The sequence below is a fragment of the Dasypus novemcinctus genome, chromosome 13 (assembly GCF_030445035.2).
Source record: "Dasypus novemcinctus isolate mDasNov1 chromosome 13, mDasNov1.1.hap2, whole genome shotgun sequence".
NCBI classification, from domain to species: Eukaryota; Metazoa; Chordata; class Mammalia; order Cingulata; family Dasypodidae; genus Dasypus; species Dasypus novemcinctus.
The window spans coordinates 52,026,336-52,250,778 of record NC_080685.1 but is presented as its reverse complement, the minus strand read 5'-3'; the positions used below and the strand labels follow the sequence as shown (position 1 = coordinate 52,250,778).

The window sequence follows — 224,443 nt, the reverse complement described above, 5'->3', positions numbered from 1 at the left end:
AGGAGAGAGAGGCTTGGAGGAGAGGGTAGAAGGGAAGACTATCAGAGAGGATAACCAAAATAGTAAAGAGACAAATATAAGATATGACATATGAAAGCCACAATAAAATGGTTGAAGTAAATAATACATTTATAGTAATATCATTGAATGTTAATGCATTAAACTACCCAATTAAAAAATATAGGCTGACAGAATGGATTAAAAAAACATGAGCCATCCATATGCTGTCTATAAGAGACTTGCTTTAGATTCAGGGATACAAATTGGCTGAAAGCAAAACATTGGAAAAAGACATTCCATACAAACAGTAGCCAAAAAAAAGCAAGGGTACCTATACTAATATCAGACAAAACAAACTTTAAATGCAAAAAAAAGTTGTAAGAATTGCAGAAGGCAATTATATATTAATAAAAGGAATAACAATCAGAAAGAAGTAACAGTCATAAATATCTATGCCCCAAACCAGGAGGCCCCAAAATGCATGTGACAAACTGGGGCAAAACTGAAGGGAGAAATAACCATCTCTACATATTTTTGGAAAAGTCTACCACATGCACATCTTTGGTAAATTTTACCAAATATTCCAAGAAGAATTAACACCAATCTTGTTCAAACTCTTCCAAAAAATTGAAGACGAGGGAACCTTACCTAACTCATTCTATGAGGCCAGCATTACTCTGATAGTGAAATTAGACAAAAACACACAAGAAAATAAAACTACAGACAAATATCCTGTATGAATATAGATACAAAGAAGTCAATAAAATACTAGCAAGTGAATTCAGCAGCATTTGAAAATTATTACACACCATGACCAAGTGAAATTTATCCCAGGAATGCAAGGGTGGTCCAATTTAAGAAAATCAATCAACATAGGTATATCTTGGAGAGATTGCAATAAAACAAATATTGCAATAAATCAAGTCACTAAAATTTTTTCCTAGTATACATAAAAGTTATATTTACACTGTACTGTAGTTTATGAAGTGCGCAATAGCTTTATGACTTAAAAAATGTACATACCTTAATTAAAATACTTTATCGCTAAAAAAAATGGTAACCATAATCTGAGCCTTCAGTGAGTTATAATCTCTTTTTGCTGGTGGAGGGTCTTGAATTGATGTTGATGGCTGTTGACTGATCAGGGTTGTGTTGCTGAAGGTTAGGTTTCTTAAAATATGCAACAATGAAGTTTGCCACATTGATTGACTTTTCCTTTCACAGAAGATTTCTCTGTAACATGTGGTGCTATTTAAAAGCACTTTACCCACAGTTAGATCTTCTTTCAAAATTGGAGGCAATCCTCTCAAACACTTCCATTGCTTTATCAACTAAGTTTATGTAATATTCTAAATCATTTTTTAAAAAATTCTAAATCCTTTATTGTCATTTAAACAATGTTCACAGCATATTCACCAGGCATAGATTCCATCTCAAGAAACCACTTTCTTTGCTCATCCATAAGAAACAATTCCTCATCTGTTCAAGCTTCATGGGATTGCAACAATTCAGCCACACCTTCAGGTTCCACTTCTAATTCTAGTTCTCTTGCTATTTCCATCAGATCTGCACTTACTTATTTACTTCTTCCATTGAAGTCTTGAAGCCCTCAAAGTCATCCATGAGAATCAACTTCTCCCAACCTCCTGATAATGTTGATATTTTTACCTCCTCCCATAAATCATGAATGTTTTTAATGGCTTCTAGAATGGTGAATCCTTTCCAGAAGGTTTTCAATTGACTTTGTGCAGATCTATCAGGGAATCACTATTTTGGGCAGCGATAGCCTTACAGAATGTATTTCTTAAATAATATGACTTAAAATTCAAAATGACTCCTTGATCCATGGGCTGCAGAATGCATTAGCAGGCATAAAAACAACATTAATCTCACTGGACATCTCCATCAGAGGTCTTGGGTGACCATGTGCATTGTCAATGAGCTGTAATATTTTGAAATAAATATTTTTTTTTCTGAGCAGTAGGTCTCAACAGTGGGCTTCAAATATTTAGTAAACCATGTTGTAAGCAGATGTGCTGATATCCAGATTTTGTTGTTTCATTTATAGAGCACAGCCAGAGTAGATTTATCATGATTCTTAAGGGCCCTAGAATTTTCATAATAGTAAATGAGCATCAGCTTCAACTTAAAGTCACCAGCAGCATTAGCCCCTAACAAGAGAGTCAGTCTGTCCTTTGAAGCTTTGAAGACAGTCATTGACTTCTTCTCTTTAGTTATGAAAGTCTTAGACGGCATCTTTTTTTCAATAGAAGGTTGTTTCATCTACATTTAAAATCTGTTGTTCAGTGTAGCTACCTTTATCAATTATCTTAGCTAGATCTTCTGGATAACTTACTGCAGCTTCTAAGTCAGCATTTGCTGCTTCATCTTGCACTTTTATGTCATGGAGGTGGCTTCTTTCCTTAAACCACATGTACCAACCTCTGCTAGCTTCAAATTTTATTTCTGCAGTTTCCTCACCTCTCCCAGCCTTCATAGAATTCAGGAGAGTTAGGGCCTTGCTCTGGCTTAGGCTTTGGTTTAAGGGTTCTTTTGTGACTGGTTTGGTCTTTTATCCAGACCACTAAAACTTTCTCAATTGTCAGTAAAAAGGATGTTTTGCTTTCTTATCATTCATGTGTTTATTGGAGTAGCACTTTTTTAAAAAACATTTTTTTCCCTTTATTAGAGAAGTTGTGGGTTTAGAGAATAATTGTGCATAAAATACAGGATTCCCATACACCACCCTACCACCAACACCTTGCATTGGTTTGGACCATTTGTTACGAACTGATGACAGCACATTTTTATAATTAGTACATCCATTCTTTTTTTTTTTTTTTTTTTTGGCTGTCAAATGATCATTTATTGAAATATTTTCCTTTGTAGTTCTTAACTAGCTGGGCATTCCACGGCACCACTGTTGATGTCATCTGTGATGTCACGAGGGTGGCAGCCATCCACATTGCAGCCCACAGACTGGGCAGTCCCCAGAATCTCCTTAATGATTCCAGAGAGTTCTCTGGCTAAAGATTGGTGCCGCATCTGTCGCGCAATGCTGATGATCTCATCAGAAGTGATATTTCCACTGTGCTTAATGTTTTTCTGCTTCTTCCTGTCTCTGGGTGGTTCCTTAAGGGCTTTGATGATCAGGGCAGAGGCAGAAGTTACCACCTCGGTCTGGGCCTGTCTGTTCTGGATTGTCAGTTTCACTGTAATCCTTAGACCTTTCCAGTCACCAGTTGCCTTGGCAATGTCATCACCAACCTTCTTTGGAGACAGACCAAGGGGGCCGATCTTGGGGGCCAGGGCAGACGTGGCACTGACTTCCCCACCGGTGCACCTCAGGTACATGACTTGGATCTCATTGGGGTTGAACTTGTGCGGCATGGCAGAGGCGGTTGGTGTCGGATGAACCCCGATGCTGGACGACAGAAGAAAGTTGCACCCTGGCCTCCTCCAAGCTGAAAAGAGTACATGCATTCTTAATCACAGCAGTTTCCCAAGGATTAATAGATAGTGGAGTATCACCTCAAGAACTTTTCCTTTGCATTTGCAACTTGGCTAACTGTTTGGAGCAAGATACCTAGCTTTTGTCCTATCTTGACTTTCGACATGCCTTCCTCCCTAAGCTTAATCATTTCTAGCTTTTGATTTCAAGTCAGAGTTGTATGACTCTTCTTTCACTTGCGCACTTAGAGGCCTTTGCAGGGTTATTAAATGGCCTAAGGTCAATATTGCTGTATCTCATAGAAGAGGGAAGTCTGAGCAGAGGGAGAGAGATGGAGGAACAGCTGGTTTATGAAGCATTCAGAACACAAACAACACGTTTTGATTAAGTTTGCCCGCTTATCTGGGCAGTTTGTGATACCACGAAACAATTGCAGTAGTTACATCAGAGATCAGTGATCACCCATAACAGATATGATAAAAATGAAAAAGTTTGAAACATTGTGAGAATTACCAAAATGTGACTCAGAGACATGAAGTGAACACATGCTGTTGGAAAAATGGCACTGATAGTCTTGCCTGAGCAGGGTTGCCACAAACCTTCAATCTGTAAAACATGCAATATCGATGAAGTGCAATAAAACGAGTTATGCCTGTATTAACGAGTGCATGGAAGTTTGTTTTCCCCTTGGTAGATGACTAATGACTAATATCTACTTGGCTCTGCTTTTGGCCTTGGCCTTTAAAAAGATAAAATGTGAATCCTCACTTCATTGTCACTACTGGCATCATGGAACTTGTGTGTAATTGATGATCATATAATTACTCCGGTTCCCAACATATCTGATCAGTGTAACACAAATTTCCATGTATGCTTTATATGTTGCAATTCTATCAGCCATTTGAAATATAAATGTTTATTGTTGCAAGAATAAAATGGTACAGTAATTATGATTGTGAAAGCTGCTAATTTAATGAATAAAAATAATTATGAATTTTCAAGTAGCTAAGTTTGGAAATAGGTTGAGAGTTAATACAACAAGAGGGAGTACATTAGCTACATAATTTAAAGAAAACCACTGAATCCTTTTTGATCTTGCAAATGTTAAGATATTAATAATATAAGGCAATATAAAAATAAATTACATTATTATTCCAATCATCATAACATTGGTATTAGCATTCAGAGCATTAAAAATAATCTTTAAGAGCTCTATTAAATTTGTAGTTTAATTCCGTTTAAGATTTTCAAGAAACAGTTATATTTGAGAACTCTTCACATATTATGAAGATGAATTGAAAACAGAATCATGTACAATCCGGCACAATTATCCATCATGCCATCTTCCATGCAGACATAATAAAACACATAAACACTCATACAAAGATAGACTATTAGAAAAAAAGAGAGAAAGAACACAATGGAAATGAAATACCTAAAATAAGTCTTGCTTTTCCACCAATTTCAGTAGAAAATGAGGATTTAGTCAAGCAAATGTGCTATATGATGACTGTGGGCGCAAACTAGCAGCTGAAAAATTGTTGGCCTATAATATCAAACTCTAAAATTTTGACTACCACAATTTATTTGAATAACAGAATTCTAAAAATAATTAAATTTTTAAAAAACCTTCAAATTCTTGTATTCCAGAAATTCAGATTATGATGGTTATATTTGGGTTTTTGGTCAAATATTAATTTTAAAGCTAGGCTATTCTGGGGAGTAGATGTAGCTCAAATGGTTGAGCACCTGTTTTCCATGTATGAAGTTCTAGGTTCAATCTGTGTTGTCTCCTAAAAACACACACACACACACACACACACACACACAAACTAGGCTCTTCAGCCTTCAGCCCCATTGTTCAGAGATCCTCTAAAATACTACCTCTTCCTTGATGAGTTCTTTGCATAAATAGTAAAATAAATATTTGCCTTCCATACAAAAACTCTGTCTTCAGAGTTTCATTCTGTGTTAGATGCAAATATTTATATACTGGGTAAATTTAGCCCTTCTCCACTGGTTTCTTTTGACGGCCCTGCACACCCTCACCTGGTTTGGATCTTGATTCCCTGAATCAGGAGGAATGTGGTTGAAAAGTTCCTTTCTCTTCTGCCATGACTGGCACTAGTGGGGAAACTTGTGAGTCAGGAAACTACTTGTAGAAGATAATGACCATAAACTACAGGAAAAAGATGACCATTGACTAGGAAAGTAAGCAAGCTGTCAGTTAAAATTAGTATCTGGTAGTTTTAAAAACATAACCTCATATTTTTGGGAAATTATTTGGTTTAAAGGCCTAAGGTAAGACTAAGGGCGGTGCAACCAATGTGTTCACCTTTAAAAAAATTTTTTTTTGTGTACTGATTTATTTTTTATTTATTATTTTTTGAGGTATTGGGCCAGGGATTTAACCCAGGGCCTTGTTGTAGGAAGCCCGCGCTCTACCGATAAGCCACACAGGCGCACCTGAGTTGTTTTTTTTCCCTTGGTTTTGCTTGTTTTTGATTTTTGGGAGACACCAGAACCCAAACTGGGACATCCCTTGTGGGAGGCAATCGCTCAACCGCTTTGAGCCACATCCCCTCCTCTCACCTTATTTTTTTAAAATTACTTTTTAAATTCTAAATAAATTACACCATATTACCCAATATTAAAAAACAATCCCCAGGCAACCGTCCGAAACTCCTTTAATCAGCTCCCCTGGGCTTACCCCCCTTGCTTCCGGTATTTTGCTACAACTTTGACCCTGGCGCGCAGCCGGAATCACTGAGCTGGGCAAGACGCAGCGCTGGCCGTCTGCGGCGTTGCCATGGTAACCGAAGAATTTCCCTGGCGTGGGAGCTGTAAGTTGGCCCTCTTGGTGCTGGGTGGGCTCTGGCCGCGAGCGCCCGGGTGCGGGGGGGCATCCCCGTGCCACTCAGCTCGGGCAGCGTCCTGGGGAGTGGGAGGGCTGGGCTGCTCCGGCTCTCTGGTTATGCTTCCGCCAGGAGCCTGGCGTGCGCGGTCCCAGCCTCCGGCATCTCGGAAGTTCACCCCAGGGCGAACCCGGGTGTCTAGGAGGGGCCGGTATTCCTGCCGCGCAGCCTCCCACGCCCCGTGGGTCCCTAGGCAGGGCTGACACGGTCCGCATTCCTTCCTCAGGCTTTCCCTTTGTTTAACCCTGGGATTCAGGGCTGCCCTTGGCCCTTTTCCTTGAGCTTGAGCTTGAGAGCTTTAAGGGCCTACATTTTTTAAGTTAGAATTCTATTGGCTTACAAGGCCCTTGAGGAACCTATTAACTGCCTGCTTCTGTATCACAACTTCACGCTGCCTTGTCTAACTCCTTGCCATTTGTTTATTCTATTCTTATTACCTGGATTGCCCCTTTCTTTTTTTTAAAAAAAGACTCCCACTCTTCAGCATTTTGATGTGGCCTCTTTTGGGAAACCTTGTCCGGACTTCACCATAGTCCTGTTTAGTTTAGATGTCCATCCTCTTTACTTTCAAAGCTCCTCTCATCGTAGCCCTTACCTCACTCTCTCATTGCTGAGTTGCTCGTCTTCCTCACTAGACTAAAGGCTTATAATGTCAGGGACCATGCTTTAGCAGCCTCAAAAGATTTCACCCTTTATAGTTAAAAAGAAGAGTTTATAGACTTATTTTCTCAAACATTCAGTAAGGCAGAGCAGTTGGCTATCCTCATTTCTTGCAATGAGACAATTCAGAAAAGTCGCATAGTTAATAAATCACAGAATCAGGATTAAAGCAAGGGCCTTTGGCTCATAGTTCAATATACCATCCTACCTTCATAGTTCCATCCCTCTGTCTCCCTTCTCCATGCTCATATTCTCTATGAAATTCCTGGTTAATTTTGGCTAATTTCTGGTAACTGGTTTGCAATTTTGATTCATGTTATATAACTTTTATGGGTTAAAAAATATAATTTATTTTTGTCTATGACTGATCTGATTGCTTTCATGAGCACTTACTCATTGGTTACCAAGAAAAAACTAATCTAAATGTCCAGCCTGTTTTAAAATTTAACTAAATCTGTAATTGGTCTCTTTGGTTGGTGTTTAATCTTTCTCATATAAAAATGTTTAGGTTCTCAGAGAATTTCTCCCCATTAACTCTTCTTGAAATTGTGTTCTGGATATGGAGATGGGTGTATATGACTCAGGCAATCAGTTTTGTGGAAGTGTCTAGGCTCCCTTGGCTGTCTGTGGGATCTGGGGTGATGTTCTTTGTACACTGGGCGCTCTTTGTGTGATGGCATTCTTGGCTATAGTCTGTGGCTCTTGTGATTGTGAACTGCACCCCCCCCCCCCCTTTTCAGTCAGGACTCAGTAGCTCTTGCTGGCTGTAGTGCTCTCTGCTCTATCAGCTGCACTGAGTGCCTGGTTGAGTTCTGTCTCTGCCTCTCATTCAGCTCTGATTAGAGTGGTTTGCTCCACATCCCTTTCTACAGGTTTCTTTGCCTGGCAGTAGCAACCCTGTGGGACAAACCCCCCTCCCCACCTTCCATCTCCAGAAGGACTCTCCTCTACTTCTAGTACTTACAAATGTCCTAAGTAGTAAGTAATAGTCCTCAAAGGTTTTTAGTTGCAGGATTCCATTATATCTTAATGTAATGGATCGCAAAGAGGATCCCAGTAGGTTATAAGTATTGATTGTGGTAAGTAATAGATATATGATATTAGACATTAAAAAGGAAATTTTAAAATGTTATCCATTCATTTAAAAATAAAAATAAAACCATTACATGTTAACAGAATATTTCTCTTGAAAAATAACTTTTCTGAAACAAAATATTAGTGAGAAAGTGGTATTTTATGTTTCTTTTAATATCCTTAATTTCTGGCTTGATAGGAGATATTCTCATTGTTCTTTCTGCACTCAATCTGTTGTAATCCATTGTTTCAGTAGAAATGTATGAAGAAAATTCAGCATCGCATAGATATGTAGTTGGACAAGGAAGAAGTATTTTTAAAGATAATTGCATATATTTTTCCTTGAACTACACTGAAACCTGACAAGTGGTAGTTTCTTAAAGGCTATTTGCAGGAAACGGACTTGGCCCAGCAGTTAGGGCATCCGTCTACCACATGGGACGTCCGCGGTTCAAACCCCGGGCCTCCTTGACCCATGTGGAGCTGGCCCATGCGCAGTGCTGATGCGCGCAAGGAGTGCCCTGCCACGCAGGAGTGTCCCCCGCGTGAGGGAGCCCCACGCGCAAGGAGTGCACCCTGTAAGGAGAGCTGCCCAGCACAAAAGAAAGTGCAGCCTGCCCAGGAATGGCGCCGCCCACACTTCCCGTGCCGCTGACGACAACAGAAGGGGACAAAGAAACAAGACGCAGCAAATAGACACAGAGAACAGACAACGGGGGGGGGGGGGGGGGGGGAATTAAATAAATAAATACATCTTTAAAAAATAAAAATAAAGGCTATTTGCAATGTGGAATCAGAAAACCATGTCAATGAACTTTTTTTTTTTTTTAGGAGGTACCAGGGATTGAACCTAAGGACCTCATACTTGGAAAATAGGTGCTCAACTGAGCTACATCTGCTCCCCATCAATGAACTTTTCATACCCTTATATTAAAATCTATCAGTGGTCTGTCTTACACTTTGAATGGATCTTTTATCCTTTCCTGATTTTGTAACATCATACAATGGTCGTTTGAAAAATATTGGTTCATTGAGTTATACAGCTTTTCCAAATGTTAACAAATGTGTCGTGATATATATAATATCAAAAAAAACATGGTCACTAATAACACTATTGATCTCATCAGAAAAGTATTAGAAGTTGTCTTCATTCACAATGATCAATACTAGCCAATCATGTTTTCTAAAATGTCAATTTTTGGTTGAAATCTTGAATTGGTAGCAAATACTGTCAGTTGTTGTACTTAAAATGACAGGCTCACTTCATTCATTTTCAAGAAAATGTGTGCCAGATAACCATAGTTATTTGTCAGTTCTTTGAAGTGAAAACTCATGTTCCTTGAGAAAAGCGGCTAAGTCAGCTCACAACTCAACTATCACACGAATACTTTTTGGCAATTTTCATACTTTGCTACACAGAAGTGCTTTATGTGTATTTCCTGGTTTGCCGCACAAATATTAAAAAGACATGTCTTTGAGGATTGAGATTTAGTAAAATTAATTTCTATTTTATTTAGAATATTCTTAACTGAGACTGGCTTATTTATTTATTTGTTTATTTATTTTACTGCAAGTATGTGGTGGTGAAGAATACAGCCACTACAAGTACAATTTGGTGGCACTGCTTTGATTAATGCCAAAGTGCCAGTAGTTTTATCCATCCTTGTCCTTGTACCATTGATATTGTCTTGTCACTCTGCTATTCACCGTGATTTTGGGCAATTCACTTGATCTGTCTGAACCTCTTCTGTGAAAACAGGTGTACGTGAAGCGCTAGCGCTTTACAGATTTCAAAATATTTTCATGTAAATCATCACTTTGGTCAAGGTCACAACAGTATTACATTGTTCATTTTACAGTTAATTAGATGATAGTGTATCATTGATTAGTTAACATTTTATCTTGTGACAGGAGCTTGGTGAAGCACTGGGTCTGAAGACAGATATTCTGCTTCTGTTCAAGCCATGTGACTCTCTGAGCCTTAGTTTTTTCTTCCATAAAACAGGAATTTTTAACTATACCATATCTAATTGGTTATTGTATTTTATTCTTTGTTATTGTTGTTATGTTGTTCTCAGGAATGTAAAGAATATTTTCTCATGCTCTTGTCTCTTGTTTGTAATACTTTTTTTTGTTGTTTTTTTTTTGAGGTACTGGGAGCTTGTGATTGAACCTGGGACCTGTTATGTGGGAAAACGGTGCTCAACCACTGAGCCACATTGTCTTTCCTGAGTTGGTTTTTTCATTTGTTTTACTTGGTTTTTTGTTTGTTTGCTTTTTGTTTTTTCAGGAGGCACTGGGAACTGAACCTAGGACCTCCCATGTGGGAGGTGGACGTTCAAGCACTTGAGCCATATCTGTTCCCCTGTACATATTGACTCCATCTATATAAAAACTAAATATTAATAAATTTATAGAGATGAAATTAAATTGTCTCTAAATAACAAGGGAAGATTTGATTTTGGGGAAGATAACTAATAGTTGTATCTCGGTACTATATCAAGGGCCCACATACTCATCGGAGGCTGGAAATGAGAAGGAACCTGGGGAACTGTAGAGGGTCAGACCATAGAACCACAGCATGTTCTGATAGCAGGAAGCTTGATCACCATACTGCTGCTGTCACTTGTGATAAATGACCTATTTACCTCATATTCTTGTGTCTCTTGTTCAAGATTCAAGATCCTGGAAGTAAACTAGCTGATTGGCTGATCCTAACTCATGTTTCTGTCTAAGAGGCTTGTTCTCAAATGGAGAGAAGGAGGATCTTGCCTCTTGGCTTCTGCAGTGGGAAGTTAGCTTTACCTTCCATAAAAATTGTCTAAAAGGGAGATTGGGATTCTTTAAGGAAGTGTGTATGTGTATGTGTATGTTGGGAGGGTGGGAAGTTGAATGCTGGAAACCCCAAAATATTACAAGTTTCTACCGAATTTCTTCTGTAAAATAAGGGAATTGGACTAAGCAATCTCAGAGATAAAATTTGGACCAAATCTTATGGTGGTAGTCATAGTTGATTGACTAGCCCAATTTGCATTCCCAGTCTCCATCTTCCTTATGTGTTTCCTTTATAGAGACTGGCAAATTGAGATACTTGTTTATTGGGGGAATTTTTTTTAAAATAAGGGGTAGCCCTTGGCACAGTTCTAGCCTTTGAAATATAAGTGAAAGTTTGCAGGTTCTTGTCTTAAAAGGGATGGAAATCATTGGTACAGAGGGTACCCCCTTCTTCCTGTCTTGAATGCAGATGTGATACTAGGACTTATGATAGATATCTTGTTACCATGAGACAACAGGCAAGAAAGTGAAATATGATGGAATAGGAGGGTAAATAGAGCTTGGGTCTTTAATTATATTTTTGAGCTGCTGAACCTTCTCCACCTTTAGATTTTCTTTTATGACAGTATAATCTACTTTTTAAAAAAGCAATTTTATCGAGATATATTCATGTACCATACAATGGGTCTCATCCAAGGTGTACAATCAGTGGCTTTTAGTATAATCAGAGATCACAGAGTTGCACACTTCACTGTAACCAATATTAGACCCTTTTCATTACTCTAAAAAGAAATACCCCTACCCCTTAGCAGTCACATGCCAATCCCCCTATCCTTCCCCAGCCATACATAATTTCTAATCTAGTTCCAGCTCTAAAAATTTATTAATATATTACATTTTGTATGGATGGGGTCAAATAATATGTAGTACTTTGTGTCTGGTTATTTTCACTTAGCATAATTCTTTTTTTTTTTTTTTTTTTTACAATTGATGGAAAAAGCTATATATTACTATTCTTTACAGTTCATAGTTTGCTTTAGGTGTATTTTTGCCCAAACACCACCCTAATATGAACATCTTATGATATTAATGTACATTTGTCCTGATCCATGGAAAAACATTCTTAGATTTGTACTATTAACCACACTCATTGTCCCCAAGGGGGTTCACTATGCAATACAGTCCGTCCTTTTAACTTTCCTTCTAGTGACATATACAACCTTAACTTTCCCTATCAACCATTATCATTAGTGCTGCTAATTACATTCACTATAATGTGTGATCATCACCGCTCTCCATTTCCAAACATTGACAATCAACCTTATTACAAATTCTGAACAAATTAAACCTCACTTCCCTATTTTTTATCCTTGTTCTAACTTCTGGTAACCTACATTCTACCTATTAACTCCATGAGATTGTTCATTATCTTTAGTTCATGTTAGTGAATTCATACAATATTTGTCCTTTTGTGTCTGGCATATTTCACTCAACATCATGTCCTTAAGTTTCACCCATGTTGTCATATACATTGCAACTTCATTTCTTCTCCCAGCTTAATAATATTCCATCTTGTGTGTATACCATGGTTTGTTTATCCATTCATCAGTTGATTGACATCTGGGTTATTTTCATTTTTTAACAAATCAATTTTATTGATACACATTAATAAAGCGTACAATTCAATGGTATTTGGTATAATCACATAGTTGTGCATTTATCACCTCAATCATCATTAGAGCATTTTCCTTATTTCAATAATAATAAGCAACAAACAAGCAAGAAAATTCTTCACCTCTCAATCTCTTTATGCTTTCCCTGCTGTACATAGCTACTATTTCTGGCTATTCTTGTACAATTACTTATTTATTAAGCAGTTTTATTGAAATATATTCATATACCATGTAATCTTTCCAAAATAGAAAATCAATGGCTTTTGGTATAATCATAACTACAAAAAATTTTAGAACAATTTCATTACTCCAAAAAGAGAAATGCCCCACCCTTTAGCAGTGGCAATCCTGCCCAGCCCTACATAACCACTAATCGAACTTCATCTTTATAAATTGATTTATATTTACATTTTATATAGATAGAATCATACAATGTATAGTACTTTGTGTCTGATATCTTTCACTTAGGATAAGTGAATAATATCTTTTTTGATATTAGCATTTTGTAGTATTAACATGCATTTGTTCAATTTCACAGTAAGTTTATAGTAGAATAACAATAAATATACCCTAGTCCATCATTCATTCCCCAATCCTGAGGATTTTGGGATGGTGATGCCCACTCTGCCCCTAATTGAGAAGGGGCTTAGATTCCATGGGGCAGATGGATGGGACTGTCTTGCTTGCTGTTGTAGACTCTCTTCCTTGAGATGGTTGTTGTCCATCATCATTTCCTTGTTAGTTGTCCTGGGTGAGTCCAATGAACTGGAGTGGAGGTGTTGCAACTCTGTTGAGATTCAGAGCCCACCTGGCCCATGGAAAGCCCAAAGATTTAAGTCTCTTGGACATATACATATCAACTCTAGTACTAACTATAGGTTCAAATAGAAGGGGCAAAAGAACCATGTGTAGGGAAACCACAACTGAATACAACTCTGTCACACTGGGGAGCATAAATTCCAAAGTAGGGCCCACTGACAGGGCACCAAACTCCTGAGCTATCAGCCTTGCCTATAGTGTCTGGATGTCCCTAGAGCCCTCAGGAGCTCTGCTCTTTGAGGCAATATTTACTGTGGCATCCAATGAGATCCTGACGAGATGTATATAAGTGTAACCTCTGGAATGCTTCCTGATTCACTTTGAAGTCTTTTAGTCATATAACTCATTTGTCTTTACCCTTTCCCCCTTTTGGTTAAGGTCTTTTTCCAGTTGCATTTCTAGTTGGTGATTAGTAGTAATCCCTCCATGCCAGGGAGTCTCATCCCCAGGAGTCATGTCCCACACTGAGGGGAAGGTAATGCATGTATATGCTGAGTTTGGCTTAGAGAGAGGCCACATTTGAGCAACAAGGAGGCTCTCAGGAGATAACTCTTAGGCAACCTATAAAACTAGGCTAAGTTTCAATTTCAAAGGAAAAGATTCATAAGTACAGTCACCAATGACAAAGGTCTGTCTGTGGTCCATTGTCCTTCATTAGTCATTGCCCCTGTACTCGGGGTATTCTTGCTGTTCTGAAAGAAAATGTGGCAGAACTCCCCAGGATGTGAATTGGATATTCTTTTGGTTATTGTGTGGATATCCACCCCCTGTGACAATGCCCCATAAACACTTGAACTCTTTCATATTCCTTATAGGTATGCCCCAGGTGAACACCTTCCCATGTATCCCCCCAAATATTCCTCACCTGCCACAGTTGTAACCCTTCTGTGACCCAAAACTTCTTCACAAATAAAGCCAACAAAATAACCAAATAAAATTAATAAGAAAATGAAATAATAATAGTAGTTTTAAAAATGACAAATAATTAAAAAGACTTGGAAATAATGAAAAAATAAAAAAAAATAAATTTTGACATTATGCCTTTCATTATTGTAAGATCTATTGGCTTGTCTGTACAGAGAAATATTCTTCCTTTTATTTCCCCAGTGTCTATTTTTTTTTCATTTTCTCTTCAAAAAGCTTTAGGTTACAGAAAAGTCATATACAGAATATATGCAATTCCTGTATACCCAGCTTCCTTCCCCTTCTCCCCTTTCCCCTATTAATAACATTTTACATGTGGGTGGTACATTTGTTACAGTTGATGTGCAAATATTGAAGCATTGCTACTAACCATGGTCAATGCTTTATGTTATGGTTTACATTTTGGACCATATACTTTTATAAATCTTTAAGAAATTTAACACAGCCTGTGTCTATCACTGCAAGATCATGTAGAACAATTCCAACACCCCCTAAATGCCCCCTGTTCCATCTATTCTATTCCTTTCTCCCTCTCCCCATATGCGGTTTTACTATGCTATACAATCGCTTGTTACATTTTTTATATTCCCTTTTAGTAATATACATGACTATAGACTTTCCCTTTAAACCCCTTTCATAGCCACATAATAGTACTGGTAGTTATAGACATTATATTGGGCTTTCACCTTTTCTAGTCATTTCCAAAGATTAACACATCCTTTTTACCAATTCTGCACAAGGTAACCCTCAGCTTTGCTTTCCATTTTCTAATCTCATTCTACTTTCTGGTGACCCGTATTCAAGTTATTAACTCCGTGAGATTACACAATATATTTAGTTCATAGTAAGGTAATCATACCATATTTGTCCTTTTGTGCCTGGCTTGCTTCACTCAGTACAATATCCTCCAGGCTTATCCATGTTGTCATATGCTTTATGACTTCATTTCTTCTTACAGCTGCATAATATTCCATTGTGTGTGTACACCATAATTTGTTAATCCATTCATTGTTTGATGGAAACCTGGGTTGTTTCCATCTTTTGGCAATTATGGATAATGCTGCTGTGAACATCAGTGGTCAGATGTCTGTTCGTGTTACTGCTCTCAGTTCTTCTGGGTGTATACCTAGTAGTTGTATTGCCAGGTCATATGGCAAGTCTATATTTAACTTCCTGAGGAACTGCCAGTCTTCCACAGCAGCTGCTATTCTACATTCCTACCAACAATGAATAAGCATTCCTATTTCTCCATATCCTTTCCAACTTAGGAGACTTACAGTTTTCTCTCTTTTTAATAGTAGCCATTTTAACAAGTGCGAAATGATATCTCACTTAATTTGATTTCCCTAATACCTAATGATGTGGAACATCTTTTCATGTTTTCAGTGTGTTTTTTTTTTTTTTTTTTTTCCATTTTATCTCCTCTTTGGAAAAATGTCTATTCAATTCTTTGGCTCATTTTTAAATTGGGTCATTTGTCTTTTTATCGTTGAGCTGTAGAATCTCTTTAAAAACGATGGATATGAAACCCTTATCGGATATGTGGTTTCCAAATGTTTTCTCCCATTGAGTAGGCAGCTCTTTCACCTTGACAAAGTCCTGTAACACAAAAGTATTTAATTTTGAAGGAGTCCCATTTATCTGTTTTTTTTTTTCTTTTGTTTCTTATGCTTTGGGTCTATGGTCTGAGACACCATCTCCTACTATCAGATCTAGTAGATGCTTTCATAAATTTTCGTCCAGCAGTTTTATAGTCCTAACTCTTATACTTAGGTCTTTGATCCATTATGAATTGATTTTTTGATTAGGATATGATACAGGAGTCCTCTTTCATTAGTTTGGATATGGATATCCAGTTCTCCCAGCACTGTTTGTTAAGGAGAGTGTTGTGTCCCAGCTGAGTGAATTTGGTAGCCTTATCAAATATCAATTGACCATACATGTGTGGGTGTATGTCTGAGTTCTCAGTTCGATTCTGTCGATCAGTGTGTCTATCTTTATGCCAATACCATGCTGTTTTGAGCACTGTGTCTTTGTAATATGCTTTAAAGTCAGGAAGTGTGAATTCTCTGTCTTCTTTCTTCTTTTTAAAGACGTGTTTGGCTATTCTGGGCCCCTTTCCCTTGCAAATAAATTTGACAATTGAATTTTCCATTTCTGTAAATTAAGCTGTTGGAATTTTGATTGGGATTGTTTTGAATCTGTAAATCAGTTTGGGTGGACTTGACAAATGAACAATATTTAGTTTTCCAATCCATGAACACTGTATTAGTCAGCCAAAGGGCTGCTGATACAATGTACCAGAAATCTCTTGGTTTTTATAAAAGGTAAACATATTTGAAGTAGCAGCTTACAGTTACAAGGCCCTGAAGAGTCCAACTCAAGGTTGATTTCCTCACCAAAGTCTCTTGCCATGTGTTGAAGCAAGATGGCAGGTGATATCTGCAAGGATTCAGCCTTCCTCTTTCCTCTTAAGGCTCCATGGGCCCAGCTTCTTCTGATCTCAGCTGTAGGCTGGCATAGGGCTCACCTTCTCTGTTCTTTTCAGCTGCATACTGTCAGGCTCATTTCTCTTCCTGAGACTTCAGGATCAAAGCTCTCTCCTCTTCTGTGTCTATGGAGCTCTCTTCCTCAGCATGTATCTTCTGTGTGAGTGTCCACTTATATAGTCCACAAAGGGGGCAGGGACTCATGCCCTACTGTCATGGTCAAATCAGAGCCCTAATCTTAATTTAATTAAGTAAACATAAAACCTTTGAATTTAGTACAATCAAAGGTTATCATGCCCAGAGAAACAGACCAATTTACAAACATAATCTATATCTCTTTTTGGAATTCAGAAATAATATCAGACTGCCACAAACACAGACTGTCCTTCCATTCATTTAAGTCTTCTTTGATTTCTTTTAGCAATGATTTTTAGTTTTCTGAGTGTAGGTTCTTTCCATCCTAGAATACATTAATTCCTAGATATTTGATCCTTTTAGTTGCTAATGTAAATGGATTTTTTCCTTGATTTCCTCCTCAAATTGTTCATTATAACTAGTATATAGAAACAGTAATAGTTTTTGCATGTTGATCTTGTATCATGCCACTTTGCTAAACTTATTGTCAGCTCTAGTAGCTTTGTTGTATATACTTCAGAATTTTCTAAGTGTAGAATCATGTCATCTGTGAATAATGAGAGTTTTACTTCTTGCTAACAAATTTGGATTCCTCTTATTTCTTTTTCTTGCCTAATTGCTCTAGCTAGAACTTCAAGTACAATGTTGAATATCTGTCTTGACAGTTAGCATTCTTGTCTTGTTCCTGATCTTAGCAGGAAAACTTTCAGCCTTTCCACATTGAGTATGATGTTGGGCTGTTGGTTTTTCATATAAGCCTTGTATTATGTTGATGAAGTTTACTTCTATTCCTATCTTTTGAAGTTTTTTAATCAAGAAAGGATGCTGGATATTGTCAAGTGCCTTTTCTGCATCAAAAGAGGTGATCACATAGTTTTTTTTTTTTAAAGATTTATTATTATTTCTCTTCCCTCCCCCCATTGTCTGTTCTCTCTGTCCATTTGCTGTGTGTTCTTCTGTGTCCGCTTGCATTCTTGTCAGTGGCACTGGGATTCTGTGTCTCTTTTTGTTGCATCATCTTGCTGTGTCAGCTCTCTGTGTGTGCAGTACCACTCCTGGGCAAGCTGCGCTTTTTTTGTGTGTGGTGGCTCTCCTTGCAGGGCACACTCCTTACACGTGAGGCTCCCCTATGCAGGGGACACCCCTGTGTGGCATGACACTTCTTGAGAGCATCAGCACTGTGCATGGGCCAGCTCACCACATGGGTCAGGCGGCCCTGGGTTTGAACCCTGGACCTCCCATGTGGCAGGCGGACACTCTTTATCAGTGGAGCCAAATCTGCTTCCTGATCAAGTAGTTTTTCTCCTTCAATTTATTAATGTGGTGTATCATATACTGTGGCAGCTTGAAATTGTTTTATGAATCCCCAAAAGAGAAACATTATATTTTTAAATGAATCTATTCCTTTGGGTATTATGCCCTTTGGTTAGACTACCTGATAAAATAGCTTAGGACTTTTGATTGGACTATGTCAGAGAGGTGTGACTCAGGTCTAGTCTCCATCTCCTTGCTAAGTCTGATATAAATGGAAACAGAGAGAGAGACTTAGACAGACAGACATAGAAAAAGGAAGCCACCATGTTTGATCCTTCCATGTAAGAGAGAGGACTACAAGATTGCTTAAGCCTGAAGTCCCAAGAGGCTGGGTCCATGGAGCAGCTCATGAGGTGACTGTGAGCCCAGAGGGAAAGGCTAAAACCTTGGCAGAGATAAGTGGCCATCTTGCTTCACCATGTGGCACCAAGCTGGGATAAACAATAGCTGACTTGGGTGAGAAAACATCTCTGAAGATGTCTTAAGTTTTGACTTTTTATGGCCATGGAACTGTAAGCTTTTACCTCAAATAAATCCTCTTTATAAAAGTCATCCTATTTCTGGTACTTTGCATTAGCACCTCTTTGACAAACTAAACTTATACATAATTGATCTTCTTATGTTGACCCTCCCTTGCATATGAGGAATAAAAACCACTTAATCATGGTGTATAATTCTTATAATATCTATTGGGATTCAATATGCAAGTATTTCGTTGAGAACTTTTACATCTATATTCATGAGAGAGATTTTTCTGTAATTTTCCTTTCTTGTAATCTTTATCTGGCTTTGGTATTAGGGTGATGTTTGTGACATAGATTGAGTTGGGTAGTGCTCCCTTCTCTCCACTTTTTTGAAAGAGTTTTCACAGGATTGGCATTAATTCTTCTCTAAATGATTGGTAAAATTCACCTGTGAAGACTTCTGGTTCTGGGCTTTTCTTTTTTGGGAAGTTTTTGATGACTGATTCAATCTCTTTACTTGTAATTGGTTTGTTGAGGCCTTCTATTTCTTCTAGAATTAGTGTAGGTTGTTCTTGTGTTTCTAGGAATTTGTCCAATTCATCTAGGCTGTTTAATTTGTTGGAATATAGTTTTTCATAATACTCTTCTATGATCCTTTTTATTTCTGTGGGGTCAGTAATAATGTCTCCCTTTTCACTTCTGATTTTATTTATTTGTATCTTCTCTTTTTTTTTTCTTTGTTAGTCTAAATAGGGGTTTGTCAACTTTGTTGATCTCAAAGAACTAGCTTTTGGTTTGGTTGATTCTCTCTATTTTATTTTTTTAGTTATCATTTTCATTTATCTTCACTCAAATCTTTGTTATATCTTTCCTTGGGCTTACTTTGGGATTAGTTTGTTGTTCTTTTTCTAATTCCTCCAGGTGTTCAGTTAGGCCTTCGGTTTTAGCTCTTGGTTCTTTTTAAAATATAAGTGTTTTAGGCTATAAATTTCCCTCTCAGCATTGCCTTTGCTTTATGCCGTAAGTTTTTTTCCAAAGATTCATTTATTTCTCCCCCTCCCTCCATTGTCTGCTCTCTGTGTCCTTTTGCTGTGTGTTCTTCTGTGTCTGAGTATTCTCATTAGGTAGCTCCAGGAACCAATTGTGGGGCCTTCCAGAGTGGGAGAGAGGTGATCGTTCTCTTGCACCACCTCAACTCCCTGGTCTGCTGCATCTCTTATTGTCTCCCCTCTCTGTCTCTTTTTGTTGTGTTATCTTGCTGCATCAGCTCTCCTTTTGGGCCAGCATGCCTGCATGGGGCAGCACCCCTGCATGGGACAGCACTCCACGCGGGCCAGCACCCTGCATGGGCCAGCTTGCCTTTACCAGGAGGCCCTGGGTATCGAACCCTGGATCTCCTATATGGTAGACAGGTGCCCAATTGCTTGAGCCACATCCACTTTCCTATGCCATAAGTGTTGATATGTTGTGTTCTTGTTTTCATTTATCACAAGATACTTACTGATTTCTCTTGCCATTTCATCTTTGACCCACTGACTGTTCTGTTTAACCTCCATATATTTGTGAATTTTCCCCTTCTCTGCCTATTATTTATTTCCAGCTTCATTCCATTTTGATCAGAGAAAGTGCTTTGTATAATTTCATTCCTTTTAAATTTATTGAGCCCGTTTTTGTGACCCAACATGTGGTCTATTCTATCCTGGAGAAAGATCCATGAGCACTTGAGAAGAATGTATATCCTGCTGATTTGGGGTGTAATGTCCTGTATATTTCTGTTAGGTGTAGTAAGTTTTATCATATTCTTCAAGTTCTGAGCTTCCTTATTGATCCTCTGTCTAAATGTTCTAAGTATTGATGAGAGTGGTATACTGAAATCTCCAACTATTATTGTAGAGATGTCTATTTCTCCCTTAAGTTTTGTCAGTGTTTGCCTCTTGTATTTTGGGGCATCCTGTTAGGTGCATAAATATTTATGATTATTATTTCTTCCTAGTGGGTTGCCCCTTTTATTAATATATAATGTTCTTCTTTACCACTTATAACAGTTTTGCACTTAAAGTCTTTTTGTCCGATATTAGCATAGCTACCTCTGGTTACCATTTTTGGTTACAGTTCATATGGATCTTTTTCCAACCTTTCATTTTCAGCCTCTTTGTAGCTTGGGTCTGAGTCTCTTATAGGCAGCATGTAGACGGGTCATATTTTTCTATCCATTCTGTCAGCCTGTGTATTTTGATTGTGGCATTTAATCCATTAACATTCAGTGTTATTACTCTACGGGTATTATTTACTTTAACCATTTTACCCTTTGGCTTTCATATGTCATATATACTTTTTTCTGCCTTTTTACCCTTTTAGTTATCCTCCTACTTAATCTTAATTTCAACAGTCTTCTCCAAGCCTCTCTCCCCTTCTTTTACTTTCAGGCTGTAGAACTCCCTTTAGTATTTCTTGTAGATTTGGCCTCTGGTTAACAAACTCTCTTAGTTTCTTTTTATCTGTGACTATTTTAAACTAACCCTCATTTCTGAAGGATAGTTTGTTGGATAAAGAATTCATGGCTGGCAGTTTTACTCATTCATATCATACCACTTCCTTCTCTCCTCCATAGTTTCTGATGAGAAATCCACACTAAATCTTATTAAATGTCCCTTGTATGTAATGAATCACTTTTCTTTTTCAGCTTTCAGAATTCTCTCTTTATCTTTGGCATTTGTCATTCTAACACGTATGTCTTAGAGTAGGTCTATTTGGATTTATTCTATTTGGAGTATTGTGCTTCTTGGATGTGGATTTTCATGTCTTTTGTAAGAGCTGGAAAATTTTTAGCCATTATTTCCTCAAATATTCTTTCTGCCTCTTTTCCTTCTCTTTCAATTTCAGGTGTCTATGTCCTCTGAGTTGCTGATCCTTTCTTCTGCATGTTTAAATCTGTTATTGTATGCCTCTAATGTATTATTTATTTATTTTTATACATTTATTTTATGTATTTATCCCTTCCCTCATTTTTTGCATTCGCTGTCTGCTCTCTGTGTCTGCTTGTCTTCTCTTTAGAAGACACCAGGAACTGAGCCCAGGACCACCCATGTGGAAGAGAGGCACTCAATCACCTGAGCCATCTCAGGTCCCTGGTTTGTTGTGTCTCTTTTGTTGCATCGTCATGTTGTGTCAGTTTGCTGTGCCTGCCCACCGCACCAGCTTGCCTTCTCCAGGAGGCTTCTGGGAACCGAACCTGGGACCTTCCATGTGGTAGGCAGAAGCCCAATTGCTTGAGCCACATCTGCTTCCCTCTAATGTATTTTTAATCTCATCCATTGTGTCTTTCATTCCCATAAGTTCTGTTATTTCTCTGTTCAAGCTTTCAAATTCTTCTTTATGCTCATGCAGTGTCTTCTTAATGTCCCCTATCTCTTTAGCCGTATTTTCCTTCAACTTCTTGAATCAATTTAAATTTGTTTGAACATCAATTATTAGTTGTTTTAAATCACATGTCTTCTCTGACATTTTAATTTGTTCCTCTTACTAAGCCATATCTTCCTGTTTCTTTGAATGACTTGTGATTTTTTTGCTGATGTCTAGACATTGGATTATGATGGTGAGTTTACTCTGATGGTCAGTTTCTCTTTTTGCCTTGGGTTTTATTGTTGATTTGCTTTGTGTTATGGCTGTTTGTTGATTCTTGCTTCATCTTATTCTAGATCTTGAAAACTGCCCACAGTTATTGATCACAACAGAATCAGGGACCCACTCATGGGGTATAGACCAGGTTCCAAGGGCGACGGGGAGAGGGACAGTAAAGACGTCAAAAAGCCTTTATTTTCTTCTTCTTCTTTAGAATACCTGGGGTGCACATAACTGGTCATTCAGCAGATATGCTCTTTTTTTTTTTTTTAATATTTATTTATTTATTTATTTTTAATTACATTTAAAAAAATATATGAGGTCCCATTCAACCCCACCGCCCCCGCCCCACACTCCCCCCACAGCAACACTCTCTCCCATCATCGTGATACATCCATTGCACCCGGTAAGTTCATCTCTGAGCATCACTGCACCCCATAGTCAATGGTCCACATCATAGCCCAGACTCTCTCACGTTCCATCCAGTGGGCCCTGGGGGGATCTACAGTGTCCCGTAATTGTCCGTGAAGCACTATCCAGGACAACTCCACGTCCCGAAAACGCCTCCACCTCTCATCTCTTCCTCCCATTCCCCACACCCAGCAGCCCCCATGGCTACCGTTCCCACACCCATTCCACATTTTCTCTGTGGACATTGGATTGGTTGTGTCCATTGCACACCTATGTCAAGTGAGGGCTTAGATTCCACATGGGTACTGGATGCACTCTTCCCGCTTCTAGTTGTAGACACTCTAGGCTCCATGTTGTGGTGGTTGACCTTCTTCAACTCCATGTTAGCTGAGTGGAGTAAGTCCAATAAGTCAAAGTGTAGGAGCTGAAGTCTGTTGAGGCTCTGGGCCTGGGTGTCATATTATCAGTCCAGAGATTCAAATCCCCTACATATATCTTAAACTCAGCACCAACTACAATTCCAATAAAGTAGCATGCAAGTCTTGTGAAAAGAGATCCCCTCTGAGTCCATTTCCATCACGCAGAAACACCAGCTCCAAAGAAGGGCCATCTGTCATGGCAGTGAACCCCTTCTGCCATGACCATAGAACCCGTGGGTCTCTTTATCCCTCAAAAGAACCAATACCTGGGGTTGTATCTACCTTATCTGTCTCTTAGACTCTGTTCAGTTGTACATAGGGGTATTCCTTCTGACAACCTCCAGACTCTTTTTTAGAGACTCACAGCCTTATAATCTCATTTTTCCTTTCCATTTCCCCTTTACATTAGGTCAAACCGCTTCCCGAAGTCATGTTATTATATGTAGACAGGTATATTCTGCTGTTCCGCATTGAATCTTTAATTCAAGGTCATTTTCTAGTTGCTTCTTCAGCTGGTATGTGGTAGTGATCCCTCGGTGCCAGGGAGGCTCATCCCCGGGTGTCGTGTCCCACGCTGGGGGGAATGCATCACATCTACACGCTGAGTTTGGCTGTGAGAGTGGCCACATTTGAGTAACATGAAGGCTGTCAGGAGGAAACCCCCAGGCACAATGCTACTCTAGGCCTTGTTCTTATTGCAGGTGCATAGGCTCAAAAGTGTAGCCATTAGTATCAAGAGCCCACTGTTGGGCCCTCCTTCCTTCCTGGTTCTTGCTGTTGCACCTGGAGGATTGCCGCTGCTCTCCCAGGGCCCACAACAGTGACCCCCCGGCCAGGAGCCCAGTACCCCCCCAGCTGTTGTTTTTGTTTCCACTATGAGTATATATAGACATTACCATATACCCTGGGCATATGCCCTGTATAACTCCCTGTCAACCATATATATCCTGTCAATAACATCCCATATCAGTATTCCTCCGCTGCCATTGTTGAACCACTCTGTGATCCAAAACTTCCCGTAAAGTGAATCCCAACATAATGTCAGCTTCAGAAGAGTCTTAGACCACCAAAATTCATATATACAATATACAGTATTTCCCCAGATCCACCATAAAACCTTTTCCCTTCCAAGCAATAATCTTTTAACTTATTCATATCATATTTCCTGAAACTGATGTACAGATTCCGAAACTATAGTTTTCAAACAAGGTAACATTTGTGCTTACTATGTGGTCCATACTTTAGGTTGTACAGTTTTCTAAATTTTTTAGTTATCCTATGTTTTGTCTTATGGTTTTCATTATTAGTCTGTCGTCCCCTATATGTTTTTGGTGTAATATTAGCTGTTTTATATTCATCCTCGTGTACTCTCACATAACTCCTCTTTTGCCCCCTTATTTACCTTTGTTCTATCCATTGCACGTCCATTTTCCCCTCCCCTTAGGGCCCACAACGCCTGCCAATCTAATGCCCTGGGAGCCGTCCTTTCTCACGAGAGATATAGTTCTCTCTATTCGACGGCATTAGTCTTCCCCAGGATATGGGTCCACCCCACCCAATGGTAGAACCCACCTTGGCAAAATGAGCCTTCAGCTATTCCCTCCGGAGTCCGTCCCGCATCAGACCATACCCCCTGAGCGTCCTAACCAGGTGACCCTCCTACTTATACTTTGATACGTTTTACTCAACATTTAGTTCTCAATGAACTTCTGGCACTCTCCCATGTTTGTATGTTGCCCCTCCCTCCCACCTATTTCTTGGACCATATTACCCCTCTTCCCATCCCCAGCCCCCCTCAAACCCAGAAAACCCCACCCGAAGGTAACCCCTTGCCCCCATTTTGTCCCTTCTTTGTGCTCATACTTACCCCCAGCTCATCACAGATTCCACCCCTACAGACATTAACTCACAGCCTTCCTCCACCCCCTGATTTCCAGTAAGCCACTTTTCCAGACTCTAGCTCTCTGAGGCAGTTAACTTATTTCATATCATTGAGGTCATATAGTATTTGTCCTTCAATGCCTGGGTTGCTTCACTTAACATAAGATTCTCAAGGTTCATCCATGTTATCACGTGCGATTGTAGTGTATTGGTTCTTACAGCTGAGTAGTATTCCATTGTGTGTATATACCACATTTTATTGATCCACTCATCTGTTGATGGGCTTTTGGATTGATTCCAACTTTTGGCGATGGTGAACAATGCTGCTATGAACATTGGTGTACATATATCGGTTTGTGTCCTTGTTTTCAGATCTGATGGGTATATACCCAGCAGTGGTATTGCTGGGTCATATGGCAAATCTATGGATAATTTTTTGAGAAACTGCCAAACTGTCCTCCAGAATGGTTGGATCCTTCTGCATTCCCACCAGCAATGGATGAGTGTTCCCCTTTCTTCACATCCTCTCCAGCATTTGTATTCTACTGTTTTTTTCATGGCTGCCAATCTTATGGGAGTAAGATGGTATCTCATTGTAGTTTTGATTTGCATTTCCCTGATAGCTAGGGATTTGGAGCATTTTTTTCATGTGCTTTTTAGCCATTTGTATTTCTTCTTTGGAGAAGTGTCTGTTTAAATCTTTTTCCCATTTTTTAAATGGGTAGTTTATCTTTTTGTTTTCGAGATATATGAGTTCTTTATATATGCAAGTTATAAGTCTCTTATCAGATATATGGTTGCCAAATATTTTCTCCCATTGTGTGGGTTCCCTTTTTACTTTCTTGACAAACTCCTTTGAGGTGCAGAAGGCTTTAATTTTGAGGTAGTCCCATTTATCTATTTGTTCTTTTGCTGCTCGTGCTTTTGGTGTGATATTCATGAAGCCATTTCCTATTACAAGGTCCTGTAGATGTTTCCCTACACTGCTTTCTAAGGTCTTTATGGTCTTGGCTCTTATATTTAGGTCTTTGATCCATCTTGAGTTGATCTTTGTATAAGGTGTGAGATGGTAATCCTCTTTCATTCTTCTACATATGGCTATCCAGTTCTCCAGGCACCATTTGTTGAATAGGCCATTCTCTCCCAGTTGAGAGGGTTTGGTGGCTTTATCGAATATTATATGGCTATATACATGAGGTTCTATATCTGAACTTTCAATTCGATTCCATTGGTCTGTGTGTCTCTCCTTATGCCAGTACCATGCTGTTTTCACTACTGTAGCTTTGTAGTATGTTTTGAAGTCAGGAAGTGTGATTCCTCCTATTTCGTTTTTCTTTTTCAATATGTCTTTGGCTATTCGGGGCCTCTTTTTATTCCAAATAAATTGCATAGTTAGTTTTTCTAGTTCCTTAAAGAAGGCTGTGTTGATTTTTATTGGGATTGCATTGAATGTGTAGATCAGTTTTGGTAGGATAGACATCTTAATAATATTCAGTCTTCCTATCCATGAACAGGGAATATTCTTCCATTTATTTAGGTCTTCTTTGATTTCCTTGAACAATCTTGTATAGTTCTCGATGTATAAGTTTTTTACCTCTTTAGTTAAATTTATTCCTAAATATTTGATTTTTTTATTTACTATTGTGAATGGTATTTGTTTCTTGATTTCCTCCTGATCTTGCTCATTATTGGTGTATAGAAATGCTACTGATTTTTGCGCATTGATCTTATAACCTGCGACTTTGCTAAACTCATTTATGAGTTCTAGGAGCTTTGTTGAAGATCTCCCAGGGTTTTCTATATATAGGATCATGTCATCTGCAAATAATGAAATTTTGACTTTTTCCCTTCCAATTTGAATGCCTTTTATATCTGGTTCTTGTCTCAGTGCTCGAGCCAGTACTTCCAAGACAATGTTAAATAGGAGCGGAGACAATGGGCATCCTTGTCTTGTTCCTGATTTTAGAGGGAAGGATTTCAGGATTTCGCCATTGTAAACAATGTTGGCTTTAGGTTTTTCATATATACTCTTTATCATGTTCAAAAAGTTTCCTTGTATTCTGATCTTTTGGAGTGTTTTTATCAGGAAGGGGTGCTGTATTTTGTCAAATGCCTTTTCTGCATCTATAGATATAATCATGTGGTTTTTTTCTCTCAATCTGTTTATATGGTGTATTACATTGATTGATTTTCTTATGTTGAACCATCCTTGCATACCTGGGATAAATCCCACTTGGTCATGGTGTATAATTCGTTTAATGTGTTGTTGAATATGATTAGCAAGTATTTTGTTAAGTATTTTTGCGTCTAGGTTCATTAGAGAAATTGGTCTGTAATTTTCCTTTCTTGTGGTGTCTTTGTTTGGCTTTGGTACTAGGGTAATGTTGGCATCATAGAAGGAATTAGGCAGTGTTCCTTCTGTTTTGATTTTTTGGAATAGTTTCAACAGGATTGGTGTTAGTTCTTTCCGGAATGTTTTGTAGAATTCACCTGTGAAGCCGTCTGGCCCTGGGCTCTTCTTAGTTGGGAGATTTTTAATGACTGATTCTATCTCTTTGCTTATGATTGGTTTGTTAAGATCATCAATTTCTTCTTTCGTCAGTATGGGCTGCTTATGTATTTCTAGGAATTTGTCCATTTCCTCTAAATTGTCATTTTTGTTGGAATATAGTTTTTCAAAGTATCCTCTTATGATAGTCTTTATTTCTGTGGGGTCAGTGGTGATATCACCTTTCTCATTTCTTATTTTGTATATTTGCATCTTCTCTCTTTTTTTCTTTGTTAGTCTCGCTAAAGGTTTGTCAATTTTGTTGATCTTCTCGAAAAACCAGCTCTTGGTCTTGTTTATTTTTTCAAGTGCTTTCTTATTTTCTATTTCATTTAGTTCTGCTCTTATCTTTGTTATTTCCTTCCTTCTTCTTCCTTTTGGGTTACTTTGTTGTTGTTTTTCTAATTCCTTCAAATGTGCAGTTAATTCTTCAATTTCTGCTCTTTCTTCTTTTTTGATATATGAATTTATGGCTATAAATTTCCCTCTCAGTACCGCTTTTGCTGCATCCCATAAATTTTGGTATGTTGTGTTATCATTATCATTTGTTTCAAGGTAGTCATTGATTTCTTTTGAGATTTCCTCTTTGACCCACTGTTTTTCTAAGAGTGTGCTGTTTAATTTCCAAATTGTCGTGTGAAGTCTGGGTCTCTGTCCCTTGCAAATTTCCAGCTTGTCTCACTGTGGTCAGAGATATTGTTTTGTATGATTTTGTTCTTTCTGAATTCATTAAGCCTTTCTTTGTGGCCTAGCATATGGTCAATCTTGGAGAATGTTCCATGTGCGCTTGAGAAAAATGTTTATCCTGCTGTGTTTGGGTGTAATGATCTATATATGTCTATTAGATCCAGCTCTTCTAATATACTGTTCAAATGTTTTGTTTCTTTAGTGATTCTCTTTTGAGATGTTCTGTCCAGAGTTGATAGTGGTGTATTAAAATCCCCCATTATAATTGTAGATGCATCTATTCTTTCACTTAGTTTTTCCAGCGTTTGCCTCACATATTTAGAGGCGCCCTTGTTAGGAGCATAAATATTTATGATTGTTCGATCTTCTTGACAAATTGTCCCTTTCACTAAAATATAGTATCCTTCTTTGTCTCTCACAATTGTTTCGCATTTAAAGTCTATTTTGTCTGATATTAATATAGCTACTCCTGCCTTTTTTTGGTTGTTGTTTGCTTGTATGATTGTTTTCCAGCCATTCACTTTCAACCTCCATGAGTGTCTGGGTCTAAGATGTATCTCTTGTAGGCATCATATAGATGGGTCGTATTTCCTTATCCAGTGTCCCAGTCTGAATCTTTTGATAGGTGAGTTTAATCCGTTGACATTCAGTGTTATTACGTTTAGAGAGTTATTTATGGTAACCATATTTTGGTTGGATTTGTGTTTGTTATATTTTGTTTGTATTATTTTATTTTCCCCTTCTATTTTTGTCTTTCTTGTTGCTTTTACACTCTCCTCCATCTCTGACTGTCCTGTTTTTTCCTTTCTTCCTGCAGAATTCCCTTAAGAATTTCTTGAAGGGGAGGTTTCTTGTTGATATACTCTTTCAGTTTCTGTTTATCTGTGAATATTTTGAACTCTCCATCATTTTTGAATGCTAGTTTAGCTGGATAGAGTATTCTTGGTTGGAGATTTTTTTCCTTTAGTACCTTGACTATATCATACCACTGCCTTCTTGCCTCCATCATTTCAGATGAGCAATCAGCAATTAATCTTATGGAGTTTCCCTTGTATGTGATGGTTTTCTTTTCTCTTGCTGCTTTTAGAATTTTTTCTTTGTCTTGAGCATTGGATAATTTGACAAGTATATGTCTTGGGGTGGGCCTGTTGGGGTTTATGACCGGTGGAGTGCGCTGTGCTTCTTGGATATGTACATCTGTCTCTTTCAGTAGATTTGGGAAGTTTTCATTCATTATTTCCTGCAACACTCCTTCTGACCCCTTTCCCTTCTCTTCTCCTTCTGGAATGCCTATAATACGTATGTTTGAGCGTTTTGCGTTATCATTCAGGTCCCTAAGTCCTATCTGGATTTTTTCTACCTTTTTATTGACCACTTCTACTATCTGTTTGATTTCCAATGCACTGTCTTCCACATCACTAATTCTCTGCTCTGCCTCTTCTAGTCTGCTGATATTTGCTGCAAGTGTATTTTTGATTTCTTGAATTGTGGTGTTCATTTCCATCATATCTGTTATTTTTTTGCGCATGTCTGCAATTTCCCCTCCAAGTGTTGTCTTCACGCTGTTAACCTCTTTCATTACTTCATCAAATTTGTCGGTGATAAATGTTCTGAGATCTTTCATTGCTTGTGCGAAGTCCTGCCCCCCTTCCTGATTTTCAGTTTGTTGATTGGATTCAGCCATGTTTTCCTAATTACTGGTTTGGTTTGTAGATTTTTGTTGCTGTCTTGTCAACATTTTTTCTTGACGGGTTTAATCAGTTCCTTAGCTTCTTTGTCTAGTCTTGGAGATTAATTAGCTGTTGTTTTTGCGTAAGTGTTATATCTTCTCTTTGTCACTTTGTTCTTCCTATTCCAATTTCTTATTGCTAGTTAAGCTCACTTTAAAGGAAAGTATTAGTGCTGGGGAAAGTCAATTGTGTAAGGAAGGAAAAAGTGTGAAGTAGTATTGGTGATATATGTTTACAAAGCAACAATATGAGTTCTGGGAGGATGGAGGTTAGATCATGTAAATTGTGTAGAGTTATAGTAGTAGGAAAGTACCTATAATGAGGTAGACGACTGAATATGGGAGGAATGTGGTACGTACTAAGAGGCTATTGTTTTCGTGAGAGAGGGAAAGAGAAAAGAAAGGTAATAGTTTCAGGGACGAATACCAGATGGAAAACTAAACAAAGGTATTAGAAATTAAGAGTTAGACACTTTGTGGATCAAAGAAAGGGAGATGGAATATAGGAGAGATAGCAGATGGTGGAGGATATCAAGTTGTAGGGGAAAGGGGATAGTGTAGATAGGCTAAATCTATTCACAGAGAAATGAGGCAGTGGAGGGTGAGGAAACCCAGCAAATGTGAGGTATTTCCTGTAGGACCTATTGTATTGTTAAGGTAAAATAGTATAAGAAGAATATTGGGGACAAGAAAGAGAGGATTGAAAAAAAAAAAAAAGAACAACAACAACAACAACAACAACAACAAAAAATAAAACAAAAAAACAAAAACAAAAACAAAAACCAAAGAACAGAAACCCCGCCGCCAGGCTCGGCTGGGCTCAGCTGGGCTCCGGTCCCCCCGCCCGCCGCCCGCCGTGGCTCGGCTGGGCTCGGCTGGGCTCGGGTCCCCCGCCTGCCTCCCGCCGCGGCTTGGCTGGGCTCGGCTTCCCCTCCCGCCGCGGCTCGGCTGGGCTCAGCTGGGCTCGGCTTTCCCGCCCGCCACCCGGCGCGGCGCAGCGCGGCTCGGCTCTCCCGCTCGCCGCCCGGCGCGGCGCAGCGCGGCTCGGCTCTCCCGCTCGCCGCCCGGCGCGGCGCAGCGCGGCTCGGCTCTCCCGCTCGCCGCCCGGCGCGGCGCGGCTGGGCTCGGCCGAGCTCAGCTGGGCTCGGCCCCCCTGCCCGCCGCGGCTCAGCCGGGCTCGGCCGGACTCGGCTTCCCCGCCCACCGCCCGCCGCCGCGGCGCAGCGCGGCTCGGCTCTTCCGCCCGCCGCCCACCGCGGTGCTAGCTGCCTCGGCTCCGCCTACCCAAGGAGGGAGTCCTCCACACGTAGCTGGGATCTCCGTGTATATTTCACAGATGGATCCTCTCTGTTACCTTCCCTCCAAATCGATGTCCAGACACCTCCGGACCAGGAAAAATCCCGAAACAGCCGGTCCCAAAGAGTCTCCGACGCCTCCCAGCCAATTCCCCCCAGGAGCTAGTAACCAGGAAGTTCACTCAGCCACCATCTTGCCTCCCCCTCCTGAAAAGTCCCAAATTATATCTTATAGACCAGTCCTTTCCGTTACCTTCCCACCAAATCGATGTCCAGACACTTCCTGCCCTGAAAACATCCTGAAAAAGCCTGGTCCCGGAGAACCTCCAGTGGTGCCCAGCTGCCTCTTCCCAGGAGAGACGGCAAGGCAAGCTCACTCAGCCACCATCTTGCCGGAAGTCCCCCAGATATGCTCTTTGGCAAACCTTCCCCACAGACTCGAGGCATGCGCGCATGCCCATGCACGTGTGTATATTACTCCAACCTCCACTGGGTGGTGCTGAAATAATCTTGGAGGAATTACTCCTCCCCTCAGGTTGTAGCCAACATTCAGAAGCAGGCCATCAGACTTACCTATCAGAAACCATATTTGGCCATCAGCCCTGTCTTCCTTTTTCCAGGGAGGAAAATTCCCCATTCGACTCTGCATCAGTCACAATCAGTTCTGGTCTGTATCAAGGGTACTTTCCTAGAGGGTGGTGGATGGGTGCCATTCCCTGCCACTTGGGTAATTCAATCATGATTATTGCTTCTGCTTCTTACCAGGCTCCCACTTAGATAGTGGACAGCACTCCCCAGGTCTCCAAACCCCTGGATCATTTTTCTTCTTGGCAGTTTCTGCCTTTCCTCTTGCTGTTTTTAGAAGAGAGGTGAGTTCTTCCTCTCTCTACACTGCCATCCTAATCTCCTACTTTTAAAAGTCAGCCTTATTTAGCTTTTCTGTTATTGTAATCTAAGAATTTCTAACTTCAACACCTTACAAATATTATACACATTTAGTGAAGAAAAGGATTAATGTAGGGTTAAAGTATACAGAGAAGATTCTAATATTCTACCAGTCTTAAAATACATACCACAATTATCTTTCCTTTATTATCCTATTTCTTGTCTTTACTTCATCATGGAACTGAATGATTTTTTTTTTTTTTTACCACTCTATACTGTCCCTTGAGAACTGGGTCAGAAAACTGTGGACAGCTGGCTGGCTGCCTAATTTGTAAAATTTTATTTAAACACAGGTAATCACCATTCATTTATATATTGTCTATGACTGCTTTCATGTTATAATGACAGAGGTGAGTAGTTACTATACAGACAGTATAGCCTACAAGCCTAAAGTGTTTATTCTCTGGCCCTTTACAGAAAAAGTTTGCTGACTACATTTTAGATTGTTGTTCCATTATCTTCTGGCCTTCATTGTCCTTGTCATCCTCTGTACTATAGAGTCTATAGTATTGCCTCAATGTATCTTCTTGGAGAAGGCCTCCTTGGCCTTCCAATTAAAGTTATTTATTTTTAATTAACTCTGTTACTTCCTAACACTTCATATAAAATTACCCTGTTTTCTTTTTTATTGTCTATGTCCCATCATTAGACTATAAGCTTCATGCTAGCAGAAACCTTTTCTTCCAGGTTGACTCCTCAGTGCTTAATACAGTGCCTAACGTATAGGAAGGGATTTAATAAATATTTACTGAATTTCATGAGTGAGTAATTTGAGCCTTTGTTCTCACTAGTTCAGACTATTGCAATAACTGTCTAATTGGTCTTTTTCCCCCTATTCTCTTATCTTCTGATATATGTTACTAATGCTTCTAAGACCAATCTTCTTGAATCACACCTCTCACCATTTTAGTTCCTTGTACTAAAACCTTCAGTGGTCCCTCATTTACCTACAGAATAAAGTTCACACTTACTGATGCAATCTAGCCTGCTTTAGGAGTATGCTTCATATTTATCTTGAATGACCTGTACTTCATCAATCTGGATAACCTGCTCATTCCCAAATACACCTTGTGATTTTTGTTTTGTTGTTTTTACTCATGTTGTTCCATCTATGGTAGGTTGAATTATGTACCTGAGGAAAAAACATGTTCGTAATTTTAACCCATTTCTGTGGTAGTAAACCCATTGTAAATAGGTCTTTTTGGAGATTTTATTTTTGGTTAAGGTGTTGCCCAACTGAATGAGGTTGGTCTTTAATCCTACTACTGGAGGCTACATGAAGACAAAGTCACATGGAGGAGAAGAAGCTGGAAGTCAATGGAACTGGAAGAGAAAGGAGAAATGCTACCATGTGCATTACCATGTGATGGAAAAGCCAACGACTCAAAGCTTGCAGGCAGCCACTTGCTGGATGCCACAGTCTTAAGGGAGAAAGAATCACCTGACTAATGCCTTGATTTTGGACTTCTAGCCTCAAATCTATAAGCCAATAAATTCCTGTTTAGGCCAACCCATTGTATTGTATTTGTTTTAATGGCCAGGAAACTAAGACACCCTTGTCTACAATTCCCTTCCCTCTGAGTCCTGAATGATCAAGTCTTGCCCATTCTTTATGGCTTAGCTTAAATGCCATTTCTATACTAAATATATGATTCCCTTTTCTGTCTTATTTCTTGCCTTTCCTCTTCTCTCCCCTTGTAAACATTTTCCTGATTCTCAAATCTTCTGTTCAGTATTGTTTTTTCTCTTCTCTTCCTGCTCCTCCTCCTCCTTTTTAGTGTTGTTACATCTCCGTATATTCCTAAAAGTTCTAATTATAATTACTTTTAACTTTATTAAAAGTATATCTTGAGGGAAGCAGATGTGGCTCAAATGATTGGGTTCCTGTTTACCCTATGGGAGGTCCAGGGTTTGTTTCCCGGGGCCTCCTGGTAAAGGCAAGCTGATCCATGTGGAGTGCTGGCTCATGTAGCGAGCTGGCCAGAGTGGAGGACTGGCTCAGACAGGAATGCTGGTCCACACAGGAGTGCTGGCCTGTGCAGCATGCTGGCTTGAGTGGACAGTTGGTGCAGCAAGATGACACAAAAAGAGACACAGAGGAGACACAATAAGAGATGCAGCAGACCAGGGAGCTGAGGTGGCACAAGAAATTGAGCACCTCTCTCTCACTCCAGAAGGTCCCAGGATCAGTTCCTGTTGCCACCTAAAGAAAAGACAAGCAGACACAGAACACACAGCAAATGGACACAACGAACAGACAATGGGAGGTGGGGGGATAAATCAATCAATCAATCTATTTTAAAAAGGGTATCTTGATATATAAAATTATTTGGATTTACCTTTTTTTCACTTAATATTATATTGTAAAATTCATCCATATTGTTTTTTTTTAAAAAGATTTATTTTTTATTTATTTCTTTCCCCTTCCCCTGCCCCCAGTTATCTGCTTTCTGTGTCCACTCGCTGTGTGTTCTTCTGTGACCGCTTCTATCCTTATCAGCAGCACCAGAAATCTGGGATTCTTTTTATTGCGTCATCTTGTTGTGTTAGCTCTCTGTGTGTGGCACCATTCTGGGGCAGGCTGCACTTTCTTTCGCGCTGGGCGGCTCTCCTTACGGGGTGCACTCCTTGCGCCTGGGGCTCCCCTATGAGTGGCATGGCACTCCTTGTGCGCATAGCACTGCACATGGGCCAGCTCCACAAGGGTCAAGGAGGCCTGGGGTTTTAACCGTGGACCTCCCATGTGGTAGACGGATGCTCTATCCATTGGGCCAAGTCTGCTTCCCTCATCCATATTGTTGATGTCTTACTTATCTATTGCTGTGTAAAAAAACTAAAACTTAGTTTTAGAACAGCCTACATTTGTTATCTCCCGGTTTTTGTGTATCAGGAATCTGGGCATGGTTTAGCTGGGTATTCTACCTCAGGGTCTCTCAGACTACAATCAAGAAATTGCCTAGACAGGAAGAGATGAGATGTGGAGGCGCCTTTGGGACTTAGAGTTGCCCTGGATGGTGCTTCAGGGGCAATCACCGGACATTGTAAATCCTCCCAGGGCCCACTGGATGGAATGTGGGAGAGTATGGGCCATGATGTGGACCATTGACCATGAGGTGCAGAGATGCCCAGAGATGTACTTACCAAATGCAATGGATGTGTCATGATGATGGGAGTGAGTGTTGTTGGGTGGGGGGGGGGGAGTAGTGGGGTGGGGGTGGTGGGGTTGAATGGGACCTCATATTTTTTTTAATGTAATATTTTTACAAAATCAGTAAAAAAATAAAAAAAATATATTAAAAAAATGAATGAACGTGAAGATGAATCATGAAAAAAAAAAAAAGAAATTGCCTAGAGCCACAGACTTCTCAAGGTTCAAGTGGGGCAGATCCACTTCCCAGGTCACTCAGTAGTTGTTGGCAGAATTAACTTCTTCATGGGCTATTCGACTGAGGACCTCAATTCTTTCCTGACTGTTGGGCAGAAGCTGCTTAGTTCCTTGACAGGTGGTTCTCTTCATGAAAGCACATGAGAAAAGCCAGGGAGAAAATACCAGCAAGGTAAAAGTCACAGTCTATCGTAATTGTATCATGGATGTGATGTCCCTTCACTGTTCCCATTTCTCTTAGAAGCAAGTCCATACTAAAGGGGAGAGGACCACACAAGAGTGTGAATGCCAGGAGACAGGGATCTTTGGGAGCCATGTCAGGAGGTGCCTGCCACATTGTATATCACTGTTTATTAATTTTAACTGCTATGTACAATTTTGTGTGACTATACCACAGTTTATGTACCTGCTCATGGGCATTGCGCCACTCCCTGCCTCAGGTTTTTGCTCTTGTCAACTGTGATGCTGATAGACTTCCAGGAAAATGGTAGACTAGAAAGACATGGGACTCTATTCTCCATCAGAAAAATAGCTAGAGGATAGGCTGAAACAGCCTGGAAAAATATCTTCTAGGGTTTAGGACACCATGCAAAGGCTGAATACCACCCAGAGGAGAGAGGGACAAAGGACCGGGATCATGATGACAGAACTGGGAGTTGAAACCAGTGGTTGCTGCTGGCACTCTCCCCCACATTAAAGACACTTTAGAATCCTTAGGCCCCTGGGCCTGCTGCTACAAAAGGGGCTCCAGGGATCCACCACCCCAGGTAAAGGGAGAGAGAGGGACACAGCCTAAGGCTAACTCAGCTTTTGACTTACAAATTTGTTCTGCTGTGTCTAAGGAGCCCTTCCAGGCCAGGTGGGGCTGCGTGCCCCATTATTTGCCTTGGTTAAATAGGTTACAGATATATGATCCTCCCAATCTCCTCCTCTATCAGCAGGGACTGTTGAGGGCTCAGAGGGGAGTGGAAACATTTCCAACCAGGAAAAAGGGAGGAGGCTGCCATAGTAGACTGGAGAACTGTCTCAGAGAAAATTTGAATTACAACGCTCTTAGCCTCCAGGCAGGAAGCTCAGTCACACTGATCTGGTCTGTGTTGCAACAAATACAGTCTAGGAAAGTGGACTTGGCCCAATGGATAGGGCGTCTGCCTACCACATGGGAGGTCCACAGTGGGGTCCACAGTTCAAACCCCGGGCCTCCTTGACCTGTGTGGAGCTTGCTCATGCACAGTGCTGATGTGTGCAAGGAGTGCCGTGCCACGCAGGGGTATCCCCTGCTTAGGGGAGCCCCATGTGCAAGGAGTGTGCCTCGTAAGGAGAAGTGCCCAGCACAAAAGAAAGTGCAGCCTGCCCAAGAATGGCTCCTCACACACGGAGAGCTGACACAACAAGATGATGCAACAAAAAGAAACACAGATTCCTGGTGCTTCTGATAAGGATAGAAGCAGTCACAGAAGTACACACAGCAAATGGACACAGAGAGCAGACAACTGGGGGGGAAGGGGGGGGGAGAAGGGGAGAGAAATAAATAAATAAATAAAAAAGAATAAAACTTGTTGTTTTAAGCCACTGAAATTTGAAAAAAAAAACCAAAAATAATTACAGTCTGAACAGGCACTGAACTGAGAGCTTCCAAAGTGTACCATCTGCTGAAAGACCAAGGAAATGCATGTGAGAAAATTAAAAATAAGAGAGACTTTTTCTGGCTTTTATACCTTCCCTTCCCAAAGCCCTAGAAAGCTGGTCTGCAACCAATTAATGGGTCGACAGCCCAGTTTTAAGCAAGTAGCAGGGACAATTCTATCAACCCAGGCTGAGCCAAGAGTCAAAAAGCAGTAGTAACACACAGCCTCCTGCCCCTAAATCCCTACAAAAGGGAAAGAAATTGAGCATATGAGTAAACTACATCCTAATCAGGTGCCTAGACATCAGCAAAAAATTATAAGCCATACTAAGAAAATGGAAGACGTGGCCCAAGAAAAGGAATATATCAGAGCCTCAGAAGAGACACAAGATTTGAGAGAACTAATTAGCAAGATGCACACAAATTTCCGAAATCAAATTAATGGGTTGAAAGACAATATGACTAAGATAAATGACATCAAGAAGACATTGAATAAGTCCAAAGAAGAATTTGAAATCCTGAACAGAAAAGTAACAGAACTCATAGGAATAAAAGACACAATAGGTGAGATCAAAAACATATTTGAGGAAAGTGGATGTGGCTTAACTGATAGAGTGTCTGCCAACCATATGGGAGGTCCAGGGTTCAATACCTGGGCCTCCTGACCCATGTGGTGAACTGGCCCACATGCAGAGCTGCTGCCCGCAAGGAGTCCCATGCCATGCAGGCATGCCCCCGCATAGAGGTGCCCCACGTGCAAGGGGTGTGCCCTGCAAGGAGAGCTGCCCTGCGTGAAAAAAGCGCAGGCTGCCTAGGAGTGGTGCCGTACACGGAGAGCTGACACAGCAAGATGATGCAACAAAAAACAGAGATGCAGTTTCCCGGGGCCACCTATGGTGTAAGCGGACACAGAACACACAGCAAGTGGACACAGAGAGCAGAGAATGGGGGTGGGGAGGGAGAAGTAAATAAAATAAATCTTAAAAACAAAACAAAAACACATTTGAGGCATATAAGAGCAGACTCTAAATGATAGAAGAAAGAATAAGGGGTACCAAAGACAGCTAAAATTGAAGAGATAAAAGAACAGAGAAAAGAATGGAAAAAATTGAGCATGGGCTCAGAGTTGAATGGCAATATGAATGCAACAACATATGTGTTATGAGAGTTCCTGAAGGAGAAAAGAAGGGAAAGGGGGCAGGAAGAATACCTGAAGAAATAATAGCTGAAAGTTTCCCAACTTGAACTTACATGTCCAAGAAGCGCACTGTACCCCAATCCAAATAAATCTGAATAGACCTACTCCAAGACACATATTACCAAGAATGTCAAAGATAAAGAAAAAATTCTCAGGGCAGCAAGGGAGAAGCAAACCATCACATAAAAGGGTGATCCAGTAAGACTTAGTACAGATTTCTCTTCAGCAACCATGGAGGCAAGAAGACAGTGGTATGATACAGTTAGGATACTGAAAGAGAAAAATTGCCAGCAGAGAATTCTTTATCCAGCAAAATTGCCCACCAAGTGTGAAGGTGAGTAGAAAATACAAAAAAACAGAAACAAAGAGAGTTTACAAAAAAGAATCCACCTTTGCAGGAAATATTAAAGGAAGCCTTAGAACCTGAAATTAAAAGATAGGAGAGAGAGGCCTGGAGGAGAGTACAGAAGAAAGAATAAAGAAAGGATAGCAAAAAGAGTAAAGAGACAGACAAAAATATGATGTGACATAAGACAATGAAAGAATAAAATGGTGTAAGTAAACAATGCATTTACAGTAATGGCATTGAATGTGAATGGATTAAACTCCCCAATCAAAAGATACAGGCTGACAAAATGGCTAAAAAAAAAAAAAACATGAGCCATCCATATGCTGCTTACAAGAAACTCACCTCAGACCCAGGAATACTAACCAGCTGAAAGTGAAAGGTTCGAAAAAGATACTCCATGCAAACAGTAACCAAAAAAGGGCAGGGATAGCTATACTAATATCAGGCAATACAGAATTTAAATGCAAAAAAGTTATGAAATACAGAAGGCGATTATATATTAGTAAAAGGAAGATATATTTATTCCTATATAAAGGAAAATATATCAGTCATAAATATCTATGCACCTAACCAAGTTGCCCCAAAATACATGAGAGAAACTCAGCAAAACTGAAGTGAGAAATATACGTCTCTACAATAATCATTGGAGACTTCAACACCCCACTCACATCGTTACATAGAACAACTAGACAGAAGATCAACAAGGAAACAGAGAACTTGAACAATATGATAAATGCGTTAGACCTAACAGACATATACAGAATGCTGTATCCAAACTAAGTGGGTTATACATTCTTCTCAAGTGCCCATGGATCTTTCTCCAGGATAGACCACTTGTTAAGGCACAATGCAGCTCTCAATAAATATAAAAAGACTGAAATTATATGAAGCACCTTCTCAGACCATAATGGAATGAAACTGGAAATCAATAATTGACAGGAAAAAAGTATATTTGCAAATGTGTAGAGGCTGAACAACACACTCCTAAGGAATCAGTGGGTCAAAGAAGAAATTACAAGTGAAATCAGTAAATATATAGAGACAAATGAAAACGAGAACACAGCCTATCAAAACCTATGGGATTCAGCAAAGGCAGTCTTGAGAGGAACATTTATAGCCCTAAATGTCTATATTAAAAAATAAGAAAGTGCTAAACTCAAAGATTTAACTAAACAACTAGAGAAACTAGAAAAAGAAGAGCAAATGAAGCCGAAGGCAAGCAGAAGAAAAAAAATAATATAGATTAGAGTATAAATAAATGAAATTGAGAAAAAAAAAATAGAGAAACGAAACCAAAGCTATTTCTTTAAGAATAATAAAAAAAAAATGACAAACCCCTCGCTAGACTACCAAAGGAAAAAAGAGGAAAGATACAAATAAATTCAATGAGAAATGAAAGGGAGGACGTTATGACTGACCCCACAGAAATAAAAAGGATCATAAGAGGATATTATGACAAACTGTATGCCAACAAACTAGACAACCTAGATGAAATGGATAAATTCCTAGAAATACACAAACAATCTACACTGATGCTACAAGAAATACAAGAACTTAACAGACCAATCACATTTACAGGGATTGAATTTTTCATCAAAAATCTCCCAGCAAAGAAAAGTATTAACACTAATGCTGTTTAATCTCTTACAAAAAATTGAAGAGGAGGGAAAATTACCCAATACATTTTATGTAGCCAATATAACCCTAATACCAAAGCCAGATAAAGATACTACATGAGATGAAAATTATAGACCAATCTCTCTATTGAAATAGATGCAAAAATTCTCAACAAAATACTTGTGAATTGAATCCAACAGCATATCAAAAGACTTTTACATCACAAGCAAGTGGGATTTATTCCTAGTATGCAAGCCTGGTTCAACATAAGAAAATCAATCAGTGTAATACACCACATTAAAAAATGAAGGAAGAAAAACCACATGATCATCTCAGTTGATGCAGAAAAGGCATTTGACAATATCCAGCATCCTTTTTGATAAAAACACTTCAAAAGATATAGGAATAGAAGGAAAATTCCTCAATCTGATAAAAGATATATATGAAAAACTCACAGTGAACATCGTACTCAATGGGGAAAGGTTGAAAACTTACCCTTTAAGATCCAGAACAAGATAATGATGCCCACTGTCAACATTGTTAGTCAATATAGTACTAGAAGTTCAAGCTAGGGCAATTAGATAAGAAAAAAAAAAAAAAATTAAAGGCATCCAAATAGGAAGAGTGGAAGTAAAACTCCCACTGTTTGCAGATGATATGATCCTCTATTTAGAAAATTCTGAAGTATTCATGACAGAGCCACTTGAGCTAATAAGTGTGCACAGCAAAGTGGCAGGAAACAAGATCAAAATGCAAAAATCAATATGTTTTTGTACACTAGTACTGAACATCTGAGGAGGAAATAAGGGAGAAAATTCCATTTACAAGAGCAACAAAAGGACTCCAGTACCTAGGTTATTTTAACCAAAGAAGTACAGGACCTATATGCAGAGAATTATAAAACAATGCTAAAAGAAATTAAAAAAAAAGACTTAAAGAAATGGAAAAACATTCCGTGTTCATGGATTGGAAGAATAAATATTGTGATGATGTCAATCTTACCCAAACTGATTTATAGATTGAATACAATACCAATCACAATTCAAACAGCCTGCTTTACAGAATTAGAAAAGGTAATTACCAAATTCATTTGGAAGGGAAAGTGCACCTGAATAGTCAAAAGCATTCTAAAAATGAAGTACGACATGGGAGGAATTTCACTGCCTGTCTTTGAAACAACAACAACAGCAAAAGTTACAAAGCCACAGTGGTCAGAACAGCATGATACTGGCATAAAGATAGACACATTGATCAGTGGAATAGAATTGAGAATCCAGAAATAACCCCTCACCTATACAGTCAATTGGTTGTTTTTTTTTTAAGATTTATTTTTTATTTATTCCTCTCCCTTTCCCTCCTCCCCCCTCCCCCCCCCCCCAGTCACCTGCTCTCTGTGTCCATTCACTGTGTGTTCCTCTGTGACCGCTTCTACCCTATCAGTGGCACTGGGAATCTTTGTTTCTTTTTGTTGCATCATCTTGTTGTGTCAGCTCTCCGTGTGGGCGGCGCCATTCTTGGGCAGGCTGCACTTTCTTTCATGCTAGGCAACTCTCCTTATGGGGTGCACTCCTGCGTATGGGGCTCCCCTACACGGGGGACACCCCTGCGTGGCAGGGCACTCCTTATGTGCATCAGCACTGCATATGGACCAGCTCTACTCGGGTCAAGGAGGCCCGGGATTTGAACCGCGGGCCTTCCATGTGGTAGGCGGATGCCCTATCCATTGGGGCAAGTTTGCTTCCCTCAATTGGTTTTTGACAAACTTACCAAGTCCATGTCAATGGGATAAAACAGTCTCTTCAACAAATGGTGCTGGGAGAACTAGATATCTCTAACCAAAAAAATGAAAGTTGACCTCCATCTCACTCCCTGTATAAGAATCAACTCAGAATGGATCAAAGACCTAAATATAAAAGCCAGGACCATAAAACTACTAGAAGAAAATGTAGGGAAACATCTTAAAGACCTTGTGGTAGGTGGTGGTTTCTTGGACCTTATACTCAAAGCACACGCAACAGAAGAAAAAATAGATAAATGGGATCTCCTCAAAATTAAACACTTTTGCATCTCCCAGTGCTTTGTCAAAAGGGGGAGAAGGCAGCTGACTCATTGGGAGAAAATATTTGGAAATCACATGTCAGAAACAGATTTAATATCCATGATATATAAAGAGATCTTACAGCTCAACAAATGACTCAATTGTGACGAATGACTCAATTGTAAAATGGGCAAACAACTTGAATAGACATTTGTCCAAAGAAGAGATACAAATGGAAAAAACACATGAAAAAATGCTCAATATCACTAATGATTAGGGAAATGCAAATCAAAACCACAATGAGATATCATTTCATACCTATCAGAATGGCCACACTCTTAATAAGACAGAGAGTTACAAGTGTTGGAGAGGATGTGGAGAGATAGGAATACTTATTCCCTGTTGGTGGGAATGCAAATGGAATAGCCTCTGTGAACACTGAACACCTCCTAAAGGAGCTTAATATAGACTGGTGACATGACCTGCAATACCACTAGTGGGAATATACCCAGAACAACTGAGAGCAGTGATACGAACGGACGTCTGCACACCAATGTTCAAAGTGACATTATTCACTATTTCCAAAAGTTGGAAACAATCCAGCTGTCCATCAATTGATGAATAGATAAACAAACTGTGGTATATTCACACGATGGAATATTATCCAGCTGTAAGAAGAAATGAAGTCATAAAACATGTGACAACAAGGATGAACCTGGAGGACATAATGTTGAGTGAAGCAAGCCAGACACAAAAGGACAAATACTGTTTGATTGCATTACTATGAACCAAATATATTGTGTAACATATTGTATGATTTAAAAAAATTCATAGGTATCCATTTAATTAAGAAATGTGTGTTTTTATTCAACTGTGTTTTTCTTTTTCAATTATTTATATTTTCACTATTTAAATGTACAATATAAAGTTAAAAAAAACAGTGATGCCATAGGCATTCTTGACATACATGCTACTCTTTTCTGAATCAGTCCCAATTTAATATGTATTCTTATAGTGAGCACTATTAAGACTTCCTTGGTTAGCTCTACCTGGAACTAATCTTGTTCCTTCTAAACACTGGTAAGCTCTTCATCTCTTATAATATTTAGCACTTGTTACCTTTTTACACTTACTTGTGTATACTGTATTTTCCTCCTTGAAATATAAGTTGTGAGGGCAAGATATAAATTTTGTTCTTCTTTATAATTTATATGATGCCTCCACAACACTTTGTATATTAGTAAGTCTTCAGTAAGTATTACTGAGAGAAAGAATTCTGTCTAAACATCCCTGCCTGGTTTTTAGGTTTCCATAGTTTGGCTCCAGTGATCTAACTATATTTCTTATTGCTCCCCAGCATGGACCCCTGTTTAGGCAGGTAGGTCTCTTTAATGTACTCTTTCAATCTTTTTGTAAAGAATGTAGCCCATTTTGATTTCTTTCTTCTCCTTTTCCTGTTAAATTTACTATTTATATCAGCATTTAGCACTATATTATATTTTCAGGCAATGTATTCTTTTTATAAAACTTTATTTTTAGAGAAATTTTAGGTTTACATTGACAGAAAAATTACCCCTAAAGTACAGGGAATTCCCATATAACTCACCCCCCAACCCCCCACCTACACACATAGTTACCTCTATTATTGACATCTTAGATTAGCGTGGTATACCTAGTATAGTTGATGAACCAATATTTTAGCATTGCAACTAAACAAAATCTACAGTTTTCATTAAAGTTTACACTTTGTGCTATACATTCCATAGGCCTTGACAAATGCATAATGTTGTGTGTCCAACATTGCAGTATTGTAGAATCTCATTGCCCCAAATATGCCCTGTTCCACCCATTCGTTACCCTTCCCTCTTCTGAACCTCTGGAAACCAGTGTCTTTATATCAATTTTATAAGTTCCTCTACCAACACGAGATAAAATCCAGGATAACAACTAATCTACTTTGGTCTGCGACCATAACACCCGTCCCCCATAATGGTTCATTCCCCAATCTTGAGGAACCCAGAATGATGTCCACTTGGAGAGCCCTAGCCTGAAAGGGGACCCAGTTACCATGGGAGAGATGGAAGGAATTATCCTGTCTGCAGCTGCAAGCACTCTCTGTTTTTTGGGATGGGACCTGTCCGTCGTCATCATTTTGTTGGTTGTCCAGAATAAGCCCAAAAAATTGGAGAGGAGTTGTTGGCTACTCTGCTGGGATTCAGGGCTCAACTGGCATTTACAGTCCAAAGATTTAAGTCTCTGTGAAATATACTTAACAGATGCATTGAAAATTATAGGTTTGAATAAAAGGAGTAGAAGAATCATGATTAGGGGAGTTAAAAATGAGTATAGCTATGTTATATTAGGGAGATAGATTATCATATATTCTCTGGTAGGATCTATCCAAGGGGTATTGATTTCATAATGCTGTGTGCTTTGATTCAAGCAATGTATTTACTCTTAGTAGGTCTGTAAAGTCACTTATTTTATAATTCCTCTCAACCAGTTAAATATTTTCATCCAACCTGTGTTGTCAGTCAGCTGATCAGATAAATTAATACTGATTTGTTTGAGTAACTTCTACTACTTTTTTTTTTTTTTTTGTCTCAGGTATTTTTGGAGTTAATGGAGTCAGAAGGTCCCCCAGAGTCAGAGAATTCAGAAAAATCAGTAGTTTTCTCACTGCAAGAAGCAGCTGCTGAGGAACTTGAGGTAAAAGGCACTGTGAATGCCCTCTTACAACCTGCTCTCACAGGGGATGTAGAAAGTCTGCAGAAGATTTTTGAGGATCCTGAGAATCCTCATCATGAACAGGCCATGGGGCTACTCTTGGAAGAAGACATTGTTGGGAGAAATTTGTTGTATGCAGCCTGCATGGCTGGGCAAAGTGATGTGATTAGATCTTTGGCAAAATATGGTGTGAATCTGAATGAAAAAACTGCCAGAGGTATTTTGTGTTTTTTTCTCTCATTATTATTACTTAAGAGTAGCTATGACTTTCCTAAAGATGCTATGTACTGTCTTTAAGCATGGATAAAGTTGATGTGCCTCCTTTATATTTTGTATATACTGTATTATATATGTATACATATATATGAATATATGTGTGTACATACATGTATATCTATATTATGCACTATAACATAGATATGTAACATAGACAGAGCATACTGTTAAGAACACAGACTTCTCTATTTACTAACTGTGACTTGGGGAAGTTACCTAATCGTTTTGTGTCTCTGATTCTTCATGGGCAAAATGGGGATAATAATTGTAATAATTGTATTTTCCTTATAAATGTTAAGAAGATTAAATAAAATAACAGATATAAATATTATAGAGGTTGGTCCATAGTAAAATAGTACATAGTAAATGCTCACTAGTTCTTACCATTCTCTTTTTCTTTTGAGATTTATTAGTTTTAGTAGACATCTGATTAGTTCTTTAATTCAGTAATTTGTTTTTTTCAGATTGCAAATATGATATGTGATCACTGTAGAAAATAAAATAAAATAATGATCTCCAGTAAAGAGAATATACGTTCTCTTCATGCTCATGGAGAACATTTAAAAATATCAACCATATGTTAGGCCATTAAGAAAGGTTCAATAAATACTAAAGAATCTACAGCATGTAGTTCTTAGTCTCTGACCATAACAAAGTAAAAGATAATTGAAAATCCCTGTAAATTTGGAACAAAAACTCACTTGAAATAATTGATGGGTCACAGAAGGTATAATGGAAATTAGGAAATAGTTAAATGGCAAGTAGCATTTAGTGCATTATTTTACAATGTTGTGCATCTACAATCTCTCTCTGGTTTCACCTTGAAAAGCAAAATTTTAAATTTCTGAAAAAGAAATAGGAACATATTGTTATAGTTTTGAGGTATCATGGGAGTTCTTAAAATGAGATACAAACAAAACACAAATTATTAAGGGAAATATTGGTATATGTACATTTTAACAATTATGCACAAAAGATACCCGAAAGTGAAAACGTAAGCCACAGACTGGGAGAAGATATTTGCAATATTGTCTCAAGTGACAAAGGCTGTATAAAGAGAGCCTACTAAAGAATAAGAAGAATTCAACCCCTTAGAAAAATAGGCAAAGGATAAGAACAAGCAATTAATGGGAGAGAAACCCTCATGGCCAATGAATATATGAAATCTGCTCAACTTCACTATTAAAATGCAAATTTAAACAATGAGTTACCACTACTCATCAGATTGACAAAAATGTAAATATCTGGTACTATCTGACAATATTAAATATTGGTAAGATACAGGATATGTGCTCTACTGAAGGAGTGTAAATTGGCACAACCACTTTGAAGAACATTTATATAAAGTTGCAAATGGACGTACCCTATGATCTAGATATTTATTTCTAAACATGTATCTTTGGGAAACTCTCACATATGCTCATAAAGAGACATATATACAAAATGTCTAAGTGTTATTTGTAACAGTGAATTACTGGAATATTACACAGCATTTAAAAATGAATGAACTAACTCTTGGGATATTAAAATGGATAATTCTTAACATTGAGACCAAAAAGCATGTTACAAAAGGATTTTATAGTGGAATGGTTAAGAGTGTTGATTTTGGAACCCTACTGCCTAGGTTCAAATCCCAGCTTTGCCACTAACTTAGCTGTATTTCTTGACCAATTATATAACTTTTTTGTACCAGTTTCTTCATTCACAAAATGGGGATAAGTAATATCTAAAAACCATACTACAGAGAAGAAAAGAAGAGAACCAAATCAGTTTTTGACAGTGTGCCTCCAATATCAATCAAGGGAGGTGGTGCTCTGATTAACTGACATGAGGATTGCTGTCCTCTTAATAGGTTTTTTCCAATTTATGGAGATATGTATATAGTCTTTCAGAGCCTGATGACATATTCTAAGATAATTTATTTCTCCACTCTGATTTCATGCTCACCATGAAATCTCATTTAGTTGAGGACATTCCCAAGTGTTAAAGATATGCCCTGGTTTCTTCTTGCTGTTTATAGAAAATGCCAGAGCAGAAATTGAAGGAAGAACTGTTAAATGAAAAGAACTGGGACTTGATTTGGGAAATTCTAAGTCTATCCAGATGGCAAAGACATTAAAATTAAGAGATTTGCTGTCAGGAAAGCATGTTGTAGAGTAAAAGCTGAGTGATAAATCTTCAACGCCTTGCTGACATGTTGGAAAGATAAAAAATTCAGAGTATTTAGATGCAAGAGATTAAGGGTATGTCTGAGGGTATTCTCTCAATCAAACCAGAGGCCCTCTAGGAGGCTAAAGAGCTTTGCTGTGTCCCTCTGCTAACAGCAGAAGCCAAAGGGAGTAACTCAAAATGATTTGTTGACCTGGCTTCTGCCTCATGAAGTGAATCATCTCTCTGTCACATCCACAGGGCACCCACAACGTTGTTGAGAATTTTTTTTAGTGGCAGAAACACTCTAGCTTGGCCCGAGTGGGGCAGAGAGAGTACAAAATGAAAGATGGCTTCTCCTTTGAGGAAGCAAAAGCTGATAAAACTAATCAGAAGCAAACATGCGCTAGGAAGGATGGTTCAGAGGGCTCAACTGAGAGCCTAGAGGGCAGAACTGAGAACCACAGGATTATTCCCAGGCCTTGAAACCTAGAGGAGTTTGCCCAGCTGGATTTCAAAAATGTTTTGATCTGATAATTCTGTTTACCTTTCATTTTACTCCCTTTTGAACCTGAATGCCTATAACTTTTATCTTTGCCTGTGCCACCATTGTAAGTAAGGAGTAGATAATGTGTTTCTTAAGTTCCACAGGTCCACAGACGGAGAGGATTGTCCTCCAGGACTTGTACTTAATGGGTTATACCCAGGACCTCATCTGCGCCTGATTTTGATTATTACATTTGGGGTTTTTGAGCTGATGAAATTTAGAGGAGATTTGGGACTTAGAGTTGATACTACAATGGGATGAGATCATGGGATGGGGAGATTTTGGGATTGAGTGAATGTATTTTGCATTTGGGAGTTATGTGAATCTTTGGGGACCAGTGGACAGACTGTTTGACAGAATGTGCCCTCTCCGCAGATGTACTAATCTGTGGAACCTGTGAATATGTTTACATTACATGGCAAAAGGGACTTTGCAGATGTTTTTAAGATTACTGACTTTCAGATAGGGAGAGTAACCTGGATTATACATGTAGGCCCTGTCTAGTTACATGAGCCTTTAAAAGCAGAGAACTTTCTCTACCTGGGGGTCGAAGAGATTCGGCAGAAGTCAAAGAGATTTGAAGGGTAAGGAGGACTCACGTTGTTGCTGGTTTGAAGACAGAAGAGACAATATGATGAGGAATGTGAGCAGCCTTAAAAGATAAGAGAGGCTCCCGGCTGACAACCAGTAAGGAAATGGGAACTTTGTACATACAACTGCAAGAGACAGAATTGTGCCAACAACGTGAATAGGCTCGGAAGCAGATTCTCCCCAGAGTCTTCAGATAAAAACCCAGGCCAGTTAACACCTTGATTTCAGCCCTTTGGGTCTCTAAGCAGAGGTCTCAGCTGAGCCACACTGTCTGCACTTCTGAACCACAAAATTGTGAGAATAAATGGGTCTTGTTTTTAGCTGATAAATTTGTGGTCATTTGTTTTGGCAGCAATAGGAAACTAATACGGAAATCTCAGTTATACTTCTTTTTATTTTATTTTTATTGACTTTGTAATAATATTACATTAAAAATATATATGTGAGGTCCCATTCAACCCCACCCCCCCATCCCTCCTCTCCCCCCCCAACAACACTCGTTCCCATCATCATGACACATCCATTGGATTTGGTAAGTACATCTTTGGGCACCTCTGCACCTCATAGACAATGGTTCACATCATGGCCCATACTCTCCTCCATTCCATCCAGTGGGCCCTGTGAGGATTTACAATGTCTGGTGATTACCTCTGAAGCACCATCCAGGGCAGCTCCATGTCCCAAAGACGGCTCCACCTCTCATCTCTTCCTGCCTTTCCTCATACCCATCGTCCCCCATGTCCACTTTTCCCAATCCAATGCCACCTCTTCTATGTGGACATTGGATTGGTTGTGTCCATTGCACCTCTATGTCAAGAGGAGGCTCAGATTCCACATGGATGCTGGATGCAATCCTCCCATTTTCAGTTGTAATCACTCTAGGCTCCATGGTGTGGTGGTTGTCCTTCTTCAACTCCATCTTAGCTGAGTGTGGTAAGTCCAATAAATCAGATTGTAGGTGCTGGAGTCTGTTGAGGCTCAGGACCTGGCTATCACATTGTCAGTCCAGAGATTCAAATCCCCTAAATATATCTTAAACCCCAACATTAACTGCACCTCCAGCACATTAGCATGAAAGTCTTATGAAGGGAGATCCCATCTGAGTCCAGATTCATCACACATAAACACCATTTCCAAAGAGGGGCCATCTGCCCTGGTAGTTAACCCCATCGGCCATGACCATAACTCCCATGGGTCTCTTTAGCCCTCAAAGGAACCAATATCTGGGGGTTGTATCTGCTTTATCTGTCTCTCTGACTCTGCTCAGTTGTGCATGAGGGCAATCCTTCTGCCAGCCTCCAGACTCTTTTTTAGAAACTCGTAGCCATATAAACTCATTTCTCCTTTCCATTTCCCCCTTACTTTAGGTCAAATAGCATTTTAAAGTCATGGTATTTTATGTAGACATGGATATTCTGCTGATCCGCATTGAACCTTCCGTATAAGGTCATTTTCCAGTTGCATCATCAGTTGGTAGTTGATAGTGGTCCCTCGTTGCCAGGGAGGCTCATCCCCGGGTGTCATGTCCCACGATGGGGGGAAGGCATTGCATTTACATGCTGAGTTTGGCTTCGAGACTGGCCACATTTGAGTAACATGAAGGCTGACAGGAGGAAATTCCCAGGCACAATGTTGCTCTAGGCCTTGTTCTTATTTTAGGTTTATCAGCTCACAAGCATAGTCATTAGCATCAGGGGCTCACTGTTGAACCCTCACTCCCTCCCGGTCCCCGCCACTGTACCTGGGAGACTGTCGCTGCTCCCCTAGGGACCACGACAGAGCACCACTGGCCAGGAACCCAGTACCCCCCCTGCTGTGGTTTTTAATTGTTGCCACTATGAGTATATCCAAACATTACCATGCACCCTGGACATATGTTCTGTACAGCTCCCTGTCAGCCATATATCACCTGTCATTGGTATCCCATACCAGTATCCCTCCATTGCCATTGTTGAAACACTCTGTGATCCAGAACCCCCCGAAATTTGAAGCCCAATATAATGTCATGGTCCCTTACTAGGGAATGGCATATAGCGATGGGTTTAAAGGATAGATAAAGAACTTGGATAAAGTTAGATAAAGAACTTAGATAAAGAATGTTGACTTGAAAAAATTCCACATCCTATCTTTTTCTTTTTTTTTTTTTCCCCCCCCCTAATTATTCAGCTTTTCTTCACAGGAGTCCTAGACCACAGCAATGTATATATATAATATACAGCACTCCCACACATCCACCAGAAAACCTTTTCCCTTCCACAGTGATACTCTTACGCCCTATTCATATCATATTTACTTAAAGTGATGTACAGAGTCTGAGACATTAGCTTTCTAACAAGGTGACATCTGTGCTTACATTATGGTGAATACTTTAGGATACACAGTTCTTTACATTCTTAGTTATCCTATGTTTTACATTATGGTTTACATTATCAGTCTGTCATCTCCTATATGTTATGGTGTAATATTACATGTTTTATATTCATCCTTGTGTACTCTCAAGAAACTCCTCTCTTACCCCCCATTTACTTTGGTTCCACACATTTAACGTCCATTTTCCCTTCCACCTTGGTACCCACAGTGACAGCCAACCTCCGTTTCCTGAGGAGCCACTTCCAGAGATAGATGGAATAGTGTTCAGGGCCTAACTTGCTCAACTGCCCCAATGCCCTGGGAGCCACCCTTTCTCTCGAGGGATACAGTTCCCTCTATTTGATGGCATTAGTCCTCCCCAGGATGTGGGTCCACCCCCACTCTCACTACTTGGGTTTCTACCCCATGGTGTCACCCACTCTGGCAGAATGAGCATTTAGACATTCCCCAGGAGCCCGTCCTGCATCAGACCCTCCCCTCCGAGCATTCTAAACAGGTAACCCTCTTTATTATATTTTGATATGATTTTCTCGGCATTTTACTCTCCACCAACACCTGACCCTCTCCTGTGTTCGTATGCTACCCCTCCCTCCCCCCACTTTTGGGCAACGTTACCCATCCGTCCCTCCCCAGCCACCCTCAAACCCGCAAAGCCCCAACCAAAGGCAACCCCTTGCCCCCCTTTTATCTCTTCTTTGTGTTCATACTTACCACCATCTCGTCTTAAATTCCACCCCTGCAGACATCGGCTCATATCCTTCCTCCACCCTCCAATTTCCTGTAAGCCTATCGTTCAGTCTCTTGCTATCTAGGGCAGCTTGTTTATTTCATATCATTGAGGTCATGTAGTATTTGTCCTTCAATGTCTGGGTTGCTTCACTCAACATAAGGTTCTCAAGATTCATCCATGTTATCACATGTGTTTGTAGTGTGTTTGTTCTTACAGCCGAGTAGTATTCCATTGTGTGTATATACCACATTTTATTGATCCACTCATCTGTTGATGGGCATTTGGGTCGATTCCAACTTTTGGCAATAGTGAACAATGCTGCTATGAACATTGGTGTACATATATCGGTTTGTGTCCTTGTTTTCAGTTCTGCTGGGTATATACCCAGCAGTGGTATTGCTGGGTCATATGGCAAATCTATGGCTAGTTTTTTGAGAAACCGCCATACTGTCCTCCAGAATGGTTGGATCCTTCTGCATTCCCACCAGCAGTGGATGAGTGTTCCCCTTCCTTCACATCCTCTCCAGCACTTGTATTCTTCTGTTTTTTTCATAGCTGCCAATCTTATGGGTGTAAGATGGTATCTCATTGTAGTTTTGATTTGCATTTCCCTGATAGCTAGAGATTTGGAACATTTTTTCATGTGCTTTCTTGCCATTTGTATTTCTTCTTCGGAGAAGTGTCTGTTTAAGTCTTTTTCCCATTTTTTAAATGGGTTGTTTATCTTTTTATTTTCAAGATATAGGAGTTCTTTATATATGCAAGTTATAAGTTTCTTATCAGATATATGATTGCCAAATATTTTCTCCCACTGTGTGGGCTCCCTTTTTACTTTCTTGACAAACTCCTTTGAGGTGCAGAAGGCTTTAATTTTGAGGAAGTCCCATTTATCTATTAGTTCTTTTGCTGCTCGTGCTTTTGGTGAGATATTCATAAATCCATTTCCTATTACAAGGTCCTGTAGATGTTTCCCTACACTGCTTTCTAAGGTTTTTATGGTCTTGGCTCTTATATTTAGGTCTTTGATCCATCTTGAGTTGATCTTTGTATAAGGTGTGAGATGGTAATCCTCTTTCTTTCTTCTACATATGGCTATCCAGTTCTCCAGACACCATTTGTTGAATAGGCCACTCTCTCCCAGTTGAGAGGGTTTGGTGGCTTTATCGAATATTGTGTGGTTGTATATGTGAGGTTCTATATCAGAGTTTTCAATTCGATTCCATTGGTCTATGTGTTTCTCCTTATGCCAATACCATGCTGTTTTCAGCACCGTAGCTTTATAGTATGTTTTGAAGTCAGGTAGTGTGATTCCTCCAATTTCGTTTTTCTTTTTCAGTATGTCTTTGGCTATTTGGGGTCTCTTTCCTTTCCAAATAAATTTCATAGTTAGTTTTTCTAGTTCCTTAAAGAAGGCTGCGTTGATTTTTATTGGGATTGCATTGAATGTGTAGATCAGTTTTGGTAGGATAGACATCTTAATAATGTTCAGTCTTCCTATCCATGAACAAGGAATAGTCTTCCATTTATTTAGGTCTTCTTTGATTTCCTTGAACAATCTTGTATAGTTCTCGGTGTATAAGTTCTTTACCTCTTTAGTTAAATTTATTCCTAAGTATTTGATTTTTTTATTTACTATTGTGAATGGTATTTGTTTCTTGATTTCCTCCTGATCTTGCTCATTATTGGTGTACAGAAATGCTACTGATTTTTGCGCATTGATCTTATAACCTGCGACTTTACTAAACTCATTTATGAGTTCTAGAATCTTCGTTGTAGATCTCTCAGGGTTTTCTATGTATAGGATCATGTCATCTGCAAATAATGAAATTTTGACTTCTTCCTTTCCAATTTGAATGCCTTCTATTTCTGGTTCTTGCCTCAGTGCTCGAGCAAGTACTTCTAAGACAATGTTAAATAGGAGCAGAGACAGTGGGCATCCTTGTCTTGTTCCTGAGTTTAGAGGGAAGGAGTCTAGGATTTCTCCATTGTAAACAATATTGGCTTTAGGTTTTTCATATATACTCTTTATCATGTTCAAAAAATTCCCTTGTATTCCAATCTTTTGGAGTGTTTTTATCAAGAAAGGGTGCTGTATTTTGTCAAATGCTTTTTCTGCATCAATAGATATAATCATGTGATTTTTTTCCTTCAATCTGTTTATATGGTGTATTACGTTGATTGATTTTCTTATGTTGAACCATCCTTGCATACCTGGGATGAATCCCACTTGGTCGTGGTGTATAATACGTTTAATGTGTTGTTGGATACGATTAGCAAGTATTTTGTTAAGTATTTTTGCGTCTAGGTTCATTAGAGAAATTGGTCTGTAATTTTCCTTTCTTGTGATGTCTTTGTTTGGCTTTGGTACTAGGGCAATGTTGGCATCATAGAAGGAGTTGGGTAATGTTCTTTCTGTTTCGATTTTTTGGAATAGTTTCAGCAGGATTGGTGTCAGTTCTTTCCGGAATGTTTTGTAGAATTCACCTGTGAAGCCATCTGGCCCTGGGCTCTTCTTAGTTGGGAGATTTTTAATAACTGATTCTATCTCTCTGCTTGTGATTGGTTTGTTAAGATCATCAATTTCTTCTTTTGTCACTATGGGCTGCTTATGTGTTTCTAGGAATTTGTCCATTTCCTCTAGATTGTCATTTTTGTTGGAATATAGTTTTTCAAAATATCCTCTTATGATAGTCTTTATTTCTGTGGGGTCAGTGGTGATATCGCCTTTCTCATTTCTTATTTTGTGTATTTGCATCTTCTCTCTTTTTTTCTTTGTTAGTGTTGCTAAAGGTTTGTCAATTTTGTTAATCTTCTCAAAAAACCAGCTCTTGGTCTTGTTTATCTGTTCAAGTGCTTTCTTATTTTCTATTTCATTTAGTTCTGCTCTTATCTTTGTTATTTCCTTCCTTCTTCTTCCTGTTGGGTTACTTTGTTGTTGTTTTTCTAATTCCTTCAGATGTGCAGTTAGTTCTTCAATTTTTGCTCTTTCTTCTTTTTTGATATATGAATTTATGGCTATAAACTTCCCTCTCAGTACTGCTTTTGCTGCATCCCATAAATTTTGGTATGTTGTGTTATCATTATCATTTGTTTCAAGGTAGTCATTGATTTCTTTTGAGATTTCCTCTTTGACCCACTGTTTTTCTAAGAGTGTGCTGTTTAATTTCCAAATCGTGGTGTGAAATCTGGGCTTCTGTCCCTTGCAAATCTCCAGCTTGACTCCACTGTGGTCAGAGATAATGTTTTGTATGATTTCAATCTTTCTGAATTCGTTCAGCCTTTCTTTGTGGCCTAGCATATGATCTATCTTGGAGAATGATCCATGTGCGCTTGAGAAAAATGTATATCCTGCTGTGTTTGGGTGTAGCAATCTATATATGTCTATTAGATCGAGCTCCTCTAATATACTATTCAGATGTTTTGTTTCTTTGGTGATTCTCTTTTGAGATGTTCTGTCCAGAGTTGATAGTGGTGTATTAAAATCCCCCACTATAATTGTAGATGTATCTATTCTTTCACTTCGTTTTTCCAGCGTTTGCCTGACGTATTTAGAGGCACCCTTGTTAGGGGCATAGATATTTATGATTGTTCGATCTTCTTGACAGATTTTCCCTTTGACTAAAATGTAGTATCCTTCTTTGTCTCTCACAATTGTTTCGCATTTGAAGTCTATTTTGTCTGATATTAATATAGCTACTCCTGCCTTTTTTTGGTTATTGTTAGCTTGTATGATTGTTTTCCAGCCATTCACTTTCAATCTCCATGCGTCTCTGGGTCTAAGATGTGTCTCTTGTAGACAGCATATGGATGGGTCATATTTCCTTATCCAGTGTCCCAGTCTGAATCTTTTGATAGGTGAGTTTAATCCGTTGACATTCAGTGTTATTACTATCAAGGAATTATTTGTGTTAGCCATATTTTGATTGGATTTGTGTTTGTCATATTTTGTTTGTATATATTTTTTTTGTCTTTTTTGTTGTTGTTGTTGGTCTTATACTCTCCTCCAACTTTGCCTTTCCTGTTTTTTCCTTTCTTCCTGCAGAACTCCCTTTAGAATTTCTTGAAGGGGAGGTTTCTTGTTGGTATACTCTTTCAGTTTCTGTTTGTCTGCGAATATTTTGAACTCTCCATCATGTTTGAATGCTAGTTTAGCTGGATAGAGTATTCTTGGTTGGAAATTTTTTTCCTTTAGTACCTTGACTATATCATACCACTGTCTTCTTGCCTCCATGGTTTCAGAAGAGAAATCAGCACTTAATCTAATTGAGCTTCCCTTGTATGTGATGGTTTTCTTTTCTCTTGCTGCTTTTAGGATTTTCTCTTTGTCTTGAGCATTGGATAATTTGACAAGTATATGTCTTGGGGTGGGCCTGTTGGGGTTTATGACTTGTGGAGTGCGCTGTGCTTCTTGGATATGTACATCTGTCTCTTTCAGTAGATTTGGGAAGTTTTCAGCCATTATTTCCTGCAACACTCCTTCTGACCCCTTTCCCTTCTCTTCACCTTCTGGAATGCCTATAATACGTATGTTTGAGCGTTTTGCATTGTCATTCAGGTCCCTAAATCCTAATTGGATTTTTTCTATCTTCTTATTGACCCCTTCTACTATCTGTTTGATTTCTGATGTACTGTCTTCCACATCACTAATTCTCTGCTCTGTCTCTTCTAGTCTGCTGATATTTGCTGCAAGTGTATTTTTGATTTCTTGAACTGTGGTGTTCATTTCCATCATATCTGTTATGTTTTTGCGTATGTCTGCAATTTCCCCTCCAAGTGATGTCTTCATGTTGTTAACCTCTTTCATTACTGCATCAAATTTGTCGGTGATAAATGTTCTGAGATCTTTCATTGCTTGTGCCAAGTTTTGCTCCCCTTCGTGATTATTGGTTTGTTGATTGGATTCAGCCATGTTTTCCTGATTATTGGTTTGGTTCGTAGATTTTTGTTGCTTTCTGGTCATCTCTTTATTTTGACGAATTTAATCAGTTCCTTAGCTTCTTTGTCTGCTCTTGGAGGTTAATTAGTTGTTATTTTTGCATAGGTGTTATATCTTCTCTTTGTCACTTTTTTCTTCTTATTCTAGTTACTTGTTGTTGGTTAAGTTCACTTTAGAGGAAAGTATTAGTGTTGGGGAAAGGCAATTGTGTAAGCAAGGGAAAAGTGTAAAGTAGTATTGGTGATGTATGTTAACAAAGCAAGAATATGAGATCTGGGAGGATGGAGGTTAGATTCATGTAGATTGTATAGAGTTATAGCTGTAGGTAGAGTACCTTTTATGAAGTAGATGACTGAATATGGGAGGAATATGGTATGAACTACAAAGCTATTGTTTTCATGAGAGAGGGAAAAAGAAAAGAAAGGTAGTAGTTTCAAGAGTGGATAACAGACAGAAAACAGAACAAAGGTATTAGAAATTAAAAGTTAGACACTTTGTGGATCAAAGAACGGGAGGTGGGGGGTGGAATATAGGAGAGACAGTAGATGATAGTGGATATCAAGATGCAGGGGAAGGGGGATAGTGTAGGTAGCCTAAATCAGTTCACACAGAAATGAGGCAGTGGAGGATGGGAAAACCCAGCAAATGTGAGGTGTTCCCTGTAGCACCTATTGTATACTTGAATTAAAATAAAATAAGTGGAAGATGAGGGACAAGAGGGAAAGAGAAAACCAAAAAAAAAAAACTAATTATAATAAAGAAAAAAAGAAAGACAAGAAGAAAGGAAGAAAGAAAAAGAGGATGGGCAAACGGTGGGGAACGGATAGGGGGAAGAGAGATACAGGTATACACGTGTCACAATTGCAACACTATCTAAAACAACAACTTCCCCCCGCTTTGCCCTAAAACCCCCCGTCTGTCTGCCCAAATGGGTCTGCAAGCACCTCCCTTCCCACAAACCCCCAATAGGCCGCCCAGGGCTCACGAACTCCCCAGTACTGTAGATGCTCCAAAAAAAAAAAAAAAAAAAAAATTAAATAAAATAAATTAAAAAAAAAAAAAAAAAAGAAACAAAGAACAGAAACCCCTCCGCAGGCCCGGCTCCGCCCGCCGCTGCCCACCGCGGAGGCCTGGACCGGCTCTGCCCGGCTCCTTATGCCGCCACGGCCTGGCCTGGCTCCGCCCGGCTGCGCTCGCTACAGCGGCCCAGCCGGCTCCCGCGTCCACCTCCCGCCACCGCGGCCTGGACCGGCCCCGCCTGGCTCCGTACGCCACTGCGGCCCGGCCCGGCTACGCTCGCTACAGCGGCCCAGGCCTGGCTCGGGCGTCCGCCGCCCGCCGCTGCGGCCTGAACCAGCCCCGCCCGGCTCCGCACGCCACCGCGGCCCGGCTCGGCCCGGCTCGGCCCGGCTCGGCCCCGCCCGGCCCCGCTCGCCGCCGGCGCAGCCCGGCCCGGCCCTGGCGTCCGCCGCTGCGGCCCGGCCTGGCTCAGCCCCACCGAGCGGGGCTAGATGCCTCGTCTCCGCCTACCCAAGGAGGGAATCCTCTACAGGTAGCTGGGATCTCCGTGTATATTTCACAGACGGATCCTCTCTGTTACCTTCCCTCCAAATCGATGTCCAGACACCTCCGGACCAGCAAAAATCCCGAAACAATCCGGTCCCAAAGAGTCTCCAACGCCGCCCAGCCGATTCCCTGCAGAAGACCCTAATAGGGATGTTCACTCAGCCGCCATCTTGCCCCCTCTCGACTCAGTTATACTTCTGATACTGCTTGTTTCTGTTGTAGATGTTCTTAGAAAGAATGGAATGTGTCAAGAAGTTTTCTGGGGCTGCAGACTTGGCCCAGTGGTTAGGGCGTCCGACTACCACATGGGAATTCCATGGTGCAAATCCCGGGCCTCCTCGACCCGTGTGGAGCTGGCCTATGCGCAGTGCCGATGCGTGCAAGGAGTCCCGTGCCACGTAGGGGTGTCCCCCGTGTAGGGGAGCCCCACGTGCAAGGAGTGCACCCCGTAAGGAGAGACGCCCAGCACGAAAGAACGTGCAGCCTGCCCAGGAATGGTGCTGCACACACGGAGAGCTGACACAAGATGACGTGACAAAAAAGAAACACAGATTCCCGTGCAGCTGACAACAACAGAAGCAGACAAAGAAGATGCAACAAATAGACACAGAGAACAGACAACCGGGGTGGGGTGGGGGGGACGGGGAGAGAAATAAATAAATAAATAAATAAATAAATAAATAAATAAATAAATCTTTTAAAAAAAAAGAAAGGGGAGGGAACAGGAGTAGGTCAGTGGTTGAGTGTGTGCTTTCCATGTCCGAGGTCCCAGGTTCAATCCCTAGTACCTCCTAATAAATAAGGGGTGGGGGGAGTTACCTTGGAAGGAGGAAACCTGCCTTTCAGTGTCAAGTGAATTAGGAACACTATGATTAGATGTTACCACTGACTTTGAGGAATGCCATGCAAGATCCAGACCATCTCCCCATTTGGAATGGTCTCCTACCAGCAGTGTCTTGCCTGTAGGTAGTGTCCTACCCCTAGCAACTCAGTGGCCCCAGACAATTTGGCTGATGGAAGACTTCCATCTTCAGGTAGAATGCTGGAAGAATAAGGGTGGTATCAGTGTATTTCTTGGCTTTATATTTTGTAGGAATAAAGGCACAATAAAATTCTTGAGCCAGTATCCATCTTAGATGTTTTGAAATTTCTTGCTTATTATGATATAAAAAATAAAATAAGTTGGCCCAAAGAAAGGAAGCAATTCTAATTTTGACTGTTCCTAAAGTAGTTCACGTCATGCCCTTTCTGATTCCTTATTAATCTTTTATTATCCCTTCTTGTTATGCTGTCCTCAAGAAATAGACAGTTCACAACTTGGTCCAAGACAGACCCAGAACTGTAGGAATGTGGCAGACAACTAATGAGCCAAGGAGACATTTCTGGAAGGAATTAGAAGCATCATTGTTCTCTCTTCTCTATCCTCATCCTAGCTACAGGCAGATATTTTGGGTGCTGTTTTCTGCTCCTTCTAAACCTTCTATCTGGCAACAGACCTGGGTTTGAATCTTGCTTTGGTTACTCTCTACCAGTGTGGTCTTGAGCAAGGTATAGCCTCTCTGACCTTCAATTTTTATTGTATTCTTTCATGGGGTTAATAATATCTACCTTATAGGGTTACTGGAAGGATTAAATGAAATAACAGAGTGTCTACTACTCAATAGATTCAGTTAAATTGTGAGTTCTTTCTCTTGTTCATCTCTTTTTCTAGTAGTAGTAATACATGACTCTTTGGCCAGTTTAGTTAGTCATAATAGTGGATACTAATATCCTTATAGGTAAGTTAAATTGATCCTCTGACTTGACCTTTTAAAAATCAGTATGAAAAAATGTAAATTTTGGCACCATAGTTTGTACAATCTCTCTTATTTTTTATCTTTTATAATTATATCTGATGGTAGTCACCTCAGAAAGTCTTTAGGAAATAACTTTCTAACGTGATAGGTTATAATTTCAGTTTTAATTCATCTGATTAATTTTCAAATGATAAGTTTCCAAATCAAAGGCATATGCAGTTATAGTAATTTGTATGACTGAATTAACAATAATGCTAGCGTAATTAGATAGAAGTTCCTTAGATTAAAATCATGAGTTCAGTTGCATTTCAAAATAGAAGATTGTCATCTTCCTTAGAATTCATTCAATTATATAACCCACTGCTGCTAATAACATGCACAACGTTGTTACCATCCCCACCATCCATTACCAAAACTTTTCCATTGTCCCAAATAGTAACTCTATATATTTTAAGCCTTAACTCCCTATTCCCTACCCATACCCTGTCCCCTGGTAACCTTTATTCTAGATTCTGACTTGTGGTTTGCTTATTCTAATTACATCATATCCCTGAGACCATACAATATTTGCCCTTTCATGTCTGGTTTATTTCATTCAACATGATATCTTCAAGGTTCATCCATGTTGTCGCAGACTTCATTCGCAGAACTTCATTCATTCCTTTTTATGGCTGAATAATATTTCATTGTGCATATATACCACATTTTATTGATCCATTTATGGGTTGATGGACCCTTGGGTTGCTTCCATATTTTCGCAATTGTGAATAATACCACTTTGAAAATTGGTGTGTAAAGATCTGTTCAAGTTCTGCTTTCAGATATTTTGGTTATATAACTAAAAGTGGGAATGTCAAGTTATTTGGTAATTCTGTACTTTCTGAGGAACCGCTGAACTGTCTTCCACAGAGGCTGCACCATTTTACATTCCCACCAATAATAAATGAGGGTTCCTATTTCTCCACTTCCTCTCCAAACTTGTAATTATTTTTTAAAAGATTTAATAGTAGCTATTCTAGCGGGTGTGAAATGGTAGCTCATGGTTTTTGATTTGCATTTTCCTTATACCTTTTCAGGTGCTTTTTGGCCATTTGTGTATCTTTCTTTGGAGAGATGTCTATTCAAGTCTTTTGCCCATTTTTAAATAGGTTTGTTTGTCCTTTTGTTGTTGAGAAACCTCCCAACTAAGAAAATCCTGGACCAGATTGTTTCAAAGGTGAATTTTACGGAACATTCCAAGAAGAATTAATTTCAATCCTGCTCAAATTCTTCCAAAAAATTGGAGAGTACTCTACCTAACTCTTTCTATGAGGCCAACATCATTCTCATCTCAAAGACAAAGATACCAAAGAAAATAAAATAAAATTATAGACCAGTATATCTTATGAATATAGATGCAAAATCCTCAACAAAATACTAGCAAGGTGAATCTAACAGCACATTAAAAGAAATGTAAACCATGATCAAGTGGGATTCATCCTGGGTATGCAAAAGTGATTCAACTTAAGAAAATCAATTAATTTAATACACCACTTTAAGAGATGAAGGAAAAAAGCCAAATGATCAGAATTGATTCAGAAAAAGCATTTGATAAAATCCAGCATTCCTTCTTGATAAAAACACTTAGAAAACTAAGAATAGAAGGAAACTTCCTCAACATGATAAAGGACATATATGAAAAACCTGTATCATAATGATGACAGACTGAAAGTCATCCCTCTAAGATCAGGAACAATATAAGGATGCCTCCATCACCACTGATATTCAATGTTGTACTGAAAGTTCTTGCCAGTGCAATTAGGCAAGAAAAAGAAATAAAAGATGTTCAATTTGGAAATAAAATTTTCCCTATTTACAGATGACATGGTCCTAAATATGGAAAATCCAGAAAAACCCACAACAAAGCTGCTAAAGCTAATGAATTAATTCAGAAAAGTGGGAGGTGATAAGATTAACACTCCAAAATTGGTAGCATTTCTATACACAAGCAATCAGTTTAAAGGAAAATCAAGAAAAAATTCCAATTACAATAGCAACTAAAAGAATGAGATGCTTAGGAATAAATCTAACCAAGGATGTAAAGAACTTGTACACAGAAAACTATAAAACATTGTTAAAAGACAAGACAAATAAATGGAGGAACATTCCATGTTCATAAATTGGAAGACTGAATATTGTTAAGATGTCAGTTCTACCCAAAGCAATTTCAGATTCAGTGCAATACAAATTAAAATTCTAATAGCTTTCCTTGCAAGAATGGACAATCCAATCATCAAATTGATATGATAGGGGTCCCAAATAGCTAAAGCCACCTTGGAAATGAGAAATGAAGTTGGAGGAATCATACTTCCCAATCTTAAAACTATTATAAAGCCACAATAATCAAATCAGCATGGCCCTGGCACAAGGACAGACATATAAACCAATGGAATTGAATTGTGAGTTCAGAAATTAAACCTGAAATTTATGGCCAACTGATTTTTGATAAGAGTACAAAGACTACTCGATTGGGAAAGAATAGTCTTTTCAACTATGGGAAATTTGAATCTCTATTTGCAATTAAATGAAGGTGGACTCTTACCTCACACCATGTAGAAAAATCAACTAAAAATGGATCAAAGACCTAAATGTAAGAGCCAGAACTGTAAAACTTCTAGAAGAAAACATGGGAAGCATCTTTAGGACCTTCTGTTAGGCAATGGTTTCTTAGACTTTACTCTCCAAAAGACAAGCAACAAAAGAAAAGATAAATGGGACCTCATCAAAATGAGACACTTTTGTGCCTCAAAGGACTTTATCTGGAAGAAAAACGACAACATAGAGAAAGAGAAAATATTTGGCAACTACATATCTGATAAGTGTTTAATACCTAGACTATAAAAATAAATCCTCATTGAGTTTTTATGTAGTTTAATGTTTGTAAAGCGCTTAAAATAGTGCCTGGCACACAATAATTGTTCAAAACTTGATAGCCATATGATCTACTACTGCATAGAATATTCTGAAACAGTGTAGTGTGTTTGACCTGACCATCTTTGTCTTATTTGTTAGGTTACACACTCTTACACTGTGCTGCAGCCTGGGGTCGGTTGGAAACTTTGAAAGCACTAGTGGACTTGGATGTTGATATAGAAGCTCTGAACTTCCGGAAAGAAAGGGCTCGAGATGTTGCTGCTCGGTATTCCCAGACTGAGTGTGTTGAATTCCTGGACTGGGCAGGTAAGAAAGCTCACATATTTATAAACTGACTGATGTAATGGATGTTTTCCTTTTACAGACTAGGTCTTTAGCAAAGAAAAGTAGTGATTAATGGTTTCACCGTCCATCAAGATGTTTTATTTGTAGATACAATCAGTCACTGTTGGTGTTAATATATGCAGTCTGCCTTTTAAAATTTCACTATTGGCTTTAAAGAATGTACTTAATAGGATCTGTACATATTGGAAGTTGGTTGATTTACCAATTTCTAAGAATTTTACCAACAATTTTATGTTAAAATTTATATACAATGTATGTTCAAAGTCATTTTCTGAGAGACCCAGGCAGAGTGGGCATCCTCAAATTTTAAAAAAGTGACATATTTGAGTAATACATTTGCACTCTCTAGGTAGAAACAGTTTTAATAATAAAAAATGATTCATCTCAGACAAAGTTAACCTGGGAAGTTAGAAATCTGAATAGTAGTTACCCTTGGGGACTAGTGGGGTGTAATGTTCTTTTTCTTGATTTGGTTGCTGGTTGCATGGATGTATTTGTTTGGAAAATTTATTGAGCTATACATTTAAGACTTCTATAATTTTCTTTATATATGTTATACTTCAATACAAAATTTTAAAAAACTATTTGTTACTGAGTTTTGCTATTATTTTGCTTACGTGCTATAGAATAAAACTTAAGATTTCAAGAAGATTTACCTTTGTAATTGTGTATGTGTACAAACATTGGTTTAAAAACTAGTGATTTTGAAGTTCATAGGATTTATTTTGCATGTTTTTCTGCATTCATATTTTAAACTAGCATTTAGCAAGCACCATAAGTATAGCATTGCTATAAGTATAATTGATTTTCTTTGCTCTTTGGATATTTATTAGTGTGTGTAATAAGCTATAGGCACATTCAACATATAACACTATAAAAAAGACTATGATTAAGGGTTAAAATTGGCAGAACAGGTAACATACATTACAAAGTGGTCAAAGAACATGAAGTCAAAGTGTGTTGGGGTTGAGATGGGCCTTGAAGAATGGGTGGCATTTGAATACATAGTAGAAGGGGGAAGTCTTGAGCAAAATCTAAGAATGGAAGTGACATGTTGTGGAACAGTGATGAGTTGCCTGAGTGAAGTGGTGAGTCATAGTTTGCACAAGTAGGTTACAGCACAGATGGAATAATAAAAGGCTCTAGAATCAGACTGCCTGTGTTTAAATACTGCTGTCTCCACTTGTAAGATACTTAAATTCTCTACCTCAGTCTCCTTTTCTCAAAAAGGGGGACAATAATAGTTCCTTTTTCTTAGGGTTGTTGTGAGAAAGGAGATAATGTAAAGCACGTAGCACAATGCCTGTCATGTGGTTTGATTTTGAAAAATACTGCTATTATTACATCCAGATTGTACTCTTGAATGCCAGGCAAATGAATTTTCACTTAATTGTGTAGCAACTGGGAGCCGCTGAAAGTTTAATGTAGAAGAAGAGGGGAAAGTGATTTTTAGGAAGATTCATCTGGTAACAGTAAGGAGCTTTTGCCCATCAGTACAACGAGAAAGAGATGGGAAGCATTGGTAGCAATAAGCAAATTGAGCTAAGAAAGCAACTTGGAAAGAAAGGTGAGTTATACTTTGAGCTTATTTTGTAGGCAATGTAGTAAATGCTTTTTAGGGACAATCTTTCTAGATGTCGATACCTTTAATTTTACGATTAGCTCTTAAGTAAAAAGGAAACAAAAATAGTGCTCATAAATAGTTATTGTAGCTGTAATTAATTCACATTCCTTAATTTAAAATCCATTTTTAGAGAATGAATGACTCTGGCACTTAAGAACCATAGTCTTGGTACAAATTTTGCTGTAGCTTTTTGTGAAGAAACACTTTGAAGCTTGTGAGTTTGGGGTTTCATTGGTGGTTTCCTTCTCTAGAGTATCCATCTGTGTAATTGGGTCCTTAAGTTCTTGGAGGACTTATACCTAACAAGTCCTCATGATGAAGCTATTTCAATATTCCAAAGTAATCTAGTTTTTTTGTTTCTTGATATGGAATTGGGAGAACTGGAGCTTCATGCTAATACAGTTGTCATGTAATGTCAGAAACACAAACTGCTTAACATAAAAATTTAATATTTAATTCAGACTTAACAGGAGTATAAATCACTTCCATTCTAGTTCTAGCTATTAGAGTAGGAACCACCTGAGGACATTTAAGGGACTGAGAACTCCCTACCCAACTCCATACTGCTGAAAATACCAGTTAGAGATAAATTTCTTTGGGTTTTAGAGGTTTGGGGACTTTTTTCCCCCTAAATCTTCAAGAGTCCTCCATGAAAAGAAATATGTATCTGTGTTGTCTTAGAGGAAATTAGTTGATGGTTAACTCAGAATTCTGAAGGAATAGAATGGAGTATTAATGGAAGTGGGGGGTGGGTTGTGCTAAGGAGGGGTGGAGTGAGGTAAAGACAGTCTGGAAAGTAGACCCAGAAATTGGCTTAATAATCCATAATTTTCCAAGGCAGGCATTAGTCTTTACTTGTAAAGACTATAAAGTTATCTATCATTCTTTTAAAGATGATTTTTGAAAGGTTTTTCCTTATAGATATGGCATGTTGTTTTGTGAGAATTTTCAAGGTATTTAAAATTAAATCTTGTGTCCTTCTCTCAGACTAGTCTCCTGGTTGGAAAATATGGTAACCATACATTTTAAAATGGAGATGGCTGATTAACCAAAAGCTTGAAATACTTTTTAAAAAAATTGAAGTGTCTTACCAACAAAAGCCTGAAATAAAAAAAAAAATTGATATCTAATTCATCATTTATTACATTGGAAACTGAAAAACCTATTATATAGTATTTTCATTAATCTATTTCTTAATATTTTCATGTTATTTTAGCAATTTGAGATGGGAAATTAAGTTTCATGTGACCATAAAATTTGCTCAGGAAAATAAGAAAAATACATAAATATTATTTAAATCAGATTTATTGAAACACTAATATTCTAGCCTACAGATTGGGTAATGCTTAGTAGTCTAACTCATTAAAAAGAACAAAATACTTAAACATGTAGCAGTGATAGTACACGGTCTTCTCCCAGCACTATAGTAAGTATGGACTCCTATTTAGATGAATGGAAAAAACTATTCAATCCAGATTTTGGGGAATTTCAGTAAAGAATGTGAAAAATTTCAGAGGCTCCCAAAGAATAATTTTTATCCTTAGGTGAGTCCTCTCAATAGATTCCTTTTGTAATCTCCATATTAGACTGAACTCCATTTGCATATGTATGCATTTAGTATCCTCTGACCCCTTCTCCTCCTCCATTCTTCTTCTTTAACTTGCGGTGCTTAACTTTCTTAGAGGAAGGATGGTGGGATACCTGCTTCAGGTACTTGGTCATCATTGACGTAGTAGCCACCAGTCCGCAGAGTATTTGGTTTATATCATAGACAGACTGGCATTCTAGATCATTACCAGAGGTATCCAATGAGGCTTGTTTCTTCAGCTAAAACAAGAAAAATAGATAGCTTTTTATTTCCGAGGTTCAAATTAATTTTTTTTCTTAATCTATCAGCTTAAACTCTATTAAAACACCTTACATTATCTCTACAAGAGAAGGGTTACTAGAGAATAAAGAAGTGCAGGAAAAATGCTCTTCGCCATAAGCCTAAATAAGATTACAGTGATCATTATTGCCATCATCGTCAGTAAAACATTTAATGTTTTTTTAATGGTTAGAACATTCTGCTGGAAGAAATTCATTGAATATTAGAAAATATTTTCTTTTACTTAACAACCTCAAGGTATAATAAAATCATAATCATTTTAAAAAGAAGAAAACCTGTGTAAACATATAATTGTTCTGGGGAAGTGGATGTGGCTCAAGCAGTTGGGTGCTCACCTCCCAAATGGGAGGTCTCAGGTGTCTTGTTCCCAGTGCCTCCTTAAAAAAAAGTAGACAAGCAGACACAGAGAGCATACAATTAACAGTCCCAGAGAGCAGCCAGCCAGTGCAAAACAAGGCGGGGGGTGGGGAGGGCGAGGGAAGGAAATTAGTTGAAGTGCTCCATTTCCCAGAAAGTTATCCTAGTAGTAGAAATTATAGTCCATTTTAAAAAAATATGCCAACTTTTATATATTTAGTTTTCTTAGGCAGATCTAGAAGGGATCTAAGAAATGTTTTCTTCTAGATTATTTTATAGATGAGGCAGCTAGGAGAGATTAAATAATTTAAGGGTACAGAGATAACTTTATTTCCTATACCTTGTACTCACTGTAGCCCACTGTTTTCTTGGTGTGTTTTTGTCACTTGGACTAGGTGGTTTTAAGGACCTTCTAATTTAACACATATTTCTTGAGCACCTAGAATATGCAAGGCACTATGCTAGAGGCTGGGAATGAATGGGGGAAGGGAAAGGTTACAAAGATGAACAAGACATGGTACCTGTCCTCTAAGAAGCTGATAATCTTATGTTCTAAACTCTTTGAAATCTATGGCTATTTGCCTCACTAATTCACCTTTTTTTTGTGTTTCTTCCATTTCATCCACAGGTAATGCACAGATAAAACAGACAGGATTAAAAAGAGAGCTTGTACTAAAATATAAAAGAGATGTAAAAATCCCTGAAATATATCCATATTAGCTAAGTTGCAGCATAGTTTGTCCAGAGGATAGGGTAGACAGTGAGATGGAGAGAGCTTAACTTTCAGATAGTACACTTCTTCTGGGAAAATTTCCCACCCAACCTTTGTCCAGGTAGTTCCATCACAAATACAGAAGCCTTCTCTGAAGAAACAGATAAATAACAGAGGAAAAATCAGAGATAGTCCTTGAGTGGACATCTTTCTCAATTAGGAAAAAATCTATAGCCAAAAAATAGATCCAGACAGCATAGAAAAATGCCCTGAATATTAGTTAATATAGTGTTTCAGTCAAGGCATTTCAGATAATCTTGCTAGTCAGCAAAATATACACAGCGAAATATACACTGATGATTAATGTAACATCATCAGTCATACTGATTCAGGGATAAGTTTTGTGACATCATAAAGAACCACACTGGAAAGAAAAGATATCACCTAGCCAATCATCTTGGGTTTCTTAGGGATGCTTTTTGTTGCCTTTTGTCAGAATGGTTTGAGATTGTTCATTTTTCTGAAAGGATGAATTTACTAATAATTTTCCAAGTAATACAAACTGTAATCATATTAATAGAATTTGACAGAGGCAATTTACCCATATTCCGCCAATCCTTCTTCTGAAGTATGGCAGGTATGCCATTTCACACAACCTAGCATTTACTTCTTCTCTTTTCTCACTCTGGAATTCCCTTCCTTTCAAATAGTTAAACATTTAGTGCCTCTGCCCTTTATAACCTATGTTCCTTTGGTGGTGGTATGTGCTACCAGGGAGTTGGGAAGAGGTGGGTGATACAACATGGTATGATAATATGAGATATAGACCCTGCCTTTGAAGAGCTTACAATCTAAAAGCAGAAGCAAAGAATACAAAGAAAATTAAAAATTACAAGCTAGACTAATATGAGATTCTAATCAAATTATTATAATGTAACAGTTGATAGAGCAATGAATTCTACCTGGGGTAATTAGGAAGTTTCACAGAAGTATATTTGAGTTGGGCCTTGAAGAATCAGTAGAATTTTTATAGGTGGCACATGGCAGAAAGGGGCATTTCAGGTTGAAAAAATGTAATAAGCAAAGAGCTGTGAACATTCATATAACATTTACTGAGCATCTACTATGTGTTAAATACTGTTCTGGGACTGAGGATATGCAAGTGGACAAAAACCAGACAGAATTTTTTATCTTTGTGGAACATACTTTCCAGTAGGGGAACACAGACAATAATTATATCTATCTAAATTTTTATGTTACATCTATGGAATGTTGTGGAGCAAAAGAGTAATAAGGAGTTAGGAAGTTTCTAGTAAGTATGTATGTGTGTTATGGGGAGGGCAATCAAGAAAGACCTCTCTAAAAAAGTGATGCATGAGGCAGAGACCTCAAAGAACTGAAGGAATGATCCATGTTGATTTCTGGGGGCAGAGGAAACAGGAAGTGAACTATGGGTAGATTCTCTGGGTGACTGTTGGAAGGGGTGGATCTGGAACATTAGTCTGTGGCTATATAGATCTTGGAAGGGCCTGTATTTTACTTGGTAGGCAATAGGGAGTCATTTATGAGAAGATAAAAGACATAAGATTTATTGAGTACTTTACTGTGTGCCAGGAACTGTGCCAAGGTATTTGCATGCAATGTACTATTTTCTTTAATACTCACAAACACCCAATGAGGACTATACTTCCATTTTATAGGTGAGAAAACTGAGATTAGAGTATTTAAATAACTTAAGGTATAGTGGCATTGAAGAGTTGCTTGGAATAAGCTACCCCTTCTGCCAAAATAAACATAGGTTCTCAGTAAAAACAGTTTGCTTGTTATAAAAATGCAGTTTCAAGACAAGCCCCTTAATATTCCTCTTCCAACCGATTCCTCTCTTAAGCCCCCTTCTCTGTTGAAATTCTAGAACCACCATTGAATCTGGGGTTACTTCTGCTTGCAACACGAATGATGGGGTTTGAAGCTATGAAGAGTTGGAAGCAGGAAGACTGGTTAGCTGGTCCATGTCCATTAATATATACTATTTGAGATATGGGTCTGAAATTTTACTATGGAAGGTATTTTATTATGTCTACTTTATAGATAGGCAAATGAAGCTTAGAAATAATTATTTGCTAAAGGTGACAATTGAGCTTTACAGTGATTTCATCACATCTCTAAAAAATTTCTGATTGGAGTTTAAGGAGAATGTATATATCAACTGGGGTAGTCTGATTAATGGCCTCCAAAGATATTCCTAATCCCTGGAACCTGTGAATATTACTTTATCTAGCAAAAGGGACTTTTCAGATGGAGAGTTTATCCTGGATAATCTCTGTGGATCCTAAATGTAATCACAGGTATCCTTATAAGAGGGTAGCAAAGGGAGATGTAGGAGAAAGGAAGGTGATGTGATGATAGAAAGATAGGTTGGAATGATATGCATTGAAGATGGAGGAAGGGACCACAGTCAAGGAATTAAAGTTACCAGTAGGAGCTGAAAAGGGCAAGGAAATGGATTCTTTCCTCAGAACCTCCAGAAAGAATTAGTCCTGTTCTTTCCTTCACTTTAGGTCACTGAAACTCGTCTCAGATTTCTAGCCTCTAGAACTGTAAGAGATAAATTTGCATTATTTTATGCCATCAAGTCTGTGATTATTTATTACAGGAAGCATAGGAAACTAATACACCAACCTTCAAATTAATTTTGGGGGTAATCTGCAATTTACAATGGTCATTTTTCTCATCTGGGAGTTTGGTTTAGGATGCACCTCCATTTATTTGAGTCTTCTGTTTTTCTCAGCAAAGTATTTTAATTTTATTAAAACTGTTCTTGCCCATTTTGTGATAACATTATTATGGGTACTATAATGAATAAAATTATTCTAAACATATTTTTTAAGGAAAAAAGCTATTTTAAAAATTTATTTTGAAGAATCAAGAAGGGTAAAGCAAGTGACAGTTTGTCTATTGGAAATGTTTTTTGGTGTTCTTGTCTCTAGAATAGACATTTTAATAGAATATGGTACATTTGGAAACAGGTACTGTCTTTTATACTGCATTTGTTCTTCAAAAATTTTAGCTCAATTCTAGGAACACAGGGAATGCTCCAAAGTGCTGTTTTAATTGAGTGTTATCTTTGTTGGGATTCAATGAAAACAACCACAACAAATCTCCTACACACACTCTATATAAAGCTCTGGATGTATAATAGTACATTACAGACAGTTGAGCATATTTTCCACCTTTGCCTTATCATTTGTTTTTCTTTTGTCCTGTTTTTTTCAGATGCAAGGCTGGCTCTGAAAAAATATATTGCAAAAGCCTGTGCAGTTGTTACAGACTCAGAGAAGGGACCAGGAAAGCTCTTTAAGGAAGATAAGGTATTGTATTATGTTTATTCTTATTCTAAAATCTTTTGAGATTTCTGCCTTATAGCTTAATTTCTACATTGATAATTGAATGGTAGGTAGTAATCCTTCTGGCTCCTGTCCTCCCTCCTGCCTGCTCCTTCCTTTCCTTAATAAACTCTTTTTTAATTAACTAATTAATTAATTAATTTCTCTCTCTTCCCTTTCCCCCCACCCCGGTGTTCTCTGTGTTTATTTGCTGCGTCTTCTTCTTTGTCTGCTTCTATTGTTGTCAGCAGCTTGGGAATCTGTGTTTCTTTTTGTTGCATCATCTTGTTGTGTCAGCTCTCCGTGTGTGTGGCACCATTCTTGAGCAGGCTGCACTTTCTTTCACGCTGGGTGGCTCTCCTTATGGGATGCACTCCTTGCACATGGGGCTCCCCTACGCAGGGGACACCTCTGTGTGGCCCCGGGACTCCTTGCGCGCATCAGCACTGCGCATGAGCCAGCTCCACATGGGTCAAGGAGGCCCGGGGTTTGAACTGTGGACCTCCCATGTAGTAGACGGATACCCTAACCACTGGGCCAAGTCCGCTTCCCCCCTTAATAAACTCTTGAAAAGGGATAGACTTATCAAAAGTAAGTGAAATAATATTAAAGTGTGACATAGAGATATTAAGAGAAAAATAAATCCTTGAAAACGACATAGATCTTTATAAAGCTCATAAATAAGCCAAATAAAGCAACATGTTGTTTAGGGATGCCTACATATGGGGTAAAAGTATTAAAAAAGCAAAGCAAAGAGAAGAACACAGATCATGTTATCTCTTGTGGGCAGGTAGGGAGATGGGATAGAGGAGGGACACAGAAGTTCTAATAGTGGGTAATGAAGCACTCTGATATTTATTGCATTATTCTGCTTTAAAACTTAGATATATATGACATTTCAGTATATATATATTTATACATATAAATTAGATATTTTGAATGTATTGATATAATGGGAAAAAGATGCAAAGATGTACAGATAGCTGATTATAAAGCCAGCTCATCATGTTTACTATATATTAAGTACACATGTGGACTAGTTTATTCCTTTGGATGTACATTTTTAAAAAAGATATGCCCCAGGTACCTAAAATGTGTTTTAGTTTTAAATTATTTCTTGTATTTTATATAGGATGCTCTGTGAATTTCCTGTGATTTATAATTTGGGTGAATAAGAATTAACTATTGCTAAAAGTGTAAGACATTACCAAGTCTGAGAACATAACAAGCTATGCATTGCATTTGTGGTTTGTAAAGCACTCTACAAAATCTCTCGTGAAATAAGCAAAATATAGCAAAATTTTATTATAATAGACATTTCAGCTATTGGCTCTGCAAAAAAATTTTTTTCCTGGCACAAAAAAGTGCCTTGTCAATCTAGTTACTATAAAAGCTGTCTTGATTTCAATTTTCAAATATTTTGAGTATTTCAACTAGAAAATATTATGTGCTCCTAGTAATAATTAGAAGAAACTTGAAATGTCTGAAGCAAACTTAGTTTTCCCTTTTCCATTTCCATTCTCATTATGCTGTAGTTCTGACAACACTTTTATGTTCATTTCTCCATATTTTTCCCTTCACTTATCTAAATATATGTATACACACATATTGAGATTTTAAAAGAGAGGTTTTCTTTTTATAAAAACGAGTTCATATTATACATGTTATTCTCTAATTTCCTTTTTCCCTCTTACAATATTATGGTCACCTTTCCAAATCCATTCTTATATATTTCTGAATATTCTACTGTTTACTATTTATAGTATGGGCATACCGTGCATTTATTTTCTTTATTATTACAAAGTACAGTACAATAAACATTCTTAAGCATTTAATTTTGTTTACTGGTCTGCTTTTTCCTGTTAGCTAAAGTCCTAGAAATAGGATTTCTGAATCATAGAATATGTATATTTTTATCAGGATTGAAAGAAAACTTTCAGTACTTTCTGGCAGTAGGCCTACAGTCCATGCCTCAGACCATGCACTTTTCCTCATTTTCTTTTTCTTAATAAACTCTTAATTCTCTTGCTTATACTATGGTGTCTGCTTACATTCTTTTATGTGACATCAGCCAAGAACCTGGAAGCCCAGAACCAGAGCCATCCAGTAACATTATTTGGTGAGCTAGAGCCAGGAGACAGAGAAGAAAGAGGTGCTCCCAGAACCCTGCCAGAGACTGAATCAGTGCCTTATTAGTCATGTGGGGATTTCATCCATTTCCAACCTGGGTGCCAGACCCGTCTTCCCTTAACTGCAACAAAATAGCTAGAGGGTTTTAGACCTTGTCAGGTAGGGTCTACTCCCCCTAACCTGTAGGAAGTAGCTACAAAAGGATGACCATCTCCCTTCAGTACCCCTTTAAGAATAAGAGTGTAAACCTTGTGAGGGGAGAGTTGAGGCAAGTTAGTATAGTGAAAGGGGGAAGGTGGCTGGCCTGGCAGACAACATGGCTGACAGACTACAGGGCTAGGAGACCCTGCCTGGAAACCTGAGAAGAAGTCTGCTGGAAAGGCACTGTGAGATCCTGGCCATGAGAACCTCATTTGGAACAACAGGGAAAGCCCTGGATAGCCTCAAAAGGCCTCATCGTTGACCCCCTGAGAAATGACAGGTGTGGCAACCAATCAGAACAGCAAACAGACTTTAAAAAGCCCTGACCTGGCGTCCCAGGCATGCAACTCACTCTGCAGAAGGCCTACAGTCCACGCCTTGGACTGTGCACTTTACTCATTTTCTTTTTCTTAATAAATTCTTTACTCCTTTGCTTAAAATGAAAAAAATCAATACTTTTTTTTAAAGATTTATTTTATTTATTTATTCCCCCCTTTGCTGCTTACTCACTGTCTGCTCTCTGTGTCCATTTGCTGCACGTTCTTCTGTGTCTGTTTGTCTCCCTTTGTTGTGTTGTCTTGCTGTGCCAGCTCTCTGTGGGCGCAGGCCATCAGCTCTCTGTGGGCATCAGCTCTCTGTGCATGTGGGCCAGCTTGTCTTCACAAGGAGGCCCTGGGAAGTGAACCCAGGGCCTCCCATATGGTAGACGGGAGCTCAATTGGTTGAGTCACATCCGCTTCCCAATACTTTCTTTTTAATATCTACAAGCTAACACCGAATTTACTTTATTCAAGAATATGAACGCAATACACAAAACATTATGCTTATATTATAAAAATATATCAATTTTATCTTCTGGACACTGACCAGATGTTGTTTTAAACAAAATCAAGGTAAACGAGTTCTCTACAATGCAATTTAATAACAAAATTGAAAGGTAATGGACTCAGTATTTTTAAAGGCCCATTGATAATGCTGTATTAGGAATGCTGGCTCTAAATCACTACCCTTACAATTCTGCTTTTTGCTTTTTGGCCCCACTTCATGCCTGCGTCATAGAAAAATGCATCTCTTAACAGAATCCATGTGTTTAGTTAAATTGTCATTCAAGTTCTCTTGCCTAACAGTTGTTAACATATATTTCAACAAAGTGTTAATAACCTCATGAATTTTGAGTAGGATAATCCTATTTATTTAATTAGCTTTCACTTAAAAAAAAGATAGGTTACTATGAGCAAATTCCAAGGTACAATTTATACACAATAAATTAGTGATGACAATGAATTAAAGTTTAGAAATTTCTGAACAAACTGTAAAATACCTATTTTGACTACTAAAGATGTGATGATTCCTGACTGTCCAAATGTTTTTTCTAGACTGATTCTTTCTGTACTTAGGACTGTACCTCTGAAGGCTGAAAGCTGGAGAAATATAGAGTAATCTACAGTCCCACTGTACCTACTAGGTTAATAAACTTCAAAAAAACTGGGGGAGAAATTCTTTCATGCTTTGCCTACATAAATCCTTTGCCCATGTATTGTCATTCTGCCTAGCCACAATCAGTTTCCTGCCAGTGACAATGCTGTGTGTAAGCTCTTTAAAAGATGGGTTGCATTTTATTGGCATTGTCTGCACTGATACTATTTAGTCTACTTCTGTTTTGACTTTTAAAATTAGTGCAGTTTTTGTACTTGTCATATAACTCTTGGAACAATGATAAAGAGGCTATTGTCCCTTTTCCTCAACTCATGATTTTATTTTACTTTATTCTTTTTCCCATTTGATACCTTTTCTGCTTCTCCAAGGATCAAATATTCCTGGGAGCACTGGAGTATTATCTTCACAGTAAAGCCAAACACTGGACTTTTAAGCCTGTAACTGTTCTGCAGCTGCCATTAACTTCACAAAGCACAGTAACTACACTGCATACAAGAGCACCTGCCAAGGGCTTCTGGGAAGGTGCCAGTCAATGCAAGAAAGAAGAAAATGACAGAAAAAAGATAAGATATTAACCTGGGACATATAGTTTTATGGAAGCTTGAGGATGTTTGAGAGTGTGAAGGGGTGGTAGCATTCCCACATTCATAAATTGGATTGTAAATGCAAAAGTGACGCGGTACAAGATTAACATGCAGAAATCAGTAGTGTTTCTATATACTAGTGATAAACAGTCTGAAGAAGAAATCAAGAAAAAAATTCCATTTACAACAGAAACTAAAAGAATGAAATACCTATGAATAAATCTAATCAAGGATGTAAAGGACTTATACACAGAAAACTACAAAACATTGCTAAATGAAATCAAAGAAGATCTAAATAAATGGAAGGACATTCTGTGTTCATGGATTGGAAGACTAAATATTGTTAAGATGTCAGTTATACACAAAGCTATTTACAGATTCAATGCAATCCCTATTGAAATCCCAAAAACCCTCTTTGCAGAATGGAAAAGCTAATCATCAAATTGATATGGAAGGGTAAAGGGTTCTACATAGTCAACGCCATCTTGATTTTAAAGCTTTTTACAAAGCCACAATAATCAAACAGCATGGTAGTGGCACAAGGACAGACATATAGACCAATGGAATCAAATAGAGATTTTACAAATCAGTTTTCATATTTATGGCCAAATGATTTTTGACAAGCATGGCAAGTTCACTCAATTGGGGAAAGAACAGTTTTTTTAACAAATGATGCTGAGAAAACAGGATGTCCATGAGCAGAAGAATGAAGGAGGATCCCTTCCTCACACCATATACAAAAATCAACTCAAAATGTATCATAGAGGGAGCGGATGTAGCTCAATGGTTGAGCACCTGCCTCCCACATACAAGGTCCCAGGTTCAGTCATTAGTACCTCCTTAAAAAAAAAAGATCATAGAACTAAATATAAGAACCAGAACTATAAATCTCCTAGGAGAAATGTAGGGAAGTATCTTCAGGACCTGTGTTAGGTAATAGTTTCTTAGACTTTACACTCAAAGCACTAGCAACAAAAGAAAGATAAATGGGACCTCATCAAAATTAAAAAAAAAATTTTGTGCATATCAAAGGACTTTATTAAAAAAAAAGCAACCTACATAATGGGACAAAATACTTGGAAACCACATATTAGTAAGGTTTTAATATCCAGAATATATAAAGAAATCCTACAACTCAACAATAAAAAAAAAACCCATTTAAAAAATGGGCAAAAGACTTGAATAGATATTTCTCCAAAGAAGACATACAAATGGCCAAAAAGCATGTGAAAAGATGCTCAACATCTCTAACTATTAGGGAAATGCAAATCAAAACCACAATGAGATACCATTCCACACCCATTAGAATGGCTACTGTTAAAAACCAGAAAATTACAAGTGTTGGAGAGGATGCAGAGAAATAGGAATGCCCATTCATTGCTGGTGGCAATGTAAAATGGTGCATCCTCTGTGGAAGATAGTTTGGCGGTTCTCGGAAAGTTAAGTATAGAATTACCATATGACCCGGTACTACCTTTTTGGTATATGCCCCAAAGATTCAAAAGCAGGGACTCGAACAGATATTTGCACACCAATGTTCATAGTGGCATTATTTACAATTACCAAAAGATGAAATAACCCAAGTATCTCTAAACTGATTAATGGATAAATAAAATGTAATATATACATACAATGGAATATTATACAGACATAAAAAAGAATGAAGTTCTGATACATGTACAGCATGGATGAACCTTGAAGACATTAGGTCAAGTGAAATAATCCAGACTCAAAAGGACAAAAATTGTATGATCTCAATGATATGAAATAATTAGAATACACAAACTCCAAGAGTCAGAGTCTAGAATATAGTTTACCAGAGGGTAGGGTGTGGATAGAGAATGGGAAGGTTATGCTTAAATTGTACAGAATTTCTGTTTGGGTTGATGATAAAGTTTTGGTAATGGATTGTGGTGATAGTAGCACAACATTGAACATAATAACACTGAATTATAGATATTTGAATGTGGTTAAAGGGGAAATTTTATATTGTATATATGTTACTGGAATAAAAATAAAGTAAAATCAACTGGACTATATAATATCAACAGTGAACCCTACTGTAAGTGATGGAATATAGTTAATAGCACAATTATAATTACCACACTAATGTAAGGTGTTAATAATAGGGTGGTATATGGGAACTTTGAATTTTCTGCATGACTTTTCTGTAAACCTACAACTTCTCTAATTAAAAAAAATGTAAAAAAATTCTTGAGATCAATGAAACAATTTGTTTAGCATCATTTATGCCACTCGCTCTCATTGACATTAATATCTATAGTAAAAATTTTATAATGATTTAAAGATATATAGAGATCCATAGATATTAGGTACATAAATTGAATTATTTTATGGCATTCATTAAAAAAAGAGTCCATATTATAAATAACTGCTGAATTTTATAAAAGCTTTTAAGGCATATATTAATGTTGTCATATGGACCTTTTCCCTTATCTTATTAATAGAATGAATTGTATAGCTAGATTTCCTGATGTTGTGCCTGCCTGCATTCCTGAAATGAATTCTATTCTACCAAGTAGCATTATATTTTGTTCCTAGAGTATTTAAGATATAATTTTCCTTTTAAGCATAATAGGTCTATAGTGGTCTATAGTTTCCTTTCTTGTGTGTTGATCCTATCAGATTTGGTATTAGAATAATGTTGGCTTTGTATAAAGATGAATTGGAAACTTTACATCTTTTTTTGTACTTAAATAGGTATTATTGGTTCCTGAAATATAGATTGGAATTTCAAGTAAAACTTTCTTGGCCTGTCACCTTTTAAAAAATGTTAGTTCTTTGACAAACATTTTATTTTCATCTACATTTATGGGTTTGTTCAAGTTTTCTACCTTTTCTTCGGTTAATGCTGATAATTAGAATTTTGCTATAATAAATTACCAATTTTATTCTATATTTTAAACTTTAATGCAATAAAGTTACACATTATATTTTCTTATAGTTCTTTCTTATGTGTAGAGTTCTCTTTTTTCTTATACCTAATGCTATTTTTTGTTTGTCTCTCTTTACTTAGTCTTATCCAGATTCTGTTAGCCTATGTCTTTTTGAAACCAGCTTTTAGTTTATTATTCCTAATGTTTTATTGTTTTATTCAATTTAGTAATTTCAGATATTTATTAATTTTTGTCATCTTAATTTCTTTTGGTTTATTTTGTTCTTTTTCTAATTCTTTAAATTGGATACTGTTTATTTTTTTACTTTAAGTGACAAAACCCATTAAAGTTACACATTTTCCTCTGAGTGCAGTTTTAACAGTATCCTATAGCTTTTTATATGAAATAATATTTGACAGAAATTTCTAGATAATTTTTCATTAAAATTTTTTTTTTACGAACACACACTCCCCACTCCCCCATTTCCCTTTCCCTCACTAACTGCTTATCTGCTTTCTATCTCTGTAAACTTCCTATTTCTACTCATCACTCATAAGTGATATCACACAATTTTTGTCCTTATGTGTCTTGCTTTTTTCACAGAGCATAATGTTTTCAAAGTTCTTTGATGTTGCAGCATGTCTCATTTCTTCATTTTTTATTTTTTAAAAAATATTTATTTATTTATTTTTAAATTTATTTCTCTCCCCTTCCCTGCACCCCTCCCCCAAGGTTATCTGCTCGCTGTGTGTTCTTCTGTGTAGGCTTGTGTCAGTGACACCTAGAATCTGTGTATGGTTTTGTTGCATCATCTTGCTTCATCAGCTCTCCATGTGTGTGGTCCCACTCCTGGGTAGGCTGGACTCTCTTTCTCGCTGGGCAGCTCTCCTTATGGAGTGCACTCCTTGTGCGCGGGGCTCCCCTACGTGGGGGACACCCCTGTGTGGCACAGCACTCATTGTGCACATCAGCGCTTCGCATGGGCCAGCTCATCACATGGGTCCGGAGGCGCTGGGTTTGAACCTTGGACCTCCCATGTGGTAGGCGGATGCCCCATCCGTTGGGCCAAATCCGCTTCCCTCATTTCTTCATTTTTTAAATGACTGAATCATATTCCACTGTGTGTACGTACCACGCTTTGTTCATTCGTTGGTGGACTCTTGAGTTATTTCCAGCTTTTGGCTATTGTGAGTAATGCTGTTATAAACATGAATGTAAGAGTATCTGTTTGTGACCCTGTTTTCTCTCTCCTTCGGTACATACCTAGAAGTGGGACTGCCGGATTCATGAACCCGAAGTTAAACCATGGAGTATAGTTAATAGTATAATTATAAAAATGTGCTTTCATATATTGTAACAAATGTACCACACCAATGCAAGGTGTTAATAATAGGGTGGTATATGGGAATTCTGTATTTTATTCATGATTATTCTGTAAACCCACAATTTCTCTGATTAAAAAAAAAAGGTAATTCTATGTTTAACTTTTTACAAAACTGCCATATTGCTTTCCACAGTGGCTGCACCATATTTTACATTCCCACCAAAAATGACTAGAGTTCCAGTTGTCTGCAAACTCTTGTTATTTTCCATTTTTAAAAACAATAGCTCTCCTTATGGGTGTGAAGTGGTATCTCATTGTTGTTTTAATATCCAGGTTTCCCAATACCAATAGCTTTTGTTAAATCTTATACTTTTTTTGTCCCTCTTTTCCTCCATTACTACTGTCCTTTTTATTTAGATGATCTTTTTATAATGAGACATTTTGAATCACTTATCCTTTCCTTTTGTGTAGATTTTTTAGGTATTTTCTTTATGGTTACTATAGGGATTACATTTAGCATACTAAATGTATTCCAATTTAGTTTATGTTGATTCCAACTTGACGTCAGTAGCCTATCATACAGAGTACCTGCATCCATCCATCCCCCCCTTTTATGTTGTTCTTGTCACAAATGATATCTTTATGCATTGTGTGCCCAATAACAAAGATATATGCTTGTCTTTTATGTGTTTGAATTTTAAGCCTTTTAACAAGTAAAAGACAGCATTACAAATGAAAAATGAAATAATACTGACTTCTATATTTGCTCACGTTGTTACTTACATTGGAGATCTTTAATTCTTTATCCAGCATTGAGATACTGTCTAGTATCCTTTCCTTTCCCATTGGAGGTCTACCTTTAGCATTTCTGGTAAAGCAGGTCTAGTGGTAATGAAATTCCTCGGTTTTTATTTGTCCAGAAATGTTTTAATTTCTCTGTCATTTTTGATGGACAACTTTGTGGGATGTATTATTCTTGGACAACTGTTTTTCACCCCCAAGACTTTAAATATGTCCTCCCACTGCCTTCTGGCCTCTGTGGTTTCTATTGAGAAATAAGATGTTAATTTTATTAGGGATCCCTTATATGGGACATGTGGTTTCTCTCTTGCTGCTTTAGAATTCTGTCTTTGTCCTTGGCATTGGACAATTTGACCATAATGCATCTCAGTGAAGATCTGTTTGAGTTCATCATGCTTGGCATTCATTGAGCATCCTGGATTTGTATAGTCATATTTTTCATCAGATTTGGGAAGATTTCTGCCATTATTTCTTCAAAAAATTTTTTTTTCTGGCCCTTTCTCTCTGTCTTTTCCTTCTGAGACTTCTATATTATACTATATTGCTGCACTTGATGGTGTCCCAGTTTCCTCTGTCTCTGTTCCTTTTTTTTTTTTTTTTCCATCATTCTGTTCCTCCACCTGGACAATTTCAATTATTTTGTTTTTGAGTTTGCTGATCTTTCCTTCTGGCTTCTCTAATCTGCTCTTGAACCACCCCCTCTCTTGAATTTTTCATCCCAGTTATTGTACTTTTGAATTCTAGAATTTCCATTTGGTTCTTCTTTATAATTTCTTTGTTTTTATTGAAGTTATCATTTGTTCACATATTGTTTTTCTCATTTCCTTTCATTCTTTGTACATGTTTTCCTTTTCTTCATTGATCCTAATTATGAGAGTTGTTTTGAGGTCTTTGGTTAGCAATTGTAGAGACTATGTTTCCTCCAGAATACTTCCTGTCAAATTTTTTTTTCCTGTGTCTGGGCCATACTTTCCTTTCCCTTGTATGTTTTTACATTCCTTGTGAGAACTGTACATTTTGAATATTACATGGTAGTCATTTTGGAAATTTAATTCTCCCATTCTTCAGTCCTCCAAACTAGGAGTAAGACGTTTGGGGAAAGAAAGAAAGAAAAAGGAAAAATAAAGGAAATATTGAGAGAGAAAGAAAGAGAGAGAGAGAAGAGAAAAATACAAACTGACGAAATACCCACAATAAAAAAAATTTAAAAAAAAGAAGTGTACTGCCTCTCCCAATCTCTTGTTATGTGCCGGTGAGAAGCCGGAAGCTGTTGCTTTTAAGGCTAAAACCTAGGCCAGCATTCCTGCTTTTCTTCCAGGGATCCACCAGGCCCCAAAATGGTGAACAGAGAAAGAAAAAACTAATGAACCAAAAAACAAAGTGATAAAGAAAAAGTTCTTTATGCCCCTGTATATGCTGGTGTATGGTAGAAGACAGCTTCTGAGAAAAACTGAGGCTGGCAGTCTGTACCATTCCCTCAAGGATCTGCCAAACTAAACAACACTAGAAAGAGAAAGAAGAAACCCAAACAATGAAAAAGTGCACTAGACCCTTAAATCCTAGTAGATGCTGGTGTGAGGCCAAAAGCGTCTGTGGAGAGGCTTGAATCCAAGGCTTCATGGATTGTGATAAGGTTACTATATTCATGTTCCACCTGTGTTAGAGCTGCACTGTTCAATACAGTAGCCATTAGCTACATATGACTACATATGTAGCTAGTGTCTGTTTAAATTTGAATTAATTAAAATAAAATAAAATTTAAAATTCAGTTCTTTAGTCAAACTAACCACATTTCAAGTATTCCATAGCCATATAATGGCTACTGTATTGGATAGTGCAAATATAGAATGTTTTGAACATCACAAAACATTCTGTTGGACAGTGCTGGTTTAGAGGTACTATAGATTTTGATTTTCAATAAATAAGTGGAAAATAAATTCTCTATTTCTGTTCCTAGAATACCATCCTCAGTGCTTGCCGTACAAAAAATGAGTGGCTGGAAACTCATTTAGAAGCTTCCATTAATGAGATTTTAGAACAGAAAGAACAACTGGAAATTATTGTGACTCCCATTTTCACAAAAATGTCTACAACACGTAAGTTTTTGGTAAAAAGTGGTTTGAATGTCAAAAAAGATGAAAATTATATTCAATGTTGTTATTTTGAAGTATTCTGACTTTAACAATCTCTATTTAAAGTCTTCATTAACCATGTTACAAGCACTAGTCTATGACATAGCTCCTTAGTTTCAGTATTAGTTTCAATACTAGTAATGACTAATAATAATAACCAAACTCTTTATATAGGAAATGTCTGCTAGCAAGCTTAATATTAGATCCATTATCAATCATTTAATTTTATAAAATTTATAGAACCTTTGATTTTGACCAGTGTTTCTCAACTAGGGAGATCTGTCCTCCTGAGAGATAGGATGGCAGGATATTTTTTTTTTTTTAAGATTTGTTTATTTATTTTTATCCCCTTCGACCCCACCCCACCCCACCCCACCCCACCCCACCCCAGTTGTCTGTTCTTTGAGTCTATTTGCTGCATGTTCTTTGTCCGCTTCTGTTGTTGTCAGCGGCACGGGAATCTGGATTTCTTTTTGTTGTGTCATCTTGTTGCGTCAACTCTCTGTGTGTGCGGCGCCATTCCTGGGCAGGCTGCACTTTCTTTCGCGCTGGGCTGCTCTCCTTACGGGGCGCACTCCTTGCGCGTGGGGTTCCCCTATGCGGGGAACACCCCTGCGTGGCAGGGCACTCCTTGCGTGCATCAGCATTGCACATGGGCCAGCTCCACACGGGTCAAGGAGGCCCGGGGTTTGCACTGCGGACCTCCCATGTGGTAGACGGATGCCCTAACCACTGGGCCAAGTCTGCCTCCCCAGGATGGCAGGATTTGAAAAGGCTTTTTGCTATCCTAATTCTATATTTGGGGGAATAAACCTATTATGGGAATACTGTCCTGTTAATGGGGAAGATGCATGTATCAGAAGCAGGGATACCTAAGTGTTTTTTCTTTCAATTACTGATTTGATTGTTACATATTAATAAAACATAAATGCATTCAAAGAGTACAATCAATGGTATTCAGTATAATCACGTTTGCATTTTCATCACCCCAGTCATCGCCAGAGTACTTTCATTATTCCAATAATAATAATAAACAAAAAACAAACAAAACTCATCACCTCTCAATCTCTTTATGTTCTGCCTGCTGTACATAGCTGCTATTCTTTTTCCTTCTCTCTAGTATATTTGTATTTATGTTCTGTAAAAACTGTCTTATATATGCAGTATCCCCCATATTCATGTTTTACATGAGGTTTTACTATCTTATACAATTCCATATTACAGTTTTTAGCTTTCCTTCTAGTAATATACATGACCTTAGACTTTCACTTTAAACCACTGTCATTTCCATACAAAAGCACTACTAGTTACAAACACCATGATATACTTTAAATATTTCTATTCCTTTCCAAAGATTTACAAACAATCTTTTTACCATTCTGCACAGGTGAACCTTCAGCTTTCTATTCTCTACCCTCATTCTATTTTCTGGTGACCTATATTCTAATTATTAACTCCATGAGTTCACACGATATATTTAGTTCATAATAGTGTAGTCATATGGTATTTGTCTTACTGTGTCTGGCTTGCTTCACTCAACATAATGTCCTCCAGGTTCATCCATGTTGTCATATGCTTTATGACTTCATTTCTTTTTAAAGCTGCATAATATTCCATTGTGTGTTACACCACAATTTGTCCATTCTTCAGTTGATGGATGCCTGAGTTGTTTCCAGCTTTTGGCAATTATGAATAATGCCATATGAACATCATAGTCAGATGTCTGTTTGGGCCTCTGCTCTTAGTTCTTCTGGGTATATATCTAGTAATGGTATTGCTGGGTCAAATGGCAAGTCCATATTTGACTTCCCCAGTAACTGCCAAACAGTCTTCCACAGTGGCTGTACCATTCTATATTCCCACCAACAGTGAATAAACACTCCTGTCTCTCCACCTCCTCTCCAACATTTACAGTTTTCCAACTTTTAAATAGGTGTGAAATGATATCTCATTGTATATTTGATTTGCATTTCCCTAGTTGCTAATGATGTTGAACATTTTTTCATGTGTTTCTTGGCCATTTGTATTTCTTCTTTGGACAATTGTCTTTTTAAGTCTTTTGCCTTTTTCTCCTTCTTCTTTTTTGAGGTACCAGGGCCAGGATATTGGGAAGCTGGTGCTCAACCACTAAGCCATAATAGCTCCCCTGAGTTGGTTTTTTCATTTGTTTGCTTGTTGTTTGTTTTTCTGTTTTTAGGAGGCACTGGGAACTGAACCTGGGGCCTTCCCATGTGGGAAGCAGGTGCTCAGCTGCTTGAGCCACGTCCACTCCCTCATTTTTTACTAGGGTAGTTTGTCTTTTTATTGTTGAATTACATGATATCTTTGTATATCATAGATATTAAACCCTTATCAGATATGTGATTGCCTAATGTTTTCTCCCATTGAGTTGGTTGCCTTTTCACCCTTTTGACAAAGTCATTTGAGGTGCAAAAGTGTTTAATTTTGAGGAAGGTCCATTTATATATTATTTCTTTTGTTGTTCATGCTTTGGGTGTAAGTTTTAAGAAACTACTGCCAAAGATCTTGAAGATGTTTTCCTGCATTTTCTTCTAGGAGTTTTATGGTTGTTGCTTTTATATAGGTCCTTGATTCATTTTGAGTTAATTTTTTGTATAAGGTATGAGATAGGGGTCTTCTTTCTTTCTTTTGGATATGGATATCCAGTTTTCCAATCACCATTTGTTGAATAGACTGTTCTGGCTCAGCTGGGTGTGCTTAACAGTCTTGTTGAAAATCACTTGACTGTAGATGTAAGGGTCAATTTCTGAGTTCTTGATTCAGTTCCATTGGTCAATCTGTCTGTCCTTATGCCAATACCATGCTGTTTTTACCACGGTAGCTAAGTAATCTGCTTTAAAGTCAGGAAGTGAGAGTCCTCCAACTTCATTCTTCTTTTTTAAGACATTTTTGACTATTTCAGGACCCTTACTCTTACCCAAATTTTGATCATCCTTTTTGATTTCTGCAAAAAAGGCTGTTGGGATTTTTGTTGGAATTGTGTTGAATCCATAAATTTTAATAGTTTGGGTAGAATTGATATCTTAATGATATTTAGTCTTCCAATTCATGAACATGAAATGTGCTTTCATTTAAGTCTTCTTCAGTTTCTTTTAGCAATGTTTTGTAGTTTTCTGAATACAGGTCCTTTATGTCCTAGGTTAAATTTATTCCTAAATATTTGATTGTTTTAGTCTCTATTATAAATGGAATTTTTTTCTGATTTCCTCCTCAGAATGCTCATCAGTAGTGTATAGAAAACGCTATTGATTTTTGCATATTAATCTTGAATCCTGCCACTTTGCTGAACTCTTCTGTTAATTCTAGTAGCTTAGTTGTAGATTTTTCAGGATTTTCTAGATATAGGATCATGGCATCAGTGAATAATGAAAGTTTTACTTCTTCCTTTCCTATTTGGGTGCCTTTTATTTATTTGTCTGGCTTAATTGCTTTACCTAGAACTTCTAGCACAATATTGAATAATACTGGTAGCAGTAGGCATCCTTGTCTTGTTTCTGGTCTCAGTGGGAAAGCTTTCAGCCTTTCACCATTGAGTACAATGCTAAGCTGTAGGTTTTTCATATGAAGAAGGCATCCTTCTATTTCTATATTTTGGAGTGTTTTTTATCAAGAAAGGGTGCTGTATTTTGCCAAATGCCTTTTCTGCACTAAATGAGAGCATCACGTAATTTTTCTTCTTCAATTTATCAATGTGATTTATTACACTAATTGATTTTCTTATGTTGAGTGACCCATGCATACCTGGATAAAACCTATTTGATCGTGGTATATAATTCATTTACTGTGCTTTTGGATTCGGTTTGCTATTATTTTGAGAATTTTTGCATCTATACATACTAGAGATATTAGTCTGTAATTTTCTTTATTGGTAGTATCCTTATCTGGTTTTGGTATTAGGGTGATGTTGGCTTCATAGAATGACTTTGGTAGGGTTCCCTCCTGTTCAAGTTTTTGGAAGAGCTTGAGCAAGGTTGGTATTAGATAGTCTTTGAATGATGGGTAAAATTCACTGTGAAGCCATCTGGTTCTGGGCTTTTCATCTTTGGGAGGTTTTTAATGACTGAATCTCTTCATTTGTGATTGGTTTGTTGAGATCTTCTATTTCTTCTAGGGTCATAGTAGGTGGTTTGTGTGTTTCTAGGAATGTGTCCATCTTGTCTACATTTTCTAGTTTTTTGGCATACAGTTGTTCATAGTATCCTCTTTTTTTTTTTTTTTTTTGGCTATTATCATTATCAATATTATTGAAAGTATTTGAAAGCAGAAGGGAGAGCAAACAATTTCCCAGCAGAAAAGGTAAGAAAACATTCATGGGAGGTTTAAGGAGAACAAAAAGCAGTCTGAGAAAAGATTGTCACCTCTGCTCAATCTGTTTGTAACATCCACCCATGTTTATAATCTGAACCAATACCCCAGATTCCACTTCCTGCATGCCCTTTGAATCTAGGCTTTCCCATCTTCCTTGATTTGGCCAACAATGTATTAGAAAGATGTGTCCCAGACAGGGACATGCAAACTGCTTGTCAAAGACCCTTGCCATCTCATGCTGCTTCATAGTATCCTCTTATGAGCTCTCTTATTTCTGTGGGGCCAGTGGTAATGTTCCCTTTCTCATTTCTAATTTTATTTATTTATGTTTTCTCTCTTTTTTTCTTTGTCAGTCTAGCTATGGGTTTGTCGATTTTGTTGATCTTCTAAAAGAACTAACTTGGGTTTTGTTGATTTTCTCTACTGTGTTTTTTTAAATCTCAATTTCATTTATTTCTTCTCTGATCTTTATTATTTCTTTCCTTCAGCTTGATTTGGGATTAGTTGTCTGTTCTTTTTCTAGTTCCTCCAGTGTGCAGTTAAATCTTTAGTTTTAGCTCTTTCTTGTTGTTGTTTTTTAATGCAATCGTTAAGGTCTATAAATTTCTCCCTCAGCACTGCCTTTGCATTGTCATAGGTTTTGATAGGTTGTGTTCTCATTTTCATTTGTCTTGATATTTGCTGAATTCTCTTGCAATTTCTTCTTTGACCTACTGATTAGTTAAGAGTGTATTTTTTAATCTCCCTATATTTATTTCCCTTTTTCTGTTCATTATTGATTTCTAGCTTCATTCTCTCATGATCAGAGAAGTGTTTCATATAACTTCAATCTTTTTAAATTTATTGAAACTTGTCTTGTGACCCAACATATGGTCTATCTTGAAGAAAAACCTATGGGCACTTCTAAAGAATATATATCCTGCTTTTTGGGGGTGCAGTGTTCTATAGATGCTTGTTAAGTCTAGTTCATTTATCATATTATTCAAACTCTCTGTTTATTTATCCTCTGTCCAGATGTTCTATCCAATACTGAGAGGGATGTATTGAAGTCTCCAACTATTATGGTAGAGACATCTTTCTCCCTTCAGCTTTGCCAGGATGTGCCTCATATATCTTGGGGTACTGAGGTTGCATGCATAAATATTTAGTTTAGTTATTTCTTCTTCTGAATTGCCCCTTTTATTAATATACAACAACCATTTTCATCCCTAATAACAGTTTTACATTTTTAAGTCTTTTTTGTCCCATAGTAATATCTCAACTCCAGCTCTTTTTTGGTTACTATTTGCATGGAATATCTTTTTCCAACCTTTCACTTTTAAACTGGTTGTGTCCTTATATCTGAGATGAGTCTCTTGTAGATGGCATATAGATGGTTCGTATTTTTTTAGTCCATTCTCTCAGTCTGTGCCTTTTGATTGAGGAGTTCAAGCCATTAACATTCCATATTATTACTATAAAGGCATTACTTACTCATCCATTTTGACTTTGGCTTTCTGTTGTCATATTGTACTATTGTCTTTTCCCCCCTTCAATTTACCCTATCTAATCTTCATTTATACACTCTTCTTGGGTCTTTTAGTAACATATTCTTTTAGTTACATATTCTATCAGTTTTTTTTGGTCTGTGAAGACTTTGGACTTCTCTTCATTTTTTAGGGACCACTTTATCAGATACAAAATTCTTGGCTAGCAGTTTTTCTTTTTCAATGCCTTAAATACATCATATCACTTTCTTTTTGCCTACAGGGTTTCTAATGAGAAGTCAGTACTTAACCTTATCAAGGTTCCCTTGTATGTGATGCATTTCTTTCCTTTTTGCTCTCAGAATCTTCTCTTTACCTCTGATATTTGTCATTCTGAATGGTAGGTATCTGGGGTAAGTCTTTTTGGATTTATTCTGTTTGGGGTGCATTGTCCTCCTTCAATATTGATATTTAGGTCTTTCATAAGGGTAGGGTAGTTTTTGGCCATTATTCCCTCAAATATTCTTTCTGCCCCTTATATATTTTCTTCTCCTTCTAGGATACCAATAATGCATTTTGCATTGTCATTCAGTTCCCTGAGACCCTGTTACATTTTTTTTCCGTTCTCTTTCTTTTCTCCTGTCTTTTACAGTTCAGATGTTCTATCTTCAGAAACACTAATTCTGTCTTTGAGCAATTCAAATTTGCTCTTATGTACCTCTAATGTATTTTTAGTCTCATCCATTATGTCTTTCCTTTCCATAAGGTCTGTTACTTTTCTTTGCAGACTTTCAAATTGTTTTTTATGTTCACCTGGTGTCTTCTTAATATCCTTTATCTCTTTAGTCATATTTTCTTTCAATTCTTTAAATTGATTTAGGAGAGTTGTATGATTATCACTGATTAATTGTCTAAATCCTGTATTGGTTTGTTCTTTTGGCTGGAGCATATCTTTCTATTTCCTACTATGACTTGTAATTTTTTGCTGATGTTTAGGCATCAGAATATGTTGATGAATTCACTCTGATGGTCAATTTCTCTCTCTTGCCTATTACATTTTTTTCACAGATTTTCTTTTATATTTGGTTCAACTTATAAGTCTTTAAAATTACCCAGCTTAAGTTATCAAAATCATGCCACAGACTCACTAATGGGCACAGATTTTCTCCCCAAAGTTAGGGAACAGAGAGACCCAATGCAGTTTTTGTCCCTGCAGTTTCCAAACCAGCCAGCAGATAACATTCATTGGTGCACCTTTCCACAGAGTTTATCTCTAGGTTTTCCTTTGTTTTGGTGTGACCAGAGCCACAGTTCAAAGTGGACTCTGCTGGCCAATTTCACTGAAGAAAACCCCCCCAACTTCCCCTCCTTTTCCCTTGTAACATCTTTCCCTCTCAGCTGCAGTGAGCCAGGGGTTCTACCCCCACTTAATATGTTAGGGATTGGGAAGGGGAGCCCTTCCTGACAGCCAGAAGGTTTAGTGACTCACAGTTTGTTTTTAATATTTTGGGTTCTTCATTCTCTGTCCCTCACCCTCTGAGAGTTGTGAAGCACTGTCCTGGTCTACTGACTGCCAAAGCAGGGCCCTCAGGCAGCTTTTGACTTTTTCCCTTTTGTTCTTGGGAGAGAGCTGAGCCTTGTCTGCCTAATCCGACACCATCCTCCCACAGTTCCCTTCAGGAGGTTTTTAATGGCTGTTTCAATCTCTTTACTCATGATTGGTTTGTTGGGGTGTTCTGTTTCTTCTAGGGTCAATGTAGGTTGTTTGTGTGTTTTTAGGGATTTGTCCATTTAGTCTGTGTTTTCTAGTTTGTTGGCACACAGTTGTTCGTAGTATCTTATGATCTCTGTTATTTCTGCAGGGATAATGGTAATGTTTCCCCTGCCACATTCTAATTTTTAAAATTTGCACCTTCTCCCTTTTTTCTTCGTCATTATTGTGTTTGTCAACTTTGTGGGTCTTCTTGAAGAACCAACTTTTGGTTCTGTTGATCCTCTCTATTGTTTTTTTTTTTTTGTTGTTCTCAATTCCATTTATTCCTGCTCTGGTCTTTATAATTTTTTAACTTTGGCGTGGTTTTAGATTAGTTTGCTGTTCTTTTTCTAGTTCCTTCAGGGTACAGTTAGGTCTTCAATTTTAGCACTTTTTTCTTTTTTATTGTATTTATTGAGATCTATAAATTTCCTTCTCAGCTCTGCCTTTATTGTATCCCATAGGTTTTGATATGTTGTGTTCTTATTTTCTTTCTTTTCCAGATATTTACTGATTAGTCTTGCAATTTCTTCTTTGACCCACTGATTATTTAGTAGTGTGTTGTTTAATTTCCATATATTTGTGAATTTTTCCTTTTTCCTTTTGTTATTTATTTCCAGCTTCATTCCATTATGATGAGAGAAAGTACTTTGTATAATTTCCATCTTTTTAAATTTATTGAAACCTGTCTTGTGACTCAACTTATGGTCTATCCTAAAGAAGATCCATTAGCACATGAAAAGAATGTATATCCTCCTCTTTTGGGGTGTAAAGCTCTGCAAATGTCTGTTAGGTCTAGTTCATTTATTGTAGTATTCATGCTGTGTGTTTCATTATTTATCCTCTGTCCAGATGTTCTGTCTAATGCTGACAGTGGTATACTGAAGTCTCCAACTATTATTGCAGAGATGTCTGTTTCTCCCTTCAGTTTTTCCAGTGTGTACCTCTTGTATCTTGGGGGTACTCATGTTAGGTGCATAAATGTTTTTTAAAGTTATTTCTTCTTGGTGAATTGCCCCTTTTATTAATATATAATGACCCCATTCATCCTTTATAACAGTTTTGCCTTGAAAATGTATTTTGTCTGATAACAGTATCATTACTCCAGATCTTTTTGGTTACTGTGTGCATGGAATATCTTTTCCCACCTTTCACTTTCAACCTGATTGTGTCCTTATGTCTGAGGTAAGTCTCCTGTAGAGAGCATATAGATGGCTCATATTTTTTTATCCATTCTGTCCGCCTGTGTCTTTTGATTGGGGCATTCAATCTATTAACATTAAATGTTATTACTCTTAAGACATTACTTACTTCATCCATTTTATCCTTTGACTTTCTGTTATCATCTCTTACTATTGTCTGTCGTTTTACCCCTTTAGTTACACTTAATAATAATCTTCATTTCTACCCTCTTCTCCATGTCTCTTGCCCATGTCTTTTCCTTTCAGCCTGCAGAACTCCCTTTAGTGTCTCTTGTAAATCCAGTCCTTTGGTAACAAACTCTGTTTTTGTTTGTTGGTGGAGACTTTAAACTCACCCTCATGTTTGAAGGACAGTTTTGTCAGATAAAGAATTCTTGGCTGGCAGTTTTTTTCTTTCAGAACCTTAAATATATCATACCACTGCCTTCTTGCCTCCATTCTTTCTAATGAGAGTTTGACACTTATTCTTATTGAGCTTCTCCTATATTTGATGCATTGCTTTTCTCTTGCTGCTTTCAGAATAGAATCTTCTCTTTATGCCTGGCATTTGATATTCTGAGTAGTAGTTACCTCAGAGTAGTTCTATTTGGGATGCATTGTCCTTCTTGGATATTGATATTTGTGTCTTATATAAGGGTTGGGAAGTTTTAGGTTATTATATCCTCAAATATTCTTTCTGACCTTTTTCCATTCCCTTCTCCTTCTGGGATACCAATAACATGTATGTTTGTGCATTTTACATTGCCATTCAATTCCCTGAAACCCTACTCTTTTTTCTTTTTCATTCTTTTTATGTTCTCCTGTATTTTCAACTTCAGATGCTCTGTCCTCCAGTTCTCTAATTCTTTCCTCCACCAATGTAAATCTGCTGTTATGTGCCTGTAATGTATTTTTAATCTCATCCATTGTGTCTTTTATTCCCATAAGATCTGTTACTTTTTTGGTAGGTTTTTAAAGTGTTCTTTATACACACACTGTCTTTTTTTTTTTAAGTATTGAGGCTGGGGAATGAATCCAGGGCCTTGATGTGGGAAGCTGGTGCTCAACCACTGAGCCACATTGGATCCCCTGGGTTGGTGTTTTCATTTGTTTGCTTGTTGTTTGTTTTTCTGGTTTTAGGAAGCACTGGTGTCCAAACCCAGGACCTCCCACGTGGGAAGCAGGTGCTTGACCGCTTGAGCCACATCTGCTCCCAGTGTCGTCGTCTTTTTTTATTTTTAAGATTTTATTTATTTATTTATTTAATTCTCTCCCTCCCTCCATTGTTTGCTCTCTGTGTCCATTTCCTGTGTGTCCTTTTGTGTCTGCTTGTATTCTTATTAGGTGGCTCTGGGATCTGATCCTGGGACCTTCTAGAGTGGGAGAGAAGTCATCATTTTCTTGTGCCACCTCAGCTCCCTGGTCTGCTGAGTCTTTCATTGTCTCTCCTCTGTGTCTCTTTTCATTGCATCATCTTGCTGTGCCAGCTTTCTGCATGGGCCAGCACTCCTCATGGTCCAGCACTCCTCATGGCCAGCACTCACCATATGGTCCAGCTTGTCTTCACCAAGAGGCCCTGGGTATTGAACTCTTGAGCTCCTATATGGTAGATGGAAGCCCAGCTGCTCAAGCCATATCTGCTTCCCCCAGTGTATTCTTAATATCCTTTATCTCTTTATCCATATTTTCCTTCAACTCCTTGAGTTGATTTAAGAGATTTGTGGAAACATCATTGACTAGCTGTCTTAAACCCTGTTTCTCATTGACTTTTCTTTTTTTAAGATTTATTTATTCTCTTCCCCCTATTTTCTGCTCTCTGTGTTTGCTGTATGTTCTTCTGTGTCCACTTGTATTCTCATCAAGTGGCACTGGGGATCTGTGTCTCTTTCCATTGCATCATCTTGCTGCATCAGCTCTCTATGGTGTGGCACCACTCCTGGGTGTGGGCTGAGGTTTTGCACAGGGTGGCTCTCCTTGCACAGGGGCCACTCCTTGTGTGTGTGTGGGGGGCACCCTTACGCAGTGGCATCCCTGCATGGGCTGGGACTCCTTGCATGCAGCAGCACTGCGTGTGGTATCAAACTCTTGCATACAGCGCAGTGTGCGTGGGTATCAAATCCTTGGACCTCCTGTATGGTAGGTGGACACTCTTATCTGTTAGCCACATCCACTTCCCTCATTGGCTTTTTATTTGATCCTTTGGCTGGGCCATCTCTTCCTGTTTCTTAGTATGGCTTGTAATTTTTTTTGCTGATGTCTAGGCATCCAATTATGTTGGTTAATTTATTCTGATGATTAACTTCTCTCTCTTGCCTAGTGGTTTTGTTTCATGGCTCTTCTTTAATTTTTGGTTCAGCTTATTCTAACTCTTTAAGATTGCCTAGCTTAAGTTATCAAAACAGGGTTGGGGACCCACTGTTGGGGCACAGACCAGATTTAAGAGTGCCTGGACATGAGATACTCCAAAAAGTTTTTTTTACTTACTGTAGTTTCCTGGCGTGCCAGCAGATGGTGTTCTTCAGTGAGACTTTTCATAGAGGTGTCTCTTTCCACCTCCACTGGCTAGTGATTGTGGTTTGGCCAGAGCGAGATTCAAAATGGGCTTTGATAACCAAATTCACCAAAGAGAAACCATTTTCTGGCCTCCACTGCACCCTCCCTCTTTCTAGGGAGGAAGACATCCATTCCCCTCTCAGTTGGCTGCAGTGAGCCATGGGTTTTACCCAGGCTATTTATCTTGTGGATGGGTGATGGGTGCCATTCCCCATTGCAGTGAGTTGAGTTGTTAAGAGTTTTTTTATTTATTCTGAGCATAAGCCCCTTATTAGGTAAATGATTTGCAAATATTTTCTCCTATTCTGTGGATTTTTCTTTTCATTTTCTTAATCATGTCCTTTGAAACACAAAAGTTTTTAATTTGATGAAACCCAATTTACCTATTTTTTTCTTTTGTTCCTTGTGCTTTTGGTGTCATATCTCAGAAACCATTGTCTAATCCAAGTCATGAAGATGTACTTTTTATGTTTTCTTCTAAGCAATTTATAGTTTTACCTAATTTACATTTAGTTTTGTGATCCATTTTGAGTTAATTTTTGTATATGGTATGAGGTAGGGATCCAACGTCATTCATTTGCATATAGATAACCACTTAGATACATAAGATTTTTATGTTTATGAAAAGTAGCTGTGTGCTTTAAAAGGTTAAGATACTTAACCTGGTCTAGGTAGTGTGACAGAAAATCCCTTGCCATCTATCAGTAATATTTAGAACATATACACAGCACTCTGCTAGGAAACTTCAGGGAGACAGAAACTTGACACTATCTTTGTTGTTTAGGAGCCTACCATCCCATTTGTGAGGAAAACATACAGACCCTAAAAAATAAACTAAGTACTGTATATGTTCAGAGAAGCCTAAGTGGAAAAGGAAAGTTTCATAGGGAAAAGGAATCGCCTGGAAGGATGGGTAGCCAAGGTTGAGGGAAAAGGAAACTCTAGAATAAGAGTACAGTATGATGATGAGTTTCAAATGTGATAATAAGGAAATGGCCAGTACCCACCTCATTGATGGTTGTTGAGTCTGTGTTAAGAAACAGTAAAAAATAAGGTTGGAAAGTTAACTTGTGATCATTTTATGAAAAGTACTGAAATATAACCTTAGGAACATGAGCTTTATATTCTGGGTTGTGGGGTACCATTAAAGCCTTTAGGGTAGGAGAGAAGAGAGGTTAATTAGGAATAACCTGGTTTTCCTTGTAAAATTGATTGGAGAGAGAGCAGACTAGAAAAAGGGAGATCAATACAGGCCAGGAGTGAGAGGATTAAAAATTATATTTTCTAGCTTCCTTCTCTGTTCCACCCCTACCATTAGTTTGGCCCAACAATCTTGCCCCACTGACTTCTCACCTCTGAGGAAGAATTATGCCTTTCCCTGCGTCCTCCATATTATATCCCCTCCAACTATTCCATCATCTTGAATCTTCACATCATAGAATGTTACGTCTAGATGGAACCTTTTGAAAGGACGCCTCTTTGTACAATGGAAAAGGAGAAGACAAGGGAGGCTAAGCAGTTTATTCAAAATTACTCTAGTAACTCAAAATTACAATAATATTGATTATATGGGGAATGTGACCTTACAGCTTTAGATATTAAAAAAAAATTATGATAATATTGATTATATGGGGAATGTGACCTTACAGCTTTAGGTATTAAAAAAAGAAAAAAAAAGAGTAACCCAGGATTCAATTAGTGACTGATTTAGGCTGGAACACGTTGATTTATTCTATACTTATTGTTTTAAAAACTGCCTTCATTTAGTTTCATATCACAAGCTAAGTAATGTAATTTTAAAATCTGCTTTCTTTCAGGTCAGTCGAAAAGTGCCAAACCTGTGGTAACCTAAGCCATGGTCAGAAAAGAAGTCAAGACATACCATCTACTGAATATATGTATTTCATAAAAAGCCACATTTTCTTCTTGTATCCATAAAGAAACACCTCTTCATGCCACTTAAAGTTAAGAAATCGATGTGGAGTTTTATAAAAATTTTAATATGAACTCAAATCACCTTTGTCTTGTTATACTCTGTTCAGGATGTTTATATCCAGACTCTCCGGCCTTGCCTCTGCAACTCCAAGAAAAACACAAGTGAGTTCCAGTTGCTACTTCTAGAGAACACTTATGAATCCCTCACAAAGAGCATACGGAGATTTAAAAAAATTATTCAGAGAATCTAATATTTTCTGTGTAGTTGAGGCAGGACATTTCCATTTAACGGAGGAATTCCAAAACAAAAGACATATTTGCCTATTTCCAGAGGAAACATTTGTTTTCCCTATCTTATAAAGAAAACTTATGGAAGGACATTCTGGAACAAGAAACTATTAAGAATTAGTTGGATTAGTGTCCTCTGGTTATACAGCTATTACTTCTTACATCCAAATTATAATTCACCTGTAAGGTAGGATATAGTCTGTTTTTAAGGAAACCCCCTTATTTCTTTATGGTCTATATTTAAATTAATGAACACAAGCCTGTTTAGTATTATATTTAGAAGATTTCCCCAATTCTGTAGTTTTGGCAACATATACATCATAACTGGAATCCATGTTTTTCCTCATCTTTTGCTTTATATTTCTTACATTTTAAATATCATAGTTGGTTTCATAATAGTGATTTGGAAATGAGTCTTTTTTCTTTCTAGTTTATCTAATAAAATCCCTGAACCTCCCACTACTCTGACTTTCTGGGATTTTATAGAAAAACATTTTTTTTTAACTTCTATTTTTTTTTTTTATGGCTTATTTCTCTTCTTTATCCTGCCCCAAAAACTCATTTTTCATTGGGGGGTGGGTAGAGGAGGTGAGGAAAAGATGCTGAAATAGTAATACCTTTGTCAATTGACATTATCTCAACCATGGTTTTGAGATGACACTGTTAAAATTTGTCTCCCAGATTTTTAAGTTTTGAGGTCTTTTTATGTATGAGTAATTCAGTTTCAGCTGCCTTAAGCAAAAGAATAGGGCAGTCACTTCCTTCTCTGGTAGATCCATGGGTGTTTATGTAGTGGTACAAATAAGGAGATCTGTGCTTGCTCCATTCTCTTTTTTTTTTAAAGATTTATTTATTTTTATTTATTTCTCTACCTTTCCCCCCCCCCCCCCCGCCCCCCATGCCCTGGTTGTCTGTTCTCTGTGTCTGTTTGCTGTGTCTTCTTTGTCCACTTCTGTTGTCAGCAGCACGGGAATCTGTGTTTCTTTTTGTTGTGTCATCTTGCTGTGTCACCTCTCCGTGTGGGCAGCGCCATTCTTAGGCAGGCTGCACTTTCTTTCGTGCTGCTCTCCTTATGGGGCGCACTCCTTGCGTGTGGGGCTCCCCTATGCGGGGGACACCCCTGCGTGGCAGGGCACTCCTGGCGTGCCTCAGCACTGCACATGGGCCAGCTCCACATGGGTCAAGGAGGCCCAGGGTTTGAACTGCGGACCTCCCATATGGTAGATGGATGCCCTAACCACTGCACCAAGTCTGCTTTCCTTTTGTTTTTTTAAAGATTTATTTTTTAAATTTATTTCTCTCAGAAATACAAATGGCAAGAAAGCACATGAAAAAATGTTCCAAATCTCTAGCTATCAGGGAAATGCAAATCAAAACCACAATGAGATACCATCTTACACCCATAAGATTGGCAGCTATGAAAAAAACAGAAGAATACAAGTGCTGGAGAGGATGTGAAGGAAGGGGAACACTCATCCACTGCTGGTGGGAATGCAGAAGGATCCAACCATTCTGGAGAACAGTATGGCGGTTTCTCAAAAAACTAGCCATAGATTTGCCATATGACCCAGCAATACCACTGCTGGGAATATACCCAGCAGAACTGAAAACAAGAACACAAACCAATATATGTACACCAATGTTCATAGCAGCATTGTTCACTATTGCCAAAAGTTGGAATCAACCCAAATGCCCATCAACAGACGAGTGGATCAATAAAATGTGGTATATACACACAATGGAATACTACTCGGCTGTAAGAACAAACACACTACAAACACATGTGATAACATGGATGAATCTTGAGAACCTTATGTTGAGTGAAGCAACCCAGACATTGAAGGACAAATACTACATGACCTCAATGATATGAAATAAACAAGCTGCCCTAGATAGCAAGAGACTGAACGATAGGCTTGCAGGAAATCGGAGGGTGGAGGAAGGATATGAGCCGATGTCTGCAGGGGTGGAATTTAAGACGAGATGGTGGTAAGTATGAACACAAAGAAGAGATAAAAGGGGGGCAAGGGGTTGCCTTTGCTTGGGGCTTTGCGGGTTCGAGGGTGGCTGGGGAGGGACGGGTGGGTAACGTTGCCCAAAAGTGGGGGGAGGGAGGGGTAGCATACGAACCAGGAGAGGGTCAGGTGTTGGTGGAGAGTAAAATGCCGAGAAAATCATATCAAAATATAATAAAGAGGGTTACCTGTTTAGAATGCTCGGAGGGGAGGGTCTGATGCAGGACGGGCTCCTGGGGAATGTCTAAATGCTCATTCTGCCAGAGTGGGTGACACCATGGGGTAGAAACCCAAGTAGTGAGAGTGGGGGTGGACCCACATCCTGGGGAGGACTAATGCCATCCAATAGAGGGAACTGTATCCCTCGAGAGAAAGGGTGGCTCCCAGGGCATTGGGGCAGTTGAGCAAGTTAGGCCCTGAACACTATTCCATCTATCTCTGGAAGTGGCTCCTCAGGAAACGGAGGTTGGCTATCACTGAGGGCACTAAGGTGGAAGGGAAAATGGACGTTAAATGTGTGGAACCAAAGTAAATGGGGGGTAAGAGAGGAGTTTCTTGAGAGTACACAAGGATGGATATAAAACATGTAATATTACGCCATAACATATAGGAGATGACAGACTGATAATGTAAACCATAATGTAAAACATAGGATAACTAAAAATGTAAAGAACTGTGTATCCTAAAGTATGCACCATAATGTAAATACAGATGTCACCTTGTTAGAAAGCTAATGTCTCAGACTCTGTACATCACTTTAAGTAAATATGATATGAATAGGGCGTAAGAGTATCACTGTGGAAGGGAAAAGGTTTTCTGGTGGATGTGTGGGAGTGCTGTATATTATATATATACATTGCTGTGGTCTAGGACTCCTGTGAAGAAAAGCTGAATAATTAGGGGGGGGGGGGGAAATAGGATGTGGAATTTTTTCAAGTCAACATTCTTTATCTAAGTTCTTTATCTAACTTTATCCAAGTTCTTTATCTATCCTTTAAACTCATCGCTATATGCCATTCCCTAGTAAGGGACCATGACATTATATTGGGCTTCAAATTTCGGGGAGTTCTGGATCACAGAGTGTTTCAACAATGGCAATGGAGGGATACTGGTATGGGATACCAATGACAGATGATATATGACTGACAGGGAGCTGTACAGAACATATGTCCAGGGTGCATGGTAATGTTTGGATATACTCATAGTGGCAACAATTAAAAACCACAGTAGGGGGGGTACTGGGTTCCCGGCCAGTGGTGCTCTGTCGTGGTCCCTAGGGGAGCAGCGACAGTCTCCCAGGTACAGTGGTGGGGACCGGGAGGGAGTGAGGGTTCAACAGTGAGCCCCTGATACTAATGACTATGCTTGTGAGCTGATAAACCCAAAATAATAACAAGGCCTAGAGCAACTTTGTGCCTGGGAATTTCCTTCTGTCAGCCTTCATGTTACTCAAATGTGGCCAGTCTCGAAGCCAAACTCAGCATGTAAATGCAATGCCTTCCCCCCAGCGTGGGACATGACACCCGGGGATGAGCCTCCCTGGCAACGAGGGACCACTATCAACTACCAACTGATGATGCAACTGGAAAATGACCTTATACGGAAGGTTCAATGCGGATCAGCAGAATATCCATGTCTACATAAAATACCATGACTTTAAAATGCTGTTTGACCTAAAGTAAGGGGGAAATGGAAAGGAGAAATGAGTTTATATGGCTACGAGTTTCTAAAAAAGAGTCTGGAGGCTGGCAGAAGGTTTGCCCTCATGCACAACTGAGCAGAGTCAGAGAGACAGATAAAGCAGATACAACCCCCAGATATTGGTTCCTTTGAGGGCTAAAGAGACCCATGGGAGTTATGGTCATGGCCGATGGGGTTAACTACCAGGGCAGATGGCCCCTCTTTGGAAATGGTGTTTATGTGTGATGAATCTCGACTCAGATGGGATCTCCCTTCATAAGACTTTCATGCTAATGTGCTGGAGGTGCAGTTAATGTTGGGGTTTAAGATATATTTAGGGGATTTGAATCTCTGGACTGACAATGTGATAGCCAGATCCTGAGCCTCAACAGACTCCAGCACCTACAATCTGATTTATTGGACTTACCACACTCAGCTAAGATGGAGGTGAAGGACAACCACCACACCATGGAGCCTAGAGTGATTACAACTGAAAATGGGAGGATTGCATCCAGCATCCAGGTGGAATCTGAGCCTCCTCTTGACATAAAGGTGCAATGGACACAACCAATCCAGTGTCCACATAGAAGAGGTGGCATTGGATTGGGAAAAGTGGACATAATGGACAAAGGGTATGGGGAAAGGCAGGAAGAGATGAGAGGTGGAGGCGTCTTCGGGACATGGAGCTGCCCTGGATGGTGCTTCAGAGGTAATCACCGGACATTGTAAATCCTCACAGGGCCTACATGATGGAATAGAGGAGAGTATGGGCCATGATGTGAACCAATGTATATGAGGTGCAGAGGTGCCCAAAGATGTACTTACCAAATCCAATGGATGTGTCATGATGATGGGAACGAGTGTTGTTGGGGGGGGGGGGGGAGAGGGGGGGTGGGGGGGTGGGGTTGAATGGGACCTCACATATATATTTTTAATGTAATATTATTACAAAGTCAATAAAAAATAAAAAAATTAAAAAAAAAAAAAAAAAAAGAAAAAAAAAAAAAAAAAAAAAAAATTTATTTCTCTCCCTTTCCCCCCACCCTGCCCCAGTTGTCTGCTCTTTGTGTCTATTCACTGCATGTTCTTTCATGTCCGCTTCCATTGTTGTATTGTTGTCAGCGGCACCAGGAATCTATGTCTGTTTTTTTTTTAAGATTTATTTATTTATTTATTTTTCTTCCCCCCTCCCACCGCCCCAGTTGTCTGCTCTCTGTGTCCATTTGCTGTATTCTTCTGTGACCACTTCTATCCTTATCAGCAGCACCAGGAATCTGTGTTTCTTTTTGTTGCATCATCTTGTGTCAGCTCTCCGTGTGTGCGTCGTCATTCTTGCAGGCTGAACTTTCTTTTGCACTGGGCGGCTCTCCTTACGGGGCACACTCCTTGTGCATGAGGCTCCCCTATGCACCCCTGCATGGTAGGGCACTCCCTGTGCGCATCAGCACTGCGCATGGGCCAGCTCCACACAGGTCAAGGAGGCCTGGGGTTTGAACCGCGGACCTCCCATGTGGTAGGTGGATGCCCTGTCCATTGGGCCAAGTCTGCTTTCCTCCATTCTCATAATACAGTATATTGTTAGAAGCCCAGTACCCTTAAGCACTGCAATAATTTGGAGAGGACCAGGTGCCATTTTTGCTGTTTCTACTCTAAATCTGTATTTTCTGTCTTGATCTTGGTGGTGAGTGAGGGATTCATGGATTTCACTTCAAAGATTCCTGGATAAGACCAAGGCATTTCTGGTGACCCTTTTTTTGTAAACTAAATCTCTCTCTTCCTCTGTATTCATCTCTCAGTCTTTATCCTTATACATTTTTATAGCTTTTTATAGCTTTTGTTATATTTGCTAATACTCTCTTCTTAAAATTCCATTTATTGGCACCTGTATGCCTTCATAGTTCATGTACTGTCTTACCAACTGCTTTTCTAATTCCTTCACCAGCTCTTCTTCTTCATCTTGCTCCCAATTGCAAGAAGTTCTCACAATTCAATCTTGACTCTTGGCGAAGTAATCCATATTTCTCCACTCCTTGACCTTCCCTATGCCCAATGCTAGGCAGAACTAATCCTTTCTTTGGCATGCCCATAGTGCTAATAGCCTCATAGTATATTCTATTTAATTGTCTACATGTTTGTCTCACTGTGTGAATTGTGAGCCTTTTTGAGAGAAGGTACTTGGTCTTGGTCTTTGTATTAGTCAGCCAAAAGGGGTGCTGATGCAAAGTACCAGAAATCTCTTGGCTTTTATAAAGGATATTTATTTGGGGTAGAAGCTTATAGTCACAAGGCCCTAAAGAGTCCAACTCAAGGTACCATAAGAGGTGCTTCCTCACCCAAAGTCTGTTATCATATGTTGAAGCAAGATGGTAGGTGATGTCTGTGAGGGTTCAGTCTTCCTCTTCCTTTTAAGGCCCTGTCTCCTCCCTCTATCCCCCTGCTTGTTCTGATCTCAGCTATAGGCTGGAGGGCTCTTCTCTCTTCCTGGGGTTCATTTCCTTCTAGGGTCAGCTGTTCTGTTTTCTTCACAAGGTCAGCTGTAAACTATCAGGATCATCTCTCTTCCTGGGGCTGCAGGATCCTGTGTGTATCTTGTACACTGTGTTCTCGATTGAGTGTCCATTTATATAGCCCACAAAGAGGGTGGGGGCAGGCAGGGACTCAAATCGAGTTGCCCTAATGATGTGGTTGAATCCAAGTCCTAATCTTAATATGATTTAAACAAAAACGTGTCAACTGAATCTAATACAATCAAAGGGTATCATGCCCAGCGGAACAGACCAGTTTACAAACATAATTTCTCTTTTTGGAATTCATAAATAATCTCAAATTGCGAGTCTTCTTCATATCTTAAGAGTCTGTAAGATAGTAAGTGTTCAATAAATAATAGTTGAATTCATTTTCTTTTGGGACTACCATATTCATAGAACTCATTACCTATTCATTCATTCATTCATTCATTCAACGTATTCATCTTTATAAAAATAACTCCTGAGTCCTTAACCCTATATCTTGCTCGTGTCAGTGCCCCATTTTATTTCCCACCCCTTCAGCAGATAAGATACACACAGCCAACATTATGACTGTATGTCTAGTTTCTTGTTTCTTCTCTCATTTCCAAGTCTTCACCTTGAATACCACATTAATTTTCAGGCATGTGAAACTGGTGATTACCAAGGGATTCCTGGATCTCACTTGAAAGATAACTTTGATGCAAGGATCTGAACATTTTTTATATCTATAGATGTATAACTTCAGTTCATTTTGAGAGATACAGGATTACCTCCTGTTACTGATCATTGCTTTGAATTATACATATATTCATAGGAGGGTTAAAATGCCCTAATGGTTCAAGTTTAAGCTGTAACACAGGTAGCTTTATGACTTTTTCTTAGCACCCACACCATAACTACTATTTCAGAGTGCATGCTAGTAATTCAAGAAAGCCTCCAACATTATCTGAAAAGTTGTCAGGCAAATGTTAAATTTAATGTTATAATAACTTCTAAGCAGTGAATCTTTAGATTTTTGTATTTCATTGATCAGAAAAGTTTAAAAAAATTAAGGGAGGGAATTGATATAACATCCTTAAGAAAATAACTTCACCACTATATTTAATGAAAGACAAGACATTTTACAACAGAAAAGAACAGGATATAATCTCAGTGTAAGTCTCTATCCTTTAAGTTGAATAAATTAAACTTTATTACAGGGCTATGTGTTGTATTTATTTTTTTCATTTTGCCACGGATGATGGCACTTTTGTCGTCAATTACAACTAGCCTGTGGTTTACCCTTTGAGAACTTCTGCTCTAGACTATGCTACAGCAGGCAAACTGTCTAGTTAGGTTAACATGATCACCTCAAATTATAAAAGTCTGACAGTCACCTTGATGTTCAACCTAATATGTGAGAGATTGAAATTTCCAAGATGGCTATAGCAACATCTCCCATCCCACATGCTCTTCTAACAATGTGGTCTTGATATTCCTCCCATAGACAGGTGAAGTCAATATTCTCTCCCCATGAACCTGGTCAGGATTGTGACTAAAGTAAAAGTGATACTATGTGATTTCCAAAGCTAGAGCATAACCAACGGTGCAGCTTCCACCTAATTCTCTTGAGATACTTGCTCTTGAAAACCTGCCATGTCGAAAGCAAAGCAACCCATGGAGAGGCCCAATGGAATGGAACGAGGCCCCAACCCACAGCCCTGCCTGAACTGCCAGCCAGCAGACATCATTAACTTGCCAGCCATGTGAGTTAGACCTCTTGGAAGTGGATCCTCCAGTCAAGCCACCCCAGGTGATGCCGTATGGAGCAGAGACAAACCTTCTTTGCTGAGCCTTGCCAAAACTGCAAATGAGCCACATAAATGATGGTTGATGTTTTAAGCTACTCAGTTTTGTGTTTATTTGTTATGTAGCAATAAATAAGGTACACATTTTGGAAACTGGAAGTGAGAAATTGACATTACAAAAGCTAAAATATGTGGCATTGGCTTTAGGACTGGGTGGTAGGCAGATACCATGGAAAGGGCATAGAGGAGAATGTTTGTGAAAGCCACAGGGCCTCAAGTAGAGTATTAGAAGAAGCTCAAGGGCTTCTAGGAAGGTATTAATGGTAGTTTGTAGTAAAGAGAGGGAAATGTTATGGAAAGCTGGAGAAAAAAGTCCCTTGTTATGTGGTGGTGCTCAGTTTGGCAGCACTTTTGCTTGTGTAGATAATGAACTCAAGGATCTTGCTCAAGATATTTCCAGGCAAAGTACTCAAGTGTCACCTGGTGCTTTCTAGTAAAATGTGAGAAGAAAGAGATGTGCTGAAAAGGAACAGTTCAGTTTTCAAAAACAATTTAAAAGAAATATAAAGGAGCTAGCATTTGCTGGATTTGAAAAAAAAATTGCTTCTCATTCCTTACCTCTCTTGATGGCAAAAAAATTTCTGGGAAAAAAAAAAATCAAATCCAGAATGGGATTGTAAGGTTATTTAAGACTTCAGAAATATCTAAGGTGGTACCTCACAGAATCTTTCAGACTGTATATGAATTTTCTCCATGCAGCTGAGAAAATGGTGTCTAGCTATTCAAGGCTGTCACATAGCAGCATATCAACCAAGTGGAAAGAGAACAGTTTTCTCTCAATAATGGCATGTATCAACCTAAGAAATTATCATCCTGTCTGAATTCAGTGACCACCCCTGACTAGTCATCACAGTGTTAGGGGAGTAAAGAATGATGACTAAGCATTCTGTGTTCTCATCTCATTCAGTAGAGTCTGTCACCAAAAGACTGGGTTGATGGGATACACACTAGGCAACCCCCCTCCTTCAACTCCCCAAAGCTACCAAAGTCTTTTATTTGACTTTACCCAAAATGGTGAAATATAAAATTATTGCTTTTTAATTGAACTCTGTGGAAAAGGTGGTAAGGTAGAGAAATTTTATATATATATATATATATATATATTTTTTTTTTAAATTTATTCTCTCCCCTTACCCCTGTTGTCTGCTCTGTGTCCATTTGCTGTGTGTTCTTCTGCATCTGCTTGCATTATCCAGTGGCACTGGATAATTTAAAAGAAATATTGTTGTTGTTGCGTCACCTTGTTGCATCAGCATTCTGTGTGTGTGGTGCCACTCCTGGGTGGTCTATGCTTTTTTCACACAGGATGGCTCTCCTTGTGGGATGCACTCCTTGCACATGGGGCACCCCTACGCAGGAGTGGCATGGCACTCCTTGTGTGAGGCGGCACTGCATGTGGGCCAGCTCACCACACAGGTCAGGAGGCCCTGGGGATCGAACCCTGGACCCTCCATATGGTAGACAGATGCTCTATCAGTTGAGCCACATCCACTTCCTGTAAGGTAGTGAAATTTGATCATCTACTTTAATTATGTGCTATTTCTAGTTCTAAGAACTATATGTAATCTAGAGCTTACTCTTAGAGTATTTTGCCCCATTTTTCTTGAAGTATGAAGATGTTAATAAAAACCATGGAGGATGTGAGTTTTGAACTTTGAAACCCCAAGAATCATCCCTGTAGGACCTAGGTGAATCAGGTGAGCCCGAGGAGAGAGCAGTAGAATAGGAACCAGGTAGAACCAGGCAGAGCATCACTCAAAATGATTTGAAGTAGTAATGTTGAAGAGACAACAAAACTTAATATTGAGAAAAATCAAGGTGACAACCAGGATAGATAAGGTGAAAATGAAAAGGGAGAAAGGGTAATGTATTTGGTTATTGGGAGAATTAAATAAGGGCAGGGTGGAAAAGAGTAAGGAAAAAACCTATGAGTAAGTTCTAAGACAACTTAAAAAAATCATCCCTGCCATTTATGGTTGGGATGGGCCCTGTGACTTAAAAAAACCATGCAAAGCTGTTCAGAAACCAGTCCCCATTGGTGTAAAGTAATATTTTAGGGGATGGTGTGTGGGTGCTGATGGTGGGTGTTGCAGTCAGGGACAGACATGGAGCTGTCACCTGAAACGCCAGTCAGGTAGAAATTGGCATTTTAATTTGTCAAAGTTTCCTTGATACACAGTGATGGAGAATATTGATAATAGATGTAGTAGTCTTGTTGCTATGGTAATATCCTTGGTGCCCTGGTGAAAAGGATATGTAGTAACCTTGATTTGTGGTGGCCTAGGAATGAGAGAACAGGATCTCATAGTCACAAAATAACTCTTCCATGAAAACACACTTTAAATTTATGAATTATATTAATTTATTTAATATTTATAACTCTGTTTTTAGTGAGGATTTGAGGCAAAAACTGTATGTTAGGCATCACAGAATTTAGGATACATTTGTCCCATAAAGAATGGGAGGCATTGTTTCTTCAAATAAAGGTTCAAAAGCCAATGACAAATTGGAGTTAGGGAAGGAAATGGGAGTGAGAAAGATGAAAAAGGAAGGGGAGATAGAGAAAGAGAAAATGGAGAAGGGAGAATTAAAAAGAGTCAGAGAGGAGACAAGGCAGTGTTGAAGAAGATTAGGCTCTTTGCTCAACTGGGTAGGGTTGGGGAAAGGAAGCGGACTTGGCCCAATGGGTAGGGCATCCACCTACCACATGGGAGGTCCACAGTTCAAACCGCGGGCCTCCTTGACCCGTGTGGAGCTGGCCCATGCGCAGTGCTGATGCGTGCAAGGAGTGCCCTGCCACGCAGGGGTGTCCCCGGGGAAGGGGAGCCCCACATGCAAGGAGTGCTCCCTGAAAGGAGAGCAGTCCAGGGCGAAAGAGAATGCAGCCTGCCCAAGAATGGCGCCGCACACACGGAGAGCTGACGCAACAAAAAGAAACACATATTTCTGGTGCCACTGATGAGGATAGAGGCGGTCACAGAAGAACACACAGTGAATGTATGCAGAGAGCAGACTACTGGGGGTAGGGGTGCAGGGTGCGGGGAGGGAAAAGGAGAGAAATAAATAAAAAATAAATTTTTAAAATATATAAATAAAGTGCACATATTATTAAAGAAACAAATGGAAGATGATCCTATTTAAGGTCAATATCATTGACGATGTCTGCTCATATCAGGCAATGAAAAACAGTTAAAATGGTTGTGGGTGTAGTCACAGCTTGAACATTAAGAAATACAGGCTTCCTTGGAGTTGGATTACTTAACTTCTTCTGGATTGGGCATGGGGCAATGTATGTAGCCAATCAGAATGAAAGCAAGTTGGGAAGAGGCCAATGGGAAGTAAGCTTGAGCATGGCTTTCAGTGTGATGATCAGTTGGCAGTACTGTTCTTCTCAAACGGACGCAGAGCTGAGCATTGGTTCTTTGTTTGCGAGAGCCTTCATCTTGGTTTCAACTCTGAACCAGCTTAAACTTGGAAGAAGATCTCACTGGTCTTGGTAGTTTGGAGAGGAGTTTGATTTGAGGGTGATGCAATCTATGATGAAAATAGGGATAGCAGGGTTTGAAGATGCCAGGGACCCAAGGGGCTGCTTTGGGGACAGTTGAAGTGATTTGAAGATGTAGCATTTTGAATCTTATTTCTGGTCCCCTACCTGCTTCACATCAGAATCATTGTGATCTGTAGACCAAATAAGTGCAAAACAAGGACAAAAGATGAACTCTAAATATTGTTGGGGTTACTTCAGGAACTTTTAGGACTTTTAAAGTTAAGGCTAGATACAAGGAGAAATAAAACAGAACAAATCCTTTTCAGGACCACCACATAGACTTGTGCAAACATAGACTTGTGTCCTACAGAGGGCACCAGTTGAGGTGGGGTCTTGGAACTGAAATCCAGCCTGCATTTGACAAGCCATGTGCCCTGTTGTCAGGCTGCATTGCTTTGAGGAAGGGGAACTTTTTTCTAATTCACTTAAAGGCATAATTTTATCAAATCTCGACTTTAGTCCTTTCTTTTGCTTTTAGGTTACTCACTCCACCCCTATACCCAACTTTAACTTGTATGACTCAACTTTGACTTTATTGTCCATTTTGGATTTTGGAGGAGGCTGACTGATGAAAAAGAGGGGTTTGGGGTAGGAATAGATAAAGGGATTTCCAGAATGTTTTGTACCCAGGGAGCACCAGGAAAATATCATTTATCCTTTCTCCTTCCCCCTCAAAGAGTTTATCAAATATTTATGAAGAGCCTATTACAAGCATACTGTGTGCATAGCCTTGAAGAAAATTAATATTTAGCCCTGGCCTTCAAGAAACTTATAGTCCATTGGGGAAGGCAATCACATTACCATATCATTACAATGGTAAGTGCAACAATGTATACACATGTAGTTGCATGAGGAAAAAACACTGCTGCTAGTGTTCCTAGGATATCCTCTTCGAGCAAGAGGTGGAACTGGAGGTATTAATGTGTACCCTGTGGAAAGAGGAAATGTGCTCAGATTTGAGTACAGTACAATTTTAGCGGGAATGTGGATAAATTGGGTCCCAGCAGGTCTCATTTTTTCTTTTTGCATATTAAACAGATTACTTGGTAGTGGCGAAAGTGTCCATAAATAATTCACATATGAATTCAAGTTAGGACTGGAAAAGTCAAGGCAAAAATGAACTCTTCCTTCTGGACGCAAAAAGAAAGGCCCAGACCTGATTTACTCTGTGGGAGGTTTGCTGACTACACTAATATAAAGACACACTTCTCAATGCTTGTTTGTTCCACTGTTGTTTTGGGAGGTAGGTGGCTGTTTTTGAATATCATCTTTCCTTTGCTCTCTGAAGCTTTCCTTAGTATAGAAAATGATTACAACTACATTAAAAGAAGGGACCCAATGCAATGATAAGATGTGAGTTAATGCTGTCAGTCTAGCTTCATTTGATTATAAGCAGCATCTATATTATGTTCCTTCATTCAGTGACATTTTCTGAGCACAGCAGCGTGGTAGGCTTGAGGCTATAAGGAGATTTAGACAGTCCTTAACCTCAAGATGCCTTCTAATGGGGGGAGAGGCAAACAAATAATTACAGTGCCATGTGGTAAGCATAACTATAAAGGTATGGTCAAGGTTCTCTAGTAACAAGGAAGATATTACCTGCCTGGCCAGGTCTAGTCTGACCAAATTATTTGGGGTTAGGAGAGGACAAGTGGGCAAGTAGACAAGTGGAACCCAGACATATGATTCACAATTTGTATAGTTGACTTCATCACTTTTGTCCATACTACTATGTTTTTTTAAATTTTAAATTTTTATTTTTAAAGAAGACTTAGATTACATAAATGTTACATAAACAATATGAGGGGAGGCAGAAGGGGTTGGTTGGGTGTGTGGACGCTGGAGTGGTGAGCAACTAGGTCATCGGTGCTCTCGGGCTTTGTTCCGTGCCTCATCTCTCCCTGAAGGGGAGGGAGGCTTCACCGTTGAGCAGGTTCTGCCACTGTAGCATTTCTGAGCTTGAAGTCGCTGTGACCTCTCAAACTTGTGTGCTGAGGAGACTCATGTTGACCTCAGCTCCTAGGCTGAACTCAGCAGATCAGCCCATGAAAACGTCTGTATTCACACAAAGGAAAGGATTTGTCAGAAAACAACGCTTGTTATCCCGGGCTTGGCAGCAAGGAAGAGAACAGGTCGTGGAAATCCTGCAATCTGAAAAGCTGACTGAAAGGTGACAAAGAACCTGAAGCTAGGTGGTGGAGGAGGTCCAGCATTCCCATTCCCCAGTCTAGAAACATTAGGAAGAACCAACAACAGCTTGATAGAATATCAAGGATCAGAATTCCCAGATGAAGATTGTTCATAAAAAAAAAGAAAGAGGTCATGGTTATAACCCATGAGCAGCTGCGTGGCAGGTCATGCAAAATGGGGGGAAGAACAAAGTACATTTTCCTAATAATGAAAATTGGAACGCTAGCTTATCAAGTCCTGGTTTACTTTTTAAGTCCCAAACTAGTCAGAAATATGCTGGAGCCAAATTTCGTGAGCCATCATCACCAAGTGTTCTTCCTAAGCCTCCAAGCCATTGGGTTCCTGTTTCCCTTAATCCTTCTGATAAGATAATAATGACATTTCAACTTAAAACCTCACTTAAAGTACAGGTATAAAATAAAGTACTAATGCTTGAATTTAGGTGTCACATTTAAGACTAGTTGTCAGTTTGTCTAAAACATTCCTTAGGGAATTAATCTGCATGTAAAACTGCTAATGTAGAAAACATGATTAAGCTTCATCTCACTTATGTGTTGTAATGTTAGTAACAATGCAACTTGACTAAATTATTGGTTGTACTTGATATTGATTTTTTAATCAAAGAACTCAAGTGAAACCAAATTTAGATTTTCTAATACTTGTTGGGAGAAATTAATTTAAAATGATCATTCATGGATCAGTAGATTTACTTGCTGAAAGCTGGTGAATCAGATCTTACAAATAACTAGCTAAGACATAAGCATGGAGGACTAGTGGCATATTTTAAAGTTTAATGTCCTATAAAACCTCAACAACTAATATGCCAACAACTTGATGCACTGCCAAAAGAAAATGTGAATTTTCCTTAATGAAGTTTCATTTTAATACATTATACAGTGGTGAATGTGGAAAGGGCATTGGGGCTTATTAGAATGAGGCACACTACACCCCAGTGGCCCTGTTCTTACATACAGTGATTCGGTGTCTGCCAATAGATGTTCCAAAGCCATTAAAAAAAATAGGTACAGTATTTGGCAGTCACTAAATAGCTTTTAAAATACATTTTCTGTATTCTAGCACTGCACAAGCTATTGACAGTTATCTGGTCTCAAAAATCACCCCTGCAGAGGTGGGCTTTGTGTGGTGAATTTGTATAATGTGTAAGTTTTAGGTACCTAGGAAAGAAAGAGCCATGTAAACACATGTAATAAACTTGTAGCATATGTAAAGTTTTGTTGGCCTTTATCCTATAAAAATATAGTATTTTAGTTTGAATTTGCTGAATGTAAGACCATGGACTTTTCTGTGCTATAGCCTAATATTAAAGGTTCAGATTAATTTGTTTTTAAAGTTTGCCCTTTAAAGTGCCAGTGTTGGGAAGCAGACTTAGCCCAGTGGATAGGGCGTCCGTCTACCATATGGGAGGTCCGCAGTTCAAACCCGGGGCCACCTTGACCCATGTGGAGCTGGCCCACATGCAGTGCTGATGCACACAAGGAGTGCTGTGCCACGCAGGGGCACGTAGGGGAGCCCCACACACAAGGAGTGCGCCCCGTAAGGAGAGCCACCTGGCGGAAAAGAAAGTTCAGCCTGCCCAAGAATGGCGCTGCACACACAGAGAGCTGACACAGCAAGATGATGCAACAAAAAGAAACACAGATTCCGGTGCTGCTGACAACAACAGAAGTGGACAAAAGAACACGCAGCAAATGGACACAGAGAACAGACAACTGAGGTGGTAAAAGGGGAGAGAAACAAAAAATAAATCTTTTTAAAAAAATAAAAAAATAAAAAATAAAGTGCCAGTGTCTGTATAATTGGTTTGGTTGTAAACTATTTTTCAAAATAAATCCTAGTAGGGAAGTGGCTGTGGCTCAATTAGTTGGGCTCCTGTCTATCATATGGGAGGCCCTGGGTTTGCGTCCAGGGCCTCCTTGTGAAGGCAGGCTCATTCGCATGCCACAGAGAGCCAACTCAGCAAGGTGACACAACAACAACAAAAAAAGGGAGACAAGCAGAAGCATAGAAGAGCGCACAGCAAAACAGAGAGAACAGACAGCAAGCAAAAAGCCACAAGGGGGATATAAAAAAATAAATAAATCCTAGTGTAAGAAGTTTTGTATTGTAACTGAAAAGATTTAAGCTGCTAAAACACTTCCTATTTTTAAGAGAGCAAAATGCATTATCAGGACTATTTTTTTTTCCTTAAGTCCAAAGATGAATATTTAAAGGATCCCTCCAACCTTAAATATCCATTTTGACTTTGACCAATTTTTGTAACCCATGATACTAGTTTATTGTACAGTGCTGGTGTATTTTCTTGTCGTAAGTGCAGCCCAGGGACCACTTACACAAAATATGTAATTTCCTACATATCTTGATAACATGTTTGAACTATCTCAAGGGTAAATGTTGAAGAGTTAACCCAATAGTGAGGTTAAAAAGTGAGAGCAGTGTTTCCCTGTTTTCTAACTTTGTAGCTCTTATCAATATTTACAAGCGGAATGGCTAGGTTGTATTTCTCCAAATAAGTTCACATGATGTAACTTCGCCCCAAGTCTAATATTGATCTAAAGACAAGTTTATGTAGTACTTAATGTACATATAAGAATCTGAAGCATGAAATTTTAAAAATCCACCCCCCCCCCAAATATATACAGGAGATTCCCATATGCTCCACCCCTTCCCCTCCCACACTTTCCCACATTAGCAACATCCTTCATTAGTGTGGTACATTTGTTACAATTGATGAACACATATTGAAGCATTGGAGCTAACTTGGACTTTAGTTTACATTATGATTTACACTCTATCCTGCACAGTTTTGTAGGTTATGGCAAAATATAAAATGGCCTGTATCATCATTGCAGTGTCATGCAGGACAATTCCAGTGTTCCAATATTGCCCCCATATTATGCCTATTCTTCCCTCTCCCTGCCACTGCCTTTCTATCAGTGATAAAATTTCTTCCATTGCTAGACTAATAGTCTATAATAGAATAATAATAAGTCTACTTTAGCCCATTGTTCCTTCCCCAATCTTGAGGATTTGGGGATGGTGATGCCCACTCTGTTTCTAACTGAGAGGGGGCTTAGGACCCATGGGGCAGATGAATGGAATTATGTTGCTTGCAGTTGCAGAGACTCTCTTCCTTGGGATGGGTGTTGTCTGTCATCACCTCCTCGTTAGTTGTCCTGGGTGAGTCCAGTGAACTGGAGAGTAGGTGTTGCAACTCTGCTGAGATTCAGGGCTTAACTGGCACATGAATGGACCAAAGACTTAAGTGTCTGGGACATGTATTTAGCAAGTATAGTGCTAATTATGGGTTCAAATAAAAGAGGCAGAAGAGCAATGTGTAGGGAAATTATAAATGAGTCTAAGTCTGTTACACTGGGGAGCATAAATTCCAGAGTAAGGCCCACTGACAGGATGCTGAATTTCTGAGCTTGCTGGCCCTGGTTATAGTGTCTGGATGTCTCCAGAGGCCTCAGAAGCCCTGTCATTTGAGGCACTGTTTACTGTGCAGCTTTTTTTACCTGATTTTTCCAGGAAGATGCACTAGTCCCTCAAAGATGGGGAATTAGGAAAGGCTTCCCAAATCGGGGCCTCTTAAACAATGATTAAGAATTGAAAAGGTATGTTTATACCGATAGAATAGTAAAAAATATACGTGCTTTATTCTGTAATTCAGTGCTACCTAATCTAGAACCTTGTAAAAGAAAAATTTATTTGGGAAAACTGGCAGCTGCCTTAAAATTCTTTCTGAACTAGGAAGAGTATAAACCAAACAGTGAAGCAAATACACATAAAAAAACTTCTTCAGTTTTAATTATTATGTTAGGGAGTAAAAGTTATTTCACTGGGTGGGGGGTGGTCTTTAAAATACCCACTAGTGACCTTGTTCCCTTTTGGTACCATGAGGTGCTGGTGACCATGAACTTGACTAGCTCTAGATCATTTATGTTTCAAAGACACAAGAGCTCCAGCAGTAAAGAACATTGCAGAAATAGTTGAGAAACATTTCATCATCTGGCCTTTCACATAAGAAGTATTCAACAAACATTTTCTGCTTTGACTTGAAGTACATCTGGAAGACAGGAAAAGCAGAAGCTGGGCTACCAGTGAATCTCATCTGTCATAAATTAATTGGATTATAATTAACTTATAATAATGATAATATATAATTAATTGCCTCTGGAGGGAATGAACTTAATAATCTTGGCTAGATCAGAGCGTGTCAAGTACAGAAAAAAATGTGTATAGACAGAGAATAAGTGTCTTTTGTTATTTGTCTGGTGAAGATGGCTTCACCTTATGGCAGGAGCTCAGTTAAAAATATTTCTGGCTTTAGGGAAAACCATAGAATATATGTTGTACCTTATGGTGAGTAATTATTAATGTAAGATGTACTATGTAGATATGAAGTTTGGCTTTTCATAGTTTTTCACCATCAGATCCATAAATAAGATACCTAGATAGTGATCCTAATGTGCCATTGGGTGGGCAAATGGGAGGTTGTTAGGAACTTCAGTATTTGCCACATTTACCTGTCAGAGATGTTTCATTATGTGTGTCTTAAAAGATAATTTTATACTAATAAGAGATAGTATTTGTAGTAGCAGTCAATTATTCATCCATAATTATATGATACTCAAAAGAAGTTTAAAATTGAATAAATAGGGAGAAGGATCATTGACTAAAATGTTTTGAAACTATAAATTATGTCTAAATAACATATATGCATCTTTTTTTAGGATTTTTGAAAGCGTTCATAAAGAATTCTGAAGTCCTTGTCCTTACAGTTCTTTCTCTATCGGGATTTGCACTAGGTCAACTGGCCTACAATTTTGTTGAGGTACTGTATGTACAATAAATTAGAGAATAAAAGAAAGGACAAAGACCAAAACAAGGTCCACTCTTACTCTCATCCCTGAATGTATGGACTTTTTAATGTGAATAGTTACTTGAAAAATTTAACCTAGAATTAAAAATTTTTTAAATGAAAAGCTGCCTGGTAAGAGAGAGAGATATATAGCTTAAAATAAAGTGTTGATTTATATGTGAGGAGAATTTTCCTTCTTGGGTTCTTCACCATCCGCCTTTGGAGACTTGCTCTTATTATTTCCCCCTTTCATATATTGGCCTCTTCTCTCCTCTTCTCTTTAATACCTATAGAGACCCTAGTTATAAAAGGCACCAGCTCTTTTCATGACAAAGCATGGTTCTTCTTTTCTAACTGCTGGATTAAATGTAGAACATGGATCACATCATGTATATAGATATAAGAAAATTTTCATTAATTTATTTACTTGTTATTAACTTGGTTTCAAAGCATAGCAATGTGATCTATAGCAATTTGTCTCCACTTGATTCCTTCAGTTTTTAAAAATTGAGATTATGCTTGTACATATCTAGGATTGTGAAAGATTTTTGTCACTCTTTTGAAATATTACTATTACTTAACATTTTGAGCATTTACTATATGCTCCCTTTTAAGTGTTTTATATTAATTAATTTATTAACTCTTTACTTAATTCATTTATCCTCACGACAGCCCAATGGAGTAGTTACTCTATCCCCATTTTACAAATGAGGAAACTGATGCACAGAGAAATTAAGCAGTGAAGATTAAACTGTCGATTGGGCCAAAATAAAATTTTTAGAAGGGAATTTTTATAAAGCTCCATTCATTGTTGTTGTGTTTTCTATTCATCTGTGTACAGCCTTCATGATGTATGTCCTATATACAGAATCTAGACTATTATCCATATATTATTTTTCTCTACTTGACTCAAAAATTTTAAAATCCTAAGCAGTAATGGCTGTGAAATCACGATCTGTCCAAGCTACCCCTACCCTGAAATACCTAACAGACAAGTAAGAAAATACTTGCCAAGCCTAAATCATTTACCTAAAATCATCTCAGAGATCACCAATGGTAAAGTCATAACTTTGGAAAACAGATTATTTACCACAAGCAATGTTCATCTAGCCCCAAACCACACAATTATCTGGAGTGAACAGAGGACTATACATACAACTTATCTGGATGGGTGGATTAATAAATACACTACAAGACCCCCAGGAATGGCCTTGTAGCTCATCTTTCATTAGCCGCAAATTGGACTATTCTAAAATTTATATTGATTGAAAGAGCATCAACCTAATTTCTAGTACTTGAAGATGGCAGCAGACTAACTTTCTCATTTGCCTTTGCTAATTTAGATTCACAAGATTGTCTACCCTCTTCTAAGAACCTCAAGCTTTTCACTTTATTGTTATTTTCTACCTTTAATTATATTCATGGCCTCTTTGGATGTGGACTTTTATATACTCAAGAATGTATTTTGGCAGGTAAGGACACAGATCTCCCATTTTTAATTGTTTTACTCTCCTCATTCTTCAGAATCACTAGTTAATTAGTGTGAGCGGGATTACTATTTGCTGAGAGACCGGTGTGAGCAGGCACTGCGTAAAAATCATCCCCCCTTTACATACGAGCAACTGAAGCTCAGCAGTCACAAGGCTGACAAATGGTGGCGCTTGGATGCTAATCCCCCATCTAACTTCCTCTCAACTCTATCTGTAGATTTACCTGTTTTCACTGCTAAGATTGTTTTTATTTCTGCCCTCTTTTTTTCTTAATCCTGTTCGCTAGACTATTTCATTGGTCTTTTCAAAGAACATATTACTTTCTTTAGTTTTATCCTGTTGTAATTTTTCTAACATCGTGAATTGGAAATTTAGTTGATTTTTAGCCCTTTTCTATTTTGTGCATTTAAGGTTTTAAATTTTCATATAAGTACACTTTTAGCTGCATCCACATTTTGATTTTGCTTTCACTATCATCCAGTTATAATTTTTCACTTGACCCATTAATTATTTAGAAGTAGTTTTAAAAAAATTCAAATATGACTTTTTATTATGATTTATCCTATCACACTCTGATCAAATAGTGTGGCTTGTATATCAGTTCTTTGTAGTTTGTAGAGATTTATTTTGTGGTCTAGTATATGATCAGTTTTCCCAAACGTTTTGTTTGCTTTGCAGGAATGTGTATTCTCTCATTGAGTGCAGGGGTCTAAATTTGTTCAGATCATGATTGTTAATTGTGAAATTCAGTTTCCTATATCCTTGCTAATATTTTCCAGCTCAATCTAACTAGCTTTCACTATGACTGGGACTTATTAATTTCTTCTTGCAATTTTCTCAGTTTTTACTTCATAAAAATAGAGGATTTGTTATTAAGTGCCTTTAGGTATTGTTATTTCCCAGTTAATTTTTTCCGTTTCTCATTACTTAATACAGTTTTATCCCAAATAATGCTGTTTGCCTTAAAGTCAATTTTATCTAGTATTACTATAGATGTACCAGATTTCTTTTGGCTAGCATTTGTCTGCTATAGTGTAGTGTTTCTATGCTTTTCTTTCAAGACTTTGTTGTCCGTATGCTTAGATGTCTTTTATTGAAAGTACGCAATTAGACTTTGTTTTTTAATCCAGGTTGAGAAACTCTCTTTTAAAAAACAAAACACACTAGTTTTAGACCATTAATATTCACTGTGATTAGAAATAGATTTAGAAGGGTGAAAGATTTGAGTAGTCATTTCACCAAAGAAAATATATGAATGGGAAATAAGCACTTGGAAATATGCTCAACATCATAAGTCATTAGAGAAATACAAATTTAAATCACAATGAGATACTACTACACTATTAGAATGATGGTAACAACAACAACAAACCTAATAATACAAGTGCTGATGACATGTGGAGAAACTAAGTCTCATGCATTGCTAATAAAAATGCAAAATGGTGCAGCCATTTTGGGGAAACATTTGGCAGTGTCCTATAAGTTAAACATACACACGTACCATATGACCCAGCAAGCCTGCTCCTATGTATTTATCCAAGAGAAATGACAACTTATATTCTCGCAAAGGCCTCTGTGCAAATCTTTACAGTAGCTTTATTCATAATATCCAAAATCAGGAAACAACCCAAATGTCTTTCAACTGGCAAGTGGACAAATTGTGGTATGTCCTTACAGTGGAAGATTACTCAGGAATAAGAGAGGAATGAAGTATTGATAGACACTATTGGAAGAGCTTCAAATGCATTATGCTAAAAGAAGGAAGCCAGTCTCAAAAAGCTATGTTTAGGGAAGTGGACTTGGTCCAGTGGATAGGGTGTCCACCTACCACATGGGAGGTCCACAGTTCAAACCCTGGGCCTCATTGACCCGTGTGGAGCTGGCCCATGTGCAGTGCTTAGGCGCACAAGGAGTGCCCTGCCACGCAGGGGTGTCCCCCGTGTAGGGAAGCCCCATGCGCAAGGAGTGCACCCAGTAAGGAGAGCCGCCCAGTGCAAAAGAAAGTGCAGCCTGCCCAAGAATGGGGCCACACACACAGAGAGCTGACACAATAAGATGATGCAACAAAAAGAAACACAGATCCCTGGTGCTGCTGCTAAGAAGTGGTCACAGAAGAACACACAGCGAATGGACACAAACAGCAGACAACTGGGGGGAGAGAGGGGAGAGAAATAAATAAATAAATCTTAAAAAAAAAATGGGCAAAAGACTTGTCCAAAGAAGAAACACATGAAAAAATGTTCAACATCACTAGTGATTAGGGAAACACAAATCAAAGCTACAATGAGATATCATTTCATGCCTATTAGATTGGCTGCTATTAAAAAGTTGGAAAACTGTAAATGTGTGAGAGGATGTGAAGAGATAAGAACGCTTATACCCTGTTGGTGGGAATGTAAAATGGTACAGCCACTTTGGAGGATCGTTTGGCAGTTCCTAAGAACGTTGAACATAGACTTGCTATGTGACTTGGCAAGACCATTCCAAGGTATATACCCAGAAGAACTGAGAGCAGTGACACAAACAGACGTCTGAGCACCAATGTTCACAGTAATGTTATTCGCGATTGCCAAAAGTTGGACACAACCTAGGTGTCCATCAATTGATGAATGTGGTATAGACACAATAGAGTATTATGCAATGGTAAGAAGAAATGAAGCCACAAAACATATGACAGCATGGATGAACCTGGAGGACATTATGGTGAGCAAAACAAACCAAACACAAGAGGACAAATACTGCATGTATAAATGGAAAGAAAAAAAGAGCATTGGGGAGCCACCATAGCAGCATAAGGTTGCTTTTTCTCGACTTATGACTACCTGAGAAAAATAATCTCCTCAATTATTGACACTATAAGTTTACATGCAGCCAAAATTACTGTATTTCTAAATAATACAGTTATTTAGTAGTTCCACTTTCTTTCTTCTGGATTTTTATCCTCTTTGGGTGAGCCATTTCCTATTTTCTTTTTTAAGATTTATTTTTATTTATTTCTCTCTCCCCTTCCCCCCCCCCCCCATTGTCTCTTCTCTGTGTCAATTTTGCTGCGTGTTCTTCTTTGTCTGCTTCTGTTATTGCCAGCGGAACAGGAATCTATGTCTCTCTTTGTTGCGTCATCTTGTTGTGTCAGCTCTCTGTGTGTGTGGCGCCATTCCTGGGCAGGGTGCACTTTCTTTCGTGCTGGGTGGCTCTCCTTACGGGGCACACTCCTTGTGTGTGGGGCTCCCCAGGGGACACCCCTGCGTGGCAGGGCACTCCTTGTGTATATCAGCACTGCGCACGGGCCAGCTCCACATGGGTCAAGGAGGCCTGGGGTTTGAACCGTGGACCTCCCATGTGTTAGACGGACGCCCTAACCACTGGGCCAAGTCCGCTTACCCCCATTTCCTATTTCTTTGTCTCATAATCTTTTGTTGCACACTGTACATTTTAATATTTTAAAATGTTAACTCTGGGATTTATTCCTTGAGATGTCTGTTTCTTGAATTTGCATCCAGCTGATATGACAGACAGTTTCTTGAGTGTCAGGAGCTAACAAACTAAGCAAACCAAAGCAAAAAGCACCTTCTACACCTTGCAAATTGACTCTGTGTTGGCTATTGCTCTTCATCAGAATTCAGCCCACCTATCAGGAAAGTCAGTCCAAGGTGAATGCAAAGTGCAGGGTCCTTTCTGTCTCTTTTGGGCCTGTGTCTTATCCTGGCTAGTGCTTGGTAGTGATCTTAGGAGTTCCCCACTTTACAGGAGTTTGAGTACCCCCCTTTTCATCCCAGGAAACAGGGCTTCTCCCTCTCCCAGGTGTTCTACCACATGACCTAAAGCAAATAAGCCAGCTTCAGTTGTTTCTTATACTGCTTTTGGTGTCTTAAGCTGCTTTTGCCTGGAGGGCAAATTCTGGAAGGAGGGCACACCATGGAGGAGTTTCCCAAGTCAGTCTTTCAAGCTGGATCAAAGCTAGGGACCTATGAAGGGAGTGCCAGCAAGTTCCAAACTGCCTTGTGGAGGGAGCTTCTTTCACAGCTCCCTAAAGCTGTGCTTTCTTGACTTGGCATCTGCTCAGCAAATACAGCTCTTCAGCTATCCTATGCAACTCTGAAGAAGCTTACCAACTTTAAGTCTCTTCCACTGCCTTTGTCTGGGGCAGGTTGGAACAATGGCTGCCCTCAGAACCAGCAAGTAGCTAATCATCTGAAGTAGCTAATCAAAAGCAGTGATCAGCAGCTGAATCATGCTAACCCTCAACTCCATCTTGGGAAACTGGATTTTTATATCCCTTTCTGGCACTAGCAAGCTATGCCAGGGGCCAGCCCCACTGCTGCCTTCCATGACAGTGGTTGATGGGTGATGATAATTGCTGCATAAAGAGAACAATTTACTGAGAGAGCCATTTACTGATATTTACTATACTTTACCAGTCTCATCTTCCCACCCTTCCTTGTATCTTGTACAGTGTTCTACTGGACTCTGGAATTTTGAAATAGTTGATTCAGACAATTCCTGCATGTTTAAGAGCTGTTCTGGTAGAGGTACTGATTCCTACTCTGCCATCTTCCCACAAGTCCTCCAGACTGTATTAAATGCAAGTTCTGTCAGTCAGTATAAAAGATAACTCAAATCTCATGTATTAAAGAGTAAAAGGGGGAACCTTCATACACTTAAGTTATAAGACCAGTTTAACCTTTATACAAAAACTAGGCAAGAGTAATGAAGAAAGAAACATCATGGGCAATCTTACTCATGAACATAGTTGAAAAAATCCTATAAAAATATTTGCACAATTATCCAGTAATATATGAAAAATGAAAACCAAGTTGAGTTTATCTCAGAATTGTAAGGTTGATTTAACATTAAAAGAAAAATCTCTTAATGTAATTTATGCTATTCATAGAATTAAGAAGAAAAGCTATATGACCATCTCAATAGATATAGAAAAGTCATTTTATAAAACTGACACTCATTGATGATAAGAGACAGAATAAATCTTCCAAGTATATGTAATTACTAGCCTTTGGGAAATAAAGCTCCATGAACTAAGAGCATGAAATTTTAAAAAGTAATAAGCATAAAGAAATTAAAAAATTTTTTAAAATTGAAAATATGATAGTTGAAATAAAGTAACTCAATAAAAGAATTGGAAGGGAAGGTTTTGAATATTTCACAGAAAGAACAAAATACAAAGATGGAAAATAAGAAAAAAATTAGAGGGTTAATACATGAGAGTTAACATTCAGGGAAACGGACTTTGGCCCAGTGGTTAGGGCGTCCGTCTACTATATGGGAGGTCCGCGGTTCAAACCCCGGGCCTCCTTGACCCGTGTGGAGCTGCCCATGCACAGTGCTGATGCGCGCAAGGAGTGCCGTGCCACGCAAGGGTGTCCCCCGCGTGCGGGAGCCCCACGCGCAAGGAGTGCGCCCGTGAGGAAAAGCCGCCCAGCGTGAAAAGAAAGTGCAGCCTGCCCAGGAATGGCGCCGCCCACACTTCCCATGCCGCTGACAACAACAGAAGTGGACAAAGAAACAAGACGCAGCAAATAGACACCGAGAACAGACAACCAGGGGAGGGGGGGGAGTTAAATAAATAAATAAATATTTAAAAAAAAAACAAAAAACAAACATTCAGCTAACGTTCAGGAAAATTTTAAAAAATGGAAGAAATTAATGAGAATAATATAGAAAATTTCCCCAAAATAAAGAACAGGAATACACATGCATGTGTGTGTATGTGTAGCATGTATACATTCTAGAGTCTAAGTGCACAAACTGGTAATTTAAAGAAATTATTGTAGCAACATATACAATCCGTAATTTCCCATTTAACCACTTTCATGTTTACAATTCAGTCACATTAATTACAGTCACAATATTGTGCTATAACCACCATCAATTACCAAAACTTTTTCACCATCACAAACAGAAACTCCACCCATTAAGTTATAACTCCCTGTGATGGTTATTTCATGTGTCAATTTGGCTAGATTATGGTGTCCCATTGTTTGGTCAAGCAAGCACTGGCCTAATTGTTACTGTGCAGGTATTGTAAATAGACTTAAATAGTTCACAAAAGGACAAATATAGTATGATTGAGTTACTATAAATTAAATATACTGTGTAACACATATTGTATGATTCCATTTATATAAAATGTAAATATAAATCAATTTATAAAGAGGAAAAAAGTGATTGTGCAAGAATAACCAGAAATGGGAGCTGTGGACAGTAGCAGAAGCATAGAGAGATTGAGAGGTGATGCATTTTTTGTTTGTTGTTTATTATTGTTATTCAAGTAATGAAAATGCTCTAATGATGATTGAGGTGATGAATGCACAACTATGTGATTGTACTGAAAACCACTGACTGTGCTTAGATGAACTGTATGCTTTGTTGATATGTATAATAAAATTGATTTGTTTACAAAACAACAACAACAACAAAATAGTTTATTTTATCTGAGGCTGACCATATTTACAATCAACAAAGGAGATTGCCTGGAGCAATGATAGGAGTCTTCTCATCCAATTGGTTGGAGACTTTAGAGAGAAAACTGAGGATTTCAGCGGTCATGAAGAAGAATTTCTCTCTCTCCTTCAGCTGGTCAGTTTCTCCTAGGAAATCCAATTTCACCTTCTTGGAGTTTCTGACTTGCAGCTTGCTCTATGGAATTTGAACCTACCAATACCCTCAATTGTGTGAGCCAATCCTATAATCTCTTAAGATTCACGCGCGCACACACACACACACACACACACACACAGTTGTGCTCTGTTGGTTCTGGAACCTTGACCAGTACAGTCCCCATAACTGCCCTAGCCCCCCACTCCCACGCCCTGCCACTGGAAACCTGTAATCTACTTTCTGCCTCCATGAATTTGCTTATTCTAGGTATTGCTTATAAGGGAAATCACACAATATTTGTCCCTTTATAGCTGGCATATTTCACTCAATATGATGTTGTCAAGGTTCATTTATGCTGAATCTGGTATCAGATTTAATAGCTGAATAAAATTCTATTGTGTGTATATATATATGTGTATGTGTTTTCTCCCATTCTGTAGGTTGTCTTTTCAGGCATTCCATTTTAAGGATGTTTTGATTTGGGGAACCATTTAACTCTCATAGTAACAAGATAGAATCTCATTTATTTGGAAGGAATGGCTTATTGTGGCAGGAAGTTAAACCAGAATACCTTTTAAAGCAGGGGTTCTTAACGAGGGGTCTGTGAGCTTTGACTGAAATTCAAAAAAACATCATTCTTGTGGGGATGTGTTGGTGCGAATGTGATGTCATTACTTAATGATAAGTAATACACTCATGGTTCTTCACTTGACTGGCAAAGGGGTTTGTGGGACAGAAAAGGTTAAAATCCCTGTTTTAAAATAATTTTCCAGAGTAATTTTACAAAATATATAGCCAAGATGTAATTTTTAGGATATGAGCAATATGTAGTCATGCCATGTTTAGATGTTAAATCTAATATTGTGTTATGAATTGGCTTTACAGGTCTTATTCACTGGATTAATTAGCTTTTGTACGGCATTCATCGTTATTGGATATGTGGTTCTGAAATTCAATAAAGAATCATGGGATTTGCAATCTTCCCTACTCTTTAGCATTACTCTTGGCATTACAGATCCTCTCCATTCTGTGAATTCACTGAAAAAAATTGGTATGTAATTTGTTTTTCTCATCTTGAAGATCCTATTTTCTTGCACAAATTATGCAAAAAGAGTAGGTGTTAATGCCATTTTTTTCTTGGTGCTCTGATTGATTTGATATTGGCAGTGTAAATAAGGTAACCACTGAGGGTCTGGGATAAATAGCATCAATTATAATCTCAAAGGAGCTTTTCAAGAAGAAAAGTAGCCTTTCTAGAATGTAATAAAAATGGGCATTTTTCTTATTCCAGTCCATTGAATTCTAAGCCACAAGGCAGAGAGTCTGCTCTAAGTTGATGAGTTTGCTTCCCAATACAGAGAAAAGGACCCCTAAAGAGACCTTTCCAAGTAGCTGAGTCCTTTGAGCAGATGGTGAGAAGAAAAGGAGTAAGGATATCGATCTTGCAGTCAAATACGATATTCAATAAGAGCTTATTCCCAAGAGGGCTTGGAGTGCTGAACAATTTCCCATCTTACTTGGTAAAAGAATGATTTCACTCTAAAATACCCCCTATTATCATGTTTTATTAACATAGTATTAAGGACATTAAATGGTTTTTGTTATGGTTTCTGTTTTTGAATCAGAAATATTTTCCTATCCAAGTTAAGGCATTTGTTATATTTAGTGGAAATATATTGCCTTAAGATAGGAGTGAGAAAACTCCAGACTTTCTAGCAAACAATATACCTTTTCACATCCATTTATACTTCATACTTAAAGTTTGGGAAACATAGAAGATTTTAAGACTCCTTGTGTGGTGATATTATAAATTGTTATAAGATAGTTACCTTTCTCAAAGATTCTGGTTCTTCTCTTTTCTTTTTTTTCCAAGTTCAAACTTTTTTCCTCTTTTCCTTTACCTTTCTCTTTCAGTCATCTGTTTGCCATTGTGTCATCCACCTCAATCTATTTCTCCTCTTTTTCTGAATCTCTAGACTGTAAGTGGCTATAATAAATATAGAAAATAAAGCAAAAACTTTATTTTTGTATTTTGCATATTCATATTTTAAAAAAATGAGTGAAGTAGAAAGGCTTCTATTGCTTTAAAAGAAAATAAATGCAGGTTTTTAGTCCTTAGTTGATATTTTCATTATGTCAATAACCCTTAGGTGGCACATGGATTTGTAATTTTGGATCCAATAGCATTTCTTTCTAGTAAGACAAATTTGACTCATTTTTATGGGAAAAATCACTCTCACATATAGATGACCTTTGTATAAAGTATATAAATGTTCTTTTCCTCAAAACAATTTACTTCTATATAATTGTCAAGATAATTTTTTAGAAGAACAAATATTTTGCCACATGTCTGAAATTAACACAATAACATCCGAAACTATAATTTTTACAGCGTCAGTAGTCCTTCTTTAGATGTGATGCCCTTGTGTACTGCAAAACCTATACAACCTTAATCTGAGATGGACTGACTCACTGAAAAACTATGAGCTAGGAGATGGAATAAAATACAAACTGCCACCATACCAACCTCCCCCCCCCCCTTGTGGGCTATATAAATTGATACTTAATCAAAGACAGGCAAGTAAATACATGGAGAAGGAGAATACAGAGAATTTAGTTTTGGACACTGGAGCCCCAGGGAGAGAGCCGATCCATTTGCCTAATAGTTTGCAACTGAAGAGGCCAGGGTCCTGAACAGCTAAGAAAGCCTGGAAAGAAATGAGCCCTGGGGAGAGAGAAAAGTCTTATGCTAGCCTAGAGCTGAGAAAGGAAGGAGCTGGGACCGCAGAACCTTAGGAGGAAGAGGAAGACTGAACCCTCTCAGAGACCAGCAGCCATCTTGCTCCAACACGTAGCAATAGATTTTGGTAAGGGAAGAAACTTATGTTTTATGGCCTTGTAACTATAAGCTTCTACCCCAAATAAATACTCATTATAAAAGCCGACAGGTTTCTGGTATTTTGCATCAGCATTCCTTTGGCTGACTAATACAATCTGGGCCATGGGATTATAGATTTTTTTTTATTCTTTCATGTTCCAAATTTAGAATGAATTAATATAAATTACTTCCAGATAAAACACTTGAAGGAACAGAGGAAACAATCTCCTTCATATTCCCTTCAGCCAGAGTGGAAAGCCTCATAATTTATGAGACATAATCCCACAAATTTTTCCTTATATGCAGAGGAGCAAAAATAATAATGTTAACAGACTTCTCTTCAGAAACAAATGCAAGTTAAAATATGGTGGAGCAAGATCTTTAAAGTACTGAAAGAAAATATTGCCAGCTTAGAATTCTAAGTGAGAATATATTTCACAAGTGAGGGCAAAGAAAGACTTTCTTAAACGTGCAAAAGCTGTAAGAATTTATCACCAGCTGAAGTTCTTTAGGCAGAAAAAAAATATCAGATGGAGGTTGGATTCTACACAGAGGAATGGAAAGCACCGTAACTGGTAAAAGTGTAGGTAAATATAAAAGATTCCCTACCCCATAGTTCTAGTCTCTGTAAAAGGTAACAAATATTTAAAGTATAAATGATAACAGTATATTGTGGGATTTGTTTATCTGCTCCTCCATCCTTTGTGTGTAACTTCCATCCTTAGCATCACAAGTTGACTGATCAAGTTTTGGTACCACATCCACATTTCAGGCAGGAAGAAGAAGAAGGTCAAGGGACAGAAAGACATTTCTCACAGCTGAGTGACTCCCTTCTCCAAGAAATTTCCCAGAAGTCCTACTCAGTAACTTCCACTTACATCTACATGGCCACTCTTAGAAGCTCAAGAGGTGGGGAAAAATAGGCTTTTAGTCAGGCACATTGCCATCTTGAGTGAAACCAGAGTTTTGTTACCAAGGAAAATAGGGGATAGATACTGAGTGGACAGGTTCTAGTCTCTGTCAACCTATCCATGAGTATGATATCATTATGTTTCCTCTTAAACTTAAATGTTAGTGAATGTTAAACATCAATAACATTTTGTATGTATTTTAAAAATAATAGCTTTGTAGAGATGAAATCCACACACCATAAAATCATCCTTTTGAAAGTATGTAATTCAGTGGTTTTTAGTATATTCAGCGTTATGTAACAATTACTATTATCTATTAATAGTTTTAGAACATTTTTATTATCCCTCAAGGAAATCACATACACATTAGCAGTCACTTCCTGTTTTTGTTTGCTAAAGGTTGCCACGGCAATATGCAGAAATAGGTTGGCTTTTACAATGGGGATTTATAATTTATAAGCTTGCAGTTCTGAGGCCATGAAAATGTCCAAATCAAGAATTCATCAGGTGATGCTTTTCTCCCTGAAGACAAGTGGTGGGTGATCCTGGATCCCTGTCACATGGCAAGGTGCAATGGTGGCATTTTTAGTCTCTCCCTTCTCCTCTCAGTCTTGTTTTTAGCCTCTGGCTTCCCCAGGTTTTCTCTCTGCTTCTGAGGCTTTCTCTCTCCCAGGTTCCATTGATTTCAGCTTCTTGCTCTTGTGACTTTCTATTTCAGCTTCTGAGGCTTCCTTTCTGAGTTCCTTGGGTCTTTTCTTTCTGTCTCTCTGAATTCATCCTGTTTATAAAAGATTCCATTAAGAAGATCAAGACCCACCCTAGTCCTGCCTTACCAAAGAAATCTAATCAAAGGCTCTTAACTGAAGTAATCTAATCAAACAGTCCCACCTCCAATAGGTTCATATGCACAGAAATGGGTTAATTTAAGAATATAATTTTCTGGGTTTTGCAAAAACCTCAAACTACCACACTCTCCATTTCCTCTATCCTCTAAGCTCCTAGCAACCACTAATCTGTTTTCTGTCTTTGTGGATTTGCCTACTCTGGGTGTTCATATCAATGGAATCACACATCGTGTGATCTTTTGTGTCCGGCTTCTTTCACTTAACATAATGTTTTCAAGGTTCATCCATGACGCAGCTTCTATCAGTATCTCATTCCTTCTTATGTCTAAATATTTACCATTGTTGCAATATGCCACATTTTGTTTATGTATTCATCAGTTAATGAACATTTAGTTTATTTCCACTTTTTGGCTATTATGAATAATGTTGTTATGAACATTTATCTGCACATTTTCCTGAGGAGGTATTTTTTCAAATCTCTTGTGCAGATGCCTATAGCAGTAGAATTGCTGGGCCATAGTTTGTATTATTTTTAAACATGATTTATTTTTAATTGTGATAAAATAAACATAACATAAAATCATTTTTAATCATTTTAACTGGACAATTCTTTGACATTAAGTATTGACAGTACTATGTAATTTCACCACTATCTACTCCAGACTATTTTCATCATCTTAAACCAAAACGCATACTCATTTAGCAATAACTACCCATTCCTCCCTCCTGCCACCTCTTGTAACTGCTATTTTGTTGTGTCTCTATGAATTTTCTTATTCTAAGTATTTCATATAAAAGAAATTATACAATATTTGTCCTTTTGTGCTTGGCTTATTTCACTCAACATTATGTCTTCAAAGTTCACCCATGTTGTAGTATGTACCGGCACTTCTTTTTACTGTTGAATATATTGAATATATATCAATATATTCCATTATATATGTGTACCATAATTTGTTTATTCATTCCTCTGTTAATGGACACTTGGGTTGCTTCCACCTTTTAACTTTTGTGAATAATTCTGTGATGAGCATTGATGTACAAATACCTGTCCATGTGCATGCTTTCAGTTCTCTTGGGAATATACCTAGGAGTGGAATTGCTGGGTCATATGGTAATTCTATGTTTAATATTCTGAGGAACCATCAGAGTGTTTTCTACAATGATTGCCCCATTCCCACCAACAGTGTACAAGGGTTTCTATTTCCCCATATCCTCACCAAAACTTAACTATTTTCAGTTAAAAAAAAGAATAGCCATCTTAGGGGGTTTGAAGTGGTATCTCCTTGTAGTGTTAATTTGCAGTTTTCTAATGGCTAAGATGAGCATCTTTTCTTACACTTATTGGCCATTTGAATATCATCTTTGGAGAATCATCTATTCAAATCCTTGATCCATTCATTTTGGATCTAATGAATTGTGTTTACTCAAGGTAATTGTAGTGTCCTGAAAAATACTTTGTCTTATTCTGAAGTTCAAGCATGTATGAAGCCATGGGCCATTCTTGAGTGCTATTGTCACATTCCTTGCCATTGGAGACAAAAAAGGTACAATGGAGAAATGTAGAAATGGTGATTGTAATTGTCTTAAAGACTCATCTCATCATGGTTACCTTCTTTTTTTCCTAGCATATTCCTTCCCTTCTATTTGTGTTTCCTTGTGCAAGAGCAGCATTTTCATGTACCACATTAAGTTTCAACTTGTTTCCTTTAACAGGTATTTCTAAAATGTATGTTGATATCATCAAAGGAGAATCATTGATCATTTGTGGCATCACATCCATTTTTTTTGGAATTTTTCGGAGCAATGCAGTTCACTTGTCCATGTTTAGGGGTAGGAGAATTTTTCTGTCTGTATATTTTCTAAAAGTATTCTTATATGGTACATTTCAATTCATATTGGAATTAAAGCACATTCAAGATGTCTTAACAGCATGCTCTATACTCTTTGATCAATTAAAATAATATGTCAGGTAAATCTTCCCTTTAATAGCTAAGGGAAACAATTACCACCTATGTGTTTTCTTGGACATTAAGGAAGAAATTAAAAAAACCAACATGTGTGCTCTTGTGCACGTGTAAACATACACAGGCACTTATAATTGTATTAGCCAGCTCAGACTTTTTCCTGTTCAATCTGGGTTTAAATTAGTGAATAGTAAGGGTTAATTTAATTTTAGATTTGGGTCACATGATAAAAGCAGAATGATTCAAGGAGTATTGGAGGGTCAGGTCCTAGAAGTGACAATAGCCAGATATGTGGGGCTAAAGTTCAGTGGGATATCGCATACCTTCCCTTGCCAGGTTTCCAGATGTGGTACTACTGGAGAACAAAGGGGGGAAATCACACATTAAGGAAAGCATACATTAAAGAAAAGGTGTACATTTGATATATCAATGTGATAGTTGCAGAAAGAGGGAGGTATTAAAAGGAGGATGTAAGATTGCTGAATAAAGATGGGTTTGCAGTGCTTCTCAATGAGGGAGATTATAGGCATTTGGGATGGAACAATCTTTGTTATTTAAGACTATTTTTGGCACAGCCGGATATCTGCCCACTAAATGTCACTAGTGCCTCCGGTTATTGTGGAGTCAAAATTTCCTCTCCATTTCCCAAAAGTCCCTTGTAAGGGTCCCAAACTAGCTGCAAGTTGGGAGGATCCTGGGCATGGTTTGCTTGGCTCTGACGTAGTTTCTAAAAATTTTAATTTGGATGTTTTTGTTGGACATTTACTCCCCAGTTTGTCACAAGCTTTTCATTTTTATGCCAACTGCCTGGGTACTGAGGGCATTTGAGCCTACCCACCATGGATAAGCAAACCACTAGTAGTAGACTACAAGGGAAAGGTACCCTCAGAGAGATTGCTTTGCCAGGCTTTCTTAGGAAACTCCCAGCTGCTGAAGATCTAAATCCCCACTCAAAATCTCAAGAGTAAACCAAAATGCCCAGACACAAACACCATCAACGACAGAAACAAAGGTTATAGCTCAACCTTTTGTTTTTCATTTTCTTTTTCTAGAGTTACATGTACTCACGGGCCTCTGCTTGGACATTTGTGGAAGCATAGTATGTGGATATTGGTGTGCAAGAATCATTCAGTTTATATTGACTGACCTTTTTAGCAATACGCTGACTAATGTCATTCTCTGCTTTTCACTGGTGTACCTGACTTTCTACATTGGTAAGGCAGAAACAAATACAAACAATGCTGTCCTTGAAATGAACTTCATAAATCTTTAGTTTCTCCTGATCTTGATCAAGTTACTTCTTCCCAGCAAATTCCCTTTTTTGTAGTCCCTCTGTATGTCTTGTCACATAATTAATATCTTTCTGCCACCTCTAGCTCTTCCTGGTTTCTCTTATCCTTTTCATTTCAACTTCTTGCCCCTTCCCCTTTGTATTCCTTTCTGTGGCTACTGTCTTATTCTTCTTGAGGCTCCAGACTTTGACTATATATTAATATTTAGTCATTGGCAGTTTCCTGGAGGAAGATCAGCACTGAGTTGACTCCTGTTCTGACCCCTTTGTAAAATGAGAAAGTTGGGAAAGATGCTTCTGAGGTCTTTTCCAGCTCCGTGGCTTTTCATGCAATGGGTATCACATTGAGGGGACTGTAGATAAGGAATCCTTACCTGAGGTGAGAGGCAGGTCTGACTGAGGTAAGCAGTCCCCGAAAGCCATAGTAACTATAGTCAAACCGTCATATTCTGCTTCTGCCCACACCTTCCACAGTGAAGCAACCTCCATTTGTGAAAGACCCCACATAACAGAGGTTACTCCTCTTTTCACCTCCAGTTATCTAAAAACACTATTTCCTCTATGATAAATTGCCACCTAGGTGATGCTCACTTCCCTGGATCAGTAAAATTATAGAAAACAGTCACTGAAGGCTCATTTCCCTTCAGTTTTACCTTCCCCTATGAAATTTTATGGATGCCTTAAATGTCTGAAGAAAACTTTTAAAATTTAATCTTTCTACCTCTTTTACTGGACCTTAAGTTCCTTGAGATGGAGGCTATTTCTTACTCATCTCTTTAATTGTTCTCTTTTTATCTTCCCCCAGCCAAGGTCTAAGCCTAATAGTAATATAACACATGTTGGTTGAATAAACTAACATTAGCTCTTGAAAAGTGTTTAAGTTCAAATCCTAATTCCACAGTTTACTAGCTCAGTGATCTTGGAAAATTACTTGGCCTCTCAAAGCTTCAGTTTCATCTATAAAAATGATACAATAATGTCAAATTTATAGGGGCATTGCAGGCATTGATGAGGTAATGCATGTTATGTGCCTTACTCATGTAGGGCTGTGTTGGAGACAGCACTCACCGGCTTGTGAGAGCTGATTGTGAATATCTCTTCCCAATGCTGCATTCAAGTGTGGTCATGTTGGTAGCTTAAATTTGGGCATGTATTTATCCAATGGAAATTGGCAGACAAGGCCAATCAGGGCTTTTCCATTCCCAGAGAGTAAGTTTTAAACATTTACCAGCACGCCACAGGGCTCAAGAGAGGAAAACCAATAAATGTTGGTTTCCTCCCTTTTTTTGTCAGTGCTTGACATTCTCCAAGGTCAGATGTATATGAGTGTGAACCGATGGCAGAGAAGGGATATCCCTAGAGTCTTTTAGCATCATTTCACCTTAGACACTCCTAGTCCTGACATCTCAAGTTGGGATAGGGTTTCCATTTAAGTAAGTGGTGTGGATTCTGTGCTTACTCAGGAATGCAACCATGAAGCCTGGTCACTTCAGTTCAATTTAAACCAAATAATTACTTAATATGTATTTAAGAGTTATGAAGTCTGATTATTTTGTGCTCACTAAACAGTATTGTAAAGTATTTGCAGATGCTTTCTATGTAGGACTTGAATTCACACAGCTGTAGAGTATAACATCTTTACACAGTTGAACCATTTGTGTGACCTAGTAGATTTGGGGAGACAGAGAGGGCAGGGTACTGTGCCAGGACCTTAGTTCTAGTCTAAGCTCTACCTCTAACTGGTTGTTTAAATTCAGAGGGGTAATTTATCCTCTAGTATTCGGTTCCCTCACCTCTAAAATGAGGAGAATGGGCTAGGCAGTGGTGTGGTGGTAAACAAGCTCTCTGTGGGTGGGAGTGGGGAAGCCCTGATTTGCAGTGTTTACTGATTTTCTTGGTGCAAGTACACCCACCATGGCTGATTTCAAGGTTGGCTTTGGTTAACAATCAGCTCACAAAATTATTGAAAATTTAGCAATTAGCTCTCCTGTGTTGGTGCAAGTTCTCTAAGAATCAGCCCTCTAGAGACTGGTGATTTCCCCTGGAAATTATACTTCTGATGCTGTAGCTGCCACCAGTGGGGAGGAAACGCCTTCATATTGGTTTCAGTTTTCTGGGTAAGACGTACTGCAGGGTGTGAAGAACTGAGAGAAGGTAGGAATTTAGCATTAACTGCCCAGGCTTAGATACATTCCAGAATGAGAACATCAGAACTCTTGTGATTTCAGTCAATGATTCTTTGTAACTTTAAGGCAGACCCATGCCCTTATTCAGGATGAAGGTTTGCTCCATTACATTTCTTCCATTACATAACTACTCTATTATACTTTCCTCTACTTCAGGAATTAAAAACAACCTTAGGCAGTATTTCACTCTTATACTTATGATGTTCCTGACAGCAAAAGTTATTAGTAGACAGCAAAAGTTATAATACGGAGAAGTGCCATTGCCAGATAGCTAAAACATAATAAAATTCTAGATTACGCTTTCTCTAATGTTACATTTCTGTCACATTATCTAATTTTGTTTTTTCCCTTCACTAATGAACACACTGTCAACTGGCTTAGGTCCAGGGAGCTTCTGAGTGAGATAAAAGTCACCTCTTTAAGCACATATAATAATTTCAATTTTTTTTTGGTGGAAAGTTTGTGAAAACTCCATTGTGTTAGACATCACTTATATCAGCACCTTCATTTTTTTCATCTCCCACTCATTTTATAAAACAACAAGGGCAAAATGAAATAAAATAATCAATTGCACAGAAATTGCTATGCAAAGGAGAAAATGCTTCTGGAACCTAATTGTTGATTGTCAGGCATTGCAGCTAGAAATAATACATCAGTCCATGGAAGAAAGTTTGAATTTAGGATACAAAAGGCACTTTAAGAGTGTCACTGTAAAATTTATGAAATAATTATATTAAAGTCTAGGTCAGAGACATATGAGAGGGGTGGTAGGAATGATCTAAGAAGGGAAGAATGTTTTTAATCACTGATGTTGTTTAGAATTATTGGGGCACGGGGACAGTAAAAAGCAGAATGACTTTTAGTTGGTTTTAATTTTTGTTTTAAAACTCTCTGCAAACACTGCATCTTCTTCTTGTCTGCATGGGGGGTGGGGGTAGGTGTTGAAGGCTTATCACTCTCTGTCCCTTCTTTGTTTTGTCTTTGGTCTAGGCTACAAATGTCAAAGACCTTCAGTCATCACCCTAATATGTTGTAGTTAGAAAATGATCCATTCCTGTATACTCTTGCTTTTAGGAAACAAATTCTTTTGTTTCTCTTATCAAGAGGACCTTCACTTTTGAGAGAGAGCGATTGAGAGAACCACTTGCCTGTAGCATTTTTCTGGGCTGGTTTCTTTCCATTATGTTGTAAAATTTTTATAGCTCTATTTTTACCTACTTTGGTTAATGCTAATAAAAATTACTTCTTTTATTTATTCATTTATCTTACATATTCCATGACTTTTTTCCTCTTCTGTAATATTTAAAATACAATTTAACATAATAGCATTTAAAAATTTTTAAAGAAAATTTTTTCTAATTATAAAAGTCATACCCATTCACTGTAGAATTCTGGAAAAATTCTGAGAAGCCAAAGAAGAAAATAAGAATCATCTATGAACTCATGTTATAGAGATCATCACATTTTGGTATAAGTCCCCACCCAGCCTTTAAAAAAATAATACATATAAGTATACATACCTAATGTATAGACTTATACCATATATTCTTACAACACTGGGATTAAACTATACAAAATAACATCAGTTTTAAAATGCAGTTCTTTAGTGGTTTCCTCATAGCAGTCTCTAAGTAGTGACTGTTAGTGAAAAAGACTATAACAGGCTTTAAAATCCAGTAGTACTAATTATGGGGTATTGGACAGGCGCTTTTGAGAGACAGTTTTCCTAGGATCACAGTTCCCAGCACTACTGGATTTAATGTCATTTGTATTATAGTAAATTCAGTCAAATAAGTAGGTAAAATGAAGACAAAAGTGAGCCTAAGTGCCTAATTAAACCAAAAGAATAATAAAATCCTCTTCAAATTAATAAGCAGTATTAATTTACTAAGACGTAAAGTGAATAGATAAAAACAATAAATAGTAATAATGACTACTATTTATTCATGTCCTACTACATGCCCAGCATTTTTCATCTTATCTAATTTAATCCTCACAACTATGTAATGCACTGTTGTCTTACACCCATTTTACAGATGTGGGAATACTAGTGCAGAAAGGGGAGGTCACATTCCCACAGCAGCCAGCCCTGCCCTACTCCAAAGCTCTTGCATTCCTACCTTGTATGTTCCCTTTTTTTCTGAAACTTATAATAATGTATTTGAAGACTCTGCTGCCTAGACCTGTTGATCTTGTGGTTTTCAAACATTCTTCAGAATTGATTTTCCTGCCACAGGCTACATTTACACATTTGTTTAGAGCCTAAGAAATTACAATATTGGGGAATCTATATAAGACAAAAGAAAAGCAGGCTTCAGGAACTGCAGTCACTGTGGAAGCACTGAACTTGGAGCACAGTTCCCCGGCAGACCTGCCAGTGGTTGTTAAGCTTCTTTTTCCATTTGTCATTCTTCCATGATGGTCTATAGCAGGTATCAGTAAATTACAGCCCATGAGCCAAATCCACCTGTTTTTGTACAGTCCCTGAGGTAAGAATGGTTTTTATATTTTAAAACTGTTGAAAAATATCAAAAGCAGAGTATTTTGTGATGTGGAATTCAAATTTCAGTGTCCATAAACACTCCTATTGGATGCTCACTCATTTATGATAGTCTGTGGCTGCTTCTGAACTACAACAGCTGAGTTGAGTAGTTGCAACAGAAACTGTGTGGCCTACAAAGATTAAATATTTACTATATGGTCTTTTACAGAAGAAAGTTTTCCACCCTTAAGGCCAATTCTTGAAGCAACTTTTTTTTTTTTAATTAATTTTTTTTTTATTGACTTTGTAATAATGTTACATTAAAAATATATATGTGAGGTCCCATTCATCCCCACCCCCCCCACCCCCCCCTCTCCCCCCCCAACAACACTCGTTTCCATCATCATGACACATCCATTGGATTTGGTAAGTACATCTTTGGGCACCTCTGCACCTTATAGACAATGGTCCACATCATGGCCCCCACTCTCCTCCATTCCATCCAGTGGGCCCTGTGAGGATTTACAATGTCCGGTGATTACCTCTGAGGCACCATCCAGGGCAGCTCCATGTCCCAAAGACGCCTCCATCTCTCATCTCCTCCTGCCCTTCCCCATACCCATCGTCCACCATGTCCACTTTTCCCAATTCCATGCCACCTCTTCTATGTGGACATTGGATTGGTTGTGTCCATTGCACCTCTATGTCAAGAGGAGGCTCAGATTCCACATGGATGCTGGATGCAGTCCTCCCATTTTCAGTTGTAATCACTCTAGGCTCCACGGTGTGGTGATTGTCCTTCTTCAACTCCATCTTAGTTGAAGCAACTTTTTAAGAAATACTATTCTTAAGTTTCCCACCAATCCTACACTCAAGTTAAAGTAACTCTCTGTGCACATTTGAATGCACTTAATTTTATTAATTCATTTTTGTTTTGTTTTTTTCCTTTCCAGTGGAATTTTTGGGAATGTCAGGCATTGTTGCTTTAATCACTGTAGGATTGAATTTAGATTCCTTAAGCTTCAAACCAAGGATCGAGTTCATAATTACTGAGTAAGTCTCGAACTGTGTACTTGCGGTAGAGAAGTTCAGTGCTCTTGGGGTCTTGCTTTCATAGACACTAATAAAACTCCCCTTGTAGAATTTTTTTCTACCTTTTAATTTATTATCTCTTATATTTGAAAAGAACCTAAGGTATCAACAATTATTGACATCAATTGCTATTCCTATTATGAATAATTCGCCAGTGGATTGGGACCATAATGCTCTTTATCTGTAACTCTTTGATAAAAATTTACTTTGAATTGTGGGATTAAAAAAAAAAAGATGTTATTCCTTTGTTTCCTTCATAATGTACCGAATATGAGAAGTGCTCCATTAGAAAAGAAAAGTAGTGGAAAGATGCAACATCAGCAAAACTCTTTCCTATTATTTATACCTGGTAATGCAAAGTGTCACACGGATGTCCCTCGACAGAAGGAAAACCATCTGCCTGTCTTCTCAGACAAATAAGTTAGCATTTCTATGAGAGACCATGCTCAAGTACAAAATTGTTCCAGGATTATTTGATACCAAATCGTGGTCTAGTATAGAAGTTCCCACATAGGATGAAAGCCAGTGTTGAAAGGAGAAAAACAGGCAATCATACTTTCCCTGTGAAGTTCAATTTATTTAACTGAAGGACTACCCATTATTTCAAGATTATGTCCTTCCTACTTCTTTGGGTGTTTAAAATGTCCTTTCTTTCATGAAATGTCAGTAATAGAAGATGATACCTTTTTTAAAAAATAACTCTCCTTAGCAAAATAGAAAAAATTGCTTCCTAAAATAGAACTATTTTAGTTTTGTGTGGGTGTGAGTGAAACTTGACTGATTAATAAGATCCAAGCTTCTGGTTTTCTGAACTCATTTATTCAGTCTGTCAGCATCACTATAAGTTACTCATTCTTTTCATTCACTTGTTTATGTTTTCATCCATTCGACCAATCCTTAAGGTCTGCTGTGGCCTGGAGGTTGTGTGTTAAATTTGGGGCTACAAAGATAGGCCCTTCTAGGAAGGAGCTCATTGTTAAGCGGTGGACATAGCTATGTAAAAAATTGATGATCAGTGTAAATAATTATGTATTTACCGGGATCCTACTATATGAAAGGCATTTATTAGGTCCCTGTGGAAGAATATGGAAAAGTTTTTGATGCAATTATTTCATGATTTCTGAATTATCAGAAAACTAAGTATTTGGGTTTGAGGTTCAACTCATACCCTTCTCTTTTAGGAGTTCTAAATCAATTGAATTAAGATAAAAGAATCATGTGGAGAATCAGAATTTCTGCTTAATTGAGGGTAATGCTGAATTGGAGAACCTGATTTATGTCTGCAGCTAAAACGAAGGTTCCTAATGCCTCTTTCTGAATATAGACCTTGGGATCTACCTGTAGGATGACTGGTTTGTGGGGCACACATATTCTCCTATAAGCTGAAAGGGAAAGCCTCAAGGAAGGGGACCAAGAGGAGATGCATTTGAGGTCTACCTGTAGAACTCAGACCTGACCCTGACCCAGGCATGTTACACGTGGAACCAGAACAGAATATCTACTCTGCTGAGACCTCAGCCCCTTGCCCTAACCACTGTGCTCTGGTCTACTCAATAAGAATCTTGGGGTGGGGCTAGACAGGTAAATTTTTAAGGAAGTAATCAGAGTGATTCTAACACTCTCTGCTTCAGAACCATGGTGGGTAGACAGTGGACACTGCAGGGAGCAGAAGGGATGACTTCATGGAAAACTTGAGCTCTGTGTTAGCTTTATCAGATTTTTAGGATTTCAGTAGAGGACAAAGCAGACAGGAATGACTTTCTGGTAAGGGGAAGAGCACATGCCGAATACAGAGGGAGAATTTATGCAGAGGGCATTGAAGTGATCCCATCGACTTTCACAAAGTCGAAGTTTACCAGGGGCCTCCTTGCAGCAATCACAGCTCTGCCATTGGTATTCTGATGGCTAATTCCAGAGAATCTGGCCCATCACCAGCCTGGGGAGGACCTCATTTTTCTGCATTGTCCTTACTATCCTGTGAGAGACAACCAGGAATACTGGTTTGATGAGTGTAATGGGAAATTTGGAACTGGGTGTTTTCAGTTCAACAAAACACTTTTAAAGGTTAATTGTAACAGTAATGAAGGGAAAGGCCTCTGCTAAGACAAGAATGGCAGATATAAGGTAATTGCTTTTATGTTTGAAATAGAATATTTAACTAGAATATAAAAGTAGAATATTTCCCTTTCATTTATTGTAGGTTCTTAATAATGTTTTCATCTGTATTTGAACATTTAATATACACTTTCTTTGGCATTGTGATTGGATGTGGAGAAATCAAGTATTTTAGATTTCACACTCTAATTTTCATGTTCATCTTATTTACAACAGTGAATTTTGTAAGGTAAGAATTATATTTTAAAGTGCCCTTTCCCTGACTTGCAGGCAGAAGGGCTGGGAGGGAGAGGGCCATATCAGCCAATGGCTCATTACCCTTCAGCAGGAGAGAGACTGATGACATTGACACCGAGAGAGCAATCAGTCTGCTGCAAAGGAATGTTAAGAGTTCAAACCCTTGATTTACTGTTCTGGGAACCCGCACGACCCGCCCCCCCCCCCACCCCCCCCTACCCCCCACCCCCGTCCACCCCCAGTAGGAAAGCACTCACTGCGAATCATTCACTAGGCTACGTGCACCCTCAAGCTGCTCTGTGCATTAGCTCGAACCCCTCTTTGTGCTGTCTAGCCCCATATAAGCTTGTTTCCCCACTGTATGGGTGGGCGCAGTTGCTGCGCAACGGCCTTCATCGGGACATGTGAGTAAATAAATGGCATGGCTGCTGCTGGTCTTAGAGCCAAAAAAAAAAAAAAAGTTTGTTTACTGACCCTAGGTTCTCAAGCCTGGAATTAGAATCGGGAAACAGTGGAATATATAGCAAATAGTATTCTGGACATATAGTCAGGAAACCTGCAATTATGTTAATACCTGGACACTACCTCGTGTGAAACTGGAGGAAAATCAGTTTATTCTTCAAGATTTCATCTGTAAAATGAGGGCTAGACCAATAGCTTCAGTATCACCAGTGAGCTTGTTAGGAATGCAAATTCATGGGACCACTCCAGCCTACTGGATTAAGTCTTTGGAAATGAGATCAAGGAAGATTTATTTACTTTTTGTTTACTTTTATACATAAAACATAAAATTTGCCAATTTAACTATTTTTACTTGTGTAATTCCATGACATTAATTAGTTTAACAATGCAACTATTACTACCTTCCATTACTAAAACTTTTTCATCTCCCAAAACAGAGAACTCTATACCCATTATAACTCATCATTCCCCTTCCCCCAGCCCCTGGTAACCTCTAGTCTATTTTCTGTCTATGAATTTGCTTATTTTATATTTCTAATATGAGAAGAATCAGAATATTTGTCCTTTCTGTCAGGCTTAATTCACTCAGCATAATGTTTTCAAAGTTCATGCATGTATGACTTTGTTTCTTTCTATGACTGAATACTTTTCTAGTATGTGTGTGCACCAAATTTTGTTAATCCATTCATTGGTTGATGAGCAGTGGGTTGTTTCCACCTTTTGGCTACTGTGAATATTGCTGCTATTAACATTAGTGTACCAGGAAACTTTCAACACGCTCTTTGGGTGATTCTTAGGTATATTGAAGTTTGAGCACCAATAGACTGGATTTATGGTTCCTAACATTTCTGTTGACATTACCATCATCATTTATTCTCATTATAGCTATGACAAAGTGATTTATTAAGCCCTTACCATGTACACTATGCCAGGAATATTAATATAGCCCTATGAGATGGGTGTTATTGCATCATTTTACAGATGAAGTCCACAGAGGTTAAAAACTTGCCTGAAGTCTCTTGACTTGAAAAGGCAGAGTTGGGACTCTCATGGGCTGCTTTTTCTAGAATGCCACTGTTCACTCTGGGTAGTCGTGTCTTCTATAAGAATACACAGGAATGTCTCTGAAAACACTATCATTTCTACTTGGGATAGGCCAGGCCAGCTGGATTGAGCTCATAAGAGGTTCTCATGGAAACTGTTTCTGCTGATTTTGAATTCAGGCACCATGCACAGCTCAGACAGTCACTCTCACAAAGAAGAATGGGTCCCCAATCCTGCATGGCACTTTCAAATCAGTAGCCATGTCTTAGTTTGCCAGAACTCCTAGGACAAATACCACACAATGGGTTGGCTTAAAGAACAAGAATTTATTGTCTCATGGTTTTGAAGGCTGGAAGTCCAAATTCAAGATGTTGGTAAGGTTGTGTTTTCTCCCATTGTTGGTAGTAATCTGGTGATGGCAGTCTTCTGTCACATGGCGATGCCCTTGGTCTCCTCCTGTGCTTTTCTTTGTCCTATGGCTTCTATGTCTTCTGGCTTCCTTTAATTTCTGGTTTATGCTGACTGGCTGCATCTGAATTTCCTCTTTATAAGGCCTCCAGTAATAGGGATCAAGACCTGCCCTGATTCAATTTGATCATACTTTAAGCAATTATTTTCGAAAGGTTCTATTTGTAAATGTGTTTACATCTACAGGATTACAGATTAAGTTTAAGAACATGTTTTTTAGGGGGTATATGATTGAATCTACCATCAGTCATATTACCATTGTTTCCCTGATTCCCTGTCTGAAACTTTTTAAAGAAAAGATTTATTTATTTATTTCTACCTCCCTCCCCACCATGTCTGCTCTCTGTGTCCATTCGCTGTGTGTTCTTCTGTGTCTGCTTGTATTCTCATTAGATGGCTCTGGAAACTGATCCTAGGACCTTCCAGAGTAGGAGAGGCAATCATTCTCTTGCACCACCTCAGCTCCCTGTTTTGCTACGTCTCTTATTGTCTCTCCTCTGTGTCTCTTGTTGCGTCATCTTGCTGCACCAGCTCTCTGCGTCAGTTGGCACTCTTGCACCGGGCGGCACTTCTGCATGGGGCGGCACTCCTGCGGGGGATGGCACTCTGCACGGGCCAGCTCACCATGCAAGCCAGCTTGTCTTCACCCGGAGACACTGGGCATTGAACCCTGGACCTCCCATATGGTAGATGGGGGCCCAACTGCTTGAGCCACATCCATTTCCTTGTCTGAAACTTTTAAAAAAGAGCTTTTAGACAAGTATAATTTCTGTGTTTATGCTTATTTCTGTGTTCAAATGTCACCCACATTTGTTAGCAATATGACTGGGTAATTAATTTCTCTAAGCTTCAATTTACTCATCTGTGGAATGGGCATAATAATAAAGCTACCTAATAGGGTTGTTATAATGAGTAAATGAGGTAATGCAAAGACAAGAGTTTAACACCATGACTAGAAAATAGTAGATGCTCAGTAAAGTTAGTTTTTTATTATTATTGTCACTATGCTTATTTTCTCAGGATGGGAGAATTCCAAAAGAAATTATCAGTAGATGTTAGAACACAATATTATAAATAAAATTTAAATGCAAAAAGAAGTACTGTATTTATTCATTTATCCAGAAAATATTTATCAAACATCTACCATGTTACAGGCATTCTTCTAGGCACTTGGGACACTTCAGTGGATAAAATAACCCTAAGGAAAAACAGGAAAGCTTTCAGTATTTCACTGTCAAATATGATGTTAGCCCATATGCCCTTTTTCATGTAGAGGAAGTTCCCTTCTAAAATTAAGAAAGTGCTGGATTTTATCAAATGCCTTTTCTGTATTAATTTTGATGATCATGTGTGTTGTTTTCCCCCTTCAATCTATTAATGCAGTGTCTTAGTTTCCTTTCTCCTAAAATAAATACCATCAATGGGTTGGCGTAAACAATGGCAATTTATTGGATCATGGTTCTGAGGCTAGACAAAGTCCAAAATCATGGTGTCAGCAAGGCAATGATTTCTCCCTGAAGACTGGTATTTTGGGCTGGCTGCCGCTATCCTTCATCTTTGGCTTTTCTGTCACATGGCAATGGACCTGGCAATGTCATCTCCATTCTCCTCCAGATTCTGTTGGCTTCTGGCTTTTTCCTGTGACATTTTTTCTCTCTTCTGTGTACAATTTCCTTTGCTTATAAGTACTTCAGTCATATTGGATTAAGGTGCACCTTAATCTTTGGACACACTTCAACTAATAACATCTGCAAAGGTCCTGTTTACAAATGGTTTCACCCCCACAGGACCAGAGCTTGGGACCTGAACATGCCTTTTGTGGTGGCTGTGATTCATTTGTTACATTTATTGATTTTCTAATGTTGAAACATTAGAATGTAGGCTTTCTTTAAGTCCCTCAGACACCTTTCCCTTCAGGATGCTTCTGAAACTGTCTGCCTTGCTACAAAGTGCTCTCCAATCCCACCCCCTAATGCCCCTTCACTCTTCGGCTGTCAGACTAAATGTTGTTTCCTCATGGAAAGCCTCACTGCTTCTTACCCACAAACCCCACTATTCTACTCCAACCACCACCACTAAGTTAGATACTGCTGTTACGTGCTCTTTAGCATAGTGTAATTATCTTTTGTAGCACTTATCTCTAGTATTGTGCATTAATGGTTTAATTCTTGTCTCCCCAGTATAATGTAAGTTATTTGAGGGCAGGGGTCAGCTATTTTGCTTTGTACAATATCCCTAGAGTCTGGAATAAAATTTTTAAATGTATGTGTTGAATGACTAAATAACTATTTATCAAGAATTTTATAAATGTTCATAATTGTTGATCCAGCAGTTTCACTTCTAAGAATGTGACTAAAAATGTGAACAGTGATTTATTAAAAGTCTTCACTCTATGATATTCACAGTAATGAAAAGTAGAAACAATCAAAATGCTTTACTACTGAAGGGTGTGAGTTATGGACAAGAGAGACTTGCACCTTCCTTTTATAAAATACAAATATCCTTGATTTGTGTGTGTGTGTGTGTATATATATATATATATTTTTAAAGGATTTATTTATTTCTCTCCCCTTCCCTGCCTGCAAACAGCAACCCCATGTCTCTTGTCTGAAAATTAGGGCCTGTGTGAACAGAACAGGACTTGCTGTTTGAAGTCTCAAGGGTCACAGAGATGAGTAAAACACAGTTCCTCTCCTTAAGAAATTTGCAGTCTAGTTGGAGGGATAAGACAAGTCAGTAAATAATTGTAATATAAGGAAATATAAGCTTCATAAAAGAGGGTCAAGTAATTTGTTATGGAGCTTCATAGGTGGTTGAGGAGAGAAGGAGCACACTTCTATGGAATGACTACCCTATGTCAGGTTTACAGGTTCAAAGGAGTCATTCTACTGTCGATTGGATTTCCTGGAGCTAAATTCTCTAAGGGAGAATTGGGAGAGTTGTGGGTAGAAGGTTTCTTGGGTGAGTGAGGAAGGCAGAATTAGTCAGAGGGAGAAGAGGTGACTCACAGCACACTTTCAACTCAGGCATCAGCTGACTTGCAGGAAGCTGTGGGACAGTGATACCCCTTCAGAGTTGTTTCACAGTGAGAACGGAGGACATCCCTGCATAAGTCAATCACTGGCCAAGGGCTGCCCCTTGAAAGGGGAACAACTTTGAGTACGACACTGCCCAGAGTAAGATATAGCTGTGAGGAACCACATAACTCCCTAAATTCCTACTATATGGGGGATGGATATGTCATCTCTCAAGAGAAAGCCTGTGTGGAACACAGTATCCAGTATGAAAGGAGTGATCTTTCTGAAATATATTAATGTGTTTTTCTTTTTTGCACTTCTTCATACATTACCCTCCCTCTCTTCAGCCAAAAGAAGGAGGGTTAAGCGTTTTTAACAGACTGCACACAAAAGAGAAAGCTTCCGTGTTCATCTCTTGATTTCCAAAATAAATATTTTGAAATCGCACAGGGCCAGGTTTTCCTGAGGAAGAGAATAATTTGCTAAATTCGGAAACCACCCCTTTTCATATCAAGAGACAAAGTCGGTAGATTAGGAGTATTAGTTTTATTTTCAGATATAGTATAGATGATGGAAAATATGTCAGACAGAGAGAGGAACTAGAACCATTGCTGAAAGAAGAGAAGTTCCAAGGAGCTGAGAATAAGGTAGGAGTCTGCTTCACCCGCACCCCATTTGAGACTTTGAGAAAACATAGCATCACAGGGTGAGCATGGACCAAAATGGAGCTAATGTCACTGAGTAGAAATGGTGGGTTGGCATATATAAGTAGAGAGTAGGCCTGAGATAATGCCTTTGATCTTTATTCAGCCCCTATATGACATAGAAGGGACCCAATTTTTTTCCTCCTCTGTGGGGAATTCGTAAGGCACTTCATGAGTTTACCAGTGGAGGTCACGGAAGTGTGAGGGCTGCAGTGTTCACCATCCAAACCTAGGATCTAGTGGGAGTGCCTGCAGACTTCAAAGGATCTAAAGTGCTCTTGGGATTGATAGGGGTGGAGATCTAGTGGGCAAGGGGAGACAGCCAGTCAGCCTTGGAACAATCACCTTGCATTGGCCTTGCTGAGAAAAATAGACCAAAGATGCTTCCCAGTAGATGTACCGAGAACAGAGTTCAGAGGCCAGACATAAGTAACCTAAGGTACTTAAATCAATGGGATAGCTCTCAGTGTCCTTTCTGCTGACTCCACCAGTTAAGTAAATTTCCTCCTTCACCCAACCCGCCTCTTGGGAAGGCAGGGCAAGGGGAGACAGCTTGGGAAAAGTAAAAAACTGCTCTTTATAGGGAACTTTGAAATGAGTATTTGCCTAGGCAAGACCAAGTTAACTCCAAAGAGACTATTTTAAACTAGAAGAGTTTATGTTATTTAATTTGCAAGTTTATGTTTCTTTCCACCATGGGAGCTCATGTACAAGTTGAGATTGGTCAGAGTATAAATAGCTTTTTTACATCGTTTTCCTCACCTGCACATTCATTATCTCATTTCACCTTCATAACAACCTAGAAGATAGGAATTACTATCTCCATTTTACAGATGAAGAAACTGGCCTTAAAAGGTTAAGTGCTTTGCCCAAGTCAAATGATTAGTAAGTGTCAGAGATTTTGCATGAACTTACTGATCCACCTCATTAGAGGAAAGTCTTTAGTGGAGGGAGTCTTTCTTTCTTGGAGAGTCCCTGAAAGTATGGGCAAGCTTTCCAGAAGAGACTAATTAAGAAAAACATTTCAGAGAATGCACAAAGACAAGGAAATGGAAAGACATGGACATAATTATTTCTAATACATATAGAGTGCTGACCATGTGCCAAGCATTATTCTAAGTCCTGAAATATTGCCTCATTTAATGGAATCTTCACAATAACCCTATGAAGTACATGCACTTTTTATTATTATCATGTCCATTTTATACACGAAAAACTGAGGCACAGAGAGGTTAAATAACTTGCTTAAGTTTGTGTATTTAATAAAAGGCAGAACTAAGTCTGAACCCAGAGCCTTTGCTATACTGCCTTCCCTATTTGCAATATCAGAAAATGGCATAAGTTGTTCTATTTTGACTGGGATCAGCAATATTTTAAGGAATGATTGTTCAGTAAGGGTGGTAAGGTTGGTAAGAGTCACTTTGCAAAAGACTTAAATGTAAGGCAGAGGAGTTTGCCCAAATTAATTATATACATTGTAAGTGATAATTGTAGATTGTTCTTCAATGACTAGAATTCTCTAATTGTGCAATATTTTTTTGAGACTGAGAAGGTGTCTGATTTTACTTCTGCAGAAATCTCATTTGTTTTAATAGTTTGAAGGACAGTAATGATATCCTCTAGATACAGATTCCCTAAAGATAGATTCTCAAATTTAAAAAAAAATTTGATTTCTCTCCCCTTCTCCCCCCAACTCCCCCATTGTCTGCTCTCTGTGTCCATTTGCTGTATATTCTTTGTCCGCTTCTGTTGTTGTCAGCGGCATGGGAACCTGTGTTTCTTTTTGTTGTGTCATCTTGTGCGTCAGCTCTCTGTGTGTGCGGTGCCATTCTTGGGCAGGCTGCACTTGCTTTCGCACTGGGCAGCTCTCCTTACGGGGTGCACTCTTTGCGCATGGGGCTCTCCTTCATGGGGGACACCCCTGTGTGGCACGGCACTCCTTGTGCGCATCAGCACTGCACATGGGCCAGCTCCACACGGGTCAAGGAGGCCCGGGATTTGAACTGCGGACCTCCCATGTGGTAGACAGATAGCCCTATCCCCTGGGCCAAGTCTGCTTCCCAGATTCTCAATTTTGACAAAGAATCATATAGAAAAATGGTCCTTAGAGAAAGCAGATACAAATTGAAATTATTTATGTAACATTAAGGTTGTGATTCTTGTGGGATATCAAGAAAAATTTGGTTGAGTTAAGTTTATTAATATGTTTACAATATTTTTACAAACATCTGCCCCATTCGTTTGTTTTTTTAAAAAATTTCTCTCCCTTCCCCGCCCCAGTTGTCTGTTCTGTGTCCATTTGCTGCGTGTTCTTGTTTTTGAACGCTTCTGTTGTTGTCAGCGACACGGGAATCTGTGTCTCTTTTTGTTGCGTCATCTTGCTGTGTCAGCTCTCCGTGTGCGTGACACCATTCCTGGGCAGGCTGCACTTTGTTTTGCGCTGGGCGGCTCTCCTTACGGGGTGCACTCCTTGTGCGTGGGGCTCCCCTACGCGGGGGACACCCCTGCGTGGCAGGGCACTCCTTGCGCGCATCAGCACTGTGCATGGGCCAGCTCCACACGGGTCAAGGACGCCCAGGGTTTGAACCGCGGACCTCCCATGTGGTAGACAGACGCCCTAACCACTGGGCCAAGACCGCCATTTTAAGACCTTTCAGAGAATAGATGAGCTTGCCAACTTTCTTTAAAGAAGTTCTCCCTACCAGGAATTTACGACCAAAATCTCAACAGTGCACACTAGTGTTAATGATAATTTTTATATTTGTATAGTACCTCTAGAATTATTTTTCAAGACTTGAATATTATCTGCAAAACTCAGAGACTAGATTTGATTAGTCCTAGAATGTTTGAATTTACCAATAAAGTGGATTGTCTTCTCTTTCCTGAAAAATTTTATACAAAATTCAGTATTTAGAACATGATGAATAACATTAATACATAAGGTGTGAGTTATATTTTTTTAATGTTATTCCTTCCACAGGTTGCTTACTATTGTGCTAGTGAGCCCTATTTTGATGCAGTCGAGTTATGAATATAATTGGAAATGGGGAATCGTTATCACATGGTCTGGAATTAAAGGAGTTTTTAGCTTACTCTTGGCTCCTGATGTTCATAATCTCACTGAACAAACTGTTGAATCACCACAAATGGTAGGAAAAATCATGTTTCACGATCATTCCTATTCGTTCATTTTGTTTATTTTGTAGCACTGATTATAGTACCCTATGGTAAAGTTAACTAGTGCTCCAGAGTGTATTCACCAAGCGCAATGGATGTGCCTCACTGAGGAAAGGGGATGTTGATGTGGGAGGAGTGGGGGGTGGGGTGGAGAGAGGGGTAAATTGGAACTGCTTATGTTTTTTAACGTAAAGTTTTGTGTGATCTACTTATCTTTTAAACAATAGACAAAAATAAATAAATAAATAGAAAAAATAAAAATATAGAAAAAAATAAAATACAATCTCTTAAGTAGAACAGAACTCAGAGTAAAGTTTTTATTTAAATGTTGCCAATGTAGTGGTTATAGATGTGAGTTCAAATCCTGACTCCACCAGTCAGAGGCCAGTGACCTTGGGCAAATTCTTAAGTCAATTTCCAGTCAAGGGTTGAGATGATACATGTTTAGTAAAGTGACACTTAGTAAGTGCTCAATAAATAGTAACTATTTTTCTTTTTTTTTAAGATTTATTTTATTTATTTTTCTCCCCCCTCCATTGTCTGTTCTCTGTGTCTATTCGCTGTGTATTGTGTATTCTTATGCATTCACTTGCATTATCAGGTGGCACTGGGAAATTGCGTCTCTTTATTGTTGTGTCATCTTGCTGTGTCAGCTCTCTCTGTGTGCAGTGCCACTCTTGGGCGAGCTGCACTTTTTTCACGTGGAGTGGCTCTCCTTGAGGGGTGCACACCTTGCACGTGGGGCAACCCTACCCGGGGGTGCCCCTGAGTGGCACGGTACTCCTTGCCCGCGGCAGCCCTGCATGTGGGCCAGCTCACCACATGGGTCAGGAGGCCCTGGGATCAAACTCTGGACCCTCCATATGGTAAACGGACGTCAATCAGTTGAGCCATGTCCGCTTCCCCAATAGCTGTCAGAAAGCATGAAAAAATTTTAGCCTTCAATCCTTAAAGCTGTTAGAACAAAACAATGAAATGCTACTTAAATATACTAAGGGGAAAGCGGATTTGGCCCTACAGAAAGGGCATCCGCCTACCACATGGGAGGTCCAAGTTTCAAACCCAGCGCCTCCTGACACATGTGATGAGCTGGCCCATGTGCAGTGCTGATGTGCGCAAGGAGTGACATGCCACGCAGGGGTGTCCCCCGCATAGGGGAGCCCCACGCACAAGGAGTGTGCCCTGTAAGGAGAGCTGCCCAGCATGAAAAAAAGTGCAGCCTGTCCAGGAATGGCACTGCACACATGGAGAGCTGACGCAACAAGATGATGCAACAAAAAGAGACACAGATTCCTGGTGCCACTGACAAGAATACAAGTGGACACAGAAGAACACACAGTGAATGGACACAGAGAGCAGACAACTGGGGGTGGGGGGAAGGGGAGAGAAATAAATAAAAAATAAATCTTAAAAAAATATGTATATATACTAAGGGAAGAAATATTTTGTAAATCTTTGGATTAAGGATCTACTTATATTTATATCTTTAGGAATGATTTTTAAAAATCAATTTCTTGAAACATTTTGACTAAAGACTCCTTTACCTGGGAAGCAGATGTGGCTCAAGTGATTGGGCTCTGTCTACCATATGGGAGATCCTGGGTTAGGTTCCCAGGGCCCCCTGGTGGTGAGCTGGCCCACATGGGGAGATGGCCTGCATGGAGAGCTGACACAACAAGATGATGCAACAAAAAAGAGACAGAGGAAAAAGACAAGGAGAGATACAACAAACCAGGGAGCCGAGGTGGTTCAAGCGATTGAGTGCCTCTCTCCCACATTGGAAGGTCCCAGGATCAGTTCCTAGTGCCTCCTAAATAGAAGATGAGAAGACAAGCAGAAACAGAAGAAATTACAGTGAATGAACACAGAGAGCAGACAGCGAAGGCAAACAGCAAGCAGGGGGAATAAATAAAATGAAATCGTAAAAAAAAGAAAGACTCCATTATCTGTGATGAAAACAAAACTTGATTTCTGTTTTCCCTAGCTGCTGGCTGGTGGATTTCTGGGCAAGCTTGGTGGTCATGGCATCTGTGGCATTGAGTCTCCAGGGGAGGTCTGAGGAGTCCAGGGCCTCTGCTGGCAGTGTTAGGGCATTGTGACTTCATCATTTGAGACAGTATTGTGTGACCTAGGGGAGATGTTGTTAGAAATCCTACCCTCCCCACCCGCCCCTCTAGTCAGATAAATCCAAACCTGCTTCTGGGTGGAAAAAACAAGCCCACCTCCCAAGGAACTTTAACCTTGACATACATGTATTGAGTTTCTTGCTATTACCTGATTTCTAGCCCTGGATGTTCTCTTCTTTGCTATCTTACTCCTGTCCCAGAAGCCCTAAGGAGTATAGTATTTTCAGAATACCTTCTTTTTGGGAGCAACCAGCACTGCTCTTCATTTTGCATATGAATTTGTTCATTTGATTAAAAAAGAAAATAACCTTCACTTTGTAACTGTAACATGTTAGGGAAAGAACTCAGGTACCCTAACTCCCCAAATCCAAAGAGGAAGTGTTTTTTTTTTATTATAAGATTTATTTATTTATATATTTACCCTCCCCCCCCCCCAGCATTCCCCCATTGTCTGCTCTCTGTGTCCATTTGCTGTGCATTCTTCTGTGTCTGCTTGTCTTCTCTTTAGGCAGCACTGGGAACCAATCATGGGACCTTCCAGAGTGGGAGAGAGGTGCTCAACCTTTTGTGCTACCTCAGTTCCCTGGTCTGGTGCATCTCTTATTGTCTCTCCTCTGTCTTTTTGTTGCATCATCTTGCTGTGCCAGCTCTCTACTCAGGCCAGCTGGCCACCCGGGCCAGCACTCCTGCATGGGCCAGCTCTCCACTTGGGCCAGCTTGCTGCATGGCCCAGCTTGCCTTCACCAGGATGCCCTGGGAATTAAACATTGGACCTCCCATATGGTAGATGGGAGCCCAATCGCTTGAGCCACATCCACTTCCCTGGAAGTGCTTTTTTGATAAGAGTATCATATTCCTTGCCACATCTTTCCTGAGGATTTATACTTTGTATCTGTGGGCATGGTGTGGGGATTAGTTTGGGATTCAAAAAACCTGTAGTTTTGCAAAGGCTTTGAATCCTTTCGTGCTCCAAAGGAAAATTGTAATAAACAGCATCTGAGTTCCTTCAATCCTTTTTTGTGCAAGAATTTGGCCCCAAACCAAACCAAGGACACTATAACTAACATTTGGGTATCACTTTACAATGGTTCCCAAATCTGTCTGATGTTAAGAATCCCCTTGGCTCTACCCTAGACCTATAGAATCAGAACCTCCAGGGAAAGTACCTGGGAGTCAACATGTTTATCAAGCTTTCTAGGTGATTGTTGTAGTCAGCCATGTCTGGAAAACATTCTCTGACTTAAATATTGCAATTAACTCCATATTTCTGGGAAGGGCACTGAGGTTAAGTAAATGATTCCAGAATACATGGCTAATAACTGGCGGAGCCAAGGCCTACAAATGTGGCCTTGGCTTTCTGTTTCTCTACCACCTCTCCAGACCCCAGCAAGCTCCTAAGCTGCTTCCTCAGAGCCTCTGGAACAGCAGTAGTAAATGGTGGTAGCAGGTGCACTTCCCTGGTCACCACTGCCTACAGTTCCTGGGGATTTCTTCAACTGCGTCCGTGATGCCGGCCACCTTGCTGGTTTTGTGTAACTGCTGTTGGAAGTGCCAACTGTGGAGTGTTCTCTGTGTCCATATCCCTAACAATGTAAAATATATGTTTTTGCTCATTCAGATGGGAAATTAATTTCTGTTCCTGTTGAGAAATAAAAAGCATAACCTTGCAAAAATATCTAACCAGTTACTTCTGCTCCCGCTTCTGTGGATTGGCCTGTGAAGGCATGGCCTTGCAGGAGAATATCAAATGAATAACTCCTGCCTCCTGTTTCTGTAAATCAGCCTATGAAAACATGGCCTAGCAGGAAGATATCAGAGTGAATTCTCCCCTACCTGGTTTCTGTAAATCAGCCCTCAACCTTGCACCTGCATTCTGTTTCTTTAACCCCGCTTGCAAAATTTCGCCTAGCAACGCGGTAGCCAATAAGCAAAAGTCATGCTGATCCCACATAAAATCCTATATAAACCTATGAAAACTGAAAAATGGGGCTCAGAATTTGGAGACTGACTGTCCTCTGGGCCCGCATAATAAATCTATTCCTCCGCTTCTCCTGAGAGCCGGCTTTGGGTTTTTCTGCGGTTCAGAACTCCTGGCTTTGCTGCAACATTCTCAGTACTGAATTCAAGCAGTGTTCTTGAACCAGCATCAACTTACTTATCAATGACGGGATTAAACAATGTGGGTTAGGGGAGTGGGTATAGCTCAGTGGTTGAGCACCTGCTTCCCATGGATGAGGTCCTAGGTTAAATCCTCTGTACCTCTTTAAAAAATGTGGATTAAGGTAGAATTAATAGAATTTTGGTGGTGGTTTAAATGAACAATGATTAACCTTGAGAAACTACTTAGCAATGTTTTATTTCTAACTATTCATGTGTTTTATTTTTAGTTTTTACTCTATGTACAAGTGATATCTTTATTGACTATGGGAATAAATTCATACATGATGACTCAGTCAGCCAGGACATTAGGTAAAGTATATCTCTCTTCTACTAACTAACTGGGGGAAATAATGCAAATAGGTTATTGTTGGAGGTCATAAGACATTTCTTGTGGAGCTCAAGGAATTGGTTGAGAAATCATTCACTTTCATTCATACATTATTTTATAGATTTTGTATTAATTAGGGTATTAGTTCAGCCAGTTTAACAAAAACTAGACTAACTGACTTAAACAAGAAAAAGGATTATTTTTCTTTACTGAAAAGACCAGAAGGGTGGGTGGCTCTACCCCATAAGGTTGTCCGTGGACTTAGGTTCCTTCTCTTTTGTTGCTCCTCCACTTCCTCTGTGTTACTCTTGCCTTTAGGCTTAGAAACATTCTCACTCCTACCATGTTTATAGACAATCCAGCCAACGAGGAGGGGAGAAAAAGGGTGGGGACTGGGGGTGGCCATAGAGGATCAGCAGCTTCCTGATCCTGGGGACAGAGAGGGCACAATCTAGAAGTTGTACATATCATTGTCACTCATTTCCCATTGGCCAGAATTTAGTTACATGGCACACATGGGCAAGAGAGGGTGGGAAATAATATCCTTACCTAGCTGGCCATGTTTACAGCAAAACCTTAGAGATTCTGTCGGTAAAAGGAAGAAGGGGAGAATGGATATTTGATGCTGTTTATTTTTTTGAAAAGCATGAGCACAATAAATGCACAATAAGACATGTGATCAGTAGGGAAATCCAAGATAAAATAATTGGTGGCAGTGTGAATGGGATTAGACAAAATGTTATAGAAGGGCCTTAGCTAGTCCAATATCCCATGAACTGGTCCTCAGCTTTGCTGGTGCAGATACCTGCTTTTGTCAGGGTATCTAGAATTGATCAGAAACCTGGGTATTTATATTTACTATACTCATAGGGGTAGATGGATAAGCCAGAAAATGAATTTATTCATTTATAAAGAGGGTGATTCCCCCCCCCCCCCCATATTTGAAATACTTGTGATCATTATTTAGGATATTCACCTCTGAATGCTGCTTTCTTGGACAAACCAAATTAGTAATCAGAGGATTTCTTTGAGATCCTGTAACTAATTAGAGGGCAAAGTGATGTTGCAAGAGAGTTCTAAACAGGGAAATAACTTGGTGAAGTTACTCTGCTCGAGCCATGAGAGATATCATCTCTCTGCTTGTGTGTTTCCAGACAGTCCTGCCCGTTCCTGGAACTGTGTCCCATAAACACTATTGGAGAATTTTCTGTGACAGTCATCTCAAAGTCCAGGGCTCCCAAATGTGATTGAAGCTGGCTAGTAAATTTGGCAGGTTTTTGGCAACTCTCCTTTTCCCCAAGTTATGGGTTAATTCTTGTTTGCAGTGAAAAGGTATGCTTGGATCAGAGAACCTGGAGTGAAGTTAATTCGATCTCTTGCTCACACTTCCCTTCCCACCAATTTCCTTTGACTCCCAGGGTTCCAGACACTTCTGCTCTCTTTGTTTAGGATATAATACCCTATGTTTCCTTTCTTGTGATTCCTTCTACTCTGATACTCAAAGGCAAGAGCAACAAGGAGTTTTTACCATTATGGTAATGTTTTTTCTTTTCTTTTTTCTCCTATAAATTTTTGGTTGTATTACCTAAGCCTCAGAGTTTTCTTTAACTCATGGGACAAAGCTACATGGCAAGTACTTCTTATCCTCTTGGGATCCATGCTTGCCCTTTCTAGAAATACTGTGTGGCACACTTTTAACAGGTATTTGATGGAATTGAGAGTAAGAGTTTCAAATCAGCTCCTTCCAACTCGTTTAATGCTTTTGTGAGGTCCCTCCTCATAGTTTTCCAAAATCATCTTAAACATCAAGAGTTCATTCAAATGTTTTATTGCCACCAAATGGTCAACATAAACTCATGTTCTGCCTGCATAACTGGAATGGCTATTGCCCCATCAAATGGGTAGTCTCTAACTGGGCAAATGAACAAGTTTTCCCTTTGTGTGCACTCAGGCATGGAAATTTTAAATGCAGAGTTGTAAGCTGCTGACAAGTTTTGGACTTGAAGATTTACTGGCCAGGAAACAAAGATGTTAAATTTGTACGTCCTCTATTGTAGCAGTCTTTTGTTTTTATTATGTTTGAGAATTGGTTGGAGAACTTGTTAAAATGCAGATTCTTGGGTCATTCTGATTCTTTAAGTGTCTTAGTTTGCCAGGCCACTGTGACAAATACCAAACAATGAGTTGCTTAACTATAGGAATGTACTGCTTACATTTTGGAAGTCTAGTAGAAGGCCAAAATCAAGATATTGGCAAGGCCGTACTTTCCCCCAAAGTCCACAGCATTCTGGTGCTGGCCTGCACAATCCTTGGGATTCCTTGACTTTCATCTCTGCCTCCTGTCACATGGCAATCTGTCTCTGCTTGCCAATGTTTTAATAAGCAGCCCTTTACCTTTAGAAGACACAGGTAGTATTCTACACTTAGAGGAATATGTTTTAGTGGCTATAAGTAGCAAGTCATGTCTATAGCTACAGGGAAAGAAAGGAAAATAATAAAACATTCTTTAGCAGTTTAGTCAGATAAAGTTGTGCTATATCCAATGGAAATAGATAATTGGGTACTTTTCTACAAAGTTTGAACAAAATCTTGGCCTTGTTCTAAGTACTCCAGCTTGGCTAGGCAGGTGATCTCAAGATTGCACTGCATAATCATGCAACGTATTTGCTTCCCTTTACAGTCTTCATCTTCATACTGTTCTCTGTTAAGGCCCTTGGTCTTCTTTATCATAGGTTTGTGTGTTATGTCCCTCCCAAGACAAATGGCTATGCAAAATGCCATTCAGCACATACAGGAGATAATACAGAACACGATAACTTTATTTAAAACAGAAAAAATGTTGACAAATGTTAATTGGACCTTAGTAGAAGAAAAAACCAAGATTGAATACATCATGCCTGTGAGTTGATACCTGGAAAAAAGAGCCTCCTTTTGCCTCTCTTTTTTCAGTCTATTACAAAAAAAACCTTAATTCTGCTAACTAAATAACAGAAAACTGAGGAGACGTATTTTCTAGCTTTGCTACCTTGATGAAATCACTCATTTGAATTCTGTTCCTAAAGAGAAGGTATTCACTATCCAGCCTTATTTGTGAAATATAGCAAGTATTTTAGGAGAATTGATGTATTACAAACTGGCTGGTAGAGTGGTGACCAATGGCTTCCCCAAGCTGATGTTTCCATCGGGTTGATGTACTGAGAGACCTCTCCCCTTATAAGTATTGCAAAAAGCAGAAAGCACAGGCTTTCAAGCATAGATAGGTTTGGGAAGAATTTGGCTTCTAAACCTCCTCAAATGAATATTCACGTCATAACAATTGAAAACCATGCTTCTTATATGGAAGACATTACCCAAGTTATATATAGCCCTTCATTTTAGCAGTTCTGATATGAGTTCTTAGAATCTTTGTTGAACATAGCATTTGCTAGCTCCTAATTGTTTCTACTTATTTTTAATTTTATCTTTATATTCTTTTAAACTTAGTCTGTTGCTGCTCAGTTTTCCCATGTTTCACATAATGAAAAAGAGGAGGAGGTATCTCCAACAGATGAAGTTTTAATAGAAGAGGCCAGGTTGCATATAGCTATAATACAAATGGTTGGTACTGTTCATGTAATCTGCTTTTAATTTTTGTCTTGCAATGTCTTTAATCCTTAAAAACTGTTTTGCTGTGGCTACAATTTTTATTTTCACCTTTTGATATTCTAGTGGGTGTTAATGTTTGATTTGCTAAAATTGCAAAATAAAAATCTCATCATTCCTTAGGCTTTAAATTCAAGCTACAAACCTTATTTTGTTTCTAAGTATAACAAATTTTAGCAGTCACTTTTGAGGGGCCTTTGAATAATGTTTGGTGCCATTTAATACTTAGACTAATTTAAAATCTTCAAATATTTTAAACTACTTTCATTAATTTAATGTATTTGAGTTTCCTTTAAATAAAATACTCTCAGGTACTTAATTCTCTCTTATGAATCCAATAAAGTAAATTTATAAATCTGGCAAGTCTGAAATTCTCTTAAAATGCTGTTAATAGTAATATTTATTTTATTATTATTTTTTAAGATTTATTTTTTATTTCTCTTCCCTCCCCACCCCCCCCCCCCAGCTGTCTCCTTTCTATGTCCATTCACTGTTTGTTTTTCTGTGTCTCCGCTTGTATTCTTGTCAGTGGCACAAGGAATCTGTGTCTCTTTTTGTTGTGTTATCTGGCTGCGTCAGCTCTCTGTGTGTACGGCCCCACTCCTGGGCAGGCTGCATTTTTTTCACACTGGGTGGCTGTCCTTGCGGGGCACACTCCTTGCACATGGGGCTCCCTTATTTGGGGGACACCCCTGTATGGCAGGGCATTCTTTGCACGCATCAGCACTGCCCATGGGCCAGCTCTACCTCACGGGTTAAGAGGCTCTGGGTTTGAACCTTGGACCTCCCATGTGGTAGGTGGATGCTCTATCCATTGAGCCAAATCTGCTTCCCTGTAATAGTAATATTTAAATAAAATAGGAAGATTACCAGTTAAAATCAAGTTTAAATCAATTTAACAAATTGCAAATTTTAAATCAGGGTTATATTTTAACAGGTCAAATTTTATTAAATATTCCAACTATATAAAATTCTCAATATACACAGAGTCCTCTTTTAGTTTCTTTGAAAAATGTATTATTATGAAGAGTTTCTAACATACACAAAAGTAGGCAAAATAGTGTAATGAATCCATGTGTACACATCACCCAGCCTTAAAAACCATGCACATGTGACCATTTCTGTCTCATCTGCACCTTTATTTAGCCCCCTGCCTTTCATATTATTTTCTTTATTAGAAAAGTTGTGGATTTACAAAACAATCATGCATAAAATACAGGATTCCCATGGACTGTCATATTAATAACACCTTGCATTCGTGTGATATATCTGTTACAATTGATGAAAGCATACTTTTACATTGTACTATTAAACATAGTCCATGGTTTAACTTAAGGTTCACAGTTTGTGTTGTGCAACTCCATGGATTTTTTTCTAAATTTTTGTTTTAGTACCATATATACAAAATAACATTTCCCCTTTTAACCATGTTCAGACATATATTACAGTGCTGCTAATTAAGTTCATAATGTTGTGCAAACAACACCATCATCCTTCACCAAAAAACATTTTCATCATTCCAAATAGAAACTGTGTATTTGAAGCCTTAAATCCCCATTCCCTGTCTCCTGGTAACCTGTATTGTAGATTCTTACTCTATGAGTTTACTTATCCTAATTATTTCATATCAGTGAGATCATACAATATTTGTCCTTTTGTGTCTAGCTTATTTCATTCAACATGATGTCTTCAATGTTCATGCATGTTGTCATATGTGTCAGAATTTCATTCCTTTTTAGGGCTAAATAATATTGTTGTGTGTATGCAACACATTTTGTTTATCCTTTGATTGGTTGATGGTCACTAGAGTTGCCTCCATTTTTTGGCATTTGTGAATAATGATACTGTGAACGTAGATGTGCAGGTAACTGAGTCCTTGCTTTCAATTCTTTTTTGTATATACCTAGAAGTGGGATTGCCAAGTCATATTGCCGTATGATTTACTTAACTTACTGAGGAATTGCCAAACTGTATTCCACAGAAGCTGCACCATTTTACCTCCCCACTGACAATGGATAAGTGTTCCTATTTCTCTACATCTTCTCAAAAACGTGTAATTTTCCCTTTTTAAACAGTTGCCATTCTAGTGGGTGTGAAATGGTATCCTGTTATGGTTTTGATTTGCAGTTCCCCAATGGCTAATGATGTTGACCATCTTTTAATGTGGTTTTGGTTATTTGTATATCTTCTTTAGAGAAATATCTATTCAAGTCTTTGCCCACTTTTTAATTGGATTTTAATCTTTTTTGTTGAGTTGAAGGATTTCTTTACATATTCTTGATATGAAGTCCTTATTGAATATTTGGTTTCTAAATATTTTCTCCCATAATGTAGGTTGTTGTTTTACTTTCATGATAAAGTCCTAAGAGGTGCAAAAATTTTTAATTTTGATGAAGTCACATTTATTTTTTTTCCTTTTATTGTGTTTTGGGTATAAAGTCTAAGAAACTGTTGTCTAAAGCAAGGAACTGAAGACACTTTCTGATGTTTTCTTCTAGGAGTTTTATAGTTCTGGTTCTCATATTTAGGTCTTTGATCCATTTTAGAGTTGATTTTTGTATATGGTGTGGGGTAGGGTCCACCTTCATTCTTTTGCATACGGACATCCAGTTTTCCCAGCACCATTTGTTAAAGAAGCTATTCTTTCCCAATTGCGTGGTCTTGGCTCCCTTGACAAATATCACTTGGCCATAAATGGGAGGATTTATTTATGAATTCTCAGTTCTATTTCATTGGTCTATCCGTCTGTCCTTGTGCTAGGGCCATGTTATTTTTTTGTTTTTTTTTAAATATATTAAAAAATTTTTTATCCTCCCCCCCCGCCGTGGCTTTTTTTTGTGTGTGTGCTGTCTGCTCTCTGTGTCCATTTGCTGTGTGTTCTTCTGTGTCTATATTTATTTATTTTATTTCCCCTCCCCCCTTGCAGCTTGCTTGCTGTCTGCTCTCTGTGTCCATTTGCTGTGCACTCTTCTGTGTTTTTGCTTGTCTCCCTTTTTTTGTTGTTGCGTCACTTTACTGAGTGAGCTCTCTGTGGCACTTATGGGCCAGGCGGTTTTCCACAGTGTGTAGGCAAGCCTCCCTTCACAAGAAGGCCCCAGGATGTGAACCCAGGGCCTTCCATATGGTAGATGGGAGCCCAACTGCTTGAGCCACAGCTGCTTCCCAAAATATTTTTTAAATTTATTTTTAAAAGGTACGTAGATCACACAAAATGTTACATTAAAAAATACAGGCGATTCCCATATGACACCCACCCCCCACTTTTCCCACATCAACAACTTCTTTCATTAGTGTGGTACATTCATTGCAATTGATGAATACATTTTGGAGCACTGTTACACACATGCTCTTTTGATTACGGTGGTTTTTTAATAAGTTATAAGATAATAAAGTGTGAGTCTGCCGAATTTTTTCTTCCTTTTCAAGATGGCTTTGGCTAATCAGAGCCCCTTACCTTTCCATATAAATATGATGATAAGCTTTTCCATTTCTGAAAAGAAGGTTGTTGGAATTTTTTATTAGAATTACAGCTGAATATGTAAGTCAGTTTTGGTAGAATTGGAATCTTAACAATATTTAGTCTTTGAATCCATGAACATGGAATGTCCTTCCATTTATTTAGGTCTTCTTTGATTTCTTTTAGCAATGATTTATAGGTTTCTGTGTACAAATCCTTTATACCCTTGGTTAGATTTATTCCTCGATTTTTTTTATCATGTATATTTATTTATTATATTTTTTAAAGATACATAGACCACACAAAATATTACATTAAAAGACATAAGAGGTTCCCAAATACCCTGACTACCCACCCCACACCCTGTCCTCCCACATCAACAACCTCTTTTATCAGTGTGGCACATTCATTGCATTTGATGAATACATTTTGGAGCACTCTGCTACACAACATGGATTATAGTTCACATTGTAGTTTACACTCTCTCTCAGTCCATTCAGTGGGCTATGATGGGATATATAATATTCTGCATCTCTCCCTGCAACATTTGTTTTGCATAAAGTATTTGACTAAGCACTTTGGAGTGCATAAAGGTAAATTATCACAGATGCCTTAAAAGCACCTAAATAAAATAAATGACAGACATGGACAAAAGTATCTGTAATGCAAAATGCTCTAAGGAGTTTTAACAAGGATGTAAAGCAAAGAGCTATTGAAACTGGAAAAGTAATGCTTAAAATAAATATTTTATGTACTATGTGAAATATTCCAATTATGGTGTTTGGGAAAGGCTTCTTGGGAAAGATTATGGTCTTTAAAGGACAATGTAGATGGCACTGATGATTACCTTCAATTTAGTATCCATTCCCAAACCATCCTCATTGTGTAGTAGATGCATATTTTGAGTGGAAATAAATTTCCCTGCTTCATAGATGATTGCTAAGAGCCAACTGGTGTGTGACAGTTCCCTGGCCAATGTTATTGTTTCAGGGCAATGCATGTGCTCCACATTAGTTTAACACAACTTAGATTTAGAGATTTTTATTTACATGGCTTGGGGAGAAGAAAACTTCTCTCTTCCTCAAAGGACAAAGAAGGAAGAATAAAGCCCTGGGAGATAAAGGTAGTAATTTTTCTTTCAGGAGTGAATAAATAATGTGGAAGAAAATAAAGGTAAGAGAGTAGGAGAGGAACTGAGCCTCAGCCCTGATAATATTGTGAGTGGATGTCGCTCAGTGGTTGAGTGCCTACTTCCCAGGTACAAGGTCCTGGGTTCAATCCCCGGTACCAAAAAAAAAAAATGGCGAGTAAAATAGTCAGTTAATATCAATAAAATCTTTGAGTTTGAAATGGATTTTCTTTTATATTATAGTTAACTGATCAGATGGGTAGATTAATGGCAGGAAAAGGAAATATTCAATATGTTGGGGGAGGGGAACTGCTAGAATTCAAACCTGAATGCTTATGACTATATTGTATGCTCTTTCTACTTTGTTGTAATGCTTTCCTTTATGTTTTTTCTTTTTATTTTTAAGATTTATTTATTTATTTCTCTCCCCTCTCTCCCTGCCCCCCCGCCCCAGTTGTCTGTTCTCTGTGTCTATTTGCTGAGTTTTCTTCTTTGTCCACTTCTGTTGTTGTCAGTGGCAAGGGAATCTGTTTTTCTTTTTGTTGTGTCATCTTGTTGTATCAGCTATCCTTGTGTGCAGCACCATTCTTGGGCAGGCTGCACTTTCTTTCACGCTGGGAGGCTCTCCTTACAGGGCGCACTCCTTGTGCGTGGGGCTCCCCTACATGGGAGATACCCCTGAATGGCACGGCACTCCTTGCACGCATCAGCACTGCACATGTGCCAGCTCCACATGGGTCAAGGAGGCCCAGGGTTTGAACTGTGGACCTCCCATGTGGTAGACAAATGCCCTAACCACTGGGCCAAGTCTGCTTCCATATCTATCTAACTTTTGTATGCATTTAAACTATGTTTTCCTTAATGTAGGTCTAATTATGCCATTCCTTTGTTGAAAGAACCATTTTTTAGCATAGCATTCAGAAACATCTTTAATGCCCTTTGTTTAGTCCAAATAAATTTCTTTCCAAATTTGTCTATTGGTGCAGTCATCCTTACAACCCCATCATATTTTATATTAATATGAGTTTATTTGTTTATTTTCAATATTTAAGTCTTTGCACTATATCTTTATTCCTAGATATTTGATTCTTTTAGTTGTTATTGTAAGTGGATTTTTTTTCTTTGTTTCTTCTTCTGATTGTTCATTGCTAGAGTATAGAAACACTACTGATATTTGGGTGTTGATCTTGTACCATACTACCTTGCTGTATTCACTTATTAGCTTTAGGTGCTTTGATATGGGTTTTTCAGGATATTCTGCATATAGGATCATGTCATTTGCAAATAGGTAGAGTATTACTTCTTCCTTTCCAATTTGGATGCCTTTTATTTCTTTTTCTTGCCTAAGTGCTCAGGCAATAACTTCCAGTACAATTTTGAATAACAGTGGTTAGAGTGGGTATCCTTGTCTTATTTCTCATCTAAGAGAAAAAGCTTTCAATCTTTCACCATCAAGTAGAGTGTTAACTGTGGGATTTTCATATATGGCATTTTATCACATTGAAAAACTTTCCTTCTATTCCTAGTGTTGTGAGTATTTTTATCAAGAAGAGGTGCTGGATTTTGTCAAATTCCTTTTCTGTGTCAATTGAGATGTTTATGATTTGGGTTTTTTTCCCCTTCATTGTGTTAATGTGATGCATCACATTAATTGATTTTCTTACGTTGAACCAACCTTGTATACCAGGAATAAGTCCCACTTGATCATGGAATATAATTCTTGGATTCAGTTTGCTAGTATCTTGGTGAGGACTTTTGCATCTACATTCATAAAAGATATTGGTCTATATTTTTCTTTTCTTGTAGTATCTTTATCTGGCTTTGTTATGAGGGTGATGTTACCTTCATAGAATGAATTAAGGAGTGTTCCCTCTTCTTGAATATTTTGGAAGAGTTTGAGCAGGATTGGAGTTAAGTCTTCTTGGAATATTTGGTAGAATTAATTTGTGGCTCTGGGCTTTTCTTTGTTGTGAGGTTTTTGATTACTGATTCAATCTCTTTATTAATTATTGGTCTGTTAAAATCTCCTATTTCTTCTTGAGTCAATGTAGGTAGTTTGTGTGTCTAGAAATTTGTCCACTCAATTTAGATTATCTAATTTATTGATATACAGTTGTTCAGAATATTCTCTAACAGTCCTTTTTATTTTCAGTGGGATTGGTAGTGATGCCCTCCATTTCATTTCTGAATGTCATTATTTGTATCCTCTCTTTTTTATTCTTTGTCTGTCTGGCTTAAGTTTTGTCAGTTTTATAGAAGTTTTCAAAATCCAACTTTTGCTTTTGTTTATTCTATTTTTTTGTTTGTTCATTTTCTATTTCATTAATCTGTACTCTAATCTTTGTTATTTCCTTCCTTCTTCTGGCTTTGGGTTTAGTTTGCTCATCCATTTCTGGTTCTTCCAGTTTTGAGCTTAGGTCTTTAATATGAAGACCTTCTTTTATTAATGTAAGCATTCAAACTATGAATTTCCCTCTCAGCACTCACTTCACTGCATCCCATAAGTTTTGGTATGTTGTCTTTTCATTTTCATTCATCTCAAGATATTTCCTGATTTCACTTCTGACTTCCTCTTTAACCCATTGGCTGTTTAAGAGTATACTGTTTCCACATATTGGTGCATTTTCCCTTTTTCCCTCTTACTGACTTCTCACTTCATTCCATTGTGGTTGGAGAATATACATTATAAAATTCCAATATTTTTTAATGTACTGACAATTGTTTTGTGACCCAACATATGGTGTATCCTGGAGAATGATCCATGTGCACTTAAGAAGAAATTATATTCTGTTTTTGTTGGGTGAAGTGTTATATATATGTCAGTTAGGTCTAGTTGATTTAGAATGTCATTCAAGTACTTCCATATTAATCTTCTGACTAGATGTTCTATCCATTATTGAAGTAGTGTATTAAAGTCTCCTACTATTAGTGAAAAACCTTCAAACCTGTCAGTATTTGCATCATACATTTTGGGGCTCTGCTATTAGGTGCACTTATATTCATAATTGTTATATATTCCTGTTGAATTGTTCCCTTCATTAGCATATAATGACCATCTTTGTTCCAAGTAACTGATTTTTACTTAAAGTCTATTTTATCCAATATTAGCATATCTACTCCAGCTCTCTTTTATTTACTACTTGCATGGCATATATTTTTTCCATCCTTTTACCCACAGCCTTCTTGGATCTTTGAATTAAGGGTGAGACTCTTGCAAATAGCATGTATTTGGGTCATGCTTTTTTTTTCTTCCAAGTTGTGTCTTTTGACTGGAGATTTTAATCCATTTATATTTAAAGTCACTACTGATAATACAGGACTTTCTCCTGCCATTTTGCTTTTGACTTTTGTAAGTCTTATACCTTTTTGTTTCCTTACTCCCATTAGTGCCTATTTTTATATTTATATAAAATATCTGGTGATATTTTTCATGTATTTTCTTTGTGGTTTTTATGGGGTTAAAATTTCACATCCTAAATATATAAGAATTGTATTTGTTTTGATACCGATTTATCTTCAATAGCAGGCACACATACTTTTCCTATATCACTCTGTCCCCCACCTTTTTTTCTGTACTTGTTACCACTTATATTTTTGTACATTGTATGTCCAAACCATAGATTTATCATTACTTTTTATGCAATGGCATTTTAGCATCTGTAGGAATTAAGAAGTTGAACATATACCAAACAATCCATTACAATAATGCTGATATTTACAATTACCCAAATGGTTACTTCACTGAAGGTCTTTATTTCTTTATGCCGCTTTCAACCACTATCTAGTGTCCTTTCCTTTCATTGTGAAGAACTCTCTTAGTGTTTCTTGAAGGGCAGGTCTAGAGGTGATAAACTTCCTTAGCTTTTGTTTATCTGAGGAGGGCTTAATCTCTCATTTTTGAAAGACTCACCTGATTTAAAAGTCTTAACTGACAGGCTATTTTTTTCCCCTCACTTTAAGTATTTTAACCCATTGCCTTCTTGTCTTCCTGGTTTCTGATAAGAAATCGGCACTCTAATTGGCGCTCTCTTGTATGTAACACATTGCTTTTCTCTTGCAGCTTTCAGAACTCTCTTCTTGTCCTTTGTATTCAATAGTGTGGTGAGTATATGACAGCATATATTTTTCTTCATGTTTATCCTGCTTGGTGTTCTTTGGAATTCTTGAATGTGCATATTCATATCTTTTGCCAAGTTTGGGAAGTTCTCTGACATTTTTTCTTTGAAATTTCTTTCTGTCCCTTTCCCTCTTCTGCTTCTGGGGACTCCCGTAATTCATTTATTGATGTACTTGATGGTATATGTGATGGTTAAGCTAAAGTGTCAACTCGGCTTAATAATGGCACCCAGTTTTTTGGTCAAGCAAGCATTAAGCTACTTGTAATATAAGGATGTTTCATGAACTTTAATCATCAGTGAGTTGATTGTGTATATGGCTAGTTACATCTCCTATCAACTGAGGAGATTGCTGTCAGCAATGAGTGATATCTGACCCAATCAGTTGAAGGTCTTAAAAGGGGAAATGATTTCAGTATATGGAGAGAATTCTCATCTCTTCTTTCTACAGCCAACATCTTAAGGACCTCCATTGGAGCCCCTGGTGTGTAACCTACCCTGTAGAATTTGTACATTCCCACAGTAGCATAAGACAATTTTATGAAAATCTCATACTACTTACAGATATCTCCTGTTGGTTGTTTCCCTAGAGAACCCTGACTAATACAGTATCCCAGAAATATCTTAAGTGTTTTTGCTTTTAGTAATTCTTTTTTCTTTCTGCTTCTATGCCTGACTCATTTCAAGTGTCATATATTCAAGTTTACTGATTCTTTTTCCTGTCAGCTGCAATCTGCTCTTGAAACCCTCCTGGACATTTTAAATTTCAGTTATTGTGGTTTTCAACTCCACTAGTTCTGTTTGGTTTCTTTTAAAAATTTATATCTTTTTACTATGACTCCTGTATTGCTCATTCATTGTTTTCAGGATATCCTTTAGCTTCTTCTCTCTATTTTCCTTTATCTCCTTGGGCATTTTTTTAAAAAAGATTTATTTTTTATTTATGACTCTCCCCTTCCCCTCCCCCCCAGTTGTCTGCTCTCTGTGTCCATTCGCTGTGTGTTCTTCTGTGTCCACTTGGATTCTTGTCAGTGGCACCAGGAATCTGTATCTCTTTATTGTTGCATCATCATGCTGTGTCAACTCTCCATGTGCGTGGTGCAGCTCCTGGGTAGGTTGCACTTCTCTCGCGCAGGACGGCGCTCCATATGGTGTGTGCTCCTATTGCGTGGGGCTCCCCTACACAGGGGATACTCTGCATGGCACAGCACTCTTTGCGTACATCAGCACTGTGTGTGGGCCAGCTCTACATGGGTCAGGAGGCCCTGAGCTTGAACCCTGGACCTCCTATATGGTAGGTGGATGCACTATCAGTTGAGTCATGTCCGCTTCCCCTTGAGCATTTTTAAGATCATGTTTTAAAAGGCTTTGTTCAGTATATCCACATTCTCTTCTTGTTTATTGGTGTTTTCTGGATTTTTATCCCCTTCCTTTGATGGCCCATCATTTCCTGTTTCTTTGTTTGTCTTGTACTCTTCTGCGCTCTGTACAGTTTAATATTTTAAAATGTTAACTCTGGGATTTATTCCCTGAGACATCTATTTCTTGATATTGTAACCAGCTGGCTATAAGACAGTTTTTTGGAGTCTGAGGCAAATGCAGTATGCTGGAGTTTTCCTGTTTTTCTGGTCCTGTCTTATCTAGGGCTTTTGCTTTTTAGTTGTTTTGGAGTTCCCCTGTTTGCAGGAGTTTTCTTGTCTCCTTTCTTTCCAAGTAGACAGAACTCCCTCTCCTGGATGTTTGAAACCTGCAGGCCTTTCCTTCAGACTGTCTGCCTCTATAGTTTTTTAGATTCCTTTCTTTGTCTCACACTGCTTTTCTCTGGATGATAAATTCTGAGAGGAGTGGCGTGCTGGAGAAGACTTTCCAGTTAGACTTGCCCAGCTCAAACTGGGCCAGGGACCCACTTAAAGGGATGCAGACTGGCTCTGAAGTGCCCTGGGGAGAATATTAGGAAGGCTGCCAAGTGCTTCTCTGATGACTTCTCAAAGCTGAGCTTTCCTGGCCTGCTCAGCAAATGCAGCACTTTCAGCTAATTGTTACCCGCAGCCCTGTGGTAGCACAGCATCTGTAACTCTCCACTGCTGCTGCTCCTGTCTGGAGACGATTTAAACAATGGCTGCCACTGCCTTTGTCCTGGACAGTTGAAACAATAGCTGTCCTCAGAGCCAGGCCTCTAGTGATCCGAATTCACTAATTAAAAGCCATGATCAGTAATCAGTCATGCCCACTTCTGTTCTCAGGGGAATAGGATTTTTATGTCCCAGTCAACAGTGAACTAGCCAGTGGCTGGACCCCAAAAGAGCCTGCCATGAGTATGTGGGATGGGCGCTGGTAGTTGCTAAGTTGAGAGAGAAATTTACTGTTTTTCACTGTAATTTATCAGCCGCCTCCTCCTGTTCTCCCCTGGATGCTATACAGTGTTCTTCTGGCCTTCAGAGTTTCAAAATCGTTGTTTTAGACAGTTCCTGCCTGTTTAATAGTTACTTTGTTGGAAAGACTATCCTGGAATTCCCTACTCTACTGTCTTCCCACAATCCTTGGCTCCTTGAACATTTTTAATGTCATTTTTAAAAATGTGTTTGTCTGGTATGTGCATAGTTTGGTCTTTTTCATTGGTATTTCTGGAATTTTATCCTCTTCCTTTGGATGGGCCATCATTTCTTCTTTGTTTGTCTTATAATCTTTTTTTGCACGCTATACATATTAATATTTTAATATTTAAGAAAAAATTTAAAATTAATTTATTGAACTATATCAGTCATAGCCTAGGCTATAGTTGCCCAGAAACACTGAAGAAGCTTCACACCCCTTTCTTCCCTGCCTGGGGCAGGGATGGAGTTGCAGGTGTGGGCAGAGATCTATGCAGTGCAGGTCCAAGATGACCACAGTTGTCCTGGTAAACTTCTGATTTTCAATATGTGCCGGCCAAAGTTACCTGCAGTTACCTGGACAGGCTGATGCAGGGCCCTCCAGCCTCTTCCCTGCCAGAGGTGGGGTTGAAGCCCAGTCTAGGGCTGCAGGCTGATCTGGGTGAAAGAAACTGGTTCCTATCATCACTGTGCTTTTTGGTCAGCCTGGCTTCCCCTCAGACTGGGAGTGGAGTCAAAATGGCGACCACTGTCCTCTTTCCAACTTGGGCAGATTCACACCGCAGCTGTTCACAGGGTTTTATCTTAGCCAGCTGAGTCTACCAATCAGTAGCTGAAATCGGCAGCCAACCATCTCCCCCTCCCGTGTTTTTGGGAAATGGAGTTTCCAATTCTAGCCACAGAATAGCTCGTGGGGCGGTATGTGCCACCAGAGTAGGATAATCACAGGCGTCCACAGCTAAGCTGGTAATTTCCTGGAGAGGCCGGGGCGGATCTCTACAGCTTCCTCCCTCCTGGAGGTGGCACTGGGCCAGGCTAGACCTGCAATCTGACCTGGATGGAAAGAAGCTGGTCCCCACTAGCACTGTGATTTTCAGTTAACCCCACTTCCTCTCATGCCAGGTGTGGAGTTAAGATGGCATCTTCCAGCCTCTTTCTGACTTGGACAGGCTCAAACTTTAGCTGTTCTCAGGATTATACTTTAGCCCACTGAATTACTCATCAGTAGCTGAAGTTGGTGCCCAAATGTCTCTTCCTTTCCCGTTTTTGGGAAGTGGAGCTTTCAATTCCAACTGCAGAATAGCTCCCGAGGTATCTTGTGACTCTGGTGGAGGATGGGCACTGGACTCTGTGGCATAGAGCACTCTACTTACAAGTCTTCTCTGCAGAATGGGCAGCCTCTTCCTTCCATTCCTTCAAGTATGTTGCAGGATGCTCTTCTGGCCTCCTGGAGTCCCTAAACAGGTGCTTCAGCTAGCTCCAGATAGCTCTGGGTGTTTACTAACTACCCTGTAGCAGGAGCTGACTCTAGGAGCTCCTTACTCTGCTGCCATCTTGCTGGTTGTCCATTATTTTAATATTTTAAAAAGTTAACTCTTGGATTTATTTCCCTGAGCTATCAGTTTCTTGAATTTATAATCACCTGGTGATATGACATAGATTTTCTTGTATGTCAGGCCATCTATCATGAAGGTCCACCCAAGTGAATGCAAAGTGCGGGGTCCTCCCTGTTTTACCTGGGCCTGTGTCTTGTCCAGGGCTTGTGCTTGATACTTGCTTAGGAGTGCCCCTATTAACAGGCTTTTGAATACCCGCCCCCTCTACTTCCCCTAGAGAAAACTTTCTCCTTGTCCCAGGTGCTCCACTCAGGATTTAAAGCATGGAGGCCTTTGTCCCATGCCATTCACCTCAACTGTTTCTTACACTGCTTTCCTTGTCTCAAGTTGCTTTTCCCTGAAGGAAGAATTCTGGGAGGGAATGGAGCACACAGGAGAGGAGTTTCCCAAGTCACTCTTTCTGAGCTAGAATAAGTTCAGAGACCCATAAATGGAGCACAGGCTGCCTCCAAGCTCCCTGAAGAGGGAATGAGCGAGAGGCAAGAAGGATGTCAGGATCTTCTACCACTCCTTGAAACTGTGCTTTCTTGACCTGCCTGGCAAATGCAGCCTTTTGTCTGTTCTCCAAAGCTCCACAGCACAGTCGTTGTCCAGGGTGGGTTGGAAGAATGGCTGCCCTGGACTGGGTCTTCAGTGATCTGAAGTCTCTAAGAAAAGCTGTGATCAGCAATTAGCCTGTGCCCACACCTGATGCTGGGAAAGTGGACTTTTATGTCCTGTTCTGGCACCAGCAAGCTATGCTATGGGCTGGACCTCACTGCCTCCTGCCATGAGAGAAGGGAATAGGTACTCATAACTACTACTTGACTAAAGCAACTTACTGGTATTTGCCTTAATTTACCTGGCTATTTCTCCTGCTCTTCCTTGGATGCTGTACAGTGTTTTATTGGACACCAGAGTTTGGAAATAGTTGCTTCAGACAGTTTCTGCCTGTTTAATAGTTGTTCAGGTGGATAGAATGATTCCTGGAGCTTCCTACTCTGCCATCCTCCCACAATCCATATTATTTCAAAACAAATCCCAGATGCTGTATCATTTCAAATATTTTAATAGGTATCCCTAAATTATAGTCTTTAAAAAAAAATAACAAAATACTAATATTGCCCTTAAATTAATACTGAGTCAGTGATAAAATTTCCAGTTGTCTCATAAATATGATAATTGCTCATTTTCAGTTTATATATATATATTTTTTTTAAGACATATCTTTTTCTAGTATTTTTTTTTTTTAAGATTTATTTATTTATTTAATTTCCCCCCCTCCCCTGGTTGTCTGTTCTTGGTGTCTATTTGCTGCGTCTTGTTTCTTTGTCCGCTTCTGTTGTCGTCAGCGGCACAGGAAGCGTGGGCGGCGCCATTCCTGGGCAGGCTGCTCTTTCTTTTCACGCTGGGCGGCTTTCTTCACAGGCGCACTCCTTGCGCGTGGGGCTCCCCCACGCGGGGGACACCCTTGCGTGGCACGGCACTCCTTGCGCGCATCAGCTCTGCGCATGGGCAGCTCCACACGGGTCAAGGAGGCCCGGGGCTTGAACCGCGGACCTCCCATATGGTAGACGGACGCCCTAACCACTGGGCCAAAGTCCGTTTCCCCAGTTTATATTTTTAATCAGATTCAAATAAGGCTTCCACATTGCAATAGATGTGCCTTTTAAGTCTCTTATTCTATAAATTTCTTTTCATTTTTTTGGTCAAAGGGCATATTTCTTCATAATACAGAAATGTTAATACTAAGCTTTCATTTTATTAAGCAATTTTACAATTAAGATATTCTCCGAGTTGTAAGGCTATTACTCACAGTAGTCAATTAAATATGGCCACACATTCTTTGCAAACTCTCCTATTAAGAGGTGGTATTTTTATCTCTACGCCTTGAATTTAGACTATTCTTATGACTTGTTTTGACCAATAAAATATGATGGAATGACTTTGGGAGTGTTCTGAACCCAGACCTTGAGATGATTTAGAGCTTCCACCTTCTTCCACCTTAAATGTAGCTCTGAGATTGTCTCTGAACAAGCCTCTGAAGAATGAGAGTCCACATAGTGGGAAACTGGGCACACAGCCAAGTGCCAGTACCCCAATTACCAAATGAGTGAATCAGGTCATGCCAACTCCACCTCTCATTGGTAGGAGATACAAAGAATTTGTAGCCATACTTACTGTACCACAGTTTGCCCACTGGTCAAGTTATTTATATTCTTTTTACATGAAAAATATACCCACCCTTTCCCTAGACCCCCATACTCTTATTTCTTCAGTCTCAAAGTCCAGTGTCTCATGATTTGCATTTTGTCTAGGTATGCTGAGGCACCTTCTTTGCTTCTTCTTAGTTATGACTCCTATGAACTAAACTTTTTGTGAACCAAAAACACAAGTTATCTTCCCTCCCCCACACCTAACATTCAGTGATGATGAAGGGACAGAATAATTACAATAGATGGTTCTGTTTAAAAAGGAGGAGGGGAAGTGGACTTGGCCCAATGGATAGGGCATCTGCCTACCATATGGGAGGTCCGAGGTTCAAACCCCGGGCCTCCTTGACCTGTGTGGAGCTGGCCCATGCACAGTGCTGATGCGCACAAGGGGTGCCCTGCCACACAGGGGTGTCCCCTGCGTAGGGGAGCCCCACGCACAAGGAGTGTGCCCCGTAAGGAGAGCCGCCCAGCGTGAAAGAAAGTGCAGCCTGCCCAAGAATGGCATCGCACACACAGAGAGCTGTGTGTCAACAAGATGACACAACAAAAAGAAACACAGATTCCCAGTGCCGCTGATAAGAATAGAAGCGGTCACAGAAGAACATGCAGTGAATGGACACAGAGAGCAGACAACTGGGGTGGGGGGGAGAGAAATAAAAAAATAAATCTTAAAAAAAAATAAATAAATAAATAAAAAGGAGGCGATGGGAAGCACTGAGAAATCCTTGTTCCATGACAGAAAGTTATCTTCCCTCCCCCACACCTAACATTCAGTGAAGATCAAGGGACAGGATAACTACAACAGATGGTTCAGTTTAAAAAGGAGGAGATGGAAAGCACTGAGAAATCTTTGTTCCATGACAATTCTGAAATCCAGTCAGGCATATGTACTACTAGCTCTTCCCATTCTTTCCATTTCCATAGGAAATAATGCAGGTTTGTTGCTGAGTGGTCTTTTCAGCCTGCTTCCTGCCAGTAGAAAATTGTAAGGGTTTTCTTCAATTTAGAAGTGTCTTTGTCCCTTTTAGTCCAATCTGATACAATTTCCTTAAAAATGTGGGTTTTCAACAAATCTGGTTATAATCTATTCCACTCCACAATTCCTTTTCAGGCAGGTCGCATGTCAGCCTCCTGTTGGACAATGTCCCTCTGAGTCTTAGAAGGGCTTTAGTTTGGTTGAAAGGATATGTTAAGTACCACCTTCAGTATTTCAGTGATCTTAAAAAAGGGTCTTTTCAAGACCACTTGATATGGTCCTGAACCTGAGACCATATTTTACTCTTAGCGCTGTAAATTTGATCTTTACTCCTGGATCTTTTGCCACAGATGAAAAAATGGTTTCTTTTCTAGCCTGGAAAATCATGGCCTTTTCACATTTTCCCTAAGTTCTGCTTGCAGAATGAATTTATTTCTCTTTGGTTTATCTCTCTTCTCTTACCTTATCATATGCTGGTAAAAGTAAAGACAATTGACACTTTTAATATTCTACTTAGAATCTCCATAGCCACAGCTACAAGTTCATCATGTATATTTTCTATCTTCTGAGTTACCTCAGGTGACAGTCTTGCCAGTTGTGCTGCTCTTATATAGCATGGGCTGCCTTCCTTCAGCCTCTTGTAGAGTCTCCTTACTGCCTTTCCAGCTTCCACTAACAGTATCCTCTCTGCACTTCTAGTCTCTGCCTAACACACAGTCCCAAGCCAATGCCACACATTTTAGCTTTTTGTTATGGAGTCTCTCTCCACAATTGGTATGGACTTTTTTCAGTTAGCTTTTGTTTTATGAAAAAAAAATCCTAAAACTTAGTTGCTTAAAACAGCAGTAATCTATTATTTTGCACAATTTTGTGGGTTGGCAATTGGGATGATATTGTTGCTGGTCTTGTCTGGGATTGCTCTTGGACTATGGTCATCTCACAACTTGACTGGTCCAGGACAGCGTCACGCACACGTTTGGCAGTTGATGATACTGGGCTGTCTTCCAATGTGCTTTGGTTCTCCTCCATATGGCCTCTTTCAGAAGGCTGGACTGAGCTCTTCTTCACAGCATTGTGGTCTCTGGGTTCCAGCAGGGTGAGAGTGGAAGCTGCAAGTCTTCTTCAAATCTGGACTCTGGGACTTGGCAACATCACTTTGACCACATCCTATTTTACTTAAAGCAACCCACAAAACCATGTCAGATTCAATGAGTGGAGAATAGATTCCACCACTTGATAGGAGGAGCAGCAGCATTAATTGCAGAGGAACACGGACACAGGGAGGCATGATACATTAGCAGCCATTATTTTAATGTCCTTCTACATTTACTTTTTTTACTCAGCAATTCCAGAGTGTGACCCATTTCATGTTATCCTTCTCTCTTTTGGTGTTCCTCATGCTTCTGTGATCTTATTCCTTCGTCTCCTCTGTGAGCTCCTCTTTTTCTTTTTACCCCTTTCTTGCTGGTGTTCTGAAGGACAGTTAACTCTGTCCTCTTTTCTTTATAGTTTCCCTTCTTTGTTCTCAGCTACACACATGGTTCAACACTATGGGTGGATGCTTTTCACATCTATATTCTTTCCAAACCCCTTACCATGAGTTCAGTGGGGCTAGACATTTCACCGGTACTCCAAATCTACACTGAACTCATCCCAAACCTGTTTTTGTATTTCTGGTTTCAGTGAATGGGGCCATTATCCATCTAGTTGCTCAGGTCAGTCTTCTTTCTCCCTTCCTGTTCATGCTCTATCAATCTTACCTTCTAAATATTTGTCAAATATATCCCTTTACATCCTTCTATCTCTTAATTTAGGCCATCATCATTTTTTATCCTCCCCCCCTTGTGGCTTTTTGTATGCTGTTAGCTCTCTGTGTCCATTCACTGTGCGGTCTGTGTCTGTATTTATTTATTTTTATTTCCCCTCCCCTGCTCACAGCTTGCTTGCTGTCTGCTCTCTGTGTCCATTTGCTATGCGCTCTTCTGTGTTTTCACTGGTCTCCCTTCTTTGTTGCATCATCTTGCTGAGTCAGCTCTCCATGGCGCTTGCGGGCGGTGGCTCTCCGTGGCATGTGGGTGAGCCTGCCTTCACAAGGAGGCCCTGGGTGTGAACCTAGGGCCTCCCATATGGTAGATGGGACCCCAACTGATTGAGCCACAGCCACTTCCCCACATCATCATCTTTTGCCTGGATAATAACCTTCAACCTGTCTCCCTGACTTTGATTTTTCCACCATCAAATTAGAGTGACTTATCTGAAAGTCAGATAAGAGCTCGCTGCCTTCCTGCTTAAAACCCTACAATGACTCCTTGGGTGCCTACAGCATTTTCCAAAGTAAGTTCCAAAGAATGGTTGCTCCCCAGGATCTTAATAGGGACTACATGGGAAAAAAGTTTCCATGCTCAAATTAGTTTGGTAAATTCTGGTTTAAACAAACTTAAACAGGTTTCCAAGGAACTTCTTCTTGTAGAACTTCTTGGAGTTTTTAACATGTGCATTGGGACTCTACAAGTGTAGATATTGAATGCAACATTTCCCTCTTACACAGGATTCCTCCATATTTTGAGTAGCTCACAGGACTAGTGTGCCACACTCTGGAAAAGGCTTACTTATGAGATCAAGTCTAAGCACAATATCTAAGACCTTTTATAATCTGAACCCTGCCTATTTCTCTAACTAAATCTCTCAACTTTCTCAGCCCCACAACTTGTCCTTTACCTCACTCACCAAGCAGTTTCTCACCTCTGTGCATGCACTGAAGATGCCACTTTCTACTCACCACCTTCTCTTCTCTGTTCCTTCCTTCCCCACGTTTCTTCATTTGGATAATCATGTTCATCCTTAAGACTTAACCAATATATCATCTCCTCCAAGAAGTTTTCTCAGACTCTACCTCCAAATCAAGTTTGGTTAGTGTCCTGGTCTTGCTTACTTCTTATAGTTCCTACGTTTTATAATTGTATATGTCTGACTTCTCCTTTCCCTCCACTACACTATGAGCTCCTTAAACCCTTGGATTATACTTCTAGTCCCCTAGCATGGGGCTTGGAAAAGAGAAGCCAAAATGAATATTTGTTTGAAGAACGCATGAATGAATAAACATTCCATCATGGATATTAGTAAATCATAATTTTCTTGAGCCAAATTAAATGTAGTCATTTCTGCCTGGGCTGGGCTGGAGCCAAAGTAAATGTACTTTGAGCCAAAGTAAATGTTGCTAATTCTAGATGAACCAGGCTGGAAATACTACAAGTGCAGTAATTTAATTTATGCCCCAGAGCTGAACATCTAAGACATATGTTTCTTATGATGGGAATCTTTTCAGAGCCATTATGGAGACTTACAGAATGTGGACATCCATCAAGTGCTCCAGTGTCTCGTGGTTCTTAGAATAATGATTGCCTGTCCATCACCCCTTACCCTTTGGAAGACAGCCTCAGAGTTTGCATATTGTTTTATCAAAGTTCCTATAGATGGATCATTTTCCTATCTTCTAGAAAAGGAACTAGTTGAATAGATGACTGCTGCCTTGAGAAATAAGTTGTGTGAATTCCCTCTTTTCTGTAATGACTATCATCCCTAAAATTAGAAAACTTGATAAATGTTGCAGAATTTGGAGACAGCATTTATAAACAATAGATAAACAAGGGTACTTGGTCAAAGTGTGAGGAAGGACATTTAGGCAGTAATTTTTGGAGGTAAGTTAATAACCTCTGAGTTTAGTGTCACTGGCACCTAAGTGGTATGACTTCCTCCTGACTTTTTTGGGGGGGTCAACATAAGAGTAAAGTCCACTTTTTTCTTATGGTAGTTCTTTTGCACAATGTATTCTGCTGTAGAAATATGATGTTCCTAATGCTGTTTATATTACTGAAGTAGAGTATATACTTGAAGTTGTTTAGATTTTGAGTTTCTGGAGGCTAGGAACCTTTATATCCCTCATAATACCCAGGGCAGTACTTCGTAAAAAGAGTATTCAGCAAATACTTGAATTTAGTAAAACTTATTTCCTGCTATAGCAATTTTTTGGTAATAGCATATTTTCATATTGGGTTTAGTAATGATAGTGAGGACTATGTAAATGTCAAGAAGAGTATATTACATTTATGTTTGATTCTTTGTAATTTTTATTTAAAATTGTATGTTTAGAGTAGCTTTGAAAAACAATATAACGATGGCATCCTCAGTGTAGAGGCAGCCCGGATATTAATTGGTGCAACCAAAAGCTATTGCCACATCCAAGGAAAGTAAGTGTAATACTTCTTTAATTGATATTTCTAGAATTGAATGGGTATGTGATAAAGACTGAACAAACTGATATTAAGTGTCCAAACAGATTGATCAATCTCCCTATTTCATCCATCTGTATTCATCTTTTGATCTATAATCCATCCATCCATCCATCCATCCATCCATCCATCCATCCATATACCCACATCCAATTTTACTTGTTTAAAAGCATTTTTTCCTTCAAGTTTCATAACCCAGATGACATTAGGGGATTCTGGAGGAAGTTCCAGCTGCAATGTAATTAGATAAGAGGCTAGGGGCTCCATGAAAGAGAACCTGTAAGTTTCAATTGCTATTAAATTTATTTTTCCTTTATATCATATTCACTAAATTACTGGTTAGGAGAGGTAGGGAAGCCTGAAATCTTCCTATGAAACTGCTGCCTGGTGATGGTGTAGGTTCTAGGGGAATTGACACAAGTGCTGGCTCTGATGGATGCAACTAAGATTGGTGGGAAGAGCCCAGAATCGTAGAGCTATATAGATACCTGATCACGGTCCTGGCAAGTATTTCGTAGTGGATGGTCTGAGACTTTGGCCCAATAACAACAGATCCTGCATGGGTGATAGTTAGCATTTCAGGTAATAATCTGGGAGGTCTGTCATCAGTTCCTGGGATAGGGTTTGGGAAGGGCAGGACCTTCAGGTTTGGGCTAGGCAGGGCATGACGGATGGGAAGCTCGATTCTGAGCCCCAAAGATTCGTCTGGAGAAGCTTTAATTTTGTTCCACCTCAGGTCATGAATGGTTCCAGAATCAGGAGCAGCAGGGCTCTCAACTAAAAATGTTCCTTTAGCGTGAGCATGGGTGGGTAAGTGGATGGGTACAGAAGAAATGGAATATATTTAGTAGTCCCACATTAGATTTATATTTGTTATAACTTCTCTGTTTATGTTACCCAAAGTATAACACTCACTTTTTATTATAACACATATGTATATATTTTCTCTTTGTTAGATTCATGTCTATTTATGATGTTTCAACTTATGTAAGAGCTAGAAGTTGGCTTATGAAATTTAAAAATATGTTAACTTTCTTCAATTATAATAAAGAAAGGGCATATTTTTTTCTAGCTGGGTAAGTATTGTGGACCTTTAATTTTAATGTACCTGAAACATGACATTTTCTACATAGATTCCCTTGATTTTCCTTATTATTAACAAAATCTAATTACTATTATAATAACTTCTCAATATTGAGTGGTGAATGAGCAGACTGCTTGCTTCTCTTTTTCTATTCTGCTTTAGCAACTTAATTGATACCTCCATCAGAGGGTGGGCAGGAAGAAGAGGAAAAAGATGGTCATATTTGGATTCTTCAAGTTTTTTGTTTTTTTTTTTAAAGATTTATTTAATCCCCCCCGGTTGTCTGTTCTCTGTGTCTATTTGCTGCGTCTTGTTTCTTTGTCCCCTTCTGTTGTCGTCAGCGGCACGGGATGTGTGGGCGGCGCCATTCCTGGGCAGGCTGCAGTTTCTCTCGCGCTGGGCGGCTCTCCCTACGGGTGCACTTCTTGCGCGTGGAGCTCCCCTACGCGGGGGACAGCCCCTCGTGGGGCAGCACTCCTTGCGCGCATAGCGCTGCGCATGGGCCAGTTCCACACGGGTCAGGGAGGCCCGGGGCTTGAACTGGGGACCTCCCATGTGGTAGACGGACGCCCTAACCACTGGGCCAAGTCCGTTTCCCTCTTCAAGTTTTAATTGCAGTGTTGTAGAGTCACATTTCACACTGGGCTGCTTACATTTTATTCTGGGTATATCAGGGGTGAGAAATATGTAAGTTGTGGACTGGATCTAGCTTCAATGCAATTTCGTTAGTGCCATAGAGTGTAATTAGGTAAAACACAATATAGCTCTAATAATACCTAAAACCAATTTTCCAAAATATCACAAGATATAGATTTTACTTTACTTGGGTATACCCTTTGCTTTGTTATATTCTTTGTGAATTTACATAGTTTCTAGAGCAGAAAGAGAAAGTTTTTCTCAAATAGAATGTGTTGATTCAAGAAAATATCAGATTTCTGCTACTAAATTTTAAGTGGGCATTAGCATGCTTTTTATAACAAGTTTTGATTTTTTTAAACTTTCCTCTATTTAATAAACTTAAAGAGAAATATGAAAAATTCTTTACATATATCCAGATAACCTCTTTACATTAGGTGCCTTAGATGGATGATTGATTAAATACATGTCATGGTAATTATTAAATAGAATTTTATTTTCCTGTTTGTAATTTTAAATAATCCTGACATGTAATCCATGTTTCCCCAAATTTATTTAAGTTTCTTGCTTTGATATATGAATTTTGCATTTTTTCTAAGAACTATAAAAATGTCTCCACATATTTAATGTATATGGAGGCATATTTTTTAATCTTCCTCTGCTATGATTTTTATGTACAGAAATCATGCTTTTGACTTTTGCTTATCTACTGTTTTACATTACTTATACTCTTCTCCATATCAATATAAATGATTTTACTACTGTTTGAACAAATGTTGAACTTCAGATCTTAACTGCTAAACTTTTAAATGATCTGATATTTTATTTGATCTCATTTTTTTGCAGGAATAATAGATTTCTGAAAATTGCATATAAAATTGTATTTTCAGAAGAATTTGAATATACAGGATATGTTATAACACTAATGTATACTTATCCTATGATAGTACATCTGTGGCCAACGGCAAGAAAGATAAATGGGCAAGCATTGTTGGCAATAAACTACTACTTTATATGTTTATATATATTAGAAATAGCACTGAAGGTACTGTTTGAAATAGAAATATATTCTATAAATAGCATAATTAAGATTTTTCGAATCTGTATTTTTTGTCATATTAGTGAAATAACTTGATATCAATAAGCCATATGCATAATGAAATCAGTAAAAATTCTCTTCAGAGTATACTACATACAGTATTGGACATTAAATTAGATAACCATCATAAAACTAGAGGAATCTCAAGTGTAAAATAAAGGAAAATGGAAAATCCTGACATGGATTGTTTCCTCAAATACCTCCTTTAAGGATGATACAAGAAATAAATAAATGAATAAAAACAAATTGGCTTAGTAGGACCTCATCATAATATACAATGAGAACTGCTTTTAGGATAAATGCTTCAAAGATGATTTATTATCATTACTATTATCAGATTAATTATTAATAAAAGCATTGCAATGGACCTCTTTATTGCTTATTTTTGGCATTCCATCTTGATTATAGATTCTATATTTTAAATCAAATGATAATTTTTGATGGTGGGGCAACTATTTTTTGAATTTCAAATGAATGACACTAAACTTTTGGAATATAACATTTGTAGCTGAGGCCTTACCCATTAATTGTTAGAAAATTTCTTCCCCCATCACTGTGTAGGTGTTATGAAATGACATACACTTTGTTTTCATTACCCTTAATAGATAATAATTTTGAAAAGGAAATATTTTCAACAATATTGGAATATTTTGGAATTTTTAATTCTGATTATTGGAATAATTGATATCTTTTGTATATACTTTGTCAAATTGAGACCAGACAAAATGAGTCTTATTCAAGCTACCGTAATAATAGGATATTTCAGAATAATTAGGTTTGTTCCTATCATCAAGGTAAGACTTTGTGTTTTTAAATATTGGGTTGTGTTTTTCTTCCTCATCCTGTTTAATAAATGAATTGAGAAACCTCATTGTTTTAGAAGAAATGAGAGAAGAAGCTGTTTCTTCTCCTTGGAATATTTTCCCTAGAGATGACCGTTTGGTTCACTTCCTCACTTCCTTCATTCAAACCATTATTCAAATCTCACCTTTTCACAGAGGCCTTCCCATCCCACTCCTGAGCCTCCTCACCTGCTTAACTTTTTCTTTTCTTCTTCATAGCACTTATTATCTCTATACTATATATTGTATGAACTCTCTACAAGGGCAGGAAACTTTTAGTCATTGAGTAACCTAGGGATCTAGAATGGTGCTTCACATATAATCAGTACTTAATAAATATTTCCTGTAAATGAATAAAAATCCTGGTACCATTTGAGGCAAGGTGACCCAGAAACAAGGCCAAGACCCTGCCCACCCATTTCTCATTCTAATGCACTCTAATTGAAATATCATGTTTTTTCCTTTTAGTTTTCCACAAAACTCACTACGTTTTGAATATCTATATTTCTTAATATTATCTGAAATGCACATATGAAGTTTCGGGAACAGAGTAGATCTTTATTATTTACTTATAGTAAACAACAATCTAATGGTTCCCCTGTGCCCCAATCCTCACCCTTGGAGATGAAATGAGAACCGGATTGGTGAAGTCTGTATTGTAGGAAGTGAATGTGTGCACTTATACACACACTGTCCCTCTCTGCTCCTGAAAGGAGAGATGCAAATCTTTGGCTTCTAGAAAGTATTCTGAGTTCTTTCCTAGCCCTTTGATACTGTTGCTGTAGACCACACTTTGAGATTCTTTACCCTTGAGGGTGTTTTTTCTCTTCAAATTTACAGATTTTCCCCCTTCCCTTTATTCCAGATAATAATACCAATGTTGATAGGTATTGTAAATGTGCAGATCAAAAAGCGTCTCAGCTTGATGTACTGTATTACAAAAGGCTATGTCAAAAGTCAAGAGGATACCAAACTTTTAATTAAACAAATATCTAACCGAGAATCAATATATCAGGTAAGAAACAAGCACTGATCATTTGGAAAAAAAAAAATAACTTAGTTGTATTAATTTATTTAAGATCATTTCTACATGGATTTGACCAAACAGATAAATCCCAACCATTGAAGAGGATTCAAATGTTTCTAATGTTTTATGAGGTAATGTGGGAAGGAGAAAAGGCTCTCATTTTTATTTTTTTAAAGATTTATTTAATTAATTTATTTCTCTCTGATCCATCCCCACCCCCAGTTGTCTGCTCTCTGTATCCATTTGCTGTGTTTTCTTCTGTGACCTCTTCTATCCTTATTAGCAGCACCAGGAATCTGTGTTTTTTTTTCTTGTGTCATCTTGTTGTGTCAGCTCTCCCTGTGTGTGGCACCATTCCTGGGCAGGCTGCACTTTCTTTTGCCCTGGGCGGCTCTCCTTACAGGGCACGCTCCTTGCGCGTGGGGCTCCCCTACGCGGGGGACACCCCTGCATGGCGCAGCACTCCTTGAGCGCATCAGCACTGCACATGGGCCAGCTCCACACGGGTCAAGGAGGTCCGGGATTTGAACTGCGGACCTCACATGTGGTAGGCAGACACCCTATCCATTGGGCCAAGTCCGCTTCCCTCTCATTTTTAAATTTCAGCTCCTATCATCAAACTAATTTATTATCTTCAAAAAGCACATCTGTACTATTTGTTTTTATTTTCTGAGTGTAACTATCTCTAAAAGACAGCACAGTTGGAAAAGGCTTCGTGCAGGAGCAGAGACTTGAACAAGTCAAGGAGAGGGTAGGTCCTAAGTGAAGGGGTAGGGAGAGGGAAAGAACACAACGAAGATTTCATGGTGTAAACTTGAAATCCTGGTCCTGAGGAGTGGGTGAGTAATGGAGTTTTGGTTTTTTTCATCTTTCAAGAGCCTCCTCATTTCCAGGCCAGGCAGGAAGTACCAAATAGGAGGTGAGCAAAATAGGAACTTGGAAACAGAAAGAATCTCCTTCTAACCAGGCTCCTTCACACCAGTCTGTCTACCCCAGGCCACTCTTTGCATTTTAGCAGAATAATGTTCCTAAAAGCTATATTTAAAAGTTCATATGTGATTATCTGCTTAAAAGTATTTAGTGACTCCACATTGCCTAAAGGATGTCATTTTATATATATGTGTGTGTATGAGGAGGCGTAGAAAGAAAATAGTAAAAAGCTCATCACCCATAATTTCAAAACTTGAAAATAATATAATTAAAGAAATAAAAGTATTCCTCCCAGCCCTTCACTTAATACCACTTCCCAGAGACAATTCCTAGAAATCATTCCTTGTTAAATTCCTTTGTTTACTGTTATAATTTTAATATTATGCATATATATTTATTTCTTGATTTATTACATCTAAACAATCTTTATATACTCCCTGCCATGAAGTATAAGGAGATTAGTACATTTCTTTCCTTTAACCTCTTCTTCTTTTCCCTGTTTTAAATTTTTTGGAAGATATGTAACATTTATATTCTGTTCTATAAGTATACTTAAGTCTTCATTTTTCTCAGTAAATGACTCTAAGATGGAAAACCAAGAACAACCTTTACCTTGTTAGGATTATACCAATATTATTCACTGTAGAACCTGCCATTTGATTGAATCTACAATAAAGGGAATACATTGTCATTAAAGGTTTACTATTTGAAAGAGACTCTTCTAAATGAAGTAGTCAAATGGATTTTGAAAGGTTAAAAAAATTTTTTTTACTGGCCTCCTCTTGTTAGTCACTCTTTCTTGAATCCCATAACGCCTCTTTTTCACTATCTTTTTTTATTATGCTGTATTATGTCCACACCTAATTTTTTCATAGGCTGTAAGGCTTATATATATATAAAATCTTTATTTTGCTGTGATACTTGATTAATAGTGTGGCTCTTGAAAACCATTTTCTTCGCTCAGAGCATGAAGACATTGCCCTTCTGTTTTAGCATTGCTGATTTGTCTGGTCTTAATTTTACTTTTCTCTCTCTTTCTCTCTCCAGAGGCTTTTTGGATTTTCTCTTTGTCCTAGTTTTTTTTTTTAAAAATATTTATTTTATTTATTTATTCCTCTACCCCCACTGTTGTTTGCGCTTGCTGCCTGTTCCTTGTGTGCTCATCTTCTGGTTTGTTTGTTTTGATGAATCACTGGAACAAAACTGGGAACTCCCATGGGGGAGGGAGCCTGAGTCACCTGCATTTCCCTGTCTTAGTAGTTTTGAAATACTACCAGGATGTGTCGGGGTGTGATTTTTTAAATTTATCTCACTCAGCACTTGCTAAAGCCTTTATATTCAGAATATTCCCACTTTCGTCTATTGTTTCTTCCATTATTTCTTCTTCTCTGTTTCAGTGTTCCCCTTCTGACACCCTTTTAACAGATTTTTAATTTCTGAAATTAGTCCCTGTCACAACTTTTCTCATTCCTGTATCTCTTTGTTCTTTGCTGTGAGAACCCCTCAACTTAATATTCCAGGTTATTGATTGACTCTTCAGCCATGTTCATTCGCTTTCCAGCCCATCTATTAAATCCTTTTTAAGTTTTTGACTTTCACTTTTTTTGTAATATGGTAAAATGTTTTAATATTATGTTTATAATCTCATCCATTATTTTTCTGTCTGCAAATCTGGTTACAAGGAATTTTAGTTCTGGCACAACTGCAAATATTAATGAAACATTTCTGAAAAATTAAATTAAAATGAACATGAAAAGATGCATCACTTAAAACATTACCAGCATTACCCACATAGGAATCACAAATTACTGATCCATGATATCTTAAAAAATATTAAAATAACTTAATTGTTATACTCACATTAATTGTAGACTAGACCCTGACATTCTGTAAAGTCTCTTAAAATTTCTATTCCTTGTTTAATTACTTATGATGTCTTTGCTCAAATGCTATTGAGAACACCTTTTTTCTATTTGTGGCTGTAAAGTTTAGAGGTATGTGAATAATATATTAGATTTTTATTTTTTCAGCTATAAAACTTATTTCAAATATCTAACTAAAAGTAGTTCCAACTACCCATAAGCTCTAGAATATTATCCACATCTTTTCAAATGAATAAATTGACCCTGAGAAGAAATAAATGTGTCTCATGAATTTAATTTCTGAGAAACAGACAAAGGTGAACTTTGATGCTATCTCAAAGTCCCTGGCCATCCTCCTCAAACAAAGTACTTCCAGATTTTAGCCTATTAAACGTTCCCTTAATTCACTGAGACTTTTCTCAGGAGTATTTATTGGAGTAATCAATGCTTAAGGCTATACTTAACAGCACTGGTGACATTTCAGTCATAATTGATCAAAATTTTTGGAGTATGGCGTTATGATACATTTACCTGTCTAATCTGACCATGTAGGTGATTGCCTGCTCCATCATATTTTTAAACTGGTATTATTTTATTTAATGTCTTTTTGTTGTTGTTGTTAGAGAAGTTGTAGGTTCATAGAAAAATCATGCAGAAAATAGAGTTCCTATATAACCCCCTCACTCACATAGTTTTCCCTATTTTTAATACTTAGGATTAGTGTGGTACATTTGTTACAACTGATGAAAGAATATTATTATAATTGTACTATTAATTATAGTCTTTGGTTTACATGAGGGTTCATCGTTTCTGTTGTAAGTTCTATGTTTTTTTTTTTTTTAATTATTCTGGTGACATATATACAACCAAAAATTTCCCTTTTTTAAATTACAGAAGTTGTAGGTTGATAGGAAAATCATGCAAGTAATTCGAAGGTTCCATATTACTCACTCCTTCCGTTATTAACACCTTTGCATTAGTGTGGTACATGTGTTATAATTGATGAAAGAATGTTATTATAATTAGGCTATTAACTATAGCCCATGGTTTATGTTAGGGTTCACTCTTTGTGTTGCACAGTCCTGTATTTTTTAAAATTTTTATTCTAATAACATATATACAATCTAAAATTTTCCCTTTTAATGCCATTCAAATATATACTTCACTGCTATTAATTACATTCACAATGTTGAACTACCATTACCACCATCCATTACCAAAACTTTACCATCATCCTTAGCAGAAATTATGCATAATTTCACCGTTACCTTCCTATTCCCTACCCCCATCCTGATCTCTGATAACCTATATTCTAGTTTCTCATTCTATGAATTTACTTGTACTAATTATTTCATATCAGTGAGATCATATAATATTTGTCATTTTGTGTCTGGCTTATTTCACTCTACATGATGTCTTCCAGGTGCATCCGTGTTGTCATCATGTGTGTCAGAACTTCATCCCTTTTTAGAGCTGAATAATATTTCATTGTGTATGTATATCACATTTTGTTTATCCATTCATTGGTTGATGGACACCTGAGTTGCTTCTCTCTTTTGGCCATTGTGAACATTGGTGTGCGAGTCTCCGCTTTCAGATCTTTTGGGTACATATCTAGAAGTGGGAATGTCAGATTATAGGGGAATTCTCTACTTAACTTTCTGAGAAACTGCCAAACTGTTTCCCAGAGCAGCTGTATCATCTTACGTTCCCACCAGCACAGCAATGAATAAGTGTTCCCATTTCTCTATATCCTCGCCAATACTTGTAATTTTCCTTTTTTTTTTTTTTTTTTTTTGGTTGCTGGGTTTTTTTTCTGTATTAGAGAAGGTGTGGGTTTACAGAACAATAGTGCATAAAATACTAGATTCCCATATACCACTTTATTGTTAACATTCTACCTTGATGTGGAACATTTGTTACAGTTAATGATAGCACTTTTTTATAATTGTATTCTAACAATACTCCGTGGTTTAACTTAGGGTTCACTCTTTGTGTAGTGTAGTTCTATGTTTCTTAAAAAATTTTATTCTGTTACTATATATACAATCTAACATTTTTCCTTTTAATCACATTCAGATATGTATATTTTAGTGCTGTTAATTATGTTCACAATGTTGTTCTACCATCACCACCATCCATTACCAAAACATTTTCATTGTTCCAAATAGGAATCTTATACATTTTAATGCTTAATTTACCATTCCCTATCCCCACCCATCCCCTGGTAACATATCCTAGGATCTGACTCTATGAGTTTGCTTGTTATAATTATTTCAAATCAGTGAGATCAAACAATATTTGCCCATTTGTGTCTGGCTTATTTTGTTCAACATGATTCTTTCAAGGTTAATCAGTGTTGTTAATCAGAACTTCATTTGTTTTTAGGGCTGAATAATATTCCATTGTATGTATGTACCACATTATATTTATCCGTTAATTGGTTGATGGACACGGGTTGCTCCTATCTTTTGACCATTGTGAATAAGGCCACTATTAACATTGTTGTGCAAATATCTGTTGGAGTCCCTGCTTGCAAGTGCTTTGGGTATCTACCTAGTAATGGGATTGCCAGGTCATATGATAGTTCTATACTTAGCTTTCTGAGGAACTGCCAAACTGTCTTCCACAGCAGCTGCACAATTTAATGATGCTACCAGTAATGAACAATGATTCCTATTTCTCCACATCCTCTCCAACACTTATTTTCCATTAAAAAAAAATAGAACCCATTTTAATGGTTATGAAATGGTATCTCATTGTGGGTTTGTTTTGCATTTCCCTGATGGCTAATGATGTTGAGCTATCGTGTGCTATTTGTCCATTTCTATATCCTCTTTGGAGAAATGTTTATTCAAGTCCTTTGCCCCTTTTTCGATTTGGGTTATATGTCTTTTTGTTATTAAGTTGAAGGATTTTTTTTGATATTCTGGATATTAAACCCTTATCTGATATATGATTTCCAAATATTGCCTCCTATTCTTTGAGATTGCCTCTTTACTTTTGTGATAAAGTCCATTGATGTGCATAGTTTTTAATTTTGATGAGGTCTCACTTATCTATTTTTTCTTTTGTTGTCACACTTTGGGTTAAAGTCTAAGGAACCATTTTCTAAAGCAAGGTCCTGAAGATGCTTCTCTGTTTCCTTCTAGGAGTTTTATAGTTCTGGGTTCTTATAGTTAGACCTTTGATCAATTTTGAATTGATTTTTGTGTATGATGTGAGGTAGGGGTCCACCTTCATTCTTTTGCATATGGATATCCATTTTTCCTAGCACCATTTGTTGACGAATCTATTCTTTCCCCATTGAATGGACTTGGCACCAATATGAAAAATCTGTTGGTCATAGATGTGAGAGTTTATTTCCGAACTCTCAATTTAATTCCATTGGTCTATATGCCTGTCTTTGTGTCAGTACCATGCTGGTTTGATTACTGTAGTCCCCATTACTGATTCCCCATTTAAGATGGGGAAGTGTGAGTCCTCCAACTTCTTACTTCTTTTTCAGGATTACTTTGGCTATTTGGGGACCCTTACCCTTTTCATACAAATTTGATGATTGGCTTTGCCATTTCTGCAGAAAAGGTTGTTGGAATTTTGACTGGGATTTCACTGAATTTGTAAATGCTTTGGATTAAATTGACATCTTAACAATATTTAGTCTTTCACTCTATGGATACAGAATGTCCTTCCATTTATTTAGGTCATCTTTGATTTATTTTAGCAATGACTTATAGTTTTCTATGTGCAAGTCCTTTAAATGCTTGGTTAGATTTATTCTTAGGAATTTGATCTTTTATCTGCTATTGTAAATGGAATTTTTCTTGATTTTCCCTTCATATTGTTCATTTCTTATGTATAGAAACACTGCTGATTTTTGTGTATTAATCTTGCACCCCACCACTTTGCTGAAATTGTTCATTACCTGTAGGAATTTTGTTGTAGATTTTTTAGGATTTTGTATATAGGATCATGTCATCTGCAAATAGGGAGAATATTACTTCTTCCTTTCCAATTTGGATGCCTTTTATTTCTTTTTCTTCCTTAATTGCTTTGGCTAGAATTTCCAGTACAATGTTGAATAACAGTGGTGACAGTGGGCATCCTTTTCTCATTACTGATCTTAGAAGGAAAGCTTTCAGTCTTTTGCCATTGGGTATGATTTTAGTGGTGGGTTGTTTGTATATGCACCTATCAGGTTGAGAAATTTTTCTTTTAAGTCAATGCTGGTTTTGTTAAGTGCCTTTTCTGCATCAATTGTGACTACCTTAATTCTATTAGTGTAGGCTATTATATTAATTATTTTCTTACATTTAACCACCTGTGCATGCTGTGACTGTTTGAGATTATTTATGAATCCCCAAAAGAGAAAGATTATGTTTGTAAATGAACCTGTTCCTCTGTGTGTGATACCCTTTGATTGTATTAAATTCAGTGAGGGGCCTCTGATTAAGTTTACTTGATAAAATCAATTAGGGCTTCTGATTGGGCTACATCAGTAAGGTGTAACTCAAGGTGAGTCCTCATCCCCTTGGTAGACTGATATAAATGGGCCCCTCATTCATGAAGTCACATAGGAAGAGAGACAGCTCTGTCATTTTTGATCCTGGGGCCCTGGGGAGAGATGAGCTATTTGCTTGATAGCTTACACTTGACCTAGGGAAGAAAGTCAAGACTGATATAGGAAGCCCTGAGAGACAAGCCCTATGCCAGCCTACAACTGAGATTGGGGAGAAGCTGGAACCATGAAGTCTCAAGAGGAAGAGGAAGCCCAGAGGGGAAAGTTGAAACTCAGCAGAAATCACCTGCTATCTTGCTTTGATATATGGCAGCTGACTTTGGTGAGAAAGTACCTCTTATGGTGCCGTAAGTGGACTTTCCATGACCTTGGGACTGTAAGCTTTTACCCTAAATAAATATCCTTTATAAAAGCTAACCTATTTCTGGTACTTTGCATTGGCATCCCTTTGGCAGACTAACACACATAGCTAGGATAAATCCCATTTGTTCATAATGTATAATTCTTTTAACGTACTGGTGCATTTGGTTTGCTAGTATTCTGCTGAGGTTTTTTTTGTTTTTGTTTTTTCATTTATAGTCATAAGGGATATTGGTCTGTAATTTTCTTCTCTTGTGGTTTCTTTATCTGGGGTTGTTATGACAGTGATGTTACCCTCACTTTTTTGGAAGAGTTTGAGCAGGGTTTGTGTTAATTCTTCTAGGAAGGTTGGCAAAATCCATCTGTGGTTCTGGGTTTTTCTTGGCTGTGAGTTTTTTATTATTATTGTTACTGATTCAATCTCTTTACTAGTTATTGGTTTGTTGAAATCTTCTATTTCTTCTTGAGTATTCTATTTCTTCTTGAGGTAGTCTGTGTGTCTGTAAGAATTTGTCCATTCCATCTAGGTTATCTCATTTTTTGGCATAAAGTTGATTTACCATCACTTTTTGACCTCAAGAATTGTGGTTGATTCTTTTTCATGGCAACTGGCTCTTCTTTTTTTTCCCGTAAATGGATGTGATATTCTCTTTAATCTTTTTATTTATTTATTTTTCTTTTTTTTTTTTATTGACTCTGTAATAATATTACATTAAAAATATATATGTGAGGTCCCATTCAACCCCACCCCCCCACCCCCCCTTTCCCCCCCCAACAACACTCGTTCCCATCATCATGACACATCCATTGGATTTGGTAAGTACATCTTTGGGCACCTCTGCACCTCATAGACAATGGTCCACATCATGGCCCATACTCTCCTCTATTCCATCCAGTGGGCCCTGTGAGGATCCACGATGTCTGGTGATCACCCCCGAGGCGCCATCCAGGGCAGCTCCACGTCCCAAATACGCCCCCACCTCTCATCTCTTCCTGCCCTTCCCCATACCCATCGTCCACCATGTCCACTTTTCCCAATCCAATGCCACCTCTTCTATGTGGACATTGGATTGGTTGTGTCCATTGCACCTCTATGTCAAGAGGAGGCTCAGATTCCACATGGATGCTGGCTGCCATCCTCCCATTTTCAGTTGTAATCACTCTAGGCTCCATGGTGTGGTGATTGTCCTTCTTCAACTCCATCTTAGCTGAGTGTGGTAAGTCCAATAAATCAGATTGTAGGTGCTGGAGTCTGTTGAGGCTCAGGACCTGGCTATCACATTATCAGTCCAGAGATTCAAATCCCCTAACTATATCTTAAACCCCAACGTTAACTGCACCTCCAGCAGATTAGTATGAAAGTCTTATGAAGGGAGATACCATCTGAGTCCAGATTCATCACACATAAACACCATTTCCAGAGAGGGGCCATCTGCCCTGGTAGTAAACCCCATCGGCCATGACCATAACTCTCATGGGTCTCTTTAGCCTTCATAGGAACCAATATCTGGGGGTTGTATCTGCTTTATCTGTCTCTCTGACTCTGCTCAGTTGTGCATGAGGGCAATCCTTCTGCCAGCCTCCAGACTCTTTTTTAGAAACTCGTAGCCATATAAACTCATTTCTCCTTTCCATTTCCCCCTTACTTTAGGTCAAACAGCATTTTAAAGTCATGTTGTTTTATGTAGACATGGATATTCTGCTGATCCGCATTGAACCTTCCGTATAAGGTCCTTTTCCAGTTGCATCATCAGTTGGTATTTGATAGTGGTCCCTCGTTGCCAGGGAGGCTCATCCCCGGGTGTCATGTCCCACGCTGGAGGGAAGGCATTGCATTTACATGCTGAGTTTGGCTTCGAGACTGGCCACATTTGAGTAACATGAAGGCTGACAGGAGGAAATTCCCAGGCACAATGTTGCTCTAGGCCTTGTTCTTATTTTAGGTTTATCAGCTCACAAGCATAGTCATTAGCATCAGGGGCTCACTGTTGAACCCTCACTCCCTCCCGGTCCCCGCCGCTGTACCTGGGAGACTATCGCTGCTCCCCTAGGGACCACGACAGAGCACCACTGGCCAGGAACCCAGTACCTCCCCTGCTGGGTTTTTAATTGTAATCTTTTTATTTTAAAAACATCTTTGTTTTCTGTGTTAACTCTGCTTCCTTGGGGCCCACTCTTGTATTTGTTGATTTGGTCCTGCTCTTTTATACTGTTTTCCCCCCAATGTTTGATAATTTGGGTTATATTTTCTTATATGTAGATGAGGTTCTACATTGACCAGTAATCATAGCTGAAAGGTATTTTCTCAGCCCAAGTGGGACTCCTGGGTTTTGACCTAATAATTAATTTAAATTCTATTTACTAAAACCCTAGATATAGTTATTTGTGTGTGTATACATAAAGTTAGGGATGGGCTTGTGGTTATGTCTTCTGATTATGCGACCTATTTTTAGTGATGAGTTTGAGTTACATTAAACAAGAAGGAAAGGATTTTTCCTTAAAAATTTTTTTTGTTAATTAAAAATTTTTTTATTTTTAATTTTTAAAGAAGTTTTAGATTGCATAAATGTTACAAGAAAAATATAGGGGATTCCTATACACCCCCCCTTTCCTTTTCCATGCTCTCCCACATTAACAACAAAAGGCTTTTTCCTTTTGAAGTTAAGAGAGGGAAAGAGGCTGTGAAGATATTTACCTTAATCATTTTTTTCCTGTAAAATATATAAAAAGATGTATTAAGTACCTTTAATATCTCCTTTATAACCAAGGGACCACTATAAGAAGAGCTTATTTACCTTAATCATTTTTTTTCTCTAAAATATATAAAAAGATGTATTAAGTACCTTTAATATCTCCTTTTATAACCAAGGGACCACTATAAGAAGAGTATACCTCAATTTTAGGAAGGCATCTGACGTCTTTTGTGATATCTTTAGAGAAACAATGGAGAAATATTGTTTAGATTTATCAAAGGAGTTTACATTCTTTGGATCAATATTAATATGCAACAGAACTCTAACTCTTTTGATTTACTTTGAATAATGGACAGCAAAGAAAACTAAAAGCAATACTGTAAGAGTAGGTTGATCTATTTTAGGAAGAAAGTGGAGCTATTTGTAAAAGAAAAGATTTCTGAGGCAGGAAGAGGAGAGAAGGAAAACAAGAACCAGTGGGGGCGGCAGACTTGGCCCAGTGGTTAGGGCGACCGTTTACCACATGGGAGGTCTGCGGTTCAAACCCCGGGCCTCCTTGACCTGTGTGGAGCTGGCCCATGCGCAGTGCTGATGCGCACAAGGAGTGCCACGCCATGCAGGGGTGTCCCCTGCGCTATGCGCAAGGAGTGCGCCCTGTAAGGAGAACCTCCCAGCGTGAAAGAAAGTGCAGCCTGCCCAGGAATGGTGCCGCACACACGGAGAGCTGACACAAGATGACACAACAAAAAGAAACACAGATTCCCATGTTGCTGACAACAACAAAAAAGAAACACAGATTCCTGTGCTGTTGACGACAACAGAAGTGGACAAAGAAGATGATGCAGGGAATAAAGACAGAGAACAGATGGGTGGGGAAGGGTGGGAGGGGAGGGGAGAGAAATAAATAAATAAATAAATCTTAAAACAAAGACAAAACAAAAACACCAAAGGTGACATGCTGTATGATTCCATTTATATAATATTCTTAAAAAAAAAAAAAGTTAAAAAAAAAGGAATCAGTGGGGATGAGTTAAGAATGTGTTTACTGGAGTATGGGAGAAAGCACAGAGATTTGGGGATAGCTGACTTGATGTGCAAGAGATTAAATGAACCCTCCTTTGGCATGTTTTAGAAGGCTTCTGTCTTCATTTGCTAGAGCTTTTATAATCAAATATCACAGACTTTTTGGCTTAAAGAACAGGAATTTATTGGGCCACAGTTTGGAGGCTAGAAGTCCAAAATCGAAGTATCAGTAGACCACGCCTTCTCTAGCATTCTGGTAGTGAAGTGCTGGCAATCAATCTATGTCTCTATTACATGGTGATGTCTGTTTCTGTCTCCTTCAGCAGCTTCTACTACCATGTTCAAATTTCCTTTGCTTTTAAGGACTCCAATCGTACTGGATTAAGGCCTGCAGTGATTCAACTGAGCCTCATCTTATGATGAGATCCCATTTGCAAATGAGCTCACACCCACAACTTCCATATAGACTAAAATGGCTTTTTGATATAGTTTATATATCACACTGGTGTTATTTTGAAAGTACATGGTTCAGGAAACTGGCCTATGGAAGTTCACTTTTAGAGATTTCATATATATGTCTAGGCTTTCTTGATTATACCCTTTTTGTAAGTAGGAATTGGTTCCTACGCTCTCTTTTGCAATGCCTTTCTACTGTGTTGCTGTAAGTCCAGTCTGATATGAGGGAGGGTTAGCTGTTATCAATGCACCTATGCAAGCAAGGCAGGACCGTGGTATATTGGTTCTGTGGGCAGTTTAATAATTTGGCACCTTCTAAATATTTATTCAATGTTGTTAAGTGAGGAGAAACAATTTTTAAAGAAATTGTATACCTAAATTCTATATTCAAAATGACGACCTTACAGCATGTGATTTTTCTTTTTTTTTTTAAAGATTTATTTTATTTGTTTCTCTCCACTTCCTACCCACCCCCCACCCCCACCCCAGTTGTCTGTTCTCTGTGTCCATTTGCTGTGTGTTCTTTTTTGTCTGCTTCTGTTATTGTCAGCAGCACGGAAATCTGTTTCTTTTTGTTGTGTCATTTTGCTGTGTCAACTCTGTGTGTGCGGTGCCATTCCTGGGCAGGCTGCACTTTCTTTCACACTGGGCAGCTCTTCTTACCGGGCGCACTCATTGCACGTGAGGCTCCCCTACGCAGGGGACACCCCTGCGTGGCACAGCACTCCTTGCGCGCATCAGCACTGCGCATGGGCCAGTTCCACACAGGTCAAGGAGGCCTGGGGTTTGAACCACAGACCTCCCATGTGGTAGATGGACGCCCTATCCACTGGGCCAAGTCCACTTCCCTATGTGATTTTTCTAAACCAAATAATTTTCTGGGAGGGTTATTAAATTGCTTAAACTTTAGGTAACAAACCAATTGTTTACTGTAAATAGCACCATGCCTTGCATTATATGGGTGCAGAATTTCAGTCATTGGCACTTGATAATCCAGGAAACTGTCAGCTGTTTGGTGCCAGGGTTATTGGTGTAGCCACAAGTGCAGTCTCCAAGTAAGCTCAATGCCTGAGACCAGCCAAAGTCCGGGGACGTTTTTGTTCTTCAATTCAGTCATTTACTCATCCAACCAACAAAAATTACATACTATGGAAGATGAGACAGATAAATAAAAATTATAATACTATAATGTAACGAGTTTCATAATGGACATATGGTAAGAGACTGCATAAGATTGAAGCAGAGAGAGTGATTATTTTTCACCTGATGGGCAAAGTCAATTTTCAGTTTTCTGATCCATAGAATGGAGAAAAGCAGCTTACCAGCTGCTTTTGCACACACTAGCCCACAGATTTCTTGTATGATTGAATAGAGATTGGTTTGCCCTGGAGTAAGGCTGTAGAAAACCTGACCTGATTGATTACCATATTTTCTCATTATTCCATTTGTTTTTTGTGTGTTCTTAGTAGACTGGCTCTCCTTCAGCTGCTCTGTTGGCTCACCCCCTAATCAGCCTATCTAGGAGAATGCTCCTTGGTGCAGAGTGGAGTGCACACTAATTTTTTTCTGAGAAATATTAGCCATGGTAATTATATAAGGCACTGACTGCACAACATTCATTGTAATCTGAGTATATAATCAGCACGGGAAAAGCAGTAAAACTGGCACAGAGGACAGAATTAAGCCAAATACCTCCACTAAAACAGAAACTAAATGAAATTTCCTCTACCAAAATTCTTTTTCTCAGATTTCAAAACCAGAAATGTACTTGGTACAATAGGACATTAATTTTTTTTCTTAACTTCTTACAGAAATTATATGAAATTTTGGAAACCAACAAACGTGATGCTGTCAGAGAACTAGGTAGGTGGCTTGAGTATCTGATAGCCTGAAATCACATCTTATTGTCCCATAATTTAACCAAAGAAAGACAAATTTATTCATTCATATGTTCATTCATTTATTCACTCAACAAGCATTTATTGAACACATGTAATGGTCCAGGTATGGGAAATCATCAATGCAGAGTCTGGTGGAGGGTGTGAGCATATCATTATAATCACAGAAATTTGAGTTCTATTAATTGCTATGGGAACATAGAAGAAAGAATGGGGAAGTGTATGGAAGGCATATTAAAGGTGGCAAGGTCAGACTTCTGAAAGTTGCAAGAAAAAGACATGCAAAGATGATCTTTGATAAGGGTTATTTTTGTTTTTGTGTTTTGTTTTCTTGTTTTTTGCCAAGATATTCAGGAAAGTTGGTGGCAAGGGATATCATTTCTTGAACCTTTACAGTGACTCTGCTTTACTTGAAGCACACAGCAGGAGCCCTAGGATTTTATGCAGAGCTTCTTGGGTCTGTTTCCTCATAAGGACTCTGTGGGCTATGCTCTCAGTGTGTGCAAAAGCAGCTGGTAGAGGGCCTGACGTGGTAGGCCCTCAATGAATGGAAGTTATTATAAAAGAAATAAGGTAAAATCACTTGGCATTATAATAAGGCATTGCACTCAATGTTGGGTTTACAAAGATGAAACAGATGCAGTTTTAGCCTTGATTCAGTCAGGTCCATGACTTCTCATGCTCCCTAAAGTAGAAAGAATATGCAAAATCCTTGAACCAGGATTTTAGAAAGCCCTGAATATAAGCCCTGGAGCACCAACCAAAGTCCAATGGCTTTTTCGTTTTTCAATTCAGTCATTTACTCATCCAACCAAGAAAAATTACTATGAGGCAGATAAATGAAAATAGCAATACTATAATGTAGTGAATTCCATAATGGAGATATGTAGGAGATCATAAGTTTGAAGCGGAGAGAATGATTATTTTTCACCTGATGGGTGAAGCCAATTTTTGGTTTTCTCATCCATAATATGAAGATGAAAATAACTCTAGTCCCACCAGCCTCACAAGTTTTGTGTGAAGCTAAAATGAAAGGATGTTGTGTAAATACTTTGGAAATTATAAACCATTATATAAATATCAGTTATTATTTTTTAAATTTGCCTCAGGACTCATAGAGCATGAGGGTCGTGACGTTGTCATTGCTTTGAAGACTAAGCAGGCAATCCAGAATGTGATTGCCAAGGCTCTGAAAAACCTCACCTTCCTTTGTTCAAGAGGTATTATTGATAAACACGAAGGCATTGAGATGAATAAGGTAATAAAGCCCATTTTCCATGTTGCTAAAGTATACTCCTGCAATCCTGTCCCTTGATGCTATCTGCCCAGCCTGCCTTGTTAACTTATAGGATGTAAGGAGTGAGGGAGAGTAGTAAAAGAGTGCTTAACCCTGTAATTGCCTGTAGTCTTTATTATTGCCAAAGGGAACTTTTGTTGCTATCTGGTTACAAGTAACAGAAACCAGTTTGAATTTAGTTTAGCAAAGAAGATGAGATCTGGGAATTTTTTAAAAAAGAAAGAGATTATTTTCCAGAACCTAGGAGTAACCACACCATGTGTCCAGGCCTCAGAAAGGGACCTAGACAGGATTTGGAAAGCTTTCCAGATTCTCCATTTCCCATCAGGGTTGCCTTCTGTGATGCCTTCCTTTGGCTTCTGCTACAAAGAAACTAGAGTTTTCTGCTTCTCCATCGACTTGTGAAAATTGTGCTGCCCAGTTCCACTAACTGTGGCAAGGAAGGTGGGGGCCACACAATGTTGACATGGCAGGGAGGGGACTCACCTGTGCCTGTGTGTTGGTTGTGGGTTAGGGAGGCGGCAGTTCTGAGTGGAGAGGACTTGGGAAGAATTTTGAGAAAGTAAAAATTTATTATTGGCAAAAAAATTTAAGAAATGTCAGATGGGGTGAAAGTATTAATACCATGTTTTAATCCTACCATTTGATCACACCCACTAGTCTGTGTATCTGTTCAAAATAAGAGGGCTTTTTCTGCCCCCATACAAGTGTCTACTTCTTAGCATTTAGCAGAAAAATGGAAGTTCTGATCCTAAATTCTGTCTATATTGCCTACTGATAGGCTGCTCCTGGGTGTCATATGCTTTTCCTGTCCTGGCAGCTCCCAGCCAGAAGCACTATGCCTCTGGCCATTCCCTGGTCACAGTCCCCTCTCCATTGCCTCAGAAGGCATGTGGATGTGGGACAGGTCCGTTTTCCTCTTTTGAGGTTCTATCTCTTTAGCCATGGCAAGGAGCTAAACTGGTAATAAGACTTCTCCTTAGTGTCTGAGGGAGGAAAAGGGGTACTTTACATTATTCTTCAAGTTATACCTCTACACATGTTGCTTATATAATTTTATAATCCATTTTTCCATTTATTACTTTGTAGGCTAAGTCTCAATTGAATGCTTGCTGTCTGTTAATTAAAAGAAGTAAATAGTAGCCCTTATGAGGAGAGGATTTCCTATTGGTTTGTTTAGAAAGGTGATGGGTAAATCAGTCATCCAGTGATTACTAATTGAATGTCTCTTATTTGCCTCATGTCTGCAAAAGCAATATAATTATCAATCCCAGGTCATAAAAAGCTTGCAAAAACTATTGAATTTAGTAAATATATTTTGTATATCCATTATGTGCCATGGACTCTGTGAAGGACTTGGGAAACTTGATGAATACAGCCAGACCCCAAAGCCCAGGGGCTCTTTCTTTCTTTGATTCAGTCATGGATTCATCCAACCAACAAAAATGACTAATATGGAAGATGAGAAAGAAAATTAAAAATAAAAATACTACAATGCAATGAGCTCCATCATGGAAATATGTAGGCTACTGCATGGGAATAAAGGAGAGAAAGTAATTCTTTTACCTGGTGGGGTAAGTCAGAGAAGGCTTCATAGAGCCCACAAGGCTGGAACTGAGGCCTCCAAAATTAGAAGGATTTAGAGAGGCAAATCATAAACACACACACACAACTTGAGAGAACATGGTATTAAATCCTACAGTAATCAATTGTGCAGAATAGATCATTTGAGATTAAAATCATAGAATACAGTGTTAACTGGATTATAGAGATGATAGATTCAATCCAAGTGAATAATATACCAATGAAAACAATAATAAGGTGAGAATAGGGACAATAATAAAAACATGGATTAGCATATAATTTAAATAGGATGAGAGAAGCAGTGAGTTAAAATCAAGGTTAAATTTGCACTACTCTTTCAGTAAGTGCTGGACAAAGCTGAGAGCTGCCTTTAGTGAACACAAAGGCACATTTCAAAGGAGACTAACAAATTATCTCCAGATGCCAGAAGGAGAAATTCAGAAGGAGAGTTTCCTGTTTCCTGTGCGTCTTTGCTCGCTTCACTGCAGGGATGAAATTCCCTGAGTTGATAGGAGGGATAGTTCTCCTCACGTCTCTGTATTTGACCTTTTCTGAACAAAATCCCGTGACTGTGCTGTGCTCTGTCCACTGGTTCATGCTCATGGTACACTATCATAAGCTACACTTGGGCCTAGGTTGCCCCAACAGCCATGTCTGGCCACATGCCTACCTGTTTACCTACCGCATTACTGAAAGTGGGATCAGGGGCAAGGTTGTCTCTCAGGATGTGATTATCTACAGTTCAAAGGCCACATCATCTAAGTATGTGATCCCCACTGCGTGTGCTGCTCCCCTCCCCTTCCAACACTCCCACAGCTCACGAGGCCCTACTCTGTGAGCATAGCCAGTGAGCATGGGGCCTCAGCCCAGAAAGGTAAGATGCCCTCTGAAGAATCTGAACTGTCGCAGTCACAGTCCAGTCAAAGAAGGACAAACATGATTGTCTACCTTGCATCTTCAATGAAGAGGAGCACACCCAGACCCCAGGATTCCCAGCAGAGGCTCAGGAATGTTTCTGAGGATTGGTCTCTTAGCTGAGATGATCTGATTGGTCTGTGTGATCCCCATATTTGGGGTCAGCTTAGGATGTTGTTTCAAAAATTAGTAAGATATTCACAGAAATCAGAAAAGTGATAGCCCTATATTATTTATTAATACTAGGCAATGAAGTGCCCCTGTATTCCTTTTATGAGCATGTTCAAGAAAGGGAAGCCCATGACTATAATCTCATGAATAAAGATTTTGTATATTTTATATCATTTTTTTCAAAGAAAAACAAAACACAAATAGCATAAAATATCACTTGGACATTTTAATTTAATAAACACATAGACAGCTTTCGCCATGAGTCAGTCACTGTTCAGAGTGCTTTACAGACACTAAGTCCTGCTTTCTTCTCTAGGAGACCTATTTCTCCTTTCAGGTCCTCCAAGGAAGCCTTCCCCAATGGAACCCTTCCCTCTATATACCCCTTTCACTTATATTGTGCAACACTCAACTTAGTATTTCGTTAGATACTTTCTCAGTTTGACCAATGGCTGTATCACTTTTCATCTATGGCAGGCATAGGTTGCACTTATGATTTATAAACCACCAGTGGTTCTAGGAATCACCCAGTCACATCCACCAACAGGATGGTAAGCCAATTGAAGCCAAGGACTGGATCTTATATTATCCTCACAGACCAGTAGGACTTTGAAAGGAGGTTTTCTTCCTTCCCTTGACATAAGTGATTTGAAAATTTTCACCAAAGTTTAGTTGTCCATTAGCTGTCTCAAAGACTTGGAGAAAAATATGTAAATTTACTGAACAAATATTCATTGGATGCTACTATATGCCAGACACTTTTCTGGAGATTGAGGACATGGTAGCAAATATAAACTGAGGCTCAGAAAAACTGAGGTCACCAGTTAGTCAACAAATAAGTAAACAAAGATAATTTCAGTGGTGACAAATGCAGTGAAGAAATTAAAACAAGATGGTACAATTCATAGACAGAAAAATAGATTAGAGAGGGCAAAGGGAGGATGGGAAACTGTTGCTTAATGGGTAAACATTTCTGTTTGGATTATAGAAAAAGATTTAGTAATAGAAGGTGGTAATGGTAGTACAACATTGTAAAAGTAATTAATGTCACTAAATTGTACACTTAAAAATTGTTAAAATAGCAAATTTCATGTTATATGTTGCTGCAATTAAAAAGAGAGAGAAAGAAATTGGAGAGGAACCAGGCAGTGATCTGCCTTAGCAAGCGTGGTCAGGGGAGATCTCTGAGGACTTGTCATTTTAAACAAGTCTTGAATGTGAAGAAGGAAGACTGGAAGAGATTTTTCCAAATAGCAGAAAGATCTCATTTAATCCTCATTATAACTAGAGAGAAGTACTTATTACATCCATTTCACAAATAAGGAAACTGAGGCTTAGTAAATAAGTCTTGTCCAAGGGCATACACCTATTAAGAAGCAGTCAATATTAGCACAATGTTTATACATGATAATGTAGGCAAGGTGCTTCAGTAGATACTGAGCAGACAGAAATTTGGTCATGGTCATTGAAGAAACACAGCTGTTGATTTAAAAATCCTTTAGATCTTGAAAAAGATTTACTAATTGGTGATGGTGGCACAACTTTGCAACTGTAATTAATACCACTGACTCGTACACTTAAAAATGATTGAAATTGCACATTTCTTTTATATATGTTTCCACAATAAAAAAATAAAATTTAAAAATTTGCTAACAACTTGTTTACATTTTCCTAGTTTTCTTAATGTACTTTTTTTCTGTCCCAGGATCTGATCACCATTATTTTGATTGTTTTTAGATACTTCTTAAAAAAATAAAATCGCTGAATAACTTTCCAATGTCAATTCCACCCCCCACTCCTGACAAATATCTTCATAACATTGTTTGGCTGGAAAATAATGATGTTCTTATTGAGTTCTTCAAGGTAAAGATTTCTTTTTCTATTTTAGTTCAAGTTTGATGATAATTATTTTGCATGTTCTCACTTCCTAATGCTAGATTAGCAGAAAAGTATATGCAAAGTACTGGTCAATGAAGGCTATGCCAAAAGGGAAGCCCAACAAAGCCCAGAAAAAGGGTAGATAGTTTTTCACAATGGCTTCACTGCTAAGGATGAGCTCCTGATTATTACCAGTTCATTTTGGATTTCCAGCTCCACACTGTGGAAAAGCCTTTTTATTTATTTATTTATTTTTATTATTATTTTTTAAAGATTTATTTTGTTTATTTCTCTCCCCTTCCCCCCTCCCCCCATGTTGTCTGTTCTCTATGTCCATTTGCTGCGTGTTCTTCTTTGTCCACTTCTGTTGTTGTCAGCGGCATGGGAATCTATGTTTCTTTTTGTTGCATCATCTTGTTGTGTCAGCTCTCCATGTGTGTGGCACCATTCCTGGGCAGGCTGAATTTTCTGTCGCTCTGGGCGGCTCTCCTTACGGGTCGCACTCCTTGCACATGGGGCTCCCCTACGTGGGGGACACCCCTGTGTGGCATGGCACTTCTTGCGCCCATCAGCGCTGCGCGTGGGCCAGCTCCACACAGGTCAAGGAGGCCCAGGGTTTGAACCGTGGACCTCCCATGTGGTAGACGGACGCCCTATCCACTGGGCCAAGTCCACTTCCCTTATTTTTTTTTGAGTGAGAGTTTCAAATTTAAATTACTACACAGGTCAGGCAGATAATATGAGAAAACCAGCTGGGTGCAATATGTAGGGAACAGTGAGGATTGTGGTGTATTCAAGAGTTCATGTCCTGTTTAAAGTCAGCTGGTGTTGCTATAGGAATTTAGAGTCTTTCAATAAATATTTATAGCATGTCCCTTATGTGCCAGGGACTGTTCTAGGTTTGGGAATATGGCAGGGAACAAATAGATTAAGTCCCTGCTTTCATGGAACTTACATGGATGGAGAAAGACAAAAAGCATGCAAACACTTCAGTATATTGTCTATCAGGTGGTAGTAAATATTATGGAAGACCAAATGGGGAAAGAGAACATGGTGGGGCAGTGCTATTTTCTATAGGGTAGTCAGAGAAGAGCTCTCTAATAAGGTGACGATTGAATAGACACCTGAAAGAAGTGAGGGAGCAAGCCATGTAGATATTTGGAGAAGAGCATCTCAGGCAAAAAGAATAGCAAGCACGGTGTCCTGAGATGGAGTGTTTGGTGTGGTCAAGGACCATCACCAAGGCCACTGTGGCAGGAGTAGTGATAGAGAGAAAGAGTGGAAGAAGATGAAGTGTGAGAGGTAGTAGAGAGCTTGATTGCTTACAACTTTGTAGGCCATTGTAAGGTCTTTGGCTTTTACTCTGAGTTAAAAGGAATAGAATTGGAAAGTTTTGAGCAGAGAAGTGACATGATTTGACATTTAAAAATGACCACCTTGTTACTGTGTTTAGACTAGGCTGTAAGTGACAAGGACAAACCAGGGAGAGCAGTTAGGAGGCTGTTAAAATAATGGTGGCAAAAGATGATGGTGGCTTGCACTAGTGAAAGTGGTGAGAAGTGGTCTGACTCCTGGTATATTTTGAAGGTAAAGCTGAGAGATACTGATGGAGGAAATGTTAGAGGAAGAAATGGTTTTTAGGATTTTAGTTTGAAAACAGAATGGAGTTGCCATTTACTGAGATTGGAAGAAGATTTATTTGAGAAGGGTAGCAGTTTCATTCTGAATTAGTTAAATTTGAAAAACCTATTAGACATCCAAGTGGGAATGCTGAATAAGCAGTTGGATATATGGCTGGAATTCAGATGGGAGGTCAAGACTGGAGATATGAATTTTCAGTGTAGAAATAATATTTAAAATCATGAGATATGATGAGATAGCTTAAGGAGAAAAGATATGCAGAGATTGAGTCCTGGACAATCCAATGTTTAGAGATTGGGGAGATGAGGAGAAAGAAAAAAAAAAAAAAAAAAAAAAAAAGAACTGAGAAGCAATTATCAGGTGAAAGAAAGCTAAAAACAGTGGTGTCCCAGAAGCCAAGTAAAGAACAGAGTTTAAGAAGGAGAAAGTGTTTGTCTATGTCAACTCCTGTTTGTGAGAGATCAAGTAAGATGAAGACTGAAATTAAATATTTGACTTAAGAAAGTGGAGGTCAGATCTTCTGGATTTTTTGGGTTTTGTTTTCAAACTCTGAATTTTTATGTGAAATTTCTTAAATTTTAAAATTTGGCAACCAATTCAAAATTTTAAAAACACCATATACGTTAAACAAAATATGTCTGTGAACTTGATGTTTGACTCATGGGCCTCCTGTTTGTGCCCTGGTTTTATTGTTTTAAATTTATTTTATTTTTAAAGAAACTTTAGATTACATAAATGTTGTGTCAAAAATATAGGAATTCCTATATACCTCACCTCTTCCCCCTCCCACACTTTTCCCTATTTACAACATCTTTCATTAGTGTGGTACATTTGTTACAATCGATGAATACATGTTGAAGCATTGCTACTAATCATGATCTATAGTTTACATTTGAACCATACAGTTTTATAGGTTTTGACAAAATGTGTAATGGCCTGTATCTGTCATTGCAATGCCATGCAGAACAATTCCAATATCCCAATAATGACCCCATGTTACATCTGTTCTTCCCTCTCCCTCCCCTCAGAACCTCTGGTGACCACTGCTTTTATGTTAATGATACAAGTTCTTCCATTACTAGAATAATAAGTCTACTTTAGTCCATACTTCCATTCCCCTCTTATTTTTGCTCATTACTCAATATTGAAGATTTTGGGATGGTGATACCCACTCTGCTTCTTGTTGAGAGGGGGCTTAGATCCTATGGGACAGATGGGTGGAACTGTCTTGTTTGCAGCTGTAGATACTCTGTTTTTTGGGGTGGGTGTTGTCCATCATCATCCTATTGTTAGTTGTCCTGGGTATGTCCAGTGAACTGGGGAATATGTGTTGGCTGCAACTCTGCTGAGATTCAGGGCTCAACTGGCATATGAACAGAGCAAAGATCTAAGTCTCTGGGGCACATATTTTACAGATAAAGTGCTAATTATAGGTTCAAAAAAGGGAGCTTAAGAAACATTTGTAGGTAAATTATAAATGAGCCTAACTCCAAAACATTGGGGGGATAGGTTATCATATTTTCCAAGGTAAGGCCCACTGACAGTGTGCTGAATTTCTGGGGTTGTCTGTCCTGCCTATAGTGTCCAGATGTATTTAGAGCCCTCAGATGTATTTAGAGGCACTGTTTACAGTGGCAGTCAGTGAGATCTTCCTAAGATGAGCCTAAGTGTAACCTCTGGAATGACCTCCCAACTCACTTTGAAATCTCTTAGCCATAAAAACTGATTTGTATTTAATATTTCCCCCATTTGAACAAGGTCTTTTTCCAAATGCCTTGCTAGTTGGCACTTGGTAATAATCCCTCAGTGCTAGGGAGGCTCATCCCTGGGAATCATGCCCCACTCTGAGGAGAAGGTAGTGAGTTTATATGCTGAGTTTGGTTTAGAAAGAGGTCACATTTGAGCAACAAGGAGGCTTTCAGGAGGTAACTCTTAGGCAATATATATTACTAGGCTAAATTTGAATTTCACAAGAACAAGGTTTATAAGTACAAGCATCAATATCAAGGGACTGGCATATTGATCTGTCCTCCTTTATTAGGTACTGCCCATGTACTCTAGAGATTCTTGCCACTCTATTAGAGAATGTAGCAGGACTCCGCAGGACGGGAATTCAATATTCCACCAGCTATTCTATAGGTCTTCACCCACAGAGACAATACTCCATGACCACTTGAACACATTCATATTGCATAGAGTGTGTCTTGGTTTTGAATGGTTACTATATGAATCCTAAGGCTTATAACTTTTTCATCAATCCGTAAAAACCTCTGTTTGATTTTTGGAATCAGGAAAACTATGTAACAAAGTTTGGTACTTGCTTTGCCACGGATTTGGTTGTACTATACTTTGTGATCTAGGTATATATATATTTTTATATATACCATTTATATATAAAAAACATCCATTTTTCTATAATATGACATTATCCTTATTTACCAGAAAGACAGCAATCACAGTGGGGTTCTACTGAGCTTTAAATACCTTATTCCTTTCATTTCATACAAGTATTTTCTTCATGCCAGAATTTAAAATTTTTTTCTTTTGATATTCATTTCAAATTTAGTTAAAACTCCTTTTGGTTATAAGTAACAGAAATGTACCTGAACTAGTTTAGGCAAAGGGAAATTTTGCTACAAAGATATTATAATGGTATACAAAAGCTAAGAAACAGTTGAATAACCCATCTTGTGCAGGATGAGGACCAAGCTAGCTCTGGGATATCAGTGAAGGAGTTTGTGGACCCTTCTTCTAGCACTTGGCTATTAAGACTCAGCTCTCAGCTTCTGGCTCTGTGTCTCTCAGTTCAAATTCTTGAGAGAGAAATCCAAGTATCTCAGCTAGAATCAAATAGCCAGCCTTGGGAAGACTGGTGTGGCTGTGGAGGAAGAGCAACTCTGATGGGTAGGGACCCTTGTGGGTAGGTTGGAAAACAGATCTCAAATAAATGGGAGTGTGAGATGGTGAACAAGGTTGGACTGGGAAGCTACCTAAAAGGTGTTTATTACCATTTGTATCCTGTTCAGTTTTTTTCAAAATCCAATTTTAAGTAGGATAGAATTTGGTTCTTTATAATTATTTTCACAAGTACAATTAACTGACCATTGAGCAGTGAATGGGGGAGGAATGCAGAAAAGCAGTGGAAGAAGACAACCCATAAATTAATAATTTACATGTATATGAGGTGAATAGATGACCAAGGCACAATGTTCTCCCTCTCCTTATCTATGCAAAGCTGTTGGACATTCTCCATACCCTTACAAACATCTCTCACTCTTATTGAGTCCTTTCCCTTAATATGGTTGGTTATTGATAGCTATTTAAATCAGATTTCAGCTGGGTAGAAAGTATGATGACTGGAAAACACATGGGCACTATTTCATTAAGGGGAGTCCATAGATTTTAGGGATAATTAAAATCCATATGGTAAACCAAAACAAACACTCTTCATTGTAGACTATAATTTCAATCTTGGTCTCTACCATGGATATAGTAGCAAGAAGAGTTAAATTAATCTTCACTGTTCTTCCTTTCTTTCTTCTCCGGTCTGGTGCAGTTAATTTAAAAAGGTCTGCAAGGATTAGTAGGAAGACAATGGTAGAAGAACAAGGCTCTAGATTAATACATAAACTACATAATTGGGCAACGGACTTGGCCCAGTGGTTAGGGCGTCCGCCTACCACATGGGAGGTTCGTGGTTCAAACCCCGGGCCTCCTTGACCCATGTGGAGCTGGCCCATGTGCAGTGCTGATGTGCTCAAGGAGTGCCCTGCCACGCAGGGGTGTCCCCCACATAGGGGAGCCCCACGTGCAAGGAGTGCACGCAGTAAGGAGAGCCGCCCAGCACGAAAGAAAGTGCAGCCTGCCTCAAAATGGCGCCGCCCACACGGAGAGCTGACACAAGATGAGGCAAGGAAAAGAAACACGGATTCCTGTGCCGCTGACAACAACAGAAGCAGACAAAGAAGACGCAGCAAATAGACTCAGAACAGACAACTGGGGAGGGGGAAGGGGAGAGAAATAAATAAATAAATAAATCTTTTTTTTAAAAAACTGCATAATTGGCCTTAGATGGCTTTAAAAAATCTGAAGTGGTATCTGTAAAAAGATTCAGAAGTATATAAGCGACAAGTGAAAGCCCTATTCATACCTCCACTCCACCCTCAGGGGTAACCCCTTCAGGTGATTTGGGAGTGTGCTTTCTGTGCATATTCTAAAATGCAAATCTGTCACCATCTCCTGTTAAAAAAAATTCTCTGTGGCTCTCCACCAGTTTGGAGAAAAGTCCAAACTTTTAAATATGCCTACAAGATCCTTCAAAACCTGGCCGTGACCCACCCTTCCAGTACTATCTCTACCACAGCCACGGTATGACTTTCATGGGCTTCTAGGCACTTTTGCCTTTGTGAGCCCTTACCTCCATAAAAAAATTATTTAAAAATTATACTTTCTGGCTGTGTTGGTATTAATATATTAGTATTATATTTTACAACATTTTCTTCAACCTAATAGTTCCCTTAAAAGTTTTTGAACTTAAATTAAAACATTTTTGTGGGTCCTTAAAGGTATTGTAGACCCTAGGATTGTGCCTACTGTGCCTCGTGTGTAACTCGGTCCTGGTCTCCACCCCTTCTTCCCTGAGCCATATTGAATCTTTTGTAGTTACCCCACTGCGGGCATTGTTTGCCTCTGGGTCTTTGCATATCTTGATCTCTCCACCTGAATAGTCTTGACTCCTCTTTTCTAGGCTGTCACTCCTTCCTTCAGGTCTCAGCTAAACTGTCCCTTCTTTGGTAAAGTCTTCCCTGGAGACCCCAGGCAGGGTACTGGCGTCTTTCTGCATTTTCCAGCGGTGCCCATCCCTGTCTCCTTTGTAAGAATTACCACAGTTTATTGTAATTATCCACCCAACCTAACAACAAGTTCTTCTGGGGCAGGGAATTTGTTTAGTTTACCATTATAACCTAAGACCCGAACAGGGCCTAAAGAGATTTTATTAACTCATTCATTTCATAAACATTTTACTGGGTGTTTCTATCAGTTAGCGAGTAATCTCAAAGTCTACAGTTGGTTTGCTTGGCATTTTCTTTCTAAAAGTTGATGTGGTATATCAGCGCATTATTAAAAAGCCAAAAGATAATATAGTTTTAATGGTATTTGAAAGAAATTTTTAGCATTTAAACCTTATTTCTATTTAGAGAAGTAAACTATGAGTTTTTGTGTTGATTTTCTTTTTCCTTTTTTTTTTTTCCCCCAGGAAAAAGCCAAACTTGCATATTTTGACTATGGAGATATCATTTGTAAAGAAGGTGAAATGCCACAAGGAATCTACTTAATCATTTCAGGAATGGCAATTGTAAGGGACCATTTTTTTTTAACAATTGGAAATGTATTTTAGAATATGCAATATGAGAAATGTGGTAATACCCAACATCTGGAAGGTGCTTCACATTTTACAAAAGACTTTTTGTCATCATTACTTATTCCTCCCAGGAATTATTTTTCATGATATCCAGGCAAGGAATCCAATATTTGGAGTTGCAATGTTACTCTCCTAAAGGAAATGAGAGTGTCTAGAATGAGGGAGTGGGGCCAAAGTGAGATATTCAGACAAGTCAAATTGGATGGAGATTGAAAATAAAAATTTTAATCTGATCAATGGGAGATATTGGTGAAGAAAGAGGGATAGAGGGAGAGACAGAGACAGAGAGAAAGATATTTCAGTAATGTTGGGGACAAGAATCCTTTAGTATCTGAACTTTGGAAGCTAAATACATGGTCAGTCCCAGCTTATAACCCAAATAATTGCTAGGATCGAGATGATGGTCACAAGTCACAAACCCTTGTTATATGGCAAATAATATAGTTGACTTGCTATTTTATGAATGAGTATTTAAGACCTTGAAAAATACCAAATTGATGTCATGGAAATTGCTATAGTAGACATATCATGCTGCTAACTAATGCTGTAGAGAAGTTGGGTATATGTGGTATCGAAGGCCAGGACACGAGAACTCTGAGAAGGAGGATGGTTTATTTCGACCAGCTGGACTCAGTGGACTCCTGTCCTAATAAAAACCGAGCCCCAAATAGAATTTTGGGTTCCCTTTTATACAGAAAAGATATAAGGGTTGGGAGTTAAATGGTGCCCTTTTGAAAGAAAACGACTTTCCTTGTTAGTTAAGTATTTGTCTGAGTACCAAATAGGTTTTCAATTAAATTACCCCCCACATTTCAGGTGAGCTTGAATTAGCATATTCTCCACATTTCAGGTGAGCTTGAATTTAGCATATCCTCCACATTCCATCTGGATGCAACCTTGAATACACATTCAGTCTTACATCTTTTCTGAACATTCAAAGACTGTAGGGCCTATATTACTTATTTGGATTTCTAGAGACTAGGTACACTTGGAAACAATTTTGAATTTATGCACAGGCTGTATTATACTAATGCATGTAGCACTTACTAAATATCTGGCACTATACTAAGCATTTTTCATTCATTCAACACATATTTACTTCGTTTCTATCATGCAGCAGACATTGTCCATTCTTGTTATGAGATTGATAAAAGAGACAAAAATTCCTGCCTTCCTGGAGCTTACATTCTAGAGGAGGGAAGAAAGTAGAAGAGACAGGCAATGAAAAGATAAAAAAGCAAAACATATAAAGTGTTAGAGGTGAGGGAGTAATTTAAATATTCAATTACATATAAAATATGTAATTTTTAGAAGGGTGGTCAGGAAAGGCAATATGTAATGACAATCATGATAACAACTCTTATTTTTCATGTGAGAAAACTGATGCACAGAGAAATTAATTTGTTTTACCTAAGGGTATATAAGTAGGAGGCCAAGGAGAGTTTTTAGCCTATACAGTCTGCCTCCAATAGTAGCCTTTTACTTAGCCATTATTCTATTTTGTCTCTCTTCTTTAGAATCATAACAAAAATATATGGCTACCAGTATTTATTAAATAAGTCAAATTATACACTCAAAGTACAGGCTGAAACATACATGTTCCCTTGAGAATTTTTTTGCCATGGCCAAGCTAGCTTAGGTTTCTTAAAATTTAAGTCCAATGACAATTGGGCTGCAAGTGTTATATTCATGTTCCATTCTTGCTTTAACAAATCACCACAAATTTAGCAGCTTTGGTTTATTAGGTCAGAAGTAGGAGGGGCTCAGCCTTCCTATTTGTTATTTATGGCTAAACTTTCTGGAAAATTCTGTAATCCTTTTGGTTGATTCCTGTAGCTTTCTCCTGAAATTGGATACCTCTCCTTCTCTCCCACCCTTGCCTACTAGTGCTCTCTCCCTGAAGTTTCTCAACCATTCCACATTCATTTGAAAAACTTTTCCTGTTGACATCTTGTGGTAATTGTTCTTAAGCATTTTAAAGGTAGACAAGACATTTACTGAAATCCTGGATTGCTTAGGGGCATATTTAATTCATGATATCTAATTTATGCAAATACAAAATCAAAAGTTTTTTCCACTTGTGGCATTATTCATTAGATAAGACTATCTAATGGCCTCAGAGTTCGTGACTACATTAGTTACAGACTGTAATTACTAGTTTTGGTGAGAGTTTTACATAAGAAACTTTGTAAGTAGGAAGTTATAACTAAGGGGCACATCTCTAAAGGTAAAAATTGAAAACAAATATTTGCCCTGGGGAACTGAATTGAAAGAGACCGTGATTTTTGTGGAGTTTAATTCTTTCTTCCTACCTGACAGGATTCATATTCTTTTCCTTCCAAGTGTAATACTTGCAAGAAACAGTGAAAGTGCCTATGGTTTGGTCAAAGGGTTTTTGATATTTTATTTCTCTTTGCACATTTTTTCCCCCTTTGCAGTTGCATAGTTCACCTCCTACCTTTGGAATAGACAGTTCCATACTGCCTAAGAGAGAGGCCCAAACCATGATTACAGAGTACTGCACTTGTGGGGACATAATTGGAGAGATGAGCTGTCTGCTTAAGCGTGAAATTGAATATACCGCCATCTGTGAAACTATTTTACAGGTAAGAAACTGGCTCTCTCTGTATTGTAGGATATTATCATTCCTCAAGTAAATAAGGAATGCCAGTTCTTCCTTTGGGTTCTGATATCTTATTTAGTCACCCAACCACGAATTAGGAGGCATTGTAGACCAGCTGAGAGAGCGCAGGTTTCATGTTTCATGGGCCATGCTCTGCCAAGCTCTACCACACCTTGGCTGTGGGAACTTGGGCAAGTTTTTTCCCTCTCTGAATCTTAATGTTCTTATTTATTACAAAGAGATACTACCAACCTTCTGATGTTATTAGCATTAGGGAAAAATGTTTTTTTGTAAAGTTCTGGAACTTGTACCTGCTCGATGGATGGCCTCTGTGACAAGAACAGGGGTTTTCTGTTAGTTTTAGAGTACTTGTTTGTTTTTAAGCTCTTCTTCATTTTCTACTTGCTAAGTAAGAAGTTATCTGTTCAACAAATAAGTGGCCTGGCATTCTGCAGGGTGTGGGGGAGTCATATAGAAATCAGCCAAGGTTCCTGCTTTTAGAGAATTCTGTCTTTTGGGATTATAGACGCAATACAGCAGGGTCTTGGCTCTTATGGATGCATGGATAGAAGGGAATGTTGCTTCATCAATTTCATACCATTTCATTTCGGGAAGAGGCTAGGAGGCATGAATTTAGTCACGAGGCTGAGTTGAATTCATTGAAGTTCATTTACCTTGAATTCTGAAAGACCAGCCTTCTTTTTTTTTTGTATTTTATTTTTATTTATTTATTTATTTATTTATTTTTAAATTGACTTTGTAATAATATTACATTGAAAATATATATGTGAGGTCCCATTCAACCCCACCCCCCCACCCCCCCTCTCCCCCCCCCAACAACACTCGTTCCCATCATCATGACACATCCATTGGATTTGGTAAGTACATCTTTGGGCACCTCTGCACCTCATAGACAATGGTTCACATCATGGCCCATACTCAGTTTGCCTCTGCAGACAAATGCTGTGGATGAGAACACTCTACCTACTGTGGCGGTGAAAATAGATAGGTTTATATATCTTACTTCCTGAACCTTGTTGATGCATATAAACTTTTCTGGGCTGTTGTTAAGTCCAAAGTTTTAATTGGATTGTAAAATTTTATCATTTTGTACATAGAAGACAACTTCTCCACAATAGATTCAATTTTAAATGGAAGAGTATCATAATTATCATAATTATACTAAAGTTGATATTATTTCTGAGAGGTTAGATAAACGTTAAATCTATAGGCATCTTGCCTTCTGAAGGTCTTGTAATTTGGTTCCAAGTCAAGTTTGCTGCTGCCCTGGTGCCTTGTCTTTTCAGGCCTGCTTTATCTCCTTGGAGGATTTGTATGAAGGCTTTGATGTCTTTTGGCCATCCCTGGAATATAAAATATGGCTAAAGCTTGCTCTCAGTACTGCCTGTCAATATTTTGAATCAAGTCTCGTTGATGAGGTAAATTGCGTGATTTAAAATATGAATGGACTTCCATTTACTGTATTTTTAATGAAAAGTTCATGTTTTCAAGACAGAGATAGAAAGGAAAATTGTGCTTGATCTACTGAAAAAAAAAATTCCTAGAAAATGAACCACTCTTTTATCCTTCCTAATTTCCTGTCATTTGTCACAGCTAATGTTTCCCAACCATCCCTTAACAACAACAAAGTAGATTCAGAAAGTATTACGTAGGTAGCCTGAGAACCACGGACAGCATTAAGAGGAATATGTTAATGACTACGCAGCTTGGCGTTTACTATAATCCCTGTAATTATAAATCTCCGGCCTTTTCAAAATCTTTATTGCAGTGACTGAACCCCTTCTAACTTTCCTTCCAAAGAGCAGTAGTTCACCTCTGTCCCTTGACTGGCACAATTTAAAATCTCATGTTTGTATCCTTGTTTAATACCTTTTTGAGCTCTTGTTATGAGTCAGGAACTGGAGAAGTGAGAGACATGCAGTTCTACAATATTCACGAGTTGAGATACTGGATATAAATGTTGGATTTAAAAATTAGTGTGTTATTCCAAGCCAGGCAGGTTTATTTTACTATGTGGCCATAATAATTTTCAGAAAAATTTTAGTGTAGGGGTAAGAGGACTTAGATTCTTTTCTTTTCCTTTTGCCTGGTCTCTTCATGGGGAATAGGATATGTTTGGAGTCTTGTATAAAATTCCAGAGGAGAGAGTTAGGACCAGCAGGTTGAAACTGTAGGGAGTAAGACTTGACTCAATATTAAGGTGAATGTTTTTAATTTTAAAAAAAATTCATAAGCAACATATATTTATTACACAAATTATAAAATACAGATACAAAAATATAATGACCTTTGTATTAGACAGGGTGGTCCAGAGAAACACAACAATGGGATGTAATAGATTTATTATGAGGAATTGGCTTGCATGACCATGGGAGCTAGGCAAGTTGAACTCCCTAAGGCAAGCTGCAAGCTGGGAACTTGGATAAATGTGATGTTGAAGTCCTTACTCCAAATTCCCCAGGGGAATCTGGCTGGCTAGAAATTCCATCAAAGGCCTGTGCTGAGGGGTGTGGATGTGGCTCAAGCAGTTGAGCACCTGCTTCCCACATGGGAGGTCCCAGGTTCAGTTCCCTGTGCCTTCTATGCTGAAGTTGAGGCAGAACATCTGACATCTGGCTTTTAAGACCTCCAACTGATTGGATGAGGAGACTCCACACATTGCTGAAGGCAGTCTCCTTTGTTGATTATAGATGCAATTCCATCTAGGAAATACTCTTAGAATAACAAACAGATCAGTGCTTGACCAAACAAGGTTATAGACACCATTACCTAGCCAAGCTGACACGTGAAATGAACCATCAAAACTTCTCTCAATTTTACTCCCCAGAGAACCTCTATTTAACACTTGGTTTTCTTCCTTCTGGCCTTTTCCATTAAAGAACTAGCCAACAACAACAAGTCCTGGGATTCAGTGATGACATTTAGAAAAGATTATACTATTCTCCCCACTACCACCACCACTACCATCACCACCCAAACTATAGCACACAAAACTTATGTGCACCCTGACAAAATAGCTTCTTCTTTATATTTTCAGGTTGCAAAATTCTAGATAAATTTGCTAATTTTCTTACGTGTTTGGTATCCCAGCTGTGCTGGTGCCCTCAGAAAGTGTTTGATTTGCCTGTTGAGGACTGAGGGCCCAGGGTTGAGTTATGTAGCTGTGCACTTGCTGCCGGTTGAGATGTTCAGCCCCTGTCAGGGTACAGACCAGGAGATTTCTACTGCTGACCTCTGGACTTCCAAGCTCCGGTCCGGCTCTAAAATATTGTGGTTCTGGGCCTTGAAGCATGATTCAGTACCTTGCTTTGTTTTGTTTTGACTTTTTGGTATTGTTTATTCATCTGTCAAGTGGGACCTAGTTCACCACTTGGTAAAACTCAATGTTATGATTCTTCATATTGATTTTTTTTCTTTTTATTATTATTTTTAATTCATTTTTAAATGTTACATTAAAAAAATATGAGGTCCCCATATACCCCCCACCCCCCTCAGATTTTTTCAATATAAACTCTTTCAGATCCTGGTTCTTATGCAAATAGAAATCCAAGAGACAGAGCCCACTGCCCTGCTGTGGCTGGTTGAGAGCTCATCAGAGCTGAGCATCCACATTTGGGGTCACTAAACAATACCAACTTATAAACTGAATTCAGAATCTTGTTTGAGGTTGGCCATTCTGAACAGGAACTGAATTCTGCCTGTTGGTCCCAGGGTCCATATGCCTTCTGGCACCTTCAAATAACTCTGATTTGTGAATTCCCTTTTTTCTTGATCCTATGTTTCCATTTGTATGATATATAGAAAAAATGTAATTTTTTCATAGGACTTAAGGTTTCAGAAGTGTGTGACACTCAATCATGCCTACGTGGAAACCTTATCAAGCTATAACGAAATGATTATTGATAATGTGAATATGAAATTCGTTATTATTGTATACGGCAGTGTCATTGATATAAAGACAGAGGAACCATATCTTGCGCCTTGCATTATACCTAAATCCTGTGAGCAGGTAAGAACGGTGATTCTGAGGGAATAATTTGCTTTTCAGGGTGCCCAATAAGTGACTTTAAAACTTAACTGATCACCTTAAAAAGAAATTTATGGGGTCATCATGGGTATGTGCTTAAGGGGCACTCTCAGCACAAAATGTGCCCAACCTACACAGAATTGTCCACCCCAGCCATGGCTGAAATAATACGTGAGGCCACAGGGTGTCAGTCATGGTATTCCAGGTGCCTGTTTGAGCCTTGCCTCCTTCACGCCTCCCACCACTCATACTTGATTATTTCCTTGACTCCTCAAGTTAAACTCAGGAAGACAAAGGGAAATTTTACCTGAAAAGAACCGGTAGTCCTTAGCCACCCATAACAAAACAGTAAAAACATACCCAGGCCTTCTCTGTACACAAGGGTGCAGATGAGGGACGTGTGGGGCTGAATTGGGCCTACTTTCTGCCTGCCACGCTGTGTTGCCCTAGTGTGGAGAATACCAGGGCAAACAGCAGAGGAAGGAGGGAACGATGCTGTTTGCTAGCTTGTCCCCAGGATACCGGCTCTGGTTGATAAGGTGGCTGAGGCCATGGTCACCTTGTTGCCAAGTTAGGGCTGTGGGCACAAACTGATAGTGAGTGTAGGGTCTTTGCCCTGGGCGTCCTTAAGGAAAGGGGAAAGTGTGAATCGCTAGGGCACAGCAGGGGAAGAGAAAGGTTGAAGCAAGGTCTCTACTGGGCCAAGCTGTCTGCTACTGAACCAGCCACAGGGTGCTGGCAAGAATGGGGAGGACCAAGTGGCTGTGAGAAAAATGTGAGTGATGTCTCTTCAGCTTTGTAGTAAGTTTCTCCCTTTTTGGACAGACTCTTTCTGCCTGTTCAGGCTGTGAAAGGTCATTAATTAGGTGAACATTTATGTCCTGGAAAAGTTGGATAAGGAACAGGGGACAATGGGAATGATGACTACAGTTTAGTTTGTTAAGAGACCAGGGTTTAGATGCAGGTACCCTCGGCTTTAAAACCTGACCACTCTTCCCATCCATGACACAAAGATAAGGCAAGCTGCTTATCTTTCCTGGCCCTCAGGGTCCTAATCAGGAAAGTGGGAGTAATAGAACAACTATCCCATTAGGTTACTGTGAGGATTAAATGTGATAATATGTGGTATCTGGAAATTGATAGTTATAATTATTACTCCTCTGCTACTTGCCTTCTGGGAGGGTGGATTTTGTGGCACATGGGGTGAAAGCTCTAAGAAAGGAAGACAGGACTACCATCTGGGAGGGCTGGGACCTGAATCCTGGAACATCAGTGCTGGAATCAGAGTAACTCACTGGATGCAGTGGATTCTGTAATTTTCCAAACTTGGAATTTCCAGCCTACTCAGAAATAGTCAACATTTCTTTTCAGGCATTTATAAATATACAAGAAAAACAATTTGCTGGTTCAAGCCTTCCTGAAAAATATAAGAGGGTTTCACATGAACATTAAAAAGATAGAGCTGAAGTTGAAGGCCAAGTTCTAGGTTTTGATATAGTTCTTATATTCTTTAGAAATATTGGAAAGCCGCCAACTTAGAAATCAAAGAAATGCTCTTTTGACAAATTTTAATTTTTCTACTTTAGGTTCAGGGAACTTCGGATTTAAGCAAGTTGCTGATTATCTTAGCATCTGAGCTTGCCACCAATATTAATAAAAATGCCACAGTCAGAGGTAAGGGATAGCCCTGTAGTGGTAGAAAAACCATTGAGAAAGAATTTTGATAGATTTACAATTAATTCAATTTTAAGAAAATGATTTGCAAGGGCATCGTGAAGGTTTCTAACGAATCAACCACTTTTTTTTTAATTGACTTTGTAATAATATTACATTAAAAAAATATATATATGAGGTCCCATTCAACCCCACCATCCCCACCCCACCTCTCCCCCCCCCAGCAACACTCATTCCCATCATCATGACACATCCATTGCATTTGGTAAGTACATCTTTGGGCACCTCTGCACCTCATGGTCAATGGTCCACATCATGGCCCATACTCTCCCCCATTCCATCCAGTGGGCCCTGTGAGGATTTACAATGTCTGGTGATTGCCCCTGAAGCACCATCCAGGGCAGCTCCATGTCCCAAAGATGCCTCCACCTCTCATCTCTTCCTGCCTTTCCCCATACCCATCAGCCACCATGTCCACTTTTCCCAATCCAATGCCACCTTTTCTATGTGGACATTGGATTGGTTGTGTCCATTGCACCTCTATGTCAAGAGGAGGCTCAGATTCCACATGGATGCTGGATGCAATCCTCCCACTTTCAGTTGCAGGCTCTCTAGGCTCCATGGTGTGGTGGTTGTCCTTCTTCAACTCCATCTTAGCTGAGTGTGGTGAGCCCAATAAGTCAGATTGTAGGTGCTGGAGTCTGTTGAGGCTCAGGACCTGGCTATCACATTGTCAGTCCAGAGATTCAAATCCCCTAAATATATCTTAAACCCCAACACTAACCACAACTCCAGCACATTAGCATGAAAGTCTTATGAAGAGAGATCCCATCTGAGTCCAGATTCATCACACATAAACACCAGTTCCAAAGAGGGGCCATCTGACCTGGTAGTTAACCCCATCTGCCATAACCATAACTCCCATGGGTCTCTTTAGCCCTCAAAGGAACCAATACCTGGGGGTTGTATCTGCTTTATCTGTCTCTCAGACTCTGCTCAGTTGTGCATAAGGGCAATCCTTCTGACAGCCTCCAGACTCTTTTTTAGAGACTCGTAGCCATATAAACTCATTTCTCCTTTCCATTTCCCCCTTACATTAGGTCAAACAGCATTTTAAAGTCATGTTATTTTATGTAGACAGGGATATTCTGCCAAATCAACCACTTTAAGGGCCATTGAAACCATCTTTGAAGAGGGAACTCCATCCTTGAGCCCTCCCTGGCTGCCACATTGCTGCTGGGAGTTTACCTGTTAGAAACTTCCAGACACTGGAATCCTGGTGGCTCCTTGCTCTGCCATATACCTCTCTCCACATACTGGGCAGAGTAACTTCTACGTCATATTCTGTTCTTGCCTGGGTAGGCTGGAGCCTCACAGTGCTGTTGTGGGCAGAGCAGGAATAGGGGAAACCCAGGTATAGGGAACTGGTTTGCTCCCAACAACCAAAGGAAATATGGAACCTGATCCATGCTCATTGGGTATTTCAAACCAATTTAATTGACTTGCTCTGAGGAGCATTTATACAGTCGTTAAGTAATCATGGTCACTGAATATTTATTAAGCACATACATGCTACGCATTATACAAAGAATGCTAGAGATCATTCATTCACTGCTCAGCATCCCTGCCCTACCAAGTCCAGTGTAGCCATTCTCCCAGCTGTCCCACCTTGAAGAGAGTTATCCTTGATTTGCTCCTCTAATCTGCTCCATCTTAGTGTTTACAGTTTACATATGGCCTGCCAGCAGGCATGAACTGTTCATTTAGGGGTGAAGGGGGACTTACATTATTTCAAATGGGGTGCATAAAGTGAGACTTTATTAATACCTATTTTATATCTCACCACTCCCCATTTTCATGCTTCTTATAAAATACCACCACACTGTGTGCTAGGCATGGAACCAAGCGCTAGTTGGCGAGCTACCCAAACATGGTCCCTGACCTCATGGAGCTCATAGTCTGGAAGGAGAGACAGACATTAAACAATAATTATGCTTCTCCCCTAGCAGCAAGTTCAGCCTCATTCTTATAGCCTACCACCTTCCATCCCCTGGGGTTATATGCAGCCTCTTGATTTAGGAGGCCCCTCTGCTCACAGGTCACTTTTGAATAACGCTGAGCTGACCATTACCCTGGCCACACAGTCTCTGTAAGCCTGCCACTCTGCTGCTTCCACACCACACTTGGGGCTCAGGAGTCTACAGCGAGGCTGAGAGCTCAGTAGTTTGTGTCAGCCTCCTTGAAACACCCTGAAGGCTGATGAGTCAGATCCTAGGCACTACCAGAAAGCAGGACTTGGGCCCCTAATGTTCGTGGGTCTGTGGGCCTCTCTTCTACCTTCTGGAATTTTCTTTTAGTCTGCGGGAAACACATCACTCTGTATTCCTCAACAGGTTTGGGTCAAAAGTACCAAATGGCAGGCCCTCAGATTGGACCCAGCCAGTAACCTGGATTTGGCCCCCAAATTTGTTTTCTTTAAATTTTATGAAATTAGTTGTCAAGTGTTAACATCCAAGAATTTCACAAAAAAATCCAAATTTTGAGGATTTCATGAAAAATCAGAAGTTCTGCCACCACTTGAACCTCATTCCTTTAAGTGGCAACAGTCAAACAGAGTTGAGAATCAGGTTGCTTCTATAGAGGAAGCAGCAGGTCTCTAGTTTACTTCAGTCCACACCGCCTCTCCACCCAGCCTCTTTAACTGTGTGCTCTGTGGTTCTCCTTTGAGTTTATCTAGCTCTTGAAGCAAATAATAACTTGAAAAGGGAAGGGAAAGGGGAGACATACAAGGAGAAAACAAACCAATATCTGAAAATATTCTCCTGCCATCTTTACTCTTAAAACTCATAATTTAGTTTGTATTTGGATTAGCTGTTAACATTGATGTTCATTTTGCCTTAGCCACTGAAAGAAGTGGAATGACCAACATAGAACATAAACCGGAGAAAAAAAAGTGAGGTAACAAATCCAACATTTTGATTAGATTTTCCTTTTTGAGAATTTTAAGCTAAACAGATAAAATAAATTGTGAAGTCCAGTAGAAAAATACAGGTGACGAGAAAACAGACTCCTAACTGCAACTCTTTAATTTGGACCAATTGGGATAAAGTCACTTGAATTACTTAAAATTTAAAATGATAGAATATTTTTGAAAGGTGTAATTTTGTCCCCACTCCTCTCTTATTTCCCTCCTCTTCACTCCCTTCCCATGATATTTAATTCTAAAAGTAGGGATCTATGGGAGTAGAGACGCAGAAGGAACTATGACAAGCTGCAACTGGTATCTAAGTATCTATGCTTCTCCCTTCGGAGTGAGCATCCCACAGAGAGATGGGCGCTACACTGGGAGTCTGTGGAGCCTCAGGCCCACCATGAGCATCTTCTGAGGGTCAATTTTACTTCCAGATTTTTAAAAAGGAGCAGTTAACTCATTTTACTGTTAAGTTACTTGAAATGTTATTTTAAATATATTAAGAAGTAGGATAACAAATTTGCATGGATTTTTAAGATAAAACTTGAGGCTCCAAAATATTTTATTATGGATAGTCACTTAGGTGTCCCCCCACATCTTTTCCTACTTTTCTCTGCAATCAGTGTGCTTTTAAAAAATCTGAGAAGTGCTGGAAGTTGTGTTGCCTAGTGTTGGGGAGGGAGAGGAGCCTGTCACATTGGGCCAGGACAGAGTAGAGGCCAGGTGTGTGTGGGTGGGGTGGGGGTGGTGGGTGCAGCCTACAAGGCTCGTGGCTCTTGGGGCCCCTGTTCGGCCTCCTAAAAGAGCTCATTTGGGCCAGAGCCCACTGCTAGGTGGAGTGAAGATGGCTCCAACAGGGCACTGTGATTATTCAGGGGGCTGGGACTCTGCTAGGCAGTGGGCCAAGTGGCAGTGGTGGTACCAAGGTCAGGCTTGAGGAGTTTTCACCATCAACACCCCCTATCTCCACCAGTTATCCACCAACTAACCCCAGTAAACATGCCATTTAAGGAAAAAGGATGTGTTGTACAAGTGCATTCCCAACCAGATAGACACTCCTATCTATTAGAAATTCTAGTCCTGGGAAGTGTACTTGGCCCGATGGATAGGGCGTCTGCCTATCACATGAGAGATCCATGGTTCAAACCCTGGGCCTCCTTGACCCTTGTGGAGCTGGCCCATGCACAGCGCTGATGTGCGCAGGGAGTGCCCTGCCATGCAGGGGTGTCCCCTGCGTAGGGGAGCCCCACGCCCAAGGAGCGTGCCCCGTAAGGAGAGCCACCCAGCGCGAAAGAAAGTGCAGCCTGCCCAGGAATGGCGCCACACACACGGAGAGCTGATGCAGCAAGATGACCCAACAAAAAGAGACACAGATTCTGGGTGCTGCTGATAAGGATGGAAGCGGGCACAGATGAACACAGTGAATGGACACAGAGAGCAGACAAATAAATAAAAAAATAAATCTTAAAAAAAAAAATTCTAGTCCCGCCCGCTGCCATTTGTCACAAACCAAGGTGGTTTGCAATGTTTGCTGTGGAGAAGAAAGTTGCATTAACTAAGCTTTTGTGCAATGATTCATTTGAACAATGAAACTTAGTTGTAGGCAGCACTCCTAGGGTTATCCTTGCCTCTCTTAAAGGGACTCTGTTTCACAAATAGGAAACCTAATTGGGAGCCAAATGACTGGGGTCCTGGTTGGTCACTATCTTTTTCAGTTTCAATATTTTAAAAATTCTCATTTCTATTTAAGGGAAATGTTTGCAGCTACCTTGCAGTCATGAAGTTAACTGACATTCAACACTATTGTGGTATCTCTGTACAAGATAAGTGTGTAGAAACACACATTAATTATAATGCAGCACTCAAAGCCTTTTATATGTACAATCTTTTAGAAGTAATATTCCAAGATAATAAAATGGAAGCTTTTCAATAAGTTTTCTGTTTGCATTTAATATGTAAGAAGTTCTTCCTGAAATGCTCCTGGTCTGATACGTTTCTTCTGATTGTCTTCTATAGTTGGAAATTGGATCCATTTTGGAGAAGAGTATTAATGGCACTGATGTGATATATGGAGTCAGGCTAAAGACCTAGCTAATTAATATCCTGCCTCAAGTGCTGAAGGATTATCTGCCAAGGAATTTACTTAGAAGATGCTGAAACAATACTGCTGCATTTATTTTACAAGCAATTGATGATCTGCTGTAAAAGTTCTAATTTTAAATAGTTGTATTACACTAGAGATGTTAAAAAATTCTGCAAGATAAGATTCCCTAAAACTCAAATGAGATCTTGCTTCCAGCTGAGAGCAACAGTTATATTATCAAGATTTGTACAATTAATTTATTAGTGTTTTAAGCATAGGACCTACAATTTTGATATGTTAAAATTGCTATTAGGGCTTCTCTAATGTTTTCCACAGTGTAGTGATCTCTCACCACCAAATTTAGTAGATATTAAAAAATGGAACTATATTCCACCATCTCAAATTTCATAAAGCAAAGTTTAGAAGAAACTAACATTTCTATACTGCATAGCACTGTTTGAGGTCATTTTCATTTTATTCTCTAAAGTCAAATAAAGTTGAATTTTATGGTCTGATTGTTCATTATTTAGAACCCATTATTCCTTTTCATATCAAGATTGAAATAATACATAATTCCTTACTCTAGGGAAAACCATAATAAAGGATATACAAGAGAAAAAACCAAGCCCAAACAATTTATGTACAACCTTCTGGATATCTTAGCATAAGAGGGAAGTATTACTCAGAGTGGTCTGTGGACTGCCTGTTTGTCAGCTAATGTGGCATGTGGCTGCACATTATAGAAACCTGAGCTTAGTGGCATGACCAAGTAGGGGATTCATTTTTTTCTGATGTAATAAAACTGAAAATAGGCAGAACAGGGTTGATGTAGCTGCTTGAGGACCTTCCCGGATCCTGGCTCCAGTCACCTCCTTCACCTCCATTCTTGGACTGTGACTTGATTTATCCTCAAAGCAGCGGGATGACCAGGCATCCCATTTGTTTTCCAGGAAGAGGGCAAAGAACATTCTTCAGAGTCAGGAATCAGGAAGGGACTCCTCCCCAGGCCAGGATTGTTCTTACAGGACCACACCTATCTCAGAATTCATTTCAAGATAAATTTTAACTGGCATCTCACCTTACAACTCTAAAGACAATCTGGGTTCTCTTAGTAAGGAAAAATGGGGGAAATGGATATTGGGTGAGCAATTTACAGCACTGTTTGCTTTAATATATACCAGTTGTTAAAAGTGAAAAATTTCTGGCCACCTATGTAATCTTTCTCTGGGAGAAGGGCCCTTGGGCTCTGCATTTTAACGGGTTTCTCAGGCCATTTGATATTGGAGTTCAAAAATACAGTATGTAAAGGGGATATAAAAGTAAATAGACATCTACTCTACAATTTTGCCTGGAAGGCACACTACCACATATTTTAAACTAACTAGAGGATAATACTTCATTTTCATGCCTATCAGGATGTTTTGGCAGCAGGTATCAGAAAACCCAGCAGAGTTTTGAACACTGAAGATATGTACTATAGTTAGGAGAGATTCAGTTTGCAGACTCAGTGTTATTATTGAGGATTGATTTTGTTTTTTTTTTTCCTTCTCTCTATTCTGCTGTTCACCATTTCAACTTTATTCTGAGGCTGGTTCTGGCTCTTGGGTTGTAAGATGGCTGCCAATATCAATCAGCACTTCATGCTTGTTTATATCCAGTGGGAGACAAACACAAAAACAAAACAAAAAAGCCACAATAGCTCTCGAGAAAAAAATTCTTCTAGAAACCTCCAACAATCTTCAAGTCTCATGAGCAATAACTGAATTTCTGAACCAATCATTGATGAGGTAATGACTTTTTAACCAGTTTAGCTTACCTGTTGAGCTAGAATCAAAGCTATCAGTTATTTCCTAAATTCACATTGCTTCCAAATGGTAGGGTCAAAAGGCTCTTTAGGAGAGTAAATCACTATCCCATTTTACTGTACCAATAATAAGCATCTTCACTTGGCCATTTAGACACAACCATTCTGAATCCTTACCCTTCCCTAAACTTCTTCCCACATTGATTCCTACCCTTAGGGCAGAGAGCGGAGATGATAATCAGTTTTGGGCAGGGACCACACCCAAGTCACAAGCTTATTGCTTTCTATCATTTTAGACCATCTGTAGTTCTCACCAAAGCATATGCTAATCATATGCTAATTGAGAAGCTACATGGACATCTCTCAAATTTCTTATGCTTCTCTCATAGTCACATGGTCATATTCTGGTTCACTTTCAATTAATAAATTCCTGGATGCAATGGAATTTATTCTGTTCTCCTTATGAAAACTGAAGGCATTAATCCTTAACAGGGGAACTACTTCACTCCCCCTGCTGAAGAGTGTACTAAGTAATGTATTTAGTTAGGATCACTTCTAGCCTGGAAACACATATTCATCTCATATTTTAGATTTTGAAAACAATACTTGTGCAGTCTCATGGTTTCATGGATGCTTAGTGACACAATTAGACTCATACTGAAGGCATACAACCCCTTTTCCTTGAGCTCTGTCAGCAATTTTATACTGACATCATCTATATGGGCAGAGGTTTGCGGTGGCAGTGGCAGTGCTGAGACCGGCAATAGGTTTATCGAGATTGGAGAAAAAGTTGATGGCTTGGACCATGAATTTACCATTTTGATGGCAGATGTTCTATTGGCCTTAAGTAAAGATAAAAGTTTCAAGGAGTCATAAAAGCTGGGGATTTAGCCTTTGAAATGCCACCATAAAATAAAGTTAAAATCAAATTCTCTAAGAAATATAAGTATTAAGAAGACAAAGAGCATAGAAAAGAGAAGAAAGCAGTGGAGAGATGATACGTACCAGAAAAGTGAGGGAGCAGTCAGATTTGCTACAAGAGGATCAGACAGTATTAGTTCATTAAGGGCAAAATATAACTGGAGGAGTGAGAGCAGGAGGCCAGCTCTCTTAAGTCTCTCAGACCAGCATTCCCTAGGATACTGTACAAACTTGGAATCTCAATCTTAGTTTCGCCCAAATTTTACATATAGAGAAATCACAAAAACTACAGGCTTAATGACTTGCCCAAACACAGGGCACCAGGGGTCATGTTTTACTTATCCTACTCAATAAAAATGAGGACCACATGCAGGGGACTATCAGGCTCTTGGGGACACCTCTTTCTAAACCTAGGGCTTTTATTTATTTATTAAACACAGTTTAATAAATAAGAGCCTGAGAAACTATGAGTTCAGAGTACATAGTAGTTCTCCTAGAACAGCAGAGATGTGCCATCTCTCAAAGTTAATATTCTTAAGCTCAGCAACCCCATTAAGGTATT

General features: G+C 38.7%; 4 protein-coding genes and 1 pseudogene across 4 annotated transcripts; 3 read left to right on the top strand and 2 right to left on the bottom strand.

Moving 5' to 3' along the window:
* Positions 1-2,825: 2,825 nt before the first annotated feature.
* Positions 2,826-6,579, bottom strand: LOC131280927 (large ribosomal subunit protein uL11-like). The gene is made up of 2 exons (XM_058310146.2): positions 6,162-6,579; positions 2,826-3,464 (listed from the first exon to the last, which is right to left on the bottom strand). Exon 2 carries the CDS (start codon positions 3,388-3,390, stop codon positions 2,893-2,895), a length of 498 nt encoding a protein of 165 aa, XP_058166129.1. The 5' UTR covers positions 3,391-3,464; positions 6,162-6,579; the 3' UTR covers positions 2,826-2,892.
* On the top strand, positions 6,208-97,253 carry ANKRD45 (ankyrin repeat domain 45). Its single transcript, XM_058310145.2, has 6 exons — positions 6,208-6,294; positions 45,051-45,387; positions 63,182-63,349; positions 71,243-71,337; positions 82,684-82,822; positions 95,958-97,253. The coding sequence occupies exons 2-6, from the start codon at positions 45,066-45,068 to the stop codon at positions 95,990-95,992; spliced, it is 759 nt and encodes a 252-aa protein (XP_058166128.1). The 5' UTR covers positions 6,208-6,294; positions 45,051-45,065; the 3' UTR covers positions 95,993-97,253.
* On the bottom strand, positions 66,302-68,210 carry TEX50 (testis expressed 50). The gene is made up of 2 exons (XM_012529368.2): positions 67,853-68,210; positions 66,302-66,839 (listed from the first exon to the last, which is right to left on the bottom strand). Exons 1-2 carry the CDS (start codon positions 68,174-68,176, stop codon positions 66,627-66,629), a joined length of 537 nt encoding a protein of 178 aa, XP_012384822.1. The 5' UTR covers positions 68,177-68,210; the 3' UTR covers positions 66,302-66,626.
* An 11,752-nt stretch (positions 97,254-109,005) lies between the features above and the next one.
* Positions 109,006-221,668, top strand: SLC9C2 (solute carrier family 9 member C2 (putative)). Its single transcript, XM_058310147.2, has 27 exons — positions 109,006-109,205; positions 114,907-115,007; positions 116,378-116,506; positions 124,025-124,190; positions 129,490-129,606; positions 130,793-130,954; positions 136,653-136,752; positions 138,992-139,135; positions 147,819-147,987; positions 152,529-152,610; positions 155,362-155,528; positions 156,113-156,226; positions 176,281-176,378; positions 177,377-177,496; positions 178,987-179,185; positions 179,845-180,033; positions 180,947-181,096; positions 194,763-194,814; positions 195,959-196,107; positions 200,554-200,679; positions 207,593-207,691; positions 210,196-210,363; positions 211,688-211,819; positions 214,225-214,410; positions 216,015-216,102; positions 219,004-219,060; positions 221,090-221,668. Exons 1-26 carry the CDS (start codon positions 109,079-109,081, stop codon positions 219,057-219,059), a joined length of 3,390 nt encoding a protein of 1,129 aa, XP_058166130.1. The 5' UTR covers positions 109,006-109,078; the 3' UTR covers position 219,060; positions 221,090-221,668.
* LOC139436343 (placenta-specific protein 1-like) lies at positions 198,221-198,749 on the top strand (annotated as a pseudogene).
* Positions 221,669-224,443: the final 2,775 nt, after the last annotated feature.

Bases quoted from the DNA above. Each gene is read 5' to 3' on its own strand.
- LOC131280927 (XM_058310146.2), bottom strand. From the start codon at position 3,390: ATGCCGCACAAGTTCAACCCCAATGAGATCCAAGTCATGTACCTGAGG.
- ANKRD45 (XM_058310145.2), top strand. From the start codon at position 45,066: ATGGAGTCAGAAGGTCCCCCAGAGTCAGAGAATTCAGAAAAATCAGTA. The intron at 71,338-82,683 runs GTATTGTATTAT...TTCTGTTCCTAG, and splicing joins AGCTCTTTAAGGAAGATAAG to AATACCATCCTCAGTGCTTG. The intron at 82,823-95,957 runs GTAAGTTTTTGG...GCTTTCTTTCAG, and splicing joins CACAAAAATGTCTACAACAC to GTCAGTCGAAAAGTGCCAAA.
- TEX50 (XM_012529368.2), bottom strand. From the start codon at position 68,176: ATGTCCACTCAAGGACTATCTCTGATTTTTCCTCTGTTATTTATCTGT. The intron at 66,840-67,852 runs GTGAATTAGTGA...TTCTTGTTTTAG, and splicing joins GGAAGAAACACAAAAAAAAG to CTGAAGAAACAAGCCTCATT.
- SLC9C2 (XM_058310147.2), top strand. From the start codon at position 109,079: ATGAACTCTTCCTTCTGGACGCAAAAAGAAAGGCCCAGACCTGATTTA. The intron at 115,008-116,377 runs GTACTGTATGTA...TTGCTAATTTAG, and splicing joins TGGCCTACAATTTTGTTGAG to ATTCACAAGATTGTCTACCC. The intron at 194,815-195,958 runs GTAGGTGGCTTG...AATTTGCCTCAG, and splicing joins TGATGCTGTCAGAGAACTAG to GACTCATAGAGCATGAGGGT.